Here is a 236,360-nt window from a genome sequence, read left to right as displayed (position 1 = left end):
AACATCTGGAATTATAGGCTTTTTAAAGTTTTGCCAGTTTGATATGTATAAAAAGCTACTCAATTTAATTTCCTGATTACAGATGATATTTAGTGTAATACCTATTTGTATTTCCTCTTCTGCCTGTATAGAGTTTTGTCTATTTTCTACTGGGTTGTCTTTTTCTTACTCATTTCTAGGAGTTCTACAAATATTCTGAATATCAATCATTTATCATTTATTGCATTGTAAATATCTTTGTCCAGTGTCTGACTTTTTTCATAGTATCTTTCGAAACACAGAAGTTTTACATTTTACTATAGTCGGATTTGTCAATTTTTGTTGTTAAACTCTTATACATTTTCTGTAAATTTTATGTCTAGATATTTTTCATTTCCTCATAAATTCTTTGTGAAAAAGTAATGAGTTACATCATTCCCTTCTGATTCATATTTTCTCATGTATTATTCTAATCGAATAATAAGAAAGTCTAAACTTTGAATAATACCTCTCATAATGAGAATGTTAAACATGCTTTAGAGGAAAGGGAAAGGGTGTTACCTGGCTGTCATCTAAATATAAAATGAATCACAATAGGAATTAGAATACTGGTTAAAGAAATAGTATAAAGTGTGTACTATGAACCAGCGTAACCTGAACCTTTATACCTAGAAACCACACTATTTTTCTGAGTTTCACTGCCATTTCAATTGTTCATGTTCATTTACTCATGTCTTATTAATTGGATCCCTCGTATTATTTTATATCCTTATGAGCAATTTGGTCACTGGTTCAATAGCAGGAAACTTAACATATATTTTCTAATGACTATGTACACTCAATAAATAATGCCTACTAAATACATGGTGTCAACTGCCACAAAAATGTGACTTTCATTCCCAGGCTAGGATTTTTGTCAGTTTAGTCCATCAGTATATCTCCAACATATATAACAGCGCTTGACATATATGAGAAACTCAATAAATATTTTTCAATTTGTTGAACGGATGAATGAATCTTTACCATTCTTGGATTTATATGATAGGTGGACTTTCTTCCTATTCGAGCATTCCTATTTCCCTAAGCATGTTGAAACCTGTTAATTTCCTGAGGTTCTCATGAGGCCTAAAATTGCAAAATAAAGGGAACGATGCCTGCTGACTTTATTCACCTAAAGAGAAGCGGTAACACACAAAAAGTGACACAAATGACAGTTCGGCCTAGGTTATATCAAATGGACGCAAGCCGAAGATTTAGTCATTCTGAATTGCCACATTTTTTTAAGACAACATAATAACAATGGTCAGGCACAGTGCTAAGTGCAATGTATATATATGATCTCATTTACTCGTGCAACCAGTCCTAAAAAACAGGTGCCATTACCCCCATGTACAGGTGAAGAAACTAGGATTTAGCGAAGGCAATTTATCTAAGCTCAGGCACCTAGATATTAAGTAGTGACAAACTCAGGTCTGTCTAACTCCTAGAAAAATTCTCTGCACCAGTTTGACACACTGACTTATCTGAAAGCCAAAGCCCCTGAATAGGAAATAGACCTGCACAAATGGGTCATGAAGTGTAGAACCAACCAAATCTTCTAATCTTGGAGTAATTTTGATCCATGTGTCAAAGATGGCCAAGGCCTAAAGCTCAGATTATCATTCATAGACATTTAACTTTATTAGTATCAGGCTTCCATCCAGGAGACAGACAGACCTTCCTCAATGACCAGCTGTTACTTATTTTAAATATCACCCCTGTGAATAGCTTTTATTCATATAATGTCACAGTTGGTCATTGGAGATCACTAATATTTTACTTGAAAGCATACTGGCCAGAACTATTTTTTAAAAGTTTTATTATAGAAAATTTCAAATATGTCCAAAAAGAGAGAAAAGTGTACCTATCCCTCACTTAATGCGTTTAATCCATTCCTGAAAATGCTTCCTCTAAACTCCTGGGCTGTGGACCGGTACCAGTCTGTGGCCTGTTAGGAACCAAGCCACACAGCAGGAGGTGAGCAGTAGGCAAATGAGAGAAGTTGCATCTGTATTTGCGGTCACTTCCCAGCACTAGCATCACTGCCTCGGCTCCACCTCAGCTCATCAGGTAGTAGATTCCTATAGCAACACCAGTCCCTGGTGCCAAAAAGGTTGGGGACCACTGTTATAAAAGAACAAGAAAAGCAACAAGTTCAGGTAAGTGTATTAGTTTGCTAAGGCTGCCCTAACAAAGTATCACAAACTGGGTGGCCGAAACAAATAGAAATATTCTCTCACAGTCTGAAGGCTGGAAGTTTGAGATCAAGGTGTCAGGGTTGGTTTCTACTGAGACCTCTCTCCTTGGTTTGTAGATGTCTGCCTTCTTGCTGTATCTTCACATAGTCTTCCCTTGTGTGTGTCTGTGTCCAAATTTCCTCTTTTCCTAAGAATGCTATTTTAATTTAATTACCTCTTATAGATCCTATCTCTAAATATAGTTACATTCCTAAGTACTTAGGGTTAGAACTTAACATATAAATTTTGAGGGGACACAATTCAGCCTATGACAGTAAGTAATAAACAATTGGAAAGTAAATAAATATCATTCATACATGAAATGCACCATAACGAAATGTTATTATACTCACCCAAAGAGATAGAAAAGGCTTTGTGGGGATAGCAGAAAGAAGAGGTGCAGTTTTTTTTGAGAGGTACAGTCTTCTTTCTGCACCACTCTCTTCACTTAACTTTCAAAGTTTGGAATCATTTTACACTGAGGCTGCACTTAAAAATACAGTTATGGCATAGAAAACCACCTTTGGAGAGAAAAAAGGGTTAAATATGAAAAGAACACATATATGAAACAAACTAAAAGGCTGTCGATGGCACTACTTCATCTCTGTAGACACATGTGTGCAAAGCAAAATGGTTTGGGTTCATCCAAACATGGCAGGCAATTCAAATTTGGCCCTTATGATATTCTCTGACTACAAAGTGTTATTGAGTGCATTGCTGACTATATCTTTGCCTAAAACTGTAACGTTGAAATAGCCCTTCTTATGGTGTATTTATTTAGAGTGTGTTTGAATGAAAAATCATTAAGCTACAAGAAAGGGAGTCATTGCTCCAAAAGTGGGATAATTTCTCAAGAGCCACTATGGTGAAAAGCCATTAACAGAGCAGTCATTATACAAGCCTGTACAATAAGTTTTCATGCTTCAAGTCACCCAGCTTCAGTTATCGACCTGTGGCCAATTGTGTTCCGTCTATTCCCTTACTCAGTTTCCCCTTCTCTCCAGTTTATTTTGAAGCAAGTTGAAATATATTTCATCTATAAATAAAAATTATTTTTTGAAAAGGAAAATTACTAAGCTTTTACTAGATTACAGGCAAATCACACACTAAAGTTCTACAAGTATTCCCCATTATTACATCAAATTTCCAGGTAAAAGAATCTTTCCATATTAAGCATTTATGATTTAGACACAGTTTCAAAGCTCAACTCTGTAATTATTAGCTTTATGACATTTGGCAAATGGTAGCTGCTCAAGGTGTCAGTTCCCTCATTCAAAAAATGGGTACTGATAAAGGTATTTCATATTGTTATACTGAGCAAATAAAATAATATATAATGCACTTAGCACAGGTCTGGCATCAGAAATATACAATAAAGGTAGCTATTTCTTTTCTTTCAGTGTCCAGCACAGAGAGAATGCTCGAAAAAGTGTTATATACCATACAGTTATTCCATTACTGTGAGGGACTCCTGTGTCATCTGACGGACTTTGCTGGTATGGTTACCCATGCTTGCTACTGCTGATGAGGTTGTCTGACTCTAAATCTAGAACATCATCCCAGAAATGAACCTTCCTTAGGGACAGCTCAGCTGAGCAGTCCATCCCTTTCCTCTCACATTCAATTTAGTTAGGGCACAAAACAACCCTTTGAAGAAATTAAAAAAAAAAAAAAGTAAAGCAGAAAGAAGTCACTAAACTATATCTGAGCAAATGGAAATTCTGGAAACACCTCCACATGTTAAGCATGGGGAAAATTTCCAAAAGCAGTGTGGCAGCTATGCAAATATGCTGCAGCAAAGAAATAGGAAAAAGAGCTCAATGACAATGATAAAACAGAATGAAATGAAAAGAGAGATGGAGATTAAAAGAACAAGGGCCAAAATAATAACATTGAAGAACTATTAAGTAAATACAACCTGCAGGATAAGTAACAGATATTTTCTGAAAACTGAATTATTAATACAGTTTTGCTTTTTAACACATGCAAGAGAAAATTCAAATACATTAATGCAAATAGAGAGAACATGATAGAAATGGAAGATAGACAAACAGTCCAACATAAAGATAACAGATGTCCCTGAAGTAACAAACCTAACGAATCATACAGGACTATTGTTTAAAGTTCTAAAGGAAGAAAATTTCCCTGAAATGAACAAAGAATTAAATCTGCAATATTAAGAAGCACACGAATTGCAAAGGAAAAAAATGACATAGCACAAGCAACAGTGAGATATATCCTGGTTGTAACTGAACTTCAAGGATAAACAATTTTTCAGGAAAACAAGCAACAAAAACAAGTCATTCGCAAGGCTTTTATTTGTTTTCACTTGATTTTTGGAAGCCAAGCAGGCTTCAAACTCTCTGGATGTACTGGAATAGGCCTGTAAAGACACGTTCTCATTCATCTTTAAAGGTAACAAACAAACATCTCAAATATGAAAATAAATAAACTCAAAGACAATAACACATATAAACCCTTCTTAGTAAAAATCATCCAATAATGACTCAAACCAAAAAAGAGGTAAATGGAGAAGCTATGATAAAAGCCCAAGTTCAGTACCTTATGTCAAAAGACAAAGAAGCATGATCTACCAAGGTCCGAGAAAAAGAAAATGTGATTCAAGAATTTTATATCTAGCCAAGTTATTTTTCAAGATAACAGAAAGACATTCTCCAGACAACAAATATTCAAGGAATACAGATACTATAAGCTCTTTTTGAGGCAGAGGGGATGGCTACTTGATAATGAAATCTATATAAAACCATTGAGGAATTAAAGAAGTCAAGAATGAAGAAAAGACAAGTGCAGAGTGTTAAATTCACTTAAATATAAAACAAAGATTAACCAATTGTGGACATTATGGTTACAAATCAGAATGTAAATATTAAAAATCATAACCACATAAAAATAAAATGAACCTACTGAACACAGCAGAGGAAAGGGGAGTTGGAGGAAATTTTAGTGTACTGCTAATATCTTCAGGTCTCCTAGGAGTATATCAAAGATGCTCTCTAAACGTGCAATGTGAAAGTGAAAAAAAAAAAAGACATAATGACTTAAAACTCATAATGCTTACTATGATTTTTTTTCTTAATCTTAGGAGTATCCTTAAAGAACTAATGTTCTTTGTGAACAAACATTTATTCAAAGTTCAATGCCTTCATTACAGTTTCACTTGTCAAATTCAAATAGGATTAAATTTAATATTGTTATTTAAAAACTCCACATCTGGAATGTGCATTTCTGACTAGCAATCTTTTTCTCTGATGTACATAGGATGTCTGAAGCAATGTTCTCTTATAACAAGGCTTAATAGTATGTTTGGGAGTAATTTTTCACTTTTCCCTTGTCCTTTGCTGTTATCATCTCCACTTTTTTTTTTATGGTGACATTGGTTGACAAAATCCAGTAAGTTTCAGGCATACAATTCAACAGTATCTGCTCCTTCTTTGTGAACCTGCATTATCTTTACAAAAATAGCAATCAGTATTCTAAAACATAAAAGTGAACAGAGAAGAGAGTTGGTCAATGCAGAGAATCTTTGCCATGATTCATCTCATTATGAGCCCATAGAAATGACCTTAACAACCCTTGGTCATATAATGCTTTATAAATAGAAAGAGTTAAAGAGGAAATGCTAAGCAAGCAAATGGTGGTAAAGATGATAATGGACAGGGAAATGAGAAGGCAACTCGAACAAGTGGCACAAGTTTTGGTTTGGGAGTCACAAGACCTGAGTTCTTGTTCTGGTTCAGATATTTATTCTTTGGTTCACCTTGAAAAATCTCAGTGTCACTTTGGATAAGTCATTGAACCTTTCTGAGCACCAGGCCCAACACTGCAATATATTCTTGTTTCTCATGTAAAGGGGGGGATATGTATTTTTAGGTAAAACATCATGATATGTAAATAGTACCAACTAACCCAAAATATTTTAAGCACTTATAAGCTAAACAGAGCATATCCGAAGCTGTATGTAGCCTGTAGGCATTACCACTTGGTGATCAACACTGTTCACATACCCAATCAGTGGACAAAGCTGAACCTAATGGAAGCTCTCCAGTAGTATACTGGAGCCAGCTCATACACATTTACAAGAGCCAATCGTGTGCATTCTTTCCAACTCCATATTCAATGACATCACATGAAGAGCTTGAAACCAGCCACAGTGGCAATACTTATGCCATGGAAATCATAAAATGTTGCAAGTCAGCCTCTGCCTCCCACCATAGCTGACTGCGAAACATTTACTAGAATAGCACTCTTGCTCTCTGTCCCAGTTCATCCTATGTTTATTGTAATATATGTCAGAAATGGAAGAGATCTAAGATATTCTGAAAGAAATGAAAACTCAATCGAACTAGCTAAAAATTAAAGGGGGGAATGTAAACAAAAAAGGGGCTGAACTACAAAACCTTAGAGAAGCCAGGGATATGGTCTCCTGAATAAGATAAGAGGAAACATAGGAAACCAAAAAAAAAAAAAAAATGGCGTAGATAGAGTCTCTGTCCATCCCTTTGGCAACCAAATCAAAGTTGTGATGGATACAAGGAACAGCAGCAAGGAAAAATCACCTCAGATCTAGATAAACAAGCCATACAAATAGAGAGGAATCCAAGAAAGCACACTGCAACAGCAGAAGATAGGACGGGGCAAGGACAAGGGGCAGCCCAGTCTCGAGCAGCTGAGTGAGACAGAGGCTGCAGCAGTGGCAGAAGCCTCTTAAAGGGGCCACATCACTGAGTGGATTTTCGCAGTGACTGACCTGATTACTCTGAGAACCAGTGCCAATTCAGCTGCACGCAAGGAGCACCAGAGACTTGCAGGGAGACATTATCAGAGTGAGAGCTGAGCTGAGACATGCTCTGTACAGAAGTGCCAACAGTATCCATTGTTTCCTGTTGAGCCCTCCCCCACACCAGAGCACAGGGCACAGAGCCACCATAGCCAAGACTTCATCAAACTGGATAACAGACATTGCTCTGCCCAGAGGATTCCCTGAAACCCTACTTCCCCCAACTTGTGTCCCCACCCAAGTCACAACCAGGTATATCCTCAGCAAGTCAAGTGCTCCTTGCTGAGCAGCACCTAGACTCACACTGGAGGCAGCTGGCCTTGGTTTCTGGCGTGGCCTTTTGAGACAACTATAAGCAAAGCATCTGTGGATTGCTTGCTGAATCTTAACAGGTAGCCCCAGAGGAGTAGAGGCTTGGGCTAAGTTTTGCCTACAGCTGAACCCCTCTCAGGATTGTGCCACTGGACAGACACTTGCTTTGCAAATCCACACTAAGACCGGGAGACTTAGGAGCTTTGCTTAGTACATAGAAACAGACACGGAAAGGCAGCCAAAATGAGAAGACAAAGAAGCAGAAGCCTTATGAGAGAACAGAACAGAGATCCAGATATAATGGAGTCAAGTAATCTAACACTTGTTATAAAGATACTCAATGAACTTTTGGGAAGCAAAGATAAAATCAACAAAGAGATAAAAAACATAAAAACAGAAATGGAAATCATAAAAGGGAACCAGTCTGAAATGAAGAACACATTATCTGAGATGAGAAGTATATTAAATGGAATAAACAGAGTGAATAAAGAAAAAAATCAAATACCCTATCTAGAGGATGGGAAAGCCAAGGACATACAAGCAGAATGGCAAGAGATAAGATGCCAAGACTATAAAAATAATTTAAGGAGTATATGGGAGACTATTAAGGGCCAGATATCCATCTGATCAGCATAACTAAAGAAAATCAAGATGTTGAATAGCTGTTGAAGAAATAATGATGGAAAGCTTCCCTAACTTAGTGAAGGAAATGGACATAAAACCCCAGGAAGCTCAGAGAATTCCAAAAATTAGGGATGCAAAGAGTTCCATACCAAGACACACCATAATTAAAATGCCAAAGTTTAAATACAAAGAAAGAATATTAAAAACAGCAAGAGAAAAACAAATAATTACTAATAAGGGAACACCATAAGACTGGCAGCTGATTTCTCAAAAGAAACTATGCAGGACAGAAGGGCTTGGCACAAAATATTCAACAGGATGAAGACCCAGGATCTACAACCAAAGATACTTTATCCAGCAAAGCTATCATTTAGAGTTGGACAGATAAAGAGCTTCCCAGACAAAAATAAGCTAAAGGAATTTATCACCACCAAGCCAGAATTACAGGAAATGTTAGAGGGACTTCTTTAAGAAGGAAAAATACAAAAGACTAACTTCAGATTAAAAAATACACACAGACTAAAAGAAAGGGAATGGAAAAAGATATTGCTTTGATGGACCTAGAAGGCATTTAAGTCAGACAGGGAAAGTTAAACACAATATGATTTCACTTATATGTGGAATCTAAAGAATAAAGAGAACAAACTAATCAAAAACAGACTCACAAATATAGTGGACAATTTGGTAATGGACAGAGGGGAGGGAGTTTGGGGGGCTGGGAGAATGGGTGAAGGGTTAAAGAAGTACAAATTAGTAGCTGATGGATGGTTATAGGCATAGGGAATATAGTTAGCATTAATACATTGGTTAGGTGGAGGGTCAAAGGAGGGAGGGAGCAATTGGGGGGATCATTTTACAAACTATATAGATGTCTAAAAACATCAATATACACATTTATATATAGATGTATACAACATACCGTATACTTGAAACTAATTAAAATAAAATAAAATAAAATAAAATAAAATAAAATAAAATAAAATAAAATAAAAAAGAGGAAATAGGACTGGATGCTACCTAGAATCCCTCTCTCTCCATCACTAGTATTGGCCTCTGTCTGGATAGTGCCTTCATTTTCTCTTACAGCTTCAACTCTGTAGCAAGAATCAAGGCTAGGAGTGGCAAAGAGAAGCTTTTGCTCTCCAAGAGCATAAGTCTGCTGCTGGCACATAAGCACCTTCTTCTTCTGAGCTGAGGGAGCCCTGCACCAGGGTGCAATGGCAGCATAGCACAGGTTTCAACTCTTGCTGGCCCCCATCTGGGTACCTGTATGCAGTGCACAAATTGCACAGCCATACACAATGACCCCATAAATGCACATTCTCCAGAAGTGGTGCCTTTTAATAAGCTTTAGCTAAGATGTTGATGTAATGGTGTTAAGAGTATGATGAAAGACTAAAGGGAAATAAAAGTCAGTTTTTTGAAACCATTCATAGTTAACCTTGGAAATCCAAAAGAAGAAAGCTCTCCTCTCCATCTCCCCCTTTTAAAAAGCAAACTTTTAATTTTGGGATCATTTTAGTATTAAGAAAAAGGTAGAGTTCTCACTTCATTAGGTGAGAACCTAGGGTGATTACTACAGAATTTAAAAGAAACCTTTCCCCCTCTGGAACTTTCAAAATGTATATGTTGGTTGACTTGATGGTATCTCACAAGTACCTTAGGCTCTGTTCACTTTTCATTTTTCTGCTCCTCAGTATATATAATTTTAATTGTTTTATTTTCAATTCACTGATTCTTTCGTCTGCTCAAATCTGCAGAACACCTCTAGGAATTTTTCAGTTATTCTACTTTTCAGCCCCAGAATTTCTATATGATTCTTTTTTATGATTTCTACCTCTTTATTGTTATTTTCATTGTATTTCTACATTGTTTACCTGGTTTCCTCTAGTTCTATGTGCATGGTTTCCTTTAGTTCTCTGAGCATATAGAAGACTCAATTTACTCAAAGTCCGATGTTCTTCATGGATGGTCTCTGTCAATTTATTTTTATCTTTTGAATAAGCCATACTGTCCTGTATGTTTGTATGATTTGTGATTTCTTGTTGAAATCTGTACATTTGAATATTATAATATGGTAACAGGAGATCAGATTCTCCTCCTTCCTCAAGGTTTGCTAGTCTTGATTGTTAAACACCACAGTTGCCCATTTGTTTAGTGACTTTCCAAACTTTTTTTTTTTTTTGCAAAGACTGTATTCCTTGTTTTTTATGGTCACTGAAGCCTCTGTTCCTTTAGATGTGTTTAGCTAGTGCTTAGAAAAAATTTTCCTTGATTCCAGGAGCTAAGAAAACAAAAAATAAATACTTTTTCTACTCTTTACACATTGGCTGTGTTGGGGCATTCTTTAACACTTAGCCAGGCCTCTTACCGCTCTGTCTTAGTCTTTACTAGCTGCTTGCACTGAATCGAGAGATCATCCAGAAATGAAAGCTTAAGGTCTTATTGGTTCTTTTCTGAGGATGTGTCCAGTCTTGGGTATGTGCGTGACTTTCTAAACTCCCCAGTATACATAGGCTATTGTGAATCTTCTAATTTCCCAAGGAAAGTCTCTCCCAGCTTTTCCTTTCAGGCTTTAGGCAGTCTGTTGTATGTCTAAACTATAATCTTTTGCCCCAAGCAACTGCAAGAGTTTTTGTCATTGTTGTTTACCTTACAATATTTTAAGCAGTGTTCACTACTTTTCTGCCCTGAGTAAGTTCAGAGTAGGCAAAATAGAGACACACCTTATATTGGTCCTTCATGTAGCCTCTGGCCAGGTTAGAACAGACAAACACAATGATTTACGAATAAGGTCTGCTCTGCTTCCTCTGGAACTAAGGCCAGAATTCCATATTAGGAACGCAGGCTGCTGTCTAAGACTGTCAATCTACCAGGGAGGAGTAAGTCAAGGGTAAGTAAAAATGCCACAGAGAGTTTCTACTACTTTTAAGTTGCCTTTTTCTTGATTCAGTATTTGCTTGTCGCTCTAAATTTTTTTACTATTTCCCCAAGTTCTGATGAAGGTGGTTTGACAGTTACTAAATTTTTTTTTCTATATTTCTGTGGAGGGATGAGTGTTGGGAGCTGCTTACATCATTTTGATAATGTCATCTTTTAGTAAGCATTTAAATTTTAAATTTTGAAATAATTTCAGACTTTCTAAAAGTTTCAAAAATAGTACAAAGAATTCCTGTATACTACTCCTGCAGCTTCCCAAAATGTTAATATCTCTTATGACTACAGAACAATTATCAAAACTCTCTCCCAGTCTGAGAGAGTTCTTGTCTTTCTTTGTCCTTCACAACCTTCACATTTTTGAAGGATACCATCTAGTCTTTTATAGAATGTCTCTCACCGACACTTCCTCATGCTTAAATTCCTCATGGTTAAAGTCAGGTATGCATTTTTTTTTTTAACATTATACCCTTCTCAATGCATCATATCAGAAATTATATGATGTTAATATTGCAAAGATAGTTTAGAGAATTCTCACCCACTTTCCCTAATGTTAGCATTTACATAATTGTGACATCTTTGTTAAAACTAAATAATTAACATTGGTACAATACTATTAACTAAACTATAGACTTTACATAGATTACTAGTTTTTCCACTGTCTTTTTTCTGTCCCCAAATACAATCCAAGACATCACATTGCATTTAGAAGAAGCTCCTTTTTGTGTGATTACTCCACCACTAACCCATAGCACAGGAGTCCCACCCCTTCCCTCTCCACATTAGAACCTCAATACACTGATAATATGGTCACCAATGGCTACCAAGTTTCACTTCTCACATCCCCAAACCACAAGAGAGGAACTGCCCCCATACTTTCTGTGGTTCACATTCAAAACTCCTAAAGAAGGATTTTGATTGGATTGACTTGTGACAAATGGCTTCCACTAGAACGACCAGATATGGCTGCGAGAGAAGGGTCTCATAACACATGGTTAATAAAGCAGAGTTGTTCCTACAGAAGGAAAATCATTGTAAACTGGGCAGTGATCTCAGTTAAAGTCACCACATTAATGACTGAATAATTTAAGTCATCATATTAGTAACCAATTAGCCCATTCACCTCATTTCACAGAGGAAGAAACTGAAGTCCAAAGAGGTAACTTTCCAAAGACCTAGAGCTAGTCCTTAGCAAAATGAAGGTTAAAACCAGGCCTCCTAATTCCCAGTCCTAGGCATTTATCTCTATGTCCCTAATACTACCTTGATTTTGGTATAAATCCCAAGAATCAAAGAATCTGAAATTAGAAACAATCTCAAAGTTTATCTAGATCTTACTGATGCATGATTTTCCCAGTGCACACAAGATGATCCCAGAGAAATGGAAGCTATTCCTGTTTATTTGTCTCCACTACTGGGATTTTGAAATAATTCACATTCATCAGGTTAGGATGTAAACTATTTTACTTAGCATAGAATTGGGTGGGGCAGTGTCAAAGGGAAGAAGGATGCCCATCCGCAGGTTTGTTAAACAACCTAGATTAGGACGATCTAATGAAGAAAATGAAGAGATCTGTATGTATCAACACAGGAAGCTGCTTCGTATATAGCATTACATGAAAAACCAAGTTCAAGTAAAAGATATGAATAGTGTAAACCAGTTTATGTTAGGGAACAGCAACTATCACCACACTAACAGGTCAATGGCAGATGGGATTACAGAATATTTTTTGTTTTCTTCAACATACCTCCTATAATGTTTGCATTTTTAAACAATGAGGATGAACTAAAAACATTTTGCTAAGTGAAAAAAGACAAAAGATCACATAGCATATGATTCCATTTGTATGAAATATCCAGAATACACAGATTCATAAAGACAGGAAGCAGATTAGGGATTGCCAGAGGCTGGTGTGAAGGAATATGGGAAGTGAGTGTTTAATAAATATGGGGTGAGGAAAACATTTTGGAAGTAGGTAAAGGTGATGGATGTACATTGTGAATGTACTAACTTCCACTGAATCATACATTTTTAAATGGTTAATTTATGTTATATGAATTTTGCCTCAATTAAAAAAATTTCTTTTCCTGAAGTGGGGAAATCTCAGTATTCACGTATACCCTACTATGAGCTTCGGGCAAATTGCTTATCTTTGCTACATCGGTTAGTTTGTAAATGACAAGAGTTGAAGTAGCTTGTCTCTAAAATCTATTCAGGTTTTAACACTGTGATTCTGGACACATTCAAATTGTAATTAATGCTAAGACTGTGCAAGCTATTTCTTTGGCAAATACATCACACTGTTGACCTAATACTAAGAGGAGAGAAGAGGTAAACCACTACTTTCAAAGATCATAAACGTACAGATACATTCAATCCCAATAATAAATGGCAAGTGATTACAGAAAAGGTGGGAGAAATAAAGTCAGAGGCATAAAAGAAGTAATCATAAGTAGCATATACTGAGTATCTTCCATAGGCCATATACTATGCTACATGCTTTATAAATATTATTTATGTTTTCAAAGGCAATTTTTAAAAGAAAAATGTGAAGCTCAGAAGGTAAGTAACTTGCCCAAAGGTCCACAACTAGTAACAGACAGAAGTGATATTGAAACTCAAGTCTATTTATACTCCAAAGTCCATGTTCCTTTCACTTATTTATGCTGCTTTAAAAAAAAAAAAAAAAAAAAAAAAAAAAAAAGGACTCAAGAAAAATGATCTGATGCTGTAGTCAAGAAAATGCAAAAGCAATGACCAAGAAGGAAGAAAGGAAACAATCAATAAAAATCCAGGATTATCCTTGTGCTTGAGAGTGAACCCTCTTTGGGCCAATTTCCATCCGGATCCTCTGATAAGCCTTCTGTATAGCTATGGCAAAGAGTTTTTTTGTTTTTCTTTGGCTTTTTTTTTTTTTTTTACCACAATCTGCTAAAAACAAACTTCTACTGAGTTTAAAGAATTGTATACTTATACTTCCATGAAGGAAGTCTAAAAATTATTGCATTGTGTATTAGTGACTGGATATTATTCTGTTCTTTCATTTTAACAAAGAAAGAAGTTAAAGAGAAAAAGAAGTAACCTCCAAAATAAATAAAGAAGAAATTTTAAAAATAATTAGAATTAGTTAAAAGAATAAGTGAGATTTGGAGGACAATATATTTAAACAAAGCAAGCGTATGATTTATTAAGATAAAGAACCAAAGGTACTACCAAGTAATTTGAACAAGTTGAAACTGTGAGGGAGAATGAGACCAACTATGGTTTTTCTAGCATGAGAAGTTACTTGATAAGGGATATTTAAAGTTTGAGAAGTAAGGGCAAAGCAATTCCCAGACCTGCACATGAAAAGGACACCAGACCACTTGCTGGTGAATAGTTACTTGGCAAAAATCAGGGAACAGCCCATGGACAAACTGGCTGGTGAATTTAGGGGGAATCATTGCAACATCTTCATATGGAGCTAAAGAAAGAAATGGAAAAGAGAAGGTGGTTAATGCCCCAGGAATGGCAGATTTATCCATAAGCCAGAAGAAAAATGCTTTAGAAACAAGATAGACCTAAAAACTCTCTTTAAGTGAACAAGCGTTCAAACCAAACTCAAGTAAGGAAGGAAAGCCTCAAATAGGGGAAACAGAAAAAGCAAACTGCATGCATAGAACCAAAGAGCCAGAAAAGACCACTGCATGTGATCAGACAGGCTTTTCATTGTTTAAGCCAGCCCAGTCAAAGGTAAGCAGATCTGAAATCTCATCAAGCTGCCTGCCTGTGGGGTTTCATTCTCCTGGAGCCTTTCCATATGGATTGGAAAGGAAGAAGTAAAACTATCTTTATTCACTGATGGCATGACCATGTATGTAGAAAAGCCCAAAGAATATACCAAAAAAGTCAATAAAACTAACAGCAAGGTCACAGGATACAAAGTCAACATACAAAAATTAATTGTATTTCTACATATTAGCAACAAAAAAATTAGAAATGAATTTTTAAGTCCATATGCAATAGCATTCAAAACATTAAATAACTAGGGATAAATTTAAATAACACTTGCCCAAGATTCCCTATGGTTAAAAGTAAAAATGAATACTTTCTTTAACCTAATAAACACTTGGGTTGGATATCACTGTGATGATTGCCTTAGTCATGAGGTAGGGGGGAACAGGAGGAGGGAAAAAGAGGGGAACTGACATTTGTTTGAACTTTCGTTTTGGGGTTGTTAAGTTAGGGAAACTTAGAATAGATCACGGAGGGATAAAGACCAGCCAAGTATATCTTGAATTCAGATTTCTATGTCCATACCCTTAGTTTTATCAAAATCCAGAGCCTTGGTACCTGGAAGATGCCAATGAGACTCTGAGAGTAGAGAAGATGAGTCTGAGGAGGTCCCTTAGTCTGATGAAAAGATACTTTTCCAGTTTTAAAGGTGTAACTAAGATCAGGTTTCTCTTATGTCTAACTAAAGCACCAATTCATGAGCAGCATGTAAAGCAAAAATAAACTATAACTGTTACCTCCCATTCTCTCTATGCCCAGTAAGGAGAGGAGGGAATGTCCTACCCCCAAAAGGGAAGAAGCTTCTCATTGTTTCAGTCAGGGCTCAGCATCCATTTTAAAAAGTAGATATTGTTATAGTTACCTGTGGGCCCCTGAGAAACCTATCTCCCTCTTCCCATCTGGGGAAGTCCAGAAATTCTGACAGCAGATCCCCCCATGGCCTAAGAGTGGCTACACAGACCACGTGTGGTCCTACTATCTCTGGCTTCCCAAAGGAAAAAGCCATGGGGTTATACTACTTTAGGGGCTAAGCAAGGTATTATGATTTGCTGAGAGTGGTCAGCTATTAAGGGGCTGAACTGCCTACACTCAAGTTATACATTGAGCCTTTAGAAATAAATCATTGAAAGCCAAGGACAGTCTTATAATTCAAGTATAGTATCTGCCCCTATATTTGAATTGTTGCATTATAATCAAGTTGCATTTGCCTGCTTCAATGAATTACAAAGACTAACAGAGAAAATCTTATTAAAAATGGCATGGGCACCTCAGTCTAGAGAGGGACAAATGACCCAATACTGACTGGCACATGGAACCTGGGTTGGGGAAGATGTCTTCAGGTGAACCAATAGGAAGAGTTTTCCTCCACGATCCAAAGAGAAGCTTGAGGATTTAGAGTAGGGGAGCTTTTGGGGGGCTTTGGAGATAGCTGTCTAGAATGTGATGACTGAAAGTTCGGTAGCCATCTTGAAACCACAAGCGGACAAGTTGAGTACAATACAGCGGAAAAAAGAATCTATACCAACATTGCTAAGCCACTGTCCAACCTTGGAGTACCCTGCCTCCAAATTGTGTTATAAAATATAGTAAAATGAATATAAACCACCTTTTAGTATTTTATAAATCCAGGCAAAAGCATCCCTAAATGTTCAAATTTACTACTAATAAGAAACACAAATTTATAATATTTTTTTGCCCATTAGATTTATAAAATTTGGTAATACAACAGTTAAGTGCTTGAGGAAACAGGACTTCTAAGATTTGGGGGTTGCTTGAAAATTAGCACACTGGTACACAATTTAGCAATGTTTATTGAATTTTTAAATGTGCATACCCTTTAACCCCAAAATTCTAAAGAAATATTCACACATGAGCACAAAGATGTTTGCACAAGGATGTTCAGTACTGCACCATCTGTTAATTTAAAAAAATCGAAAATAGTCCAAAGTCCACCAGTAAGGAATTGAGTAAATAAATTATAATCCACTCTACTGTGGAATAGCACAGTCATACAAAATAATGGGGTAAATCTGTGTATACTGACATTTGAATCTATTCATGATATACTGTTAAGGAAAATGTGCGAGTTTCAGAAGAGTAGTTATACATTCTGTTCTCGCTCTCTTTTTTTAAGTAAAATGTTTTTATACGCACTGAAATAAATCTAGAACAGTATATAACAAAGAATTCTCACTAGGAGGTTGTTATGAGGTCTTCAGTTTTAAACTTCATATATTTCTGTATTTAGGAATGTGTGTGTTTATCTGTATTTGTTGCTTTTGCACTTAGAAAAAAATTATTTTTAATTTCAACAATCTACAGAAAGGGCTGGTCTTTTCTTAGCATTCTCAATTATCCTAGAGGTTTATAGCCAAATATCTTAACTCTCTTCCAGAAAACATGGATCCCAAAAAGATCCAGCCTGGGAACCTATCTCCTGTGTAGGGAAAGCTTGAAGGTGAGGTGAGACTGGCCCTGTAACCATTAAGGGCATTAAGGGGAGTTGTGAGAGGCAGCGCCACAAGGAAAAAAAGTTAAAAAAAAAAAAAAAAAAAACAGCTAAATTGCTCAACCCAAGGAGCCAGGCAGAGAGGCAAAATTCACTGGATGGGAACCTCTGACACCAACCCAAAGTCAGGTGGCACTGACTAAGGCAGTGGTCCCCAACCTTTTTGGGACCAGGGACAGGTGCTCCTATGAGAATCTAATTCCTGATGACCTGAGGTGGAGTCAAGGCGGTGATGCCAGCACTGGGGAGTGGCTACAAATACAGACGAAGCTTCACTTGCTTTCCTGTCCACCGCTCACCTCCTGCTGTGAGGCCCAGTTCCTAACAGGCCATGGACCAGTATCGGTCCATGGCCCAGGGATTGGGGACCTTTGGACTAGAGGATAGTTGATGGCTCTGAAGCGATTCTCTGAACAACTGAGGCAAAGTGTGGCTCACAGGACATCTGCCACCTCAGAGGCTGGAAAGGGAACCATCAGTGAATAACCTGAGTATAAAGAAGCAGTAAAGCATTAGGCTTGTTTTAATTTCCTATTTAAAATAGTTTCAGATTTAAAAAAAAAAAATAGAAAAACATTTACTTTCCTAAAGTATAGTTTTTAGGTGTAACTTAATTTTTTTCCGGTCATAGGCCTGTGAAAATTTGCGTACTGCTTTGATGCAAATAAATTTTTTTTTTTTTTAAAGAGTGCCTCATTATATTCTATTGGCTCAAAGAGATTTTATAGAATCAAGCCCCATCCCTCCTCCTTTGACATCTGATTTTAGTATTTATATGAGCATCATATTGGAGAGTTGCTGCAAAATGGTACCCCCAAACCCATGAAGCATTGAGCTAGGAGGAAGAAGGTCCTTTCACCACTTCTATCCCCCGAAAGCTGTTTGTCTGAAGCCTCTGGGGCAGTCAGCCATTTCCCAGTGCAGTAGAGCTGAGTGAGAAGTCCTTTTTAGGCAAGGCATTAAAAGAAGTTGGCTGAGCAAATCTAAAAAACCTTGGTCAACAGGGCGGAGCCAGCCCTGGGGCAGAAGTATTACTTCACAGTTGCATTGGCTTCCTGTGGCTGCCAATAGTGGCACCATCTGGCAGCCAGACCACCGCAGAGAAGAGGGAACTCCAGGGAGAAGAAAATAGCGATGAGGCCCCAGAGGTGGAAGTGCAGCCTGAGAAACTTCAGCCAGCCTGAGACTGCTGTGGCAGCTCATCTTGCCACTCTGCAGAGCATGGTTTACAGCACCCCTCGGGCTTTACAATACTGATATCCCTCCTATGGAGAGCACAGCATGTTCCATACACACCTTTCACGTATTAATCCATCTCATTTATTCCATATCATAAGGCTATGGGACAGGAATTATTATTTTCTCAATTTTTCAGATGGGGAAACTTAAGCTCAGAGAGGTGAAATAACTTGCCCCAGGATGCACAACCAGGAAACAGAGGAGCCAGGATTCAAACTCCACATGACTAGCTCCAAAACCCAGACTATGACAGCAGCAATTGGCATTCTCAAGAGAAAATCAAGATGATGAGGTAAAGGTTAGTTAGTGCTGCCTTCGACTGACACTGTGGACTGGAGCAATCTTGTCTCCTCCCTTGTAGGTAGTATTTGGGGTTTTCGTTCCTTGCAAACAACCAGGCAAGTGACTGCAATTCTAAAAAGAGATAAATATAAAAACAAGAAGTGAAACACTGCAGACACCTGAAACTCGACCATTTCTGCAAGCTCGAGCTAGCGGAGCTGCCTCACAACAGAAATAGTTCTGTCCTGTTTAGATAGGCTTTGTTTTGCTACATGGCTGCATATGCAGTGAAGTGATATCAAGTCCTGAGGGTCCACTCCTTTGATGAGTTAAACACACAAAGGCCTACATTTTGATGTAATCTGATAGCATGTAGTTAAGTCCTAGACAAACTGCAACTGTGAGGAAGTGATAAACCCAACTTCCTGCACAAAGTTGCCTGTGATAACACTTTCCATGGACTGGAAGAAAAAAAAAAAGAGAGAGACATGATTGCTACAGAATTTAAAAGGAACTATTCTGTTCTTAATAAATAACCCCTTTTTCATGTAGTCCCAGCAACAGCTAACCAAATCTGATTGCAGTCAGGTGACTATGTAGTAATTTCACCCATGACTTAACTCTGACTTTTATTCATAGACAAAATCAATCACTTAAGATTCATTTGATTTTCTCCTTTAAGGATACTTTAGTTCAAACTCAAAATCTCAGGTATCTTCTTGGCCAGGAGAAGTTCCGTATAGTTTTCCAAGCACTCAAGACTGAGAGAATTGAGATTGCATTAACTGGCTCAATGGTATTCCCACTGAGTCAGTAAAGAGGTCGATTTGGTCTGAATAAACATACATGGGAACAGTTGCTAACTTACAGAAGGACCAATAAAGATTTCCACAATACCAAAACAGGGTCAAAGTGACATTTTCACTAAGTGTTCTCATAAGTTGTGTCATATATAAACAACCAATAAGAGCTGACTATGCTGGGAATTTTCTATGAATGCATTCGTTCGTTCACTAATTTAGCAAATATTTATTGAGTGCCTACTATGTCCTAGGAAATATGATAGTGAACGAAAGTAGAGGTAGCCCCCGATTCTTCTTTCCAGTCATTAGGGAGGCAGATATGGAAGTAAACATACAAATATATGTAAATCACAAGTTATATTGAGTTCTCTGACGAGAAAAGGGCACGGTGGCCTGATTTCAGTGTAGATGGGATGGTCAGCAAAGAGTTCCCTGATGATGTGATATTTAGGCCTAAATCATCTAAGGAACTCCAGCAGAGAAAACAGCCTACAGCAAGATCCTGAGTTGGAAAAGAGCTTGGTCCCTTCGAGGAAATAAAGGAAGGCTTGTGTGTCCAGAATAAATTAAACGGGGAAAGAGAGTGAGATATAAGCCTAGAAAGTACAGAGGTGTCAGGTCAGGTGGGGCCTTATAGGCCACGTAAAGGAGCCCGGCTTTACTCTGAGCATGCCAGGGAATGTTTCACTAACACTGCTTCCAGACTGTGTTCTAGGCAAGGATCTCAAAGAGAATGCAGCAGCCCTAACAACCTTTGAGGAAAAAATTGTGATAAAATTATTTTGTAATTAATCAATTTATTTTTTATTAGTTAATGTCACCACATATTTGACCCCTTTTACCATATCTACCTTCCCCCTCCCCCCTTCTCCTTTCCTCCTACCCTCTGGTGAGATAAAATTCTTACAAGAAATTTGGAGCATAAGGTAGTCCTCTAAGTTTGGCCAGTTCAGTCAAGTCACAAACTGGATGAGAAAAATCAGGATGATAAAAAATCAATAAGCAATTGCATCATGTCATTTTATTATTTTAATATGAATATAGAGTTGTGTGGTTCTTACATATAGATAGATTGGTCATATGGACCAGTTCTCTTGTTTTAAAAGGGCGGAACCTAAGGTCCAGAAATGGAGTCATGGGAGGGGAAAGTCACATCGTGGTGTTGAGAACCTCACCAGACTGTCACTAGAGACAGTGATCCTGGAAATCTGTACTTCCAAAGTATAAAACCAGTTTCAGGTTTTTCCTCTTCAGGTCTTCTTAATGTCTTAATTTCATTCCACAATCAAGTGATTTAAAAAGTTTTAAGGCACAGGTTAATAAAAGTCCTGTTTCCTCCTCTTGTACCTATATATATACAAGTCCTAACTCCTTGTGTCTCCGACAACCTATTCTATTTATGCCTCGCTGGCCCTAAACTCTAGGGATTTTGAAGTGTTTGGTATGATTAGAATTTGCTTTTCATTCTGAGGTTACTGGCAAGGAATCCTGGCTCCCTTCAAGTGAAGCTGGAGAACTCGTTGGTTTGAGACTGAATTAAGTTATTTGAAAAGGACAGCACCTCCAGAGTCAGTCAGACAGTGCCTATTGCTATTCTGATAGCTTTCCACTTGGGGCGGACTGCACTCCTGCCATGTGGTAGCTTTCTGATCTGGGTGGAATATCATTTAATTGGCCTCAGATAAAATCCTCTGCCTTTATTGGGCCACCACTTCCTTTCAGATGATACCTAAGGGTCTTGCATTTCTAATATTCTACATGTTCAAGACAAATCAAAAAGAGTTTGGAATCTCAATAGAAAATAGCCTTAACACCTGACTAGTAGGAAGGAAGGAAGGAAGGAAGGAAGGAAGGAAGGAAGGAAGGAAGGAAGGAAGGAAGGAAGGAAGGGAAGGAAAGGAAAGGAAAGGAAAGGAAGAAGGGAGGGAGAGAGGATGGAGAGAAAAAGAAGGAAAAAAATAGAGAGAAAAATTCATTAGTGAACAAACTAAGGAAGGAAAAGAGGGAAAAAGCTATGCTTTCCTAACCTCTTTGCAACCTTAATAGAAATATAACAAGTTTGAGTCATGAATAGTTATTGCTTATTTAGCTATTTAAACAGAGCCTAGTGGGGTATACTTAGGCATCCTTTGCAGACTTGACTCTGAAAGCGGAGCATGGCTTTTTGCGTCAGCAACTTCTGTTTAAGAAAGCAAATGATGTTTCAAGAAAAAAACTGTTTGAGTGATGACTTTTTTAATTTAAAATACTTCATATTGCAAGGATTTTGTGAGTTGCTGACATATATGAAAAGCACTTAGCCCAGAGCTTAGCACTTAGCAAGTGCTCACTAAATTATAATGCTATAATTCATACTAAAGAGAATTATTGGTCCAGGCATCAGAAAGTTTGAAATCTAGACCTATGAAGATTTATGTGATTTAGCAAGTGTCTCTGCCTCTCTGAGTCTATTTTCTAATTTGTAAAATTAGAATGGGTTAGGTTGAGTTAGGTGACATATGGGGGCTTTTCCAGAATGCATTCTCCAAGTTCATTTCTAAGTTGTTATTGCCTCTGGGTTTTAATTGAAAGTTAATACCATTTCAATGAAAAAAAGTGTACTTCTTACATTATACTATAAAGCACTTATGTAACTTCACAGAATGCTGCTCTTTTCTTCTACAGATTGGTAGATTTTGGAACATTAAAATTAAAGAGAAATAAATGGGATTAATAATTACCTAAAAGACCAATTGTAGAGGCAATTTTTGAGCAAATAACTGTCAAGTTAGGGAGTTTGGTCCTAATACTGCACTGTGATATTTGGAGGATTATCAGAGTTTGCTCAAGCTCTGCTGTCTCATAATCCTATCACAAAGTCTGCTGAAGACTCGTTACTTCCTAAATCTGGACTTCAAATACCCCTATGACACTGTCATTTCCCTGAGGACTTCTCCTCAGTTAAAATTGTTTTTACCTTCCCAAACTGAGTCAACACATCTGTTCTTACCTATCTTAAAAGCTTCATCAACTCAACAATTGTCCAAAAGGAAAAGGGAAAAAAAAAGCTATTGTGTGATGAAAAATTTTGGCAAATCTTATGAAAACACATTCTTAAAACATCTCTCATTTCTGAGAAACAAAGTAAAATGTATGAATTGTTTTTCATTTTATGACTAACAAAATGATTCATTGCTACAGTTAGGTATTTTGACCATATCTATATAAAACAAGTACGAACATTCAATTGAAAAAATAAAAATAACTCAATTAGAAAAATAAACACTGAGTACCTTCTGTCTATAAAGCATTAAACTTGGCCTCAAAAAAACTAGGCAAGCTGTCATGTGCAATCTTAAGCTATTTGAGAGTTAGTTGTAGCTTCTAGGTACTGGGAAGTTTCTTGACAACTAATCTGTGCTACTAGTGGCTACTAACCACTTGTAGCTATTGAGTACTTGAAATGTGGCTAGTCAACTTGAGATGTGCTGTGCATGTAAAATACACATTGGATGTAGAAGACTTAGAAAGAACAAAAAGAGAGAAGGTAAAATTCTCATTAATAATTTCATATTGATTATATATTGAAATGATAATATTTTGAATATATTGGGTTAAAATAAATTGTTGAAGTAAATTTATTTCTTTTCACTTTTTTAATGTGGCTATTAGAAAATCTAAAATTACATCTATAACTTGCATTTTTGGTACATATATTTCTTTGGGGGCACTGTTGCCTTAGAATCTTGGCTTACTGTTTATTCTAAGGCTTAGTTAGAATCTACCTAAGAATTCTTAGTCACAAACATCTTATTCTTATTTCAAAAAAGATTCTGTCTAGTTTGATATTTTAGGTTTGTAACTAGAAACTTAACTCCTAAAAGTATATCTGGAATGATAAATATTTATTTAAATGAAGAGGTGTTCATTTTAAATTTAGTGGGGAGAAAAAGGTTTAAAAAGAGTATATAAGACAAACATGCTCACCCTCATTCATAATTTAAAAAATATAATTAAGACAAAATATAGCAAATACTTAAAAGTTTCATAATAACCACTGTTGGTGCTGTTGAGAGGAAACAGGCATTTTCATATGTTATTTGTGAGAGCATAGCAATAGTTATCAAAATTTAAAGTGTACATAACCTTGGGAATTTACCCTATAGGTTATATTAGCACGTCTATGCAAAGATGTATTATAAAGATTTTGTAATAGCAAAAGACAGCAAATGATCTAAAGGTTCATAAATAGGGAACTACCTAAAAGATTCAATATACTGGAATTCATATACTGGAATACAATGCTGCCAAGAAAAATCATGACTGTCTCAATATTTGTAGTATTAGTAGCAGTAGTAGTAAGAATTACAATATTAAGAAATTATAAATGAAGAAGCACAGTATGAGACTTAATTATTTACTCAGAATTATCTGAGATTATGTGTTCTGCCATCAGATTAAATAAAAGTTTAAAATCATTAAGTCGAATTATAGGAAAAAAGTTATATTTTTCTTGATCATCTGAATTTTGCGGACTAAATTTTTATACTTGCTATATTTGTGTTTATAGAGGTCTTTCTGGACTCAAGATGGATTGAAGAGGTATAAGACTAGAAAGTATCTTATATAAGGGCCTGGCACACAATAAGCACTCAATAAATGCTTATTATCATCATTAATAATCGTAATAATTCAAGTTAAAAGAGATGCGAACTAAACCAACAAAGTGATAGCAAGGTGGGAAAAAGGAAAAAGAACCGTGTGATAGCTATGGAAGAAGGCGAATTGACAGGATGTGGTAACTGAAAGGGGTTAGAGATGAAAAGCTAGAGCAAGCCTTCAGGGTAATTTCCAGGGTATGCTAGAGGAGCCAGATGGGTGACAGAACCCATCTCTGATAAAGGAAACTCAGAAGGAGCAGCTTTGAAGAAAAGATAAATTGATTTGGGGACATAAGAAATTTAAGGAGATCTATGAATCTCTGAAAATGTCCACTGAGTAATTGGATCCATCCCTCCAGAACTCAGTAGAGGATTAGGTTAAGAGAAACACCTTTGGGTATCTGTCTCACTGGTAGAGTCATGGGTATGGATGAAGCTTCTCAGGGAGAGTTAAGGATGAGACCAAGGGAACACAATGCTTAGAAGTTGTTATAGGTTGAATTGTGTCCTCCTTCAAATTCATATGCTGGAGTCCTAACCCCCAGAACCTCAGAATATGACCTTATTTGGAACTAGGGTCATTACAGATGTAATTAGTTAAGTTAAGAAGAGGTCATTGGGGGAGAGGAGGCCAATTCAATATGACTGGTGTCCTTATAAAAAGAGGTAATTTAGACATAGAGGCATGCACACAGAGAAAATGCCACAAAACAGTGAAGGCAGAGATTAGGGTAACACTTTTAACAGTCAAGGAACCAACCTTGCCAACACCTTGACCTCCAACTTCATGCCCCCAGAACCATGAGACAGTAGATGTCTCATGTTTAAGACACCTGGTTTATAGCACTTTGTTATGACAGCCCTAGAGAATAAATACAAAAGGCAAACAGAATGAAAAGCTTCCCAATACCAAGCTGGTGAGGTCTGAGAAAGGAGGAAAAGAGGGACAAGTATGGTACCACCAAGACAAGGACAAGAAAGAATTTCAAAAGTCGTAGGCAACAAAATCAAATGTTTCTACGAGTTCAAGTAGGGGGACAGAAAAGGTGATCCCTGGCAAGGCAACAGAGAGGTCACGGGCAACCTTAGGAAGAGCAGTTTCAGTGGAGTATAAGAAATGGAAGCCCGATGGTAGTGGAGTGAAAAAAAAGTGAGGAATAAAAACGGACTTTTCAAAAGTTTGGGGAAGAAGAAAAGACGATAGAAAGAAAGTTAAAGAGAGATCAATGGGCCACATATTTTTTAATGGGAAATATTTGGTACGGCTGTTAGACAAGGACAACTAGCCAGTGGAGAGAGAAAGGCTGAAAGAAAAATAGAGATGATAGAGATGGAGGCAGAGGTAGAGGTAGAGATGAAGATGGAGATGAGAGTGAAAGAGAGAGAAGGAGAAGGGAAAGGAAGAAGAGGGGGGAATGAGAGACAGGTATGCTGGAGATGGAGCTAGAGATGAGACACAGAGAAAAGGGAGAAGAACTAGAAAAGGAAGAAGAGAGGAAAGAAGTAAAGGGGAAAAGATCTTGAGGACCACAGCGAAGGCACTCTGATGGCTAGGCTGGTGTGGTTGGAGATAGCCACATCACATTTCCAGACAGTAATGGCAGCAAGTTCAGGGCCAGGGTGTGGGGTCCACAACTGGAAATGGCAGTGGCAGCGGTGGAGAGACACACCGAGGCATCTTGCAATCAAGGGCGGCAGCAGCAGCGTCCTCACCAGCCTGATTTTTTAGCATGATGTTGACTGTGGCGCTGGCTGCTGCCATTGTTTCTGTTTTCTGAGCTGCTTCTCTAGCTTCTCTGGGGATTCTGGGAGTTGCCCACCGCCTTTGTAATCAATTCTTTTTCTGTTTCAATCAACCCGAGTCAGCCTCTGCTGCTTAAAACTTAGACTTTTGCCTAATTCAGTCATGCATGATGCTGAGCACTTTATAAGGATGAGCCTATTTCATCCTCTCAGCAAATGTGAAAGGTAGATTTATATTATCATCTCCATCTTCCCAATGTGGAAAGTGAGAGATAAAGAGCTTAAGTAATTTGCCCAATGTCACAAAGTTAGTACATAGGATAGCCATGCTCAAACCCACTTCTATTTGCCTCCAAAGCATTTAGCCATGGCACTCTACTGTCCTTTACTTAAGCAAGCTCTGTGGTTACCATAACCACATGCCCTCTATGCCATCCCTACTGTGCCATTTAGGACCTCCAGGATACTAAGGTAGAGTTAGGAGTGCAAGAGGTTTCCAGGGAGAGGGAGACACTGGTGAAAGACAAAGGAGGAGGCTGCGGGATTGCTCAGAGAGAGCCTGGGGTGACCATACAGATCTGACAAAGTCTGACAAAGTCTCAGCCACCCCAGTGTGGAACTTTGGAACACAAAAATTGCTCCTTTGAGAAATCCCATATTGGACAGAAACAGTTAGGCCTCCCTCACCATGCTCATTGGCTGGACGCTGCCTGGGAAGAGCACAGCTTCTGCTCCAAAGCCATAGTGGATGCCAGATGTGCTGCAATGGACTGGGCCCCTCCTCGCTGAAAGTCAGGCTGAGTGGCACACTTTCGTTACTGCTGCGCCTATCACTCGCCTTTTCTCTTAGAATACTGGAGATTTTAGAAGCCGTATTAAAGAACCCCGTTCTGCTCTCCCTCCATCATAATTCATGTGGGGTTTGTGTTCCTTTTAAAACCCACTCTGACCTGACTCTACCTCCTCTCACACACATCAGTGATCCCAACTCCTCAAAGAAATATAAAGTAGCTACTCCTCAAATAACAACAATAATAACAATAATAATACTATTAGGGGTCCCTATGTAAATATTCATTTATATTTCTAGTTCACTAGCAAAACTTAACTCTCAGGTACCTTTAAGACCTCATATCTCTTCTTTCAGTTTTGTGCCGATGCTTGAAGAAATCCCAGCAGCATGTATGTTGTGTGAATGGCCAGGTAACTTTTCCAAATGGCCCAACCATTTGCCAAAGGTACAACATAGTGGAATACATTAAGGTTGAATGAAGCCTCAAATTCCTTAGTGTGATGCTTGCCTTAATGCCACTGCCTCAGTGCTAGTGAATCTAAGTTTGGAAGAGAGAATAATCATCTTTCACAAACCTTGATTAAGTACCTACTACGTGTCAGACAGTGTACCAGGTACTGAAGTTATCATGGTTGTAGTGGTTTTAAAATGTCTGCCTACAAATTATGTTACAATTCTCCCTTCAGATCATAGAGCTTAACTCTCTTTCCCTTGAGTATGGGCCAGATTTAGTTGACTAATTTTAACAAATGGAATGTGGCAAAAGTGATGGTGTGACTTCTGAGACTAGATCATAAAAGCGATGCAGCTCCTCCTTGCTCTCTCTTGAATCCCTCCTTCTGGGGAAAATCAGCTGTCATATCATGAGGACCCTCAGTAGCTCCGTGGAAAGCTGCGTGTGTGAGGAACTGAGGCCTCCTGCCAACAGCCATATGAGGACGCTCTCTTAGAAGTGGATCCTCCAGCTTCAACCAAGCCGTCAGATGATACAGCCCTCGCAACAGCATTGGAGACCCTCGAGTCACAGCTCCCTCAGTCAAGCTGGTCTCAAATTTCTGACTCACAGAAACTATGAGATCATAAATGTCTATTATTGTTTTAAGCCACCAAGTTTTGGGATAATTTGTTACACAGTAATAGACAGAGTTGTAGGCAAGACAAGCTCCTCATTCTGGGAGCAGAAAATAACCTGTGAGTCAAGTCATGCCCAGCAAACCTGTACAAATGCTATGATTCCCCACCTACATGGAATGTGGAAAGGAGATTTATTATATCATTGTACTGACTGTGACTGTGGTATCAATCTGGAGTCTACTTTGTCACCCAAAGGTCTAGCTTGTCTTCATGCCATGATTCGTATAGAGACTGTGGCAAATGATGGTGGGCTCTGGAGTTGTAAGATCTAGTGGATTCACTCCAGTCAGAGTGAGTGTCATGGCTACTCAAACCCCACACAAACTATGGCAAAGGGAGAGCCTCACAGAGAAAGCTGGTCTGCAAAGAACTCAAGAGTGCTGAGAGAAGAAAAGGTAAGAGATCATGTGTCTCCAGGGAGAGACCCAGAGAGAGCCTGACAACTGTCTCTCTCTCTCTCTCTCTCTCTCTCTCTCTCTCTCTCTATATATATATATATATATATATATATATATATATATATAATATATATATGTATATATGTATATATACATGTGTATATATGTATGTGTGTATATATATACACATACATATATACACATGTATATATGTATATATATATGTGTGTATATATATATATTTTTTTTGATAAATCTCCTTTTCACTTGAGCTAACTTACTGAGAAGGTTCAGTCATTTTATTCAAACGAGCTCTGAGATACGTTGCTCCAGCCTCTGACCTGGTCTCCCCACCTCCAGTATCTGTCCTCTTCAGTGCACCCCACATAGGAAACCAGAGGAGTTGTCTTCAATCACTGCTTTATCATGTCACCCTCTCCTCCACATACACACAAACCTTAGTTAGGTCCCCACTCCTACAGGTAAAGTACCTTGGCCTGGCATTTACCACCCTCCTCAATCTGGCTCTAACTCACCTTTACATGAATTCTCTACTTATACTCCATCTCTAGATAAACTGAAAACCCTGAAGTTGCCCCCAGTGTGTCTTACTTTTTCAGCCTTCAAAGCTTTTGTCAAGTCATTCTCTCCAGCCGGACTACAAGGCCTTGCATCATCTGGCCCATTTATGTTTCCAGCCTACTTTTGAGCTATTCTTTATTGTCACAGGGGACTACTTTCAGTTCCTCAAAAGTGTCATGCTTTCTACAGTTTTGGGGTCTTTACACATGCTATTTCCTCTCAGTTTATCTATCACCTTTGTCTAATAAATTCCTGGTCATCCTTCTAGTCTCGGCTCAAACCTCAGCTGCTCAGAGAAGCCTCCCCAGACCAGATCCGGTCCCTCATTTATATGTTCTCATTGTTCCCTGTATTCCCTTTCATCGTATTTAGGTTGTTTTATAATTATATATTATTTGGGGGCAGAATTCATGCCTGTGTTGCTCACTATTTTATCTCTAGCATATAGATAGTATAGGAGCTGCTCAACAAAATTTGTTTAAAAAGGGAAGAAAGGAAAAAGCAAAAGAAGGAAAGAAGGAAGGAAGGAAGGAAGGAAGGAAGGAAGGAAGGAAGGAAGGAAGGAAGGAAGGAAGGAAGGAAAGAAGGAAGGAAGGAAGGAAAAAGGAAGGAAGGAAAGAAAAGATTTAAGTAATCACTGACAAAATTTGGATAGATCAACGCTTAGCAAAATATATTTAGGGCCAGGTGCATTTGATTGCCAATATCTTCAAGATTTGTTGTTTTCTTAAAGCCTAATATTTTCTTTTTTTAAAAATTTTACATTCGTATCAGTTAAGATTTCACTTGGCTGAAAGTAACTGACCATAGTGCTTGGTTAAGAGGTTTTATTTTTCTCTAATAACAGAATTTTGAGGTAGGGCTGAGGCAGCTGTTTTAAGGAAGTCAGCAAGGTCCCAGGCTCCTTCTAGCTTCTTTCTCTGCCACTCTCAGTGCCTGACTTTCTTCCTCAGAATTGAAATATGGGCTGCCGCCCCTCCAACATAGCATCCACACACCAGAAAGAAGGGGAAGATTAAAGGGCAAAATGCATGTGCCAACTAGACTCATCTCTCTTTATCCAGAAAACAATGGCTTTCCTGGAAGCCCCACACAGGAAACTTGTACCTATATCTTTTTGGCCAGACCTTTGTTGTGGCTGCTCTAGTTTCAGTGGAATCTAGGAAGGTGCATGCTCTTAAATGGGCACATTGCTACCCTAAACGCAGCCGGAGCTCTGTTAGTGAGGCGTAAGGGGAAATTGGAGATCAGGAGGCCAACCAGGAGTGTCTTCCACAACTACTGCTACAAATAACCAGAACAATTGGATTCTAAAGTTCTGACTCAGTCTCAGAAGCCTAGGTGGAAGTAATCTTTTTCAGGTTGAAATTTTGAGCAAAAAGATTCAGGCTTTGCATATATGGTGCTAAGCCATGGGGTGAAAAGTGGAAAATTCCATCAAATATACAGTTGTTTTATTTATATAATACTAAAAATGTTGCTTAAAACAGGTATACAGAATAATCTTTCCTCCACAAAATGTTATCTTTATCAATGTATACACTTGATTTTAAAAATCGACTTTTAAGAATGAATTCAGTCAAAATTTGAACCTGCAGTTAAAGCATGCTGCCCCTAAATAAGGCTCTTTCAGTCATGAGGTTTCATTCACACCCTTCATGGAGATATTTGTTCAGCTACCCATGGAGCAAGTGAGACTTTCCATGCACCCATTACACAAAAAAATGCAGAATAAGCATGTAGCCAATTCAGCAGAAGCCGAGAACTAGGAAATCAGAAGACTATGTAAGAATAAGAATACAAGGGATTCACAGAGTGATTGATCCCTTTCTAGATGCAATTTAGAATGAGGGAAGCAGAACAATTTGTGGGAAGAGGTTTCCTCAACAAGGAAATAATAAGTTTGATAACTCAGAGGCAAGGATAGATGAAGTATAGAACTTGGCAACAAAAATATAGCAAACAGGACATGCCTTCTCTGTAGGAGAATTTGTTTTTCAATTAGTGTCATTGCCTTTAATTAGTTCAATTCAATAAACATTTATTGACCATCATCTATGGGCCAGAAGTTCTGGGAAAGGCTGGAAGTCTTTCCTGCCTGGCCTGCAGGGGAGGAAAAAAAATATTATTGCTAGATAGAAGTCTGGAGAGTACATATCCTACTTCCCCATTTTAGAGATAAGGATATTAAGGTCCAGAAAAATGAAATGACTCCTCATTGTCACCAGTTAGTTAACAGAAAGCATGGCTAGATCCAGGGTCTTCAGAGTCTTGAATGCATTGATCAACCAAACAAAATCCTTAAGACCTGGGTGAAGCCCATCACCTTGAAAGAGAAGTTCCCCACTTTCAGAAGGGATGGAATTTTGTTAGTGCTGCTGATGTTTTGTTTCTTTTTTTTTTTTGACAACTGACTTACCATGTACAAAAGCATGCCTTTCAAAAATTATCTCTAATTCTCAGTCTTGCCATGTTATTTTTCTTCCCCACCATTGAGTATATACCATCTAAAACCTAGTTGAAAATTTTTCTCCATGAAACCTGGGTGAACCTATCCAAAGCTGATCACTCTACTCTGTCCCCTCTTTTTTCCCATACCTCTTCCTCTGGCTTCCCCCAACCATTTACCCTTCAGCACCTCCACACACAGGCACCAGGTTGATCTACATTTGTTAATTAACAGTCCCAAGGCGCGCTGATGTCATATCAGAGGCTATGTCTCTCAACTATCTTTGTAAGCTCCAAAAAAACAAAGACAGTATTTTACAGAAGCTAAAGGTTTGGAAAGATAAAAAACCTGGATTAAAGGGGAACTCTAATATTTACTGTGTGGTCTTTGGAAAATTATTTAACATTATTGACCCTCAGGCTGTTTGTGTGTATAAGGAAGAAAATGATACCTAAGAATGATGCAAGGATTCAATGAGATAATGCAACACAAAGTAATGAGTGGTATAAAGTCACACACGGGTATAAAATCAGGGTTCAATATATTTATTATCATCTTTTAATTTGTTTCCACTCTCCCTTCTCTCTATGAATGCCTAATCATTAGTCAGACCTGAGTTCACTTTCTAGTTCTTCCACTGACCAAGCTATATAATCTTGAGCAATTCCCATTACTTCTCTAAGGTTCCTGGAACAAGGCCTGACTTGTGGGCCACACCCAATATTCACCGAGTAAATAAAATACAGGCTCCTTATGAGTACCGCGAGAAAAATAAATCCCACCACAGCTGTTTTTTACAGGAGTTAAATGAAATTGTTTAAGCAAATTTTCCTACTATGCTCTAGTTCTTTTGCTTAATTAATAAACTGGTTATCTTGGAAGGGGGTGAATTTATTGGAAGTTAGCTCAAGAATCTTTAATTCGTGTGCTATTACTTATCTTCATATCTTTATTTCTTTCAATAGGGAAAGGTGCCGCGAGGATACATAACACCCCTCTTCTCCATCGGAGCTCTAGATCAGTTGAGAAAGAAGACAAAGGAATAATCAAATAGGGGCCAAAGTGTCCTCTTTACAGAGCTGATTTGGAGACTGGCTTATATGGAACAAGGAGCCTCCTCATACCAAACCCCAAAGTTAGGCAGATTCATACACTCTGGAGCAGTGGACCACTGAAGACATCCCCACCTCCACCCTACAGGGAAGATGTGCCCTGGAGGGACAGACCAAAATATGTCATCTCTACAGGCAGATTCCATCCCAAAGAGAGAATGGGAGAAAGAAGATAAGCCATGTGGGCCCCTTTTCTTTCGCACTCAGGTAACACATTCTGTCCTCCCAAGGGGAGAAATAAAGGTGGAACAGAGTATCTTGGGAAAACCCCTAATCTTGGAAATAAAAAGTAGGCAGGAAGTATTCTAAGCATTTCCTGTGTAACACACACTATATGCAAAATGGATTGTGTAAGCATTCTCTCACAATAATTTAGAAGGTACATCACATAGAAGCAGCCTCTTGGAGGCAGGCTGCCTGGTTTTTATTCCAGGCTCTGCAAATTACTCTGTGACCTTGAGTAAGTTATTTACCCTTCCTGGACCTCCATCTTGTCATCTATAAAATGCTGGTAAATGATAGTGCCTCTCTCACTGTGAGGAATAAATGAAAGAACATCTATAAAGTGCCTAAAATAGTCAAGAGTAATACAAAACAATGCGAGTTATTATTACTGGTAAATTTGTCTTATAAAAACTATGGGTCCTTAAATTAAAAGGTTATATAAAATGCCATGCTGGCCAGGAATTACGAACAAATGATCTTGCTTGAATCCAAAACAAAAACTACTTACAATGAAACCTGATCATACTTGTGATCATAGGACCATGAAAAACATCTTTCAGTATCACCAACTCCTGCCCCAACTCTCCACAGAGTTACATTCTTCATTCTATTAAACCGAAGTCTCTTTGATCCATCCCCCAACCCCATTACATACAACTTTCTTGTCTTAGTCCTTTTAAATTACTGTCCTCTCTTATGGACAGCTCTGAGGAGGTTGTCAAAGCGAGAAGTGTTACGAGATTTCGTATACTCTTATGGCAGGAGTTCGGCTGAGCAATGCGGTTGACAGAGATAAAAGGTCATGATTGGTTTGGGACTTGTGACAGATGAGTGAATTGTGGTTATCCTAACTGAGAAAGGGTAACCAGTTGCCCACACTATTTAAGAAGGATTTCTAGTCATCAGTTACACATTATGAGGGCAGCAAATATTTATGAAAAGAAAGGAAAGCTGAGGAAGATTCCAACGTAGAGAAGACTGGAAATACTTTATGGAAGTCTGGAATTGTGCAATGGGTACCCAGGTCAGGGTAGAAACCTCAAAGCTGAACAGATCCTTCCTCCCAAATCAGAGGACCATAATATGGTGGTTATATGTGTAGGTTTTGGAAACAAATAGAGCAGGACTCGAGTTCTGCTTTTACCACTTCTTTGTTATATGACCTTGGGTAATTCAAATGTTAGTGTCCTATGTATAAAACTGAGCTGATAATACCAACCTTATGGGGCATTGAAGAAAATTAAATAAAGCAATGTATGTGAAATTCTCGGTACAATGCCCTGAACATATCTGTGCTCACTAAATTAAAGTTATTAATACTATTATATATTATAAACTCAAATAAGGGGTTAATATCCAAAATAAAAGTAGCACTCATACAACTCAATAACAAAACAACAACTCAACTAAAAAAGTGAGCAGAGGAACTAAATAGATATTTTTCCAAAGAAGACATCTAAATGGACAACTTGTACATAAAAAAAATGCTCAACATCATTAATCATCAGGGAAATGCAAATCAAAACCACGATGAGATATCACTTCACACCTGTTAGAATGGCTATTATACCCAAGAAGACAAGAGATAACAAGTGTTGATGAGGATGTGGAGAAAAGGAAACCCTTGTGCAATGTTTGTGGGAATGTAAATTGGTAAAGCCACTATGGAAAAGAGTATAGAGGTTCCTCAAAAAATTAAAATTAGAACTATCATGTGACCCAGCAATTCCACTTCTTGGTATGTATCCAAAGGAAACGAAAACAGCATACTGAAGAGATGTATGCACTCCCATGTTTATTTCAACAGCCAAGATATGGAAACAACTCAAGTGTCTGTCAGGGATGAATGGATAAGGAAGATGTTATACTATATATATACATACAAACATCAATGGGCCTGGAGGATATTATGTTAAGTGAGATAAGTCAGACAGGGAAAGACAAATACTATATAATATCACTTATATGTGGAATCTAAACAAACCGAACTCAAAAACAAAGCACAGAACGGTGGTTACCAGGTGCTGGGTGATGGGAGGATAGGAGAGATATTGTTTAAGGATACAAACTTTAACTAGTAGATAAGTCCTAGAGATCTAATGCACAGCATAATTACAGACAATAATACTGTATTATAAATATCAAACTTGCTAAGAGACTATATCTTAATTATTCCCACCACAGAAATGATAATTATGTGATGCGATAAAGGTCCTATTGCAAAATATAAATGTATCAACATGTTGTATACCTAAAATTCACATATCAGTATTACATGTCAATTATATCTCAATTTACAAAGAAAACAGAGAGAAAGTGCTCCAAATGGAAAAACTCTGGGTTTATCCATAAAGGGCTATGTAGTCATTATTATTTTCTTCATCATTATGATATCAACTTAACCCTAAAAATTAAGTGTAAGAAATAAACCACCTGAAAGTATTGCCAGTTCTCCTCATTATTTCTAGTTACATGCTGGCAGGAAATTTTCTATAAAGCTTAACCACCATGCATTTTTCCTATGTTGAATCAATACTTGCATTCCTACTGCCATGAGAACCATAAGGACTATGAGTGATAAGGATGTGTCAATGAAAGTTGATCAATTGTAATGACTGTACCACTCTAGTGGGGGATGTTAATAATAAGAGAGGTCATGCATGTGTAGGAGCAGGTGATATATGGGAAATCCCCATAGCTTCTGCTCAATTTTGCTGTGAACCTAAAACTGCTCTAAAAAGTAATGTCTATTAAAAAAAAGTAAAACTTAAGGCAGTTCGAATTCCATCAACCAAGTAAATGGGAGACATGAAGAGTACAAATGGTACAATTCGTACAACTTCCATTTGACACAGCATTTTCAATTTTCTTTCCATTATTTTTTCAGCTTTACAAATAGGGCCACCTCAAGCCTTCGTGAGTCTGCAGTGGGAAGCTCAGGGAAAGAAGGTACCTCTTCCTCAGGGCTGTGCAGCCTCAGGCCAGGGTGTTAGGTTGCCAGGTGGGGCCCAAGCTGGATTCAGCTCCAACTGGCCTCCTCAACTATGCATCTCTGCACAGTACGCTAACTGCAAAACAGTACACAGCAGCCCTGTTTAGCCAGCAGAGTAATTTTGAACTATGCATCTTTACCCTTCCTCTGTCCAGTCAGATATGAAAGCAATATTGCTTCAGGTAGTCACAAAGCAGAGGGAAAGAAAAAAAGTAGAAGAGGGTCCCAGAAAAGAAACCTCTGAATACCATCATATGTCAGAGACAATGCAGGATCGGTTCCCTACCACCATAATAAAACAAGTGTCGCAATAAAGCGAGTTGTCATTTTTTTGCTAGTGGAGTGTCTTGCCTTCAATTTGTAAAAACACAACACCTGTGAGCGCAATAAAGCGAAGCACATAAAACTGGGTATGTCCGTAGTAGAGTTGACTATTTTCAACCCTTAGCATTAGCCACTTCATCTTCTCTCGCTCTAAACCCACAGCCTCAGCTGAAAAGCCAAGAGTATGGAGCCACATAGGATGGACTCAAACAGAAACTACCTGAATTAATATTGCAGGATCTCACTCAACTCTGCTCCATGATAGAAGTGACAGAATTTCTTTTTTTCTCACTACTGTTTCTCCAGCTCTGAAAACAGTGCTTGGTAAATAAAAGGGTTCAATAAATTGGTGTGTTTTTTACAGGGGAATAATAAAGCCAATTGCTGTACTCCTTTCGTAGGCATGACAGCATTTCCCTTACAGATCAGGCACAATAAACATGTTTCAAGCCTTTTTAAAGTTTCTATGTATAAAGAAGAAAGGCAAGTATGAGAGAAGGGCACTGATGAAGTCTGCAACAAGCAGTTTGGTAGTTGAGAACCTGTGCTTTGAAGTCAGAGAGACCTGAGTTAGAATCCTAGCTTTTCCATCTACTGAGTAGGAGACACTGCACAAAGTGATTTAAACTGTCTCAGTTTTCTCATCTCTAAAATGGGGGTGATAATGCTTACCTAGCAGGGTTGTTGAGAGGACTAAACAACAATATACATAAGAAACATTTAGCAAAGTTATGGGCACATAGTAACAATAAGTAGTACCTGTTGATATTCCTGTGCCTTCAAAAGGCTAGGGGAAAAAAATAAAAAGAGAAGAAAATCATGCAAATATGGCAAAATCTGGACAACTGGTAAACCTAGATAACATGTATATGTGTTCAATATATTATTCTTCCTACTTTTATGTTATGTGTTAACATGAATGTGAAAAAATGTTATTTTTATAAAGACTATGTTGAATGTTTTGACAAGATTTGATAACAGCTGAACACCTAAAAATAGATAGTTGTTAAATTTTGTGGTGACAATATAATTGAAAAATACTTTTAAAAATCTTTAAAATCTAGAATTAGGTATTCAGATTACTTTGTAAGCATCAAAATCTTTGTTCCATTTTAAAGGAAGTTTGAAACCAGTAATCATCAACAAAGTATTATGTCAAAACCTTCAAGTTCCTCTGAAATTTTTCAGGTAATGAAGGGAAAAATTCTTGGGGAAATTTAATCTGAAGGTTGATACTGTCATAGCTGTTCCCCTTCCATCTCTACAGGGATTACCCAGGAAAGTCACCAACGTGCCTCCATCCTAGTCTTCCTCCACCCTCTTCCCTCCTCTCAGCTCAAGGACAGTGAATATGCTTTAAATTCTTGCTAACTCAAATAGGGTATGTTTGAAATTTTCCATAAAACTTTTTAAGTTAAAGAGCAGAAAATACACTAGAACACAATTGCCTCTAAACCCACCAAGACTTCACTCAAGTCTTCATTTATACTTTCAATAAACTGAGCTTTGTATGCGTGTGTCATTCTGTGTGGTGTGCTGCAGTCCCTGCCCTCACGGACCTTGCAATCTAGTTGGAGACAGTCATTGAGTACATAATCATACAAATATACAACCACAAGTTAAGAAAATGCTCCAAAGGAAATGACCTGGCTAAGCCGGGAGGATAATGAAGGCCTCTCTGAAGAAGTGGTATGTAAACAAACAGCTGACAGGGCTTAGCTGGGCAAAGGAGGGGAAGCGAGCACCCCGGTGGAGTGGCCACCATGAGCAGAGGTCCTGAAGTAGGATTGGAGGCAAGACCTGTGTGGCTGAAGCACAGAGCAAGGAAAGAGGTGGCTCAAGAGGAGATTGGAGAGCTGGGCAGGGTTTGGGGGCCGTGTTAGAGCTTTGGGTCTTGGGCCTCTGTACCTTGGGAAGTCTCCAAATGGAATGACAGATGCAGTTGTCCATTAAAAATATCCACTCTGGCCGCGTGGAACAGACTGAAGAGGTCATGTTTGAATATGTATGGAATCTCTAGACAAATACACGAGAAGTCAGTAGTAATGGTTGCTTCTGGGGAATGGATCTGGGAGATAAGAGAGGTTGGAGGAAGACTTGATTTTTCACTGTATATGCTCTTTTGTACTGTTTGTGGATTTTCTATTAAAAAGAAATTAAACAATAATTTTAAAAGAAAAACATCACCCACCCTCAAAGGGAAGAATATCTAAGTCACTCATCATGAGCACGTGCACACGTGCATACTCACACGTGCACACACACAATGTTGGGTTACATAGCGATAGAGCAGAAGACAGGCTGACAACAGGTTTCAGCCCAAACGAAAGCTCCCCAATGACTGACTTCATCTTTCCTCATACCTTCCAGCAGTGCAGCCCTCCAGAAGGCCCAGTGAGGATGGTTTCCAGAGGGAACACTGGAGTTTTGAGAGACTTTTACGGCTGTGGCTTTTGGAGCACTATCCAGGACAGAGTGCCAGGAGAGTATGTTCATGCACACACGAGTGACTAGCTCCTAGAGAGTTCTCCAGGGGGACATGGGGCTTTTGAAGGCCCTCTTGAGAGGCCTTGCTCCAGGCTTGGGGTGGGGGTTTACAGCAAGGGAGAGATGAGGCCTATGGTCAGTGGTGAAGGAGGGGCCTCATGGATGCCCCGACTTTAGGAAGTGACATTCTGCTCCCTGCAAAGTGTGAGACGTTTTAAAGCAGTCAGACAGCACCTGATACAAGAGGTGGATTTTGTTAATTCTGGCCTTCACCGTGGCCTTTCCTTTCCTCCCTCCTTTCCATCGTATTCAACCAATCATTTGATTACAATTTGCTTGAAGACTTTGTGACCTGCAAGAGTGTGGTTCATGATATATAAACAGTGAATTTTGTTGTGATAGAATTGTCAGTTATATTTTCATTGTTTCTTGTTTCTAATTTTTCTGCAGTAAACATGTTTACTTTTATAGTATAGAAGGACATGGGAAATCTTTTTCAGAGTTTGCATATAATTTTACCGCCATGAAATTGGAAACTACAACTACCTCTTCATGCTTTTGTATCAAAATTACAAAATGGGCAAAAACAAGGTTTTTTAGGGATAGGTGCTACCCGAGCTTTGGACCTATGTCCATACTTTTTTCCCCCTCCTACATTCTTTAAAGGTCAAAGGTTCAATTTATTTCTCAATTCTCCATCCCTATGTTCACAGCCCCCGCCCTATTCCCCTAACACCTGCTGGCTGGGGCACCCTCTTGAACCATATTCTTCACTTCAGCTGCCTTCATAAATTAACTTTCTAAACTGGGAAAGCAATACTCCACACCGCTAAGCAGAGGCAGTTTCACAAAGACAGATGGAAACAAAGAAATAGGACCACATTCACTTGAAGATTTGCATAGGCCCAGCCAGACACTGAAAGCTGGGGCCTCTAGAATTCAGGTAAGTTGTTCTTATAACTCCTGAAAAGCCACCCCTCCTTTTGGTTCCCAGCCTCATTCTGTGATCCTTTACCCTTTAGAGACTGAGCACCTGCCCCAGAGTCAGGCTGCCTGGGTTCAAATCCACATGCTGCCAGTTCGGCTTTGGAGACTGGAACAAATTACTTCACTAAATCTCTACTTCCTCATCTGTAAAATGGGGATAACATCTGAATTAAATCAGATAATCTATGTGCTGACTGATAAAACCTTAATAGATGTGAGCTATTTTTAATTTCAGTCATTCTGCCACTTCCTGCTTCCTCTCACCCTGTTTAAATTGCTGTCATTTAAATATCTATTTTGAATTAACGAATATTCATTTTTATCTCTGGATAATTTGGAGAATTTTGTCTGGACTGCCTCTGAGACATTGCAAATCTAAGGGAAAAAGAATTCCCTGGTTAATTAGCTAGCTGCTATTGAACAGTTGTTTAGAACAGGGTTCTGTGTATGGAAGGAGGAGGAGACAGTGTGGGGAGGACAGATGGAGGAGCAGTTCGGGTAAGAGTGAGCCCTCTGGAAGGATTAAATGTTTAGTTTTGTCTTAAATAATACGATGGAACGGGATCAGCAGAATCATAACAGTTTACTTGAGATTTTAGAACTATACATCTAGAACACTGGTTCTCAAGTCAGGGCAATTTTTCCCCCCAAGGGACATTGGGCAATGTCTAAAAATCTTTTTGGTTGCCACAGAGGGATGGGGGCAGGAGACAGCTACTGGCATTTACTGGGTAGAAGCTAAATATTCTACACACACAGGACAGTTCCCTACAACAAGGAATTATCCAACCCAAAATGCCAATAGTGCCCTGATCTAGAGTTCCACATTTTAAGAGAAATGCCTGCTTGCCTTCCTTTGCCTTTAAAAGATAAGTGTTCATTGAAGTTATCATTAGTGTTTTCAAATATTTTTATTCCTAATAAGACAATATTTTCAGATTCAGCTGATAACTGCATCTTTCTTTCCTTTCATGTGTTTAGGGATTATCCTCGCTTACCTTATGCCCATACTCTACAAATACTTCCTTTATTTCAAGAAAAGAATCAAAATGCAGAAAAGCAGTAGCCACATGCGTTAATGATTACATAATATCGCAGTAAAATTCCATGCCCAGTAGCCTTCCCATCAATGCTTCTTTAGATAAGATACTTCACCAGAATGGGCTACTGTCCAAGCAGATTAAATTAAAGAAGCTTGTAGCACACTACAAAAAAAACTTATCAACATGATTAATCAGAAAGAGTTTTACTGGCTGTTTGTTAATGCATTTCGCCATTCAAACAACTGAGGAATGTGACTGCTGGCTGTTGACCCCGTAACCCAACACCACTATGCTGTGTTAAATTGATAAATTAGTTTAAAAGAATGTTTACCTCCCTTTACTGTATGACTCTGTTTGGCGTCTTTTATAAGAGGATGAGCCTGGCTTCCATACGAAGAAACTGAACTTATCAGGAATGTATTGCTCAAAACTCAGGAAGACACAACCACTCCAATGCCCCTTGAAGCCTAAATGCCATACCCCTTCTTAAAAGCTGCCCCTCTGCTAGTGTCCACTGAGGGAGAAAAACAAAGGTCTCTCCAGGAAGCCATGAGCCTCTCCGGATAGGATATGACCTTCAATCACACTTCTTTTCCAAGCTACTTGACTTTGGTGGCTAATTCAGATCTGAGATGTACCATCAAATGCAAATGACATTCGACAATCAACCATGACTGACCAGGAATTGAAGTAAACCAATCGTTTGTCAGCATTTGTAAGAACCAGTGAATGCATGTAACAAGGGCTAAGGGGGTGGCTTAAGAGCAGAGTATTTGAAAGTAATTGGCATTGTGGTCAGACTTCATGTCTTAATGTCTAACAATGGTTGCTACTGCTTATTGAGCACTTATTATGACCATTGTGCAAGGCACTTTCTCTTCACTGGATCATTTAATCTTTGCAACAGTCTGTGAGGCCAGTGCTATTATACTTCTTTGATTTGCAGATGAGGAAATGGAGGCTGGGAGAGGCTACACTGTCAGCCTTCCTTGGAAGTGTTTGGAGGCAGGGCTTAGGAAGACTGCTCCCTGGGCAAAATTTGACTTGAATACGTGGTGAATGAGCAAGGTACAGAGGCCCAAGAGGCTTGTAGCAGAGCCCTGGGAGAGAATGTAAAACACTTAAAGCTGAAGAGGGAAGGGGTGGCTTGGGCATTCAAATTAAGGCCAGGATAGAATTAGGTAGTCTCATTAGAAAACCGTCTGCAATGGTCCAGAGCTTCAAAGTGTGGGATGTAACCTAACCACCTGTCGTATAAAGCATGATGGCAGGTGTTCACAGTAAAACAGTTTTAAAAAAAAAATATTAGCTTTTCAGCTCCAAATCAGTTGTTTGGATTTAAATCGAGGGGTAAAAATCTGAGTTTAGTGCTATTATGTTTTTAAAGTTGCTACTTCCTTTTTTTAACAAAGAGAAGGCAAGTCTTAGACTAAGATTCTTAATAGGAAATTCAGCTAGAATTTAGGAACTGTTTTGTTATCCATTATATTTATGTTTATAGTCACCTCCCTTTTATTGCAAGTAATACTTACGGTAATAAATTCCCACTTATGGTGATAATTTCAAGTTCTCTTTAAAGATGATTTTTTGTAAGTGATTTGATATAAAGAAAACTAGTTAAATGATAGGAAAAGCTCTCTAATAAACTTCTATCTAGTTTACATAAAGGCAACTAATCATTTTCTTCATCCAACTAACCGGTAGGACACACACACACACACAGCCTGAAGTGAGCAGTTGTTATGGCATCATTCTGAATTGCTTTGTGCAGGAACAGAACATCAAAACATGGAGACAGGACTGAACTTTTCTCTGCAACGAGGCAGCAGCTTTGTACCTGGTGCAGGTTGAGGGGCAGTGTGCCACCTTCGTCCTCCAATAAAATGTCCTCACCAGCCTCCCCAGTCACAGGCATGGGTGTGACACACATGCCATTTAGTTTATGGGTAGAAGCAGGAATTGAAATTAAGCTACTGTCAGCTGGTCATACTGCAAGTCAAACCAGTCCTACAATGGGGTCAGGAGCTCTGGAAAAGCAAGCCCTTGAGGAAGGAAGGCCTTGGGTGGCTGAAGAAATTGAGAGAGTGTGTGTGGGATCTCAAGGGGAAGAAAGGGTGCAGTCACACATCTGGAGGGCTACTGAAGATCATTTTGCCTGCTTCCCCATTTTGATCAGGGTCATGCCAGCTGGGATTAATATGAACCAATCAGCAGCCATTAGGTTGTTGTTGTTAAATATTTCAAAAGTACAAAAAATTGAATAAATATCTTAACAGCCATTTCGGTATTCATCACTCAGACTGAATAAATATTAACATTTTCTAGCCTGATTCCATGAGCCATCTTTGTAAAAAGTGTTGGGAGTGTGGGTCCTTAGCGGGCCCTAGGGTAAATCATCTAGTCAACAAGACCTTCGGTATTACCCAGGGCAACCCCACTCTACAAATGAGGGGAAAAAGAGAGCCAGGAGTGGCCAAATGACTTATCCAAGGTCTGGCACGTGCACGGAGCCACGCCTAGACCCATGTCTCTTGACTGCCAGTGTTCCTTCTGCTCCACCAGTGGCCCACAGTTCTCCAGCTGTTTCTGTACCTCCCTGTGCCTTGTTAGAATCCCCAGGCCCCACCCAAAATTTAGGTACTCTTTTTTTCCTTTTATTTATTTTTTTGTCAGAATAAAAGTGACTGGCCCCCTCTCAGGAATAGGGCTCGTTTCTGACACACTAGTCAGAGAGCCTTCACACATCTTTATAAGTCTTAACAATAACAATAATGATGACAATAACTAACATTTATTAAATGCTTACTCTGTGCCAAGCCCTCTGCCAAGTGCTCTGTGGGTACTGCCTGTTTAACAACCTTCACATTATACTCTGAGATCATCACCATTAATCCCATTTTAGAGATGAGATAACCAAGGCTTCGAGATATTAAGATATCTAAGGCACAGCCAGGAAGAGCTGGGCCACCACACACTACAGACTTCAGCGAGACATGGGTGGACCAGATAGGCTTTGCCAACTAGACTCTTCTAATATCTTCTATCTCCCCATAATCTAAACCAACAGGACTCCCAAACCCTAGCTGTGCAGAAGAACTCCCTAGGAAATTTGATAAAAATAAGATGCTCAGATCTGCCATTCACTCACTGAATCAGGGTGTTCTAATTTATAGGCTGTGAATCTGTCTTAAATCAACCTCCCCAAGTGCTGCTGGCGCACAGTGGGCTTGGGAACCTCTGTTCAGGGCTGTTGACTTTTCTGGCCGGCTGGAGCCAAAGAGTCTAGGCTGCCAGACCTTTCTTTTCCCTTCACAGTGGACTGCTTATGCAGTTCCATGAGAGCGAGGGGGCCGTGGCAGGGCAAGGGTTCTATCACGTGCCTGGTTGCTTAAGAAAATCCAGACATCTGGGCCCTTCTGCCACGTGCCTGCTGCCCACAGGGAGAGTTCTTACATGCGAGCAGAGGCCAGACAGCCAGCAGAGGAGGGAAGACATAGTCATCATCAGTTGCCCTGCCCTCTCCTTTCTGGGAGGACACTCAAGAGAAACCCCAGACAGCCGTCCTCCTGCAGGGAGAGAGATGGTTCTTCCCTGCGTGTCCATCACTCTTCTAGTCAGTTGGTGTCCTACGGAGCCTGAGGTCAGAAAGTCTACAACAGCTTGGTCTATATTAATGAACTGACTTCACAGCATCACGAAGGAGGCAGAGCCACAGAAGACTAGCCAGCCTGGTCACGGGATGGATAGGAAACTGAGGATCAGAGAGGGAAACAGAAGGGAGGTATTCATATTTTGACCCATATTTTACAGGAGAAAACTCCAGGAGATGTTGAGAGGTTTACCTTGAGTCAAATAGTACGAAACAGGCAAAGTAAGTTAGTCAGCTCATTAGTTAGCTTCCGGAACAAGGCCCTGCTAGGTTTACTCAATGAGCTCTCTGCACTGTGGACACATTTCTCTCTCCATCTGTCTCTCTGATACATATTGATTAGGTGGGTTTGGAAAATGTGACATCTGTGTCAGTGGGTACACATTTATGTAGAAAGTCATTCTCAGAAAGCATTATGCACATTGCTTTCACTTCTTCCTTACACAAATCTCATGCCCACATCCAGGACGGGAACTAGAGAGTGCACTGTTAGGTCCAAGTGCATGATAAACCCAGGCCTTGCCAAAATCTGCGGCTTCCTACTCACTTTGCTTTCCATAACCTTATCTGATTGGTCATAACTAAATGGCTTTTCAGCTTTGTCAATTCCACCATTACTCAATCCAAGCCCCCCTTTTTTTCAGATCTTAAAATTGTAGACAAATCAAGTGCCCTATAGTTTCTTACCAATGCTGTAAAATCACCAGTTTTTTGGACAATAACAGCCAACATTTATTGAGCTTCTTCTATGTACTAGGCGCTGTTCCAAGTATTCTATATTGCGAACCATCTACTTTATAAAGATTTCAACAGATATTTATTGATAGGAAAGGTCCTACGGAGATTACAAAGGTAATTTAAGAGATAGGAAGTCATATAGTTATTCAATTAATATAGTAAAAAGGCAGAATGTCCTAAGGGCTACATTGGATAAAGTGTGATAAAAATACATAAGGAGAGCAAACAAGCAGGCAATCAGCAATGACTTTCTGGAGGAGGTGGCATATATAACTTCCTTGAATGACAAATAATGCACTAGTGGTAGAGATCGGGGTGTGCACTCCCTTGCTGGCAGGCAGTGTGGTATAATGAGTGGGCCCGAATCCAGAAGCCATCACTTGCAAGCTGTGCAGCTTCATCTCTGAGCCCCGGCTGCCTCATCTGACCAAGTAGAGGTTATCACATGGACTTCTCAGGGCTGTGGTGATCGTTGCGGGGATAATGGATGTGAAAATCTAGAATAGCACACAGGAGGGGCTCTCTGAGTATCTGTTCCCTTTTGGGTTCGCTAAGTCATTTCAGAACCCATGGCTCTGGGGCCACTGTCCAACAAAACCTAGTCTGTGTTGACAAGAGTGCCTCTGGGAAAGCACTTTTGTCAAAGCTCAGCTTCAGTCAAAAATTCAAAAGCAGGCCACTTCAACTCACAACAGGGTTTGTAAAGGAAATGAGCAGTGAGGCTTAACTTCAGTGGTGTGGCTAGGAGCAACTGTAATAGAACAAATGGATTGTTTATCAGCTTTCTATCTGTCCCTAACAAAACCATGTGAAATGAGGCATTAAACTCCTGGTTTTTAAAAAGATGACAAACACTGGCTAATTTACTGGAGTAGAACATATTGAGCCAAATGTTTAGTTTTGCATTAAATCTATATCTAACATTTTCATTAAAAGGGGCAAAATGTAGACTTTATTGATGCTTCAGTGCTCATTTCAGATTAATGCTTAACATTTAAAACTGTGCATGAAATTGCAAATGTATCAGCAAACACATAAGAAGGACCAGATTAAGTGCTATGTGCTTGTTCATGGCCAGCCATTTCCGAGGCTGCCAATGTGTTATTGCAGGGTTATTTGCCCACACTTTCCCAGGCTGTGAATAGTTAATATCCCTGATTGCTTAGTTAAATACCTTTTCAGACTGAGAGATAGAGGACATGGAAAAAATAGAGGAATCATATAATTTTTGTGCAATGAACAATTAAGCCATGATACTTCTTGATTTGTAGTTAATATTTCCAGGGTAATTAAGCTAGTATCTCTCTGAAAAAAAAAAAGAAAAAAAGCTGTTAACTTCCTTAATCATCATTCATGGCCACATTTTAGCTGAAGTAGATAAGGGAAAGACCTTAGAGTAAAAATAATTATTTTTCAAACAGAACCTAATTTGTACCACCACCAAAACTAATAAGATGAAAAATTCCCCCATAATGAGATAAGAACTTCCATTTACTTTTTTATAACCTTAAATCTTGACTCAGATGTGTCTTATATGTGGTTAACTAAATGACTGGGGTAAACCTCGGTAATATAGGATAGAGCAAGTCCTCGAATAATGTCATTTCGTTCAATGTCATTTTGTTATCATGGTGATAAGCAAATCAATTGCTGGCCAGGGACACTGTCTGTGAAGTTTGCACATTCTTCCCACATCTCCATGGGTTTTCTCCTGGGTCTCTGGTTTCCTCCCACATCCCAAAGATGTGCATGCGAGGTAAACTGGCATGTTTACATTGTCCCAGTCTGAGTGATTTGTGGGTATAGGTGTGAGTTTGCCCTGTGACAGAAGGGCATCAAGGGCAGGTTTGGTTCCTGCCTTATGCCCTGAGCTGCCAGGTTGGGCCAAGGTCCCCACGACTCTGCACTGGAATAAGTGGGTTGGAAAATAATGATCTGACTTGTTTTCATTCATTTTTCTTAAATGTATATATAGCTCACATTTATTTCAATGTTTAATATTAGAAGTGTTTGGGGTCTTTATTTAGAAGTTTGGTGACATTTTCGTGACTAGAAATATGCCCTAGGAACTAACTCTTATTTATATCCATTAGCCTATGGCAAAATTGGTTTTGTTATATGTCGTTTCACTTAAAGTCAAAGTTTCCAAGAACCTGTCACCAACATTAAGTGAGGGCTTACTGCATTTCACTGCTTAGAGTAATAAAAAGTAAATGCTATATAAATAAGAAGTGATACCATTTAGAACTAGAAAACAGGATGGTGTGATATTTATGGAAGTAGGCTTTGGAGTCAGAGTCCTTGGGTTCTCATTCCAGCTTTGGTACTTGTGAGCAACTACCAAGTGACAGATCCACCTAAATATGGAATGGAAAAGGGTTAGTCCTTCAAAGGGAGAGAGATGATGTCCCAAGAGAAGAAACAAAAGAGAAGCAAGGAGATGGAAATAACAAATGTCTCATCTACTTCAGAGAAAGAAAATGTAACTAAGGGGTGGAGGGAAGGGACCGAAGGCCCACTCCAAATCCCCAGCACACAATGGGGCCAGAAGCTGAAGAGGTTAAAGTTGAGGCTGACGATTTGTTTCAAACTAGTCCACAAAATAGGTTCCCATCCAGTGCTACTTTATAATAGCAGTTTCATATTCAAGGTGTGCCCCAAACATAACAGAGATGGCACCCAGTAGCCATCAGAGCCAGTTGTATAAACAGTGTCCAGGAAGAGATTTATGTGAGTTTTAGAGAGTGAGGTAGGGTGTGTCAGAGAGGAGAGCCAGTGGAATGATCTATAATTTCCATATGTTTTATTTTGATTTTGTGTTTCATTCACTCAGGTATCCTTGCTGAAGTCCTAGCATGCAAGATGAGACACTAATTACTGACTGAGGCCATTGCTGAGTGCCTTAGTATCACCCGGCACCCATACCCAATCATCAGGATGGCTTTTGGTTCTAGGAATACCCACAGGGATTCTGACACTATCTTGAGAGATCTCTGCTTTCTGTTTTGGTTCCAGATTCCCAGAGAGTAAAGAATCAATATCCAGTCCTCTATTTTCTAAGCTGTGTTCACAGAATCGTAATTCTAAGGGAAATAATAGGTGCTAAACAAACAAAGGGTTTTATGACCAAACGAATTTTAAGGATGCTTTATTAAACAAAGTTAAATTTATTTCTCTATTCTGTAGGACTTCTCAGAGCCTTTAAGATGTTAATATGCCATGTAAATATCCAAAAGAGAAAGATGTACCAAATTTCCTAAGTTTATTTCACCCCAGCATATTTTCTTCTCCATATCCCATTCTCTGTGAGACTGGTATTTTTCTGACAATTACTTTGGAAACTATTTTTCTAAGCTTGGAACCAGGAAGTATTACAGCTTTCTTTCTAGGATGTATAAAGAAATCCTCAATGGACAGTTGCTTCCACATTAACAACAAGAAAACAATAATCTACAAAACTATCCTTTTTTAGCCCACCTGAGAACTGAGCTGCAAAGCAACCAGAGGAACTAAGTTCCAAAGGATGACAAGACCTTCTGAGGAGAGACAAGATACCTCAACTGTTTCTCTTGTCTTGTGGAAAAGAATGGGAAGAATAGGTATTTATCACAAAATTGGGTAAGAAGAAAAATTCTTAAAGGCTGAGGTGTGAACTAGCATGACAGTTTAGAACCCCCAAACACTTGAGATACAAGAGAAATCACTACCTGCCTGCCATCTTTGTCTATTGGACTTCACTTGGTGCCCATTAGAAAGATTGGAAGCAGGACAGTAGGCCGGAGAGATTGTTTCTCTTAGTGGCACAGTCCTACAGCACCTGCCAAGGTTTGAGGGTAGGGCAGGAGTACCCATTCATACTCTAAGCCCTGTATGAGAACAAGATGGTGGTTGTCTGTCCCTAAGGAAAAGGGCAAGAGACATACTTGTGTTTAGGATGCAGCTCTGATACGAAACAGAGATCTGCTGATGCTGGGTGAGGGTCAAAAAACACTGGGGCCAAAGATGCCCCAGCAATTCAAAGCAAACTTCATTTGCTACAGGGTAAAAAGCAGTAAACTTCCTAGCACTCTGTGTCCAGAACTCAATAGGAGGAAGAGAGTGTCTATTACTAGGGGAAGGGCTGAAATGCTGAAAAATCACCACCGCCATGAATTTATCCATGTTGATGAAAGGACCAAGTCAAGGTAGAAGAGGGCGGGCTGGCTATTTGGGAGACAGAGGTGAGATAACAGGATACCATAATGGTTACCAAGATGAGCTCTGAAATCAGACAGCCCTGGATTGCTATCCACCATCCACGACCTAACAGCTCGGTGACCTTGGGCATGTTATCCAAGGTCACCGAGCCTTACTTTCCCTTTATAAAATAAAGATGAGAGTAATAATATCTCCCCAAGAGAATTGCTGGGAAAATTAAAGTCATGTAAAACACTTGGCACAGTACCTGGCACATAGAAAGCAATCAAAGCGTAGCTGTTGCTTTGATTACAGCAGTTGTTAGAGACTGATAAAGAGCAATTGAGTATTACTCCACTAGAGTTGCCATAACAATGTCATAGGCTGGGTAGCTTTAACGACAGAAATGTATTTTCTCACAATTCTGGAGGCTAGAAGTCTTAGATCATGGGGCCAGCATAGTTGGGTTCTGGTGAAAGGTCTCTTCCTAATTTGCAGATGGTCACCTTCTTACTGGGTTGTCACACGGCAGAAAGAGAGAATGCACACGAGAGGGAAAGCTCTGATGTCTCCTCTTACAAGGGCAGCAATCCCATCACGAGGGCCTTACTCTTATGACCTCATCAAAACCTAATCATTTCCCAAAGATCCCATCTCCAAATACCATCACATTAAGGGTTAGGGCTGCAACATATGAATCAGGCAGGGGGCACAATTCAGTTCATAACAAATTACAGTATAGTAAAAATTAGTCATTTTCACATGACAGTCATTTGGTTCTCCCTTTTCTGTAAACATCTGCTTTTAACATCTAGCTTTCTTCTAGAAAGCCACTTACCCACCGTCAATTCACGTAATTCAGGTGGGGCTGAACCCTCTCCATTCCTACCTTGGGGGATGGGGACATGACCAAGGCCTGACCAACCATCACATTTCCTCTCTGGGCTATAGTGATCAGTTCAGAAATAAATGCTATTCACCAAGGCAGTTCAATGAAATAAAGTTCTGGGGCTTTTAATGTAACTGTTAGGAAAGAGAAACACTTTTATCTCCTGAAGTTTTTAAGCCTAGAGTTGCTATGAAGAGAGACTTTGCCTGAGATGGAAACCTGTGTGTTCAAAAAAGGGAAGAGCTAAGAGAGGATGATGGAGTCCTGGCAACACTGTTTGAATGCTGGACCATTAAATAATTTAGCTGAATTAATCACCTTACAATATTGAATAAACACAAGCATTTTCTCCTACATCAACTTGCTATTCGACCAAATTCAATCTTTGTTATTTTAAAACTACATGAAGTGAAAAGCTTGTGACTTTGGATTAGGCAGAGTTCTTCAATACAACATCCAAAGTATATGATGAGAAAAATATAATGAAAAAATAATAAATTGGACTTCATTAACATTTTTTAATTGTTCTACAAAAAAAAACACTGTTAAGGAAATGAAAAGACAAGCCAGGGACTGGGAGAAAATATTTGCAAATCACGTATCTGACAAAGGATCTATATCCGGAAATATATAAAGAAACTTTCGAAACAACAACAACAACAAATGGGGAAAAGATTTGAACAGATACTTCACCAAAGAAATATCCAAATGGCAAATAAATACATGAAAAGACGCTCCATGTTATTTGTCACTGCAGAAATGCATATGCAAACCACAAGACACTGCTACATACCTATTAGAATGACTTTTTCAAAAACCGATAATAATAAGTGATGCTGGGGATGGCGAGCAACTGGAACTCTCATATATATACACTGCAGGTGGAAGTGCAGCATGGTATAGCCACTGTGGTGGATTGAAAAAGTGTTCTTCCAAAATTTATGCCCACTCTGAGCCTCAAAATGTGACCTTATTTGGAACTAAGGTCTTTGGAGATATAGTTAACTTAAGATGGGTTATAATTGATTAGCGTGGGCCCCAAATTCAATGACCATTGTCCTTAAAAGAAAAAGAGAGGACGCGGAAAGACACATGAGGGAAGAAGACCACAAGAGGACTGAGACAAAGATTGAAGTGATGCAGCTGCAGGCCAAGGAATGCCAGGGATTGCCAGGAGCTGTCAAAGCTAGAAAGAGGCAAAGAAGGATTCCCCCCCAGAGCCTTGAAAGGGAGAATAACCCTGCCAACATCTTAATTTAAGACTTCTAGCTTCCAGAACTGTAAGAGAACAGATTTCTGTTGTGTTAAGCCATCACGTTTGTGGTAATTTGTTATAGCAGCTCTAAGAAACTGAAAAACAGTTTGGCAGTTTCTCATTAGGTTAAACCTACATTTATCATGTGACTCAGGGATCCATTCCTAGACATCTTGTGACCCAAGAGAAATGCAAACCTTAAGTTCACACAAAAACCTTTAGGTGAACTGTTTATAGCAGCTTTATTTGTAATTACCAAAAATTGGAAATAATCCAAATGCCTTTGAAGTGGTAAAGGGATAAACAAACTATGGTACATTCATACTGTGGTATACTACTCAGCAATAAGAGGAACTAACTATTGCTAAACATAAGAACATATGAATCGCAAATGTATTCTGCTAAGTGAAAAAAAAAAGTGACACTCAAAGGCTATACACTGTATGATTCTATTTATATGACATTCTAGAAAAGGCAAAACTATAGAGACAGAGAACAAATTAGTGGTTACCAGAGACTGTGTGTGAGAAGAGGGGTTGACTATAAAGGGGAAGCAGGAAGAGGAGGGAAATTGGGGTGGGGGGGTGATGGAACTGTTCTCTATCCTGAGTGTGGTCATGGTTATACAACTCTGCATTTGCCAAAACTCACAGAAATATTTAGCAAAGAGTATATAGCAATGAGTAAATTTTACTGAATGTAAATTACAGATAGACAGAAACTGTATCAAAAGATATAGTAACAGCTTGCTGATGTAATATGTATTGTATATCTGCTTTTAATATCACTTACACTTTTGACAGCAAAATCTTCATTTGTATATTTTCAATGACACTTATAAGAAGGTCGTGATTTATTTCAACAACAATTGACTTCAAAACACATTATTGTGTATCATCCATTCTTAGCAGTTTCCTGTCCAGTGAAGGAGACTGACAGGAGCTTATAGAATTGGCGATGTGGAGGGCTTCAACAGGAACCACTTTTGAGCTGTCGTGATAATATATCAGATTTGTGTAATTTTCTCAAAATAGAAAATAACCTCAAAACATCCATCTGAAAAAATAAGATCACAAAAAGAGGAAGGCACAGGAGGATGCAAAACTGTCTGAGCAGTCACAAACCTTAGAAAAATTAAGTACTAAATGTGAAAGGGAAAATGGGTTTCAGTCTATCTATTAGCAGGTCAGCCTGACCATGGGTTAGCAATTGAGAAATGTGCATTAGTACAAACAGATCTCTAACCTTTTACCTAAAGAAAATAATGTTATTAAGCTCCAGTGGTTCCTAATCAATGACAGAAACAGTATAGATAAAGAAAGTAGGTTCTGGAGTGAGTTAGCCTTAGTTTTAATCCTATATCTACTATCAGATTTGCAACCTTGACCAAATCACTTAACCTATAAAATGTGGATATTAATATCTATATTACAGAGTTGCCACATGAATTATATAACATAACATATGCTAATGTTTATAGTAGTATCTGGAATAAACTAAACCCTTAGCCAAAACAATCTTGAAAAAGACGAAAAATGTTGGAAGACTCACACATTCTAATTTCAAAACTTACTACAAAACAATAGTGACCAGTGTGATACTAGCATAAGCATAGACATATAGACCAAAGGGATAGAACTGATAGTCCAGAAATGAACCCATACATCAGTGGGTAATTGATCTTTGACAGGGGTGCCAAGACTGTTCAAAAAATAATCTCTTCAACAAGTGTTGCTGAGACAGCTGCATATCTCTGTCTGCAAAAGAATAAAGCTGGACCCCTACCTCATACCATGTACAAAAATTAACTGAAAATGTATCAATGATCCAGATATAAGCACTAAAGTCATAAAGTTCTTAGAAAAAAACATAGGGGTAATACTTATGGCCTTGGATTCACAATGGAGTCTTAGATATAACACCAAAAGCATGAGCAACAACAAAAAAAAATAGATATCTTGAACTTCAGCAAAATTTTTAAAAATTATTTGTCCAAGAACATTATCAAAAATGTAAAAAGACAATCTACGGGATGAGAGAAAATATCTGCAAATCATATATCTGAATAGGATCTAATGAATTATATAATTAGTTTATCTGGACTATATTAAGAACTCTTACAACTCAACAACATAAAGGCAACCAACTCAATTTAAGACTGGACAAAGGACTTGAATAGATATTTCTTTAAAGAATACATACAAATTGCAGGTACATGAAAAGATGACCCACATTATTAGTAATTAGAGAAATGCAAATCAAAACCACAATAAGATACCACTCACACCCACAAGGATGGTTATAATAATAAAAATAAAAGAAGGAAAAAGGAAAAAAGAATCTTGGCAAGGATGGAGAAATTGGAATCCTGGTACATTGCTGGTGGAAATGTAAAATAGTGCAGCTGCTATGGAAAAGCTTAACAGTTCCTCAAATAGTTAAATATAGAATTACCAAACAACCTAGCAATTCCATTCCGAGGTATATACCAAAAAGAATTGAAAACAGGTACTCAAATAGATGTTTTTGTGCTCAAAGCAGCACTCTTCACAATAGCCAAAATCTGGAAACAATTCCATGTAAATATCAACTGACAGATGGATACACAAATTATATATATACATAAAATAGAATATTATTCAGCTCCAAAAAGGAATGACGTATTGACACATGCTACAACTTGAATGAAACTCAAAAACATTATGCTAATGTTTGAGAAGCTAGACAAAAAAGACCACATATTATTCCATTTATATGAAATATCCAGAACAGGTAAACCCATAGGGACAGAAAGCAGATTGGTGGTTGCCAGGGGCTGAGGGAAAGAGAGTATGGAAAATGCCTGCTTAATGGGTACGAGGTCTTATTTTGTGGTAATGGAAATGTTGGAACAAAATAAAGAAACAGAATAAAGGCGATGGTTGCACAACACTGTGAATGTACTCAATGCCACTGAATTGTTCACTTTAAAATGATTAACTTGTTATATGAGGTTCACCTCAATAAATTAAATTTTTGTTAATGAATATGAATTATATCTAGAAAATATTTAACTTTATTGAGAACATTAATAAAGATTTTTAAAAAGTAAAAACTATATAAGACTCCAGTTGGCTGTTTTTTTTAATCTAATGTTTTGCCTAATATAACACTGAAGTAAGATGATTTAAAATATAAATGGATTGAATGGCAGAGCACCTGCTCCTCCATGTCAGATGACTCAGACGACTCAGACAGTGAAACACATAAAGCTTCCTAAGTTTTGTGTTTCTTAAGTTCAGTGCTTCATTCATTCTGACATTCCCTTTTTCTGTGGTATGAGAGTAATGAATGTGAAGACCCAGACATGGTAGTATCTCATACTAGCTGTTGTTTATTCAAAAGCTAGCCCATACCTTGGAAGAAAGAAATTCTAGTCCTTAAACTCAGCCACAGATGCACAAAATATGGAAACCAAATTGTAAGAATACTGTAATTAGCCCAGACATTAACATTTCAGACATAGAAACTACAAGCAAATATAGGAAAAGGGCCAAAAAGGAAGGAAGGAATGAAATACTTGGTTAGCTATTTGAGGGAAATTTTTATTTGGTTCCTCAACTCTTACTGTGGGGCAAAATAAATTCCAGGTACACTAAGAGGTAAATGTAGAGAGAAAGAGTGGGAGAAATGAAGGCAGGGAAGAAAGAAAGGAGAGTCTTAAGGAGAATTTTTCAATGCAGGTGGATGCTCATTTGCCTTCTGAATGAAGAAAGACTTTGTAAGTTTAATAAAAGAAATCATAAAGAAGGCATTGCTACATATGACTACACAAAATTTTTCACATCAAAATTATTAGCACATTTTTAAGAAACTGGGAAATATTTCTGTAATAAGACAAAAAGCCATATCCTCCAAAATAGAGTTCAAATAAATCTATAAGAAAAATACTAAGACATGAAAGACAATATGCTAAAGAGGAAAAAGAAATAAAGAGTAAGCCTATAAAAATAATTCAATTTTTCATAATAATAAAACCATAAAAATAGATCATTCTCCTCCTATACAATTATGAAAAATTTAAAAAACAGCATTCCCTGTTAGTTTAGATATGGTAAAATAAGCCTTATTCTCCACCTATATAAATTAATAGAACTTTCTCAGGAAATAATTTTACAATATATATCAAATATTTACCACTTTGGCTGAATGGATGATTTTCTAAGAGTGTACTCTAGAAGGAATTAAGCCGAAATGGAGAAAAACTGTGCTAACTTTAGAAAATTTTATAACAACAAAACAAGGTTATGTAACCTAACGATAAGAGAATTAAGAAATTATAGCATCACTTCATAAGAATATATTATGTGATCATTAAAATGATATTGATAAAAGAAAATATTTATATATTTAAATATTTAAACACAGGAAACAAAATTGCATGTTCAACATAATCTCGATTATAATAAAACATAGGGAGTGAATTGGCAATATCTATCTAAATAAAGATACACATACCACTTGACTCAGTAATTCCAATTCTAAAAATTTGTCCTATAAATGCTAGAGGAGAAATGACATATATCCCAAATATTTATTATTGCATGGTTTGTAATAGCAAAAGGCTATACGTCAAATCAGATAGGATTCAGGCATAAAATGAAATATAATCCAGCCAACCAGAAGGAAACAAAAAGTATAGAAAAATAGAAAAGTTCTATCTAAACTGATATAGAAAAAACTTCAAGATCTGTTACCAAGTGAAAAAAGCAAGATGTAGAAAAGAATGTACAGCACATTATGATTTCTACTGAGGCAAAGGAGGAAAAGATACTTAAAAATGTGCTTGTATGTGTATAAACTACTGCTGGAAGACCACCAAGGAAATCACCAAGAGATTGCCTCTGATGATGAACTACATGATCAGGGGCAGAGAGAGAGAAATGGGAGGGACACTTATTTTTTACTATATTGCCTTTTATACTACTTACATTTTAACCTTTTTTAACTATTCAAAAACAATTTTAAGATGAAAAGTATCCACATTTAAAATTATTGTCCTTATAAACATGTGAGAAAAACAACTAAAGTAAATATTCTAAAGTTTCCATAGACTTTAATCCTTGAATGGTGGGATTATGGGTGATTGCTGTTTTCTTGAAAACATTTCTCTTATTTTGCAAATATTTCACATTGAAAATGTGTGGCTCTCACAACAAGGAAAAACTAGCATAATTTTAGACAGATAGATAAAAAAGATCCAATTCCGGTGCAGCCCAATAAAGCCTATTTAATTCTTATGTGACTAAAATAGCCCTTATCTACTAGGCAGATAGCAGAAAACAAACTGTCAAAATTTTAGTAATAATAACAGAAAGCAGAGTTTAATAAAAAAAAAAACTACTCTTAGATGATGGTAGAAGCAATTTATGAAGATCTCAATGCATTTCTGGGCACTTTTCCTAATTTTCACATCAAGAATTATAATTTTCTTTTCCTAAAAGAAGCATTTTACTAATCCAATCTGACTCTCCCCAACTTTATTTGAAGGAGGTTTTTTTTTTTTTTTTCTTTTGGCTCCAAATAAAACAAAAGAAAGAGAACAGGGAGAAAAGGAAGTAAGAGCAGGGTCTGAGGAGCAGGGGGAGGAAGGAAGAGAGCCAGCCAACCACACACTCGCCTGAGGTAGTCACCTGGATGGTGGGCAGATGCACAGCTTCAATGGGAAAGGAAGGAAATGGTAAGGAAGAGATGACAAGTCTGGGTGTGGGATTCTAGATAATGTCATTTGTTCGGGACACTTCGATCATCATTCAAACCACACTAAGTTAGGAGATGAAGTGTACCATGAGGCCCGGAATGAAAAATGAGGAGAGAAAAGGGCATTGGTGGGGAAATCTTATAAGCAGAACTGCCTTAGTTGGTTATGTACAACTTTGGAATGCCCAGGGATCATTAAATGTTTTGCTATAGATTATTTGATGAAGAAAACTCTAGAACTAAAATGGTATTATGGCAGGCAACTCATAATTATGCTTAGAATAGAAACAGGCTTATCTTTAAATATTGGACATTTGAAGGATATTTCCTCTTGTCTTCAAATTCATGTTACTATGCCTTATTCAAATTTATATCCCCAGTGACTCTTACAGTGCCTGGCATATAGTAGGTGCTCAAAAGTGTTTACTGAATAAATAGTTTAATTACTTTAATAATCTGATGGAAGAATTATAATCAACATTGGAGTTCACATAAATTCTCTATCATTTGGATGGGGAGCCTGGGGATTACCAGAAATACTTTCCCTTAGAATACTTCTGTAGGGCAGGCTGTCATTGGCTTTGATAGAGATCAAGCCTTTATTCAACCTTAGAACTTAGTCCAAGTGTCAGAAGCAGCCCAACTCAGGAACTTAATACCAGAGGGCCAATGAAATGAGAGATTCCTCACACCCCCTCAACTCCTCAAATGCATAATCACTGAAATTTAGGAAATTAATGTGTTCTTTAGAAAGATATAGAACAGAAAAACATAGCATCTTATTGTTAAATGCAAAATTAAAGATGTCTGAGTCCAAGCCACTCATTTTCTGATGAAGAAACAGACTTTGAGAAGGTAAATGACATGTCCAAAGTCACACTGCTACTTAACAGCCAACCCAGAAGTCAAAGCCAGGCCACCTTTTCATAGCACCTTCATAAACTGCAAAGTAACAGGAACATAAAAGTGAAGTAGGATACAAAAAAAATTTCTTAAATTACTGCATAAAAATACTATAACTACAAAGAGAATTTATGTCCAGAATTAAAATAAATTTGAGGTTCTTTTTGTTCCCTTGAGTCCTTAGCTTTCTTACCCTGAACAACTATGTGTAACAACATCAATTAACCTTGTAAAGTTGTCTTTAGAAGAATTTTTTTTAATGTAACCCCCCAAGTGGAAAAATAGATAGTATCTCAGTTCTGATATTCCCAGCCTTCCTGATTTGCAAAAGGTTGCAGTTGTTTGCTGCCCTTGGTCTTTAGGCTCTCTTTCTTTCTATGTATCTAGGAGTCTTGGAATTACATTTGGGTCATGCCACTTAAGGGTCTGGTTGTAATGTGTGAAGAGTATCACTGTTTTTATATGTTTGTAAATTTTGTGGTATGTTCAGATGGATTTGAATTAGCATGAAAATTCATACAACGAACTACTTACACAGCAATTGGAATGAATGAACATCACATCATTACGTGGATGAGTTTTATCAACAAAAAAGTAAATTAAAGAAGCCAAAGACAGAAAAGGGCATACTGTATGGTTCTCATTATATAAAGTTCAAAAATCGGCAAATGAATCTGCGCTGTTTGGAGTCAGGATGGTGGTCTCCCTTGGGGCTGCAATGGGGACAGTGACCCAAAGGGAGGATTAGGAGCTTCTAGGGGTTCAGTAGCTTTATGTTATCATATGGATTCCAGTTACGTGATGTATTAATTTTGTGAGCCATACACCTATGATTTGTGAACTCTTTTGTATATGTTATACTTTAATAAGACATTTCCTTAAAAATTAAAATTAAATCGACATTTTTAAAACAATTCATTTGTTTAAAAATATATGTTTTGTAATTTAAAAAACTTTTTGAAAAGTAAAACATCATATAAATGTAAATATATTTTAGTGTCCCATTTCCAGACAGGATGAATAATACTGAATAATGGCTAAGATTCAGAACAATATATTCCAGAAATTATAGGCTTAAATTTCTGGTTAGCAATCGCACTGTGTTTTTCGCAGTGCCTGAAATAACATCTAAACAAGGGCAGCTGCTTCAGTTAAAATTATATTTGGGTGATTTTAAAGACCTTAATGAGATCAGGTAACTATTCGGTGAAGCTAAAAATTTTACCTTCGATTGACTAACGAACAGCACCATACATCATTTTAACTATCTCACTACCTTCCACCTACATATCATCGAGTCAATATATGTGAGGCAGGTGTCTAAGAAACCACTTCCTCTGGATTTGGAACCTGTACTCAAGAGTCATTTTTTAAACATTTACTCGATTAGTCTAATCTAATTTATAATTAATAGAAAGTTGGTAGTAATGCAGATTCCATTGGCAGCTAAGGAAAGCTAAAACTCTGAACCAGGTGTGAAACAAATACATTTTATACTCTGTCTACATTTGTTTATTTGCAATCCATGAAATACTTTCAGAAATATTTAAAAACATTTGGGTTTCCTGCTTCCATTTGCTAAATGGATGATGCTGATAAAAAAAAAAAATAGTTGTAATAACAGGTGCCATTTTTTCAGTAAACTAGGTATATTTTACATAAAACTCGATTGAAATTGAGAAGTGTGAATTGGAAAGTGAATGAAATTGCCAAATCTGAAGGGAAAGATGGCCAATACAAACCCACAGAAGCACTTCCTCTTAAATTCATGTCAATAAAAAGAGAGAGAGGAGCAACTGTGTTTAGTATTTGTAGGTTTAAATCACCTTAAACATGTCCTCCCACCACCCATGTCCAAGCCTAACAAAGACTCTGTGCTGCACTTGCAACCCCTACTACACTTTCTTCTGCTCTCCTGGAGCCATTCGGGGAAGCTGTGTTTCTGGTGGCAAAGGACTAGGAAATTCGAATGAGAGTGCAAGGCTTAGGGAAGGAGGAAAATGTCTCTTCTCTTTGCTGGGGAAGGCACATGGTTTTCGCTTTCATTCTATAGTACAATATTTATTAAAAGTTTACTGCATGCCAAATAGTGCTAGATGCCAGGAACACCATAGTAAGCCATTGTACTGCTGTATGTTCATAGGCCCTCTGGAACAGGCATCAGTGGGTCAGACGAAGAAGAAATATAATGATACTAAACAGTTCATATAATAGAAACACCAAATAACCTGGACCAGAGGCAGACTTTAAAGAAAAAAAACTTAGAAAGATATAAAGCATATTTTATAATGCTCATTTCCCCAGAAAACTGGAAATGGTACCCCAGTCAGTTTATTAGTTTCCCAGGGTAGTAGAATAAAGTGCTGCATACTTAGAAATTGCATATTCCCTATATTGTATTGTAATCCCTTCCAGATTTAATGCTAGACTTGAATTAAGGGAAAAGATTATATGAAATGAACGAAAACCTTCAACTCTCTTCTTATAGCTAGAATTAGACCTGGCATGGTGCCTTCTCAAGGGTGCAACAGATTAAATGAGGAAGTTCACATTACAGTATTGACTAGTATAGTAGTAACTGAGATCTTAACTTCTTGGTGACAGTTTTCTTATCTGGAAAATGAGGCCGATTACACTAACTACCGCATAGGATTAAATGATATAAAGTACGTGAAGAACTTATATAATGTTTAATACATAGTAAGTACTTAATATATATGCTCATTCATTCATTTAACACATACTATGGAGCACCTATCATGTGTCAGGCTAGAGGTATACTGCATAGACAAAACAGACAAAAATCCCTACTCTTATAGCATTAACATTTCAACGACGAGAGATAAATAATATGTAAAAATAGTATATCCAATTGTAATTAGGAAAATAAAGAAAAGTAAATTGCGAGAGAGGAACAAGAAAAAAAGGCACTTGTGATTTTAAATAAGCTAGCCAGGGAAGGCCAAGTCTGAAGGAGGTGAGGGAGCCAGCTGTGAGGCTAACTAGGGGAGGAGAATTCCAGGTAAAAGAAACTGCAAACAAAAAACCAGAGATCTGTGTGACTAAAAGGGGAGAACAGCAGTCTATAATCCTTTCTCCAAAATTCTGGAACACAAAAACCTCTGAAGATTCGAGCCTTACTTATCCCTTGCCTTGTTTCACCTCCAGATCTGCGAACATGATCATTTCTCTCCCTGGAACAGCATTCTGTTTCCTCTGCGTGAGGAGCCTCTGGAAGTCTCTGCCATGGCATCCTGTGCCTGTACCCTACTGCAGCAGCTCCGCTACACCCCAGCACTGCTAAGGGCTTGACCCCCAAAAAGACAAGTATTATTGCTCTCCTATTATTATCACTATTATTGTTTATTTTGGTCCAAAGAGAAAAAATTAAAAAGCTAAACTAAAAAACTACCCTTGGAGAGTTGGGGGCAGTATATTAGGACCCCAACATCTTCCTCAAACTTAGAATTACCACCTGAAAGCTAAAAATTTCTATGTATTTGAAGGAAATATTGGCCTTGCGATATCTGAAGAGTTGAGACTAGTTATTTTCTATTCTTAATGGGGAAATAAACAATGAGGGAGAGAAATCCTGAGGTAGGGGGCGGGGAGGAGAAAGGGATTGATTAAAAAGAAGTGGGGAGGTGAGGAAAGATGAACGGCATAATTCGACCATAGAAGAAAAATATAAGATTCACGGAGACAAACTCGATAGGCATACCTCTTCCAGCAAGTTTCTATGAATGGGGGATGGAGTGCTTGTTAACCCTTTCTTGTAGTAGTCTTTTAAAAGTGATGAGATTTTTTTAAATTAAGATTTTGAATGACTCCAAATTCCCCTTCCAAATTAGAAAAAGACTCTAATTGCTAGAAAATAAGCTTTAAAAAACTTTTTTTTTTTAAAGTAAGAAGTTGTCTCATTGGCTTTCATCTGAAAAATCGCTTGAAATTGGCAGACTTTTTTGTTTTTGCTTTTCTTTTTTCTTTTTTTAAGTAGCTACACCAGATAGGGTTCAGCCGCCACGAAAACCTCGCAGCGACCGCCGGATGCTCCAAAGTCAAGATCCTCCGCAGACAGGAAATGCCTTTGCCAGCTCCAAGGTCTCCTCCCCACAGCCCTCTCTATTGTCTGGAGAGATTTGTGTACATCCGACTGAGGTTTCCCCGCCTGCAGCTACGAATCAAAGAGCTGCCTCAAAAGCAAGGAGTCAGTGGGGGCTTTCTAGTCTTTCTGGCCAACACTTGGGGCCCATCGTGTCCCAGGTAGGTGGCTCCTTTCAGCTGAGCTACCTACATAAGGAACTGAGCAACAGAGACTCAGAATTCATGTTTCCCATGAACCCCAACCAGGGAGGGAGGTGTAGGGGGCTTGTCCACCTTACTTGCAGCCCTGCTCTTAACCACAAGGGTGTAATATCTGAGAAAGGGTTCCCCACAGCCCCATCTGAAGGGTGGCTGTAGACCTTGAATCTAAATATTTTGATGGGTAAGAAGAATCTCCCGAGCGCTTCCCAAAAAATGTATCAAGGGATAAAATTAGATTAGACAAGTACAGAGTCCAGCTGGAATTTCATGAAACTCAAAGAGATGAATAGTAAATGTTAAAGACAACATCTGATTATTCTTACTACAATATAGTAAACTTCTAACCATCCTGGGTGATTGCTTGGTTTTCCACATTCTGTCCCATGTTGTCAGTAGTCACATAACTATCACCTCTAATTACATTGATTAGATTGTAAAGAAAAATCAAGAGAGTGAGCTTTTAAATTTGAGTCATCTTCCACAAGGCAGTACAACTGGAATGGGAATTTGGTAAGTGCAGTCTGTCCCAGCAAAATGCCATTTCTCCCAAGCCCAAATACATTTTCTTGAATCCCTGCCCTGCCCCCATTAACTACAATGAATATTCACAGCAATGAAACCACACACACACACACACACACACACACACACACACACACAAACTTGTCAGAAATGTTGAAAGAGAATAGGTACTTTCACTATCAGAAATGGTTTCCTCTTTTCCCACAAGATGTCTTATCAGTGTTCACCCTGAGAAAACCATGAAAGCTAAGAAAAAGAAAACTTATGCAATAGTTCTCTAAACAAAATACTCTACAACAGGCTAGTCATCCCTAAAAGTGATGTTGTTTAAAGAGTCAAAGTACATCATCCAACAAAATCAATACCCTATTAAGTTAGAAAGGGTTCTGAATATCAAAGACCAATGAACTGAATAACTTAAAATATAAGTACATGACCCAGGGGATTAATCACACACTGTCATGGTGAAATTAGGGCAATTCTTCCAATCATTAACGTTTTGCTTACAAAAATGTGCTTTTCTGTTTGCCTTTCTGCTAAATGATAACTGTTTTCAAGTTGAATATCCTGATAAAAAGAGTTAAAAACAAGACAGGAGTTGTGCTGTAAAGGTCATACATGCTGCTTCAACATGAAATAGCCAAAAGACAAACAAATGAAAAATGCCTGGATTGTAGGAAGAATTTGTAAATATTCATTGGCAATCTGCGAACGAGCACTTTAGACAACAGTTAATGCCAACCTGTGTCCTGAGAATACTGTACTTCCTCCTGTTAACGCCCTCTTGATTCTTACGGACCTGTTTAGGTTCAGAATGAGCAACTTGAAGATAGTTAGGAATAGCTTTAAACTGGAAAACAGCCTGCTTTCAAAGATTGTCCACTTTAAAACAAGATTTCATCCCTTAACTTTTCTAGTGTCCATCAACACATAAACCTGTATTTCTCTGTTCGGTAATCATGATACAGTTATTCCTGAGAATAAACATTAACCAGAGGTTATCTCCAGGAACAAAACACACACACTGATTTCAGGATTGCTTTAATTCAATATTAGGCCCACAAGCCTCTCATTCTTCCAAACTCTGATACAGACAGTTGTATTTTCAAACAAGACTGATTATGGCCTTTGAAACCTTGATGTAACCTGTCAGGCAAGGTCAGGGAGCTTGGAGCCTGTAGCTGATGGGAAAGGAGACCCTCCCACCGGATGTCTACTTTGGGCTCCAACATTGAGGAGATGGAGAATAGGGAGAACAACAATGATAAAGAGCTTGAATGAGTTGGAAATTTGGAGATTGGAAGGGGTCATGTAGATCAACTAGACCCACTTCACTCTACAGATGATAGAATTGAGGCCAAGAACTAAAACTCCAACCCAAATCTGTAAGCCTCCAGGTCTATGTATATACCTCTCTGCTTAAGGATGCAGTATTAGTTCTTTCCGGAATCTAAATTCGCAGGTGATTCCTGGGGTCTTCTTCGACTCTAAGGAGGCAGGATGTGACAACCTCTTAAGAGCAATGACATTTTCACTGTCTTCACCTGAGTGCATAAAACTGGGGAGCTACAACCCTGGTCAGCCAGGCCAGGGTCAGAGTCATTCCTTCAGGGGACCTCAGCCCAAAGGCACCCAGCTCCACAACTAGAGGCATCCATAGAGGAATAGGCTAGAGATGTCTGGGCTTCTTCCCTCGTAGGTCTGTCTCATCATTTTCCTGGAATGTCAGGAACCTGATGGATCAGCTAGGCAAGCAGCAAAATGCAAGGTAGCAATACCTGGGCCAGTCAGAAACCTCAGCCCAGCCTTCTTCTCAGCTCCACACTGTCTCATACCTCAGCACTTTCACTGATTCTTAAGGATATGTTTAGATTCAGAATGCGAATTTCACAATACCCCTTCCTCAAACCTGCTCCCTCCTCTCAACCATCAAACTCTGGCTTCCATCACCCTGAGTAGCCCCTGCTTCCCTCCTCTTCCCTTGCAGTTAGTTCTCTCGGCCTCCATCAGGAATTACCTGAGGGAAGCAGGTGAAAAATGAATAAAGAGAAATGCAAGCCCACCTGCTTCTTTCACACAAGCAGCACCTTAGAATAGTGATTCTCAAAGCAAGTTCCCCTGACCACCAATTTGACACCACCTGCACACTTGTTAGAAATGCAAATTCCGTCCCACCCCAGCCCTACCACATCAGAAACTCTCAGGCTGGGGTCGGCAAGGAGTTCCAGCAAGCTTTGCAGGTGATTCTGAAGCTCACCGAAGCACGCTGTCTTAGCGGGAACTATCTCCGGCTCCGCCCAGCCAGGGTCCCCTATCCCCCTGAAGAAACCCCCCTACACGGGCTCAGCCGCCAAGGGATGACGCAGTGTTGACTCACCCTGGTCAAGGACAGTGGCCCGACCAGCCCTGCGAGCCGAGGCAAATCGATGCAGCTCGGGCTGCCCCGCGCTTCCGCGGCTCTTGCTGCCTCCCGCCGCGCCCGCCTGCCGGGCCCTGGGCTCCGACCTGCCGCGTTCGGGATCCACGGGCGGGAGCCTTTCCCGCTGCCCCAGACATACGCACACCCAACCCCGGCAAACACCCGGGAAAGGCCCAAAACTACCTTCCAGACGCCCACCCGCCGGCCGCGGCCCAGAACTGCGCTCCCGGGACGCTCAGGACTGCGGGAGCCCCAGCGAGACGCACCACCTGAGGCTCCAGGCCCCAATGCTGACCCGCAGGCGCCCAGCCCCGCGCCAGGCACCCAAACGCAGGCGCTGTAAGAAGTGTGGGTTTGTTTTAATCAAAACATGAGAGGTCCAGCGAGGTCAGTCGTCCAACCGATGGATTTATTTTATAAGCAAGTTACTCATTAGAAAAAAAACACCACTTTGGCCATTTTTTTTTTTACAGTGAACAATTATATATACACATTATAAACACCGATATAAAACACAATATCTACAATCTACTTACATTTATTTAATCTGCTACTTCTAATTCATCTGTGATTATTTTTAATCACCGAGTCAGTTTCTGCTTGAATTGGCCAATACTATCCTTAACACCCTAGTCAAACAGGTACTAAGTGATAGTGCAAAACAAGCATTTAAGATTATCAACTTTCTGACCAAAAGCACACACACGTCCCAGAGACAACAGCTCCGAGCTGCTTTTAGATTCAAGGCAGCAATACAGGAATGTAATGCAAAAGTCTAGAATATTTTCTTTTAAAATATTTCAAGGCTGTGTTCACTTCGGCAGAACATATACTAAAATATTCCAAGGCTGCCTGAAATGTGGACCTCCTTTCCAAGGAACACCTCTGGATTTGGGGTGCCCTTTGCTTTTCCATTAAGTGATGAAGATAGATTACAGAAGTTATTCAAGACAATCCTATTACAATATTAAAGTTATAACTTAAAAATTTAACAAAAAAGTTCAAAATTACTTTTTATAAATAGAAAAAAATACTTTTTTAAAAAGGGGGTGAATTTAATCAGTGAAGAGTCCCTTTAATGTACAATCTAAAATCAATACATTAACTATTTCTTAAAGTCGAAATTAAGGTTCCAATGTGAGTTTGTTATTAAGCCAGTGCACCAGATACATTAAGTTTCAAATACCAGACAATTGATTCTCTTTCTCATATAGTTTTCCAGTTCACCTATGGAGATCTTCCATAGCAAATATTATTCCCAAATCCAGTTTTCTGACCACGCCAATGTCAGTGGTCATCATCCAGCATTAAAAAAGCCTTTATCACCCTCAATGTCCACTTCCTGATCAGAATCCTCTGAAATCTCTGATTCAAGATCTTCCTGAGAGGCAGGGGAAGGTGAACATTGAGAACTATCCAAAGCACCTTTATTCTGTTCACTGGACAAGTCTTGCCTCTGGTCACAGGGATCATCCAAACTTTCCAGTTCTTCTTTTTTATTGCTTTGAGGGTTCTCCTGAATGGAGAATGAAAAATGGAGATTGGCAGATCATGAAATATGGAAGAAGTGAGACACAAATCAAAATATTTTTCTCTCTCCACCATCTTTTTAATTTTTAGTTTATCAATTGCTTTCACCTATAACTACTGTTTTATCCAGAAAATACATACTTCTTTCTCACTTTGGAAGAAGTTCCTATTAAATCAGAGATAGGTTACATACTCTTACCAAGTTAGAACACTCAATATAACTGTAAACGTATTGTGTCAAATGAACACTTAACTCCAGCCCAAACCCACGACCTCAAGATTCTTAAAAGTTTAGGAGGAAAAAGAAATCAGATCACTGCAGATGCACACTATCTTCATTCTTTGAATATTTAAACCTTGCCGATTAACAGGGCCTTCCACACCTTTAAAAAGTCTGAATGTTAAATAGTAAAGATAAAGTTCCAAAATTATTAGATTGAATCCCTTTTCATCCATTTTTTGAAGTTCACAAACATAGAAATACATGTACCAGATTACAAAATCATGGCAAAGAAATGCAGAACTGGAAGAATGTTGCCAACTGAAAAGGAAAACAACTACAACTTACTTAATTAAAATTTGGGGGAAATCTCTGGAGAATATTCCCATATTACATAGGAACTACTATTTTAAAGTCTCTGGTAAACTGCAGGCATGCTTTTGACTAAGAACTAAATGAGTTAGTGAATTTTTAATCCTATGTTTGTCTAAAATGGACATAAACACTACTAGAAATACAATATACAGCTAAGGTTTTGGTTTTTTTTTTTTTTTTAAGCAAGGCTATGAAATAGTAGATTAACCAGGCTTGCAACTATATGACAAATACATGTACAAGGTCAGAAATAGAGAAAAAATCTAAAAAAATTTTTAATTGTGTTAGAATAACGGAATCACGCAAATTTTATTTCCTGCTTCAGTGTTCTTTGTGACACGATCTTGCTTTTTACTAAATTTTAAAAAGCACAATTCTTTCAATTTCCCCACTTGTATTGTTTCAAAAATATTTTATTTACTATTAACTGTATATACACTGGCAAACGAACAATTCATCAATTGTCAGATAAATCTGGAGAAGATATCCAGATTAGGACATCAAAAACAAATCTTTAGCTTTAAGTCAATAGAGCGTCTTTTAAAACTGAATTAGCCTTTACTTTTTATCACACATTGCATAACAAGGTCATTGGAAGAAAGGCAGTTAGAAAATTTAAGCTACTTTCCAGACAAGCTTGGATATTCTCTTACATGTTTTTATATTCATCGTAAGAGCTTGCATTAGGTGGAAAATAATTTTTAAACTCTTTGATATTTAATTCTTTAAAAAAAAAAAAACAGTGCAAACAAGACTTAAAGGTGTTTATTTCCTTATATTTACCCTTGAGCTCTGCCTGGTTTTATTATGGCTGTGTAAATAAAAGAAACAATTTTCTCCCAAAGATAACTGCTTAAGTCATTTACTGTCAATTACTTTATCTTTCCTGCGTTAATTAGATAAACAACATATGGGGTTTATAAAACAATTAGCCAGGAGTTTTACTAGCCAGTGTGTGAAAACCCAAGCATAATTGATATAGGAACTGCATTAGGTGCTTTTAGCATTACTGCCACCTGAGCAACTCATCCTGAATTTCAGCAGAACTATTTGCCTTTTTAATCAAGGTGAAGAGGTTAAATAGTCTCTCAAATGACTTTTGCATACAACCTATAACAGGCCTTGCATTGAGATAACATGATAAAAATATTTATTTCTATAGAAACAGAACCATGTCAATACCTGTTTTAGTCTTCGCCATTTAGCGCGACGATTCTGAAACCAAGTTTTGACCTACAGGAAAGAAAAAGAAAACTTGCCATCAGCCACAATCCCAAGGGACCTAGGAGGAGGGGCGAAGCAGATCCCTTATCTAGCAGACCAGCGCTCCAAGAGTTGGGTAGCACCCCGAGAAAAGCCAAAGTGAAGGGTGGCTCCATGTCTCTCTTCTGATCCAAGACCGGGTTCCTAGGAGCAAGCCCCAGCCACTGGCCCTCTCACCTGTCTCTCGCTAAGCTGTAGCATCTTGGCCAGACGCTTCCTCTCTGGTGGGGAGAGGTATTTCTGGGTCTCAAACTTCTTCTCCAGCTCGATAGTCTGGTCATTCGAAAACCTGACCTGGCCGCCTTTCCTTTTATGCAGAGGCCTCTGTAAGAACGGGCTCCAGAGCAGGGGTTTGCCTGCAGGCAACAAGAGCAGTTATTAATGATAGCCCTGAAGCAGCCTGGGGGACCCTAGACCCACCTGGCCCTGGGGGTGATAAAGGGCATAGGGGCACTGGACACCCAACCAGACATGTTCATATACACTCACCAACACATGGACCCAACACACTGCCACCAATACACATACATACCCAAACACACAGAAATACCCAGTCACACATCTACACTACATATACACATAGATCACACTTGGACAATCACACACACAACCATCACACCCATAGCTAGATACCCACACACAAATCTTCTGATCCCCAAAAGAATCCTCATTATAGGCTGGGCTTAAAATACCATGACCCTCCATAACCAGTTACTCTCGAATTTATCCACAACTTTTTTGCACCTCCAGGTCCTCTCCCTCTGTGAACCGCATTTTGCAAATACCCTGAGTGTGTGTATGTTGGGGAGGAACGGCGCTGTTACACTACCCAAGGCGTTTGCGACCTTTGGCTAGTGGCGGTAGCCGGACTTGGGGACCACGCGCAAAACCCTTGAGCCAAGGAGCCGGCGATAGGCTCCGCGTGGAGCTTCCAATCCTGGCTCGATGGGCGCCGCGGCCTCTTCTGATTTCACATCCAGTCCGCGGGGGCGGCCAGTTAAAGCCACCCCGTGGGCTATGGCAACATTTCCGTCAATGTGTTTCCTGTTGGTCTATCTCGAAAAACCCTTTGCTTCCTCCTGCGCAGTCCCAGCAGTAACCCAAGGAAACCCAAAGCGCGCTCGCTGTAAACGTTTAGCCCCCAGGCCGGGCCCAGCTGAGGGTCCCCTTCGAGCCCCAGCAGGCCAAGAGAGCCACGCTGGGTCCGCAACACCAAACCCTTGAGGCTGGAATCAAAAATACAATATAAAAACATTTTTTAAAAAGAACTAAACTATAAACCTACCCTCCCCCCACCCCAGCCTCCGACCTCTCTAACAATAAGGTAAAGGACTGAGCTTGTGGCCCGACCATCATGATGACATTAAAATGTTAATTAAAATGGTATTGTCTCTAGGGTCTTCACAGATGTTGCCAATAACAAAGAGTAGATTTTAAACCCGGTGGCCCAAGGCAAGGAGCCCCGTTTCCTTATTTACCCCGGGGCTTCAGATGCCGGAGGCGCCACGGGCCACCCGGAGCGGGGATTAAGGGTGCCTTAGGTTTTAGGCCGCGCACTGGGGGAGCAAGCACAGCAAATTCTATATGCCCGAAGTGTACGCGCTGCCCTTACTACTCCAAGGACGTGTCCGACAGTCTGTCCTGTCTGTGGGTCTGTAGGCTTGCGCCTAAACGCTTTGAAAGCTGGCATTGTTTTTTTTTTCCCCGAGATTTTGCTTACGTCAGGCTTCAGACTGGTGCAAAACAGCCTCAAAAAAAAAAAAAAAAAAAAAAAAAGGAAGCAACTGGTTATTTTAGCTGCCATAGAGTCACATCCCACACAGAGGAAATGAACAATATCAGAAAAACGGATCCCGGCTATCAGAAGTCGAGTGTTTCCTGAATTTGTCTGTATTGAGGATGTCGATAAAATAATCAGCAGCGTGCACTACTCCGGGGGAAGGGTCTGCTTCACGCAGCCAGGAAAACACTTAACAGCTTCTGAAACCAGATTTACTCCTATCGAGAACTCAAGATTTCCTGTATGAACGGAAAGGGTCAGGCTCTTTCACTACACAAGCTTGTTGAACCAGGTCCAAGACCCGTATCCACCCGGGCCCGGCAGCTATCCTTTGCACCACAGGGGACGGCCTGGGACGCCTTGGCACTCCCTTGCCTGTCCCTCCAGCGAAGCGGACCCCACCCAGAGCGACACGCGCGCCCTAGTACTGCCTTCGGCCGCCAGCCCGGGCGGCAGCGCCCGAAGTCTAGCCAGGGCCCGCGCGCCCCGACGCCTGCAAGGTGCAGGAAAACCAATCTGAGTCATGGTGCGGTCACCCCGGCCGCGCGCCGCCGGGCCCGCGCCTCCTGTACCCGCGCGTGCCCGAGAGCCGCTTTTCAATCGCTTCTGCCACAACTTTCTATTACCTCCCCCTCCGCCCCCGCCGCCTCCTGGGCGCTGCCACCTGCCGGGTGGCGCCTTCCTCGCCGCCGCCTCGGCTCGGCCCCGCCATGACCCCGGCCGCCTTACCCAGAGGGTCGTGGCGGAGTAGGGCGTGCGTGTAGTCGTTCACCGTCCGCGGAAAGGGGTACAGAGGGCCCCCGAAGCCGCCGGGTCCGTAGGCGGCGGCCAGCGCGGCGGCGGAGTGGTGAGAGAAGGCGGGGTGGATCGGCGTGGGCTCGTACACCGGGGTCCGGTAAGAGGACACGAGGCTGGTGAAGGAGGAGTTGGGGGACGGCAGCGTGGGGGCGGGGGTGGGCGCGGCGGGCCCGCGGCCCAGGATGTCCTCGATGTAGAACGGCGTCGGGTGCGCGGGCTGCAGCAGCGGCGTGGGCGCGTACAGCGGCACCCCCACGGCGCCCGCCGCCGCCGGCCCGGGGTGCGGGTACTGCATGGCTCCGCTGCGCTCTGGCCCTTCGGAGAGCTGGCGGCCCGCGCCGCGGTGCTACATTTATCCGCGTTCCGCGCTCCCGGCGATAGGCTCTGCCGGCCGCGGGGTGGGGCCGCGCTCTCTGGCCCCTTCCTGCCGCCGGGCCCTGCGGCCAATAGCGCGGAGCCCCGGGAGCCGCCTCCCGCCCCCACCCTTGGACCGCCCCCGCCGGCCGAGCTCCCCGCCCTCGGGACGCGCTCTCTCTCAGCCTCGGTGGACCCTGCGCTCCGGTGCTCAGCGGCCGCCGTCGATCGAGGCTCCCAGCACCCTGGCCCGGGACGCCCTCGATGGAAGCCCAGGGCCTCGTCCGTCGGGGGAGACAAGAAGAAAGCAGCTGTCGGGAACGCGGACTCAAGCAGCCCTAGCTCCAGCCGGGAGGCATCTCTGCCGAAATTCGGGGGCCCAGAGTGGCAGCAGGCGACCCCAGGCAAAGAGTAGCTGGACTCGGCGCGGCACGCGCAGAGGCCACCGGCAGGGCCGCGCCTTCGCAAGCCCTCCCTGGTCGGCGCGGTCCCTGGAGTAACGGTGGCAATGGCTCTTGCCCTGGGCGTCCCCCAGAGCTGGTAACGGGAGAGAGTGCCCTGGGGTCCTGGGGCAGCTCCAAGGAGAGAGATTCGCGGCTCTTAGCTGCGTCTCAGTGGGGTAAGGACTACTAAAGTTGCTTCGGACTCTTAGCTGCTCCAGCCCGTTTCATTTGTGGGGCCCCCGAACTCAGCCACTTCCCCGGGCACGCTGGCAGAAGGCTCTCTGGGCCGGAATCAAGGGAAGGTCTGGGTCCTGTAGTGCCAGGCAGAAAATGTCCAGTCTTCTCCCACCCAGTGCCAACTGCTTCATGTCCTCTATCCCGGGGTTCTGGGGTCGCAGCTGCGCGCAGCCCGGCTTTCCCGTTTTGCATGTGTTTTCTATTGAAGCTGCGACGCTACCCGGTGTGGCCTCGGCTCTGTGCAGCTCCACTCGCCTGCGGGGCAAGGGGGCATTTTCTTGATTGACGCCCTCCTGCGGTCGTCACACCTCGCGGTGAGCGGTTTCAGCTGAGGTCCTCTATTAATCGTGGAAATGAAAAGATTTCTCAGCTTTTTCTATTGAGATTTTTTTGTTTACATCTTGGAACTATTTTTTCTACTTCAAGGACCGCTTTAGAAAGAAGAGCGCACTCGAAGCCAGATGGCCTGAGTTCGAGTTTCACTCCGCACATTTTTGTTGAACTGTGTGCCATCAGTGAGCAAGACAGATGTAGTTCCTGTCCTCACCGAGGCAGGAAATAAAATTTTAATACAGTGACTTACGTAGGTGCTAGGAAGGAGGAGCGCATAATGATCTGAAACCTTATAACAAGAGGCTGTGTTAAGGAGGGGAACGGATTCCACAGGGAAGTGATGTTTGGAAAATGAGTAGTTGTCAAAGAACCCAGAGAGGAAAGAATATTCCAAGTCCAGGGAATAGCATGTTAGCGTTGCCAGTGCAACTTTAGTCAAGTCATCTCCCTGAGCTTTTCTCACCTGAAACATTTAAGACTTAGCCTAAAGTTTCCTAATCCTTTTAGGGTAAAGTCATATGTGTCTTCCAGAGTCTGAGGATAAACAAGGGTTATAAGTACAAAGAGCAAGTGTAATATGCTACCATTGGAGTTAAAAATGTTGGGAGAGGGTATGAATATCTGTGGCTTTGCTCTATAATATAAACTATCTCTGGAAGAATATACAGAAAACTGATAACATTTGCTGTCTAGGAAGAGAGAGGTGCAGTTGGAGGGAGAATGTACTGTAGTCTTTGAATATTTGGAGAATTGAACTATGTGGATGTGTTACCTATTCATAGTTAAATTTCTTGAAGGAGTGGCTGATTCTAAGTCTGGGACAGAAAAAGTGCAAGGTGAGCTAGAGACATCTTGTACCAGAAACCATGGAAAGAAAACAGGAACTGCCTTGAAGGGTCTTCCATTGGCCAAATTTGGAGTGATATGCATCAAAAACACATTATGGATTATAGATTATTGGCTATAACAGTCTATAGAACCTCTATCCATGGTGATGATACTCAGAGGAGAAAGATGATAGATGGTAAAGCTGGAAGAATGCCAGCTAACAAAAGTAGAAAGATTGATAAAATTAGAAAATGTAATGACTCATTCAAGAATCATTGAACACCAAAACCATTGCGTGAAACAGTGTCGAGGATGAGGATTTTCACAAAGTTTCATTAGTATCACCCCCATTGATTGGATTCTGGATTTTTGAAAAATGCCTACAAAATACAATTGGGGAGATAATAGGCAAAAACTTAATATGAATTGTATGTTAGATGACATTATTAAATTCTTGTTCATTGTATTAGTGATATTGGCATTATGAGTAAACGTTTTTATTCTTAAGAGGTGCAGGAAAACGTATTTAGTGATGAAGGGCCATGATATCTGCAACTTACTTTCAAATTTATACGCACATACACATATATGTACATATGCACACATATATGTTATAAGCACACACATAGTTAATATGTTATAAAGAGAGATATATACCAAGTTAGAAAATTATTCATTGGTGAATTTAAATGAAGAGTATACACATGTTTATTGTGTTAGTTTCAGTTGTTCTGTAGGTTGAAAGTTTTTGAATATAAAGACAAAAATAAGTATGATTTTATATGTTAAAAAATGAAAGCACTGTCTCATTTTTTTTAAGTAAAAATTATTTGAATTTTTTTAAGTCCACATACAAGTTCAGATGGTGCATTGTCTCTGGGAACCATCCATGGAGTGCTGTTTGTGAATCATTGGTCCCTCTGCCGTCTGTTCTCATGTTGTGCCTACTCCACCAATTATAATTCTCTTCACGTGGCCTAATGGAGAATTCAGGCAGGTACTGGGAGACTGTGAAAATAAAATGTACTCTTCTGTATACCAAAGACAGACTAGGATTTGGGGACAAAAAAGGACAGTTATTGTTATCTGAAGCTTAAAGGTGCCTTCAAAAGTTTTGTTTGGATCTTCAATGAGTTGGACCTCATTGAAGAAAACAGGTAACTGTGATTATTATTTTCTCACAAAATGTTTCTCTCTCAGCTTTTTTTTTTTTCTCCCCCTTTCACTTAGCGAGTAATTGAGATGATCACAATTCATTTAATGCCTTTACTAGCCAGCCTTCATTCTCATCTTCAAAAATGGTATGGGTTTAGAATTTATTCTGTGCATGACTCAGCCAACAAAAAGATCTAAGTCTACAAAGCTTTCAAAAATAAATATTAAATACTAAGGAAATAATCACTAACATAGAAAAAGGAAGCATCATCCCTTTCTTTGAGTTAGCCTGTTTAGTGCTGTGAGGTGAATGGAAATCTTAAAAGGCACTGGTATAACATTCCAACTCAGCTACATAATCCTCACCAGCAAATTGAGGCACTTAATTCTTTTAAGCTGTATAACACTGCCTCTTCTAAATCCAATCGTCAGATCCATGTTCATTTTGCTATAGTTAAAAAAAAATTACAACCACATTTGTGAATGTCACATTTATTGAACTACATAATTTTTAATATCACTTGTGTAGGTTTTATAGTTTGTTTTATTGTTTTAAAAGTCATTTGGGGCTCTAAAGGAACAAGATTTTTCCAAAGTTGTCCTTATAATTTTTTTTCACACAGTCAGAACTAATAAAACAAAACTGTTGTAGCTATTTAATTCAAAATCTCTTGGAGTTTCAATATTTTTTCTCTGCTGGATACTAAAACCAATAAAGCTACATGAGATTTTAATTATATTCTGAATTAAACAAGACTCTCTCCAAAAATTTGGCACCATTTATTTTAGTCACTGCTATTGTGTAAGAGACCAAACTTTGTAAGAAGAGAAGGCGGTTCTCACCTCAAATTTTATCTAGTAAGAACTTCAGTAAATCTTTTGCAACTTATTTTCAATAATTAACTATGCATAGAGGAAAAACTTCAAATTAGCGATAGTTTGAAAGCATCGGTGGATTGTATTATAACAGTTTGGTTCTATTTTTACTTACATTAAAAGTTTTATTATCTTCAGCTGTTGAAATGACAATCATTTATTTAAGCACATATCAAATCATTGTAATGTATTTAAAATCTGACAAAATCTATTTAGGGTTTTAGGGTTTTACTAACTTAAAAATGCTAATAGATCAAATAGAAATGTCTTGTCTGTGTCATGAATGGAATGAGAGCTCTGGAACACATGGGCAGTAGTCACCATGACATGGCTCCAGTGATATCCATATTTTACATACTATAATGTACCTTTACATAGCACCATATGGTGAGTGAATTTTACTGACCATGGAGCTTTCGATGGAGCATATATTTATTTGCTCAATTACAAAAATGATGAACTCAAGAAGACAGAGAACCCAATTTTTTAAATGGGCAAAAGATCTGAATAGACATTTCTCCAAAGAAGATACACAATGGCCAATAAGTACATAAAAAAATGTTCAACATCATTAGTCATCAGGGAAATGTAAACCAAAATCACAGTAAGGTACCATTTCATACCCACTAGGATGGCTATACTAGTTTTTTAAAAAAATGTCAATAGGAATGTGGAGATTTAGAACTCATACATTGCTATGATGATTTAAAACGAAGCAGCTTCTTTGGAAAACAACCTGGTAGTTCCTAGAAGGGTTAAACATAGAATTACTGCAGGACCCAGTAATTCCACTCCTGGAGATCAGATAGGTAGGTAGGTAGATAGATAGATAGATAGATAGATAGATAGATAGATAGATGATAGATAGAATCTCCAAGAGATGAAAATGTATGTCCACACAAAACTTGTACACAAATGTTCATAGCAGAATTATTCATAATAACTAAGAAGTGGAAATAACCCAAATGTCCATCAACTGATAAATGGGTAAATAAAATATAGTACATCCAAGCAATGGAATATTATGTTGTAATAAGAAAGATTGAAGTGCCAAAACATGCTACAACATGAGTGAACTTTGAAAACATTTTGCTAAGTGAATGAAGGCAGACACAATAGACCACATATTAGATTATTGCATTTATATGAAATTTCCTGAGTAGATGAATCTATAGAGACAAAGTAAATTAGTGATTGCCTAGAGATAAGGAAGTTGGGGATAAATGGAGGGTGATTGCTATTGGGTAAGGTTTCTTTTTAAGGTAATATGTTCTAAAAGTCATCGTGGTGATAGTTACACAACTTTGTCATTATCTTCATGGGGGAAACGCTTTGAGTTGGTTAATTATATCTCAAAGTTGTTACGTAATTTTTAAATGATGAAAGAATGTCACATGAAAGCCAGGAATGTACCTTATAATGATTTTAACAAGAGGTTATAATATCAGAAGTGATATTTAGACATATAATCCAAATTTGTGGATATACAGCCAAACTCCTAGGCAATAATCCTTGAGAAAGTATCAGAAATGATGAACCAGGACTCAAGCTCTCTGTGCCATGGGCCCCTTCTACTCAGTACACCAACCCACTCCCTTGGATCCTTGCTCTTTCATTCATATATATACATTTTTTTCACCAGTAGGTGTCCTTCTAAACACTACCCAGAAAAGATAGAAAGAGGAAGTTTATTGCCAAGGAACCAAACATCTGAAGGAAAAATTTAAGTCCAGTGTAGATTCTGGTCCTAGTTTTTTAATTTTCATGAAAACATTTCAGGTCGTATGGGCACAGAATTCCCTCTTCCTTCACTTTAAGGAACACTCTAAAGATTCTATTCTGAGAAAAGGGAAAGGCAACAAATGGGATGGCAGGACCATGAAGAAGTAACAAGGTCTTGTTCAGCTGGACTGTGGGGGTCATAGAGAGAGAGGTGTAGGGGAAACATTATGGAAGTCCTAAGTATGGGGATCAGTTGGAGCTGGGAACGATCACCTCTGAGAAAAACAAGCTTCATGGCAAACACTGTGTTATTAGCCTACAAGAACTCACCTTCCCGCTTGGCAATGACTTCATCTCAAATAAACATAATCTGGCTTCCTAAGGACACATTTTTCCCCCAGCTGTGAAATGGGCCTGAAATACTGAACTACTTAAAATCAACTCATCGAAGAAATCTGAGACTATTAGGAGCAGTGGGAAATATTAATCATGCCAAGGGTTGACCTAAAAGAGAAAATTCCTAGCTGAAGTTATAGGTCCCAAGGAAATGATAACACTGATTGCTCTAAAGGGAACTGGATGATGGTGCAGATGTAGGAGTGGGAGTAAGAATGAGGTGGGAGGTGGCTTTATGCTGCATACCCTTTTGTACTTTTAAAATGTTAAACCCAGTTCCTGAAACAGTGTCTGGAATGTAGTAGGTGTTTAATAGACAGTTTTGAAAGGATGAATGAATGAACTCAAAAATGATTTTGAATTCTGGCTCCACCATTTTTATTGTGAGCTTTGATTCATAACCATTTTGAGCCCTAGTTTCCTCAAAAGTAGCATAGAGATTGTAATAATGACTCATTATTGTTGAGATTAAATGAGTTTTGCATGTAAATCACTGTCATACAGTAAGTACTTAATAAATGGTAGTTGCTGTGATGGTGATGACAACAATTATGATGATGATGTTAACTACAATAATGGTGGAAGTGAATTAGACTAAGGGACTCTCCTAATTCTCTTATGATAATAGAGTCTTGTCTAGTAAATATTACTCAAAATAAATGCACATCATTGGGATTTGGGGAATATTCGATTAAGGAGAAGTTTTTCAATTAGAAATTTGCCTGAGGTCTATTACACTGTAGGGGATATAAAGATTAGCAGGACTGGAGTATTTCCATAGAGTAGTGGTTAGCATGTCTGCTTTACACACAGAAGGTCCTGGGTTCGTGCCTCAGTGGAGCCACGGTCCATGCCTCTGGTGCAACAAGTCCCCTAGGAGTGCTAGGCCACCCCGGTGTGCTGGCCTGGGGGCCCAGGTGCATGCCCTGAGCGCGTGGGAGGAGACACCCGGCCTTCAGAGATCCAGTTCTGAAGGGGAGATGTCAACATCCTTAGGTCAGAGGTGGAAGGGGGAGGGGGAATTTAAAAAAAAAAAGATTAGCAGGACAAGGTCCCTGCCTGCAAGGAGCTTAGTATTGGTGAATGAATGTCCTGAAAACAAACTCCAGACTGATTTCTGTTGTTATTGTGGTGAATTTAATTAAAATGTGGTACAAATTTAATTAAAATCAACACAGCACCAAGATTCAAAAGCTGAAAAATTCAGTGAAGCTAAAACCCAAGATCTGCAGTTATTACCGTTATTAGTACAGTAATGAGCCGACCATCACATGGACAACATTCTAATCTTCCCTTTTCTTTACTTAGCATCTGGGCTTTTTGTATACTATTTGTATATAGTCATGGATATAGAGGGTAATATTACCCACTGGTTAAAAGCATGGACCTTTCTCTGGCACTTCCTAACTCTGTGATGGTGGCAAAGAGTTTACTCTTTCTCAGCCTCTGTTTTTTGTTTTTTGTTTTTTAGCCTAAAAAAACAGGCTAATAATCACACCTATATCTTTCAGGTATGAGAATTAAATGTACCACTGCTTGTAAAACTTTAGTACCATGCCTGACCCAGTAAGTTCTCGACTGCCTTCTATTTGAGAGGAGTAGAATAAATTTTGCCTGGCCGTAAACAATAAAGTATGAAGAATTTAGTTTAGCCCATCTCTTCTCCCAAGTCGAAGGTCAATTTTTGGTTGAATGATTTTTTAACTTCATAAATTATGCAAAACACTTTTGTGCATGGCTTATGTTGAAGAAGAAAAAACAACAGGAGCAGAGCTATACATTTTGTAAATCTTTGCTGTTTTAGGAAAAATGGTTCTGATTTGTTCCTCCTTCTAGGATCACCATCTTAATTATTGGTGCCTCCAGCCACTTAGTCACTGAAGCTAAAAAGAGAAGAGCCACATTCGAGATGGGGAAAAGGGAAAGCAGAGGAAGAGGGATTGAATGGTTGAAGTGAGAGTAGCATAAAAAAAAAAAAAAAGGAAAAAGATGAATGTCTAGGTTGATTTGGGGGACCGAACTTAATGAAATAGGGTATATAGTGCCCAAGACTGGAGATGATGCCATTGGACTGATGATTCCTGAAGAGCAGGAGTTGTGTCTTAGTCTTCCTGGTCTCGCTAGCACCCAGCATTCTACCTGGCACAAAGCTGACCCCATCAAATGCAAGGCACTGAGTATCACCCCTTCACTGACAGGAGAAAGAGCAAAGCCCCAAGTACACTGGCTTTCTGAGTTTCTAGGGAGAAAGAATCCATTCTGTTTCTCTGAGTGATAAGGTGAAGATCTGGGTGGAGCAGAATATTTAAGAATTCTTAGAGGGCATTAAGACAAGGAATGTGGACAAAAGCAGCAATTATAATGGCAATTGCTGCAGTGGCAGCAGCTGCAAAAATAACAAGGGTCAGTATAAAAACTCGCATCTCCTAAACTTGGTTGGTTCATGACACTGAGCCAGCGTCTGTGAGACCCTCTCTTTCACGGTCTTCGGGAGCATTGATTGAGAAAGTAGAGCAGGAGGATGTCACACGTATTTTAGCCTTGGAGTTGTTGAAAGACCAGCCACGAAATGTCTGCTTATTATTTTCCACCTTATACCTCCAAGCCTGGAAGCCTAAGAAACTTTTGCTACATTTTGATAGATAACTTCATTTTATAGGTGAGGAAGCAGGCCCAGAGAACTTGTCCAAAAGCACAGGGCTAATATATAGTAAAGCAAGCACTTAATCTCAGATATGATTCTTAAATAAGAACTTTCTGTGGTTCCATAAAGCCTTGCTACTGGTTAAGTAATGGTAACATGTACAAGTACTATTTTTAAACAAGAAGCCCATACCTATCGCTTTATTCACTGGGTATGCACCCATTTCTGGTCATCTGGAATACTAAAGTAAAAAATAGGAAGTCTCCACAAAAGGAAAAAAAAGAGCAAAGTTATTTTATTAAATGTAAATGTATTAAGCAAGTACAAATATTCTATTATAATCAGGCACACAAGTAAATACATGACTAGATACAGTATATGTGAAATTATTGTCTGTTAACACCATGGTTAAAAGAAATTTGATTTCTACCACCTTTTATTTGAAAAATTATAATAATTTCCCTGTTATTTCAAACTCCATATATTAAAAGTATTTTGATTATATTTTAATTATCCAATATTTATTTTAAATGTCATAAATACTCTTTCATATAAAGGATAAGATGCAGATCTATTTATAGAAAACTCAAGAAGAAATATTAGGTTTATCAATTCATGGTCTATTTCTATTGATATAAAGAAAAATCAGACTGATTTCACCAGGGTAACTTGATTTTGTTTTTACTCTGCTAATTTAGAGTTATCCAGCCAACTGATCTATATAATTCATGGAGAAAGTAACAACAGCCATTTAAAATAATACTTTTAATAGAATATCCATGACACAGCTTTACCAGTTTCTCTTCTTTCTCTTCCTCTTTGGGTGAGAATGTCCCAAGTGAGACCTGCAACCAATGCTCCTGCTGAACAAAAGCCACTTGCTTCGTCAGATACTTTGCCAAGCCAAGGTGTAGCAGCAAGGTTTTAAATTTCCTTCAAAACGAATGCTTTAGGAAAATTTTTATTTTCTGAGTTTTTTTCAAGTGTACATTAGGGAAGTAACTTTAGGCCGTAGAAGGTGACCATGAAGACCAGGAAAGACTTTGACTGACAAATGGTAAGTAATCTTATAACAGGTTCATTTAAGAAAAGTAAAATAGGAACAAAATAGGCACACATTTGAAAAGGAAATCTCTCTTGAAATCAGTTTCACTATTTGTCTAACAAGTTAGAAAATGTTAATGGAAGACTACACAGGTTCTGCTCCCACCTAGGATCTTTAGATTTCTTTAGAAAGCTAAAAGACTGTTGTTTCCACTCTAACGAGAAAAAAACTAGATAAATTAAACAATCATAACTTTTCTTGAACCCGTCAGAGAGCTAAAGTCTCGAGACAGCCAAGCAGTCCAAGGAAAGACGGGCCTTCCAAGGAGAGATGGATGAGTAGCTGGTCTGTGTCTGAGCCTGAGAAGAGACGCCAGATACCATGTAAGCAGGTAAGAATTTAGCTAAAATTTTTAACAAATTGCCAAAGACTCAATGTGAGCTAGCTTGAAAGTACCGAATCCCTAGAAGGTGCAGAAACAGTAGGAATTTGCATCCACTAACTGGCTCTTCTCCACAGACTTTCCCAGGTACTCAAGAAAGACTGGTGGCTGGGCAGGAGAACAGAGAAAGCCTCCATCTGTGATGCAGGCCTGGAAAAGGCAGCAGCCACCACTACAGGAAAAGTTGAAGCTCTGCCTAGTCTCTTCTTCTTTACAGACAAAAGCCATAGGAAGAAGGGCAGCAAATCTTGCTGATTCCTGGGAACCGGTAACTGAGACAAAAGTAAACAAACAAACAAACAAAACAAAAAACAAAAAAACCCTTCACACCTAGGGGAAGGGCAGGAAACTCTCCTGCAAAAAAACCTGTCAAAGACGCCAACAGTTTGGCTCCCGTTGGTGGGGGACAGGATCACTGAGAAAGGCCGACTCCCCCAAGCCTCAAGACCGAGGGTCCGCTTAGTACTATGGCTGAATCTGAAAAGCAGAAGGACCTCCAACGTGCACCACTAGGCCAGCAAGCCCCAAGAATCAAGGCAAAGCAGTCTTCTGAGCTTGGCAGAAGAGCAAAATTGTGCTTAGAAACCCTTACCAGGCTCAGGCTCACAGAGAAGGCTGAAAGCTGAGGGCAGTGTACCAACATTGAGAAAAGCCCTCCAGCAACCTAACTCCACCTTAATTTAATTACTGAAAACCAAAATAAAAGAGAAAATTTTGAAGGCAGCCTGAGAAAGAAGGCTTTTCTTAATGCAGAGGAACAAAGATGGGAGTTACACATCAAGTTTTATACTAAAAACTGTACGAACCTGAAGATAGTGAAGTGACATCTTTCCAGTGCTGAAAGAAAATAACTGTCAAACCAGAATTCTACACCTGACGAAATACCTTTCAAAAATGAAGACAAAGATTTTTTTTAGAAAATAAAACCTGACAGAATTCATAACCAGCAGTCCTGTGCTATAAGAAATATTAAAGGAAGTTCTTTAAGTAAGAGGAATATGAAATCAAAAAATCCGGTATCATACACAAAGAAATGGATCTACAAAAGAAATGAAGATGTCCAGAAATGGTGAAAATGAAAATAAACAGAATGACATTCTCTCTCTCTCTCTTTTTTTTTTTTTGATCTCTCTAAAAGGTAATTTTCAAAAAGAGATACAATAGCAATGTATTGTGATTTTATTGCAAATATATAAAAATAAAATTAAAATAATCACAGAAAAGATGAGAGAGAATTAGAAATGTGCTGTTAGGTTCCTAAACTGTACATGAATTAGTATAATTTTTTTGAAGTTAGACTATGAGTAATTCAAGATGTATGTTGTAAGTCTTTGAGCAACAGCTGAACCAAATTTTTAATAGATATAAAATAGATTTACAAAATATTCAATTAATTCTAATGGAGGCAGAGAAAGAGGAAAAAGGAACAAAGAACAAAGGGAATAAATAAAAACAACTAGCAAGATTATATATTTAAATTCAATAATCATGTTAAATGGAAGAGGTCTAAATAAACTAAAAGAGGGTGTCAAATTGGATAAAAAGCAATTATAATCTATCTACAAAAAACCCATTTCAAATAGAAAAGACATACATAATTAAAAGCAAAAGAATAGGAAAAGATACACCATGTAAACAGTAATCAAAAGAAAGCTGGAGTATCTATATTAACATAAAAGTTGGCTTTAGAATAAGGAATATCACCAAGGATAAAGAGGGACGTTACATACTGATGAAGGGGTCAATTCACCAAGAAGTATAACAATTCTAAATGTGTATGTACCTTACAACAGAGGTGCTAGAAATGGAAAGACATGGAGAAATAAACAAATTAAGTTATAGAAACCCCGCCTTTTTAATTAATAGAACAACTAGACAGAAAAATCAATAAGGTTATAGAAGACCTGGCAATCCTATCAATCAACTTCACCTGACATTTAAAGAACAATCCATCTAATGATAGGAGAATTTATTCTTTTCAACTTTAATATTTTACTTACACTTTACTTATCAAAAGTCTAATATTAATTAGAATCTTTACTGCCTCCCAGACAAAGGTCCTTAGAACCCTTTAACTCTTACTTCTTTCACCTTATGTGCTATTCTTGAGGATTTTCATTTCATGAATATTTTAGACACTACAAAACATTTTTTTATAATGATTTATCTTTCTGATGCACTTCTATTTTCCATTGTTTCTTATTCTTTCCTCTGAGTTGCTATTTGATATCTTTTTTTTTTTTTTTAACACCTTTTGGTACTTCCTTTTGGTGGCAACAACATTAATTTTCATTTTTTAGACACATAAGATGTCTTTAAATGCACCATCATTCCTGAAAAATATTTTCATTAGGTATAGAGTTCTATGATGGCAATTGGTTATTTTCTTTCAACATTTTAATTTTTTCTATTGTTTTTAAATTTTCACTTGTCACCAGTCTAATTTTTATTGTTTTCTTCCATTTGTTTTGGGTTTACACTTCTTTTTCAACTTTCTTAAGGTAGAGATTGAACTAGTAAGATCTTTCTTCTTTTTTAATATATGCATGTACCACTATAAATTTCCTTCTAAGCATTGCTTATCTGTATCCCATATGTTTTTGTATGTTGTATATTTTGTTTTCATTCACCTCAAAGTTATTTTCTAACTTCCCTGGTGATTTCTTCTTTGATCCACTGGCTATTTAGGAGTGTGTTGTCTAATTTCCACATATTTGTGAATTTCTCAAATGTCCTTTTGGTATTGATTTCTAATTTCATTCCATTGTGGTTGGATAACGTACTTTGTTTGACTTCGATCCTTTTATATTGATTGAGACTTGTTTTATGGCCTAATATATGATCTGTTCTGGAGAGTGTCCCATGCGCACTTAAGAATAGTGTATATTCTGCTGTTGTTGTGTGGTGTTTTATAAATGTCTATTAGGTCTAATGGGTTTATAGTATTATTTAAGTATTCTATTTTCTTGTTGATCTACCTAATTGTTCTATTATTAAAAGTGGGGTATTGAAAGTCTCCAACTGTTATTGTTTAATTATATCACCCTTCCATTCTGCCCATTATTGCTTCATATTTTGGAGCCCCGTTGTTAATTGCATATAATGTTTATAATTGTTATGTCTTGCTGATGGATCGATACTTTTTAAAAAAAAATTTATACCTCTTTATACCTAGTAACAATTTTTTGTGTTAAATCTATTTTGTGTGATATTACAATTACTATTCCAGATCTCTTCCAGTTACTGTATGCATGGTATATCTTGTAACATCCTTTTAGACAACATCTGGTTGGATCATTTAAAAAAAAATCTATGCCGCCAGTCTCTGCCTGTCAGCTGGAGTATTTAATCCATTTAAGGTAATTACCAATAAGAATTTGTCTGCCATTTTGAATGTTTTCTATATGTCTTAAGTTTTTCCTCCTCTGTTCCTTGCCCTCTTTTATATTAGATATTTTCTAGTGTACCATTAGAACTCCCTTTTCGTGTGTGTGTGTGTGTGTGTGTGTGTGTGTGTGTATACATATACATTTGTTATATATATTGGTCATTATTTAGTTGTCTTGGAGATTATAATTAACATCTTAATTCAATAATCTAGTTCAGATTATTGCCAACTTAATACCAATAATATACAAAATAATTGCTCTCGTAGCTCTAGTCTCTTCCCTTTGTTTTTCAACAAAATCGGAAACTTTTCAGCAATTATTTCTTCAACTAGTCTGTCTCTTTCCTCATCTCCAGGACTCCCATTACATGTATGTTGGTATACTTAATGATATCCAAAGGTCTCTGGCACTGTTCATTTTACTTCACTCTTATTTCTTTCTGTTCCTTGGACTGGATAATCTCAACTGATCTGTTTTAAAGTTTGCTGTGTTTTCTTCTGCTTGCTCAAATCTCTCTTGAGCCCATCTAGTGAAGTTTTCATTTCAATTGTTGCACTTTTCAACTCTAGAATTTCTATTTTTTTAAATCATTTCTGTCTTTATTGAAATTCTCGGCTGAGTGAGACATTGCTTTTGCACTTTTCTTGATTTTTAAAACATGGCTTTCTTTAGCTCTTTTAACATATGTCAAATAGGTGGTTTTGAGTCTTTGTCTAGTAAGGCTACATCTGTGTTTCCTCAAGGATAGTTTCTATAGATTGCTATTGTCCTGTGTAAGGGCCAAACTTTATTTCTTTATGTTTCATTTTTATAGAAAATTAGACATTTTAAATAATATCATGTGGCAACTTTGGAAACTGAATTCTCTCCCTTCTGCAGGAGTTGTCATTGATGTTGTTTGTTTAGTAACTTTTTTGAACTAATATGTAAAGTCTGTATTTTTTGCCATGTGTGACCACTGACCACTGAAGTCTCTGCTTAATTAGCTTAGTGGACAGCAGATAATTAAATAAATTTATTTAAATGCCTGAATCCAGTAAGTCCCAGCCATTGCCAAGAGGCTGTGTCTGTGTGTGTTGGGGAGTTGTGGAATATACCTTCGATGTCTGAGAAAGAAATTGAAAATGCTGCCTTAGCTTTCACCATGTTTTTGCAGTGCCTCAAGGTCATCCAGATGTGAGAACTTGGGACCTTCTGAGGTGTTTCCTGAGCATGTGCACAGACTGGGCCTACACATAGGCTTATGCATGTGCATTCCTTCTAGATTCCCATGAAAAGCTTAGCAGTTTTTAAAGACTCCCATAGATATGCAATTCCTTAGCTTTTTTTTTTTTTTTTGGTCAGCTTATTGTTTACCCCAATCATTATCACTAACTCAGGCAGCTGCAGTGTTAACCACTGCTGATGATTATTTTCAGCAAATGCCCCCAGGAAAAAGGCTATTCACACTGAACAAGGTCTGAGTCAGGTCAAAGAAAGATAAGTGCTGTGATTGGGGGTTTCCAGGGAATTGCCAGATAGGTCAAATAACAACAGTTCTTTGAGAACAGTGTTTCCGGGGAGATCCAAACCTATTCTCCCCCAGCCACTGGCTGCTAGGCTACTGGTTCTGTGATTTGGGACTGTTGGTCTTCAAGGCTAATGAGGAGCTGGGGAGAGTGATGACAGTAGGTCAAATTAAAATGAACACCACGACAGTAGTCGTTCTTACTAAATGCAGCCTTTAAAATAATAATAATAAGATAATAATAATAATAATAATAATAAATGCTCCTTGGATTGTTGCAAGCTTTTGATTAATTACAGCATTCTGAAAATTTTTACTTTAACAAGTTTTCTGAGTGTTCTCATTGCTTTTATGGAGGAATATGTTTTCAGAGGACCTTACTTCACCATTATCACTGACTTGGCCTCATTCAGTATTTTGAAGTATCATTCCACTGTCTATTTCCATTCTTTTTATTGCAAAGATAGGTGTTAGCTTGTTATGCCTATGAAAGTAATGTATTTTTTTCCACTGGTTGCCTTATATGGCTTTTTACAGTTTGCCTATGCTGTACCTAGGTGTGACTTTGTATTTAATCTGCTTGGGATTTACAGGGTTTTAGTCCCATTCTCTCTTCACCACATCCTGTTTCTTTTTCTCATCCTTTTGTCTTGCCATACTTCCATGTAACTATTTTCTTCTAACCTATGATCTGCTTTTAAAAACTCTTTTTAACTATGACTGCTCAGCAACTAAGACCATTCTGTGTCCATAATGTTTGTATTTTTCAGTTCTAGATTTTCCATCTGATTGCTTTTTGTAATTTCTGATTTTCATCAAAAATATTGCATCATGTTTTAGAGTGTTTGATTTTAAAAGATCTTGTTTGGCAACTTCATTAGCTGTAATTTCTGTGATTTCTTTTTCTTTTTTTGGTCTATCTTTTCTCTTGTTTTTTGATTAAGGTCTATTCCCTTGTATTTTTCCTCCCTTCCTTCCTTCCTCCCTTCCTTTCTTCCTTCCTTTCCTCTTCCTTCCACCTACAGCACCTGATATTACTGGATGGTCTTCCATCCAACTACTAACCAGGCCTGACCCTGCTTAGTTTCCAAGATCAGATGGGATCGGGCATGTTCAGGATGGCATGACTGTAAACAGGCTATTTTTTAAGGAGTGTAAACAGATCTGTTTTATGAGCACACAATGTGTACATTTTTAAATTATAGCATTCAATGATCCAATTACTTCTTCTTTGATAAGAATCCCTTTGTATTGTGAACATCTTTTGTTTTAGGGAAAAATCGCATAATATAAAACAAATCATTTCAAGATTTATTTTAATCATTTTGCAATGTATAAATATCGAATCATGTTTTATGCTTGAAACTTATATGCCAATTATACGTCAATTTAAAATTTTTTTAATGAATTATTTTAAAGTACTTAATTCAGTGGCATTTAGTATATTCATGATGTCATAAAACCACATCTATCTAGTTCCAACATATTTCCAACATCCCAAAAGAAAATCTCATACTCATTAACCAGTCACTCTCCTTTCCAACGGTGGCAAAAACCTGTTTCTATGCGTATACCTATTCTGGACATTTCATATATATGGAATCATACAATATGTGAAATTTTGCATCTGACTCACTTAGCTTTATATTTTCAAGGTTCATTCACACAGTAGCATGCATCAGTACTCCATTTTTATGGCTGAGTAATAATCCATTGGCTGTATACACCACATTTGTTTATTCATATGTCGATGAACACTTAGGTTGCTTATACCATTTGACTATTAGGATAGTGCTTCTATGAACATTGTGTACAAATTTTTGTGTGAATGCATTATTTTCAATTAGGTAGATACTTAGGAGTGGAATTGCTGGGTCATATGGTAATTCTATGTTTAACATTTTTAGGAACCACCAAACTTTTCCACAGTGGCTGAACCATTTTACAGTCCTATCGACAATGTGTAAGAGTTCATGTTGAACAACTTCACACTTGTTTCTTTTTTCACGATAGCTATCCTTGTGGATGTGAAGTGGCACCTCATTGTGGTTTTGATTTGCATTTTCCTGAAGACTATATTCTTGCTGCTTCAACATTCTGTCTTCAGCTTTTGAGCGTTTGTTATATTGTGTCGTTGGATTCATTGAGCTTCTTGGATGTATAGATTAAAGCATTTTAGCAAATCTGAGTTTTCAGCCATCATTTCTTCAAGTACTCTTTGTGCCCCTTTCTCTGCTCTACTTCTGGCACTCCCTTTTTGCAAATGGTGGTATGCTTCACTGTTCTCCACAGGTCTCTTAAACTCTATTTTTCCTCCTTTTTTCTTTCTGTTCCTCCAGTTGGACCTAGTTGACTTAGTTTTAAGTCACTGGCTCTGTTATCTACTCACATCTGCTATTTGAACCCTCTAATGCTTTTTAAAATTTCAGTTTACCATTTAGCTCCAAATTTGTATGGTTCTTTTAAATAGTTTCTTTACTGACATTCTCTATTTCTTAAAACATTGTTCTGTATTACTTTATCTCTACGAGCGTATATGAGACAGTAGATTTAAAGTCCAATGTTTGTGCTTCTTCAGGTATGGTTTTTGTAACTCCTTCTATGAATGGGCCATAGTTTGTTTGCAAGCTTCTTGGTTTTGGGTTGAAAATGAAACATTTTGAATATTATAATGTAGTAACTCTAGAATCAGATTTTTCATGCCTCAGGTTTTTTGTTGCTTGCTGTTAGCCATAGCAGTTTAGTGACCTTTTTCATGTGCGAAGTCTCAATTCTTTGGCTTTACATACCCTCTGAAGTCTCTTCCTTTTGCTATGTGTTCAGCTAGTTTATTGATAGATTTCCTTGAATGCTAGTGGCTAAAAATATAACCAAAACAAGAATCATAAAAAAAGAAAAAGATCCCCCCAGTCTTTGCATATTGGCTGTCTTGGAGCACAGTTCAGTGCTTAGCTCTAGGCCAATTTAAATCTGCCTCAGCCTTCACAGGTCTTCTCTAAGCACGCATCCTGGCCTGAAATTGAGTGGCTTTATCAATTCCCCAGAATATCCTGCTTTTAAAGGCCTAATTTCCCTTAAGAGATCCTCTCCCATTTTTCTCCTCTCTGGCTTTAGACACTCCTTTGTTCACCTCAACTGTAATCTTTTGCCCCAGGTTGTTTTTTGCCTTACAATATTGTGAAGAAATGCCTGCCACTTTTCCAACCTGAGTTCTGAGATGAAACAAAGGCAAGTGCCTTGCTTTTCCTTCAAGCTGCCTTAGATGGGTTAGAAGAAACCTTTTTTTTTTTTTTGAAATTAAGATCTTTGCTGCTTTGGGGACCAGGGACAAAGGTCCCACTCTAAAAAGGTAGGCTGTTTTCTATCTTTAAGACCACCACAGAGCTGGGAAAGGGAATACAAGAACAAATAAAACACCAAAAAGGCTTCTTAGTTTTTAGGTTGCCTTTCCTTGATTCAGCATCTGATTGGTGTTTTCCAGAATTCTGACAAAGTTGTTCCTGAATGTTTGTACCTCTGAGGAGGAACGGGTCCTTGAAGCTACATAGTTTTTGCCAATGGTTATTGTTTGAGTGCTTTAACATTGTATATGAAAATTTATAGAGCTAATTTAAGGCTCTGGATGTTAAAATTCTCCAGATTTATTTTTGCTTCTGTCAAGCAGTTAAACTAGTTGTAATAGCATTACAAGATAACTTTAAAATAGAAAATGAGATGACTCAAAGTTGAACTTCAGGCCCTGTTGAGTGCTTTATTCTCATTAATCTTACACTAAGGTATAGCCCTTTGGAGAAGAACTGAAAGCCTTGGGTGTTTACCAAGGCCCCTCTTTCTTGGTGGTATCTATGTAGTTTATTTTGGAAATTTTAATACAACTTTCTTAACTCTGAAAATATACTCATTGCCAAATAATGGGGGAAAAAAGTTAATGTAGAAACCAAAACCAAATTTACTAATCATGAATTTACGGGGGGAAGTTTATATTATCCATAGCCTATCTTGACATTTGATTTTGAAGAAAAATTGTATCATTTTTGTAAAGATAACTCGTGCAAGATAAAGTTATTCCTCAAAGTAGCACTTTTTCTTATTCTCCAAAAGGGTTTGGTTTTACTTAGCTATCAGTCAAACTTCTCTAAATTTATTCACTTAACCTAACATTGGGCACATTTATTCTTTTCACATACAATAGTCCCCCCTTATCTTCAGAGGAAATACTTTACGATCCCCAATGGATGCCTTAAGCTGTGCATAGTAACAAACCTAATCTTCGACTCAGACAAATATGGCAGTACCTTCTTCATCAGCAGTTGCAGCCTCTCCAGTAATTTTTATATATTTCAGACCAAACCTATTTCTGAATGTACATGTAACCATCCCCTATTTGTAGCAAATGGCTTGATGTCATCGATTTCACGGGTTTCTTTAAAGTGTTCATATAGACTCAATGCTTTCTGGCACAACTTATTTACTGTTCATGTCTTCCACCCACCAATGTAATGCTTTTTCCATTTTAAATAAGCACTTATCATGCACTCTAGCTGTAACTTTTGCACTGTGAGGTATGACAGCAAAACGAGCACAAATTTCTTTTCCCTTTTTCACAATTTTATGGATAGAAAATATGTTCTGGCCATAGATCTTAGCAACTTCAGCATAATGATTATTTTTCTTTCCTTATTATGTTGAGAAGTTTTATCCTTTCACTCAATGGATTCACTTTATGGCTTCTCTTTGGCATATCCAAATAGCCAGCATCACTACTCTTGCATTTTGAAGCCGTTAAGTAAAATAACGGTTACTTGAACATGAGCACTGCTATACTGCAACAGTTAATCTGATTACAGAGACGGCTACTAAGTGACCAGGCCAGTAGAAAAAGGGATGATTCACATCCCAGGTGGGACGGAGTAGGACGGCGCAAGATTCCACCATGCTACTCAGAACGGCATGCAATTTGAAACTTATGAATTGTTTATTTCTTGAATTTTCCATTTAATATTTTTAGACCGTGGTTAACTCTAGGTAACTAACACCACAAAAGCAAATGCATGGATAAGGGATAATTATTGTATTCCTTCTAAGTGTTCTGGGTCTTCAGGCTGAAACATCTCAATTTCCAGAAATTTGGTTGCCAGATAGAAATTGTCAGAGCCCTTCTAAAGGTTAAGATTTCAATAGAAAAAAATATATATACATATACATATTTTATTATATACAAAGAATAAAAAGTTTCATCAGGTAAACAAAAGAATACAAATTATAGTCATAATTAATAGCTTCAAAAACCCTTAAACCACTGTGGCCTTCTGCACAAGGCACAGGCCTCAAAATGGGGTCACACAGCCATTAATTAGAGGTCTAGGTAGTTCTCTCATAAGTACAAACTATACTCTGGAGAAGGTGGCTTTTTATGAACTCTGTAGGTGCTCATGTGTGAGGCCTTAGCCTTATAAAAGAATGAAATGCTTTCACATCTAGGAGGAAACAAATTTAAAATAGTGAAAGGAACTTCTAGGGTTATGTTTATTGTTGACAGTGATTTTAGAGATAACCACAGAAAAATGTTAAAGATATCTAGGTAAAATTCTGGCTATCTCATAATAGGAATGGCTATAATTTTGTAGCTCTACAAATGATTTGTTGACAAATAAAATGAGAGAAAGTGAGTTGAGAAGGCAGAATGGAAAAGTCTAGGGAAGGAGGCAAGCAATACAGACATAATTCAATCACTGCAAAACAGGGAGGAAGATAGAGGGTCCTTCCCAAAACCCAGCACTGGTGCTATTTACCTACGTGAGTTCAAGCCCAGAACAGTGCAACTTCTGCACATTTACAATTTAGTAATAGACAAGAATAATGTTTTTCATGTTATGAAACGTTTATCTTATATCAAAAGCTAGAAATACATACTTAATGCAAATCCCAAATGAAACCCAACTTAATACACGGTACACTACAGGGATGACAGAAAAATGGGTATACGTATTAAATTCCACTAAATTTACAGTATTGCCTTGATATTTTCTATGTGTTTTTAATCTATACACAAGGCTCGCGGTTCTGGGATTACAGGTTTTTTTATGTTTCTTAAAAATAAAATTGCCAGCCCTTAAGTTAACTAAAGATTTATCTGGGCTCGTAGAGGTAATCTGCTCTTTGTAACAGATTGCTCTGTAGTTTCTTCCACTTTAGACCTCTCCACTGGATTAATGCCTCTATTTTCTTTGTCTTTTCCATGTGATTTTTTATGCTGTGGATTTAAAGGAAGAAATTAAGTTAATATAAAGTAACATTTGCTACATATTAGCTATATTGTATTTTCGAAATTCTCTGGGTTATAGGAAAGAAATTAAGTGTGGAAAATTCTGAAAAGGGTCAAAACAAATCTGAGCCAACAATTTGTCTGGCAAGTAGAAAAGAATGCCTGTTTCATTTTACCACCAAAAGAAGAAGTGAAGTGAAAGAAATATTTTCTCTATGATATTCCAAGGAATAATCATGGATTTTACTATAGGGCAGTGGTTCTCAACAGGGAGCATTTTGCTCCTCTCCCCCAGGGGATATTTCATAATGCCTGGAGACATTTTTGGTTGTTAAAATTAGGGGGTGCTACTGGCTTCTAATGGGTAGAAGCCAGGGAAGCTGCTAAACATTATATAATATATAGGACACAGGACAGATCACCACAGCAAAGGATTATCCAGCTCAAAATGTCAGTAGTACTGCTGTGAAGAAATCCTGCTGCAGGGAAACAAAGACTTGCTATCATGCAAAAAAAGGCAATTTTATTTTAAGCAGAGACTCTGATATATGGGCTACCTTAAGACACTTTTTAAAAAACTGTATTTTATCTTTTATTTAAACATCTCATATTTCTCACTTGGAAATTATATTTCACTAGAATCCTCATACTTGCCCATAGAGCTTTAAGAGATGAATGACAATTCATTGCAGACCCAGTCATCAATGCTGACAAAAATTATAAACCTACTTTAGTTTTAACCACAGAAAATGTTCCCACATCAGACTGCTATCAGGGAAAAAATAATTACCGGACTTAAGCGGAAGGTCTAAAATCCAATCCCAACTATTTTCTGGTACTGTAGGACATCCTTGCCATAGCTGAACCACTAAGCCTGGCCTTCAAAATGCCTTGAACAGTAATAATGAGAGAATTTCCAATGATTAAGCAGTCACTAAGGTTCTCTCTCTTTTCTTAGCTTTCCCCCTTTACTTAACTTTATAAGACAGATGAAAAAGAAAAGAAATACATATAAAGTTCTCTAATAGTAAGGAATAAAGTAAAAGATAGGAAGAATTTGAGGGATAAAATTGTCTTGAGGCAGACAGAGAGAGGAATTTAACAGGATTTGAGCTAAGTTTTAATAGCTTAAATTAAGGATGGAGAATCTTTAGACCTCGGTGGAAAGAACCGCAAGTCTGTTTAAGATAGGTGTAAGTATATACATATCAGAAGCAGCACTTCAACTATAAAATGGAGACATCAATGTCCTATGTAAGGAATTCCTTACTTTAGGCTCAGGTCTTCAAAATAGAGGGAAAGATGCTAGGCAGTTTTTAGTTCCATTCTCCCAACAGGGTTTAAAAGAGAGTAGGGGAGGTCACAGAATTTAACTGCATAGGATCAAGGTAGGTAAGTAGCTCAGGAAACATGAGGCAAAGCCTCAGGTAGAAGAGATCACCGATACAACCCGAGAGACCTTAGTCTCTCAGTCCTTTAAACATCACAGCTTTCAAAGTCTGATTAAGGGCAAAGATAGGCTCCAGGACTTCCATATGAAAGGCAGAGTGAAGAGAATACTGCTCTCAGTAGCTCTTCTGAGTATATAGGAAGAAGAAAAAGGATAAATATTTGAAGATTACCAACTGAGGATGGAAATTAAGTCAAATTTTACCTTTATCCTATTAAAAAATCCCTGATTAATTATTTTTGTGTAAATATTATAAGTCAGAAACTTAATTTAACAAGGCCTTCCAAAAGAACAACTGAAAATGTTTTGCTGTTCCACATACCAAGAGTAATGCCTTTAAACTGAGTAGCAAATGACTGACTCACATTAGATGTGGAAGAGTTATCTGATAGGATATAATCAGGTACCTGGAAAAATGGAACCCCACCACTTGATGAACAATATACACTAGCATCTACAGGTGGCTCTTGACTTGGAGGTTCTTCAATAGTGTGCTCCAAAACTGTCTTTTCTTCATCTGAGTCCTAAAATAAGAAGCTGGATGAGTGATTAAGTCCAAGGGCTTAAAAGTTTTCCCAAAAGTAAAGGCAGTTTTCACCTCTGAAAATAACATAATATCCATTGTTTAAAAGATAAACCTCAACAAAATTAATATAAAGTCTACAAAATACTAAAAATAATGTCTACTATGTCTTCATATGGAGAAATACCAATAACTGAGATGTTGAAAGTGGTTATTTCAAAATAATGGAATTAAAATTTTGTTACTTTTTGATTTCCCAACCATTCTATAATCACTATACTCTAGAATACAGATTGTGGAGCTTGTCTAGGTTCTAATTCCAACTCCCTCCTTGTGGTTTGGGACTATATGATTCTTAGGATACTGACCTATAAAACGGGGATAGCACTAGCATCTACCTCAGTGGGTTGAGAAATTTACCTGAGTAAATATGTATGTGTTAAGTGGTTATAACAGTGTCTTGCTTATAATATGTACAACATAAATATTAGATATCATTACTATCCATTAGTCTAGTAATAAAAAGAAAGGCCAAGTTGCAGGGTCAGACAGGGTAGGACCGAAGGGCAAAGAATAAAATTATTCACGTGAAGTCAATGTTATCAGGAGTTTATGGGAGAGTTCTAAAATTATAATTTTTTAAATTTTACCTGACTGGTGTCTTCTTTGTTGTATTCTGAACAGCTTAGCATCACTAACAGCTCAGGATGTTTTCTTTTCAACTGATCAATGAGCTCTTCACGTGATTCGGTTCTCACCAGTGTCGATGGGTATAAATAATTTTTCCTCTGCGGTGTTGTACCTTTAGTGATTATGTAAGTGAGAAAAATTAAAGTGTAGGATAGGAATTTTTTTTTAAATGCTAGAACTTATACTTCCCATTGAATCTTTGTGTTCCCAAAATATAACCACTGCTACACATGAGAATCAGTCTTGTTACCTGATAGGCATATATTGCTTACAAATAATATTTCCTAACTTGACAACTCATCTTAAACAGATATACAGGATATACAAAAGCTGTGTTGTGGGCTCTAAAAGGAAGCGGTGTTCTTAGAAATGCCAGCATTACTGGAATGAGAGTACAGTTTTCCCAACATGACTACACTGATAATCATTTCACTGTAAATTTTGTGGCAGCTAAACAGTAACCAGTTAAATTCCTTTATAATAAGCTCTCCTAATTTACATGCACACTTGACTTTCTGTTTAACGTTTATAGTCCTAATTTTACTGAAAAGTGGACAATAAATACTATAGGACTCTTGGGGGAAAAAAATAAATATTCGTTAGTACCAACTCCTTTGATGATTGATATATAAAAAAAAATAAGCTTTTTGATATAATTTGCATAACAAAATTTATTCAATGATTTTTTTAGTAAATTTCCAGGATGTGCAACCATCACAATTCAATGAATAATCAGTTACTTATCCTGAGCTAAATAGCTTGTTATTCCTTGTTCCATGAAGGCTTACCTAAATCATTATAGCCTACACTAATATTTGCTACCTCTGACCTCCCAAAACAGATTCATAAATGCCAATTTAAGAGCCCATGACAAAATGAGATATACATATAAAAAAGAAAATACACAATGTGGTGAGCTTAGTATTAGATTTATTTAATTACATTCCTCTACTATTTTCTGTATGAAAATGTCCTTTTACAAACAGTGCTAGATGGATGGTTGGTTTTCTTTTTGTTTTTAAAATGTCCTCTCTTAATAAAGCCAGTTCCTGATTATAAAGTTATGCTGAATTGTGATGCTCAAATTTCTAGGAGTATATGTTATCTATATCATGATATCTAATGTTTCATTAAAGCTATTTTAGGGTTCCACTTTTTCCATATTTGAGATGATTACATAAGACAGCAAATTCCTATCAGGCAATGGCAGGACCTAGTTTTCCTGAACATCTAGCACTATATGAAATTGATTTCACCTTCAAAAATTGTAACAATTTTATTTCCCTCTTAAAGTACCTGTTGGGATATCCAGTTTCAGATCCTGTTGTAGAAAGCAATTAAGCTTCATTGAAGCCATTTTTATGGTTTCATTAAGTTCTAGACTTTGTGCCATTAATTTTTCTTCATCAGTATTTATCTGACCAAGGAAAATGTTACACTGGTTCTCATTAGCTGCTTTGTGTCCTCTTAATTTTTCAGTAATCTCTGAACTTGAGACCTTACAACCTTGGTTTACAACCTGTAAATGATGCAAGTGAACTTTCATTATTAAAATCAAAGCTGTCAGTGCTTTATTCAATATATCATTTCTCCTTACCTTAAAATTTTCCATAATAAAAGTTTTAAAAACAAATGCAAAAGTAGACCAGTATAATTAACCCTCCTGTATTTACTACCCAACCCCGATGTTTATCAACACCTGGGATATAGATCAAACACGATTAGCCATTTATTCTGTCTTTCCGAAGGATTATTTTGAAGCAAATTCTGTGTCATTTCATCCATTTACTTTAGCATACATCTCTAAGAGAGAAGAGCTTTTTAAAGACCATTCTTACATCAAAAAAAATTAATACTGATTTCTTTATATCAGATGTCTAAATCAGTGTTCAAATTTTACCAGTTGTCAAGTGTTTTTCACAACTGGTTTGTTTGAACCAGAATTTATCATTTGATTTGGTTGATATGTCTTATGTAGATAACTATATAATTTGTCTTCTAAATTGGGATACTTTTCAGAGTGAAAAGGACCATTCTTAATAATAATTATCCCAGTACAACAGTTGTAAATAAGGACTACCCTGGGAAAACTAGGACTTAAGGCCCTCTAGTCTTGACAATCTTTTGATATAGATCTATCCTTCTTCATACATTTCTCCTTGAAAAAAAAATTTCTGTTGAAGAAACCAGGTATTGCTCCACTGAATATCTCAAATTCCTAAGTTGGTCAACTGCACTTCTATGCTATATTTTTGTATGTTCATCTGCCCTTTTTCTACAAACTAGTCAGATCCAAAGGCTTGACCTAAATTAAAATTAAGTTTAATTTTTTGTCAAGAATATGTGCTGAAAACACATAATGCCTAATCAGTGGTTTTTGGTGTGGTTGCCTAAACTTTTTTCTTCATCCATTATCCTGCTAAACCAAGATAGAATTCTTTTGAGAAAGACAAATGGATCGTCAATCATTTCCTTTAAATACCAGTTTTCAGAATAATGCATTGCTTCCCTAACAAGATCCAAAGGAGACCTATGAAATTTTTATGAATTCATGAGTTTTAATATATTTATATGATGTATTTTATACTATTGTAGTAATTATTCTTTTTGATGCTCAAATTATACCATCTTTAAACAACGGAGTTTCATCGGGTTGGCTCCTAAGTCTTTTTGATACAACTCCACTAATCTTTAATAGCTTTCTTACTGTCTGGTATGACAAGATCTCTGGGCTCATCTGGTACATTTCCTGCTTCAAATCTGAAATCAGCTATTTCTCTATTAGCCCTGGTTCCTTTTAGCGAAACTAGCTTACAAAGGGTTCATGCACATGTTAAGTTCAAGCAAACCCACAAACCTATCAAGTACTCTTTAATCAACCAGAACAACATCCTAAATCTTAAAGCGATAACAGATTTGAAGGTACTGATGAAAAGTTAAAAGCATATATAAGTGAGAGGTATTACATATCAAAAGACAGAGTGCCCTTAACTAAAGGAACTAACAAGTCAAAAACCAAGGGTAGGTACTGAACAGATAAGTGTTAAATAATTTTGAGATCTAGGAAGACAATATACATGAAACAAGATCATACATAAGCATATCAACTACCATATTTAAAGGTCTAAGTCATTCATTATATTTAAAAGTGTCATTTGTTTTGAAATTAATTGTTAGACAAGAATATTTAATTTTCTGATTATCACTATTTTCCCCAAAGTAGGTTCCAGTTACAAAGTTATTACCTCCAATAAGTTCTGAATTTCCTCTTCTCTTTTATTTAAGCAAGATACCCACTGTTCAGAAAAACAAAGTGTGCTTGTGTTCAGAGCCTCACATCTCTGTTTGGTTTCTTGAGATATTATTTCAAGGTTGCTATTGAGTTTATCACAGTGTTTTGCAGACTCTTCAACCAATTGTGTACCTTCTTGGTTAAAATGTCTGAGTTCCTGTGACAAGTCATCAGAATCAGCACAAAATTTTGTACTATAAGAAGTTGTTTTGCTGATTATATCCTTAGATTTCCTATAGGAAAAGAGAATAACACTGTTAAAATGGAAAACTAGGCTCAAAGGATACACACTGTGTGATCTGAGATCACACTGCTCAAAAATGGCACATTTGAACCTAGGCAATCTGGCTCTGGAACCCATTTTCAATTAATCTTCCACACTGAGAAGGGATGCTTTGGCCAGTGTCTTTTCACAGCAGACTGATATTACATCTGCCTTTAAATGACCTCTGAAAATGTCTTTTCTAATAAAGTCTTTCTTAGCCCGGCCCTATTCCAGAGGATGCTTTACCTTGCACTTTTTATAATATCAGTTATACAGTTATTAAAATGAAATCTGTCTATATATTTTATTCTTATTAGAGTATGTTACATAATCTCATACAGCCTCTGGTCTAGTCCCTAAACTGTCCGCAATCAGTCATTCTGTTCTTAAGCAGTTTTGCCTAGTCTATGACATAAAATACATCATAAAAATTATAAATCTTATAAAACAAAAAGTCAACTATAAAGCTTTCTATTAATTAAAAGAAATGATACTGGTGTGTGATAAACTATATATAGCATACATGGTACACAGAAACATAACCCTGATATAAAACTAATGTCAGTTAGAATATACATTTAAAATTCATTGGTGGCTTTCTCCTCTCAATAAGGTTTCCTATAAGTGTTCAAAGTCATCGTACAGGACCAAAGAATTAAATTTTGGAAAATGAAAGTTACCCACTAGTACCACTACATGGTACGCCATATGAGTAAACCAAGTGGGGAAACAATGTGTTGAAAACTAAAGTTCAACTACAGATTAAGTGGAAATGATTGAAAAAAAAAATTTAAGCAGTAAGCTTGGAGACTATCAACACGAATCCAGTCCCTCAAGGAATTAAAAACTAGTAGGAAGATGAAATTTATTTATAAGTGACTACAAACCATGATAATAAATGCTAAAGGCAGTGGGTCTCTAACTTCAGTACACCTCTCCTAAATTACTGGGCCCTACTCCTGACTAATTATTTTGCAGGGTTCCTGGACCACACTTTGAGAAACACTGGTATAGACAATGCCAGGAAGACATGAAAAATGGCTTGCCTAGGCCTTAAAGAAAGTATATCATCATTCCTTCCCCATTTCAATTGTCCTCTATTATTCCCATCAAAGCTACAGAAGTTAGAAATCCTTAAGTCTAGACACTAGAAATAAAAAAACTGGGAAACACTTTCTAGATTCAGATTCTAGAAAGAAGAGTTCAAAATGGAACAGGACATAATGAACAGAATCAACAACAGGACTGAAAAAAAGATGAAAGAAATTGAATAGTAAGATAGGTGATAGCCAGAATTCTAGAGTAGAACTGTTCAATAGAAATATAAAGTGAGTCACATAGGCAATCTAAAAACTTTTAGAAAGCAACAAACAAACAAGCAAAATAAACAAAAACTCATAGACACAGACAACAATATGGTAAGTACCAGAGGGGAAGGAGAGTGGAGAGAGGCTGAAGAGGAGAAAGGGGGTCAAATATATAGTGACAGAAGGAGACCTGACTTTGGGTGGTGAGGACACAATGTAATATACAAATGCATTACAGAATTGTACAATTGAAACTTATATAATCTTATTAACCGATGTCACCCCATTAATAAAATTAAAAGAAAAATAAAAAATAAAATAAAATTTCTAGTAGCCATAATAAAAGAAAATAGAGCAATCAATAATAACAATGTATTGGGTGTATGTAGCAGATGTAAAAGGAAAATATATAAAAACAGTGCATAAGAGATGGGAAGGAGAAACTGGGAATATACTGTTCTAAGGCCCATTCATAACACGTGAAACAGCGAATTATTTGAAGGTGGGTTAAAATTATTTAAAATGATTATTAATCCTAGAAAAACCACATAAAATTAATTTTGAAAGTATAACGGATAAGTCAATGGAAGAGATCAATGAAAATATAAAAATGCTCAATTTAAATTAGTAACAGAAAAATGGAAACAAGGCACAAATGATGCAACAAACAGAAAACAGCAAAATGGTAGATTTTAATCCAACTGTATCAATACTTTAAATGAAAATGGTCTAAACACACCAGTTAAAAGTCACACAGTGTTAAATGTGACAAAAAAAGCAAGACTCAATTAATTATATGTTGTTTATAAGTAATCCACTCTAAACATAAGAACTTAGGCCAAAAGTAAAGGGATAGAGAAAGATACATTATGCAAATAGCAATCAAAGGAAAGCTGAAGTACTTACATTAATTTCAGACAAAGTAGACTTAGAGCAAAGAAGATTATCGGGTATAAAAAAGAACATTACATAATAATAAAGGAGTCAGTTCTCCAAAATATAGCAACCCTTAATGTGTATGCATCAAACAATAAAATATTACATATAAGGCAAAAACTGATAGAAATAATAAGGTAAATAGAAAAATCTACAATTATAGTTGGAGATTTCAACATCCCTCTCTCAGTAAGTTAGACCTAACTGACATGCTTAGAACACCTCATCCGTCAAGCAGAACACGTTTTTCTCACATGGGTAGCCTACGAATAATACTGCAAGAGCTCTAAAAATTAGTCATTGGAACCACAACCCACAAAAGTGGTCCAGAACCTGCAGGCTAAACCTAAACAGAGTGAATGCCTGCTAAAAAAGAATACTTAAGTAGAATTCTGAATCTCCTAACATAACCAAAATGTTCAAGATACAGTCGAAACCACTCTGAAAAATCCCAACTTTAATGAAAAAGATAACAGGTGCCAATGTTGAGAGAATCAGATGGTCAAATTATCTGGCAAAAATGTTAAAGCAACTATCATAAAAATGTTTCAATGAGCAATTAAAACACTTAAGAGGAAAAAAACTTTAGCAAATAGAAGAATTATAAAACTGAAAAATAACAATAAAACACCTCACTGAAAGGATTCATCAATAGGTTAGAAATGACAGGAAGAACCTGTGAACGTGAAAACAGATCATAAAATACTCTCTCTGAACAACAACAAAAAGAGACCATATATCTATATCCTCAGAAACCTATGACCATAATAAAAGATCTAACATTTATGTCATCAAAGTCCTAGAAGCAGAGGAGAAACGGTACAGGTTCAAAAAATGTTCAAAATAACAGATGAAAATTTGGTGAAAGGTAAGTTTGGTGAAGCCATTAAGTCTACAGATTTAAAAAGCTGAGCGAACCTATAATCAAGCATCTAAAAACTAAAGACAAAGAAAGAAAATCTTAAAAGCAGCTACAGAGAAATTGCCCATTGGGGAACAATTATTCAAATGACAGAGGATTGCTCATGGAGGCCAAAAGGAAATGGAACAATGTATTCCAGGTGCTGAAAGAAAATAAATCTCAACCCTGAATTCTATATCCAATGTAAGTATCTTTCAGGAATAAGTTGAAAAATCCAGATATTCTCGGACAAAGGAAAACAGAATTTGTGGCCAGCAGACCTACCTTTAAAGACTAAAGGAAGTTTTCCAAACAGAAGGAAGCTTGTAACTTAATGTAGAAACATATTAAAGGGAAAAAATAGGGGTAAATATAATAGAAAATCCTTCTCTTCATGAGTTTAGAATATCCACAGGTAAAAAACTGAACCCTGACAAACCTCACACCTTATACAAAAACTCAAAATGAATCGTGGATTTAAGTCTTACATAAAATTATAACCTCTAAAAGAAAAAATAAGTCTGACTAGAATATATGGTGAGACTGGCAAGCAATGAGGCTATGAAGCAACATTGAACTCTAATGCAAGAATCGGCAAACTTTTTCTCAGAAGTCCAAATAATTAATATTTTAGGCTTAAAGGCTATATAGTCTTTGATGTACTTTTGCAGTGAAAAGGTAGCCAAAGATAGCAAAAGGCAACATGGAACAAATATGAATGTGTCCAATAAAATTATTTGCAAAAACAGGCATCTAGCCCACCAGCCATAGTTTGCCGAACCCTGTTCTAATTAGAGTAAGTATATATTTCGTTACCGGTATGGGTTAGAAATTTGTGAAATTACTTAATGTGTATTTTAAAATTGAGCAAATAAGTATATTATGGATGAGATCCAGGTTTCCTCACTGTCTGAAAAAGGAGCATAAGTATGGAATAGGAAGATATTTACATGCATGTGCATGCGCGTACACACACACACACACACACACACACACACACCCTCCTCTTCCCCCCTCTCTGGGAAAACTAGAAGAAAGGACACCCTAGTAGCAATGAGCACACCTAGTGTTCTGATCTTGGTTTCTATTAAGTATGATTTCAGAGCTGGGGCTGAGAAAGTGTAAGATGAGCCTGGAATATCTTCCTACACCAGAAAGTAAGAAAATACTCAAAAATGATAGGTCATATCGAAAGAAGCTAACTTGAAGAGGCCTACACTAGTCAAAACTGGGATAACTGGCGTTGAAATAAATAACCCAGAGGAAAAAAGAATCCATGAGTACATGCTAACATAAACAAATGAGTAAGAATAAATGGGAGGGGAAACGGAAAACTCTTCTCTCAGCAGAATGTCAACTAACAGATGTAGAAGAAACGATGGAATTAGAAAAAAGATTATTTGACAACCACTACCATTGTATTTGTTTCAGACATGCACATCAATAAATGCTAAGTTTCAAAGTTATCTCCCCATAAATTCTTTATTAATTGCAAAGAAAAAGAGTAACTTTACAGTGCAGAAACATGGAGGATAACACTGTAACCAAGTTATCAAAGTTAAAAAATCACCAATTATGAAACAAACATCATGTTCCTCTTAATACCTGAGATTCATTGAGAACACATCACTTTTATGGTACTCTTGACAACTGCAACTAATCATGAAGGCCGACTACAACTTGAGACACTGTTCTAAATATTCTATACTCTTGAAAAAAAGGAAAGGTCATGAAAGACAAATACTGTTCCAGATGAAACGAGACTCAAGGCATGACAAATGTAATATGTGATCGTGGATTAAGTCTTGGACCAAGAGAAAATCTTTTTCTTTTCCTATAAAGAACATTAGTGAGACAATTGGCAAAATTTGAATTAGGTATGTATATTAGGTAATAGAAGTTATCAATAGTAATCTTCTGATTTAAAATAATTGCACTATGGTTATATAAGAGACTTGCTTTCAGTATACACTGAAGTATTTAGGGGAAAGTGGGCATTACAGCTATAACTTATTCATAGCTAATGCAGAATATTGGAGGGGGAGAGGGAGAAAGAATGAGAATGATAAAGCAAACATAATAAAATGTTAAATGAGAAATTGGGTTGATTGTTTTTATACTATTTGAAGCTTTTTATTCTGAAAAAAATTTCAGGCAGTGAAAATTTAAATAGAATTTAAAAACAGCTTACTGCTCTGTATTTTCTTGGACACTATTAAGTGGTTTCTGGATGTTTTCACACTTTTCCTCCAAAGCACAGAATCTCTCTCCCCAAAGATTGATTAACTGGCAAAGTTCCTGTAAGAAAGGTGTGAAGAGAGGAAGAGATTGAAATTATGACACTTGAACATTTCTTTCTATATTGACATGAATAAGTGAGAATTATACAAATAGCTAATAAGAGATCTTTAGCTCCACCTCTCCCCCATAGAAGGAAGCAGGAGAGATGATATTAAAAAAATAATATAATGGGGATTTTTTTAAAAGTAAATAATTAGCAGGTTTGTTATTTTAACAAATTACTTTCAGCATACCTCTAAACTCACCAAACATACCAAAATGTCTCATTGTGTTTGAGGACCACTTTGACAGAGATATACAATGAATTTCTTAACTGATAATACTACCAGAAAGGAAAAGTAATGCTGATAATCTCATGGGTCAAGCAGCCCCAAATCATTATCAATTACTGGAGCAGAAACATTTTATAGAATCTAGTTGGATCATATTAATAAAATATAAATAGAGTTTAACCTTTGCTTATATTTGTCATCTTTATAAACAAGCTCTTACAGGCATACACATACTAGGGACTTACACTGCAAAATGAAGAAGCTAAAGACCAAGGAAGTGCTGAAAATGCACCCAGCATCCTTAGACTGTTCAGTCCATTACTTGGGCAACTTCTTTGAAATATCAGCTCACAATACATAGCTAACACTTTAATTATCAATAAAGTCTGTATTTTTAGTAGTCTCAGAGTAGAGGGAAATGCAGGTATAATTAGATCTGCGTGTAAACAGGTATTCAGAGTTTGACATAATTGTTTTGTTAGTGCTAACCCCAAGTTCTAGAAAATCTAAGAAATAGTTCACTTAGTAAACTTGCTTCCTTAAAGCCAGAAAAATCAAACCATACATTCTAAAATACTTTCAGATCATAGGTGTTTTGTTTTTAAGCAATTGATCACCAATTTTAAACATTTCAAAATAGCTAACTTATAAAAAGTTCATCTACCTTCGAATATATACCTAAAAATTTCTAGACAGGTTTAAAATAAATACCCTATGCAGAAGTTTGAGAAATTGCTGCTATTTCCAATTGCAAGAATATATTCTAGAAATATATACAGGAAAGCCCCTCAAAAATGGTTGCCTTCCAGGCAGTATTATCACCACCACTAATATATGATGATCTAAATACCGTTAGATGTTTGTGAGGCCTCAGTTTCCTCATTAGAAAACTGGGCTAGTAATAAAACCTGTACCTATAATGGTGGGAAGAATAAACACGTGAGTTGCTCAATTAATAAGTTTCATGCATATCAGGAAAATAAATAACCTTATTTTAAAGTTGCTTTAATTCTTACCTAAAAATCTTGGATGTGTTCCCCTTCTCATTTTTGGTGACATAGATACAAGTTCCCTTTCCCTTACTTTACTCCCCAAAAGAATCATTTACTACCAACTAAATTATGTCAATAGTTTTACTGACTAGAGAGTTCTGTCATGTAGTAATAGCCTCACTTAATAAAACTTTAGACATTCATTACTAAGGCCTTAAGAACACCAGTTCTTTTTCATAGTTCTGATATTTATAGATTATGACTTTCTTGGTTTGAAGGTTTAGTTTTGGTTTAAAGGCTCATATACTGTGGAAGATAGTCATGAGTTACATTTATAATCAATCAATAAAAATTAAGAATTATATTAATTTACAATTTAAATGTCTGACATCAATGAGACAGAAATGGGCATAGTTTATGAGAGTAACTATCCATGTTACCCTAGAAAAAAACAATTTATCAAGTTAAAATGTAGATAAATGTTCATTTACAATGCTATAACCACTTTCTTCTAATTGTACTCCCAAAAGAATATTTTTCCAGTGTCACTGTACATTTTGCTGTGAAGAAAGTACTATCTTGTTTGTCTTACTGTGCTTCAGCATAGGTTTCTACGTGTAGCAAAGCCTCAAATATTAACTGATCAAGAAAAGTATTCTCAATTATTTTACATTGATTACTGTTGTAAGCAACAGGGACATGGTATTTTCAGGTTTCTAAATTAGTTATATAGCATTCAGATTGTATACAGAGATGATTGAGTTAAAGATCATAAAACTTTCTTTTTACACTTCCCAAACCACCTAAATAAGATACCTGTGAATGGATTTTCTTTATTGTCTTCAGTTCTTCAGTTAAGTTTTCACACAGCTTCTGTGATTCGGCCAAGGAAGAAATCGTATTTTCCTGTAGTTCATGTAGATTGTTACACAGTGTACCAAGAAAACCATCCATTTCCTTTTTCTGATCTTCTATCTTTAAACAAAAAAATTTGATTTTTTTAATTAAAAAAAAATTGTTTGCTTTCATTTTTTGAATACGTGCAACATATAAAAGGTAGAAACAGTATGATGTAAAGTCACTTCTCTCTAGCCCCTCCCCTCGGATCCCAGTAACACTCCCACCTAAGATGATTGCTACATTTTTAAACACTTCCAGAGACATTGTATGCATATTTAGGCATATATGCATGCATGAGTATATACATTTATATGTGTATATTCCTCACACACCCTATGATAGCATGCTATATGTTACTCTGTAAACTTAAAATATTCATCTTGATCATTCCCTCTGATTTTTCTTAGCCATGAGTCTTCTGACTACATCAGTGGCTGAGAGCATCCTCCAGATTCCTTCTCATACCCCATGAGTTTTGCATGTACATAGATCTCCAGGTATGGCCACAGATAGCTTTTTTCTTAAACAACAGTTTGATTTTGAGATAATAACAAAATATCTGTTACCTTATTAGCCACTGTCAATGAAGTCTTGAAAATATGCTTTAGTTGACTATTGATTTTCACTATAGACACCACAGTGGGGGATAAAATTGTTTCCAGAGAACTTAGAAGGTCGGTCTTAAGTACATTCTGGTTTTAAAAATAAACAAACAAATCTTTAAAAATAATATTTTCACTTTCGTAAACCTGGCTAGTTAAATATCCTAAATACTCTGTTAACAAAATACATGCATATCAAAATTTTAAGTATTATTCTTTATTCTTTAGATGCTATTTGTTATTAGAGTTTATATTCTAATATGTCACTTAATCCTGCCTATAGTAATTAAATGGTCACTTAGTGTACAATAGATTCCTAAATGTTAAATGCAACAAAAGTCAGAAGAGGAAAAAATGAGTCATTTGGTATGATATCAGTATTAAAAATGAAGGAAAAATTTGAAAACCTACCACTACATTTTAACAAAATAAATTAAAAACAAATTTAAGTTACTAGTCAAAAAGGCTAAGATCAAATAGCCTTCAAAAGTAGGCTCTAGGCTGGAGATATTAAACTTTGAAGACCTCATAACTTATATCCTACTGTATCAGAAGAACTTGTGAAGACTCTTATCAAGGTATATGGGAAGCTGGAAATGTACTGAAGGCTGAGAATTTTTATAAAAAGGAAAAAAAAAATCTGACCCAAGCTCCTTTCGCTAGGGCAAGTGTGAAGAACTATATCAGAAATTAATAGTAAATACTTAAAAGAAATGGCTACTGGTATTCATTTGCAAAGGAGCTATCACACTAATTTTAATTCATTCTGTGGGAGCAGCAGTCATCTCTGACTCAAACAATGCTTCTAACTTGGTATATAACTTGGCAGGAAGACATCAATAAATACAGATTATCATTTAGTGAATGAATCAATTTCCAAAAAGTTAGTAATCAGAGTATCTTTTAACTTTATCAAATCTAGATGATTGAAGAAATCTATCAAATAGAGTTATACAAGCACTGAATCTAGGGAGAGTATCAGCTAACATTTATAGTATCTACTTGGAAAATGTTCAACAAATATTATTAAACTCAAAACGGGAGGTAGAGAGGCTAAACAAAGAAGAAAACAAAGTCACCTGGCCAAAAGCTTCCTAGATAAATTATATAATTATAAAATAAAGAATATACATAAATCAGGTATGGAAGAGGTAATAAATAAGTGACTTCTGTAGAACTACGAAAAAGAGCCTTACTGTTAAAGCCAAGAAAGACTTGATCACACAGATCTAACCCCACAAACCATTCAATGTGTTTCTAGAATTCTATATTATTTTTTCTTGCACATTTTTCTATGTTACTGTAGTTTTAAAATTAACCACTTAATGTCCTTTTCTGGTCATCCAGAAAGGATGAAACATCAGCAGAAATATTCCAAGACCCTTGCAGAAAGGATGATTTACCAATCTCTGAGCCAAACAGCAAGTCATGGGTCCCTTGAATTCATCTGAAACTAAATCCTTTTTAGTTATTAGAAGGCTAACTCCCACCCGTAATGTTATATCACATATGTGAAAAGTTTCAAAGGCCGATTATATGCATTTGGCAATTAATCTTTCTGGGAGAGAAAAAGAATGGAGACTTGTTTTTAAAAATATAAACCTACTCTCTCAAAGTGATATTTATCACTGTGTCTAGTAAAGCTTAAGATGAAAGAATAATAATATTGTTTTTGAATTGAAGACTTAGCAAATGTAAAAAATAACCCTTCAAAAATACTTTAAAAAGTTTACTAACAATCAATGTCTGAAGTACAGTTTTACTTTCTTCTGCTAATGACTGTTCTTTTAATATCATATTAGAAATGTGAGAAACATGTGTAGACACATTTTCTGGAATAGATGTGAGAGATCCCAGTGCTGTTGTAGTAATGGTTTCTAATGCAGAAACACTGGAAGACAGCAGGTTACCTATATTGAGAAAACAAAATAAAAAAGATGTAACTTTAACATAAACATATTTAAATACCGTTAGCACCATTTCAAAGAGGTTGGCAAAATTATAGCATTGTTGTGGAAACTTGTCATAACAAAGAAGCGTAACATAATTGGCTCAATACAAGCAAGGAAATATTTTAAATAGAAATTATATTTGTTCTACAGTATTCTGTAAGCCCTAGACATATCTGTAGGTGTATCAGATCCATAACTCACAGTAAACTAAGAATCAGAATATTCTAAAATTAATCTCTAATTGAAATACACAGTATTATAGTAGGCAAAAGAGGTTATAGAAGAGAAACTAGAAATCAAAAAACAAAATTTATAATGGTTGGCTTACAATGACTAGACTCTAGAGGATTTAAAACAATTTTTACATTTCTGCATTTCCCAAATTTCTATAATGAAGATAATACTTTCATAATAAACAAACAAGGTTTTTTCCTAAATGAAGATTAACAACAACAGTTATGGTTAAAAATGATACATACACATACTGACAATACAGCAAACATTCAAGATGCACATTCTTAAAAAAAAAAAAAAAGATACAGAACTTTTATACATAGAAAATTTTTAGAAGGAAATTCAAGAAATTTAACAGTAATATCTATGGAGAAAGAGACAGGGTCTGGGTTAAAGAGCCTTCTACTTCTAAAGTTTATATACTTAATTATTATTTAGTAAACATAAGTTATTTTATAGAAAATAGGAAAAAAACCACAACTAAGATTTGTTGTAATTTGAAGTCGGTAAAAGCATTAAATCCCTATCCTGAACAGATTGCATGTGCCCTGGAGGGAACGAATGACACTGCCACCTGAGATTTTCATGAGAGTAAATCATCACTCTTGAAATTATTCTCACACTAAACACACAAAGGCTAGAATTAGAAGTGCTTGAACTTACCAAACAAGGTCTTGTGAACTTCCAGCATGGTCTTTTGTTTTGAGCTGCCATCCTTAATTAATTCTTTCATACTATCAAATAGACTATTCAGGTTCTGGCCAAAAACATTCTGAGCTTCTGCATTGTGCTGATCAATTGCCTTCTTCCGATCCAGTTTGGTATGGAGACCAGATACATCTTTTGTAGTTTCTTCAACTGTGTTAAGCAACTATATTTGATTTTTATAAATAAATGTTGATAAGACGAATATTACAAAAGCTATCTAATGAAAATATCTGTGCTACATAAGGATTTCATCTAATAAGAACTAGCAAGTTTTATACATTGTATCAGAAGAAAGATTTAAACTCATGCTATTTTACTCCAAGAATGTTTATATCCCCTCCCTAGCTATGTAGGCAAGGAAAACTGATTTTTGCCAATTATATTAATGACACTCCCTCACAATTTTTTTTCCTATTATGTGTTACTATTTCCTCAAAAGCACGCTTAATAAAAAATTAAATACTTTCAACATCTTCCATCATTAAAAGGTACTAAATTCTTGATGACTGATTAATTTCGATCATGACCACAGAGGAAAGCATCACAATATCATTATTTAAATGTCCACAAAGTATATTAAAGTCAAAAACTTAGGAATAGTTTTTTTTTCTTAAGTTAGCATCTCCAGTGAGGAAAATTTAGATAAAATAGTAAAATAACATTATTTTTTAAATTGACAGAAATGTCACTTGAAATGAATAAACAGAATTTCACAATTAATGCTAAAGCAAAGTAATTTACTTCCACCTATTCTAATTTCTTCAATGAGACTACAAATCAAAACAAAGGACAAACCTTGCTGGCAGTATAATGAAGTTTCTTCTCAGTACTTTCCAGAGCCGATGTGATATATTCCTCTTTAACAAGCTGTAATTTAGTTTCTTGTAACTGTTTCTGAGTGGTTTTAAGCTCCTGTGTCTTATTTTGCAGGTCAGATTTACACTGGTCAAGTTCATTTTTATTATCCATGAACAATTCTGTAACCTAAATATAACACATTAAACATTTTTTTTAAGAATTAAAAATGCTGAACTGGCTAGTTCATAATACAATATTAGAAGAACCAAATTATTTCCATGCAAAATTGTAACATGGTGTAAGGTACCAGGTAGGTTAGCACCTTTTACATGGCTTCTAGTTTCTTCCTGTAAATTAATTAAAAACAATCAATAGGTCTAGTGTAGTAGTGTTAATTCTTTAAGATTTTTCCAACACTGCCAATGTGAGGGTGGCACAGAAGGGTCAGGTCTTTATATCTTAGTTATTTAACATCTGTTTTCTACCAAAATTGACATTCTCTGATCTGATAAACATGTTAATGAAAAAGGCTCAAAATACACTATTTAACAATAAAAATTGTACAATTCAGTTAATTTCTTATAAATGTTGCATTAATGTGTCACAGACAGCTTCATCGTGATTGACAATAATAAAATTATGATACAACTTACTTTTACTAAAAAGATAAGCAAGAAAAAAAACCCTAAAGAAAATATATCAGGTCCTTCCCATTTGAAAACTTTCTTCAAATATTTGCTTTTTATATAACATTCAAATTGTTTTGAATGCTTACCCTACTTAGCTCCTCTTCAATGGCACCAATTTTTTCAATCAATTCTACAATCTGTTCTTCTTGAACAGTTAGTTTTCCATTCATGGCTCTAAAATAAAGTTTAATATGAGTTTAACAGTTAGTATTTTTTCCTAATTCCTATAAAATTTATTCTAACACAATTGTGGCAGTTACACATCAGTTCTACCATTTATCACTATTATGATAATGATGCTTAGGTGTCGATAAGCAATAAATATAAATTGCGAAAAACAAATGTATTCTTTGCTCTTGTTTCAATGGTTAATTGTTTTTCTTTTTATCTCCATCTTGAAATTGAGAACTCCTATCTATGAGGGAGAAAAAAACGTGTATATATAAAATTGGAGAAGCAAATATAACAGGAATATAAAGAATTAAGTATTACACATAAAGTAAGAGGTGGGGAGAATACAACCTAAGTACTATAATCAGGAATATATAGCATAAACAGAATACATAGAATCCAAGAAAGACATGGGACTTAAAGGCATCAGGTATCACAGGGGTGAGGGATGAAATAAGGGGCTAAAAACTGAAGAACTGGATTAAAGTATGTAGACAGAGCAATTACACCTCTCGCCGCCTGCATACATACCCAAACACACACCCCAAATCACATGCCACTATCATCACACCACCACAAAAATCCTCAGGCAAACAAAGGATTATTCTCTAGAGCAGTTCCTCAGCCTCAGCACTATTGTCATTTTGGACCAGGTAATTCTGGTCCACTGTAATGAGTCTCTGATTTCTACAGCATCAGCAAATTTCAGAAGTGAGCGCTGTCTTTTGTATTCTTCTACCTTTTAGTTCCTTCATAACCACCAACAATTTTATATTCCATACTGCTTAAATAACAAAGATTCTTTTGTGAATGCAAATTTCCTCAAACTATCAGCTAGAGATACAGTTAATTAAAAGAAAAGCTAGAAGTGATGTGTAAGAGAAGAGTTAACTCTAATAGTCTTTCATTTAACTATATTAGTTCTTTATTAGAAATAGGTCTTTCATGTAGAATAGGATATTTGAAATGCTTTTCTTACATTGCATGTACAAGAGGTAATGCAACATTATTACCTCATAGATGATATAGTTTTAAAAGATCTATTAAGCTTGGAGTAAATAAAGCATTATCCTGTTTTAAATGTTGGCTGTAGCTTTTGTGATCCATCTCTATTTTTTTCAGAAAGAACTTTGTTTCAGATTATGCCTAAAGGCCTATTAAGATTAAACACTGTTTTTTTTAATCATAGGATTTACCAACTAAAATAAAGTTATTTAACCAAAAATATATCAAAGAGATGAACAATAGAAGATTAGACAATTAGTCCACAATGTCCAATATTTGAGTACTAACAGCAGAAAATACTGTTAGTAAATTAACGGACAAAATCACTTGAAGATATTTATTGGTTGCCTACTAAGCACCCATTTCCAGCATCCAGATTTCCTTTAGGGAATGACTCTCCCCTGACTGTGCAGTAGCCAAGCTGTATGGAGGCTCCTAACTCCATCCCCACACATCCAGGGTCTAAAAGCCTGACTGGTCAAGACCATCAAAGAAATTCAACTCCTTTTCCAGTTATTGGTTCATATATGAACACAACTCAGGCCTAAACTTACCAATAAGTGATGTTCCCCTGGCCAGTTTTGATGATTAAAGGGCAGGTAGCCTTTCATCTAAAATGGACCTGAATGAAAGCATGTAGCTGCTCTGCTGCTGACCATCATCCTTGATTAACAGCCAGCCCGAGGAGAAAGCCATCAAAAAGGACAGGCAGAGAAGAGACAAAACTGAATCCTTGAGTTACTAGGTTCAATAACCTTGAACTTTATTCTATACCTTGGTGTTTTAAGACAATTTAAGTTGGGCATTCTAACAACCTAGAGCATTCAGACAACAAACAAAATATAAAAAGTGTTTATTCAATAAAAAATAATGTATAAAAGTGATAGAAAATGAACACCTGTAAAACGAACAATTGAAAAATATAATGAAACACTGTAGTGTATATGGTAAGGAAGTCTATCTGAAAACCAGAAAAACGCACACTCACACAAACCAATATCAAGTTTAAGAATTAAGTGAAAATTTACATGAGTTTTGTAAAACTGCTTTTGACAACTGGGCCTGGACTATGAAAGAATCAAACAAAACTAAAATTATACAGAAAGAATGAAAGGAGAATTATTGTTCAATAACCTTTGATACTCATAAATTTGAGCATTTGTAAAGTTAGCATATGAACCAATCAGAAGGATATAGTACATTATGACAAGTGACAATAACATGGAAAAAAATGAGTTTATTCACTGATTTACATACTATCAGAATGATCATATAATGTAAGAGCTATAAAAGAGAAAAGATTATAACAACATGTTTTTGTTACCCATTAGCTCTAAATTCTTTTTATCATTATTAATTTTAAAAAATGCCCATGTTAAATTCACCCTCTTTAATATCTTCAAGGATCAATGCAATCAGGAATTTTCAAGTTATAATCCTTTTGCACCTTTTTAAAAAGTGAACAAATTAGCAGTTGCCAGTGGTTAGAGATCACTGGAGGTGAGTATAACTATAGAGAGGTAGCAAGAGGGAGAGCTTTGTAATGATAGGATAGTTCTGTATCTTAATTCTAAAACTATGTAAATCTACAAATGTGATAAAATGACATAGAATTATACACACATTGTACAAATGTCAATTCCCCAGTTTTGATGCTGTACTACAGTTACATAAGAGGCCACCAACAGGGAAACTGGGTGAAAAATACATGGGACTTCTTTGCACTCTTCTTGCAATTTCCTGTGAACCTATGATTTAAAAAGTGAAGTTACATAAAAAAAATTTTAAAACTGTTTGATAACTACTTGTTAATGTCAAAACAAAAGTGTTTCTAGGAGGAACTAGATATAAAGATTTACCGTCTATCAGATAAGTACATCTTCCTTCAAATAACCTGCTATTAGAAAATGCTTATTCTTGGAAATTAACTTCCATACCTAAGGGCTTACCTAAAATTTTCTTCAGAAATGTACACCCCATTTTTTTCACGGGCTGCAGCAAGATCTCGTTTCAGACGCTCTATCTCTTCTGTATATTCCTACACAAAAAGAATGTTGTGTCAATTAAGCATTTGTTTTGGGGAGAATATGCAACAAATAAAACATAAAGTTAGCCCTTTTATGTTTTTTAAAGCATAAAAAAGTATGATATAAATCCATAATTATACTTTTCACTTAACATTAATCTATTTAGGACAAAATCTTTCAACAGCTTTCAAAGATCTTTAAATGTACTCATTTTAAAAATATGGGCTTCTGAAGAAAAAACACAACCTCCAGTATCTAGGTTGGTCTCCAATAGTATTTCACACTAAAAAGAAACAGGATTCCTTAGAGAAGTGTCTGACTCTAGGAATGGGGCAAGAAAAATTCAAGATGAACCTGGAACATCTTGTCAAATAAAATAGGAAGGAAGCTAGCAAAATAAAATAAGAAGGAAGCTAGTGAAAAAGACTCAAGAACCTACCTGAGGAGGTCACCACTGACCAAAGGTGGGACAATTTGAACATCAGTGAGGATAATAACTATACTAGGTTAACACGAATAAGTCCGTGAGCTTATAATGGCATTAAGAAAGCTAGGAAACCAACTCATTCTCAAATCTGTCAAATAAAGGAAATGAATCGAGTATTTTTCCTGCTTTTCTTCTTAAATATTATACCTTTGGGTAGCTGAAAGTTCCTCTTTGTAGAGCTAGTCTGGCAATCAATTAAGAAAGAACAATTGAAACAGAAAATAACCATTTTGTAAACCTTAAAGAACTAATGGATCAAGACACTGAATATCATCAACTCTTCATAAAAAAAAAAAAAAAGAGCCAGAAATGTGCTTCCTGGTGGGAGAACATACTACCATCTCTAAAGTAGCTTTGCCAAAAATAAATAAAACAAAACTTGAATCTATTATGAAGACTTAAGATCCAATTACAAATGTATAGAAAACATTTAGATTGTGGTGATGTTGTACATCACTATAAAGGTACTAAAAATCACTGAATTGTAGGCTTACAATGGGTGAATGTTATGGGAGTTATATCCTTAAGTTGTAAGTAAATAAGTAAATTTGTAAATGTAAATATTTACAGATTTTGCCAACTTGATAGGCTGTTAAAGTCAAAATATTAACATTAGAAAAAACATTTTAAGAATCTGAATTCAATCTTGCTTGCTGGCATACGTCATCAGTTTGTTTCAAATAAACTCTTTCAAAAATTCAAAAAAAAAAAAAAAGATAAGACATTTTAACATATAAGGTATTTTAAATCATTAGATGGAAAGCCTTACCACAGGTGATTTAATAAATTTTTTAACGATTATCTATTTCAGTTAGATAACAAGTGTTAGAGAGGATGTTGACTCTCACATTTGTCAAACAAGATTACATTACTCCACGAAAATTCACAATTACCTTAATAAGGGCCTTTTTGGTTAGTTTCTGGTTAACTTCAGGCTTATTCATTATGTTCTTTGCTCTATGAGCATATTCCAATGTACTCAGAGTTTCCTGTGATGAAAAGGCAAATGACTAAAGATATCATGAGAATAACATAGATCTGTTATCTAAAATATACTACATAATAACCTGTAATTTATGGTTATGGGTAATCTAAAAATCTACCCACTAAGACTACTATACTCAACCTTTAAAAATGAGATTATTCAAAACATCCTTATCTTTTTTCCCTTCTCTTCAATTTTCAGGGTCTTTTAACTTTATAAAAATTAAATCTAATAATTTTTTTACTTTATACTAGTCTGTAAAAACTCAGTGATTCCATCGACTGATGAATAAAATGTCCTATTATCCACATAATGGATAATATCTACAAAAAGGAATGAAGTACTGATACATGCTACAACATGGATGAACATTGAAAGCATTACACTAAGTGAAAGAAACCAGTCGCAAGAGAATACTTATTGTATGATTCCATTTACATGAAATGTCCAGAATAGACAAACCTATAGATTAAAAAGGTAGATTAATAATGAACAAGGGCTGGGAGTGGGGGCAGACCGGGAGTGATTGCTCATAAGTAATAGCGTTTCTTTCTGGGGTGATGTAAATACTCTAACCTTAGATTTTGGTGATAGTTGGACAAATCTCGGAATACAGTAAAATCACTGAATTATACACCTTTATTGGGTAAATTTTACAATATGTGAATTGTATTTCAATTTAAAAAGGACAGGAGTTAGAGACCTTATAACGCTTTTCTAGCTCCATTTAAAGTAGATGATTGCAATAAAATAAGAGTAGATTTTGCCATCTTTGTTGCTTCTCTTGGTCTTCTCACCTGTTCTTAAATACCCAACCCCATCATCTTCGGTGCTCCCTAAGAAGCCTCCATAACACTAGCATTCCCTTAACCCACTTCTAGTTAAATCTCTATATGTCATGTAACCATCCACTGCTAATGACCATAGCAATTTTCTTTGAAGAATGTGCAGGAAAAAAACAGTAAATAACTGGCTAATTAAGATTAAAGACATTGCCAGGGAGGAGAAAGACATTTTTTCAGAGGTGTCCTCCAGTATGTGTCCATATGCAATGTCCATATTCTTTTTACTATAGTATAGAATTAAAGAAGCCAATTAATACTTTTAAAATAATGTGATATCTAAGAATTACAGCTACTACAATTGCAGATACCTTTCTAAGGCCTTACCTCAAGATTGAGAGATGCAGGAGAAATTGTTGCAATTATAGATGTTCTTGTACGTCCCCCAAGAGAATCCTGGAGGATTCTGGTTAGTTTAGACTCTCGGTAAGGAACATGAGGTGTTCTTTCTACGAGAGCAGTAATAACCCTTCCCAAAGTCAACAGGGATTGATTGATATTTCCAGCTTCCCGAGCTCTCTTGTCAACTGCTCCAGAACGTCCAATGTTTTCACTTCCTGCAAGATCAACCTCGAATTTTAAAAATAAAAATAAGATGTCAGCCTATTGGATTTGGACCCAAAGACTTTCATTCTCATATTATATATGTTAAATAGCCAGTAAAATTATTTTTCTATAATTAACAACCTATTACAACACTAATAACTCAGTAACTACAGAAATATTGTCTACAGGTACAAAACTTCAGGCTGCTCTATGGGGTGGTCGAGAACAATAGAACTACCACATGATCCAGCAATTCTACTTCTAGATATATATCCAAAGAGAATGAAATTAGTATCTCAAAGAGATAGCTGCACTCTCATGTCCATTGCATTATTCAAAATAGCAGGATAAGAAACAACCTAAATGTCTATTAATGAATAAACAGATAAAGATGTGGCATACATACACAATGAAATATTATTCAACCATGAGAAAGAAGGAAATTCTGGCATTTGCAACAATATGGATGAATCTGGAGGACATAATGCCAGGTGAAAATAGGCCAAAGAAAGACAAAAAGACATATACTGTATAATCTCATTTATATGTGAAATCAGGAAAAAGAAAAGCCAAAATTATAGGAAAAGAGAGTAGAATGATGATTACCAGGAGCAGATAGGGAGACGCTGGTCAAAGGGACAAACCTTCAGGGATAACATGAATAAGTTCTGGGGATCTAATATACACTACGGTGACTATAATGAATAATACTATACTGAAATTTGCTAAGACAGTAGATCTTAAACACTCTCATCAAAAGAAAGGTAACTATGAGGTGATGGATGCTAATTAATCTGATTGTGGTGATCATTTCATATAGTAATGATCTGACACACGTGTCGTGTCAAATCATTATGTTGTACACTTTAAATATAATTTTATTTGTTAATTAAATGAACAAAACAGTGGTATTAAGGCAGATGCTTACCAAGTTCAACTTTCCAATTTTAACAAGCTCCTCTCCATCAATTGTAGTTTCTTTCATATGTATTGTAACAGAGAAAACTGAGTGAGAACGGCTGGAAAACAAGACCGAGTTGCCCAGTCACTATAATGCAAAACATTTGCCTTCTATAAAATATTGACAAGAAAGATCTAAATCTCGAAGGGTAAATATAGAATCAGATAAGAGATATCAATAAGAATTTAAAAGACAGAAAGTAGATAATACAAAGATTAGGTTTTTGCTTTCTTGTACATGCTGCCTTCAAAGAAAAACCCAGTAGGCAGCTACCTGAAAATACCCTAAAAAACTTAAAAGCTAAAATTCTCAGGCACCTCTGAAAGCTAGGTTTGGGTAGAATCGAAAAGTTGCCTGGTGTGTCAGACAGGAAGGCTTGAAATTCATCTTCCTATTCACAAAAACCACCTGAAATACGTCATTGCCATAAATTTGAACTGCACCAGACAAACCATCAGATTACTCTCCCACAGTGTCAACTGCTGTAAAAGTACACTGCTCTACTGAGAACACCATTAGAAATAGGTATCTCCTTTCCCTGAATAGCAGAAATATAAGTAGCAGTGATTATCTAAATACTACAAGATAATCACTGCTAGATTATAAAGTGTTCCAAAGTGTATCTTAAGCTATATAATGACATTCAGCTTTTATGAGGGATACAAAAATTACATAGTCATGCACAGCTTACTACAGGGATATTATGAGACACGCATTAGGTGATTCATTGTTGTGTGAACAGAATATACTTACACAAACTTAAAGGGTACAGTCTACTATTGTAACTATATGCACTATACTTTAATTCAACCGAAGCACAACAGGTTTATTTATACCAGCATCACCACAAACCTATTAATTGCAGATACCTATTATACTGTGTAACAGTTGTTCTGGAAATTTTATGTAAAATTAAAACTATCAGTATTTAAAAAAAATAAATGTTGTTGATGGCTATGACATTGCTAGACAATAGGAATCTTTTGGCTCCATTATAATTTCATGGAACCACTGTTATATATGTGGTCTGTCAATGACCAACTATTGTTATGTGGCTCATGACTATATAGACAACCAAAGACATCTTTCCTTTCTGTATCAATAACATTTGGCGAACATCGTTGTTTGTTAATGTCACTGATGATGGGGAACACAGTAATTGTTAACTTTTTTATTTGTACTTTCCATGTTACTTGAAAAATTTTACAGTATCGTTTTTACAAAAATTATTTAAAATTATAGAAAATGGGATAGGCTCAAGGAAAAATATAAACTATAAACCTGAATCATAATACATATTTCACATTTTTCTACCATTATTTACCCATTCCTAGCCTAAAGTTATGCAATTAATGCAATTAAGCACAGATGTCAACTCTGGTTTTGGAAAATTGAATGTTTTCCTTTTCTTTATCCCATAGATTCATAAAAAGAGATCTTTAGTCTACATACAAAAAAGTGAGACCTAAATTATACAAATATGCTAATAGGAACTGTGTATTTCAGAGTGTTTAGAGAAATTTTATCTAGGCTTAAATTCATTTCTCCAAATTCTACATAAAACTATTTAGAACTTAAGTTTTAAAAATGGAAAGCTAGTAGAGAAAAATTTAATTAGAATTATAAAATCACCCATAATTCCATGATCTTAATTACTTTCATGTTATTTTTGATTTCTCTAAATGCATATATTTTTAAAGCTGCAACTATAATTATAAAGAATATTGTACGAATTTTCAATGGTTAAGGAGCAAAGAAATGAGACCTAGTCCTAATAGGACTACAATCATTTTGTAGTTCAGGGAAACTAATATTTGGATATGTTCATTTATTTACACGAAGTCACATATTTGGTTAACTGTAGAATTGGAACTAAACACTAACATTTGGTGTTTACTTACAACCCACTGCTCTTTCTATAACACTCTGATATTTCCTTCAAAGACCAACAGAAAAAGTTACTTCTGACTTGGTACACTGCATTTGTAGAATATGGGATTCATCCAAATAGGGGATGCTGTCAACTATGCCTCTTTCTCCCCTTGAAAGTCAGTGTTAGTGACCATCTGTCTTCTTACATTAAAATGAAGCTACTAAAAAAAAAAACAACACTGTACAACCTAAATATATACAAGTTTTGTCAACCATACTTAATAAATCTGGGGAAAAGGTAAAATGAAGTCATTTGTCTTTCTTCTAATCCTTACTCAAATCAAGGGTTTTAAAACTATGTTCTAAGTATACACAGGAGCTTCAGAAAGTGTTCAGAGAAAACCTTTAGGCTGAGGAGGTAGGCATCTGAGAATCCTATCCCCAAATCGATTACAGCAGACACATTTTAATCTGAGCTCCCATGTACAATTTCATTTGGGAAAAATCTTCCACTTAAAAAAAAGTTTAATACTTCTGTTCCAGTTCAACTTGTCTTTCTTCTCCTTTCAACATTTTCCAATATTGGTGCTTCCCTATAAATCTCAAGCCAATTGCTAAGGCACGCAGTCTACCATTGGATCTGGCATGTACCTTGACCCACCTCAATCTCACTTCCCCGAAGTTTGTAATTCTTCTTAAAAAGAGGTGGAGGAGACAGTGGCTTTCTTACCTAGAATATGCATTCATTAAAGTTGCTGCAGTTGTCCTTTTTGCTGCTCCCTTCTCCAAAATTTGATAAACTTCATCCTTGTTGTGTACTGTAATTTCTTCTAAACCTTTGATTATCACTCCCCTCTGACCGAATATCGAAAAAGTATCCATTAGATTGGTTAATACACACATACACACATTGACTTACTGACTTCTCAAAGCATCACACATTAAAATTTATATACATTATATTCTCAAAGACTGAGTTACCTTGTTACGGGGATCATCAAACATTTGTAGTCTCTCAGAAACATCAGAAGACGGATTAAGGAGATCAAAAAGTTCTTCATTATAAATTTCCAACAGAGACACTTTGACTGAAAATTCAGTACCATTATCAGTAAGTTTCTCAAAAATCTGATGAAGAGTACGTGGAATTATACCAGCCAAAGGATCCTGAAATTGTAATATCAAGGAAGAATGGCATTTACTGTGGCAGTCAAACACATAAAACAAGGACCTCCTTTATAATATGTTTAAACATAAGTATGTCAAAACAAGTTAAAAATAATAATAACCTAATGTTAAGGAAGCCAAGTAATTTACAACAGTCTATTAAATAGTAATTATTCTTCATACTTTCCACTAATCTGTCATGCCTGTCAGACAGACACTTCGTGCCTGAACATTACATAAAACCAATTGAACCAAATTACTTATAAAGCCAAGTTCAATAAATCTTTTCAACTTTTCTAATGAGTACATAATACTACCATTTTAATCAGAAAAGTGGACCATCTAGAAGTATATTCCCTAATTCTGTCATGAATCAGGATTGTTTCTCAAGTAAGTATTCTTAATAAAACTGTTATATATCTTTAAATTTCCAAACTGTGTTTTAAGTGTATTCCAAATCTCCTATGGTTATAATTCTATAACTTTATTATCCATGCATAAAGTTAATGCCTCAACTATGTAACCACTAGAAAAAAACGGACCTATATAAACGTTTTAATTTGGAAAATTGACTTAGTCATTAAACTCATTTAATCCCTATTCACTTTCCACTTTTCCATGATATTCTGCTCCAACTGTTCTGTCCCAAACAGATCCCTTTATTATCACTTAGCTGTGCCATAAGCACTAGTCTTCTCTCTAAATGAGACTATGTGTTTCTTAAACAGGAGCCACATACTTTAATTTTGCTATAGTAGAAGTTAATGCTAAATTCATGTTTGAAATAGGTACTCTTCTCTATTTCAGGACAGAGTCTTTCAGCTGAGTTTTATTCGGTTATATTTCAGCTACTTTAGAGACAGAAATCTGTTATAAACAACAAATACCTCCTCCCAAGTATACTCTTCGTTAGGTGACCTTTCACCTTCCATTGTAAAGGTTTTTCCAGTGCCAGTTTGGCCATATCTGTCAAGATTAACGAAAGTGTTAAATAAGAAACAAATACATACATCTTAACCTTTTCATCAATTTGAAAAATAGGGTTTCACTCACGCAAAAATAGTGCAATTATAGCCCATAATAACTTCATCCAGAATTGGACAAACAACACTTCGGTAAACATCAATTTGTTTAGTAGATGCTCCAAAAACCTATTCAAAAAGGAAAAACAAAAGAAAGACAATAAAAAGAAAGAAAATCAAAGCATTTAAGGAAAAAAATCACAACCACTCTAATAATTTTATTTTTTAATATATTAACTCATTCAGCCCACTAGAAACCATTTGACAACTCAAAGAGTCGACTGAAATTTGTAATTGTACACTAGAACCTAGAGGAAATACGTGTACTAGGATAACTTTACATTAGTGAAGAATAAATAAGTAGCAGCATTTTAAGAAGTAAGTACCATGTCAAAAGTATATGTTTTCCTCGAGCTCTTGTCGGCCAGTCCTCCAGTTCGTACACTAACTTCTTTTCGTGCCTGATCACATTCTACTACAGAATGGGCACTAGCCTTCCGCTCTGTCAAATTAAATGGTCTATAAGAAGAAATACACAAAGTTATTCAAGAACTCTTAGTTATCAGGTTACTGATGACATTTTCATTAATACCTTGGAAAAGAACAATGTGACATTTTGACCACATTCTTGGTGATGGGTACTAAAAGAGAAAAGTAGAATTTTAAGGGGTTCCATTCTCAGAAATAAAATCAGTTTTTTAATTTTCAAAGATATATAAAACATTTCAATTCAGTTTCTTGGAGCAGATGCTAATAAAATTAACTTGTAAAAAATGTCAAACTTATTTTTCAGAATTTTATTTCCACTATTTTAGAATCTGTTAGGCTATGATGTATATAATAAAAGAACATGCCAAATTTGAGCTCAAAATATTAACCTGCCAGTGGATAACTGGCACAAAATAAAACACAGAAACAAATAATTGCTGTAGAACATATAGCAAAAATGTGATGTGGTCTTGATTGGGACAGGGCTGGGTGGGGGAGGCATGGGTAACTGAAGACTTCCTGAGGAAGTAATCTTCTAAGCTCAATTCCTCCTAACGCATTTCAGTAGAGTAAGGACTCTTGATCCAGTCTGCTTGGGCAATGTAGCACTTTTGTGACTGTTTCCTCATTTGAAAAACAGGAAAGTGAGAGTACCAACTATTACAGTACCAATCAACCAGCAATGTAGAGAAAGAACTATTAAGTTTACTGTTTCCCCAGTGCCTGCTACTACGCTTAGCACACAGTAGAGACTCAAATATCTGTTATACTTCATTGCTTAATAAATGTCATCCTAAGGAGAATGATGGGAAAGCTAAAAAGAACCAGAGTCCATAAAATAGGATCCATAATATATTTATATAGTACTCAACACACATTTGAGCCAAAGAGAGAGATGTACTTTTGACTTCTGTTCATTTTTATCAGTTCTGTTCATTTTTATCAATTCAGTTCATTTTTATCAAGTACCACACACTATGGAAGAAAATTCCAAATAGGAAATTATCTTTTCCCTCCAACACTAGACAAACCAAGTAGCTATTTATTTTAAGGATACCCTAACATCTTTTGACATGTTCCACTCTCTAGCACATTTTTGATTGGTCAGAAGACCAAACTGTGATCCCAGGAAAATTAACTCAGCAACTCCCAAGTAATATCTGATAATGCTGTCACTTGCCAAATGTACCAAAATCTACACAACGCACATAACCCACAGCGTGGAGTAGTAAAAGTTCAACAAAACTAACTCAAAACCACTTTATACTGAGGTAGGCCAAGAGTATAGGGTGGAATGGATTGTTCTCATGTGATTAAAGTTTTTTCAGTTAGTCTACTATCTTTATCATCCCTAAATGAATTCTCTTACCAGGATGTGTGACTTAGTTACCAAATGAATGCCATTCAGGTTCTCAGGATGGCAGTAGCAGAAATTCACACAGATCACACATTCCTAAAGTTTATCAGAACTCCCAGAGAGGAGCTTTAGGGACTATTTGTATTACAATAAAGAGAACTGCCAAGCCACTATTTTCCTATTCCGGGACTTCTCTAACTAATTCGAAATTTCAAGGTTTCTGATGACCCTAATAAACTCAACAATTTGTTGGCCTTACTGACATTATATTAAAATTCAAACAACCAAAATGGTGAGGGAAGACTGCAAATTTTTAAAAAAAGTCTTACCCTGTGGAGAAGTGTCAAATTTATTCATCCCGTAAACATTCATCACTTAAGTATATTTTTCTAGACACTAGTGATATAACTGTGAACAAAATCAAGTTTAAAAACCTAAAAAACAAACAAACCCCCCCCCCAAAACATTCAAGTTCCTATTTTCGGGGAGCTTTTATCTTAACGTGTGTTGGGGATGGGGGTGGGAGGTTAGGTAGAGACGACAAATAAGCAAGTAAATATATTAGGTACTGTTGAATTAGAAATGAAAATAAAGCAGACTATGGGATAGGAAGTGATGATTGGGGAAGATAGGCGGTTGCTATTTTTATTTTAGAGTGGTCGGATAAAGCTTCTCTGATAAAGGTGATATTTAAGCAGAGGTGAGGGAGCCAGCCATGTAACCATTTTGGTGGAATATCTTTCTAGGCAGAGAGAAACTGGAAAGGCCTCAACGTAAAGCATGGTAGAAGTGTTTTTTAAAAATATATGTAGGGGCAGGAGATCAAAAGATGGCCAGTAGCTAGATCACGTAGGGGTCTATAACCTTCAACCTGTAGGCCGAATCTGGTCTTTGTCTTGCCAGAGAATGATTTTTACAATTTTAAAGGGTTGTTTTTTTAAGAAATCAAGTACCAGGTGTGTAATAGTGGCAGTAGCAGCATAGTAGCAATTCATTCTACCACTTATAATGTCAAACATTGGGCCACACAAAGTCTTACTGATTTCAGGTAAAAGATGTCCAGCAAAACAACAGCAAGTACTAAAAACATAGCCCAGGCAAGAACTGTGCAGCAATTAAGGTTAGAATCCTCTATTGAAAGAATCAAGGTGTCAGCAGCTCCATCAGACCTTATGTCCTACTCCAACTGTGAGGAGTGCCAAGAGTGAACCTTTACTAATAGGGATATCAACTTCAGAAAACCTTCTGAAGGATTAAAAAACTTGCATCACTTTGTAGTGGAATCATGAAATAATTTCTTCCCAACAAAGCAAACTATAAGTAGCTCCTTGAAGAGATTTACCTTCAGCTTATTTGGTAACCACTGCTAATAACTAAAATGTCCTTAACTTGGAATAATGAAGTCTTTATTTTCCAAGTCGTCCTTTCTCTACAATATCCTTTGCTGGATTAATACAGAATCACAATCTTGCTTTCCATTTGATAACTTGGTGTCATATTGGGTTACTGTTTAAGGAAAGTTGGTCTGAGTGTTTTAAAAAACACAATTATATACTTTCAAGTACATGAGTAACTCAGATAACATTAAGATCTAAATTGCCTAAGCATCTGTCTAGATTAAAATGTCCAGAGTAACTTAAATCCTAAAATCTTTACGTTATGTTCTTAATAGGGTTTGTGCCAGCCTGTACAATATACAAAGCCATTTCCTTATTAATATTTCTCCATACAAACTTTGGAAGTTATACCTTTATCTTGAGCTGTGTATAGGTTAAAAAAAAAAAAAATTCTCTTCATATTGTTATTGTACATGAAAAGATTGTATTCAATGTAATCAGGTAATGAAGTCATCTCCCCTCTCTTGAAATCTTGCTGACCACTTAGGCTACAATAAACTGTGCCAACTAAAAATTTAAAACTGAAAAAAATTAAGAGAAGAATATGCAACAGAAACCGTATGTGGCCTGAAAAGTCAAAAATATGTTTACTGGACCCTTTACAAAAAAGGTTTGACCACCCAGAGGGCTCTAAAGTTGTTTATTTACTAAAGCTAGAGGACATATTTGCACTTAAGAAGGCTTTTAAGAAAGAAAAAAAAAAGGCAAACTGAAAAGAAATGCAACTCCAAAATTACTGTAAATTTTAGATACAACTTAAGCATTTTTCATTAGTGATAAAAGTAAAAGAAATGTAGAATTATTCTAAGATAAAGCTTGAAATGTAAGGGGATAATACATATGAAGTTCAGGATAATGTTTAACTCCATAAGCAGAGGAAGAAGGTTGGGGTTTGGAGAGGGGGAAGGGGATACACTGGGGCTCCAGCTCTAAAGACTTTTGTTTCTAATCTGGGTGATGGATATACAGATGTTTGTAACATTGTTCTTTATATCTTTTTATAGGCCTGACATATTTTGTAACTAACAATAAAAAAAAGAAAAAAAAGAAAATCACATGATCAAAATAATCTAAAAATCTGCACTTGTAAACAGGCTGATTTTTTAAAAAACCTTTAACACAAGCAACTATTAACAGAAGCCCTAGAGTGCAACTGGTAATTGGCTAGACTGAAGGTTACCGGCAAACTTCCCTTCCGGTGCCTACTTTAGAACGCTAGTTATTACCTTTGATTTCTCCAATTCAAGTCACCAAAGCTGAGTAAACAATAACCTAAGAAAGTTCACTGATATCTTTTTAAGATAATCTTTTAATTTTAGAATACTTTTGGTTTTTCAGAAAATTTGCTGATAATTGGTAGAATTTTTAAAACAGCAACAAAAAGAGACACAAAACACATTCACCAATAACTGTGGAAGGCCTCTAAAAAGCTGAATAAATCAATCTCTAATAAAGCAATAGTTTGTACAAGTATGTTCATCCTCTACTAGCTTATTCTAAAACTGAAAACTTACTTGGAAATCAATCAATAGAAAATTGAACACCTCCACCCACCACCACCCTGAAAAAGCTGTCTTCCTTTAGTCCAGGGACAACCAAGTTTCAGCACACCATATAATACTGGCTTAAGTAGTCTCCTTGATCTTTTAAAAACTCACTCTATAACTTAATTTTTAAAATTTAAATACAGTGATATTTACTTCTTTAGTAGGGAGTAATAAAATATTGCATCTAGAATAGACAGGTGACATGTTTTTTTAGAGATGGTGATGGAGAGGATGGTACCCCCAATGTAAGTGCTAAATCACCTCCAAAGTAGTTACGCAGACTGATTTACGAACTGAAAAACTGCAAAGAAGGGCATATAAAAGTAACACCTAAATCTTTGTTGACATTACTTAAAAGAATGAACTTTTCATTGACAAACAGCCATCAAATTCTGTTGAAAATAGCAGTTCCAACTATAACCTCCAAAACAAATATCTGAGGGGGATCAGATATTGCCACCCCTGAAGCATGTCTTTTGGGATTCTGATTTTAGGCTGGTTATTAAGAAACAAAAGACTCAGAAAGAATCTTTGATCCTCTCTCTTACCTGCCTAAAAGAACTCAGATACAAAAACCTGCTTAAAGGGAACATCACCTTAGCATAATATAAACTAAACGTGGCAGACAGAAATCTAGCAGTCAGTTGAACTTCTTGTGTACTATTATTTCGGGGTGGCGCAGCAAGAATTTACTTCCTCCTTTATCTGTAAATTGCCTACTTTCCCTCTGAAATCCCAGACCCCCCCGCCCCACCTTCTCCTTTGTCCAAATGGCAAATAAACCTCAACTTCCTAAAGCGTCTTGGGGTGGGGGTCTCATATTCTTATGACATCCCTGCATGTATATTGTAACACATTTTGGACATTCTCTCCTGCTAATTTGTTTCATGTTAATTTGATTATTAGCCCAGCTAGAACTCAGAAGGTAGAAAGAAAAGTTATTTTTTGCTCTCCCCCCAACTCCCCGCCCATACCCTGTCTTTTGAAAAAGAATTTACTCCTCGTAGCAACACGGTGTCATTTGATCAAACAAAATGCAGGGAACTTTGAAACAGCAAGGTTTGCCTCAGCAATTGTAAACAAAATCCCTCTCTTCCCATAGCGCAAGAGGGAGCCCAGCAGCCAAGCTGGGATCGGCGCTCCGAATCCCACCAGGCTTGCCATACCTGCATCTCACCACCACCTGGATGTTCTTCCCCTTCTCCTCTTTCTTCTTCGCGGATGAATTCGGCTGGGACGCCATGACGGACTCCTCCGAAAAATGAAGGGCTGGTGCTGGCTAGGGCTGGGACGCCCACCCTTCCTTGCCGAGTGCTGGCTTGGCCCGGGGAACCGACACAAGCAGCTCAGCGTCCCCGCTCTCCACTAGTGGCTCTGACAGGCGGTGCTGTCTGTCCCGCACCAGCCGGAGCCGCCAATTCTCCAATCTCGGTTCAGCCAGAAGCCCAGGAACCGGAGCAACGACTAGGCGCCTCAATTTGAAAAAGGAGCCCAGTCGCTCCGCCAATTGCAGCGCGGGCGCGCAAAGCACCATGGGACGCGGTGTCGTCACCAGAACCACCGCAGTCGGGGCGTGGCCCGCGGGAAAGCGAAAAATTGGGGCGTCGGTGGATGCCCACCTGGAACTCGTAGTCCAGTGGGGAAACGCAGGAGTAAACAGTGTGGTACTTTAACGTGGCTTTGCTCAAATTACATAACATCTCTAAACCAAAATTTCCACATCTGCAAATGGGAAATAATAACTTTCGGAGGAATGTGAGAATGAGCTAGTGCGGGTAAATAGAACGTGTATTGAGCGCTCAGAAAGGCTGGCCATGATTATTATTGTGATAGAATTGTAAGGGAATGCTATGGAAACAGGAGGCCAAACGACCCCTTTCTCAGAGGCAGCGTTCAGTGGAGTTTCGAAGAATCACTAGTGTAAAGAAATAAGGCTCCCACGGTTACTAACTCGTGATGAAAGGGACATTGTCACATTTAGGACTCTGAATTTATACTTTAACTAATGAGAAATCGTCATCGTTGCTAAATGATCCCAGGCAAGACAGGAAGATAAGATTTGCGCTTTCGGACAACAGTTCTGCAGCGACTGAAGCAGTCTCAAACGGCACAGTCCCCACCGTGTCGCGGCGCAGCGGGCGTCTGAAGGCGGCTGCGCACGCGCTCGCCGAGGTTAGCCTACAAATCCCAGCAGGCAGCGCTCGCTGGGTCCCCGGTCAGTGACCTCCGGCTTTCCGTAGACGTACTGTGGGCGCCTTGGCAGAGCTGGGGGTAATGCGACTCCTTGAGGTGTGGGTCCCGGGTCCAAGAAATACAGAATCATGGGCCTTTGCCATATTCAGCTCTGGGAGTTGTTCTTCTAAGCCATACTTACTTAGCCCAGAGGAACCTAGATAGAAACCATTTCGTTTCTTAAGGCGCATCTAGTGTCCCTCCACTTAAATAGCCTGCATTGCCCCGAGGAAACATCTACATCTAAAGCCTAGATCGCCGGTCAATGGAGATTCTGGATGGTCAGATATCTACTGATATATCTTCTTAGAAGGCTCACTGGAATCTCAAAGTGGACGTATCCAAGATGGAATTCTTTATCCCCCTTACTTCCACCCTAACCTTTCTCGTCCAGAAAAATGAATGAAAGACCTGACCGTCGTCTTTCCTGTCCAGCAGTCCTGTTGGTTTTATCATCTCTGCCCATCGCTGTAATTCAAGTCTCTTTTATCTCTTCCTTGAACAACTGTCCTTAACAACCTAACAGGTCCCCCTACTTGTGATCTTTTCTCCTTTTGCCAGTGCATCCACTCAGCAAAAGGAAGGAGCTTTTTTTAAAAAAACTAAACATATCATGCCCTTCATCTGCTTTTTAAGCTTACAATAGCTTCTCATTGTACTTAAAATCCAAACTCTTTATCATGTCCTGTAAGGCCCTCATGATCTGGCCTTTGCATCGACTCTGGCCACTAGCCACATATCTCACTACCATGTTCCAGAGCTTCTAAGCTCATTCCTACAGCCAGACCTTTGTATTTGCTATACCCTCTGCCTAGAACTCTAGTTTGGCTCTTTCTATGGCTTACTCGTTTTCATACTTCAGATCTCAGCTCAACTTTCTCTTTAAAAAGGCCTTTCCTGACTACACTATCTAAAGCATATTTCCTCAATAAAATTGTCTTAAGACCTTGTTTATGTACTTCATAACACTTAACTACAATCTGTAATTACATTATTAGTGTATTGTCTATCTTGTTAGAATGTAAGTTTCACCAGGGACCTGATTGTCTTGTTCAGTCTTGTTTTCCCAGTGTCCTCAATAGAGCCTTATACAAAGTAGTCAACATAGGTTTTCTTATTTGTAAAATGGAGATAATAATGATTACTATTGTTATGAGAATTAAAATAATAACATCTAAAGTACCTGGTACATAGTAGGCCAAAAACATTAATTTCTTCTTTCCTTTCTCATTAGTAAATATCTAAACAATATTTACATTAATAGTCATTAGGGCTGATGCAAGAAATTCAAGAGTCTCCATTTGGTAATAGTTATACCTACCATTTATCTAGAGCATCTATATGTCAGACTCCATGAAAAACTGTGTGTGCATCATTTCATTTAATCTTCAGAACAACTTTCTAAAGTAGGAACTATCCCAGGTTGTTAATTGCTATCTTCCTCATCTGATTTTTTCACATGCTCAGTGCACCTATGCCCATTGTAAGCACTTATGTGCTTACTATGAGCTAAACAGTGAAGAAATAGTCTGAATTATAGTTTTTGCTCTCAAGACTAAATCTAATGGAAATTGCCATGGTCTTATGGACATCTGTAAGTTTCGTTACACTAGGCAGGTGACTATCTGATGTATTATTTTATACTACTCCTATAGAGCTCAAACTACTCAAGCTAATCAACATTTCTTTTTTGAAAGTCTGCCCATAATTAGAAATTATTTTTAATACTCTAAAAATAGTTAGCCTGAATTCTACCAACGTAATGTTATTGACTGTGTGTGATCTGGCATTTCTCTTTCAAAACAGTATTTCTTGTATAAATTATTTTTAATTGATTTTTATTTTCCTTAAAATATGTATATAGTTTTAAAAGTTAAATAGTTCTAAAGGGTTTATAACCAATAAATAAATAAATAAATAAATAAATAAATAAATAAATAAATAAATGTATTTCCCTGCCTTATTCTGCCCTAATCCCTTTAGACTCCTACTCCAGAAACTACTTTCAACTCATTTCAGCTATTTTTTCTAGCATGTACACATTTCCGTTTTCGTAAGGACTTTGTATATACTGTTAACTTTTGATTAATCAATTTGACTTTATTTAGTGATTTCCTCTTATGAAAGATGAGGATTTAGTTCTCAAACTTTACCATCCCCTCTGCTTTCCCTTTCTTGTACACCTAATGGTTTTTATTAAATCAAAAATCTGTATTTAGGTTATTATGCTTATTCATAGCTGGGCATTTTGGTCTAGTGAGATTTTCTTTATGTCTATCCAGAAATTAATAACTGCCCAGTTTTATTTGATCAGTTTTCCTTGTATTTTTTCCTGATTCTTCCTACAGCTTCCAGTAGCCTTTCGGTAAAAATTTCCACCAATTCAATGACATCAGAAATCTGTTTCAAGTAGTTTCTCATTGTACTGCTTACTTTCTAGGCTGGTAGCCCAGCTGCCATCCTAGGGTTTCCCTTCTTTTTTCATCCCAGGAATTCCCATTGCCTATTTCCTGGGTTGGATAGCAAGTTTTCTGGATCTTACCTGTGTGCTCTTTCTTAGTTTCCTCCCGTATTTAGGTAGAGAACATCCTTCTGCAGTTTCCTAAGAAAGCTTGCTTGTCTGAAAATGATTTTCTTCTGCTCTGATACTTACTTGCTTGATAGGTAGGTTAAATGTACAATTCCAGATTCTAGCTTAAATTTTTACTTTAAATTATTTTTTCAAGTTTCCTATGGCTGCTGTAACAAATCACAACAAACTTGGTGGTTTAAAACAAGGGGAATTTATTATTTCACAGTTCTAGAGGCCAGAAGTCTGAAAGCAATTTCATTGGGTCAAAATCAAGGTATCAGCAGGACTAGGCTTCCTCTGGAGTATCAGCTCATTGTCCTTTTCAGCTTCTGGTGGCTACCGGCATCCCTTGGCTTATGGCACATGACTCCAGTCTTTGTCTCCATGCTTTCTCCTGTGTCAAATCTCTCTGCCTATCTTTTATAAGAATACATATGATTACATTTATGCCTCACCTGGGTAATCCAGAATAACTTCTCCATCTCAAGATCCTTAACTTAGTCATATTAGCAAAGTCCCTTTATGTTTCATAAGGCAACATTCAAAAGGGTTATCTTTTGGGAACTATTATTTATTAGCCTACCACAGAAAGAATATCATTAAAATTTGTTCTGATGTTGTGCTGTTAAATGTCTTACTCTGCGCTAATAAGAAACCTGAATTTACATTCTAATGCATTTTTTAAAAGTTTTAGTTAGCTTATTAAACAAACCAATGTAAAGGTCCCAAGTAAGACTAAAAGTAGCTATACTCTGTCAAAAGTGGAAGATTTCTGTGTGCTGTCATTCAGGACTCTAGCTATCAATGGATTATTGCACAGCTTGTTTTTATCCATCAGAAATGTAATACTCTAATATTCATATAATTGTCAGAGTTGTATAACTTGACTTAGATATTGTGGAAAGTCATAAAACATAACTAGAAGATAGTAGTTATTCATTAATTGTACTCTTGTTAATCACTTCAAAATAACCAAACTTCGAGTTTTGAAAAACTTTTACTGATTAATCAGGATTCCACAAGCAGTAGTTATTCTACAATCAGTAATCGTTCCATAAATCCTTTAAAAATTTCAATGTGGAGATACTACCTCACATCCACTAGGATAGCTATTAAAAAATGGATAATAATAAATGTAAGGATGGGGAAAAACTGGAATCCTCACACATTGCTGGTAGAAATATGAAAGGGTGTAGCCACTTGGCAAAAGAGTCTGGCAGTTCCTCAAAAGTTTAAACATAGTTGCCACATGACCCAGCAATTCTACTCCTAGGTATACATACACTCAGTAGAAATGAAAACGAATGTTCACATAAAACTTTGTTTACGAATGTTCAACTGTAGTATGATTCCTAATAACCAAAAAGTGGAAACAACCCACATGTCTATCAATGAATGGACAAAAAATGTGGTACACCTAGGCAATAAAATACTATTACACAATAAAAAGAAATGAAGTACTGATACATGTTACAACATGGATAAACCTTGAAAAGATTATGCTAAGTGAAAGAAGCCAAACAATAGAGACCACATATTTATGATTCCATTTGTATAAAATGTTCAGAATAGGAAAATAGAGACATAAAGTAGATTAGTGGTTAGGGTCTGGGAGAGGAGGACATGGGGAGAATGGGTTACTGCCAATGGGTTTCTTTTGTGGGGATTAAAGTGTCCTGGAATTAGATAGTGGTGATGGTTGTTCAACTCTGTTTATAGAATAACACAACCAAATTATATACATTAAAACAGCAAATTTTATTGCATGCAAGTTACATCTTAATAAAAAAATTTTCAATGTGATTGATGGTATTTGAAACAGAAGTACTGCTATCTTCTCTCTGCAGTGATTAATTTTAAATACAAAAGTGCTTTTGGCAAAAAATTGACTCTAGGCACAGACCCTACATCTTCCACAAAAATTAACTTGAATGGATCACAAATATAAATGTAAAAACGTAAAAAGCAAAACTATAAAACTAGAAGATAACATAGGACAAAATTTGGGATTTGGGATTTGGTGATGACTTTTTAAATACAACACCAAAGGCATGATCTGTTAAAGAAATAACTGATAAGCTGAACTTCATTAAAATAAAAATTTTCAGCTCTGTGAAAGACACTGTCAAGGGAACAAAAAGACAAACTATAGACTTAGAGAAAATATTTTAAAAAGATTTATCTGATAAAGGAATGTTATCCAAAATATACAAAGAACACAAAGAAACTCAACAAATCAGAAAACAAATAACCCAATTAAAAAATGGGCCAAAGATCTTAACAGACATCTCACCAAAGAAGATATACAGATGGCAAGTAAGCATATAAAAAAATGCTCCACATCACATGTCACCAGGGAAATGCAAATTAAAACAATGAGACAGACATCACTACATAACTATTAGAATGACTAAAATCTGGAACACTGATAATCTAACTGTTGACAAGGACGTGGAACAACAGGAACGCTCATTCATTGCTGATGAAAATACAAATAGTACAGACACTTTGCAAGACAGTTTAGCAGTTTCTTAAAAAACTAAACATAATCTTACCATGTGGTCCAACAAACACGTGCCTTGGTATATACCCAAAGGACTTGAAAACTTATGTCCATACACAATCTTGTACAGTGATGTTTGTAGCAGATTCAGTCATAATTGCTAAAATTTAAAAGCTACCAAGAAACGGACTCACAGAGATAGAGAAAAAACTGGTAATTGCCAGAGAGGAAGGAGTTCAGGGGCTGGGTGAAAAGATGAAGAGATACAAATTACTAGTTAAAAAAGAATCATGGGGACATAAGAGTACAGCAAAGGGAATATAGTCAATAACATTATAATGTCTGCGTGCAGTGCCAGATGGGTGCTAGAGTAATTGGAGGGGACTACTTCATAAATTATATACATGTCTAACCGTTGTATTATACCTGAAACTAATATAACATAAAAAAATAAAATAAATATACCTCTCTTGTGGGGGATGCTAATAATGGGGGAGCCCATGCATGAGGGCAGAGGGCATGAGGGGAATCTGTGTACCTTCCACTCAATTTTACTGTGAACCTGAAAAATCTTTTTAAAAATCTTTTTTAAAAAAGATCTTTAAAAAAAAATCTTTAAAACCTTGAAATAAGTGCTTCTGGTCATTTCGTTGAGCTTTATTTTTACCTTGACAACAAAGAGAAGCATTTTTAACAGGTATTATACTATTCTAGTACAGAATTACAAATATAAATGTGTGCTTTATTCTCCCTGTATTTCCTTCCAAGCAAGTTGGTAGGCCTTTCTGAAGAATAATTGAAGAATGGCAAGTGTTTGCTACTTTCTTGGGCTTTCTATTTGAAATCTTTTAGAAGTTATTAGAATCTGGAGAACTTAGTGTTTTATATAATCCACCAGCTCAACATTTGATTTTTTATGGTAAGTTTATACTTATGATTACTACAATTTTTACATTAAAACTTACCTTAATAATTATAGCAAATATGATTTTACAACCACAATCTTGGGTGGTGTAAGAGGTACCACATTGTTTTATTTAAATTATATTAAACGTGGCCCTGAATTCTCCTTCCATCTGGATACTTCAACTTTGATTACTTTTGCAGACGCTCTGCACACTCACACTCTGGGATGCGCAAAGTTCCAGGGGTTTTACAGCGAGACAAACACATATCGAGAGCTGTCCGGGCTTTGATCCAAACTGGTTACTTCTGAGATGCCTACTGTGCAATTACAAGTAGCCCTGGGAACTCTGTTGCTTTTGTGCCACCATTAGGGCAAGGACATTTTAACCCCAAGATTTTGGACAGTGTTTTCTAGGTTCTGTTGAGACTGCTGAAATGTTCAAAGCCATTCTGATTATTTGTATGCAGCCTCTTTTTCTCTCTCTCTTTCTGGAACTTAAACAGCCAACTTTTTCCCTTCAGTGTGGTGAAACTGTAATGATAAGCCTTGGTATGCATTTATTTTCATCCACTGGGCCGAGCATTTAGTGAATCCTTTCACCGGCAACTCATTTCCTTCAGTTCTGGGAAATATTTTTGAATTATTCACAGAACATTTCTACTCATTTTTTATGTTCTTTCTTGCTGGAACCCTTATATGTGGATAATAGATTTCCACTACCTATCGATTACTATTAATATTCTGATGTACTTCTTTCTAATTGCCTATACACATATTTTTAATAATTGAAATCATAATTAAAAATTAAGTTTTAAATCCTGAATATTTAACATAACTTAAACGTTCTTCCAAGTCCTAAAAAACTCTTCATAAACATTTCTATCTGTGTGATCTTCTAAGGTTCTTCAGCAACATCTATGTACTTCTTTAGTGAACAGTTAAGGAGTACGCAACTTTAGATATCTATTTTAATAGTTGCCAGATTCATGTTAGGTTCTGTTACTGTAAGCCTGTGGGTATGAATGCCAAAGAGAACAAACAGTAAATATGTATGCATGTGCTTATAAAATTAGGAATAAACACAGCTCATGAACTGTTCATTAACCTGTAAAACACAATCCCCAAGTGCTAAACTATAGAGTTTCCCCAAACCCCAACTTTGGTTACTGTATTTACTGCGTTTAAATAGTAGTCTCCATAGCAAATTAGTTGGAAAAGAAAGGGAAAGATGTTCTCTGGCCTTCTGTCAGATCCTGGAGTATGCCAGATTCTCTCCTATCCCTTGTGATTGATATTTCCACTGTCTGGAGTCTTTCCTACCTTTCAAATCACAACTCAAATATCACTTCCTCAGAGAGACTTTCCCCAACCACTCTATCTGAAGTAGACCCCCAAAACTCATTCACAACACCCCATTTACTTTTCCACAAGCAAAAGATGTTGAAAATTTACACCTCGTGTTTTCCCTTGCTTTGCCATATCTCAGGAGCTCTTCCTAGAGACCAATTCTCCAAGTGTCCAGGAGAATTAGGGTTCTTACAGTAGGAATGCAAAGAGAAAAAACAATATTCAGTGTTTGTGAATTTCAAACTAGACACTTAAGGGAAGGCCCTGAGAAGAGCCCTAAGCAAGAGAGTGACAGAAGGAAAAGCAAGTAACTGCCCCTCTACTACTTTCAAACTCAAGTTGAGAAACTCCTGGCTGGGACACTGGATAGAGAGAAAGTGATGTAGGAGGAAGAAGCTGATTGAGGTCAGGGGCTGTTAAAAAAAAAAAAATGATTGAGAGAGGGAAATTCCAGGAGGGGTCCGGTGAAGAGTTAGCCACAGAGCCTGGCCCTCCACTGACAACTGCCTATGTGGCTCAAACACTGAACCCTATGCTCTGAGCTTTTGCTGAGCTTCCATCTAAACTTTCTCATGTACACACTCCTGTTGTCGACAGCCCAGGACATGCATGACACAGATGGTGAAATCTTCGCCACCTTTTCCCACCCAGAGGGTGAAAGCTGGACAGCAGGAAAACCCTCCCTGGTTACTCTAATATTATTTTAATCACAGTATGTAATTATATAGGTATTAATTTGTTTCTTTCTGTAGTGTAAACCCCACAAGAATAGAAAACTGGTTGCTCTTTTCTTTGGTGTAGCCTCGACATCTAAAGCAAGGCCTGGGCTCACATTTGGTGAATGGACAAATCGCGAATAGTCTTAACTATGGAAAATATGAACTATAGATTTTTACATTTGTATTTCAAGTACTGTCCATAAAGTAAGTCAAACTTTCCTTTAAATACTAGCAAGTATGAGTCATATAGGAAAACTTTTAACAAATTTATAATTAATAAATTAGTTATCTATAAAGATTCTCAAAAATTCATGTTGCTTTTAAGTATGTTATTACCATAGTGCTATATTTAAAACTAACACACATTATATAACTTTTTATCATGGAAAATTACAAACATATACGAAAACAAAGAAAATAGTATAATAAATTCTCTGGGCATCCATTATCCAGTTTTAATTTATCAGTTCATGGCCAATATTTTACCTATATTTCTCCCTCATCTTTCAACTTTCACTGAATTATTCTGAACCAAATCCGAGATATCATATTAATTCAGTATTTAGCTCAAAGGACTCTTAAAAAGCTACTGTCAAAAAAAAAAAAAGCCACTGTCACATGCCCCCAAATTAACATAATTACTTAATGTCATCTGATATCTAATCAGTGTTCTTACTTTTCTGATTGTCTTCTAAGTGTTTCTTTTCCACAATGGGTTTGTTCATATCAGGATGCAAATAAGAACAAAACATTTTATTTGCTTAATGTCTCTTTTTTGTTTTTTATTTTTATCTTTTTTGAAGATTTTATTGAAGTACTGCAAATAAAAGTAAACCATACATGTACAGCTCAATTAATTTTCAAAAACTGAACTCACATAAAGCACACCCCAAGGCCTCCCTCATTCCCCATATTCTCCCTTTCACTCACTAAGAGTAACCACTAACCTGACTTCTAATACTATAGTTTGCTTGGTTTTTGATGTTATATAAATGCACTCAGGCAATGTATACTCCTTTGGGTCTGGCTTCTTTCACAATGTTTGTAAAAGTCATCTATATTGTGAATGTAATTTTTGTTCATTTTCATTGCTGAGCAAATTTTTGTTCATTTCACTGTTCATTTTCAGTGCTGTATTCCATCGTATGCATATTCTGCAGTTTATTTTTTTTCTGTGCATTTTTTGGCATTGGACTGTTTCCAGTTTCGGACCATTACTAATTGTGCTGCTGTGAATATTCTAGTTCTGTTGGGTATAGAGCTAGAAGTGGAATTGCTGGGTCATAACATATGCATATTAGCAGCTTTAATAGATACTACCGGTTTAACACAGCCTATTTGTCTGCCCTCACCCCATTGTCTCAATTACTATAGCTTAACAGGAACCTAATATTTGGTAGTGTAAGTATTCCAGATTTTTCTTCCAGATTGGCTTGGATCTCCCTGGCCCCTTGCATTTTCATATAAAATTTTATAAACCGTTTGTCATAGCTTGCCAATTCTAAGTCTCCTTTTATCCACAGACTTCTCCTTTCTCTTTTTTATTTTGCAAACTATTTGTCAAAGAAATAGGGTCATTTGTCCTGTAGTGTTGCAAACATTCTAAATTTTACTGATTGCAGCCGTAAGGTGTGATTAATGTTTGTCCCGTATTTCCTATAAATGGTAGTTATATCTTAAGGCTTAATTAGATTTAGCAAACATGCATTTTGCAAGCATCAGCTGAGCACTGTGCTTGCTGCCAGGTGAGCTACAAAATGCCTAAGACATGATTCCTAATCTGCTTCTTGAAGGTTAAGATCCAAATAAGTGCCTTTTTGAGAGTGGAAAACTACTCTGGCAGCTGAGATCAGAGAGTGGTTACTTCCAATGGGGTATGTGAGGAATGGAAATGAGGGAGTTTTGTGATGGCATTGCCATTTCAACAGGGCATGTAATTTGCAAGAGCACTGACAAGTAAGTATTGGAAGCATCCAATTAGCTGTGACAGTTGTGTGAACTGGAGTTAGTAGAGGGTGGGGGTAGAGGCTAGAAAGGTGGGGTAGTAGGTTTAGTGGTTGCCCCGAAAAAGATAATGTCCACATCCTAATCCCAGAAGCCTTTAAATATTACATTATTTGGAAAAAGTGTCTTTGTAGATGTAATTAAGTTAGGATGAGATAAAATCATCCTGGATTACTTGACTATACCCTAAATCCAATGACAAATGTCCTTATAAAAGACAGAAGAAAAGATACCTAGAAGAGATGGCAGAGACTGAAGTGATGTGGCCACAAGCCAAAGAAGCTGACATCTACCAATAGATAGAAGACAGAAAGAACGAATTCTCCCCTAAGATCCTGTTGGCATCTGACCTCCAGACTGTGAGCCAATACATTTACATTGTTTTAAGCCACTAAGTTTGCAGTAATTTGTTATCGCAGCCACAGGAAACCAATACAGATGGGTTGGGGTTAGTATGTAATATGGTGGAATTTAACCTTGCACTACACTAGGAGTGCTTCCTCATCTCCAGTACCTCAGTTTTCATCCATCCAAGGTTTGCCTTTAGCTGAAACCATATTGTATAAGAAATCTCCCCTACTTTTTTGATGAAGCATCCACTTGATTAAGGATTCCTCCTCTTGAATACCCATTTGTAGCAATAATTAGATTTAGAGCACTGTTTTTGGCTGCAGTCTTCTGTCTACAACAGAAATCTAAAAGCATTCAAGTTAGGGAGTCACCATCCCAAACTGCACTCTTCCTTAAAGACCCCTGTAAAATAATGTAGTACAACGTCAGATCCATAACGACTATTTAATTAGGTTGTTTTTGGATGCGAAACGCCATAAAGCCATCAGGGGAAAAAGTTTGTCTTACAAATGGTGTCTAAAGTACGCTGACAATAGTAGTAGTATTACAGGTATATGTGGGTTTTTAAAAAATAGTAATAGTTTCTATCTACTCCGGATTTGAAAGTCCACGAAATCCTTGTTTTGCTGTGGCCTGTCCCATATCCACCCTGTTCTTTGAAGGGCTGCTAGTTACCCCAGTATGGAAACGTCCCTCAGGGTCCCGGCCTACCCCGGGTCGACACCCCCGTGGTCTAACTACTTCCCTATCTTCTACCCCTGCGGTCCACGTCCCCACCTCGCCCTAGAGGGAGCCCACTGACCACGCACCGCCGCAGATTCGTTTTTGGTGAGGCCGTCTCGTTGGCGGACCTAGTTCCAATACCTGCACCGCTGGGGGCGCCTACGCCAACGTGGCCCTAGGTGTCCTCACAGTATTCATGAGCATCCCAGTCCCCACCTACACACAGCCTGATTCATATCGCCGTCCACACATATGCGGGTGTGACTCAGCCGGGGCCCTCTCTGCCTGGGAAAGCCTGGTTGCTGGGCTCCTGAAGCTCCACTGCTGGACTCTATCTCTCACGCTGGCTCACGCCCGGGATGTTGGCGGTCCCCACCGTCACCGCCCTGTCCGGCTCCAGGTAAAACCCGGAGCGGCGACCGCTCGTTGGCTCTCGGGAGGCGGCGCGGAGGACTGAGCATGCGCAGTGGGCCAGGCCGGCTCTCGGCGCAAAAAGGAAGCGTTCGTTCGCTGTGATCCCAGCGGCTACGCTGGGGTATGCGGTACCGGCTAGCGTGGTTGCTGCACCCTGGGTTGCCCAGCACCTTCCGCTCGGTCCTTGGCGCCCGCCTGTCGCCCTTGGAGCCCATCTGTAGGTAAGCGGAGCACAGCGCCCGGGCCCTCGGGGCCCGCAGGTTACAGTGGTTTGGAGCTCGGGTTGCAAAGTGGTGATTCAGCACTTAAAGCTGCTGCCGCCGCCCCTCACGCCGGCAGTCCCGCCGGCCTGGGGCCCAGACTGGCACGCTGAGGCCGCTCTAGGGCCCAGAAATGCTGCTCGCCTGGCGGGAGCGAGGGGCCTTACCAGGGGAACACGGCGTCCTTTGGGCCAGTGAAGGTGAACGGGAGCTGTGACCTGGGGTCACGGGGCATGTGTCACAAGTGTGGGGGCACGGGGCGCGGGCACGAGGGTAGACTGAGTCACCGCACTCTGCTCTTGGGATCTGCGCGGCGCCGCACCACTCTCCAGGGAATCTGTTCGTGAGGGGCCGGGATCCCGAGGCGGACTGTCCCTTGCCTTGGGGTAAAGGAATCCCAAGTCCCAGGAGACCCCTTTCCTCTCCAGCCCCTCTTTTTCCTATGAGGACCGAGTTTTCACTACTATATGGAAATGCCTGCGTTGGGACCTGTGAAGTTTGCCTGCCTCCTCCTTAGCGAGCAGACTAGTGTTGGGTTTCCCGTCCGGGGGAATTTGGGAAAGGATATCTTAGGATCCATCACAGCAGTTCCCTTGTTTTGCACATGAAACAACTGAGGCCCAGACAGATTGTGTGATTTCCCCACAATTGCAGAGATTGTGGCAAAAATCAAGATTGAGACCCAGGTTTTTTTTTGCCATCCGGCAGCGCACTCTCTGCACTCTTTGCTGGTCTGTGTATAAAATGTTCAGCCTGATATTAAACACCGAATACCCTTTACTGTGAATAAAGAGGAATTGGCAAAAATAGGCAATATTGGCTTGCCCTCCTTAGATACATCATTTGAACCCCTCCTCTGGTTTTAATAATATCTAGGACCTACCAAGTTCGGAGCACTGTTGTAGTCCATCTATGTAAATATGTGGTCTGCCTTCCAAGGAACTTCCACTTGGTTGGAGTGGATTGAGCTGCTACGAGAATATAGGCAACTAAAAAGGATGTGTTTGAGGAGGGTCAGAAGATGGACAGTAAGGGCAGTGTGTGCTTAAGGAGCACAGTGTCTGGCAGAGATAGAACAGGGGGTCTGAGCTGGCCTTTGAAGGTAGAGTGTGGGCAGGGGTGGTTGTAATCCAGCCTAGGTGTGCAGATTAGTCTCTGTTGGGAGGACAGCAAGCAGATTAGTCTAGTTGGAGCCTTAGAGAATTTCCGTGAGGGAATTAGGAGGAAACAAGTCCTGTATTATAAAAGTAGGATAATAACTAGTCTAGGCTTTGAATTTTAGTTGTTTTTTTCCCAGTGATTAGGAGGTAGAGAGCCATTAAGAGTTTTTGAGGTTGGGAGTGAGCAAATGGAACTGGTAGTTTAGGAAATTAGTTTGGTGGCTGTGTGCAGGATGTAAGGGAGTAAAGATACCTGAGGCAGAGAAACCAGTTGGAACTTAATCTTTATTGCCTGAACTAGGATTCCAGTAATGGCACTAAGAAGACAATGCAAATGAAGAATCTGCGGAACTTGTTTTCCCTCCTTTATTTCCAACTACACTAAAAAATCTACTACAACATGCAAAAAGATCCCTGAACTTAGAGAATTGGGGGTGGTAAGCATTGGCAGGGTACCTCCCTGGGCCTCCTTCAGGTCAAAACACTTTTTGTTCTTAAATCATTGCCAATAGGCTATGTTTAGCTCCATTTGGTCTCCAGTGTTTGTGATTGCAAAGAAAGCATCGAGTTTTAAGTTTTAAACAATGAAAAGGTTTGTGCGTTCTACTTACAATTTGATTTTCTATATGGTTTTCTCCCGCTTTTCTTCATTTGCATTGATGAAGTCCAGGGCTTGGGTTGAACAACGAGGGCTTCAGGATACAGTTGTTCTCAGAGAGGGAAATTCAGGAGATTCAAAGAATAATGAATGGGATTAACCATCTAGAAAGCTCTACACTAAAAATTAGTGGCTGAGGCTATTAAGGAAATACAGGTCTAATCAAAAGGATCAGGATATAGGAAGGAAAGTACTAATATCTGAATCTACTGTATACTCGAATCTTAATGAAGTTAGTCCTACTGCACATGGTAGGAAGAATGTGGTTGATAGAGATGATTATGTAACTATTTATTGGAAGAACTGGGATTTGCCAGAGCCTGAGCTCTTAATTTTTGTACTGCCTATGATGCCAGTGTTAGTTAGGGCATTTATTTCCTGTTCTAACCTCTCGAGAAAGAGATGACCTTAAAACATTTGTATAAGATCAATTCATTTGAAAAGCAGCCTTATTGTTCTCTGTTCAGGCATATTGGATAAGTTTGGGGTGTGCAGAACTATCTGAACTGTTGGGGAACCTAGAGGTGATAACTCAGTTCCTAGCAGCCTCTTGAAACACCTGTGCATCAGTCACCAGAGGTGAAGGTTTCAACTGAGGTATTTATTGAATTAATGAATGGATGAATGAATGAAAGGTCTTCCTTCTAAACCAGTTTTCTCTGTCAGTTTCCCTACTTTTGCATACTTTGGTATTACTCTCTCAGTTTAGCTTGAAAATTGGCATAATCTTGGAATCTCTCTCTTTTTCCCTCACTACCTGTTCCCAAGACTAAACTTCCTTGAGTCTTTCATCCTAAATTTCTTGGAGTAAACTTTATCTTCCATCACCATCCCAGTTCAGGTCATGATCATCTTCCCTGACATCTCACATCTGCAAGTTTTATAACTGATTTTTCTAGCCTTCCACCTTCCTACTAGGTAATCATTATCATCAGATTAATCCTACTAATATACCACTTTCCTCATGCCATTGTCTTGCTTAGACATCACCAATGGTTCTGCCCTATTTCTAGATTAAGTCCAAACTTCTTGACCCAGCATTTAAGCTTCTTGTAGGTTGGCTCTAGCCTAACTTTTCATCTTAACTCTCTTTTTCTCCAGTTAAACTCACTATTTTACTGTCTCTTGTACGTGATTTGTTCATTTTCAATTCCAGAATGCTCTTCCCTCTTTTCTTTATATGACTAAATCTGTCCTTTTTAGACATTACATAGACCACAGTGTTATTTTTCCTTTTTTTGAACTTGAATTATTTAAAGAGATTTTGAAACATCCATTTGATACTTAACCATATACTGCCTTTTATATTTTTTCTCTTTACATTATTTAATATTATACATCCCAGAATGTATAGAACAAAGAAGAATAACAAAATGAACACCTGTATACCCACCATCTAGTTTAGGAAATAGAACATTTCCAGTAACTTTGAAGCCCTCTGTGCTCAGCTCCCAATTGTAGCCATCTCCCTCCCCTGAAGAAGTGATGTTGTCTTATATTTGGATAATAATTCCTTTAATTTTCTTTATAGCTTTATCAGTCTGAACATATTCTTAAATAGTATATTGCTTAGTTTTGTCTGCTTTTGAACTTTATAAAAAAATTTCTTCTCTCACTTTTTTAATTTAACACTGTTTTTGAGATTCATTCACATGAATGTGCATCGACTGCTGAATGGCAGTCTTATGCGAATATTCCACTAATTATTTTACTATTCTGTTGTCAATGGAGATTTGGGTAATTTTTTTTTTTCTATCACAAATAACTCATGTTGTTGTCATGCCCGAGTGCCCAATCTTTGGACATCTCTACCTAAATTCACTCATTTAGGGTTCTCATCTAATCACATTACTTTAAATACTATCTATATGCTTTGTTCCACATGTAGCCAACATGTGCTTATTTAAATGTAAATTAACTAAAATTAATGATTCAGTTTCTCATTCACCCTAGCCACATTTCAAATCTCATGTGGCTTGTCGCTACTATATGGGGCCATGCATATATAGAACATATCTATCATCATAGAAGTTTTATGAAATTGGCCTAACAATTCCCAAATGTATATTTCTAGCAAGAACTTCTTCCCTGAATTTCAGATTTAGGTAATAAACTTCTTACTCAACGTTGGCCCGCAGATGTCCAATATATATCTTGGATTCATTATGTTCAAAACCTGTCTTCAGAACTTCTCCCTTCAAATCTGCTCCTCCCACAGTCTTCATCATCTCCGATAATGACATCTTGTTCTTCTGCTTGTTTAGGCCAACATCCTTAACACCTTTCTTGTTCTTATATCGCTCATCCAGTGAGCTTATACATTGAGATCCAGACCGCTCTTCACTGTCACGACCCTAGTTCCAATTACACCCTTTTACCCAGATTACTATAATAGTCTCTTCAGTTTCCTTGCTTTTGCACTTGCCTCTCTACATATAGCCTGTTCTTGTCACCACTGACAGCATGATCTTTTCGAAATCCAAGTCATATATCTTTGCTAGGGAATGCTTAAAACCTTGCAGTTGGTCTTCATTTTGCTCAGATTTAAAAATGAAGTCCTTATAGTAGCCAAGAAGGCTCAATGGGATCTGGCTTCTCCCCACCTCTCTGATGTTGTTTCCAAAATAATCACTCTCACCCCATTCCAGTTGCACTGGTCTCCTTGCTTGACTTGCTCTTGCTCAGATTATTTGCACTGTTTTCCTCTACGCAGAATGCTGCCAGAGAGAACAGGGAAGGCTTCACAGAGAACATAGGATTGGAGCAAATGTCTTTGAAGGAAATACCAAATTTGGATGAACAGAGAAGGGGATGAGAGGATATTTTAGATATAAGGAATGATATTAGCAAAACCTCAGAAGTAGGAAAATTTACAATACAATCAAGAGACAGTGAGATTTTATGTCATAAGAAGTAGAGCCTCAGATACTTTTTGAGCAGTAGAGTGATACATGAAAGCTATGTTTTTGGGTGGTTAATCTGCCAGTTTTTTGGAAGCACAGTTGCAGTGTAGGGATTGACAAAGGATAAAGAAGTGGTACAAATAACGAGGAAGGAGAGTGTCCACAGAATATTTGTGTGAAAGAAGATTCATCAGCTTTGACTAGGTAATGGGGAGATGGAAGAGTCAGAGAGCCCTAAGGTCTAGGGCTTGATAACTTTAGGATTAGTACCAAGGTGAGCCCAGACTAGGAGGGGCCCCCAGTGTAAGGAAGGCTCTCGTGGGAGATCGAGCTGCAGGCAGTGGGAAGAAGTCCATCCTGGGGAGATGTTAGACCTGCCTGGTGGCTGGCTGATTTTCTAAAGACATGACGAGAACAGGTTGGTCAGGTGCAGTGGTGGGACAGAGTGGCAGCCTTTAGGTATTTCAGAGCTGACTGTTAACCGTCAGGAAGTTGGATGACTTAGGGGCCCCTTGGGGCAGCGGACAAGATTGAACAGTCCTTAAATACCCAGAAAGCAAACCAAGATGATAATTTAGTTTGTAGATTGGTAACTCAGGGAAGAGTTCAGTTAAAAGGTTAGAACCAGGTTGATGAGTCCTGAACTGCTACTGGAGTTTCTTAAATTTCCTCTGTTTAAGAATAGGAAATGAGTCTAGAGCCTAGAACAAGACCGAACTGCAGTGTAGGCTAAGCAAGTAGACTCATCTGTGAGGAAGGTTCTTGCTGCTGCTGTTGCTGCTGCTAACGTTAACCATAAAAGGCTTAGTAACTAATGTTTATTGAATGCTTATTATGCGTTTTGTATTGTATCAGGAACTTTCCATGGGATTTTTTTATTTTTTATTAATGGCTACAATAATTCTGTGAGAGTGGTATTGTGGTTATTTTATCTTATTTTTTTTCAGAAAAGGAGATTGAGGCTCAAAGAGGTTAATTTGTTCAAAGATACACAACTAGTAAGTAGCTTAGCCAGATATGAATTCAGTGGGCTCACTCAAGAACCTCATGAATTGGCCATTGTATTATCTACCCTAGTGGTAGCTGGGCATCTCTTGTAGAGATGGAGAAGTCAGAATAAGGAGATAGTTTTGGAAGGGATAAATATGGTATACTGTGAGCTGGTAGTATTGAATCTGAAGCAATTGCTGGATAGCCATTGTAGGTTGCATTCGAAATACCAGTGGAACTTGATAAAAAGATCTGAGCTAATTTCCTACATATGAGAGTCGATTGTAGAGACAGATGATGGTTGAAGACATCGACATGAGTGGATATATGGGAAAACTCTGTGTAGAGATGCAGAAGGCCCAAGTTAAACCCTGAGGAATACTGACATTTAGAGATAAGGAGGAAACAGAGTTGGAGAGGTCAAGGGGTTAGTGAGGCAGATAATATCAGAAGCAGAATGGTCAGAAGTGTCCAGCCAAAGAGGTTTTGAGGAGAATGGGGCCTTGGGAAAAGACCAAAGACCATTTCAGTGGTAACCTGCAAATAAAGTAGAAGGGACAGAAGCTAAATTTCATGGGTCCCTACAGTAATTTTGAAAAAATGAGGTATTGAATTTAGAGCCATTAGATAGCAGCTGAGGAAGAGCAGACCTGAGCAAAAGCATGGCGGGGAAACTAGGGAAGTGGGTAGTGATGGCTGAAAGGAAGAAGCTAGTGGTGGAGAACAATGCCTAAGAGAGGGTCTGGAAAAAGTGGATATGAAGGTACAGTTGAAGAGGATAGCACTGGAAAAATAAAGATTTGTTCAAGATAGGTCTTGATTTAGAAGGACAGCTACTTATAAAGAATTTCTTAAAAATTCGAAAAGGTAAACTGAGGTCCTTACAACTTTGGGCCTCAGTTTCCTTATTCGAAGAAAGGATCCTTCTAGTTCTAAGCTTTGCCATTTTTCTCCATGTAGAAAAGGGTTCACTAGGTAGTATGGGTTCCAGTTCAGTTAACATGATGATTCAGCTTTACAGCCTTACATTTGGGGCCAGGATCTCTGAAGGAACAAGGGTCTCCTATAATAGTATTCTTGGTACCTAGCAGTTTCTGGCGCATAGCAAACTGTTCACTATCTATTGGATAAATTTATCCAAGAGGAATGGGCTCCTGAAAGTAGGGAACTTTAGTCATAAATACAATACAATTTTTGCTCACAATTTGCCTTTTCAAGCTCTATACATAAGTGTAGCCAGTAACTAGTATTTGTGTTTTTTTTTTTTATCATAAAGAAATTATAGGTTTGAGTGTATATGCAGGATTTCTTGAAGTTCTGATTTACTCATAGGAACTAAGTTGGTTTGAAAGGCATAGGAAATAAAGGATAGGAGCTTTACATAAAAAGGCTCAGTTCAACTTGATTCTAGTTTTGGTGTTGCCATTAGCTTCGCTGTGTCATTGTGGGTGCTGGGCCAGATCAGCTTTAAAACTCTACTTTGTCCATGCATCTGAGGCCTTATGTTTTTAAAATCTCTAATCTCTGTTAGAACCCCAAAAGAAATTTCGCCTTGCTGTCTAGCTGTACTATGGCTCTGAGAAAAGGCAGTTTCTCATAATCACAGTCATAATGCTAGTATAATTGAGTTTCTCACAATAGAGATTATGTAATTGTTTTTATGAAATATATAATAAAGAGTATTTCTTTTACAGCTCACCTGATACATATCAATATTTATAATTAGTTGATGCTCTTAACAGTTTTTATTTTTTAATTAGCTCTTGTTTCCTTTGTAGTATAACAAAGTCTCAGTCGAGATGAACTTATAAGGAAGATAATACTGTTTATAATGGAGCTTTATGTCACAAAGCATCAAATTCTCTGGTAGTAGTAAGTGGATAAAAAATATCCAACAAGTGTGTGACTAGCATAATGGGTCCTGTAACTCATCATTTGTTTTTGTTTTTTTCTTCTTACCACAAAACAGAATGGCTTGTGGAGCAAAGCGAATGGGTAATCGACTTTCTTAAGGAATGAGATTCTGAATTGAGTACTTGCACTGGTGATTTTTTGGAAGAACACTTAACATATCACATATACACTAAAAATCAAATATCCTGCCCTGTAAGGGAAAACTTAAATGAATCTATTTAATATATGGCTGATTTTGAAAATTAATTTTTTTTTGATATTTATCAAAATAATACAGGCAGAGTTTTAAGAGTGAAATAGTACTAAAAAGAAAAAATAATACTAAAAGGTTTACAGCAAAAACAGCAAGCAGTTCCCTGCTTAGTTCCTGCTCCCAGGGGCAACTGCATTTAACTCTTTAAACTATTCAACCATTATTCAACTCTCTTTATTTTGAAATTAATTTTAGTATTTCCAAATAATGTGCTGTATTGTTATTTCTTGATTTTTTAATTTTAGGAATTATTTGTTGTTTTGTTTTTATAGTAGGTTAAGATTTAATTCTTTCTTATCATTCCTTCTTGCTTCATCTTACCAAAAAGTTATATCACAGGATTTTGGATATGGCAGTATTCAGTGTTTAGACTGTTAGGACTTTGTAAATATTGTTCACTGCCAAGCCACATAGTGTAATGTGATTACATTCTTTTTCTTGTTCATCTTTTGGTTTTTGCCATGTTTTGTCATTTTCTTACTTTTCTATTTACCTATTTCTGATTATTTTCTCTTGCTTCCATAGCTATTTAGTACAATTTTTCCACATAATCAAACCTATTAAATGATCTATTGATTCCATGTGTTTTCCTTGGAGACCTTCCTTCTGGACACTTCTCCCCAGCTGCGGTCTGGACCAATTTTGCTCTAGGCCTGCTGCAAAGTTGGTTGCCTGGAATTTCCCTTTGCTTCTCTCCTCTAATGAATCCATTTCCTGGATTGCATATTTAGTTCTATCTTGGTTTGCTCCTTATTCAAAAGATGCGTGGGCTATTTGGATGGAACATGTATTCCAGTAGCTTCTTGAGAAAGAGCAATAGGAGATAATTTTTAAAAAGACCTTCAAATAATTTCCTAAACAGAAAAGTGGACCTCTGAGTTTTGGTGTGATTCTACACATTTGTACAATAGGTCTACAAAATTCAGAGAGATGACCTAAATGAATGGCTTCCGATCTTCCATCCAGCTCTAGAATTCTAGGAGTCTAAATACATGAGAATTAAATGATTTTACAGATTATCTAGCAAGTGATTAACACAACAAACCTTCAAAGAGACCCTTTGCAGGCATGTGACTTATTTTCTTCTTTCTTCCTTTGTTTTTAATTGAACTTAAAGATTTGCTTTCATAGAACAAGTACTTTTGAAAATTTGCGTTTCAAATAAGCAAAAAATGGGAACAAATGTTAGCTACCCCCATCTCCTTCTTTGGTAGGTGAAAGTTCCTACATTCCCTACTTCTCTTGGGCTACTTTGTGTTTTTTGTGTGCTGTCGCTGATGGCCAATACAAGTCACTATGTACATATCATTTGCAACCATCTGAAGAGGCTGGGAATATTGGCCATCATTTAATCTAGGTAAAAATATTCTTGAGCTCAGAGTCTGTTCAGGAAGATAATAGTGAGCTTGATTCCTGGTTCTGAGTTTGTACTCCAGACTGCTGTCTGGTGACAAAATGTCTTATTCTCTCTGTAATTCTGTTCCCTTGGGAGCCAGTATGATGTAGTGGAAAAGTCACTTTGTAGTAGTCAGAAGACCTAAATTAAAGCCTTCTTTGGCATATCTGTTATCTTGAATAGTTTACTTTGCATGGGCCTCTTTTTACTAGCTTCAGAATCCTTATTAGTCTTAATAAACTTGGATTTCTGAAAAATTTTGGCTTCTTGTATACAGTTCCTTTTCTTTCCTTGTGCTGCAATGTAACTGGCTCTTCACTTTGTATTGTTTTTTAGTATATGTGCTGCCAAAGCGAGCATGTGTTGTTTTTATTTTAGAGTTAGTCTAGCCAGCTATAAAGCAGCCTGCTGTGGACCAGTATGCTGGGATGTGGCCTGCATATAATGCTTTTCAGTTATTTTTAAAATGTGTGTCAACACTTAAAAATCCCGAGATTTCAGACCCTTTAGGGAAAATGTGGCGATCTGGTGACACTGGTGCCACATTTCTGCCTGGCAAGCAATTGGCCTGAATTAAGATTTACTTCCCTTTCAGATGAGCATGTATTCCTTTACACCACAGTTCCACCACCCTGTACTTTGCTCATTTATATTTTTGGCCTGGTAAGCATTTAAATTCATCACCCTTGCTATAAAGTGATTGGAAGAAATTAGTCTTATTTCAGTAGTCCCCTTTATTCACAGGGGATATGTTTAAAGACACCCCCTATCCCCCAGTGGTTGCCGGAAATTACAGTTAGTATGGAACCCTAAATATACTGTTTTATCTGTGCATTCATACCTATGGTAAAATTTCATTTATCAATTAGGCACAAGAGATTAACAACAAAAACTAATAATAACAAAATAGAACAATTATAATAATATACAGCAATAAAAATTACGTGAATGTGGTCACTCTATCCCTCTGAAAACCAGTCTAATAACGGAAAACTGCTACTAAGTGACCATTGAGCAGGTAGTCTATACAGTGTGGATACGCTGGACAAAAGGGTGATTCACGTCCTGGGTGGAATGGAGCAGGGTGGCAAGAGATTTCATCACACTACTCAGAACTGTGTAATTTAAAACTTATGAATTGTTTATTTCTGGAATATTCTGTTTAATATTTTTGGACCATGGTCGACTGTGGGTAACTGAAACTGCAGAAAGTGAAAACGCGGATAAGGGGGAACTGCTGTCATTTTTAGTCATGCTGCAGGTTTTTTGGTAATAGCAAAATTGAAACAAAATTCATATAAAGTGCTCTGAAACTACAGAAATGATTATGTAATCAAGACTACCCCTTGTTTATGGTTTACAAAGGATTATCACCTCATCTTATTTGATCCTAATGGCAACGTATATGCTTGACAGAGAAATGCAAAGTCCCCCAGCCCTTAAGAAGATTAATTCAGACAGCTCTGCTAGAACCAGGGCAGGGATGGGGGAGTGAGAGTGGGTGGGTGTAAAAGAGGAAGTTAAGTTTGCTTCTAGGAAAGTAGGTAGAGCTATCAGCCTGAGCTAGGTGGGCATGCATAAAAGGAGTAGCAAGTCACTTCTTCCAATCTTTGAGGTGTCTCTAGAGATGCCCAACAAAAAGAGAGTGGAAAAGGATCACAGATTAGTGTACAGTACCTCAAGAAACTGATGACTATAATGTAGTAGGGCGGGGAAGACTGAGAGTAACAAGATGACTACAGTAGGGTCTCTGGTAAACCAGGTCCTACAAATAAGGCAGATGGGAACACTTAACACTGGGAAGATACCAGTACTAGAAGCTGAGTAGACAAGATTAACTGGCCAGTTAGACACATAGTAAAATAATAGACCTTTCAAAAAGGTAAAATGGATATTTGTTTGTACTTAAACTTATAAATCAACTAGCCACACTGGCACTAATGTTATCATGACTGAACCAAATATAAACATATAATAATATATGTATGTGTTATAAATGGTACATATAAACATGTATATTATTGATACCATACAGTTCATGCATTTAAAGTATACCATTTAATTATTTTTAGTGCATTCACAGAGTTGTGCAGCTTTCATCACAGTTTTAAACATGTTCATCTCTGTTTCACCTTATACGCTTTAGCAGTGACTCCCTATTCCCCTCTTCCTCCAGCCCCTGGCAACCATAAACCGACTTTCTGTCTCTTTGGCTTCTGGATATTTCACATAAATGGACTGATACAATATATGGTCTTTTGTGTCTGGCTTCTTTCACTTAACATAATATTTTCAAAGTTTATCCATGTTGTAGCAGTATCAGTATTTCATTCCTATTTATTGCGGAATAGTATTCCATGATATGGGTATACCACATTTTATTTATCCATTCATTAGTTGATGGACATTTGGGTTGTTTCCAGTCTTGGAATATTATGAATAATACTGGTCTGAACACTTATATACCAGTTTTATGTGGACATATGTTCTCATTTCTCTTAGTGTATCCCTAGGATTGGAATTGCTAGGTCATATGGAACTCTGTTTAAGCTTTTGAGGAACTGCCAGATGGTTTTCCAAAGCAACTGCACCATTTTACATTCCCAACAGCAACGTGTGAAAGTTCCAATTTCTTCACATCCTTTGCAACACATGTTGTTATGTGTTTTTTGTTATAGCCATCCGGTGTGTGAGGTGGTATCTCATTGCAGTTTTGATTTGCATTTTGCTGATGACTGATGTTGAGTGTCTTTTCATGTCTTTTCATGTCTTTTCATAGCTTGTTGGCTATCTGTATATCTTCTTTGGAGACAGTCTATTCAAATCCTTTGTCTATTTTTTAACTGGATTGTCTGTTTATTCAGTTGTAAGAGTTCCTTATGTATTCTAGATACAAATCCCTGATTAGATATATAATTTGCAGGTATTTTCTCCCATTCTGTAGGTTGTCTTTTTACTTTCTTGATGGTGTTCTTCGAAACACAAAGTTTTAAATTTTGATCAAATCTAAATTATCTTTTTAAAAATTGGTTGTGCTTTTGGTGTCATACCTATGAAATCACTGTATAGTCCAAGGTCATAACGATTTACCCTTATGTTTTCTTGTTTTAGCTCTTAGATTTAGGTCTTTGATTTTTTTTTTGTTTGTTTTGTTTTTTTTTTGTTTTTGGTCAGCAGCTACCTTAATTTGGATCAGACATGAGTCAGATGATACTCCCAACAGAGCAATACAGTTTGTGAGCAAAACAGGCAAAAAGAAGTCACTAACTGGGACTAATTTCTGCTGTTATTCATGTGGCTTTGTGTATGAATTTAGAGAAAGATAATGAACACCAAGTACTATATATATACACACACTGGACGTGTCAAACCCACTGTCCCCCCACTTAACTGAAGAATAGGACGAGAAGGAATGATTAAACTGTTAGGAAGGATGAAGTTATCTAGTAGGAAGCACACTTCTAGTTCAAGTTTGAGATACCAGATCTCAGAGTAAAGTGACTCTGTCAGGTGGTCTATAAAAATATGTAAAACTAGGGTTTGGAAAGAGGATAAGCAAGGAGACTTAAAAAGCTCTCTTCTACTAGGACGAGCTGTTTCAGACAGAAACAGAACATCTTCCAGTTTAACCAGTTTCTGACTAAAAGTCATGCCAGGGTTGAACGTTAAATAAAACTAACTTTAAACCTCTTGCAAAATATTCTACTCCCTACCCAGGTGTGAAAGCAAGAAAATATGATAGTTTTTACTGAATACTAAAGAGGCATAATTTTAAACTTGAAAATGGCCTGAAACATCCCACTATTCGTGTTGCTGATTAGTGATATGCTACAGAGAGAGTCATGAGTTGAGGGTTTAGTCACATGTACACTGTGGGTCAAATGACTCATGAACATGCCAAGCAGGCCATGCTTCTTGGAAGTTTGTCCAGTTTCTTGTCTGATCCTGCTCTTAGTAAGTGTGCAATGGACCTTGGGCACACAGTAAGGTATTTAGCACCACTTCCCTATTACTGAGCCCATACTCCTCTGCCCATCCTCAGGTGATTGGTCTTTTTGTGCCAGTGTCCTTGGAAGGTGATGGTTTGATATGTCTCCTACCATTGTCTTGCTCTTGTGTGTTGCTGCTGGTGTTTCAACTGAAGACGTGGGTTCTGAGCAGTATTCCTTGTACTGGGTCCAATAGGAAACTGCCCTCTGGGCATCTCTCCCTGAGCCAATGGTTATTTCTCTCATATTTCCTTTCTTTTCTTCTCATACTTGTAGTAGGAGCTCCATAACATGAAAAGCAGAAGTATAAAAATGATGAGAAAGTAGGGGGCATAGATATAGTCCATCCATGGAAACTAAATTTAGGTCCTTGTCCTTTGAAACCACTGGCTTTGGAGAAATTCTCAAATAGAAATGTGGAGAGATTTGGAATTAAGGTTGTCCTGGTATGAACTGGGTGGACGACAGCAGGGGTGTGGATCCACTTGCAGCTTCCTTTGAAAAAGGCATGTGTCGCAATGGGAAAGAAAGGCGCTGAAACGTAAGCTTGTGAAACAGAACGGACTTAAACCATGTCGAGGGGTTCGTAGCAGAGGGTCTTTGAATTCCTTAGCATACCACTTTAGCAGGTTTCTCACCTTGAAGGAGTAGAGTTTGCACAGCAGCACCAGCCTACAGGTCCAAGAGCAGGGTGTTCAGGACGTCGGGGAGGAAGTAGAGGCCCAGCAGCCACTCCGGGCGCCCATAGCCTCCATCATCCATCCATTGGTGGGACAGGAGCCAAGGATGCGCTCGCCAGGACAGCTGACCTGGGAAAAGCTTGAGTTAATTTTTGTATATGGTGTGAGGTAGGAGTCCAGCCTCATCTTTTTGCCTGTGGTTATCTAGTTGTCCCAGCATCACTTGTTGAAAAGACTGTTTTATCCCTATTGGATTGTTTTGGCCTCCTCGTTGAAAGGAATTGATTGTAAAGGTGAGGGTTTATTTTTAACTTTCAGTTCTATTCCATTAATATGTACATCTGTCCTTATCCAGTGCCACACAGTTTTCATTACTATAGTTTTATAGTAAGTTTTGAAATCAGGAAGCGTGAGTGTTCTAACTTTGTTGTTCTTCAAGATTGTTTTGACCATTCTATCTTAACAATATTAAATCTTTTAATTAATAAATATGAGATTTTTTTCATTTATTTAACTTTTTAATTTCTTACAACAATGTTTTGCAGTTCTTACAGTATAATTTTTGCACTTCTTTTGTTAAATTTATCTCTAAGGATTTTTTTTTTTTTGCTATTGTAAATGAAATTGTCTTCCTGTTTACATTTTCAGTTCATTCCTGCTGCATAGAAATATAATTGATTTTGTTTTCTATATACAAGATTATGTCTTCTGTGAATAGAGCTAGTTTTTAGAGGTAGTTTTTCTTCTTTCAAGTTTGGATGCCTTTAATTTATTTTCTTGCCTGATTGGCCTGGCTAGAACCTCCAGTACAGTGTTGAGTAGAAGTGGCAAGAATGGACATCCTTGTCTTTTTTTTTTTTCTTTTTTCTTTTTTTATCTCAGAGTAAAAACATTCAGTCTTTCACCATTTAACTGTGGCTTTTTCATAGATGTCCTTTATCAGTTTCAAAGAAGGTTCTTTATACTCCTAGTTTGTTGAGTGTTTTTATCATGAATGAGTGTGGAGAGATATATTTTTGAAACAGTTTCATTCTGAAAAATTACAAGTATAGTACAAAGAATTTTTTCTTGAATGATTTGATAATAAGCTGCCAATTTGATGCCCTGTCGCCCTCTAATACTTTAGTGTGATTTCCTATAAACAAGGACATTCTCCTATATAACCATAATACAACCATCAAAATCAGAAAATTAACATTGTGACATTCCTAGCATGTAACTTCAGCCCCTGCCATCTCCCTGTTTTTCAACTCTAAATGATAGCTTTGCTGGTTAAATTATTCTTGGTTGTAGATCCTGGGCCTTAATCCTATTGAATATTTTTTGCCAAGCCCTTCTGTCCTGCATAGTTCCTTTTGAGAAATCAGCTGCCAGTCTTATGGGTGTACCCTTATAAGTAATTATTTGTTTTTCTCTTGCTGCTTTTAATATTCTTTCTTTGTATTTACCCTTTGGCATTTTAATTATATGTCTTGGTGTGGGCCTCTTTGGATCCCTCAATTTTGGAATTCTCCTGGGGTTTTATGTCCATTTCCTTCACCAGGTTAGGGAAGTTTTCCATCATTATTTCTTCAAAGCTATTCAACATCTTGATTTTCTTCGATCATACTGATCAGATGGATATTTGGAGCTTTAATAGTGTTCCATATTTTCCTTAAATTATTTTTATAGTTGTGGCATCTTTTTCTTGCCATTCTGATCAAGTGTCCTGATTGGCTTTCCTGTCCTCCAGATAGGGCATTTGATCCTCTTCTTTATTCACTTTGTTTATTCTTTCGTTTATTCCATTTAATATACTTCTCCTCTCAGACTGGTTCCCTTTTATAATTTCCATTCCATTTTTATTTATTTTTTGGAGTTCTCTACACATCCCAAAAGTTCATTGAGCATCTTTACAACTAGTGTTTTGAACTCTGCATCTGTTAGATTACTTGATTCCATTATATCTGGATCTCTGTTCTGTTCTGTCATATGGTTTCTGCTTCTTTGTCTTCTCATTTTAGCTGCCTTTCTGTGTCTGTTTCTATGTACTAAGCAAATCTCCTAAGTCTCCCGATCTTATTAGTGTGGATTTGTGAAGTAGGTGTCCAGTGGTACAGTCCTGAGAGGGGTTCAGCTGCAGGCCAAACTTAGCCCAAGCTTCTGTCCCTCCTGGGCCACCTGTTAAGATTCATCAAGCAATCCATAGCGGCTGTGCTCACAGTTGCCTCAAAAGCCCACACCAGAAACCGAGGCCAGCTGGCTCCAGTGTGAGTCTCAGCAAGGAGCACCTGACTCACTGAAGATACACCTGGATGTGGCTTGGGAGGGGCCGCGAGTTGGGGGATGCGGGGTTTCGGGGAATCCTCTGGGCAGGATGACTTCTGTTATCCAGTTTGATGACATCAAACTGGCTATGGTGCCTCTCTGTCTGGAGCACTGGAAGCGGCAGAGGGCTGGCTCAGCAGGGAACAACGGGTAGCTTTGGCCCTCACTCTGACAATGTTTCCCTGTAAGTCCCTCGTGTCCCCTGCACACAGCTGACCAGGCACTCATGCTCAGATCCAGGAGGTTGATTATCGCGAAAATTTGCTCGTGGACCTGGCCCCTTTAAGAGGCATCTGCTGCTGCAGCTTCCATCTCACTCAGCCACTCAGGACCGGGCAGCCCCGCATCCTCGCCTCGTCCTACTTTCTGCTGTTGCAGGGTGATTTCTTGGATTTCTCCCTAGTTGTATGGCTTGTTCATCTAGATCCCAGGCATTTTTTCCTTGCTGCTGCTCCTTGTTTCTATCACAACTTTGATTTGATTGCCAGAGGGATGGACAGAGCCTCTATCATCTATGCCATTTTTTTCTCTCCAGATATTTTTAAAAATTGAGATACCATTTACATATAACATTGTGTAAATTCAAAGTGTACATGTTGATTTGATACATTTACTTATTGTACTATAATTAGATTACACTGAAGTTTTGGCTAAAACCTCTATTATATCATAGACATTTTTTTGTGGTGAGAATGTTCAAAATCTATTCTCAGCAGTTTGCAGTATATAATATAGTATTGTTGACTATAATCACTGTGCTGTGCACTAGATCTTCAGACCTTATTCGTTTTCTAGTTACAGATTTGTACCTTTTAACAACATCTTCCTAATTCCCTGACCCCTAGCCTCTGGTGCCACCATTCTTCTCTGAATGTCTATGAGTTTGGCTTTTTAGATTCTACTCATAAGTGAAATTATACAATATTTGCCTTTCTTTGTCTCATCTCACTAAGCTTAATGCCCTCAAGTTCCATCCATGTTGTCGTAAATGACAGGATTTCATTCTTTTTCATGGTGAAAAATATCCTATTGTGTGTGTATCACATTTTGTTTATTCATCCATCAATGGACACTAAAGTTGTTTCCATATTTTGGTTATTGTGAATAATACTGCAGTAAACATGAGAGTGCAGATATCTTTTTGATATTCTGTTCTTATTTCACTTCATTTTTTTGGATATTAGACCTAGATGTGAGATTGCTGCATCACTTTTTTTTTTTGTACTTTACTTTTTGAGGAACCTCCATATTGTTTTCCACGGTGGCCGCACCAATTTCCATTCCCACCAACAATGTACAAGGGTTTCCTTTCCTTCACATCCTCACCAGCACTTGTTATCTCTTGTCTTCTTTTTTAAAATTTTTTTTCATTTTTCAATTACAGTTGACATATGATATTTTACTAATTTCAGATATACAACATAGCGATTAGACATTTACATGACTTACCAAATGATCACACCAATAAATCTAGTACCCATCTTACACCATCATAGGTATTAGAATATTATCGATTCTGTTCCTTATGCTGTACTTTACATCCTCGTGACTATTTCATAGCTACCAATTTGTGCTTCTTAATCCCTACCCCTTTTTTACCTATGTCCCCAACCCCCCTAACTTGCATTAGCCTTTATTTTGACTACCCTAAAGTTTGTAAATAAAGCTAAATATAAGGCCTAAGTTTGTGTGTTGCTTACAGAATTTGGAAACAGAAAGTGATAGAAAAGGGGACAGGTAACCATGTACTCGAAAACAACACTATCTTTCCTTTTTCCTCAAAGTTTTTTGGTCGGTAGCTATAAAATGGACGCTGTGATGAATAGAGATTCTTAGTACAGAGTGGGTTGCTGGACTTAAATGTATAAACATTTATATGGGAAAAGTATATAAGTGTATTTTCTAGAAGGATTTCTTGATAGTGTCATGCCACTGCCACTGTGGTAGTGGAGTGGGGTCTCTGACTTCCTCTGCCATAAAATATCAGTTGAAGAAAGCATATTTCCTTTTTAAAAAGTAGCTCGTAAACCACATCATGAATAGTATTTAAGCCTCTACTTAAGTACTCGGTGGTATGGTGCTTCCAATACTGCCTAGTCAATGAAGATTATTCTAATTGTTCATCTGTTGCTCTCCTTATACATCCTACCATTAACCTAGTTTTGTCTACTGAGGCAACATGATGAGGCAACATGAGTCTTTTATCTCATAGTCTTGAATATTTGAACATTGCTTTTGAGGATTGGTCACAGTGTTGTGAACCAGCCCATCCTGGTACAGACCCTTTTGGGGCCGGATGAGAATACCGATAACTACTATTCTTTGGCTTGCATTGTTATTCGTATTCTAGAGCCTCAGTGCGTGGGTTCTGCCACTTCTGTGTGACATGGTGCTCATTACTTCCCTCTTCAAGTCTGTTGCATCATCAGCTAAATTGGGGCAATACTAGTATCTACTTCACGGATTTAGTAGCAAAAATTAAATGAGGAAATACATGTAATGTGTATGTCTCCATATATTTAAGTGTTCAATAAATGTGGGTGGATAATAGTAACAATGCTGCCATTGCTATGAAGAGGAGAAGAAAGTGTTGTGTATTTATTTTTGGACATGAGAGCACAGATACAATTTCAAAGTTGGAGGCAACCTGCTAGTTGGGACTTGAAGGATGAGTTTTCTTAAATCAAAGTCTATCTGAATAAAGAAACAGAATAGCATCTGTAATTTTTTAAAAAGTCAGAATCTAGGCTGTTACTCTCTAAATCATCTGAAGTTCTTATACTGTGTGTAGAAACAAAACGAAGTCTAAAATCGATAGCAGCATTGGACCAAACCACATGAGGTCAGCAATTGAGTGAGGAAGTAGGTTCTGGAATTAGGCTATGGGTTCTCCTCCATTGTCTGCTTTAAACTTTCATCTCACATCACAAACCATTTAAAAAATTTTTTTGGAAATTCCCCCAGTTGTGAGCCAACTAGTTTCTTCAGGGGGCCAAATAACAACAGTAAATGGAAGTGAATTCCAAATTTTTTCTTAGTTAATTAGCTCTATTATATTGTGATGTAGCTGATCCAAGTTAACAAAAACAGCAACTAATAATAATAATAAATTTCGCTTTGGGCTTATAAACTTAGTAAGCAGAGCCTAGTGCATTGAAGTCCATTAAGTTTTATCTTTTCAAAGGTTTTTTTCTGTACTATTCTGAAAAGCACAAAGAATAAGATCATCTAATATCTACTATCCATAGATAAACCATACTCAACTTTTCTGTGTCCTTCCAAAGATTTAGTCTCTGTACGTAAACTTTTTAACTTGGTGGCATGGTTAAGAGCATGATGCTTTGGTGTCTAAAGATTTGGGATTGAATCTTAGTTCTTTTATTTAACTCTTCTTAAATAACTTATGAGATTTCATTTTTCTCATCCAGGAAAAAATGGGAATAATAGGATCTATCTGAGGGTTTCATTGAAGGTATAATCCCCATAAAGAGTTTCTGCTGTGCAAATCACTGACTTGAGCACTCACGCAGAAAGGGTCTGTCCCAGCATCCTGGCTGTGCTCCTTTTTAAGGCAGACGCCTTTATGCGCTAGATTGCTTACTTAAGGATTAGGTTTCTGCAAACTTCTCCTCTCTCTCCTTTATTATTGGTCCCCTCCCCCCGCCCCCTTCATTTAAGCCTTGTTTGGTTTAGATTTTTTAAAATAAATACACAAATGGATGGGAGTTTAATACAGATAGCTTTGTGTGTTTTGAGGAAGCTACCTCCTGGGTTTTATTATAAGTGGGTTGAATTGGTTGTAGTGATTTTCATCCATTATTTTTGGATGATAAAGTCAGCACTATAAACTAGGGTCTTTCATCTTTGGCAGTATTGACATTTTGGGCCAGATAATTGTTGTGGGTTCTATCCTGTGCATTGTAGGCTCCTTAGCAATTTCTGATCTCTACTCACTAGTTGCCAGTTGCACCCTTCAGTTTGACAGTTCAGTTGTGACATGTTGCCAGATGTCCCCTTGGGGAACAAAATTTTCACCTATTGAGAACCACTGACTGTAAACAGTGGCTTACCTATAGCAATTATAAAGGGATAATTACCTGTTTTTCTGATAGTCTTATAAAGTACCATCCTTTTATCACCCTGAATGTTTTTGACCTCTGTAGATGACAGTGTAGAATTGGAATTTGCATGAGTGTATGTTAAGAATGCTAGTAATAACATGGTGGTTATTGAGGTGGTCTATTTGTATCTCGCCACCCTAGGACCATAATTATGAAGATGATGATAATATAAGGGTATCATGTATGGGGCCTACTATGTACCAGACACTGTGCCTAGGTCAAGTTTATTTATACCTACTGTACAGGATAAATGCTGTAAAGGCTGCTTAAGTCCAATGCAACTTTAGGTACCTCTGTCAATTTAATGAACTCGTATGAACACTCCACATGACTCTTGATTGGCAAAAAAAGGTGAGACCAGAACAGTCCAATAGTATACAGGATCTAAGCACAAAGAGGTCATTTGGTAAATGCTAGTTTTCAAATCACACGTAATGAGTAATTACTGAACACTGGCTGGAAGTGGTCAGTGGACCACTGCTGGCATGGAGAGTCATACTAAAGCAGAGTCAAGGTCAAGGTTCCTGAACCAACATTATCTGAAAAGGACAAGATTCTCTTTCTGTGAGAACCAGGGTATACATACAGATGGAATTGAGCCCTCAAGTGGCGATACACCCAGAATACAGAACATGGGTGTTTATGGTTTGCTTTCCTTAGGGGGCTGTCTTGAGAGAATTAGTTACAGGTTGATGACTCCTCCTAGCCTATGATTTAAAGTAATCATCAGAGACCATGACAGGGACCTTTGAGCTGTCCTTGCTCTTCTGGGATCATGGAGCATCTATGAGGAAGATAATCTATATGTAAAATTAATTCTGACTTTGAAGAAATATTAACTTTAAATAATACATTTTTTGTTATGTTTTAAATTAAAGACCCTATCTAAATCAAATCCTGGATTAGAAGTTATCATTTAATGTAAATGTTGAAAATTGTTGAGGGGAGAATTTTTTCAAAGTTCGTTTTGCCTTTATTTGGATTACTTTTATTGCTTGTCACTTAATTGTTTGTTGAGAATATCAAGTTTTATTTTTAAATCTTAACTGGAGTCTAAAGTAAGTAATTATTAAATGCTAGTTTTCAAATCACACGTAATGAGTAAAGACTTGATTTAAATATTTAACATACTTTATTATTGACTTAGTTGACTCGTGCTGTACTTAAATGGGCTTTCTATTTCTTGTGGCCAGAGTGACATCAGCAGAGTTGTCTCAAGACACACCGAAAAGGTTCAGCTGATTATTACATTAATTGGACTATTATTTCTTAGTGAGCCTTCTCGGTTTAATACCTGTTTGATAGAGACAGCTGCTTTGCAGTATCCAAGTGGTACTATTTCCAGGATGACCTTTGGTAGATGATATATAAAACCTTGAGTAATTCATGTATCTCCCACCTCCTTTTGTTTTACTATGTTTTATACTATTTTAAAAAAACTTTTTAAAAACTTTTAATTGAAGTATAATATATCATAAATGTTCAGCTTGATGAATTTTTAAAAACTGAACATACCTGTATAAATGGCATATGACCAGTAGTATCCCTCTTGCTTTTTTCTAGTCAATGCTGACTACCCCCAAAGGTAACCACTATCCTGACATAAAGGCATAGCTTGATTTTACTTGTCCTTGTACTTTATATATGTGGTATTTATTTTTTTGCATCTAGCTTCTTTCACTCAACTTTGTTAGTGAGATTCATCCTTCTTGTGCTTTTTTCTAGATTATTCGTTTTCTTTGTTGTGTACTATTCCATTGTGAATATATCACAATTTATATTTTCATTGTTGACAGACATTTGATCATTTCCAGTTTTAGCAGTTATGAATAGTATTACCGCGAACATATAAATGCATTTATTTTGGGTGTTTATCTAATATATGAATTGTTAGGCCACATTGTCAGTTTTATATATACTTTATACTGTCAGTTTTTGATAATGGATGTACCACTTTGCATTCCTGCCACCAGTGTTTGAGAGTTTAGGTCGCCCCATAACTTCTCTGTCACTTGGTATTTTCTACCTTTTTAGTTTGAGGCATTCTGGTAGGTATGTAGTGATAACTCAGAAACTCCCCTGTGGCAAAAATCAGAGATGAATTTGGGGCATTTAGGGGCTTTAATCTGTCACATCAAGCTCATGTCCCTACCTAAGCCTCACTGGCTTTTCTTCCCAGAGTAAAGTTCTTCTGCTTGGGCCAAGCATGATCTTCAGGCCACACCCAGAATTGGCAAATACCCATAAAGAAGTAAACAGGTGATGATCATTAGCTTACCCCAGAGGTCTCTCCCTTCTCTGGAATGCCAGTTCCTCCAGTCCTCCATCTTTGAAAATGTGATTTTTGTAATTTATTGTGGGTTTTTTAGTTTTTGAAGCTGAACCAGGTTGCTATGACCTATTATAGCCTACCCAGAAATGGAAGTTGTTGGTGGATTCTTGGGATTTTCTATATACACAGTCATGTCACCTGTGAATTATATATATATACTTTCCCCCCTTTCTTTCTCATCTGTGTGTGTTTGCTTTTTCTTGCACACTGTTGGACTGGTCAGAATTACCAGAACAGTGTTGAAAAGAAAAGATAATAGTGACATCCTATTTATAGATATGGGGCATTTGCATTATTTCACTGTTGAATATGATATTTGTTTTAGTTTTTTGTAGATATTTTTCAGATGAAGTTATTTTTACCCTTCTATTTCTACTTACTTGACTTTTTAAAAAAGACATGATTGGTTGTTGAATTTAGTTAAGTACTTTTTCTGTGTCTACCAAGATTATTATTTTTCTCTTTTTTTCCTGTTCCTATGGTTTAATGTATACATCCAAAAAAACAAATTACCTGTGACCCTACCATATTCACTTGTAGTAATTATTTTCATATTCCCTTCAATGCATAAAACAATTCTATATCTCTTTTCTCTCTTTAAACCTGCTATACATTTAATCCTGCCATACATTTTCCTTTTTGTTTTTATTAGCCAAGTATAGTGAGATAATTTGGTTCTCAGCCCAGGGACTCCTTTGGCAGATTAGAAGCATTCCCCCCGGTTCCTTCCACTACCTCTGTTTTATATGGGGAAGAAGGAGTAAAAAACTGAAAACTTTTCTTCAGGCATTTATTTTTTATTTTTATTTTTTACCTATTTTAGTTTTTATTTTCTCATTTTTGTTATTTGGGATTGTGAAGGAGGAGAATGGGGGCAGAGAAGGCCTGTGGAGGCGGTAACTGGGAACTGAGGAAAAAAGCCTTATGTGATTTCCTTAAACATCACCTCCGCTCCTCCCCTTCCCACCCTTCCTCCTTCCGTAGTTCCAGCTTTGCCACAAATCAAGTGTGTGACTGCCCTTGGGCAAGTCACCTAATTGCTGAGCTTTGTTTTCCTCATCTGGGGTTGAAGAGAATGACCATCAACAGCTGTTGGGACCTGTCACTTAGAATGAAAAAGGTTATTAAATTCACAGTTTGCAAAGCATATGACCCTTTAAAAATGGAGTGATTGTTAGGGTTAGGTTTGTGCAGTGGTATCTGTCTCACATTTTCTAATAGCCTGAAGGCTACCTGTGGAAGAAGAATACTTGTGAAACGCCCTTGGTCTCCAACCGGTAAGAAACCTGTAGTTAACTATGTGGTGAGATATAAATGGAGGTTTTGTTAATTTTCTTAAACCTTCATAAAGTCTTTAAAGTGTTCCATGTCAAGTGGAGATATTCAGAACAGGCCTCCCATGATCTGCTGCTTTGGCATGTGGATTATTTTGTGCTGAAGGCAGTTGAGACTGCAGGCTCAAAAGAAACTTTTACCTCTCTTGGGGCCTTGCCCATGAGAGTGTGGATGAAAAAGGGGCCACATAATAAATTTGACAGGCTCAGGTCAAATAAATTTGACTGCCTGCGGGGCTTACAAACTCAGAGACCGAAAGTAACCATATTGGATGGTCTAAACATAAAAATTCCTAACTAAAACTGAGTCATGGTGGGTAGTCTTTGCCCTAAGTCTGTAGCTTCCTTGACAAAAAGCCTTTCTGTTGTCTTATCGCATCTAAGATAACAAACTTTTGAAATGTCAGAGTAATTTCCTTTTCAAGATCTCTTAGGGAACAGCACTGCACCAGAGTACGGGACCACAGAACCCCCCACTGTTATCTTATTCTCCCCATACCATTTCTGTGTGCTGTACATGTTAATTATTAGCTGTCTTTACCCACCAGTGAAAAAGGAGTATGTGTCTCTCTGTTTTACTTTTTATCCAATCCTAGAGATTTCTCTGCTTTGCGTTATCCCACCGCTTTGTCTACCACCAGTGAATTTCATGTAACCTGCCTTATGTCTCTCTTTTTTTTAAGTATACGTGCTGCCAAAGCAAGCACTCTTTTTATTCTGATGTGTAAAATAAGCTGCAAAATTGACATTCTTTGGAGCATTTTTTTCAATCCATTGAGATTTTACTTCCCAGCAATTGTCAGTTTGGCTCAAATAAACTCATAAAAAGTCTCGACAGGTTTGGACATTCTTTCAACTAGAGTTATCAGTCATCATCCGAAATAATTTTTTATGACCTATCTACAGGGAGAGCAAACTTTTAATTACTGAGCATCTGCTCTTATCATTCTGCAAATGACCTTCCCCTCAGAAGCCCCAAGGCACTTTTCCTTATCCTTAGCTCAGAATGTCATACATACCATTTTTACCTTTCTGTCTCTGAATCTCTTTTGTATGTGGGGGTCGCTGACGCTCATGTATGTGGGGTTCCCATACATGTATACGTAATTAAATTTGGTTATTTTTTTTCTCGTTTAATCTATCTCGTGTCATTTAATCATTAGACCGGTCAAAAGAACTAAGAAGAATAGAGGGACATTTCTTCCTCCCTACCTAAGCTTTTCACTGTGGGAATGAAGATCCATTGATATGTATGCACCAAAACTAGAACACAATTTGCAAAAGCATGTATCTCTAAAATGATACCGCTGAAAGATCCCTTTAAATTGCAACCACCCTTGTTCATTAAAGGGTTTGTTTTTTCGTTGTAAATTCCTTTCCAGGGGGCACAGAGTTAGAACAGCTGACATTTTGCCTGGAATAAAGGCAAAGCATCTCATCATGGGAAAATAGGATTTAATTGACAGGATATTAGTTTATACCCACCTTTATGATCTTGCTTGTGTTTGAGGTGAGATGTACTGGTCCTTATACTTGAAGAGCCATGGGTAGATGGTTCCCTGTGACATGTTTTTTTTTTTTTAGGTCAAGTAATGTGAACGGTATTTGGGAATGTATGGTCTTATAGTGAGGCATCCTAGGGCTGACATCACCACTACCCTGATATTCGGCCTTACTTACCTTCTGCCTTCTGAGGGGAAGAAAGGATGTTTATGGTGTGGTTCTGACTCTAGGCATTTTCTCCTTGGACTCCTCCTCCACATTCAGGAGTGCCATAGGTAAGGTCAACTTCCCTATGGGAGTGGGTGGATGGATTCCACAGAAGGGAGGTTCTGATATATAATTGACTATTAGCATGATCGTTCACCTGTTTGTGTTTATAGGTCATTCATTTAGAAATTAGAAATGGACCAGGTCTAACTTTAAATATGTCTGGGCAAAAGGGTAGGTAGGGAACAAAAGGCAAAGTACAGGTCCTCAATCTCCTATTCAGTATCCTATGGAACACTTAAAGAGATATGAGAAAAACAAGAGTATTTGTAGGAAAAATTTCCTCTTGGTATGGGAATTTGGAAATGACCTATTTGGTAATTTGTTTGCACAACCCTACAGTTTAGGCCTTTACATGTCTAGATGAAAGTCCATCATGTCTCAGTGGAAGTCCTGATTGTAGTTCTGTTAACACCAAGCTTTTGTTTTTCTGCTTGTGTTTTTTCCTCACCACCAGTCCTTTACTCAGGTACTGCCATCTTTTTATTTGCTTCTACTCCCTTTTCACCTACTCCCTTTTCTCTCTCTCCTCAAGATAGAGTTAGGTACCCCACTTTCATTGCTCCCAGAGTGCCCTGGGGACAACTTTGTCACCTCACTTAAAGGATAATAACTTGTTTTTATATCTGTCGCTAGTCTGGGTTCCTTCAGAGCGAGGATTCCGGCATTCTCATCTTTGTAGCCAACATGCACGGTGTAGTGCCTGGATTTTAATAGGCCTCCTTAAATGTTAGTTTGGATTTGGAGGGGGCTGGGGTGCGCACAGGACTGTGAGTTAAGAACTGAGTTCTGATGGTAACTTTTTGCTGTATGATCTTGGACAAGTGATTTACGGTCACTGAGCTTCAGTTTCTGTATAAGTAAGATGAGGGGACTAGACCACCTGGGATGCTTATTAAAACGCAGGTTCTGGCTCAGTAGGTCTCTCTCTGGTGGTTTTTGATATTTTGCATTTTTATCAAGCTCCCAGGAAGAGAGCTGCTAGTCCATGTACTAGAGGACTAGATGATATCTAATGGCTCTTCCAGCTTTTACCTTCAGTGTCTTTAGTCAGTGTTTTAAATTATGAACAAAATTACAAAATATGCTGTAATTACCAAAAATCTTTCCTGTTTATCAAAATGCTAAACACTGACAATTCTTTGCCTTATTATGAAGTGTTTAATGTATTATAATGTCCCCGAAATTGAAAGTAATTTTATTGCTCCTCAGATTCTGACTTTGACAGGTTAAAAATATCAAATGTCTGGGAAAGCATTGAGTTAGCACTAGCTTGTCATCTAAAAGTCAGAATACTTGCTTGCTCTTTGTTTGGTGCATATTGGAGAACATTTGCAATCATGTTGGAGGCTTATGCTAATGACTGAGATGGATAGACATGTGATCTCATAAGTATAAATACAGAGACAGGCAAGCTGTTGATGAATTCATCATCAGAGGAAGAGTTCCAGGTCGTTTCCTTCAGTTCTCCAGCAGGTAGGAATCAGATTGTTGTGGGACGTGTTGATAGATGTGTGCTAGGTAAGGCTATATTGTGCCTATTGAATATGAATTGCTGGAAACAGGTCTTGTTTGAAAATGTTGCCACTATTCCTTTTAGCTTTTCCTTTCTCAAGAAGTCATGATATTTGATTTAGGAGTATTGCCAGCTTGGAAATTTATAGCTGTTCTTGATCTCATGTGCATATGTCTAAAAGTAGTTGGACTAATTTTTTTTTTATGTTCGACTAACAGAGTATATCTATCTCTTTATTCTCAGCCATACTAGGAATAGTAGTCATGTATAGTTTCAATGTCCAGATGTTTTATTTATATATATGTGTGTGTATATGTGTGTGTGTGTATGTATGTGTGTGTGTGTGTGTGTATATATATATATATATATATATATATATATATATAAATCATGCCTGTGATGGCCTCTAATCATATTTTTTTTCTTTTAAGAAAATGAAAATCTTGCTGAGGGAAATTGAATTCTGAAAAAAGTATAGAAAGTAACCTATAGTTGAGGGTGGCTATCTTAATTATAATGAATTTTTCACTTCCTGCAGAATAAGATAATTTGTCTTACTAAAGTGAGCTGTATTTCATCTTCTTACTACAGCTGTGAATTGGAAAGAAATTTTAAAGCTCCACCATCATCAGCATCAATGCCATCATTACATTTTAATCATTTGTAACTTTTGGTTTTCCTAAGTCAAACGACCCAGAGCAAACACAGTCGAGGGCCTTGGCTGTAAACAATGGCGATAGCAGTTGGTTTTTGCTCCCACTCAGTGGAGTGCATCCCTAGAACCCCAGCCCCCGCCCTTCCTCTAGGAGAGCCTTGCAGTGGGGAGCTTAGGCATTCTCTGCGGTGCACGCCGAGCTTTCTTAATGTCTGCCTTTCAGTGCTGCCCTTCTGGCTGGGTCTTAATGGAGACTGCCTCATGGCTTATGTAATCTTAAAGCTGCTGCTAGGTTGGAATTCATTTTTTAAATAGTAATTTATATTGAAACCAGCTGTTTACTGAAGGCATTTGCTGTGGTCTAAATAGATGGTCCTTTGGGAAATACCTCAGCCAAGATTATTATTCCTGTACCCCTCTTTGGAGGCTTCGATAGACCATTTCTGTTACCCTGAGATTTTTCTAAACCACACAACACCATTTTTTAAGACTGCACTCAGATATTTTCATCTGTCTTTGACATTGATCTTAAAGTGGTTTATGGCTAATAAAGTAGAAAGGAGTTGTTAATAATGCCTTTTCACTTTGAAATTACTTTCGAATTTTCCAGCATGGCCTTATATCCCAAAAATGTTATTGGCCTTATATTTTGTACTTTGTTTTTCAAGAAATTGTTTTTACTATAAATAGGGCAAGACTATTAGTGCTGTCTCTGTAAAGTACTGTGTGATTTTTAAAAACCAGTATACCTTTAGTACGACCTCTAGTATTGATCTTTAATGTTCCAGATATTCTCCTCAAGAGAAGATATGAGACATAATACTAATAGGAGCAAACAAACACCTTTAGTTTATCAGTTCTTACTCAGAAGAATAATTACAGATGATTTTAGAGAGGAAGGTATTCTGTAAAAGCAAACTGGATTTTTCCCTCTGTTAATCTCCAGAGATTTTAACACAAAAAAATAAAGATTTTTACCCAATATAATTGCATGCCTGTTCTGTCCCTCTAGTTTACTTTTAAATCTGGAGGTCTCTCAGTCTTTAGGAGCAGTGAGATCCACTTCTTTCATCTTTCAGGTTAGAAGCAAATGTGCTAGCACAGTCATTTTAAAATATATTTAAAAGCATTTTAAATGTTTTTGGCTTTACCTGATTAGTTTATCGACCTACTAATAGGTTAGGCTCAGTGTTTGTGTCTTAAGTAGTTCCCAACATAGACAAAAATAGCATCCAGTAACTCTCAAAAACATACATACCCCAGAGTCTGGTAGATCTCTTCACTTTGCTAATAATCCCTGCATAACAATCCCTACAGGACTCTGATGGTCTCTTCCCATCACTGTAACTCTAGCTTCCTTAGAGAAGAAAGGAGAGGACTATCAGAGGAAGGGAAGTCCTTTGTAAGAGAATTTATCTAACATCTGTTAAGATCATTGGACTTGTTCCTGCTCTGGCATTCACCTCTGTACCATACTACAAAATTTACTTGGGGGTCCTTCCAACTTTGTTTTTGTCCTAACCTTTGCCGCCCTCATAAGACAGTCCACGTCTGTTATTTTGTTTTAGGACTTCACAGATTATTCCTCACTGGAGGTTGTTCCCTGTTCTGAGCATGTTCATACCAGACTGATGAGTTCTATAGATTAGCCCTATCTTTGAATTTCATCAGGTTGAGCAATATTTTGTATGACCTAAAAATTTTTATACCTCTCACCATACTTACCCTAGCAGATGCTTCTGAAATATGTGGGAAAGCAGTTATTGGTAATTGAAAACTCTATTTTAGGTCAGCACATTGACCAACTCATGACCCAACCCATCCTGTCTCTAGTCTACATCCATGTGTTGTCCTAGATACAAATATGGCTCCATGAAAACAATATCATTAGCATTTCTCTGGAAGAATAATGGGTAAGAGGGAGGAGCGGAATGATTATACCCTTTAGATAGGTCATAAAACATTTCCTCCAGATATTTTTTTTTTCATAATGTACTGTATGAGTTTGCTTGATGTTGCTCTTTGTTCTTAAAAAAGAAAAAAAAATTAACCACAATCTAACAAGTAATTTTTTTCTTTTAAGTTTCCAAAAGAAAACTTACAGCAAAATGAATAATCCAGCTATTAAGAGACTAGGAAATCACATTATCAAATCTCCTGAAGATAAGCGAGAATACCGTGGGCTGGAGCTGGCTAATGGCATCAAAGTACTTCTCATCAGCGATCCCACCACGGATAAGTCATCAGCAGCACTTGATGTACACATAGGTACAGTTTAAAGTTATGAATTAAGCTTTGCTCAATTTCATTGACCTATTGTTGTCATTTATTAGAACTCTCCATATTTGTGCAAATAAGGACCTCAGGGTGACCAGTTTGATATACCTTACCTTACTTTCTACGGTAGCTCTGTACAGTTATTGTAACCTATTGTTGTCTAAGACAAATAATCTTGTACTTACTGAGGGCATTTTGTTGGATTCCCAGCTAAGATGGCCCAGCAGCAAGAAAATTCATTCCCACCCTTTATAGAAGCAGTTTTAGTGCTTTCACTTTGATACACTTTTGATACATTAGGAGATATATTTCCTAAATTCTTGTGTGCACATTTCTTCCACGTTTAACGCTGATTTAATCAGATTGCTTATCTGTAGGTACATTTAGTGAGGCATGTTTTCTTTTTTTCTCTCTGAAAAAACATTTAACTCAGTGGTATTTTGAACTTGAGGAAATAAAATAATAACCATCGTATGTTGAACAAATAATTATTGCCAAGCACAGTGCAGTGTGCTTTGCAAATGTAATCTAATTTGTATTCACACAACTCTATTAAGTTAGGAATATATAGAAAAGTGACCGAGGCAAGATAAAGTATTGTGCTCAAAGTTTCATGGCTAGCTAGGAGAGCTGCTAACCCCCAACCAGTGCTCTTAGCACTATGCTATATTATCTCCTGCAGAAACAAACAAACAAATAAACAAACGAAAAACAGTGAACTCAACTCTTTCTTTTCCTCCGTTTGATGTGTGAGGAAACTAATGCCCAGAGAGGTTAAAATCTGCCCAAGGTCACCGGCTAATTAATGTCAAAAGATGGGCTAGAGCTAAACAATGCCATTTCAGAGACGCCTATGCTTCACTTTTTCTGATTGTATGTATGGTTGGAGTTGTCATGCTAACAGATGTTTCAAATCATGTTTTCTCTATTCTTTCAGGTTCATTGTCAGATCCTCCAAATATTGCTGGCTTAAGTCATTTTTGTGAACATATGCTATTTTTGGGAACCCAGAAATACCCTAAAGAAAATGAATACAGCCAGTTTCTCAGCGAGCATGCAGGAAGTTCAAATGCTTTTACTAGTGGAGAGCATACCAATTACTATTTTGATGTTTGCCATGAACACCTAGAAGGTGCCCTAGACAGGTAAGGCTGAATACTCTATGAATTATCCAACTTCTGCACGTATCACTTTAATAATAGTAGTAACAATTATTAATTTTATGAAAATGTCTTCATAGATTTATAGCTTCAGAAAAGGTGTTTTAATCAGTCCCTCCCCCCTTGCCGGGTTTTATATAAAAGACAAATAATAAGTATTCTCATATATTTACTTTGTGGTAGAGGAAAAATAATGGCATGAGTTTAAACCAACCTTCAGGCCTGTGAAATATTTTATTGACTTATAAAATTCTCACCAGTCCTCCCCATTCTAATTGGTATTACATATGAAGCATATGATGAAGAATAAACTGTAGTTGTGCCGTGGATCTGTTATCAAACATATTTCTGTTCCAGAATGCTGGAACTTAAATACTCTGTTTTCCTTTAGATCCTCTGTTCTCAAGGATATATAGCAGATTTAGAATATTGTTTCAGTCCTGGGGACACTTTGTGAAAGTAACTTTTGGAGCAAGTTCCCTTTGGCCAATTTAATTTCCTTGTCAGTTTTCTATACAGCTAACAATTGTTAATTTTTTGTCAGATCAGTGATTTGAATAATCATTATTCAAAGTGTAATTTTTTCTTGGTGAATTTTTATAGTTTTCTTTGTTGCCAAGAAGGCATAATTTGCAGCTTTTTAGTGGGTCTGTAATGAAGTTTGACGTAGCAGCTTTAGTAATTGTCAACTTTATTTGCTTACTTACATTAATAATAGTCATTCTATTTTTTAAAAAACTTAGTTTGAATTTATTCCTTTGCTCAAAGGACATTATTAATAGGGCATGGGTTCAGGATTCATGGCTGGATCATAGTAACTTGTTTCTTGCTTATTCTAGGTTATGTTTCAAGTTTCAATCTGTAGGCAGTAGCTTTGAGATATAATCATCTTTTATATGTATTCCCAGAAGACTAACATTAATGAGTTCCCTGGGATCATACACTGAATTTAATTTCCTGCTTTACGAATGCTACTGCAGATGTTCATATAATAGATCTCTGCATGATGGAGGATATCTGTTACTTGACTCAGTGAAAAAAACACTTGCTTAAGAGCATCTTTAAAAAAGATCAATTATACTGTGTCATAATCGTGACCCTTTACATGGGCCTATCCACCTATGCAATGTAGCTATTAGGCATTTTCTTCAGCTTGATTGTATTGAAGCAGGTGAAAGAGGCTATATGTCCAGAAATAGCTCTGTTTCTATATATCTTTGGTTATAGACTCCAAATAGATGGATTTCTCTTTGGATTGGTGTGTGTCCAGTATTTAGCACACCATTGTATTCACTGTGTGCTTAAAATAAATATCAAATAGTGATGACAGCCTTTTTGATAGCTAGACTCTGAGGTGTAGTTGCCGAGGTGTTTATAGATGCAGGAGTCTCTTCTGCGCACTGAACAGTAGTTCCATTCAGAAATAGCCTCTGCTCTTGGCTTCATCTGAATTCTGGATCTTGTTTTTATAAGGTGGGTCCAAAGCTTCTTAAGAAGAATTACTATATGAAATCATGATTTAATTTGCAATCTGATATAGGGGAGTTAATTTCTTAACTAAAGGTATCTTCGTTAAACTGTGGTCCTACTTTTAAAAAATAGCCTCAAGAAAAGCATATTGGTTACTTAAGTTTGAGTTGCATGCCCCGTTGTTTATTGAATCATTGCTTATTAAGATTTTTAAGTACTCAATATTTTCTAAAAGCCCATAGTTATGTCTTACCATTATGTCATAGGTTTTTCATTACATCATTTTTTTCACTAAGTAAAGTAGGTTTGCTTTTCTCCATAAGAAGAAAACAAATTCAAATAGAGCCTTTTAAAAGTAGGTCACTTAGTTTGTCCTAAAATGTCTTGAGTGAAATTGCACCTACAACTGTAAATTTAAGATTTATTTGCAGAAGAACTATCACCTGCCTTTTCCTTTTTTGGAGAAATAGCTATATAGAACAAGGATTTTCATAGATATGCCAAATTGCAAATCTTAAATAGATTGATAAGTCTGCCTTGACTTTTTGGTATTGTGACATAGCGATTTATAATATGAAATGTATATTTGGTCCTGGCCCATAACTCCCCAAACCCTTGGAATTTCCTTAACTTTGAGAGCCTTAGAGATGTCTTTTGTTATGTTAATGAAGACGAGGGGAAGCCCCTAGGTAACCCAGAGGTTGAGAACTAGTCACCACAGCAATCAGCAATGTTGTTAGAGAGTTGAAGCTTTCAGTCTTATCCCCAGACCTTTGAGTTGGGGAGAGGGACTAGAGATTAAGTTCAGTCACCAAATGGCCAATGATTTAGTCAGTCATGCCTATTAATGCCAATCATGCCTTCCTAAAAACTCGAAAGGATGGAGTTTGGAGAACTTCCAGGTTGGTGAACAACACATGAAGATTTTGTGAGAGAAACATGCTCAGAAGGCACGGAAGCTCCGTACACCTTCCCACATACCTTGCCCTGTGCATCTCTTTTATCTGGCTGTTGCTGTAATATATCCTTTTACAATAAAGCAGTCATCTATTAAGTAAAACGTTTCTTGGTGCTGTTCTAATAAATTAATTGAACCCGAGTAGGAGTTTTAGAATCCTATCTGTTGTTCAGTTGGTTAGAAGCTTAGGTGACAACCTGGACTTGTGATTGGCTTCTGAAGGTTGAGGGGGTGGGACAGGCTTATAGGACTGAGCCTTTAACCTATGGGATCTGATACTATCTGATTTTTAGGTAGTGTCAGAATTGAGTTGAATCGTAGGATAACTACCTAGTGCTGGAGAATTGCTTGGTTATATGGAACAAAAACAGATGAGAATTAGTGTCAGAATTGGAGGTGTTAATCTTTTTGTAGTTTCACTAATTTTATAACATCTTTGGAGTTGATTGACTTCTCTGAATTTAAATATGTCCCATGTTATATATATTTTTTCTGTTATTTAGGACATATTTTATATTCCTTTTTTCTTAGTAGCAATAGAAGTTTTTTCTGACTGTAGAATTCAAATTTCCTATCTGTTAAGTTTCAAACATATTTTTTAAAGGCTACTCTTTTAGAATAATGGATTTCAAATTATGTTTCACACCATTAGGTTTGCACAGTTTTTTCTGTGCCCCTTGTTCGATGAGAGTTGCAAAGACAGAGAGGTGAATGCAGTTGATTCAGAACATGAGAAGAATGTGATGAACGACGCTTGGAGACTCTTTCAGTTGGAAAAAGCTACGGGGAATCCCAAGCACCCTTTCAGCAAATTTGGGACAGGTTTGTCAACAGGAGCTTTTGTGCATTCGTTCTCTTGACCTCATTTAAACCCATGGCCTCTTTGCATAGTATTGTATTTTACAGTTTAAGGTAGAAGATTTCAGAACTCATTTTTACCTACCCTGTTCTTTATAAATTCACAATCTGGAGCTAAGAAGTGGTTATTATATCATTGTTACTCCTGTTATTTCTTAAACCATGCCCTTGCACGTATAGTATCTGCCTGGACTCTGTGTAAACACCTACCTGTGTTTGTGACTTGTGACCTAAGGTGAGGCTGAAGCTTAGGTGTGTGAGCTTCATGGAGAAAGTGATAGGTTATTGAGAAGAATGACCAACTATGAAGTGAGTTCGTTGGGTAGAAAAGTATGGAATTGAATTCAGGGTTCAGAAACAATTGGAATGAAGTAATTGTAATCCCTTTAACAGATGACTAGCATTTTAACTAGTAGTTCCAAAAGCAGAATGTCAAACTGGAGTCAGGTCCTTGGCATTGGACTTTATAGCTAAGACTCTGGGTGATATCCTCAAAAGTGTAGTAACAGTGACTTAAGCATTTATTTGCTCTCTAGAGGGTTACTTTGGCAATCTCATTCAAATAGGGGTCTGAATGTTTAAGGAGCAATCAGAGTTGTAAATAGATATTAATCAGCATTTCAAAGGGAGAAGATAATAGGTCTTTTTATTCTAAAGACCTTTTATGAGGGCTAAAAAATACTTTTCCTCTTACCTTCCAAGTTCTTTCTAGCTGGGTAATGATCAAATGAACAGAGACAGATTAACAGGAGAAAATAAAATTTTAATAATGCACGTGGGGATTTTACATAAGCATGAAAATTCCTAAGACAGTGGATATATGTGATATTTTGGACAATAGAGAAAAGATGGGTAGGGAACAGGGTCATAGATTTCAGAAGTGAGAATCTGTGATTTACAGGTGGTTGAGGAAGAAGGGAACACATGGCAGGCAAATTCTTGCCAGACAACTCAGAAACAATGGGACACGGTGGGTATCTAGCTAATAGGCCCCTGCCTAAAGCCTTCTTATTTACCATTCTTAATTCAAATTAGGCTACAGCGAGCATCCTAAAATTCCCTTCTTAGTGTAGACCTTTCCACAGGAATCTCTTAGGCAGGAAGGGGGTGAGTCAAAGTCTGAATCTTGTTTCTTAATAAACAACTTAATATCCCAAAAGGCCAGCTTCATGTGGCAAAATTTTGGTTCCCTTTATTTCTAAAGAGAAGTGCTATTTTTAATGCTTGTTAAATCTTCCTGCTCCCATTGCCTCCACCTGTACTCATCCAGATGCATAGCACCTGCTCTGTGGGAGGTAGAACACTATTGAAGACACAAGGTCTCTACTCTCTGAAAGTGATATAGTCTAGAAGGAGATTAGGGATGGAGATGACAGGGACTAGAATGACACAAATGTGGAGATTCTTGATTTTATAATCGTACCCTTTTTCTCTATTCAATTTTTTACTAAAAAGTGTTTAACTATTTAAACAGTACAAAAATATTTAAAAAACAAAGTCTCCCTTTCCCTTATCTACTCCTGCCAATCCTACTTACCAGATGTAATTATTGTTAACAAGTTGCTTTGATTTTAAAAATACTGCTTTGGGGATTATAACATTACATAAAAGTAATAGGTTGTTTAGTGCACTTACAAATTTATGATTATTATGTAATTTAACTTGGGGTCTTTTATTTAAGACTATAAAGACAGCTTTGTTTCAGTTTGAATACCGTTCTAATACATCCGGAAGCAGCCACGGAGTTAGCATAGCTTTACAGAATTAAAAGAAGTTTTAAAAATTACCATTAGAAGCAGTGATGTTGAATTCTTTAGACTTACAGTACTCATTGTCGGCATCATTGCTAAGATGAATCCTGTGGTTACTAAAACATCTGTAAACGTCGAATTGTTTGCAAAGTGGCTTTTGTAGACAACATTAGCATACACGTGGGATATAAAGGAGGAAATATGAGTTTTAAAAAGATAAATTTCAAAGTTATTGTGCCCAAATGATTATTGTCCTTTAAGTAGTCTGTTTGTTAGGTTAGATAATGACACCAGCAATAGTTCTATTGTGCAGAACATGTTGTAGCTTCTCTTTGGGAGTTGCCTTCTTTTAATTAGCCTCACTGGTGACAAATCATAATCAGTATAATCAGGAAGTAGCCACAAATCTTCCAGAAATAAATCCAATGAATAAGGTAAGTAATGTTACTTCTGGTCACAAGCAAAGAAAAATCTTAAAATGTCCTCAAGGAAGGTTTCTGGAGTGATTGGCAAAGAAGAGCACTAAATGGTCATGTGTGTGTGGGTGGAGATGGAGGGCATATTTGTTTTTATAACTACTGACCAGGCTGGCAGTTAGTCAGCAAAGGATGAGGTAGTATAAACAGCTAGGAGATGAGTAAGCCAGACTCACTACAACAGGACAGAAAGTATGATGTAAGTAGTGCAAATGCCAGATTACCTTCTAATTTTGGAAATACAAAGTAACATTGAACTTTTTGGAATAGAGGTTCTGTCTATTTTTAAAGTCAGATAACATTTGAAAATATAAAAGCTGTATACCTTAGCCCTAGAAATTATGCATATATAAAAATTTGCAAAAGTTATCCTCGAAGAAGAGTCCTTGTCATCAGTTTATGCTTAATTTATTACTGTTACTTTTGAGTGACATCAGATTTCTCTGAATGTGGGCAGTTTTGCTCATCAAGAGATTATAATTTGTTATTTAATATTAATAATATTCAAATATAAAATATTTTAAAATAATATTTAATTATATTTTAGTAAAATACCTGGGTATTTTTAGATGAACAATAGCTAAACATTGTGTTATTTGTTTTTTAGAAAACCTTACAGTAAAATGTTTGTCCTTTACAGTGGTTTTTCATGCTTCAAAAATAGTATAGATCAGTAGCTTTTAAACTTTTTTAAAAAATATAACCCACAGTAAGAAGGATTTTTTTACTTAACAACTCAGAATTCATATATATGTTTGTGTTAGTAGATGAAACAAAAGTTTTACCAAACTATATCTATCTGTGTTACATCTTGGGATATAATTGGTACCCTCTGTTTTATTATTTCTTTTTGAAAAAATCTGGTCTGCTAGTACATTAAATTTATTTCATTATGATAAAATGTGTCCCAGCCCACAGTTTAAGTAACCCAAGGTGATAAATAGGCATCATTTCAGTAGATTCAGAAAAAGCATTTGATAAAACTCGGCACTCATTCATGAACAAAACAACAAAAAACTCTTGAGCTGGTAAAAACCTGTCAAACTTAATAATTGATAGTGAAGTTACAAAAGAATTTCCATTGAAAAACAAAAACAAAACAAGAATGCCTTCTAATCATTTTTTTGTTCAAGTGTATTATAGGTACCAATCGTTGCAATAAGTCAGCGGGGCGAGGAAATGTGATATGTAAGAGGTAGAAAGGAGTAAAAGAAAACTTCCCTTATTTCCATATGATATGCTTGTCTGCATAAAAATATTCAAGAAAGTGTTCAGATTAGCCATTAAAAATGATTCACCAAGATTGCCAAAAGAGGAAGAACACACTAAAATTGCATTCTTGTATCAGTAGTAATCAATTAGAAAAATGCTAGAGGAAACATGATTTCATTCACAATATAAAAATAGCTTTAAGTTATTTGGAAATAAATCTAACAAAAGAGTAAGAAATATATAATGGATATAAAAGAATGGATTTGAAGGACAGATAAATCATGTTCATGAATGGGTAAACTCAATATCACAGACGTAAATTCACTCCAGATTTATCTAAATTTGAAAGCCCAAGAAAAATTTTTTGAGGAACCTGATAATCTAATTATAAGATTCATAAGAAAGAATAAAAGACCAAGAATGGCTAAGATAATTCTGAAGCATGTAAAAGAAGGGACTACTTCTAGCAGGTACCCTGAGTTATTTTGAAGTTCTGGTTGTAAGAATAGTGGAACTGGTACAGGGATACACGAAGATAACAGTAGAACAGGTTATAGACGGTAGAAACATATCCACATTTATATGGAAATCTCACGTAAGACATAGGTACATTACAAATGAGAAAGGAAAGAATAGACCTTTCAATAACTGGTGCAGGGGCAATTAGTTATCCATTTAGAAGAAAAATGAGATCTTATCTTACACCATGCACAAAAATTAGTCTCAAGCCTATTAGACTTAATTATAGACAGATAACTTTGCAACTTTTAAAAGAAAATATAGAAATTTTAAAAAATTTTAAGATAGGAAACATTTTCTTAAGCCTACAAAGTGCAAACCATATCTTTTAGAGATAAACCATAGATTTAAAGATACATTTGACTTTATTAAATTTTAAACCTTTTATTCAATAAAGACACAAAAACAAAGATAAGCCATATATCCACTGAAGATACTTGCAAAGCCTATAACAGATAAAAACTTCTATAAGTAAATAAGTAAAAAACAAAATATCTCACTAGAGTATTAGGCAAAGAATATGAATATGGACTTCACAGAACAGGGTATTTGAGGGTCAATAAACTTAACAAACATGCTCAGATCATTAGTAATCAAGGAAATATAAAATAAAGTAATAATGAAATACCATTTCATACCCATCAGGTTGGCAGCAGTTGAAAGTCACATAAAACCCGTCTTGGTGAGAATGTAGGAAAACAAATTCATACATATTGGTGGAAAACAAATTGGTTCAACCACCTTGTAAAGCCATTTGCTATTATCTAATATAGTGATCCCTGTGCCATGCCCTTCTACCCAGGGAATCCGCTTCTTGACATACATCCTAGAGAGAAACAACTCTAGCGGTTGTGTACAAGGAACAGATACAAGAATGTTCCTCAAGCATTTTTTTTTTTGAAATAGTGAAAAATAGAAAATGACTTAAAATATCTGTCAATAGTTGAATACATTAATAAATACGTTTTGGCCTATTCATAGGGCAGTTAAAATGAGTGAGCTAGAACTCATGTATCAAACTAGGTTAAAGAGCAAAATATTTTGAGCAAAAGGCAAGTTGCAGAATATGCTTAGTATGATAGTTTTCTATATAATTTAAAGACAGGCAAAATAGTACTGTATAATGTTAATGTCTATGTATATAAAATAGTATAAAATATACACAAAAATGACTGAACACCCAATTCTGATCAGTATCCATGGGGAGGGAGTCAGGAGGAGAGAGAGAGGAGAAAGAGAGGGAGAGGAAGAAGGAGAGATGGGGGAGAAGGGAAAAAGGTGAGGGGGCACGGGGGGAGGAAGGAAGGAAGGGAGGGAGGAGACTTGAGCTCTGTTCCTGATATTTTATTACTGGGGCGGGGAGGAAAGAGTTTTAATCAATAGGCAAAATGAGCAGAGCGATAAAACTGATGAGTGCACAGGTATTATTTTTGTATTTCATTGTGTTTCAGTATTTCACAGTTTAAAAAGTAATAGAGAAATGTGAAATATTTCTTGTACCTGTTCATCTAACAAAAATGGGAAAATGAAAGACCGAAAGGGTAATGTTTTTCAAGGCAAGCAGGAGAAAGCATACTTTTGTGTGTGAGAACTGTGTGTATTTACTACTCAAGTGTGTTCGTGTCAAAAGAAAGAAACGCGTAGGTTACCTGTGTTGTCTTAGTTCACATTCAGTTTTCCAGACCTTTGTCCAACCAAATAAGACAAGCTCTCAAATTGCTATCTTGGGTTCCTATGATCAGAGTTCTCACATTCTCAAGCTGCCATCCGGCAATACTTTTTCTGTCTTGAGTCAGTTACTTTATTTGAAAGTTGTTTTCACAGATCTTCTGTGCTAATCTGTCTCCACATGTAATGTCTTCATTGGATCCCTGTGTGGCTCTCCTAGCCTCAGACTTCAGGAATCCCACCTCCCACTAGCATATTCTTAGATGATTTAAGATTTGGCCTCTGAATTAGGCAGTACTAGGTTTGAACCTTTGCTTTACTGCTGCCCCACTGAGAGATCTGAGCTAGTTTCTTAACTTCTGTAAGCCTGTTTCCTCCCGTGTCAGGGTAATGTGAAAATTAAAGGAGGTTGTGCACGTGAAGGGTTAGCAAAACATCGGGCCGTAATAGTGCTCAATAAATGATAGTAGCCTTCATAATCACTATAATAACTGGTTGTTAGCTGTGAAAGACATCAAAACTTTGAAAAGGTCCTTGGCAGAAAGGGTGAAGCCAGCCACGGGCTGCTAAAAGAGCCAGTAGGTTTGATGAACCAACAATAGGGGAGTATATTAGAGAAATGTACTTGTTCTCTTTTTAAATCAAATCCGTGGTCGATGTCCACATTGGCTTTTCCCCTTCATTTATCATTCACATATGCCTTTAGTTTTAGTTCCATAGTTCCTGATCAATTGGATGACTTTTCTCTGGCCTGTTGCCTTTCTTTGCCTTTTTATGGAATAAAAACAGGAGCAGTTGAATTTTCAAAAGTAGTTTGGAACTGGAAAGGGAAAAAGTTCTAGTTATTCTTTAGTGATCTGTTTTTCTCCAAACAGAACCCCACAGACACTGTCGGAGCAACGGGGTGTAGTCAGCTGGGAAAGTAATAAAAGGAGGAAGTCAAAACGTGTGTGAGAGGAACAAAACAGGAACTCCTTCACGTATAGTGGGATGAAAGGCAAAGTGGAGGGAGAGCACATCGGCATAGAGGGTGGTGCTGTGTTTCAGATGTCGGCGACATTTTTCTTGTTATTTAGTGTGCTTCGTAGCGTGTACTATAGGATTATGACAATCTGAGTATGGTGTTACAAGTAGGCCCAGATTATTTCCCTCTCTCTCTCTCAGCTGACATTTTTTTTTAAAGTCTCCTTACATATAAAGTGCATTAGAAAATGCAAAGACATATAATCAATGTTTTACACTCAGGGTACTAATAGTTTAGTTGGAAGGGCAAGGCAACCCCAGGATTTCACTAGAGTATCATCTCTGCTTTGGTTTTCCAGGATCATTATCTATTTGTTCTCTTCCTCCTCCTCACTATTTTTATTGTATATTGTGCTAAGTACTTTGTCTGGATTATTTATCTTAATTCTCACAATATCCCCAGTAGGTATATGCTCTTATTATTTCCATCTTATAGATGAGTAAACTAAGACTCAAAAGAAGGTAATTAAAATATTTGGGGTCACTCAGTTTTTAAGTTCTGGAATCAGGATCTGAACCCAGATCTGGTGCTTATAACCACCATTCTATTCTTTAGAGTTGTCTAGAATTAAATTCTTCAGGATCTCAGAGGAGTTACAAATTGAATTCTCCTGAAGGATGGGTAGAACTTTCTTAAGAAGAAGGAAGAGCTATTCAAAAAGAAAAGGAAAAGTAACTAATATTTATTACATAAGTTTTAAGTGCCACATACTGGTAGATATTTTACTTATTAATATGATTTCACTTACCCTTTACCACTGAAATTTCATTGTCCCCTTTGATGGATGCTGAAACTAATACTCAGAGAAAATAATTAGACCAAAGTTCAATAGCCTTGTAGGGGATACAGGGAGTGGGGAGGTAGGGTGATAGCAGAATTGTCTGTGTAGGTTGTAGGATTTGATATCAAGTCAGTCCTAACTTGGAGCCTATTGTTTGCAGTATTGTTAGATGACCCCCAAAAACCATGACAAGAAGAAAAGACCAAGGAGTGAGTCCATTGTCTTTGGAAGAACATGAGTAAGAATAGTTTGACTATAACAAGGATGCTTTTGTGTAGGAAAGTAGGAAGGAATAGAATAGGAAAAAGGATTAGAACCAAAAAATATTGTGGAACATGAACCAGAAGGTTAATCAAGTGACTCCTGATCCTGGGGTGGTGATAATGATACACAAAATCAGTTGCTGATGAAAGTTAATCATTTACCCCTCACCCCCCACCCCACCATTTTTCTTTTTAAGTGAAGAATTTGAAATGTGCAAAAGTAGACAAAATACTGTAATGAGCCCCATCCATATATGCATCACTCTGCTCTGGCCAGTCCTGACTGATCCACATTCCCATTCACCCCCCTGTATTTTGAAGAGATCTCAGACATCATATCATTTTACTCACAAATATTTTAACATATATATTTCTAAAAGATGATGACTTTAAAAACATAAAAACATAAAAATACAGTTACCATTAGTATCAAATATCCAGTTAGTGTTTAAATTTCTAGTTCTCATAAAAATAATAATTTTAAAAATTTTATTTAAATTAGGATTCACATGAAATTCAGATGTTACTGATTGATATATCTTAAGTTTTTAATCTATAGGTTCATTTTTAATGTTTCCCCCACCCCTTCCCCCTGAGAATTTATTCGCTAAAGAATCAGGTGGTTTGTTGTATAGAACTTTTCATGGCATAGATTGTGCTGATTGCATCCCCAACGATGTGGTTTAACACATCCTCTGTCCTCTCTATTTCCACAATTCAGCAGTTGAGTATAGAGACTTGAACAGATTCATGTTTGACTTTTTTAGACCGGGCTTCACAGGTGGAGATGTATTTTCCATCAGGGGCATAAAATGTCTAATTTTCTATTTATGATGTTGCAATCATTGATTCTTAATGCATCACCTCTCTAATTCTAATTCTGTTATTTTCATTGATTAGCTTCAATACTGCTATTAAAAAAAATGTTCCTTTTCTACTATTTGGCTTCCCATTGATTGGCACAGTTGTTACAGGAAAGGCAGGACAAACATTTGATTCATTCTCTTCATTTACTAGTTTTCAAAATAACGAGTTGGTTCCCTAGCATCTTTGAATGATGACTAATTTGTTTTTGTAGTATCACGATAAGTTCATGGATATAAAAATATTTGATATGTCTCAGCCCACTTAGTCATTTATTATTCCCTAAGTTTTTCCATGGATTTTGTTATTGTCTTTTTTTTCCTTGCCAGGAAATGTGTCTGTGGAAAACTAGAACTGGATTAATTAAGTGTAAAGGTGCATTATTATGGTATTTAAAAAGTTTTCACTTGAAGTTCCCACTCTCGAATAACTCACATCTTATGTTTGCATGTACTTACCAACCTACAGGAGAATTGTTCTTTTAAATTTTGTAAGAAAACTTTTATATAAAAGGCTTTAGTCTCTTCCAGGATTTTTAGAAGATTGCTCTACCAAGGAGAAAGAGCTTTAAAAAAAGTTTATAATAATTCCAAGTAACTTGCTGTAGCTGTATTAAACTACCCTTTAAAATTCTGGGTTTTTAGAGAATATTTAACATTTTTATGATTGTAACTATCAAGTTGACTTTTTCCTGAGAACCTTATCAGACATACAGTTGGAGACAGTTGTAGTGTCTAATCCAAATTTCTAAAACTTCAGGATTTGTCTTTCCCACGTAGTATAAGAGATTTATAGCTAACTTCAGAAAAATAAATTCTATTTCCTTGAAAATCAGCATTCATATACATTAGTACTGAGTTTTTAAGCGTTTTTAGAAAATAGAATTTAAAGTAATTGTTACAATGAAAATATAAAATAGCATTTACTGAAGAGCCCCTTTAACAAATGCTGGTATCAAATGGGTATCGTCTCATGGGGCAAAGGCTGTGACAGGGATGGAAAATATGGCTACCCCCTCTCCCCTCCAGAGATAGAGTTTTTATTGAAAACTATAGTTTTGGGAACAAACCACAAAAATAATTCTTTCAATGGATTGCTTTCAGTGATTTCACAGTGAGGAGCCTGGAATGTGGGTGGCCCCCTAACTTCCCAACCAACAATGACCTTCTGTATCCACTTCTTCAGGCGGAACACATGTGTATAGAAGCTTTACAATTTACAAAACCCTTTTCATATACATTATCAGTTTTCATAAGCTTCCCCACAACCCGAGTTCATGTTGAGTGCTCATGTCTGACAGAGGCCATGCTGAGCCTTAACATGGATTAGTCATTTAATCCTCACAGCAATCCTGTGAGGTTGGTTTTTTTTTTTATTATTATATTCTTATTTGCGAATAAGGAAATGGGTTTATATAGATTAAGAGACTTGCCTGTATCCCACTGCTAGGAAACCAAGAAGTCAAGGATTGAGCCCTTGCCATTAACAACTGGGTTTGTACCCATATTACCCCATCTTACAGATAAAATAAATGACCCCTTGGAGATATTTGGAGGCTTTCCCAAGGTTGCTTAATTTTGTATGATGGAGTCAGGACAAGAAACCCCGAAATTCCCAATTGCCAAACCAGTGCTCTCCCAGCAGGCCCAGAGTGGCAGGATCCCCGTGGGTCAGCCACCCTGATGTCCTCAGTGCACCACTGGTGCTCACTGTAGTGAGGACAGAGCCAAATAGGTAAGATGCAGGGTGTTGGTAGTAGCATTTTAATTTGATAGAAATGACCCAGCTGAATTAGCAATAAATTAGGACAGTATGTGTCTAGAGACTGAATGGTGTTTGTTATCCCAGCCATATTCACATTGTCCTCCACATATGGACTCTTAGGTAGAGGAAAGTCATCTGGATCTTTTACTGAGTTTTCTTCCTTATTTTAGTGCCATAGTTTCTACGATATACTCAAAAGACAGGAATCCCTCCTTTAGTTCAAATCATGGCAGTAGTAGCTGCTGTTTATTTTGTGTTAATTTTTTGCTGTACGTCAAGTATAATGTTAATTTAAATACTTTAACATTTGTACAGATTTATTATTTGTCTTAAAAAATACAAATACATTTGCCAGATTATTCTCAACACACTACTTAAAGAAATATTACAAATACAGTTTGAACGTCCGATATGTACTTCTCTGATTGCATTTTCCTCCCTGCCGCTGACAGATAACCACTATCTTAAGTTTTGTGATTATCATTTCTGATGCTTTTTAATAAAAACTTCACTAGTCATGTATTTAATTCTAAGCAATATGTCATATAATTTTTATAACAATGGTATTTTACTGTGAGTAATCTCTACCACTGTATTTTTTTCATTCGATGTTACATTTTTAAGAGTTTTCCATATTGGTAAGCGCGTCTCTGATAAGTTTTTTATTTTTATTATTGTTGCTATTCGAAAAATTCATTGAACACATGTACCACTATTTATCATTTTCCTATTAATGGAAGAGTGCTGCTGTGTGCATTCCTCGTACGTATTTCCTTGTATATAGTATTCCCTAGGGTGCTGGGAGTGGAATTCTATAAGTGGAATTACTATATAGTAGGACATGTACATCTTCAGATTTAACAGATATTGCCGGATTGTTTCCTGTAGTGGTTGATTCAATTAGCACTCCCTCATGCAGTGTCTGAGTTCTCATTTCTCTGCATCCCTAAACAGCACTTTGTATCATCTGACTGTCCATTCTATTTACTGGATGTTAAATATTAGTCTTATGCTTATTTACATGTATTTTGTTTTCTAATTTGGTGTAAGGCTGCCAATGTCAGGATAGGAGATTGAGCCTAAGAGAAATAAAATAACGGGTTCAAGGTCATGCAGCCAGAAGATGACTGACCCTGGATTACATGATAGCTCTGCCAGCACCAAAGCCAGTACCTATTTCTCTGCACCTCCCTACCTGGGGATCGTGGTACTGACAGTAACAGAGTCCACTAGGTAATTTAAGGACTAATTAGAGAATTGTGTATTATGTCCTGCTTTTCATTTACTCATTTGTTTTCTTGAGAACTTTTGCCAGCTAGCTTTCCTGTTTTTAGAAAATTCTTTTAAAGGGATGGTTATAAAAGGGTTAAACTAAATAAATAGTAAGCCTAACTCTTTGGCCCATTTGTACTTTGTGTTCATGTTTCTCTGTGTGTTGAGTAGACTTTCCTGACCCCAAGAGAATGGAGAACATTTTCCTCTTTCTAATTCAGGAGCTTCTAAGGATACAGACGTGCCAGTCTGGGCTGTGTTCCCAAATGGACCACTGTTCCCTTCTGTCATCACATGTTAGAAAGACTGGAAACAGCTAGGCAGCAAAGATATGAATATGTAGATTCATAGAATGATATCTATTTGCAGCTAAAAGCCACTTTTCAGAACAAATGTGATTGTCTCTGTTTACCAGTTTGGCCGGAAATGCAGTACTCTTAGATTTTGTACCTCAGGTGAGCCAGGTGGCTGTTGACCATGGTACATTTGGCTCATTTTCCATTTAACTTTTCGTTCAGATATAATAAATACACAGAAGAGTATATGTGGCTTTGATAAATTGTTATTGCTTTTACTTTTGCTACTACTTGAATCAGTTGAATGAATATACTGCTATTTATGTACAACTTGAATTTTCACAACCTGAGCACACCACTGAACTAGCACCCAGTCAAGAAACAGAACATTACCAGCACCTCACAGGCCCTCTTTGTGCCCCTGTGTAGTCCCTATGCACCCACCCAAGGGTAACCTCTATTCTGCCTGCTCAAATTAGCTTTTCTTTCATACAAATAAAGTGATACAGTGTATACTCTTTCGTGTTTGTCTTCTCTCTTTTAGCCTTAAAGTTGTGAAGTTATCCATACTATTGCATACAAACAGTGGATTATTCATTCTCTTTGCTGTATAGTATTCCGTTGTAGTCCTTCAGCTCATTTTAACATAACACTGTCAGTGTTTTGCCAGTGATCTGTCTTAGTGTGTTTGGTGTATGCACCTGCTTTACATCTGTAGTTTAAAATGGACCTAAAGATAAAGGGTAGAGATTAGAATAAGATATTCAGGTACATTAAAATCAAAGTAGAATGAGCTAGAGCTGGTTGACCTGAAAGAATTTTACTTTCTAGATTGAGGTCATGATCTTAGTATTCGTAAACTTTAATATGAGATTTTTTTTTAACCAGAATATTGACCAGCTTGCAAATCAGATCACATTTAAATTAAAAATCTGGTTTCTAACACTATCACATTTCTAGTCTGTTGGAATAAAACGTAATTTCTCTCAACTTGAATGTCCCAGTGTGTTGATCTTTGTCCATACAGTGTAGGAATCTGAGCTTGGCAGTATAAATGACCAAGGAAGCTCTAGGGACTAGTGGTTCTTGAACGGAGGTTTTTAAGACTCTTTAGTGGAAAAGGGAAGCACCATCAATACTTAAGTTTCACCGTAATGTGAGAGAACTTCAAGCTATTACCCAGCAAACTTTTTTTTTTTCCTTGTAGAGTTGGAACTCTGGATACTTGTAAGAGCATCTGAATACCCCAAGTAGAGTGATGGGGTATCTCAGGACCTGATGTAGAGAGCCAGTCGGGAATTGAAATGGAACTTTAGTGAGAAACCCAGAAGACCACTTAAGAACTTGGAAACTTGACCAGCAGGCTACTGCTAGTGAATATGAGTACATTTCACTGCTTTGTGACTAGAAAAAGATTAATTAGTATTTGCTAGACTGTTCCTTGCACACTCTCTCCACTAGATCTGTTGAGTCAAGTATTCTAGGGGCATGACTCTTAGCTCAAGAGTCCCATGCAGCTCTATGGGTCTAAAGACTGGGTATGAGATCGCCATCTGGTGGCTCTCTGTAGATAACCAATTTTGTGAAAGGGACTCTCAAGTCTGTTCATCAACCATGATAATAACCCGGGGGGGAAAATCATATCAAGAATATGTTCTGCCATAGTTTCATCTCTGCAGATGAAAGACAGGAGCACATGTAGTAGTGTAAGCAGGAACAATAATAAAAGTTATACTAGGATCTTAGGGTATTTCTAGTCAAGATGCCCTTTTTAGAGAGACTAATCATTGAAATTCCATCTCAGTCTCTAAATTGCAAGATCTTTATTAGAAAGGTGGTTTGGTTATTTGCTTTTGACATGCATATTTTATACTAATTTGATTAGTTATTGGATTTCATAAGATATAGTGGTTTGAGACATAAAAATAGCATTGTATCTTATTTTTACCAATCTAGATCAAATTCATGAGAATTCGCATCACAGTTTTAATGCTTCAGCCAAGAATAGAATGTTTCTTTCCACAAGTAACTTGGCAAGTTCCAAAAAGATCCCTCAGTGATTATGTTCAATTAATTATGGAGCACATAGGGGATTAAAGTAAGTGTGAATGGAGGCCATGTGGATCTCATTTTGTCTCATAAGTGCTCATAATGCCTGCCATCTCATAGGGATTTTAAGAAGTATAATTTTTATAAAGCACTTTTAGTTCCTGAGAGAATACTCTAATTTAAAGTGTTACCAGTTTGTACTATACTGTCTCATTTATCCAGCTTACATTCAAACATATTTCACTAATCAATATGTGTGTTAGTTTGAACTCTGTTTTTTTAAATTTACTTTATAGCAATGTCAGTAATAATTACACGATTTAAGACCACATATTTTTCTTTTTCTAAGAAATGTTTTTCCTCTCTTTCAGGTAACAAATATACTCTAGAGACTAGACCAAACCAAGAAGGCATTGATGTAAGACAAGAACTACTGAAATTCCATTCTACTTATTATTCATCCAACTTAATGGCTATTTGTGTTTTAGGTCGAGGTAAGAATCCTTAAAATTTTTTCACAGAATTGAATAATTAAAGTGTTCCATTTTGGCTTTTTCGAAGTATTTAGAAGAAGGATATAAGATGCTACCTTTCATCTGCTCAGATGCTTTTGAAAATGATCTCTTTGTAGGGGAATATGTGGAGGGCAATTTTGTTTTTAACTCACTGTGTTCTAACAAAAAGAAAAGCTTAGGTGATTTTAAATGGAGACCTGAAGAAAATATAAATAATAGCTCTAAGTATATAAAAGCAAGGAAGGAAGTATAAAGGAAAAGACTCCCATATTTGATCCAATAATTCAAAAACTAGAAACATTATTAAAAGACAGATGATGATAAACTAGGAAAACTTTGTAATGTAAACAACAAAGTTTTAATTTTTTAATGCAAATTAAGTAATGCTAATATATTGTTTTCTCTCTATTAAATTACCATAATTTTGTGTTTTGTTTTAAGTAATACCCATTATGGAGAAGAGGTACGCCTTTGTATTGGTGGTGGTGTATATAATTTATACAAATGCTCCACACGTTCTTGAGGGGGACAGTTTAATAAGATGCGCCACTCTTAAAAAGTACATTTTTACTTCTAGAAATGCATTCTAAGGAAATAATTAGAGTTGTTCAAACAGGAAATGTACGAGGATATGTCTGTTAGTGTAATATTTATTAGTGAAAAGTTAGAAACAATCGAAATGTTCATTAATAGGAGATTGGTTAAAATGGTGATGTTATAGCAATATAATAGAGCATCATAGAAAATAGCATCCTTTCTCCTACCTTCTGTCCTCTATCTGCTTTGTTTTTCTTTATAACATTTATTACCACCTGAAATATTAAATATTTGTTTATCGTTGTCTGTTATACCAGAATGTAAGTTACCTGAAGGTAGAAGCTGTTTCATTCACTGCTCTGTCCCTGCACTGTGCCTGCGGTGGTGTCATAGGCACTTAGTAAATGAAAAGTGAAAGAATAAATAATTTTTTGACAGCATTTTAATAACATTGGAAAACATTCTTAGTATATTAATTAGATAGACAACGAAAGCACTATAAAAACACGAATGTGCTATATGATCCTATTTGGAGATATAAAAAATTCTAACATACATAAGAGAAAGTAGAAAGACGCATACTGGAAATTTAATAATGTGGTGTTGTAGTGAAGGACTCATGCTGCAGAGTCTGACAGCTTGGGTTTGAATTCCAAATACACTGTCTACTCAGTTGCGTGGCTGTGAGCTAACAAGGTTACTTCGGTTCTCTGAACATCAGTTCTTCCATTTGTAAAATGGAAGTGGCGCCTCATTACCTGTTGTGAGATTTAATCGAGACAGTGCAGGAGAAGTGTTCAGCAGAGCGCCTGGCACACAGCAAATGCCCCATAAATGGTGGCTACTTTTAACAACTTATAATTATGAGATTACAGGTGACTTTTGTTCTCTTCTTTTTTGCTTTTGTTTTTCTAAGTTTTCTGCTATTGGCAAATGCTACTTTTGCAATTAGAAAATAAAAATTATATATATTTTAACTTGGTATTGGGGAGCTAGGACATAAAATGGGTCCAAGGAGTAAGGGCCAATAATAATAATAATAATAATAATAATAATAATAATAAAAGTATACTTTTTTTTTTCCATTTCTTTATTTCTTCAATTTAAAAAAGTTAGGCATTTATACAGTCCACGCAGATATCACCCTGATCTGGCATTACACACAACCATAGAGTATATCCTCTATGCTATACTGTAAATCCCTATGACTGTTTTGTAACTACTTATTTGTACTTCTTCATCCCTTCACGTTTTTCACGCCCTCCCCCCCAACCGCCCGCTCCTCTGGCAATCACCAGTTTGTTTCCTGTATCTATGAGTCTGTTTTCATTGTTCGTTCATTTCTTTTGTTCTTTAGACTCTCCGTATAAGTGACATCATATGGTATTTATCTTTCTCTTATTTCACTCGGGATATAAAGTGTACTTTATAATCCTATGTGCTTTCTAAATGTAGGTAGGTCTAGAGTGTTAAATATCACTTGGTATTTAGAGCCTAGTGCTGAGAATAGGTGCCTAAGCTGTATTTTTGTCTATGTCACATTGAGATAAAACACATGACTTTGATAAGCACTTATTGGGCAGGTAATAACATAGCCGATGCATTAGACATGAGCCCTGCCCTCAGTGTTCTTGGTGTAGTGGAAGTGGCAGAATAAGTCATCCAGAAGAAACGATGTGTTTCAGTTCTCTGATCACATACACATCACTCTCCCATTGGGACTGACCTCCTGTGCCCTCAGTGGACTTGATGAGGGGTCTGGCAGAGGTGTTCTTACAGCTCAGCTCTGTTAGGAGGAAGCAGGATCTCTTAGAGGATTAATAAATAATCCGTTCCTTCTTCTAGGAGGAGGGCAGAGGAAGAGTTACCATGTGGAAGGATCTCTGTCACAAAGGGACAAAAAGTTTTTCTCTGTTCTTCCATGGGGCCAGTTTCTCTAGTTGTGGCAGCACTAATTAATTACCTGGACTGTAGGCAACTAGGTACTTATCAAGTATGGACACTGGGATTGCCAAGTCCTAAAGACGTAAAGGTGAATGAGACCCAGTTCAGTGATCTCTGGTAGCTTACAGCTTAATGGTGAAGACAGACTGTGGAGTATTGTATAGCTGTCTTACCTTTAAAAAGGTACATTGTGAATTTATGTTTTTATGCTAGAAATACTCAAAAGGCACGCCTGGTAGAACTTTGCTCTAAAGACCCTCGCTGTCACAAGCACTTCAGGTCAACGGACTTTTGTTGACTGCCCACCTTGTTTCAAGTCACATGTCCCATCTGTGTCTCTTTATGTCAGAGATAGCTCTGACATCTCTCACTCTAAATACACCTGCTTCATTCCTGAGTTCATTTGCTATATGACAAGTAACCACTGGTCTGCCTTTTATTTGGTTCTGGACATTTTGAGGTCCTTTGTACATGTCAAAAAATTGAAGTAAAAAAATATGTATTTTATAAATAAAGTGCAAATGCCCACATTCATAGTCCTAGAAAAGAATTTCATACTATATAAAGGCAATTCTCAAATAGTGATTAAGTGCTCTCTAAAGAGTTCACGGAAAAGTTCAAAATGGGTCATAGAATATCAAGGGAAATTTCTTACTTGATCCACATGCTTCCTGACAGTAACAACTGACGAATGTTTATACCATTTATAAATAACCTATTTTTGAGACAGAGTCAAGGTGAGTGGTTATCTTGTTTATAAAAAGATAACCCCTTTTCACTTTTTTCTTTTTAGAATAATAGTAATATGTACACACAGAAAAAATTTCATCCAACAGAGAAGGGTATAAAATGGAAATCAAAATCTTCTTCCTCATCCCATCCTATGACCACTGTGTCCTCTCTTCAAAAATAATCACCTTAAGTCATTTTATTATGCTTCTGAAAGTAGAATTTTGTTAATATACTTACATAGATGTATGTTTTTTAAAAAATTAAGTGAGATTATACTACACAGCATTGTTTTATAGCCTGTTAGTTTTCACTTAATAGAGCTATGAGATATTTTTATATTAGCATATATATATATATATATCTCCTTCATTAACTGCTGCATAAAACTCCAATGTACAAATGTTTCATAACATGCACACACTGATAAATGTTTAGGTCATTTTCAGTTTTTGTTGCTATTATAAATAGTGCTGCAGTAAACATCTTATACATATAACTTTATAAACTTTTGCAAGTATAACTATTTAAAAGTGTAGGTTAGTAATAACATAGCAAAACTTCATTTAAGTGGCCATTAAAAGGTGTGTTATGATACAGAATCATTTAATGTTAGACCTTAGAAGAAACTTTTGATCATCCTACCCAACTTTCTCATTTTACAGAACCTGGACTGGTTAAGTACTTTGTCCAAGTAGTCAGTTGCCATGGTTGCTTGGTAAAGCTTGGATTAGAATATAAATTCCCTGATCACCCAACCCAGGATTCTTCTCACCATTTTATTCTATTTCCTTACAAAATCAATCACTTTCAAATTCTAACCTTTGACTTTTCTCAACGGGTATAGACTAATATTTATAAACTGAATCACAATATATTAGCTGGCGGTTTAGTATGTACCTATTGGGAATTGTAGATAAAATAGTCAGTTTCCAAATGTAACTAATTAGTCTATTATTGTTTCTAATATGTGCTTTAAATTTATTGCAAGATAACATTTGAGAAATAGTTTTTAAAGATATAGAGGCAGACACATGATGCATAATCTTCAGTATTGCTTAGCAGTTTTAGAAGTTACAGGCATTGGTAGGACTTAACTGAGTGCTACAATTTTATCAAAAACAGTTTCTTAATTCTAGGTTTTCCTTTCCTGAGATTTTTCAGGAGATCCAAAGGTTCCTTCCCCCACCCCTGCCACCTTTATTGAGACATAACTGACGTATAACATTGTGTAAGTTTAAGGTATACAATGTAGTGATATTATACACATATATGTGGTCCTAAGGTTTTGAATGCTACTTGTCTTCTGTTGTGATTAGGTTAAGTTCTGTTTTCATTATCTATTTTCTTGTAGAATCTTTAGACGACTTGACTAATCTGGTGGTAAAGTTATTTTCTGAAGTAGAAAACAAAAACGTTCCATTGCCAGAATTCCCTGAACACCCTTTCCAGGAAGAACACCTTAAAGTAAGTGCATGTATATTTCTTTTCTTTTCTTTTTTTAATTAACAGACTTAATATATACCTAGTTTACCAAAGAGCAGATGGAATTTTTAATATTTGTCTGGATAATCAATTTTGCATTTACTAGGAACATGTATTACCAAAAAGATACTAATTTGGTCTGATCTTTGCTTGCTAACGGTAGTTTTGGTAGCTGTAGTCTGTAAAAGCTATGCTGTAGTTCCAGAAGGTAAGCATCCAGAGTATGTAGCTGCGTGGCCCAGGAGACCAGACACAGACTACATACCAACTGTATGACATTCCACTAAGAAAGAGGCTGGGTGGGTCATTTATTTCTTTATGGTCAGCATGATTTTCTCTGGCAGTTGATTCTCTCCTGAATTTGGGATTCTTCTATGAAAATCAGTATTATTTGTAGTTTGTTAATGTTTTATACAGTAAGAGTTATACATAGTGAATCTTTTGTGATTTTTTTTTTCCCTCAGCAAATTTACAAAATAGTACCCATTAAGGATATTAGGAATCTTTATGTGACATTTCCCATACCTGACCTTCAGAAATACTACAAATCAAATCCTGGTCATTATCTTGGTCATCTCATTGGGCATGAAGGTCCCGGAAGTCTGTTATCAGAACTCAAATCCAAGGGTAAGTATCTTGGGCACCAGCTTCTGAGTGTAGTACCCCATCATATCTTTTTACTCTGGCCGTCACTTCCTTTTAAATATTTCCTGTGAAAGAAAATTTTTGGGTGAGACTCGTTTTGGATTTAAGAGAGGATGAGGTGGTGATTGTTAGTGTGCTGTTTTTTTGCTTCGGGTTTTTTTTTTTTTTTAATATATATAATTTGTTTTACTCCTTAGTATTGAGCATTGAGCAGTGAAGTTTAGATATTTCACCAAATATTGTGGTGCATGTTTTAAATAAAAAAGGAGTTGAAAAATATAAGCTCACGTTGGATATTCTTTACCATTTCTGTGAAACATCAGTACCCATTATTTATTTGCCTGTTCTTATTCAGCAAACCAGAGGGTGTACTAGGATCTAGTCAGTAGATGATTTCTAAAGCCCCTCTCAGCTCGGACTCTGCATTTACATAACATTTATGCACAGTGATATCTACTCTTAATTTGGGAACTGACTTGATGAGTCCTGAGGAAATCTCCCAACCCAAAAATCCCTTGAGTCTTCTGCAGTGTTCAAAACTGCTTTTCTGAACTTTTTCTAATTTTTTTCCCCTTTGTTTTCTGTAAGAGGTCTGTTCTTTTGGGAACATACTGTATGAATTTATAAAAAATTCTTTGTCTTAAGAGAAGCTATCCTTGCATTCATGTTGATGTCTTTTGAATGTTACAGGTTGGGTAAATACTCTCGTTGGCGGGCAGAAGGAAGGAGCCCGAGGTTTTATGTTTTTTATCATTAATGTGGACCTGACTGAGGAAGGATTATGTAAGTATCGACTTTTTTATTTTTGAATGAATTTTAACTTCATATGATTTATTATTTTTTTAACTTCTTTATGTCGTGGATCTTTTTTATGTTGTAAAACTATAAAAACTTTAATTCATACAATTTATCCATTGTATTTTTCATGTGTAACATGGCCTTCATTTCATGAATGGTTTTCCCACCTTAACGACTGATCATTATGTCGCACTTGTAGAATGTGGACTTGGTTTTTCATTTACTCATTCACTGCCCCAAAGCCCCTCTGTCCCATATCCCAAAGCCTGGAGGGCCATGTGTGTGGGACCCTAAAACCCAGGCTCAGGGAGGTGAGAACTTCCTTTCTAAGAAGGGCCCTCTTCTTCTTACCTGGCTTTACCTTAGGAGTGAGCTCACTGCTTTAAAGGATTTGAGGACTGAATGGTTTTTAAGTGTGCCCCTTTTTTCCAGTACATGTTGAAGATATAATTTTGCACATGTTTCAATACATTCAGAAGTTACGTGCAGAAGGACCTCAAGAATGGGTTTTCCAAGAGTGCAAGGTACTTTTGTTTCACCAAAATTTTTCTTAAGGAAAATTTTCAGAAAACATATATGTGAATTAATTTAAATTTAAGGCCCAGTGAAACTTGATGTTTTTTTCTCCTAATCTAACTAAAATTTTGCAATGCTTAGTAACTTTAGTTAAGGCTTAGCTGTACTAGTCTAATTGGCTGCCAGGGGCACAGTTGAGAGTTAAGACATCTTGTAGCCTTTTTTTAGGAGGGAAAAGGGAAGAAACTGAATTGCTTTTCTATCCCTCAGAAGAAAGCCAGCACTTTTGAGCTTGTATCTGTCAGGGCTTACTTTACTGTGCCTGAAGCTGCATGGACTCCATCATTTTCAGATCTGGTTATAAAAATCTGTAGGAAACTTTCAAGGAAAGAGTGAATTGTTTTATATATGATCGTGGTCTTAAAAGTGATTTTATTATTGTATATATGGAAAAGCTTGGCTATATTTTTTTCTTTTTTTTCTTTCGATTCTTTTTTTGCGTAAAACAAAAGGTATTTGTCTTTCAAAAATTTAAAGCCTTCTTTTAAAAGGTTTTTAAAAAATATATGTATTTTATATTTTAGGCCTATCAAAATTCTGAAATAGTTTAGGGTGAGAGAAATCTTCTTTATTTAGGTAAAGTTTCAAGATATAATCTCTGTGAAATTTATGACAATAAGTTCTAATCTGTGTGCACTTCTCTGAATGGGTTAACAAAATCATCATCTGTGCAACTGTTGGATCTCACAAGGTTCTTCCACACAGTTTTCCTAATTCTTTGACTAATTTGGCTATAGAATCTTATTCTATATTTGTTATTTTCATTCATGTTCTCTATATTTTTAAATCCAGCATAGCAATTTTATAGAAAGTGTAATAAAACTGAATATGGAGTAGAAAGTCTAGAGTGCAAACCAAACACTAAAAAAAAGATATTTTAAAATAATAACATGTCTATTTGGATTAACTTCCCATTTTAGGACTTGAATGCTGTTGCTTTTAGGTTTAAAGATAAAGAGAGGCCACGGGGTTATACCTCTAAGATCGCAGGAATATTGCATGTAAGTTTGCTGTTATTTTAATATATATATATTGGTTTGTAGAGTATTTCAGAGATCCTGCATATTTTACTTTCAGTACGACATAAATGATAAAAATTGAAGCTGAAGTATAAAATTTTAGACTTTGTCGCAATAAGGCAAACCTTGATGTCAAAACATGCTTAACAAATCTTAATTTCTATCCTAAAAATTATCATTTGTAATATTTTTAATTACATAGGCATTTTGTTTATTGGAGTTAAATATTTTTCAATCCCACAGTGTATCAGTTGCTAATTATGTGAAAGCTATAGATCATTCACTTTGCTCTATTTCCATTGCTACCACCCTAGTCTGAACTACCACTGTTTCTTACCTAGACTACCATCATAGTCTCTTTCCTGGGTTCCCTGATTTCTTTATTGTCCCACCATAGTTTATTTTCCCAGCCTCAATGATCTTGTGAAAACCAAAATGAGACTGTTTCATTCCTGTGTCAAGTCCTTCAGTGGCTTCTCATCAGTGTTAGAATTAAATCCAAAATTTTACCTTGGCCGTCGAGGTGATCTAACCCCAGCCTATCTGACCCTATTCCGTACCACTCCCCAGTCCACTTCTCCTATTCCCATTCTATTTCAGTGATACTGTTTGCCTAATCTTCAAGCGCTAAGTTTATTCCTCCCTCTCAGGGCCTTTATATTTGGTGTCTTCCCTACCTGGAACACTCTCCGATCTTTGCATGGCTAGGTTCTTCTTTTCCTTTGGGTCTCCACTCAGATGTCTCCTCTGCATACAGACCTTCCCTGACCTCCCAATCATACCCCTGCCCCTTTTTAATTTTTTTCATAGCACCTATCAATATAATGACAGTATTTATTGTCTGCTTCCCTCCCAGTTAGAATATAAACTCCTTAGAGAACATGGACATCATCTATCGTACCTACCATTGTGTCCACAGCAACACCTAGAACAATGCCTGGTACAGAGTAGGTGTTCATTAAATATTTGTTAAATGAATCAATCTTTCTCAGTATATTAAAAATTGCTCTTACTAAAAGGCATCTTCTACAATATTTTCTACATTAGCTGGAAATATAAACCATTTTTCCCCAAATCAGCTTTCTAAATGCTTGTCTGATTTCATTCATGGAAATTTAAAACACATGTACTTTATATTAAGAATCCTATAGGTATCAGCATTTAACCATCAAATTTTCTTCATTACCAAGAACTCAGTTTTTAGCCAGAAATATTACTCACATTCTTTCCTGGAAAATATTGTGATTTTGTTCTCTATAATGTAAGTGTATTTGGGAATTAACTGTATGCCACAATATGAAATGGCTTAAAGTGCAATTGTAAAGAGAAAAGATTGAGAAAATTTTCTAGTGGAATAAAATTTAATTAAAGGAAAGAGGAGGGTATAAAATAATGGATTTGATGTATTAGAGATCCGTTTACTTTTTAATAAGTCAGCCTTGCACACTTTATTATCTATCTATCTGTCTATCTATCTATTTAGTTATTTATTTTTATTTTCTTTTTAAAAGTATTATCCCCTAGAAGAAGTGCTCACAGCTGAATATTTATTGGAAGAATTTAGACCCGATTTAATAGAGATGGTTCTCGATAAACTCAGACCAGAAAATGTCCGGTGAGTCACTCTACAGATTTTACTGTTACATACTCAATTTTTAATAATGATCAGAATCTGAAAATTTGAAATTGTGAGTAAAATGTTTTAAAACTTTTTATCAAGCATGATTACAAAAGTATAGAGAATAGTATAATGAAGCAATACCAAACTTCAACAATCGATACATGACCAGTCTTTTTTATCATTACCCACCCTTTCTCACTTACTCTTCCTCCACACTAAATTGTTTTGAGGCGATATCTCTAGAATATGAAGACTTTTTTTAAAACAATCATAATTTCATTATCATGAATAAATGATAGGTTATCTTAATCTGGCTTTATTTTAACGCAAATGCTCACAGTATCAGCTTACCTATATGATTTTAGAATCAAGCGAGGACACCCTCTTTTTTTGTGTGTTTGTGTGGAAGGCAGGATTATAATCTCAGAATTCTTCTGACCAACCAGTTGTTAACCAGGAGATCAAAAGTTGGAGGATTTTTACAGTAACAGAAGTATTAGAAGAGGATCAGCCCAAAAGAGATTATGAGCTACCCCATGATATTTCTGCCTTAAAATTAAATTGAATTTATAGTTTTCTAGAATCAAATAATAGAGGGAATATACTTGACCAGTACATAGTTTATATTTTTAATTTTTCTCCTCTGTCAAGCACATATGTCCAAAATTCTCCTGGGAACTTGGTGATTTCATAAGTATGTTTTTGACACAATCATTTTATGAATAAAATCAACCATCTGGTAGAACTTTTTGAAGAAAAAATCCTTATGAAAGAACTACTCTATTAGTCTTTTTTTTCTAGTTACCTTTGTTTGAAAATTTCCAGACATATTCTAGCAACAATGGGAAAATTTAAAAGAAGTATTATTGGTGGTTACACAAATCTGTACAGGCAATAAAATGACATAGAACTATACACACACATTGTACCAGTGCCAGTTTCCTAGTTGTCACATTGCACTATAATTTTGATGATGTAGCCATTGAGATAAACTGGATGAAGAGCACACAGCACTTCCCTGTACTATTTTTGCAACTTTGTATAAATTTATAATTATTTCAAAATAATATTTTAATGTAAAAAATTAATTGAACAAGAACAAAATAATAAGTAATGAATTTAACCAATTAAGCAAGACCTCTACACAAAAAAGCTACAAAATAGTACCAAGAGAAATTAAAGAGGGGCTGTGTCGTCAAGCGCATGCCATTATGGCCAGCTCAAGAAAAATTACAAAGTGATCAAGACACAATCTTCATCTCACAGAAACTGACAGTGTGCAAGGAAAGTCCTGGCAGTGCCACCCCCACCACCCGAGTGCCCCCTCGCCCCACATAGTCTCAGACCTAGAACTGTGTACCCCTAGGAGAATTTGCATAACGGGTACTGAAACATAAACTATGGCCGGTACTACAGATAGGCACTGAGACGGAGGGGACCTGATCGCAAACTAAATATGCAGTATATCAGAGAGAAAAAAGCATTTTTAACCTCAAAGTAGAGATCCAAGAGGCTTTGATGCCACTTACTACAAGTCAAAAGAAAAACCCTTTCTTATCAGCTGATTTGAAAGATGTTTTTAAAATCTTTTTGGAAAAAGCAGAGTATACTACCATTAATGAAAAAATATTTGAATGTGCACTGTGAAAGACACTGTCAAGAGATTACGACAAGCCATAGATTGAGAAAAAGTATTTCTAAAAAATATATATATATTATATATGTGATAAAGGACTGTTTTCTAAAATATACAAAGAATATTTAAAACTCAGCAGTAAGAGAATAAAGAAATGACCTGGGTAAACCCTGACTGATACCTCACCAAAAAGATACATGGCAAATAAGCATATGGAAAGATGCTGCACATCGTATGTTATTATAGAAAAACAAAATTAAAACAATGACATACCATTGCACAGCTAGTAGAATAGCTAAAATCTAAAACACTGACAACATCAAATGCTAGTGAGGATATGGAGAAATAGGAGCTTTCATTTCAGGGAATATATGGGAACTCTATTCTGTGCTTAATTTTTTCTGTAAACCTAAAATTGCTTTAAAGAATATACTCTTTAAAAAATGTATGTGTGTGTGTATATATATATATATATTCATAGTCTTTGGAAACAAATGACATCATTCTAATAACTTTTTAAATAAAATATAATATTTCTTGATTGTAAAGATGTCAAATCCTAGAAAATGTAGCATTTCTACACATGATGTTAAATGAACATTGGCAGCAAGGTGCACTTTTTTTTTTCTAAACAAGAAAAGGGCTAGGTGTACAATTCAGTAATGTTAAGTATATTCATATTGTTGTGAAACAGATCAGAACCATTTCATCCTGCAAAGCTAAAACTATGCCCATTAAACAACAACTTTCCCCCTCTCACCATCCCCTGGCTACCACCGTTTTATTTTCTTTTTCTATAAATTTGACTACTTAGGTAGCTAACGTAAGTGGAATCATACAACATATCTTAATTTCACTTAACGTAATGTCCTTAAGGTGCATCTCTGTGTGGCACGTGACAGGATCTCCTTCTCTTTAATACTGAATAATATTCTATTGTATGTATATGCCACATTTTTTTTATCCATTCATTGTTGGTCAATTGATTTTTTTTTTTTTTGAAAAAGGCACTAACATAATTAAATTGGGGGTCTTTCAACACATGATGCTTTTTCATTTTCCATTATCCATATGGAAAAAAGATGAAACTTGACCTTTATCTTACACTATTCCCAAACATTAATTTGAGATAGATTATAAACTTAAGTGTAAAGGCTAAAACTATAAAACCTCTAGAAGAAAACAGGATAGGCAAAGAATTTTTAGAACACAAAAAGAAATAAAGAAAAAAACTAATAAATTAGACTTCACCGAGATAAAAACTTCTGCTCATAAGGTTATTTCTGCATTTGCTTACATGATTAAAATATACTGAAGAAAAATATTCAGAACACATGCTGAATCATTTTCAGCAAGTAAAATAGTTTAAATATTTGTTTTTTTCTTAATGTAGCTTATACATTCTAAAAAAAAAAATCAACCTAAATCTTGCTAAATTTTATGACAGACCTTCTTAAAAAAAAAAACAAAAAACCCTCCTATCAGCATAAGGAAAAAGAGCTTTAAACTTGATAGTAGAGCTCACTAGATTATCATGGTTCCTTTCAGAAACCAGTTATGTGTGATTTTGTCACCTACTAGTCATGAAATCTTTGATCACTTTTTTTCTTCAACTATTGTTTATGGAATAGCCGATGTGATACCTCGGAGTTCAACATCCTGCAAAGGGGACATGTGAAAAGTTAACTTTGCATAATGTCATGAACACTAGCCATCATCTAATTTCCTTGAAATTTGCCCATCCGCAAAATGACGTAGTACTTTATATCTTCCTATCCAATGGAAAGTGATTTGGCAAAGCTGAAAAGTGTTACACAAATACAAGGTAGCACTATTAAGACTATATTACTTGATAAAGATGTGCTTTTATTTGCATGAAAAATGATTTAAATTATGTTCATATAATCCTCACTGCCCTAGAGCCGGAAATGTGACCCAGCAATACTTTGTAGGAGTGAATTTGCAGGAGTATACATTTTATTTCTGTTTAAATTTCCTGTTTCTAAATTTGATATTATGCAATTAGAGTTGAGAACATTTTCTTCTCTCTACCCTCACCTTTGAAGAAAAAGTGCCTTTTCTCTGTAGAATTGGTCTCTGTGGCTGTTACAATTTTAACTGCAGCAGGCCAGTGATACAGTGCACAGCCTAGGAAGAGAGTGCCAGCTGCCAGGCCAGACTGGGGTTGCTCGAGGGTAAGATTTCTTCCTTTAATACCCACTGAGATAAATTTAACATTACACCAAGTAGGAAAATAAACAGGAAAATTCTTCAGAATGAATGGAACCTTAAAAGTCATTTAATCCAACCATAGTCAGGTATATATCTCTTCTGCAGTGTCTCCAAAAAGTGGTAACCAGCCTCAGCTTAAATTCCTCCAAGGATGAGTATCCTATTAAATATCAGGGTACCCACTTTCATTTTGCCAGTCCTAATTGTTAGAAAGTTCTTTTGGATGTCGAGACTTGATTTACCTTTTCAAAGATGTTTACTTTACTCCATGATGATCATCACCCACCTCTTTTGATCCTGTTATTTGGTGCCCGTTTTACCATATTAAACCTACAAATACAGTAATAGGGTCTTTGCCACAAGCCTTGCTTAAGTCATAAATAAATCCATTCATTTGGGAGAGGTATTATTGGTGAGTCCATGCAGGTCCTAGTGATAACTGTCTTCCTGTCTAAATGTTTGACAGTTGACTGTAGGATTTTGTCAAAGGTCAATGCATAATCTAGCAGTTTATGGTTTTTAGGCTACACTCCTTTTCCTTTCTGAAAATCAGAGCATTTGCACATCCCCAGTCTTCTGCCTCTTCTCTTGTCTTCTAGTAATTCTAAAAGATGATGGGCAATAATTCTACTGGGATTTATTGCCTAAGCATCAGATTTTGTGACTCATCCGTGTTGGAGATGTGAGTTCATTTGAATCACCTGGCTGGTTTACTCATAATCCTGAGCTCCAGCTCCTTTTTTCTATTGTTTGGTCCACCTTTGCAATCTAAAGACCCATGTTTCTTTCTAAGACGGTGTAAATGAGAGATGAGTAGCCCTGTCATCCACTAACATGAGATCACTATATCATATTTTGCTTTAGGTTATATATTCTATTGAATTATGAGTTCCTTCTAGGTAGAAAATGTGTTTTATCTTTACCAGAATTCAAGCTAGTATGGGTTCTGTAAAAGTTGATTGAATCTGCTAAGCTTTTTGCCTAACCTTTCTTGATTTTTTTCTTACTTTAAGAACCCTTTTAAAAAAATTTTTTTTAAACCAATTTTCATGAACCTCAGTTTTCTTAGCACTTTAGCCTTCCTGTCGCTGTTCTTTAAGTTTGGTTTGAGTCTCATCAATAGGTTTTTTTCACCTTCTTTCTTCTTCCGTGTGTATCCTTTAAAAATAAGATTTGATATCATACTATATTCTAGTACTGGAAGGATAGAGTCCTAGCTTGAAATTTTTTTTTTAAAGTATTGAAATTGAAACCCAGAGACTTGTCTAATTTAGATCTTAACCTTGATTTTGGCAAGATCTCAAAGAAAGTGTGCCACAGCTATCTACCAGAATCTCAGTTTCTGATGTCCAGGTCTGTGCCCTTTCTACTAATTCTGTTTGAATTCGCCATAGTTATCTGTGAAGCTTCTCATTCTTGGATGTCTTCTCCTTTTCTCTCTCAGGGATTATTCACAAGTCTCTGGAGAATTCATTATTTAGGAACTATATTGCCTTTTAATGTATATATTCAGGATACTTATTATTTCTGAATGGGTCCAGTCTAGCTACAACAACTATTCATTCCCTGTGAACATTTCTTAATGGCTGACTTTAAGTCAGCATTCATTCTAGCTCACTGTTTCCTTTTCTCACTGTTGTAAATTTCCATCGAAAAGGTCATTTTCTCATATTTCTAAGGATAATGTGAGTACCACATCAGCATCCAGTTCTTTGTGGACAGAATTTAAAAATACCTTTGCCACACATATGATTTAAGAAAAAACTCGTGAAGACTATTTTTTAGCATAATTAGATTTCCAGCAGATAGTCTAAGATTTTACAAATGTCTGTGCCAGTTTTTCTCAGCTGTCTGCAGTTAAATATACTGCAGCTATCTGTGGTATATTTTGATTATTGTGATGTCTCTTTTCTCCTAATTTAAGTGCTCTTGTGCTTCCACACTCTGGTTTATAGATTTTTATATAGATTCGAAGTATGTATACACTGTTTCTATTATTATTTCCCTTCCCTTCCTTTTATAATTTATGTTTAATGCATACTCTTCATTATATATTTCCGTTTTGAATTCCTCAGGGGTACACTAACTCTTAGTCTGCAAAAGTATCTTTTTTTGATAGGCCCATATTTGATATTTGTCTAGTTTGAGACAAACTGTGTTTATCTAATTCATATTTACTTCCTTATGATAACATTTTAAATGTTACCCATACACTTTTGTATATAACTATCTAAATTCCTTAGGACTGTATCCAACAAATCCCCTTTCTTTCCTGCTTTTTTAGCCTAAGCATTACTGGACAGCCTCCAGTGTCCGCTTCTTTCTATGTCATGAAGTCATCCTCCCAGAGCACTTGGCAGCTTTCCCTGAGCTTTTGCAAATTCTCTCTCATCACTGAGTTTAGAGATTTCTTGTTTCAGAGGGCAAGTCCACTGTCAAATGAAGTTATAATCAGTCCCTTGCCCTTTATTCTGATGTATGGGCTGTCATTCAGGACAACCAAAGCCATCTATGTAACAGACTTCCAAAATCAAGTGTCTCATGGAAAAGAAGATAGGAGTATCACCTCTCTACCAAGTTATTTCACTTCTTAACATGTTTTTCAGAGGTCTCCTTGAGAATCAAACCATTTCTTCTTTGAGAAATCAGTAGGAGTAGGAGCATTTTTAGAGCTGAGTCTTACTCAGCAGGCTCTGTATTGAATAAATGCCCTTATGAAACATCACTTACCCTTCGTGTGGCCGTGTGAGTTCTGTGCACACTCCACAGATGCCCCTCAGGAGGGATTCTCCAACTGCCAACATGCATCTTCTTCTAGACACGATAACAACTCTTTCCTCTGTTAGGCCCTATGATTTCTGTCTGAGTTTCTGTGGAACATATTCTTATTTAGCATGCTTTCTAGAACTGGTAGTGGTCGGTGGCAGCGAGGCCAGATTAGGACACCTGGAGCTGGAAGATTAGTTGGTCATAATAACAGATGGGTGAGTCAGATTACGGTATCTACCCTAAGGTAGGTGATAAGGTCAAGTCTAGCCAGGTAGAGTATTTCGTCTAGAATGAATAAGAAAAATAGATAGTTGTTCGGATAGTCAGGGATTGACGTTAGGGAGGACCAGTGAGGGACAAGTGTTTGGAACAGATTAGGATTCCAAAAATGGACGCATTTTCAGTAGAGGGGAGTTTTGATGACAAATAGTGGGCTTTCAGCTGTGAGGCCAACATTCAGAAGCTAGAACCAAATCTCTGGGAAGACAGATGAGAATAAGCAGCAACAAACGTGGACCTATTATTTGAATTAGGACATAAGAGAGATGCAGATCCAATAACAGACAGACTTTATGGCAAGCCATCTAAGCTGTGGTCCTAGAACTCTACAGTATTCAAAATAGAATTGATCCCAGTCTGGGATTGAGTCTGTTGGTGGAAGTGTAATAATTTCAGCTTTGATAATGAAAAGGTAGCAGGGGCAGAAATGTCCCTGATAATATTCCACAGGGATAAGTGTTCCACTGGTACAGAGCTTCTCTTGTTCCTCTACCCTTTTGTTCACTTATCTCTTGGCATCATTTTACCTCCACCTTCCTTCCCTGAACTATTTTTTTTTTCCTTCTGACTTCTGGGCTATTTCTACTATCCCATCAAAGGATAGAAAGGTGCTTCTTGGTCTTGTCCCCTTCTCCTCTAGCAGCAGGAAGGCCAATGTGCATGTAACAGATGTATTTGATGGTAGTCTCTGGGAGGAAAGAAAATATAGAGCGCAAACTTAACAAATAATAATAAAAGCGTGTTTTTGGTTTTGTTGGATCTCAGGATGGGCCAGCAGGTTTTCTTAGCCATTCTTAACCCTGGGCCTGCACTGTTCCTGGGAAGAAGTACTTCATTTTGCTTTTTTAAGGACTATTTTTCAATTGATCTGTTCCATTTTTTTTCCTGGCTAGTACTATTTAAAAAATTTAGATGGTAACTTGTCAACAAGAATCTCTTGCAAATACTTTCCACACTAAAAATGAGGGGCTACAACCAAAGGATAAGAGAGACTGTGATCAGGAACCTCTGTACATACACTGCCTGTTTCAGCTAAGTCTTGTAGGATTTACTAGGTCTTAAAGGCCCAACACATTCTTGGATATCATTTACATTTTTTATGAGTCGGGACCTATAATTTTATATAAACAATATGAGTTTATAGGGTTTTTTTTTTTTCCTGTTTGCTTTTTACACCTATCTCTAGGGTTGCAATAGTTTCCAAATCTTTCGAAGGAAAAACTGATCGCACAGAAGAGTGGTACGGGACCCACTACAAACAAGAAGCTATATCGGATGAAGTCATTGAGGTAAGATTAACTCACTTGTGAATAAGCCTAATTAGAACATGAGCTCCCTAGGTCAACCAACTCACAGCCCAGGGTGTGGCCCAGTGTGTGCGTACTGTCTTAAGAGGAGTGAACAAGGAGATGGAGAGCTGGAATTGAGGTTTTACAGGAAGAAATGCCACTGTGGCCACCTTCTCATGTGCCTGTCAATGAGCAGGGCTGTCAGGCAGACTCCCAGCCTCATTTAGCCAAAGGTCATTGAAGTCCACAAAGTACACAGAGAGGCAAAGATAGCAAGACAGGCAGGAGGAGATGGTAGTCGGGAGCATGAAAAACAGATGCAAGGGCTTCGGAGAGCTCATGATCTTGCCGGGAAGACAGGCAGGGAGCAGTCTCTGGGATTCATGCTGTCTTCACTTTAGGAGGACCTATGTTATATGCCTCACGTTCTATCATTGCTCATTTTGTCATCGAAGGGAAATTAGGATTGGCTTCAAAACAAGTATGTTTGGATAGTACGTTACTCCATTCGCCAGTAGTTAGGATTCCATTCGTGAACCTGTCCAGTGCTTTTTCAGTTCTTATTGGCTGTGTAGCTGTAGCTTTGAGGTTGTGTTCTTTATTCATAGGAAGATACCAGAAAGCCTTGCTCTGATTAGATTCTAGTTAAACTCCAGTAATGGGCATTTCTTAAATGTACCTGTGTAATGATACAGAAAAAAAGAAGAAATAGGTTAAGAAAGAAAGTTATTGCCAATACTTCTCTTATCTGGGAGCTCAACAGTGAACTTACTTGCTAAGTGTTTGCTAGTTCCTATTAATCAGCCACTCTGGAGACTTCAGTTGCTACTTAGAAATAATATGGCTAACATTCCCACTATCCCATTGCCAAAAGGCACAAATGCAGAGACCAAAATAGAACTGCAGAAACTGCAAAGCTGTGCCACGTCATCTGGAGGCCAAATTACTGAACCCAGAATTATTGGCAGTAGATTTCTCTTTCTTTCTTTCTTTCTTTCTTTCTTTCTTTCTTTCTTTCTTTCTTTCTTTCTTTCTTTCTTTCTTTCTTTCTTTCTTTCTTTCTTTCTTTCTTTCTTTCTTTTCTTTCTTTTCTTTTTAATAATGAAAAGTCTCGTAAATTAAAGTTCAACAATCGATGTCCTGTGATCTGTCCCACTTAGTTTTTGGCACTAGCGCATGGAACAGATCTGGCCTGCAGATCGTCAACACTGACCCACAATCCAGACTTGTCTCAAATTTGTCCTTAACCTTGTGCTTGAATTACTGCTTCATTTGAAAGTACACATGGCCATCTGCGAGAGGTGTGGACTAGGCCTTTAAAGAAGAAATACTAAAGTGAAAAAAGCCTCCTTTAGCTTAGCTTTCAGGCCACACATGCAAGTAACTGAGTGTAGCTGAAATTTTAACTCTTATATAAATGACCTATTGCCTAGCAGTTGTGGGAAATGTCCCTGTATGGATTATTCTCTGTTCTTTAAAGAGCTAAAGCAAATGTGATCTTCACACGAACCGATTAGCCTCTCAGTGTTCCACTCTCTCAGATTGTTCCTTAACCTCAGCTGGTCACTTTGGGGATATATAAAGAGGAAAGACAGGTAAGTATAAAACCTCGATTAGTACCAGAGACTCCACCTCAAGTTTCATAAAAAGTCATCAGTAGATCTTGGGAGTAGCCTCTTTCTATATGATAGAAAAGAATGCTGTGCGATGTTTATCTCCTTATTATTTGCCTGGATATTAAGCAAAGTGACTATTTTAAACTGTTGTGTTTCTCATTATTTATCTAGAAATGGCAAAATGCTGACCTGAATGGGAAATTTAAGCTTCCAACGAAGAATGAATTTATTCCTACAAATTTTGAGATTTTAGCATTAGAAAAAGAAGCAACACCATACCCTTCTCTTATTAAGGTAACATGTTAGACTCAGCAATTTTAAATTTAAATTTTAAATTTTAAATTTAATAGGGACAGACCTATTACATGGAAGGGACTAAATAAATGATTGCTTGCATTTAGTACTATGTTGATTTGTGGGAGGGAGGGCTCACATCCAAAGAGGTGACAGAAAAGTTGCAGAGAGAATAATATAAATATTAAAAAGCTAGAAATGTTAAAGCAGGCAGGCAAGCAAGCAAACAAACAAAACTGCTAAAAACATAGAATCTAGAAAATTATTTTCTTTGAAGAAAAAAAAAAAAAGTAAGTCTGGACCGTAACCTAAAGTCTATTGAAAGATAGGGGCATCTTTTTAATATTCTCTGAAGACCCAATAAAAAAGTAGATTCATGAAAGTTAGAAATAAGAAAGAATCTCTACAGCCCGGAAGAGTGCATGCTCAAGGGGGGGCTGTTGGATTTCCTGCCCTTAAAAAAAATTCTCATTTCGACAGAGTGTGTAAAGTTAATGGAGTTATAAGCCAAGTGGAAAGGGCGATTGAGAAGTGGGTTTTATTTTTATTTTTCAGAATTTTCTTTTCATATTATTTTGCACCTAGAGTAAGTTGTTTAGAAAAATGGATCAAATTATTACACCACATCTTATTTTCTAAACTCTAAAACTACTTCTTTCTAAACTCACCACCATAGATACACATCTTTTTTTTTTTTTTTTTTAATGACCTAACATTCAATTAACTCAATGAGCAAGAATTGGTTTTTAGGAATATGAGTTATTTTAAGCAACTATCTTATTATTAAGAAGACAACTGTTTTTCTATAAAAATGTCATTTTAATAAATTGTAAGTTAGATTAATCAAAGGAAACGCTTGGTTACCTATTCTAAATTTTACTTGTTTGTTTTAAATATGCCTTCTCAGAGTAAACTAAAGAGAACCTTAAACCATTTATAACTCTTGTCAGAGTTTTAAGTGAACATCTAAGGCTATTTTTAATGAGTGAAGTGGAGAGTCAAGGTAGTGGCTTATTTGTTCATCCCTGGCTGTGTTATTATCCATTGCTATGTAACAAATTACTTCAGAACTCAGCAGCTGAAAACCACAAATATTTATTTTAACTGACGCAGTCTCTAGGGGTAAGGAATAGGGAAATGGCTTTGTTGGGTAGTTCTGGCTCAGTCTCTCATGAGGTTTTATAGTCAAGCTATTGGCTTTAGTCATCTGAAGGTTCAGCCAGAGCTAGAGGATTCTCTTCCAAGTTCACTTGTGTGGTTTTGGCAGGCCTTAGTTCTTCACCACATGGGCATCTCCATAGATGGAAGCCACAGTGTCTTTTATAATCTAATCTGAGAGGTATCATACCATCACTTCTGTCATATTCTGTTGGTCAGACAGACCAACTGTGGTTCAGTGTGGCAGAAACGACAACACAGGGGTGTGGATTCTAGCAGGCGGGGGTCTTTGGGGCCCACCTTGGAGGCTGGCTGCCACACAAACACTGGAAGACTCCTGCATTTGCCTCCCAGGGTCCAGAAAGACAGGGATAGGACAGTTGGTATTGGCTTCTCTAGTCTGACTCTTCCTAAACTGTGTCCCCATCTCTTTAACCCAGGAGAGGTACAGGGGCGACTTCTCTCTGCTACTGGCATCACCAGGCTCCTCTCTCCACTTCCCACCTGCTGACCCTCTGAATATACTTCAAGGCCATGAAACAGCAGCCTGTCCAGAGCAAAACTCTCAACTGTTGCTTTTGTGCTTCTCTTCTTGAAGGGTTATTTGATTTTTCCATATGCCCATATTTTCATAACCAAGTTTTTTCTCCATTACAGGATACAGCTATGAGCAAACTCTGGTTCAAACAAGATGATAAGTTTTTCTTGCCAAAGGCTTGTCTCAACTTTGAATTCTTCAGGTATGTAAGATGAATCTAGCTACAAAGCTTCCTATAAAAATCAACAATTACATTTCTAAAAGTTTTCTTTGCTTCCTTGAGGATCCATGTCTAGAAATAAAAGGAATTATTTAGCCTAGACGAGGGAAGGCTGCTGCTGTTAACGGGATCATGTAAGAACCATGGTTGGTTGTTCTTCCTTTCATTGATGAGAACACCTTGTAACTGAAGTGATTTAAGTTATCTCTGAGGAGGGCCATGCTGACTTTTAGGATTTTGGAATCTGGGTGGTTATAGACTTACCCAGTTTCATTTAAGAAAAATTAAATAATTCGGGGTTGTTTTTTGTTGTTTTTTGTTGGTTTTGTATTCTTGGAATTTGTTTTGGACAAAGAGGTAGTAGTTACTAAATGATCTTGAGATTTTTCCAGCTCATTAAGCTGGAGCCCTTACATATGGTTTTCTCTATCCCTGGCTTGCTCAGAGGCATACCTCGGAGACATTGCCGGTTGGGTTCCAAACCACCGCAATAGAGGGAGTACCTCAATAAAGCGAGTCACACTTATTTTGCTGGTGAAAGATCTTGCCTTTCTTTGTAAAACTCACAACATCTGTGAAGTGCAGTATATCAAAGCTCAATAAAACAAGGGACATGCCTGTACTTTCCCGTTTGGCTTCTTTGATTTGGCTTCAGAATACTTTCTCAGAGACCATTTGACATTTTTGTGTCCTTTAAACTGCCCAGCATAATTCTTAGAATTAAAAATGTTTGTTTCCCACCAATTCCTCTTGGTATACTGGTTTCCCTAGAGGTGAACACTCTTAGGTTTCTTGTATATTCTGGCAGAAATCTTCTATGTATGTATATCTTTTTAATCTTTTCAGAAATAGGATTATATTATGCCTACTTACAGTTTTTAAAACTTAGTGATCAATGGTTAAGTATACAGCATCTGATTACAAAATAATGTTTTTTTTTTAAATTAACAAATGAACCAGAATTTAAGCATTCTAGTTGAATCGTGTTCTCTTTTAAAAGTTAGTTTAGGACTCTCTTCATTTCACCAGTGCAGTTGCTGTGGATGCTGCATTTTAGGACACTTCTGGACCTGCAGTCTAAGCTTGAGCCCATAGGGCTTTGAGCTGCCAGACTTGGCTTGTTCTGGCTTTTCACTTCCACCTAAGAAAGGTACATAGGTGCCTGTGGGGCTGAGCCTTTCGTGGACTCTTTTGTTTTAATGATTTTGCTTTTCTGAATTGTGTCCTAAGTTTCTGAGCTGCTGTTTGCCTAAAAAGGAAAGTCTGTCATTATGTATAATACTTTAAGAAATTCAATGACAGAGCATTCATTTAGATTTTCTAGATGGAGAATGTTTGTATAGCTGTAGTTTTCGCTTTAATCTTAATTCTCTAAGTGACTAAGAATTTTACCCCTATTTTTTCTTCATTTTCAGTTTTTGATAAAATTGTTGGCTTTGCTGTTAGTACATTAGTTATATTTACTGTGCTATAGATAGAGTGAAACTTTTTAATTTGCTGCCAAACAAGCCAAGTGGGCCCCTACCTCAGGTCCTTCACACGAGCTCTTTTCTCAACATGGGATGTTCTTCACCCTACCCAGATATCCCCAAGGCTTGCTCCTTTGCTTCTTTCAGGTCTGGGCACAGATGTCACCTTATTAGAGATGCCTCGATTTACCACATTTGCAATCTTTCTGTCCCACCTCCACCACCTGTCACTCCTGTTCCCCTCACCCTGCTTAATTTTTCTCCTTAGCACTGTCACCACATGGCGAATCATATTTAAATGTATTATTTGTCTCCTGCAACTGGACTATAAACTCTGGGGTCAGGGTCTTTGCCCAATTTGTTCCTTTTTTATTCCCAGTACCTGAGGAAGAGCCTAGCATTGTAGTAAGTATAATACATTTTTTGTTGATTAAATGAATCTTCTTATAAAGGTAAGCAGTTTCAGAAAGTCAAATGAGTAGGTCATTTGACTTAAATTTGAATCTTAACTCTGCCACTACCAGCCCAGGCAATGTGAGGAAAATTATATTTCTTAATTGGGAAATGAAGCTTTAAATTAGGTATCTCTGTGATCCTGTTCAGCTTCTAAGCCCTGTCATTGGTTCCTCTCTTTTGTTGCTCCTTCTCACTTACATATTTTCCAATTTTAAATTTTTTTCCTGGTTCTGGCTGCAGTTACACAGTGGAAATTATCAGTTATTTTGCCGATATTGCTCTAGCTTTATTGGTTTGGGGGGAACTCAGACATAAATGAACACTTTCACAGGTTTCTATTTTTCTCTTTTAAGTTCATATAATCATCACACACAAACTTCTCAATCTCATACTCCTGTTCACCAAGGGTTTGACTTGCTTAGAAGGAGAAAGAGGACATGCCAGTGCTATATCAGATCTTTCAGCCATACCTCCTCCTGTTAAGGCCAAACGTAGGCCTGCGTTTTGTCTGGTTCCACTCCTTACCTGCCCCACGTTTCTCACTTGTCAGTTCTGCCAACACGATCTGGGGTAAGCAGTTTCTCCTCCCTTTTCACCACCACCAGCACATATGACATGTTTCAGACTTCGTCTTTAGACATCTTTTTTTTTTCCCCTGATGAGAAGAAGAGACAGACTCAAGAATTCAAACCATATCTTCAGGAGATTATGTTAATCGGTGTTCAGTTTCTTGATCTATCTCGAAAGGCCACACATCACATTGGGAAGTAATAAATCAGCTATTTTACTGTCAACATTTTCTTCCAGCCCATTTGCTTATGTGGACCCCTTGCACTGTAACATGGCCTATTTGTACCTTGAGCTCCTCAAAGACTCACTCAACGAGTATGCATATGCAGCAGAGCTAGCAGGCTTGAGCTATGACCTCCAAAATACCATCTATGGGATGTATGTAAGTACCCACGTCTTAGAGCCTTCCACTCATCAACGTTTTTTACATTGATTTGATGGAAGCGTTTTTGATTGAGGGTATGAGTTTAATTTCTTTTTTTTAATCTTTATGGCTAATCATATTTTCTCATCATTTAATTTTAAGTTAGCTCTTATTTTAAGGAATATACCACTCATATAACGCAAATTTTCCTTGGTTTCTTTTTATTTATTCATTTTTTTTTTTTACTTCATTCATCGGATTGTCATATTTTTCTCCTAAAAATTGGACCCTGGTTTATGTGTAGGTCTTACCCATTTCCATATCTGAAGTCTTGATCTTTGAGAACAAAGAATGACATCGTGTTGCCATTGTAAAACATAAGGTTGGCCTGTCCTATTTCCCTAGCAATTCAGATCATGAGGCTGCATATCCATACTCTTCGGTCATGTTTCTTCATTACCATGCCACTGCTTGAGGTATCAAAGCATTTCTTTTGTTTTTCTTTTTGTTAGTCGCTACATTTATGCTGATCCTCTCCATTGCAACATGACATACCTGTTTATCAGGTTATTGAAGGATGATTTAAAAGAGTATACATATGCAGCACGCCTCTCAGGTTTGAGCTATGGCATTGCATCAGGAATGAATGCAATACTTGTAAGTAAATGAAAACCAAAGAAAAGGCACCACACCGTTTAAGCATTATGTTGAGCTTGGGAAAACTATTAACTTCTGCATTTTTAAACAAGAAGATTGATGGTTTTTTCCTTGCAACTTTTTAATGACTGAAGGACTCAAATTAGTATTAGCTACACTAATGAATGATTTAGTAGTTTAGTGCATCTTGTGAACATGTATGTGTGCTACATTTATTTGCATGTTCCTCTGCTTGAAAGCTTAACATATTAATCCTAAAAGCATGTTGTTCTTTCCATATATTTGAGTATATTAACATCTGTAAGTGAAAGATGTCCATAGTTATTGTTGTGGTGCTTGAATTTTATTTATATATGAGCTTCTTTTATTTCTGCTGACAGTATTAGAAAGTTTCTGTGTGCAAATACATGTGACGTTTTCATTTAATTTTTTTATGGCATGCATCATTAACTACTTTTAAGTGTGTTTTAAAATAAACACTATTAAGTGCACTCTAATAGATAACTAGGTCCTTTCTCTTGACTCTGTGACATTTCCAAACTTATATCTCATTTTTAAATTAACATTCCTTTTATGGCACACATTCATCTTCACTCCTCTTAAAAATATAGTGTATGTTTTAGTAACAACTAAAATGAGAGCATGTGCTGGGTACTTCTCTTTATAAATTCTTATGCAAAAAGTTTTAGTGTTTTTAAATTTTACTTATTTTGTAGTGACTTTTTTTCTTCACAAAAGTTAATTTTCTGGTAGCTTTTGTTTAATGTATAAGAGTGTATACAACATAGCCATTTTCAGAGTCCGGGGAAATTTGAAGCTCAGAGATCAAAATAAACTCCAAATAGAAAAATAATAATCTATAATTTTTTCACTATTGAGTTTTAGTAGCATATTACCATTAATATAAACAATTTTTTATTTGTGGCAAAATGGGCTTTCAGCTAATTATCAGTCTAGTTCTTATAGTATGTGATGTGCTTTCCATGGGCAAGGACCTTCACTCCTGCTGAAGTTTCTTGCCTATCATTTTTATAAGGTAGAAGTTTTCGTAGATATTCTGATTGCAATGTATCCTCTACTTCGGTGGGTGCCACCATGTGGAAATATAATAATGGGAAATGTAATAATAGGCATCCTCCACTTTTCAAAATGTTATGCTTTCAAGGACTATTAAAGTAAATTGTCCTAAGGCAAAATCCTGATGGTACATACAATGTATCCTTACTACACATTCATTTTGCCATTGGCTTTTGGCATCAGCAGGACTCATCAAACCAACAATTGGTGATTGAATGAGAAAAGTGGCAAAATGCCATATAATACAAAATTGGGGCTGCCTGATTTCTCCAAATGTGTTTTTAAAAATATTTAAATACAAACAACTTGAGGACATATGCAGTCATTGGTAGATAACACTCCCCTGTGATTTTTTACCTTCTTACTATAAAAACTTTAAGCCTGCCATTCCTTAGAAATTCTTTTTGAAGAATAAACTTACAGAATAATTACATTCTGTAATTATTTTGGTATAATAAGAACTTGCATTTTGGTGATGTAGAGTGTGCTGCCATAGTTTGGCATCAGGTGAGTTTTCGTACTACTGATTTTGTTTAGGAAAAGCAAAAGTATGCTTTTGAGTTTTAGTAAACAGAAGTGGTTAATGTTATCTTCTCAGTGTTAAATTATATTTATGAGAAGTTAAATTAATTGAATTTCTTATTTCATTTTTATTTTAATACCCTGGCTTGATGATTTTCTAAATGTTTACAATCAGGCTTAAAGTTGTTTCATATTTTTAGACTTTTAATACCCTGAACTCTTTCTTTAGCTCTCAGTAAAAGGTTACAATGACAAGCAGCCAATATTGCTAAAGAAGATTATTGAGAAAATGGCTACCTTTGAGATTGATGAAAAAAGATTTGAAATTATCAAAGAGGCAGTAAGTTTTTTGAACTTATTTTTATAATCTACTTTTTGTTGTTGTTCATAAGGTGATATGAAATGATTTTTAAAGGACTTATAAAATTAATGAACCCATGTCTCCCTTCGCTAGTACATGCGATCCCTTAACAATTTCCGAGCTGAACAGCCTCACCAGCACGCCATGTACTACCTCCGCTTGCTGATGACTGAGGTGGCTTGGACTAAAGATGAATTAAAAGAAGCCCTGGATGGTAAGACTTTTTCTGCTAATAGCCTAAAGATTTTTTCATTTTTTTCTAAAATCATTTTGTTTTATCCTGATTATCTAGTGTTTATGCTTTCTAATAACATGTTCTCTTAAAGCCAGATTTGCATACTTTTTATAAAGGCAGTGGTGACCTTTGAAGGCATCTTAGCCATATTTGATGTTTTCAGCCTGGATCAACATCAATTAATTATTACTGTTCATAGATTTCTTCAGATGACTAAATGTTTTGACTCAAGAACTTACCTTGTTAATAGTGAAGTATTCAGAAAAGGAAAAGAGGGCCAGATTTGAAAGTCTTATCCCACAGAAAGGATTCTCAAACATCTTTAGATCTGTTCAGTTCCGTTAAAAACTAGGAAATGTGTAAAGACTGAAAAGTCATCTTTTGTTTCTTTTTTTCCTAAAATCTTAAATCTAGTTTTCAGAGGCTTTGTTTCATAGTCCTGAATTCCTGGAGGGCAGCGATTATGCCTTCCTTTTATCCTCTTTACTTAGTATCTAGTGTAGTATTACATCTTTTGTGCGTGCGTCTAATGAATGCCTATGAAATGGAGTGAAATTACATTTAGGGTTGTTTTATTGTAAAGAATGTGACTGATATCACTCTTTTTTATTGTTTTATCTTTTTCACTTCTTAGCATTACTTTATCAGTTCATCTTTCTATATGCTCAGCAATAAGGAAAGCATTTTGAATTTTTAATAACCTTATATGACAAGTCCTTATCATGTAATATTATACTTTTGATGTCTTCATTGATAAATCAAGAGCAAAATATTGAAAATCATTGTTTTATTGGTTGCCTCAGGCATTGGATAGGCTTATAGATTATAAAATTTATGAACTAGAACAGATACATTTTTAATCTGGACAGTTAATATACTTTTCTTTACAAAATGGTTATGAGTCACATCTAGTTAAATGCAAGAATGTTACTTTTTTTTTAAAAAAAACACATATTTTAAACATATCTTTCAAGAAATTGAACTTGCATTCAGCATGATCAAAAAGCAGAGGTTTTGGGGTACCCCCCCTTGTTAGCTTCTGGGTCAGATGTTTCGTGAATTTTAAGCAGAATAAGCTCTAAAGTGTGTCATAGGAATATGAAACCTTCCTAAAATATATTTTATATGTAGAAAGGTAGTACTTTTTTAGTCGAAATTCTCTACTCTAATAAGTAATCATTCTGTTTTGATATATATACTCATACAACGATCCAGTAATACAAACATGGCTTATTTGGAAGACAACTCAGTTTAAGAAGCTGGCTCCACAATGACTCTAAATCAGTCAGCTATCCAGGTGCCGGGGTATCAAGAACCTGAGTTCAGTGTGATCCAGCAGCATTTACTGACCACCCTCTATGCCCAGGCCCTAGACTCCAGGTGCTTGAGATTAAAAAGAAAAAGATGAAAAAAAGAAAAAAAAACACATCATTTTGATTGGGTTTCTTTGATCAGGGAGCTCCAGCCTAGTGGCAAAGCAAAAGTGTAAACAGATAATTTCAGTAAAGGCAAAAAGAGTAAGTATCGTGATAGAGGTCTGTAGAGAGTGGTGAGGTATGGGAGAGGTATAGGGCAGTGCCTAGGAGAGCAACAAGTGCCCTTTGGAATTAGACTAAGGATCACATGCCAGCTCTGTAACTTACTAGCTTAATAATTTTGGACAAGAAACTTAAATTTTCTAAACCTCAGTTTTCTCATCTTTAAACTGAGGATAATAGTACATACTTTACAGTTTATAACATCAGTAAGATGCCTGGCCCATAGTAAGCACTTGTTAATTCCCTTCCCGTGTCTCTCTTTAAGTCACTGATTTTCTCATACATCGTAGCAGTTATCAGTATGGTGGTCCTAATGGAGAAGGGACAATGCTTCCTTATTGAAGAATTAAATCAATACACGTAAAAGGAAAGTGGAGAGTAGAAAACTTACTATTAGGATGCCATAATAATAATTGATACAGGCAATATACACCAATAGATGCTAAAATTAGTGGGCAAAATTTAAGGAAAAACAGGATATTAGTATAGTTTCAAAATATTTCTGCGTAAGTATTAATTATAATGGAAAAAGTAACCATTGATGAATAGATGGCTTTTCTTAATTGCTTGTTGAGCATACATGAGTTACTCAGTTGTAACCAAAAGAATAAAGTAGTGCACTGACAGTGAAGACATCCGGCAGACACCACCGTAACCAAGTGTCAGCATCACCACAGCATATCAGCATCATGCACCGCTGATGTGATGCCCTGAGAAAGGCATTTTACCTTTGTGGTATTCTTCCTAGTGGTACAAAAACTCAGTTTAATCATGAGAAAACATTGAGCAAACCCAAATGGCATTCTATGAAGTAACTGAACAGTCCTCTTCAGAAATCTTAAGGTTGTGAAAGACAAGGAAAGACCAAGGAACTGTCACAGATTGGGGGAAACTAAGGACCCATGATAACTATGTGCAAGGTGGGACTGTGGACTAGATCTTGGAACAGAAAAAGATGTTAGTGGAAAAATTGAAATCCAGATAAAGTCTGTATTTTAGTTAATAGTGTTGTATCAATGTTAATGTCTTAACTTTTGATCAGTGTACAATGGTTATGAAAGATGTTAACATTAGGGAAAACGAGGTGAATAGTATATAAGAACTCTGTACTATTTTTGAACTCCAAACTTTTCTATCAATTTCAAATTATCTTGGATTTTTTTTTTTGTTTGTTTGTTTTTTAAACTCATAGGTAGAGCTCACTATTTCTTACACTTTTACAGATGTCACCCTTCCTCGCCTTAAGGCCTTCATACCTCAGCTTCTGTCACGGCTGCACATTGAAGCCCTTCTCCATGGAAACATAACAAAGCAGGTGAGTAGTTGAGGTTTTAACAGTCTGTTGTGGATCAGTGCAGGAGAATTTTTACTCTAGTCTAAGACTATCAACTACCACAGTGTGATTATAAACACGTTAGTGTTCACTCACCTTCCCTGCTCTGTGGAGGAAGGTAGGAGGAGCATAGGGGAAGTAGAATGATCATGGTTGACTGTGAACCTTGTGTGATCATAATAAGTGGAATAATTTTCCCTACTCTCTATAGGACAGCAGGACTATATAGTGGATAAGAGCACATGGCATGGAATCAGATAGCCTGGAATCAAATCCTGACTGTACCACATACTAGATATGTAATCTTCTGAAAAGGTCTTAACCTCTGTATGCTCAGTTGCCCTATTTGTAACATTAGAGTTATTAGGATTAAATTAAATAGCAAATGCCAAGTGTTGACCACGTGGCTAGCACTCCAAAATTCCTATGACAGTCTTATCTCGAGAGCCAACACTCTCTACCACTCTGCTATACTGGCTCCTAAACAATATGCCTAAGGTCAGATGCTTATGAGTGTGGCAGACACAGGATTCTTACCAAGGTCGGTTTTACTCAAAATATAGCCTTATGCTCACCTCCTTTGCTTTGCTATAAGCCCAGGCCTTGTTTACGTGGGACCAACTTTTTGTCACCAATAATGTCTCCAACTTCAGCAGTGCCTTTCTCCCAGCATTGAGACTGCCTGGGTCTCTGTTTCTCTTCACTACTAGCATATTGACTATGTTACAAATTGCAATTTTCAATTTTTGTTCATTTGAATAGGTTAAAATGTATTTAAGATTTAAAAATCTGTTTTTATGATAAACTAGGCTAGGTTTATTAAACAAGCACGTTTTCATTATTGTATTGGCTGTCATTCAATATACTCTTTTATTTTCACCGACAAGATACATTTATGTTTCTGTGTACTGTGACTTATCTTTTTCCACAGGCTGCATTAGGGATTATGCAGATGGTTGAAGACACTCTTATTGAACATGCACATACGAAACCTCTCCTTCCCAGTCAGCTAGTTCGGTATAGAGAAGTTCAACTCCCTGACAGTAAGTTGAAATGTTACAATTTTGGTAATGACTATTTTGACATAATACTGTGGGCGATTACAGGTGGATTGAATTCATTTGGATAATAATGTATAGTTTTATGGTAAAGATCTACTGGAATCTTCTATTTATAGAAGTATCGTCAAAGAAAGAAAATTCTGTCAGAAAATTATCTGTAGGTGCGCCAAAGAAGTGAAATTGAGGCAGGCAGTTATTTTGAGGAGAATGATACTGGAATTGACTGGTAATTGAGTGTAGAGGAGTTAGGAAGTAAAAATATCACAAAACTAAAGAAATATTGATTGTGAATCATGAAATAAAATGAAAACTGGAATCATAATATTTAATTGGAACTCCATAGGAGCCTTTGGCAGAAATAGTTTTAGGAAAGCCACACGTGCAGATAACAACATGTATTCATTACATGCATACTTTATGAGGAATTAACATAAGGCATGGATAATAATATGTTAGAGTTTACAGTGCGGGGTTAATTTTGCATTGACAATGGGTTCTGTTGATATAAAAACTCATTAAGCATTATTTTCATTATTGTTCAAAATTGTCTAGTGGGAAGTATGTTAGACCAGGGATGAGAAGCATCGTTTGTTTGTTTGTTTGTTCAGCCAAACTCAATTGTTGACTATTCCCCATGCATGCATGATCTGTGCTTTTTTTTTCCCCCAGCTATTTTATTCTCCTGAAAATAGTGTTCCATTCCACCCCCCAGCCCCCATTTCTCATGGACCTATGTCTATCCCTATTCATCCTTCCAGGCCCGTCTTATTCCACTAAACATTTTCTAACACTCCCAGCTAGAAGTAATCACTTCCTCTGCTAACTTCCCAGCACAGGTTTTCTAAACCTTCCCTTATTTAAGTTACTCAGCACTTCTTCTTTTGCATTGTGATTGAAGTACATCTCCATATCCCTCATTAGCTTATATGTTTCTGAAGACCAGGATTTGTGTCTAGCTCATGTGAGGAGCTATTAAAGCAACTCAAACGTAGTGTTACCTCAGGATATCGTTGTTGAATGTGCAAAGGTACCTTGAGTGCAGCTCTGCTGTTCCACATGGCCAGTCATCACAGACCTGGTAATGGTTCACTTCAGACTTCTGTTAGTTTGTTCCTCAGTAACGGCAGCATGGCGGAGAGGAAGAATCAGGATCTGCTGTTCAAAAACCACAACACTTGGTCATGAGGCAAAGTGAGGCCAGTCTAAAAACAAAATTTCAAAGTGAAATCTATCTTTCACACCTCTTTTTACTAGGACCCTATCTCTTCTGTCTCTCAAGTGCCGCCACAAATTGCCCCATGCTTAAAAATAACTCAGTTCACATCCCACTCTTAAAATGCTAGGTGTTAAGAAATCATTATAATTTAGTCAGCTCTTTGGATTTGTCTTAAATAATTCTTCACTTAACTCTCCATGGGACAATATTTACAGTTTAAAAAGAAAAATTTTAGGCATTATGAAGGGGGAGACATTTGGGGATACATATGAAAAAGGCTAGAAGTGTGGATGGGGGAGACGGACTTATAGCCTGTGATCTCCTTCTTCTGATAAGAGGGAACTCACTGCTGTGAGTATGCAGTCAGAAAGTGTGACTGTTAGTCTTGGGTCTGGTCAGAAAAGTGACATAGGTGAAATACAAATCCAAGCTTCTCTGCCTCCCTTTACTGTCGATGTCTAAATTAGCTTCTGTGAGAGTGAGCAGACGTCTCACTACTACTATGTCTGGGAAAGCTTAAATTTGAGTCTTATACAATGCTAAATACTAAGCATGTATATTTGCTTAGTCAAATTTATTGCTCATGAAGTAAAGTGATCAGATCATAAAGCATGATCATCTGCTCATATTTTCGATGAAATATTTTATCAACATATATGAATTTTAGTCTTAGCTGTCCACCATCTGACTCTGTGTCCTTGGACAAGTCACCCCACTTGTCAAGTTCTTAGTTTCCTCATCTCCGAAGTGAGATGGTAGGCTAAGTTAATCTCTAAGCATTGTACGTATTTGTGTAAATTTGTGAAATGACCTTTTGTGTGGGTGTTAGAAGACTGTATTGGAAATAGAATGTTAAATAGAAGTGCAAGATAATAAAGGCACAACTAGTAATTTTTAAAAATTGTTTTGTATGGTTATTAAAACAGTTGGTATTTCTATTGAGGTTCTTGTATGTATTAGTTCTAATCTAGTACTTACAGTACGTTGTACATTTTATTAATTATGAGTCTCATCTAGCATTAATACTTAGTCATCAAATGAGTCTTTTATAAGTTCCTTGCCCTTTAAATTTAATGAGTGTTTAACTAGGGTCTACCAATTTTAGTATATGTGTTGCTGAAACGAGCACACAAGGACCTACCAAATGCAAATCACTACACTAGGATTCCCTTAGCTAAGTAATTTCACATTCTTAATTAATTGCAGCTTGGAATGGCCAAACATCAGCCAAATTGAACAATTTCAAAAAGCCAAGCAAAACATTAACTTTTTTAAGCCCTATATAAATTTTTAAACATGTTGCTCTTTTTTTGAAACTTCCTAGGAGGATGGTTTGTTTATCAGCAGAGGAATGAAGTTCACAATAACTGTGGCATCGAGATATACTACCAAACAGACATGCAGAGCACCTCGGAGAATATGTTTCTGGAGCTCTTCTGTCAGATCATCTCTGAGCCTTGCTTCAACACCCTGCGCACCAAGGAGCAGCTAGGTGAGAGAGAAGTAGAGGAAAACAGGGTGCCATAGGCCTTGAGGAGCAACCACTGTCCTCGGAGAACGTTCTCCACATGTGGCAGTCCCCAGCATGTTGCTTCAGGCATGTCCTATTCAGAAAGACTTGTGAAGACCTCATTTGTGGGGAACCCACTTCTAAAAGATAAGCAATTAATATCTTATGCACATTAAAGCAGTTCCTGAGGTGATGACACTGTGTTTACATTGCATACATGTCAACACAGAGGACATTTTGGGTAGCAGGGAGAGGGTACTAAGGGCAGGCCATCATGGGTGATAAGGTGGGAAGCAAGCCATCCAGAGAAGCTTAGATCCACTAAGCTTTGGGTTCCTCGAGTGGGCAAGTATTTTCTCTCATTCATCCTGGTATCCCAAGTCTAGGGCACATAGAAGGTACTCAGTAAGTATTGAGGAAATATTTTAGGCACTGTTAAAAGACTTGGAGATCGCGGCAGGTTTGATCAATGAGAAAAGAGCCAGAGAAAAAGGATTTGGGAGGTACCTCCAAGTACCTTTTTTTTTTTTTTTTAAACAACCACCATGCTGGGAAGTGAAAATAGATAAGTTATGAATGATCCTTTCCTGCAAGGAGCTCACAGTCGAATCAGGTAGGCAGACCTGCAAAGCAGTATTTGTAATACAGTGCAGTAAGTGCTACTGAGAGTGTTCAGATGCTAAAGGCTATGCTGAAGACGGTTTCTTCCTCAGAAGTGGGACCCAGAGACACCACAGCTGTCAAGTGTGGTTCAGCGCGGTGCAGCTGAAGGAGGTAGGGCAGGCGCTTGGTGTAGAAAATGTGTCGAAGGGAGGTAGTTGCATGAGCTCACAAGATGGCAGTGGAAGTGTCACTTTCAATTACAAGGTCTCTAGAGATTTACAATCTGAGTAGAGTTGGTCCAGGAATGGATTATGTAACAAGAAATGAAACAGGCAAGTTCACATGGGGAACTTGGATGTGAAAGGAAACAGTACCAGGTTTTCTTTGGTTAAGGGATGAAAATTAGTTTAGCATTTCTTAGGGGTGGCAATAACTAACATAAATTGAAGATTAACGAGGAGTGATATTAAATTTGTATGAACAATAGGAGGGTTTTTTTGTTCTTTTTTTTTTTTTTTTAAGAACCCTTATCTCCTACTTTCTAACTCTTCTTCAGAGAGCTCTTCTGGTCTCTTCTTATAAACTGAGGATGTTTTGTTTGCTCATATTTCTTCAGAGGCTAATGATATAAAACCCTAAAGTAGATTTTATTTGCTCTGACAGAATAAATTTTGAAAGATTAAAAGTGGTGTTTATGTTTCAGGCTACATCGTCTTCAGCGGGCCACGTCGAGCCAATGGCATACAGGGCTTACGATTTATCATCCAGTCGGAAAAGCCTCCTCATTACCTGGAGAGCAGAGTGGAAGCTTTCTTAATTGCCATGGAAAAGTCTATAGAGGACATGACAGAAGAGGCCTTCCAAAAACATATTCAAGCATTAGCAATTCGTCGACTAGACAAACCAAAGAAGCTATCTGCAGAGTGTGCTAAATATTGGGGGGAAATCATCTCCCAGCAATATAATTTTGACAGAGGTAAGGCAAAATTAGGGTGTGTGTAAGTGTAACATTTGAGGACATTGAGTGCATTCTACAAAATGGTATTCGTTTTATAGGTAATATTCTAGCACTGATGGGGGCAAGGCATGGACAGCACTTCTAAAGAACCATTATTTAATATAATTTCCTACTGGAAATTTCATCTTTTGTTCTTCTCTAAAGCTTGAGCTGGATCTACCTGTGTCTCATAATAATACACTAATAATAAATCTAATTTCATTTTTCGTGTTCATTTGCTATGCCCCTGAGGCTCTGAGCATGGAGATGTAGGTGTCTATTTTCCATAACACTTAAAAAAAAAATTTAAAAATTTGCAGATCGAATTCTTTGGAGGCAGGTGCTGCCATGAAGGTACAGGGATTCAAACGTTTGCCTTTAAGGACCTCCAAAAATTTGTCAGTGCTTTTAGATTGAGACTGCTCCCCAAAGTCTCCTGTTTATCAGCTTCCTTTCACTTTTCTTCCAAAGCAGACATTAACAGTGGGGTGTGCGAAACTACGCTAGAATTCAGGAGAGTTAGGTTGTGTTCTCATTCTGACACCAAGAAACTGAAGATCTTAGCCAACACTCCTCTTTTGGGCTGCCCTACCTGTAATTTTCTAGCAGTTATATTCACTATTAATATAGTACCTACCACTTACTGAATGTTTCTCATGTCCCTTAACATTGTGTTATTGTCATGTTTCTTAGTTCTCACTATATTCCCATTAAGCAGTTATTATCCCCAATTTCCAGATGAAGAAACTGAGGCTCAGAAAAGTGGAAGTGATTAACCCAAGATCCAACAGCTCATAAATAGAGAACCAGGATATCCTTTTAATTTTTTACTTGAAATGTATTCCCTTACTATTGCAGAAGCAGATGATAACTTAAAAATATAGGTACTTAGGAGTGTTGAAGTATATTGTCACTTAGTGTAGTAAGTATTCTGGGCTACTTAAAATGGGGTCATTAGTAAATTACTGTTTAATTACTTTTCCAGATAATACAGAAGTTGCATATTTAAAGACACTAACCAAGGAAGATATCATCAAATTCTACAAGGTAAATTCAAATCGTATATTTAGATTTTGGCTGATAAGGAAATATGATATGTTCTGTGTTGTGAACCAATTCACACAGGATTTATAAAAGCGTGTTTATGGATTTAAGTATTTTTGACACATAATTACTGTTAGAAAAAAGAGAAAATTTATATTAAACCCAGTACGGTTTTCTTCTCCCTCTGAACCAGGGACTGTGATGGCCTTCTGGCTTCCTGAACCATCTCTTCAGGCTACCTTTTTGTTTCTTCTCTCTGTTCCCCACCCCAGCTCACAAAGAATATTGCCGAGCTTGTCTGGTGGAAAGGAAAAGCAAGGAAAACAAATAGAACTTGGGAATTAGATTCTTCTCCAATCTCTGACAACTATAAATTGTCTTCACCCATTTAGGTGCCACGGTGGCTCCTTCTTTAAATAAATGATTACTCATCTTTGGACAGTGTTCAGGGATCTTATGAGTTTTGAACACCTGTGGGCACTGAGAAAGTTTATCAAGAGAAAAATAGACACCACCATGAACATTTTCCCAGTACAGCTTTAAGAGGTTCACACCATGTCAATTTTCCCCACCTGTAACAAAATTCCATGACAGGTAGCAAAAATTTTGTTATGTGGGTATATAATGTGTAATAAGCATGCTAAGTGCAAAAATTAAATTTTAAGCTGCAATAGAGTTGTACTTAAAGTATTACATATATTCTTTGTAATATAGTGGGGCCTTTATTAAGTGTAAAATACTTTTATATCTATTTTACAGAATAAGGAGCAAAATTATACCCTGTAATTACCATAGTGCCTTAGAATTATATCCTAGCTAGTGTTCCAGCCACTTCTCCGGGTTCATCACATCTGATTTATTCGGTGCCAGTCGTTTGGTCAGGAGCTCAGTCGCGGCCTGTGCTAACATCTCTTTGGAAGAGAAATCATCTACTTTACAATGTCATTTTCCAGGGATATATTGTAACTGACAATACCAGAGTCAGTACTTGCAGTTCTCATTAGAATGATTTTGTGGGATTACTTGCACAGTGAAGGCTAATCACATTTTTCTCCTGTACTGGAGTTTTCAGTACCCATTTAATTCACCACCGCTGTTTCTATGTGGGAGAGTGAGAAAAAGGGAATGTCCCGACATGAAGGTACTGGTCGTTTCCTAAAGGAAAGTGGTGACCTTGCGCTGTTGGCGAGTCACTGGTACCTCTTCCACCAAATCCTCTGCAAAACTACAAGGCCGATCGATGTTCTCTGTATGTGCAAACAAGTATCAATAAAGCCAATAACACCTTAGTAATAAATTAAAGGAAGACTAATGATTTTAGTTTCAGAATTTGACAGTAAAAGCCAGTGTTTTGAATGTATCTTTTTTGGCAGTGAGATTTGAGCCATTTGGGCTGTGGAAGGGGCTGGGCAAGTTATTTTCCTCACTTCATAGCTCCCTTTGCATTGTGTAAAGGACGATAAGGGTCTTTTCTAAACTTTTCTTGCTCTTTTGCAGTAGTAGTCTTTAAAATATATACATATCTTGTTTTGATAAGGGAAGACTATGTGTATAGGGACAATGGATGTATGGGAAATCTCTGCATCTTCCACTCAATTTTCTTGTGAACACAAAACTGCTTTTAAAACTATATATATATATATATATATATATATATATATATATACACACACATATATATGTATATTTATATGTATAAATTTATATATAACTATGTATTTATGTATGTATATATGTATCTAAAACACATGTTTTGTTAATAAAAATACATATAAAACAAAATTTTGATCTGAAATTTAACCCCAGCTAGTCTTTGTGTAAATGGAGAGTCACAGTAGGACAATGAGGGGCAGAGTCAGGTGTAGGAACAATGCTTAGGACACATGTCCACTGCCAGGCTGTTCAGTTGTTCAGAGTGCCCTGCTTAGAGAGCTACTGGCCTCACTCAAGTGATCTCAACTTCTCCAAAGGTTCTTTTACCTGTAGGGGCAGCAGCAACATTTCCCTAGCCATGTCCCATAATATACTAGTATTCTACGAGATATTAATAGGGGTAACTAGAAAAAAGAGTTTCGTGACCATTTAAGTTTGGAAATGGCTACACTCTTTATTCCCATTCCTGGAGAATCACAGAGTGTGTTAGCATTTTAAGAATTCTTGGAAGCCCCAGAGGAAATAAAGACGTCTATAGTCTAGCATTTGTTAAACTTTGATCAAGAAAACATTTCCTTAACTGATTTCACCATGGAACTTTTTTTTTTTTTTTTTTTGCACTAAATACCTATAAATATCTCCTGGGACTCTAGTGTTCCTTAGAACAGGGGTCCCCCAACCCCAGGCCGCAAACCGGAACCAGTCAGTGGCCTGTTAGGAACCAGGCCACACAGCAGGATGTGAGAGGCAGGCGAGCCACTGAAGCTTTACCTATATTTGTAGCAGGGGATCAGGTGAGCTAAATAGGAGAGTGCCTTGTATAAGGCAGAACTTAATAAATGCTAGTTTCCTCCTCTGTTGGTATGTTGGTAGGTGAGGGACCATAGCAGTGCCCTGGTGTAGAATCTGAGGTTCTTAGAGGAGCAGGTTTTGTGGTCATCTCTTGACTAAGCTTAGTCCATTATCTCTGCAGACAGTAAAGATCACTAGGTGTGGCCCTGAGTCACATCCCATTGAGTGCTAGGCTACATTTTTAATCCAAGCCAAAGTACTTCTTTGCCGTAGGAGTTTGAGCACATCATTTCATCTCCTTGGACTCAGTTTTTTCATCTGTAAAATGGGGTTAAGAATAATTCTTACCTGCTATTTGTAGAGTTTAAATGAGATATTGTAACTGAGGGGAAAGAAAAGGAAGCATCTTTTCTGTCTCTGGTTCTTCATAGTTGTAAGAGAATACCTCATTTTAAGTTCCTTAGTGGGCAAAAGGGTGACTTTGCCATTCTTTCTGCCTAGGAAATGTTGGCTGTAGATGCCCCGAGGAGACATAAGGTATCCGTCCATGTTCTGGCCAGAGAAATGGATTCTTGTAAGTATTTATTCTTGACTTTTTTGAGTGTCTTTCTAGGCACATGATAGCTGTCCCTTCCCATAGCTACATCTCTTATTGAGTACCAGAAAGTAAAGGGGTGCAGAAGGGAACTAACTGGAGGCAAAATCTACTCTAGCAAAGCAAAAATAAGGGGAAAAGAGAAATGAGTCATTGAAGGGGAGAGCCAATACCAGATGGCACAAAGCCAAGCTGGCCACAGCCCTTTAAGAAAGCACAGCTAGTTGCTGGTAGGACTTCTCCAAAGAAGCCATATGGAACCACTGCATGTAGTGAGGAAGAATAAGCAATTTATCTGCTCCATCCTTCCCATCTCCTGTCTCTGACTGGCCAAGGTTTGCCCTACAACCATTAACTCCCCCAGCCTTCTGGGTTGTTTTGGTGGCCAGAGCATCAGGGTCCAGTGAGGTCAGACATGGGCACTAAAATTGCTGCTGCCAAGGCTTTAATAACCATGGTAACATCATGAACTATCATTGGGGATACTCCAGGTAGGAGGCAGGACAAGTAGTCAAGGCCTCAGGGAGCAGTCAGCCTGAGAAGATCTGAGAAGTACATGAACTGGGCCTGGTACAGTTGTTTAATGAACTGAGTCTGTTTTTGATTGTTTTTCTAAAGTGCCTCTTATGTGCTAGTATCAATAAGTGCAAAGCATTAACCCTTTCATTTTCCTATAGGTCCTGTGGTTGGAGAGTTCCCATGTCAAAATGATATAAATTTGTTACAAGCACCAGCCTTACCACAAGTAAGAAATGTAAATGTTATGTTAGATTGCACTATTAAGGGACTTACTACTTAGAAGGAGCTTATTCATCAGGACACAGAAGACCTAGAGGTTTTAGGTCACCAGGTGTTAGAGCCTCTACCTTTGGTCTCCTTTAAAGGCCAGGTCCCCGTTATTTCTGATAGTTCCCAGTGGTCACTTTTCCCTTTTCAGCTGCAGAGAAACTCAGCCTCTGCTCTTGTCTGCCTTCGCCTCTAGCTTGAACGGTTATGTTAGTCCACAACGAGCCCTTTCCAGCCGCATTTGTCCCCAGCACCTTCCACAGCCCGGCATATTTTAGTCATCTGGAAAGGTTGGCATTTACTTGCAGGAGGAGGAAACTGGCAGTGGAACCAGGCCCTTACTGGGTGGGCACACCAGCCTCTGCCACTCTGCTGAAGCCTTGGTGCTGAGCCCTTGGTGTGCCAACCCTGTATGCCCAGAGGGAAGCTGTGTCCTCCATCTGGCCCACAGCCCCACTGGGGGCATTCACCATAGATTGGCATAGATCTTCTGGCCCTACTGATCCAGGAAGAAAGGCCAGTAGATCATAATATACGGGGTTGAAATTTGTATATCTAAAAAAAAAAAAGAGAGAAAGAGAAAAATGTCAATGTCCTGTTGAGTCTGTTTCTTAGGTTGATATACTAAAAGAAAATTTTTCTTTGCAGCCTGAAGTGATTCAGAACATGACCGAGTTCAAGCGTGGTTTGCCACTATTTCCCCTTGTGAAGCCACATATTAACTTCATGGCCGCAAAACTCTGAAGATTCCCCACGGGTGGGAAAGTGCAAGTGGATGCATTCCTGAGTCTTCCAAGGGCCAGAAAAGCAATCTTGGCCACTTTCATAGTTTCTGATTCACTATTAGAGACACAAACAGAAAGGTTGTCAAATGTCATAATGTAGAAATATTAAAAATCCAAAGTAATTAAATTACAGAATCTTTTAGATGTAGAGTATTTTTAAAATACATGCCTCTTAAATATTTAAAAAAAAATTTCATTACTAAGAGAAATTTCTCTTATATAACAATATAAGATATTCCTATAGAATGTTTCTTCCATATTCTGTAAAATAGTCACTTGTCGGAAAAAAAATGTTACCTTTTTTCTAAAAGCCTCCTAGGTTGACAGAAAAGTCTTCAAAACATTTAGAAAGGTAATACCTTTTTAAAAATTGGTCCTCAAATTTGCTTTCTACTTGATGGTTTCATGTAAATTAATGGAGAACATAATAACATTTGGCAGATAATGAACAAAACAATGTAATTTTCTGTTATTAGTCAAATTGCTGATTATAAGGCATGGTTTTAATCTTTTTATAAAATTTGAACATGTTTTTTATTCAAACTAGTCAAATGCTGGAAAACCCTAGAACACCCTACTTATTTATAGTGCTAGAAATACAGAATTACCTTACATTGATTTTGTCCCAAACTGAATTTCTCAGGATTACTGTGATTCGTTTCTTTCTGATTGGATTATATTGACATTCTTGTTCATAGTTGTTTTGCAGTGCTCCATCAGTTTTACTTTTCCCATCAAGATGTTACTGTATTTATTTAACAAGTACAAATAGGGTGAACTTCAGATCCCACTGAGTGTGTGACATGCTTTTCCAACATCAGCTATTGTAGACACCTGTAACTTTTTACTACCGTGAAATTACAGTGAGTATATGAACCAATATATCTGCCCCATTACGAAGTTAAAAGTCAACAAGTACAAAGCTAACTTTTTGGAAGTATAAAAAATAAAGCCTTGGATTCTTAAATACCATGATCTCCATAAGACTCTAAAATCCATTTTGCTACCAGTCTAATATTGCCTTAAGTGTTAAGTTATTTTTTGAATATATAAATATAAACATACAAACACACAAATGATGACTGGAGTGGACTTTTAAAAAATATTTTTTTCATGAGATACTATTTTAGATGAAATCGTTACTATAGATTTAACAGCTGTTTTGAAATATTTACTGTTATTAAAACTTCAAGAGAAATTGTGAATATACTTTCACATACAGGCACTAGTAACAATAAGTGGTCCTATTGTCCACTAACTCAGGCAACGTAAAGTATGGCATTTTCAAGTGACATTTTACCTCCATATGAGTTGGTTTGCCAGGACTTCTTTCTGTAGAGTCATGTTTTCTTACATCTTCAGTTTTCACATTTGCCGTTATCCAAATAATCTAAATTTGGGGCAAGAATGATATAATCACAGCTGTGGAGGCTGCTTTGAAAAGCGGGGCTCCATTTCTGTCACATAAATGTGGTGCTGTAACTGTCTTTTATCCCTACCTTCAAGAGCTTCCTTGTATGAAGGTTGTCTTTGTCCATCAGAAGGTATGTGAGTCATCACTTCCTTCTGGTTTTATGCATTTGTAGACTATGCAGCCTTTCATCAAATTGCAAATATATATGAGAGGGATCTAAAATGAGTCCTGAGTGTTTAAATCCACCACTGTTAGGAGTAAATAATCCACCTACCTTTTCTGTGGAAAATTATGTGCTATTGAGTAACTTTTAGCTCTTTTTAATAAATGGGTGAAATTTAACAGAGTCCTTATTAGGGGCAAGTCACGTGAAGAAATCTGAAAGGAGTAGCGTGTGGTCTTCCAGGAGCCTGTGCTTGTTGTTCAGTGCGCTCCGGCACTGGCTGGCATCCAGACTGGATCTAGAGCTACTGCTGGATCACTCAGGCAAACTAATGGATTCATTTAAATGGGTCCGAGCTGCAGTCCACAAGCAATAACAGACTACCCCGGATACTGCTATTTACTCGATGCTTATCTAGTAAAGATCTGTGAAACAAACTAAGGTATTAGTTACCTGTGACTTTTTAATAGTCCTTTCGACTAGTTGATTTGGAGGAGCGAGCATGTGACACAGCCAGTATGGTGGAGTGCTAGGGTAATCCTGTTTACAATAAATCGCCTGAATTTAACCTCTCAAGTTTGCACTTGTATTTTTTTAGTCAGTGGCCAATCCTCAACCTGCCTCCTTATTTGACAATGTTGCTTGCTTTCATTGCTTCTAATGCAGAAGGCAGTGAATTTTTTTAAGTGTATCTGGCTGGGTAGCAGTGATTTAGTCAAATAAATGAGTCAATTTCACACTCTTAGGAACAGATCCCCCTTTTTCGTAATGGGTTTGCCTCCAGGACACAGGTATCGTGAAAACCACCACTAAATCTAAGCCAGAATGGAAAAAGAAGACTCATATCAACATCGTCTTCATTGGACAAGTAGATTTAGACAAGTCAGCCACTACTCGCCATCTGATATACTAACATGGTGAGATCAACAAAAGAACCATTGAAAATTTTGAGGATTCTGCTGAGTTGGGGAAGGGCTCCTTCAAGTATGCCTGGGTCTTGGGTAAACTGAAAGCCGAACGTGAGCATGATATCACCATTGACATCTCCCTGTGGAAATGCTAGACCAGCAAGTATTATGTGACCGTCACTGATGCCCCAGGACACAGAGACTTTATCAAAAACATTATAGACACGTCTCACACTGACTCTGCTATCCTGATTGTTGCTACTGGTGTTGGTGAATTTGAAACAGGTATCTCCAAAAATGGGCAGATCTGTGACGTGCCCTGCTGGCTTATGCACTGCATGTGAAACAACTTATTGGTGTTAACAAAATGGATTCCAGTGAGCCGCGCCCTACAGCCAGAGGAGTATTTAAGGAAATCATGGAGGAAGTCGGCACCTACATTAAGAAAATTGGCTACAATCCTGACATAGGTGCATCTGTGCCAATTTCTGGTTGATATGGTAACAACGTGCTAGAGCCAAGTGCTAATGTGCTTTGGTACAAGGGTCGGAAAGTCACCTGTAAAAGTGGCAATGCCAGTGGAACCACACTGCTCGAAGCTCTAGACTGCATCCTGCCACCAACTCATCCAACTAATAAGCCCTGGCATCTGCCCCTCCAGGCTGTCTACAGAATTGGTGGTATTAATACTGTCCCTGAGGGGCGAGTGGAGGTTGGTGTCCTCCATCCTGGCATGTTGGTCACCTTTGCTTCAGTCACTGTTACAACTGAAATCGTCTGTTGAAATGCACCATGAAGCTTTAAGTGAAGCTCTTCCTAGGACGATGTGGGCTTCAGTGTCAAGAATGTGTCTTTCAAAGATGTTCGTCATGGCAGTATAGCTGGTGACAGCAAAAATGACCCTTCAGTGGAAGCAGCTGGCTTCACAGCTCAGGTGATTATCCTGAACCATTCAGGCCAAATCGGTGCTGGATACGCACCTGTGTTGGATTGTCACAGCTCACATTGCTTGCAGGTTTGCTGAGCTGAAGGAGAAGACTGATCGTCATTCTGAGAGGAAGCTGGAAGATGGCCAAAGTTTTTGAAATCTGGTCATGCTGCCATCATTGATGTGGTGCCTGGCAAGCCCACATGTGTTGAGAACTTCTCTGGCTATCCTCCTCTGGGCCATTTTGCTGTTCATGACACGAGACAGACAGTTGCTGTGGTGTCGTCAAAGCAGTGGACAGGAAGGCAGCTGGAGCTGGCAAAGTCTCCAGCTCTGCCCAGAAGATTCAGAAGGCTAAATAAATATTATCCCTAACACCTGCCACCCCAGTTCTAATCAGTGGTGGAAGAACCGTCTCAGAGTTGTTTGTCTCAATTGGCCATTTAAGTTTAATAGTGAAAGACTGGTTAATGATTACAAGGCATCATAAAACCTTCAGAAGGAAAGGTGAATGTTTTGTGGACCATTTTTTGTGTGTGTCACAGTTCTTAAGTTATTAGTTTTTAAATACTTTTTAATGGAAATAACTTGACCAAAAATCTGTCAAGAGAATTTTGAGACCCATTAAAACAAAATGTAGTGAGGAAAAAATAGATCATTTTTGTAAAACAGGAATCTCGGTGTGAGAGGATGAACTCTTTGTTGTGAGCATTGTCATTGAGCCCAAACCCAGAAAGATTTATCCCTAGCATCATAGGGAGGAAAATAAAAAGGGTAGACAAACAAAAGTTTCTTTTTTTTCTTTCTTTTTTTAGGCAAGGCAATCCTTGGTTGATCTTACAGATTGCAAGGACCTTATCAGTTTACAATCTGTTTTCTATTTTTTTTGTGTGCCTATAGCGCCTGGTCTTCCTACATGGTCTCCCATCCAAGTACTAACCAGGCCCAACCCTGCTTAGCTTCCGAGGTCAGACAGGATCGGGCTTGTTCAGGGTGGTGTGGCTGCAGACAAAATTCCTTTACAGCTGATCTTTGTATCTTATTGTAACATAACATCTCCAGCAACAGGTTAGGCAGATATCCCTTGTCTGACTGTTAAGATAAACTTTCTATCTGTGTGGTTGCCGGCTGGCTCAGATAGGCATCTCTGGAGAAAGTCTGCTAGTTCCTTGGTTTCCAGCCTGGGACAGTGGGGCCAACCCACACAGTCAACATTGTGCTCAGGGATGGTGCAAGCAGCCCCAGCCAGAGGCCCGGAGTGACCCCAGGTTTTATGGCTTAGTGCAGTTTACCCCTCTCCCCGTGCGTGGGGGCAAATCATCTGGTCCCCTCCTGGTACTCTCTAATATGGCTTCTTGGAATGTTGATGTGGTGAAAACCAAGGATTCTCATATACTCATTTCCCTTTCGAAAGAGTGGTTCCT

The 236,360-nt window shown here is 37.1% G+C and overlaps 3 protein-coding genes, 1 long non-coding RNA gene and 5 pseudogenes across 10 annotated transcripts; 4 read left to right on the top strand and 5 right to left on the bottom strand.

Annotated features, from left to right (window-relative positions):
* Positions 1 to 65,426: 65,426 nt before the first annotated feature.
* HHEX (hematopoietically expressed homeobox) lies at positions 65,427 to 71,367 on the bottom strand. Its single transcript, XM_016151300.2, has 4 exons — positions 70,936 to 71,367; positions 68,604 to 68,782; positions 68,346 to 68,396; positions 65,427 to 66,554 (listed from the first exon to the last, which is right to left on the bottom strand). The coding sequence occupies exons 1-4, from the start codon at positions 71,297 to 71,299 to the stop codon at positions 66,336 to 66,338; spliced, it is 813 nt and encodes a 270-aa protein (XP_016006786.1). The 5' UTR covers positions 71,300 to 71,367; the 3' UTR covers positions 65,427 to 66,335.
* LOC107514010 lies at positions 70,984 to 83,684 on the top strand. 3 transcript variants are annotated; one of them, XR_001597662.2, is made up of 4 exons: positions 70,984 to 71,101; positions 80,821 to 81,049; positions 81,309 to 81,428; positions 81,557 to 83,684. It is a non-coding gene; the product is annotated as an uncharacterized LOC107514010 (long non-coding RNA). The 3 variants fall into 3 exon arrangements; XR_001597661.2 differs by lacking the exon at positions 70,984 to 71,101 and adding an exon at positions 71,518 to 71,977; XR_001597660.2 differs by lacking the exon at positions 70,984 to 71,101 and having other exon boundaries at positions 76,160 to 81,049.
* A 3,707-nt stretch (positions 83,685 to 87,391) lies between these two features.
* LOC118604745 lies at positions 87,392 to 87,510 on the bottom strand (annotated as a pseudogene).
* A 3,816-nt stretch (positions 87,511 to 91,326) lies between these two features.
* KIF11 (kinesin family member 11) lies at positions 91,327 to 128,808 on the bottom strand. Its single transcript, XM_016151298.2, has 22 exons — positions 128,494 to 128,808; positions 122,924 to 123,056; positions 122,569 to 122,666; positions 122,403 to 122,481; positions 121,330 to 121,515; positions 121,079 to 121,203; positions 118,444 to 118,534; positions 117,297 to 117,539; positions 116,036 to 116,131; positions 114,578 to 114,666; positions 111,539 to 111,626; positions 110,761 to 110,949; positions 109,921 to 110,128; positions 108,809 to 108,981; positions 107,036 to 107,161; positions 106,386 to 106,544; positions 104,196 to 104,302; positions 98,549 to 98,828; positions 96,600 to 96,822; positions 95,264 to 95,415; positions 94,498 to 94,614; positions 91,327 to 92,628 (listed from the first exon to the last, which is right to left on the bottom strand). Exons 1-22 carry the CDS (start codon positions 128,568 to 128,570, stop codon positions 92,497 to 92,499), a joined length of 3,171 nt encoding a protein of 1,056 aa, XP_016006784.2. The 5' UTR covers positions 128,571 to 128,808; the 3' UTR covers positions 91,327 to 92,496.
* LOC107514014 lies at positions 125,277 to 125,661 on the top strand (annotated as a pseudogene).
* Positions 128,809 to 141,130: 12,322 nt separating the features above from the next.
* Positions 141,131 to 233,668, top strand: IDE (insulin degrading enzyme). 5 transcript variants are annotated; one of them, XM_016151295.2, is made up of 26 exons: positions 141,208 to 141,320; positions 166,981 to 167,174; positions 171,421 to 171,605; positions 172,552 to 172,759; positions 175,855 to 176,024; positions 190,371 to 190,493; positions 195,079 to 195,191; positions 195,674 to 195,836; positions 196,545 to 196,637; positions 197,085 to 197,176; positions 198,149 to 198,229; positions 199,759 to 199,862; positions 207,971 to 208,073; positions 209,861 to 209,983; positions 211,799 to 211,881; positions 215,271 to 215,415; positions 217,244 to 217,354; positions 217,469 to 217,589; positions 220,372 to 220,463; positions 221,413 to 221,524; positions 224,083 to 224,250; positions 225,575 to 225,847; positions 226,854 to 226,915; positions 229,859 to 229,931; positions 230,630 to 230,697; positions 231,387 to 233,668. In XM_016151295.2, exons 2-26 carry the CDS (start codon positions 167,008 to 167,010, stop codon positions 231,480 to 231,482), a joined length of 3,129 nt encoding a protein of 1,042 aa, XP_016006781.1. In that variant the 5' UTR covers positions 141,208 to 141,320; positions 166,981 to 167,007; the 3' UTR covers positions 231,483 to 233,668. The 5 variants fall into 5 exon arrangements, with proteins under 5 accessions (XP_016006783.1, XP_016006782.1, XP_016006781.1 ...); XM_016151294.2 differs by lacking the exon at positions 215,271 to 215,415 and adding an exon at positions 214,632 to 214,776; XM_016151297.2 differs by lacking the exon at positions 166,981 to 167,174 and having other exon boundaries at positions 141,131 to 141,320.
* On the bottom strand, positions 154,865 to 155,384 carry LOC107514013 (annotated as a pseudogene).
* Positions 233,669 to 233,790: 122 nt separating the features above from the next.
* LOC107514016 lies at positions 233,791 to 235,756 on the top strand (annotated as a pseudogene).
* Positions 235,757 to 235,827: 71 nt separating this feature from the next.
* Positions 235,828 to 235,946, bottom strand: LOC118604320 (annotated as a pseudogene).
* Between the last annotated feature and the right edge of the window lie 414 nt (positions 235,947 to 236,360).

The sequence above is a fragment of the Rousettus aegyptiacus genome, unplaced genomic scaffold, assembly GCF_014176215.1.
Source record: "Rousettus aegyptiacus isolate mRouAeg1 unplaced genomic scaffold, mRouAeg1.p scaffold_m13_p_6, whole genome shotgun sequence".
NCBI classification, from domain to species: Eukaryota; Metazoa; Chordata; class Mammalia; order Chiroptera; family Pteropodidae; genus Rousettus; species Rousettus aegyptiacus.
The sequence above is the reverse complement of the archived record's forward strand: the minus strand, read 5'-3'. Positions and strand labels throughout refer to the sequence as shown.

Bases quoted from the DNA above. Each gene is read 5' to 3' on its own strand.
- HHEX (XM_016151300.2), bottom strand. From the start codon at position 71,299: ATGCAGTACCCGCACCCCGGGCCGGCGGCGGCGGGCGCCGTGGGGGTG. The intron at 68,783-70,935 runs GTAAGGCGGCCG...TGTTGCCTGCAG, and splicing joins ACTCCGCCACGACCCTCTGG to GCAAACCCCTGCTCTGGAGC. The intron at 66,555-68,345 runs GTATTGACATGG...TTCTCCATTCAG, and splicing joins AATGGCGAAGACTAAAACAG to GAGAACCCTCAAAGCAATAA.
- KIF11 (XM_016151298.2), bottom strand. From the start codon at position 128,570: ATGGCGTCCCAGCCGAATTCATCCGCGAAGAAGAAAGAGGAGAAGGGG. The intron at 116,132-117,296 runs GTAAGGCCTTAG...TTTTCATCACAG, and splicing joins CTGCATCTCTCAATCTTGAG to GAAACTCTGAGTACATTGGA. The intron at 96,823-98,548 runs GTAATAACTTTG...CATCATTTACAG, and splicing joins AAATTCAGAACTTATTGGAG to GTTGTAAACCAAGGTTGTAA.
- IDE (XM_016151295.2), top strand. From the start codon at position 167,008: ATGTATGGTCTTATAGTGAGGCATCCTAGGGCTGACATCACCACTACC. The intron at 196,638-197,084 runs GTAAGTATCGAC...CCTTTTTTCCAG, and splicing joins CCTGACTGAGGAAGGATTAT to TACATGTTGAAGATATAATT. The intron at 197,177-198,148 runs GTACTTTTGTTT...TTCCCATTTTAG, and splicing joins GGGTTTTCCAAGAGTGCAAG to GACTTGAATGCTGTTGCTTT.